The sequence below is a fragment of the Pelodiscus sinensis genome, chromosome 2 (genome assembly GCF_052426305.1).
Source record: "Pelodiscus sinensis isolate ZL-2025 chromosome 2, ASM5242630v1, whole genome shotgun sequence".
Lineage (NCBI taxonomy): Eukaryota > Metazoa > Chordata > Testudines > Trionychidae > Pelodiscus > Pelodiscus sinensis.
The window spans coordinates 158,561,260-158,849,617 of record NC_143053.1 but is presented as its reverse complement, the minus strand read 5'-3'; the positions used below and the strand labels follow the sequence as shown (position 1 = coordinate 158,849,617).

Below are 288,358 nucleotides of genomic sequence, written 5' to 3'. Positions count from 1 at the left end.
GTACTTGCTTTCCAGCTTTCCCAACAAGGGGGAAGCTAATTGGACCACGGTATCAAAAAAATAGGTGAAAACAAGTCTAAGCTAGGTAACTATGGAGCCTGAAGGACACTACAGCAGCTGAGACTCAAGGAGAGGAAACACTGATTCCAGCAATAAGCATCTATCTACCCCAAGCTCACATGGAGGGGAGAGATTCAGAATTCAATTGCTTGGATAACAAGGTGGGAGCACAGACCTGGGGAAGATGGAAACTGTAAGTCAAAGATCTCATCCCTTCTTCTCTGCACTCACCCAAAATAATCTATGGATTTTATATTCACTGGTTTAAACTATGAGCAACAGCAGTGTGTGTTTGTGTGGTGATGGAGCAGGATGGGAATATTGGCTATTTACTTAGATTTTGAGTTCTGAGGCAAAGAGCTTTTTTCTTTTTTCTGTGTTTGCACAGTACTTAGCAGAATGGCATTCCTAGATGCTACTGCAGTACACATAAGACAATATTTCATGGAAAAGCAATATGTTAATGTCACTACAGAATTTAGAAACTCCTGACACAGTTTAGAGTGTGTTGCTATGGGATTTGTTCCAATTGTACCATTGGATGCACAAGGTCTTCTCCATGCTGTAGGTAGTAACCAAACAGAGCTCCGCACCCTGAGCACACACCAATAAGTGAAAAGAGAAGGGCACCATTCACGTGGCCAGGCCTTCTCTTGCCTATTACATTCCAATACTAGAACCTGGGCTCCACAGAATTACTGCTAAGCTGGGAGGGGAGATATATATCCATGCACAAATGTAATCAAGTTATGATCAGTGTTCTCCAATCTTTCCAGTGAGAACCCAGATCAGTAGCTCAGCCCCAGCAGGTTTATCTAGCCCCAGTTAAAGCAGAGATTATGGAAAGAAAGGGACTAGGTAGGCATCTGTGACTGACTTGGTCACATTACCAGAGGGGGTGATGTGGTTCAACACAGATGGGTCTTTTTATTGAGGAATAGGAATACCACAGTAATTCTGTGGAGTTCTCATTCCTAGTATAATTATCTTAATATTTAAAAGAGACCTCTGTGGGTGGTCTCAGCAGGAAACCAAGTCTATACGCCTCTGTGGGTGGCCCAAACAGGAGGCCGGGTAGCCAGGTCTTGGGGGGAGGGGAGAGAGAAGGTTTTGTGGGTGAAGAAATAGTGAGAAACATTGCTGAATGGTGGGGAAATGGGAGACTTGGGGAAAAGGCAGGACAAATAAAGTAAACTGAGAAAATGAAAATAAGGATGAAGTCGTAACTTCCCAAAGCTCAGGGGTGGTCAGATTCAGGGTTTTTAAATTGTGCCTTTCATCCAAACAGTAACGAATATGCATAGGAAATAGAGGACTACTTTTAATGGTGAGGGTAATTAAATTTGGAGCAACTTAACAAAGGTTGTGGCAGATTCTCCATCACTGGCATTTAAAAAAAAAATCAAGATTGTTTCTAAAAGCTATGCATTAGTTCAAACAGGAACCAATTCAAAGTAAAGCTGGGCTTTTGTTATACTAGTGGTGAGAATAGATGATTACAGGAGTTCCTATTGACTTTATAATTGCGGAATCCATAAGCATCATGATCCCACAAGGTGCAATAGCCAGATACAAACACACCATTTACAAATGGGTAAATGGAGGCATACAAAGGTTGCCTAAATAATTGGTAGCACCAGGAATAAAATTGAAGGGTTCTCTCTGGTCTCCTAAAAGGTTGCCACGACCTGGTGTCGGTCTGAAGAGGAGCTCTCCATCCCTATAAAAATATTCTATGTGGCTAGTGAGGCATATAGCCTTTAACGACCAAAATTCATACCACTTGCATTCTTGTTGCACAGGTGTTCCAGACAAAAAAGTGAACATATGAAAGGCACGTGCCTGATACATAAGCAGCCTGGTTTTAAGTGAGGCCCGCTAATCATGGCAGGCAACCTACCTGTCCAGCAAACCTCCAAAATGGGAGAAAACATTTTAGAGTACTGAACAGTAGGGTGTCTGGTTTGAACCAGAAAGTCCAGTATTTGAGCTTTCTGTTCAGGAAACAAATTGAGAAAATATAAATGTCCGGTATTGTCTAAATAAGATGTAATGTAGATTGTGATGTAATGTTGTGTGTGTCCAATATTTTTGTTGAAACCATCTGGCAAGTCTACTGAACAGTGGCTGCAATAGTATGTAACTTTGGAGAGACAAATGGAAATTGCAGATACTATCCTGACAACCAACTGGATTCATAGTATCCCCTGAAAGGGGAAATGGCTATAGCCCAGAAACTTGTCAGGATTTGCCAACTGAGCACCTAGGTCATGCTGCAAGGGTGGGGAACCTCAAGACCCCGGGCCTGGATCTGGCCTGCAGCCCCTGGATTGCCTGGATCTGGCCCCTGAGGCTCCGGGGCCCTTCCAGCATTGGGAAGTCCATGCTGGCATTCCAGCCCTGTTCTGCCCCTCTCCCCTACTGCCCCACCATGGGGCTGGAGTGCACAAAATCTATCAGGCTGGGTCTCCCTGGTTCTGGTGGGAGAGAGTGTTTCTCTCACTCTCCTTTTTTTTTTGGCGGGGGTGGGGGAGAAGCAGGGGAGGCTACTCACTTGTGTGGGGCCTTGATGCAAAAAACATGCCAGACCTTTGTTCTTTTGCAGCCTCCACTTAAAGGATGGAAATAGTTATCTGTTTTAGGGCACATCTAAACTACATTCCTCTTTCGAAAGAGGAATGTAAATGAGCCTGATCGAAAATTCAAATGGAGCACAGACTTACAAACCTCATGCTTCATTTGCATAATTGCATGAGCGAGCTTTTTCGAAAAAGGGTTTTTCAAAAAAGGAACTGCAGTCTAGACAGGAATCCTCCCGAAAAAAAATCCCTTTTTCGAAAGAACCTATACTCCTGAAAAAATGAGGTGTATGGTTTTTTTCGAAAAAGGGTGTTTTTTTTTTAAAGAACCCCATCTAGACCCTTTCGAAAAAGCCCTCTCACGCGATTATCTAAATGAAGCACGAGATATGTAAATCAACGCTTCATTTGAATTTTCAATCGGGCTCATTTACATTCTTCTCTCAAAAGAGGAATGCAGTTAAGACATAGCCATAAAGAGAGGCTAGTGACGCTTCACTAGTTCATATATAACTTCCAGGGACTCTTGCAAATGGTGGGAGTCTGTTTAACCCTAGACCAGGAGTTCATCTTCCTGAAGCTTTGGCCAATAGGATTCCCAGTAGCCAGCATCTGGTTGTCTCCTCAGAGTCAGGGAGACTAACCCAAATGATGAATCTCTAGCTGAAAATCCAGACTTGTGAAACAAATGTCTAACAACGTTTTGCGAGTTGCTACTCTCAGTGTGCTATCATTAACAGATAAAGGCATAGAGCTGGACAAGATCATGGTCCAAAGAAACATCAATATACTGTGCATACGGGAAACCAGATACTCAGAAACTGTAACCTAAGAACTGTGTCTGGGCTGTAAGTGGCACTACACAGTTTGTTATGGAAGTAGAAATGGTATAAGAGCAGTGGTCTGTGAAAACTTGCTGTCCATATACAAGTGAAGCCATGTGAGTTATGTGGTATTGCTATATCCCTCACAACAAGCTGTTCTGAGGAAGAAAACTTTGTGGATATGTCTGGACTGGAACTACTGCTCATTCAGGGATATTTCAGTGCTCATACAGGCTCAACTGGATCAGACTCTGAGCAGATACTGGGATGATACCTTATGAGATTTCACAGCTTAGAGGGAGCTGCACAGGTAATTAAGCAGTCAGCGGACGATTGCTAACACTTGATTTAAAGAAAGAAAGTCTTCTTTACTTACCCCATAGTAATGAAGTAAGCACACAAATAGATTTCTTGCTAATGACAATGAACCAGAGGGAATAGTTAAGTATTGTAAGTTTATTCCATGCAAAATGGCCACAGTCCAACACCAACCATTTGTGGTAATGGTTGTTACTAGCAAATGGACTCAGCATGAGATTTGCTCCAACAACACATACATTAGAATAGGGAGACTTCAGAGCCCAATTACAAACAAATTAAAGGAGCCTGGCACAAGATCTGAGCCAAGAGATACACAAATTGTAACAATGGAAAAGGAGTGTGTTTCTTCAAAAATGTATTGACCCAAGAAGCTGAAATGCTATGTGGACATGCTAAGCATAGCAAAATGGTGTTGTAACGCAGAGGTGCAGAAGGCAATGAGAAATGAGAGAAGACTTTAAGGTGATGGAAAATAAAGTTTAGATGAAGTGGTTGTTGCCTATAGAGCCTCCAAGAGAACAGCAAAGCAAGCAGCCCCCAAAAAGCTAGAAACCTCACTTCAGACAAGCTGCCTGAAGAGTTGAACAACTGCCCTCAACTTTGCAGAAAGAAAATATATGTGATGGTATGGAAGAGAAGTAAAAAGGAAGATACAATGAACATATTTATAAAGGATGCAGGGGGCAGATCGCTTGTGAAAGGGGACCCAATATGTAACTGATGGTAAGAATACTAGGAGAAGTTTAATGAGGAAAACTCTTTACATGCTCCTGAAGCGGGACTGACTCACCTCCACAGCATCACTTGCTGGTCACCTTGTGAATTAGCTCCATGGGAGTGCCTCACTTTCTGAGCAGTCTCTCCACTCTGCTTTCTCATAGACTCATACTCATAGACTTTAAGGTCAGAAGGGACCATTATGATCATCTAGTCTGACCCCCTGCACAGTGCAGGCCACAGAATCTCACCCACTCCTCTTAGAATAATCCTCTCACCTATGTCTCAGATATTGAAGCCTTCAAATACTTTGAAGGCCCCAAGATGCAGAAAATCCTCCAGCTGTGATCTGTGCCCCATGCTACAGAGGAAGGCAAAAAAACCCAGGGCCTCTGCCAATCTACCCTGGAGGAAAATTCCTTCCCGACCCCAAATATGGCGATCAGCTAAACCCTGAGCATGTGGGCAAGACTCACCAGCCAGACACCCTCTCCACCCTCTGGCTCTGGATCTGCATCACTCCATGGACTTCCGTATCCTCTTCAAGACATTGACCTCTGGCAGTGCCCACTACTCTGTTCTCACCCTCTTCTGTGAGCATATCAGCTGTTCTCAGTTCTTACACCTGCCACTGTGGCCAGCTGTAGCCCCTTGCCTCAGGGGCAAGTCATAGTCTGTATAAGCCACACTCCACAGGGGCCAACTGTGATGCAAGACAGAAGAGAAGCACCCAGGACCGCCCACCCACCGGCTCCTGGCCCACAGACTCTCTGGGGGCAGCCATGTTCTGCTCTCCTTCATTCCCCTTAACTGCCCTCACTATTGCCTAGGCCACTTTCCCAAGATCTTTCATCTTCCTGGCCTTTGTATCAAGGTCCACAGCCTGGCAGGTGTTAGGCTTGAGGTTCTCTTCAGCTCCCTTGAGCCAGCCCAGCACTGCTCTCTCCCAGGTGCCCTTGCTTCCTTCCCTTCCCTTTCCTTCCCTCCTTGGACCCTGCTCCTTCTTCTGTGCTGGTCAGGACAAAAGTGAGCTGCCTTCAGCTCTGCAGCCTTTTAGAGGGCCCAGCTTGGCCCTGGTTGGCTTACTGATCTTCTCCCCGATTGGCCCAGCTTATGCAAACTCTTCTGGGCCTGCTTGTAACCCTCTCCCTTCTGGAGTAGGCTGCAGCACCACTTTAGTTCCTTACACGACTGTCAGGTGAACCAATAATTGCAGATGTTGCGGACCTGTCAGAAGCAGATGTCAAAGCTACACTGCCAAAGAAGGCACTCGAAAAAGCAACAGGCCCAAGTAAAGTCATGTAAGAAAGGATCAAAGCCTTGAGGAGGTGATATACTTTGTCTCATTCATGCAGTTTGGAAAGAGAAGAAAAACCCAAGAAAATGGAGAAAGACTATACAGTATTGGTACTGATATACAGAACAAAAAGGCAACATACACAACTGTTCAGAGTACTAAGGAATTAAACCACCACCTCACTGCATGAAACTGTTAGGGAGACTCATAGATAGCTGCATTTGTTGAATAGGAGAAAAGGAGCCATTTGATTTCAGAAAAGGAGAAGGGACACCAGGCGGCATGTTCATCACTAAACGTTGGAAAAAAAGGTGGAGAGAAATGTTGAGCATGTTTGGGCTTTGAATGGAAAAAGCATTCAACAGAGTGCCTCGGTGACGGCTGGTGTGCCTGCTTCGATTCTGTGGGGCACCACAGAACCTTGTTCAGATGGTGATGGTCTTGTACAAACAGTTCTATGACAAATGTGTGGGGGTTCTACCAGGGAGCAGCAGTTAGTCTATTACTATGTATTATCGTGACTAACATCATAAATAAGCAAATACAAATGGAAGGTGGTATAAAGCAGTTAACATTACACTAATCGCAAGGCAGAGCTGGTCTTGTTAGGCAATCAGTGCCTGAAACAGAGAACTAACAAAAGTATGGCCCAGCATGAATTAAGAAAAGACTGAGGTAAATGATTGGACAAGGCACAGGACTACGGGGAATCAATGGCACAGCCTCTTCATGCATAAAAAAATGTTGGGTATGTATTCTCAAGTTACTTAAAATTCCCATTTGTAAATTGGCAATGCATTTAAGAGTGTCCCTCATGAGCGCCAGCTCTATTTAATGGGATTTTATGCCACTTTGAAATGGAAAAAAGGTTTTAGTTTCTAGGGAAGTTTTTACTGGCTCCAGCTATACTGCATTTTATGTGGTTAGATGATAAATAGTACTATGGGATGTCAGGCAGCAGAACACAGTTGTGTCATACTGAAGTTAGGAGTGCCCTAGATCAGAATTTTTAGACTTCAGTCAATTTATAAACTGGTTAATCATTGATTTAAATCTTTATTGCCACATTTTAAACATGTCTTTTTTGTGAGAAGCTGGGCACCGAATGTGTCAATAATTTATAATCCCTCTCTCTCTCTCTTTCTGCCTTATATTGAGGTATCATTTGTGGGAACTTGGGCAATTTAATTCTCATCCAACATTGAAGCTCCAAAAAGGTGAAGTCTAGTTCCAGTCCATTAAGTTTAAATGGGCTACCACCTTACTTACTTTTGGGCTGCTGTACAAAAGCTTCTCTTAAATTCCCTGTCTTCATTTCAGTTCCAGTTCTATCTCGCTTTTGAAGAGAACTATTTTCCAGCCAAGTAGAAACTGAAAAAAAAAAAAAACCCACCTCAGGTCACAATATTATAGCACTAAAGACAGGAGAATGCTCTCAGTGCAAAATCAGGTTGTAATTAAATTGTTTCTCTTTTATAAAAGGTGTCTTGGCAGTCCTTGCAGGATACATTAGTTCTATATGCTATATTTTGGAGACACATGTACAGATTTTATGTTGCAAGACTGAGGAAAGAGTATTTAAACACAGCAACTGCCCACGGCTATTCTCCCTTTATTGGGTGCCTCTGAAAACCTTTCAGACCTCCGCAAATGGCACTTCCCTATGCTATTAGGTAATATCAACAATTTAGTTACATGCTTATCATATACAACTAGAGGACTTGACTCCATACAGTGCAGAGTGCCCTCTGTCCCCAACAGAATCCCATGGGAATGGGTTACCTCAGCACCTTTTAGGATCAGAACCATAGATTGAATATTTAACTGTGAACTGCAGGAATTCCAGTGACCTTTAAGATATGTATGAGTGCTTATCACATTCGAAGTTTAAGCCCTGACACAATGAAATCAGTCTCCCCAGGCCACAGAGACTCATGGCAATTCTTAGCTCTGCATCCTTCTCTTTAGCTGTCAGGGAAACCCTCAGTAGGCATTCCACATTATCTGGTTCTGCCTGGGTACAACAGGAAATTTAGAATGATACTGTGGTATGGCAGCAGGAGCATTAGCACCATGATACTGAGGGAACTCATTGTTCTGTCAAATGCAGAATCTGAGTTCAGGTCCTGAGCTTGGTTTCTAAGCCAATAAACAGCCCCTGGAATGGAGGGAACCTGCTCATGTTGATCTTTAGGGACTCTGCCTGGCTGACATGAAGAGCAACATTAGTAGGTACCAGAAAATGTCACCTCCAACCCTCTTCTTTTGGAGAGAAGATCATAATAACATGGAGTACTGGATGGGGCAGTGATGAACCTCCTGATGTGCCCTCATTCAATGGAAGGAGCTTCAAAGTCCTCACCCTTCTTATCTGCTCTAGTTCTTGCTTTGCTCCTTTTGGCTACATCTAGACAGCGGCACTATTTCGGGATAACAGGTATCCCGATATAGCTATTCCATGTCTTTAAATGCACCCATTATTTCAAAATAGATTTTGAAAGAACAGGCACACTATTCCGGCGTCCCTGTAACCCTCATTCCACAAGGGGTAAGGGCCATTTCGGAATAGCGCTTTATTTCAAAATTTGGCACTGTGTGGACAGCTATTTAGAAATTAGATCAAAATAAGCTACGCAATTTGCACAGCTTGTTTCGACCAATGGGTGCACCGTAGATGCACCCTTTCTGTGCTGCTTGCCTTAGCTCTGGGACTAAGCACCCATGGTTCATTTGCTAGAGTGTCTGGAACTCATGCTTCAGAGCTCAGCATGCTAAGCACTTTTCACACTGCTGTTGCTGTGGGCATGAGAAAAGGGGAGCAGTAGAGCAGGGAAGCAATACAGGGACTCAGAGGAGGTGGGAGGAAAGGCATACCCATCATGTAGATTCTGTGTTCTGAGCTATCTACATTTGTGTATATGGCTGTGTTTATTTTGATTTGATTTTGTCAAGCCCAACTGTAGCTACATAAGAGGAATGTGAAAGGAGCCTCCCCTCACCCTGACACCAAGCACAATCATAGCCCTCGGGTTTTCCCACAGAGGGTGGCCTGGTTGGGGAGATGCATTGCATCTTACAGTAAATCCTGGTGAAGCTGGACTAGTGTGCAGGGTACAGATGAGGCGATTAATGGTGAGTGATAAACTCAATTTGTCAGATGATCCTGCAGTTTAACATTCTAATCTGTATTTCTGTACACACTCACACACCTAGAAAGGGCCAGATCCTCAGTTGATGTAAACCTGCATAGCTCCACTGAAGCCTCTAGCTCAGAACCTGGCTCCCCAGGATTTGACAGTAACTTGGTGGGTTTTTTTTTCAAGTCTAACCCAGTTCTATTGTCTCATCGAGGTCACAAAACTCAGAAGTTATTAAAAATTCACAGCATTCTCTTCCCTTCTACAGCACTTCTTAATATTCTGAGTGCTTTGAATTCTCCACAGATAGCCTACAAGACAGTTGCAGCCAAGGGTGTAGTGCAGGGTATACAGGCTATGGCTGTGTTTTATTTTTGGAGACAGGACTATGCCCACATTTTAGCAGCTGTGAATGCTGGCATATGCTGGGGAAGAAAAGGTTTACATTGCATAGATTCCAATAGACTGCTTTAGAACAACTGATTTTGAAGCAGTTGGGCTGATAAACCACCATGATTGAACCTTGATGAAGGCTTCTGAATGAAGACAATTGCCAAATTCTTTGTTTTAGCTTCAGAAAAACTGACTAAAACTCCCCCAGACTCTTTCTCTGTCATGCTTCCAGTCCCTGACAGGCAAAGGCCAATGGCACATTGTAAAAAACCTTGTTGTAGATTTTTTGGCAGGGTTACAACAGCTTTTTACTAAAAATTTGAGAATTTCTGCAGTGTTGATAATGCTGTCAAGCTCATTGTTAACACAAGAGGTTGAAGAATCAGAAAGGTACAGTGTAGTTGCCATGGGTGCTGGTGGAGAGATGATTTATGGTTTATTTTCTATCAGGTCAATGTCCCCAGTCCACAGCTAGACAGTGCACGATTCATTTCTTACTTTTTTGGAACCTCAACTAGCCTGTAAAACATTTTGCCAGTGTCAGTGACCCAACCAGAGATATGACGCAGCGATTACAGGTACAATAAAAAACCTGATCATTTTTTTAAATGACTGCAGTCACCACTAGGAGGGTGGTGAAGCACTGGAATGGGTTACCTAGGGAAGTAGTGGAGTCTCCATCCCTAGAGGTGTTTAAGTCTTGGCTTGACAAAGCCCTGGCCGGGTTGATTTAGTTGGAACTAGTCCTGCCTAAAGCAGGGGGCTGGACTTGATGACCTTCTGAGGTCTCTTCCAGTTCTATGATTCTATGATTCTATGACAGCAACAGCGAGAAAGTTCCCCCTTTGTAAGTAGTAATTTCTTGATGATGTAATACATTTCATGCTTTAAAGCAACCCGGTAGATGTAATAAATTAAACACAATTCAATAAATTAAACAGTGTTCAGTGACATGCTGCAAGCGCGGCATGGGCACTCAGCCAATGTCAAAAACTGAAGTTTGAATTACTTAGGGTTAAACGTAAAGCAATGCTTTTGATTACTTTTGGCTGTAGTGGCATGTGAGGGTTATTGCGACACCACCTAATGACCTGTCCTAATTTGACCTGTAAAGCATCATCTCAGGCCCACATGCTTTGAATTCTCCTCGTTATTCAAGTTGCACAATTGGTGATAGACTTGCATCCTGAAATCGCAGCCTGTGACAAAGCTAGGTGTATTCCTCAAGAAATGAATGTAAGTCAATTTTTGCAACATCTTTTTTGTTTTGTTTGTTTTGTTTTTGTAGAACACTGATTTAACTGATAATTGGCATTACAGCATGTTGCATATGACATTCTATATATCGGCTAATTTCTCTTCTGAGACAAAAAGAAAAAAGGAATCTACTCTTTGCCATTGTTTTTTCTAATACAGGTCCGGATTCTGTCTTCTACCACGGTCCCTTTACCCAGCACCAATGGTGTAAAGTAGGCAGAACCGGCCCCCCACGGACTACATTTGTGATCAGTGGGTTCCCTGGGTAGGTTAAAGCTCAGAAGAGCTCCATGCTGGTGTCTGATACAGAGGGGAATGTCAGGAATTATATAGGTCATTGTCAGAGAGCTCCAGCGGCAGCAGAGATGGACAGGACTGCTCCGGTGTCTCTCCCTCCATGGGAGGGCACTGGTGCTAAATCAGCTGGTCCTGTCCATGCTCTGGCACCGACTCAACACCCTGCCCCTGGCTCCGGAGGTCCTGGCCAAGTTCCAGAGGACAGCTCTGGAGTTCTTTTGGCCAGGACTGCACTGGGTCTCTGCAGGGGTCCTGTCTCTCCCCCTGGAGGAGGGGGACCAGGGCCTGGTCTGCGTGCGCAGCCAGGTCCGGTCCTTCCGCCTCCAGGCCCTGCAGAGACTCCTCTTTAGTGCAGGTAGTCTGGCATGTAGCACCTTGGGGTGCGCCTTCCTCCGCCGCCTCTGAGGGCTCTGATACAACCAGCAGCTCTTTTTTATCCACCCGAGGAGCCTTCCACGAGACCTCTCAGAGCTGCCGGAATTCTACCAGGACCTCCTCCAGACCTGGAAGCTGTTTTTGGCGACCAGGTCCATTGTGGCTGCCGAGGGAGCAGACCTCCTCACGGAGCCCCTGCTCCACAATCCAGCCTTGTGCATGCAGGTGGTGGAGTCTCCCTCGGTGCGCCGGAGGTTGATCCTGGCAGAAGCTACCAAGGTCGGAGACCTCCTGGACTACGACAGGGGGGATTGGGTGGATCCCCAAGTGCTTGCTCAGTGCATGGGGCTCTCCACACCCCGAACCCTTCTGCGCCTACTCCAGGAGGTAAAGGCGGCCTCTTGTCTTCCTGCAGCGGTCCGTGCGAGAGGGTACACCCCGCCCCACCCATCCTGCAAACCCTCTGTCCCTTTTTATCAGGCCTCTGTTCCGCGGGCCCCCCCAGCCTTCCCATCCCTGGACCCCCAGCCAGCTGCAAAAGCTGCAGCCGGTCTGTTTTCAAACCGCGCTTAGGGAATATCTGTACACGCTTGTGCTCCACACTCAGCATTTTCCCGCTCTCGTGTCCCGCCCCGATACCAAGTGGTGGGACTACCTAAGACCCGTTGAGGATGTGGAACCCCGATGGGCCAGCATATACTCCACCTTAATCCCACGGCCCATCAGGGACATTAGTTGGCGGCTCCTTCACGGAGCCGTGAGCACAGGCGTGTACCTGGCACGGTTCACCCCCATCCCGGATCCCTGCCCCTTTTGCGGCGTGAGGGAAAACCTGGCGCACGTCTACCTCGAATGCTCCAGGTTGCAGCCCCTATTCCGGCTCCTCCAGAACCTCTTGTTGAGGTTCTGGCTGTACTCTTCCCCACACCTTTTCATCTATGCACACCCTATCCATGGCCCCACAAAGTCGCAGGACCTCCTCATCAACCTCTTCTTGGCCTTAGCTAAAACAGCCATCTATAACACCAGGGAGAGGATGTTAGCCGAGGGGGTTCCCTGCGACTGTGGGGCCTATTTTAGTTCCTCCTTAGTATCACGTATCTGGGCAGAGTTCCTCTGGGCGGCGTCCGCTGGCTCCCTTGACAGCTTTGAGGAGCAGTGGGCTCTGTCCGGGGTTCTCTGCTTGGTATCCCCATCCGGTTCCCTTGTTTTGACCCTGTGACCCGCTCCCCCTGACCGTATTTTTCATTATTTGACCCAAGTATTCATTTGAGCCCCAGGTCCAGTCGTCCCTCCCGCAAGGCTGGGGGAGGGGGTTTTAGAAGTGGGCAGGAAAAGCCCGCCCATTTCCTGGGTTTCAAATAGTGCCCCACTACAGTAGGGTTGCCAACTTTGACTGAAGCTATTCTGGGAGATTTTTTTTCCAGCATGACGTGATGTCATTTTCTTAAAATATTCTATTAAAATCTCCAGGATGGCTTTCAATAGTCACCAGGAGATTGAGGCTGATTCCGGGACACTCCAAGTTCAGGCCAATTCTGGAGGGGTGGCAACTCTAAGTGAAGCACTCCAAGAGGATGAAGAGCATCCTTTGAAATAAGTGCATCCAGTTTAACAGAACTCCATCTGCTATCACCATGTGGGTAAATCAACTCCCTTGGCTCATAGTGCCGATAGCTGAACAGCATTTGTACAGACATTTCACCTTTGTCAAAGCCAGAAGATTATCTTCCAGTGCAACCAGAACATTCTCTGTGCCTGGTTTGGAACCTGGCTGGAAGGGATTCAGGAAGAAGTCAGATGCTATAGGAGATTCTGGTAACCTTGCACATGAAAGAGAAAGTTGAAAAAAAGAATTTCATGAGTGAGATCACTGATTCCGGAGGGGTGATTTTTTTGTTTTGTTTTGTTTTGTTTTTTTGAGCACAGACTGGACCATTGCATGTTTAAAAGCTATTTGTAGCTTGTCCTATTCAAGCCACAACGGCATAGCTCATACAGTGTGGGTTTCCGTGTGATGTATTATATCATGTCTATCTAGATTACAAACTCTTTGAGGAAGAGCTGTCTTTATCTTGTGTCTCAGACAGCACTCAGCACATCATCCGAACAAAACATATAAATAAATTATGTCTATGTTTATACTTACGAGTGTACAGATGTCGAATTCTAGTACTGGACTGAATACTGAATAACTGAAAATGGGATAATGCCAAAATCCAAGATGGAAGATAAGTAATGGATAAAACACTAAATAATTCAGCCACTTCAATTATATCTTATGATTTTGTGCTAGTAATATAAAAAACTTACATTCATCTTTGTTACCCTTCAGCACATATAATATATTACTTTTCCTATTATAATTTGTTTAATAACTTGCTATAGTCCTAACACACTATTTAAAAAAGGACTGGAGATATTTTATCAAATAAATGGTATAAGTGTGGCAGGAGTTGAGTATACTCTTATTCATAATTAAACGTTATCAATTCCATATTCTATAAATATCCTTGGGCAGTTGACACAGAACTACTTTTAAGATATACAAAACAAGTACGTTTGTAACAAGTAAAGTGAACTAATATAAATGGGAAAGGTCAAAGTCTGAATACTCTTTTCGCCATATTGTTGAGGATTAAGATAAGTAAGTTGCATTACGATCATCCCTCTTTCTAAGCCAAGTTTGCTGATATTGGCAAAATGTTTATTTTTAAAATGCAATGAGCAAGGAGTCAAATGAGCAATTTCCTGAAAGTTGTTAGACAGCTTGGGCGAGATACTTAGGTAATGTAAATCAATGGAGCTACGTTGGAATTATACCAACTGAGGATCAAGCCCCTTAATCATGCTCTGTTCATCCTGCCTGAATTCTCTCCTGAGCAGAAGCATGGGTGAGGGAATTCTGATACTGGAGGATGTATGCAAGGAGAATAACAGGAAGAGTCTCTGATATGAACTGGTTACAAGGGAAGGGCAGATGAAACAGACAGTATCATTCTGAGGAACTGTGAAGGACTAAAAGGGAGCAGAGATTCCTTTCTTTGTCTGACTCAGCTGGGCAAACATCAGGCCCCTCAGAGATGAAGAAGGGACATGCACTAACCAAGTCAATTATGCAATAGGTACAGTGGGAAGGAGGGTATGGTACTCCTTTTTAGTTATTTAACTTGTGATGTAGACAAAGCCAAGAAGATAGCATATTTGCCAAAAGGTGGCTGAGTACAGTGGATTGCCTATTGCATAGCAGGCTTTCCACTTCTAGCACTTCCTGCTGGTGGTTGCTCCAATCCTGCAGTAATCTGCCTTTTCTTGTGATCTGGCTGGAGGGCATGCCATACTTTCATCCCACCACTCCCAGGGTAACAGAAAGTCCTATAAATAACAGTTCAGGGCCCATACAAAAGGTCTTCGGCCTTGACTTTAGTCTCTGTGGTATGGATATCCTTTATTTCAGGGCTCTCAGTCACCTTTTTCGCATTCACAGGGGCCTCATAGTGACTGGTAGGGGAACCAAGGCCCTTGTAATACACTGGATTCTAGCCCAGGGATTGTATAACCAGCAGCCAAGATCTATTCTATCAAATACCTTTCTGATGGCTCCCTTGACTTCTTCCTACCATGTCATTTCAATTGGTTTCCTCCACAGCCTAAGCTCACCCTTCCTTCAAGGCAAAGATTTGCAAAGCTGTCCTGTAGAATGCCCCTAATAAATCTCAAACCAAAGCCATAATTTAAGCCTACTTGCACCCTCTTTGCAGTTGACCCTTTATCTTAAGTTTCCTCATCTGAAGACCTCCCTGGCTTCTCTCCCTAGGGATATGTTTACACAGCAACATTATTTCGAAATAAATAGCGTTATTTCAAAATAAATTAGTCCGCATCTACACAGCAGGCAGTTATTTCAAAATAATGTCAAAATACTGTCAAGCTGGAGGACTTCTTACTGCAACGCCTGTAACCCTCATTTTACGAGGAGTAAGGGAAGTCGGAGGAAGAGTGCTCTGTTTTGAAATAAGTGCTGTGTAGATGCTCCCAGTTTTGAAATAAGCTGTTTCAAAATAAGCTATTCAAGTGACATAGGTCAATTTGCATAGCTTATTTCAAGTTAAGTCCTGCAGTGTAGACGCACCTTCGGAGTCCAGATCCCACCCTGTTATCAGGGATCATCAGTGGTGGCTGCTACATGTCTTTCCTGGGCTTTTGCCAGACTTCTCTACTGAGGCCCACTATTCCCCTGGGCCTCTTTCTTGATCTGTTTAGTCTCTCAGGTTCCAGAGAGCATTGTAGCATTTCTCCCTGCAGCCCCTTTTTGCTCAAGGCTTTTCTTTATAGTCATCACTTAGCTCCTTCCCTTAGCTAATGGGTTTCATCATTAATTGGGCCTGGTTCACTTTCCAGATGCAGCCTGATGAGTTAATTAACTTCTCAGACCCAAATTAAATTGCCCTATCACAATACTTATTTTGGCATAATTCACGCCAAAATTGTAGGCAACTATGTCTATATCAAGAAAACATTTGTCCAAATTGGGTGGCAACTTATGAGTCAAATGATAGCTAAATTTGGCCAAGGCAAAGTTTTGATTATTGGATAGTGCATTTATTTAAAACTACTGCAAAGACTGATATACTAGTCAGTTCCTTAGGACTCAGTCTTGGTAAATAAATCCTTTGTGTTATTTGGGAAATACCAGGCAAGGATGTCTCCTCTTCCTGATGATATATGAATTGATTATCAACTCAGCACAAGATATCATCAAAATGTGCACAGATAGGTAATAAAGAAGATAAGGTCACATTTACTGTATAAGCTGATGAATGATTAGATTATACTTCAAAGTCTAAACCGTCTATCCTTACGTTATTAGAAATCAGCAATGTAATCAAAGGTAAATAGAACTAAAATGAATTTGCCCACTTCTCATTTGAAAAATATGGCGTTTAAGTTTTAGTTTACCCACTTTTCTTTTTCTTTCTTTTTTTTTTTTTTACCACTACATCATTATTACAAATCATAGAATAATTTAATACATGACTAGGACACAAATTGATATTCATCACATTTGAGGTTTTGCTTTACAGGAAAGTCACACAATTCCCACTTGAACTAATTCCTAAAGAATTTAAAGCCTTTGGAATTAAAGTTCCCTCCAGTGGAAAACAAATCCCAATATTAAACATCACTCCTCCAGTTCAGACAATTAGGGTTGATTTAAATAGGTGGATAAACCAGCGTAAGGGGTAGGATAACCCTCATAAAAGTTAACTCTTTCTTTCTGATGAAGTGGGTCTTTTTCCACAAAAGCTTATGCTCCAATAAATCTGTTAGTCTATAAGGTGCTGTGACGGGCCGGCGGCGGCCCGCACTAGAACGGAGCGGGCAGCGGCCCCAGCCCCGGCAGAATGCCCAGGAGGGGCTATCTCGCCGACACGCCACCGGGAAGACGCGCCAGCCGAACGCCGCCGGGAGCAGAGTCCTGCGGCTGTGGGAAATAGGGCCGGGTGGGAGGCCGGGCGGGATGTGCGCGGCCCCGGCGGAATACGCCGAGGCACGACTCCGCCCCCTGTGTCCCGATGTGGGGACGTCAGTGATGTCGGGGGCGGGGGTGGGAGACCCAACGTGACCTCCGGCGGGAGGTTTAAAAGGAGGCCGCAAGCCAAGGCCAGGGGAGGGATGCCCAAGAGACGATCCCTCCCTCCGCCCCCGGTGGAACCAGATGAGCGGGACTCTGGAGGAGTGGAGGACCAGAGACCTCGGCACGGCGGACGAGGAGGTGAGGACCGGCGGCTCGGACGCGGTGGCCGTGGCCACGGGGCTGGCTAGAAAGCAGCCCGGGACTGGGCCTTTTTGGCGCCCGTGGGATGACGCGCTGCGGGTCGGAACCCCGTCAGCCAGGTGAGGGATCAGTACTCAAACCCTTAGGGTCCCGGGCTGGGACCCGGTGGAGAAGGTGGGCCCGGGTCCCCCTAGCACCCCCCCCAGCTCACTCCGTAGTACACCCCCAATGGGTGTGGAAGGCGCATGAGGGAGACAGGAGCTAGCCCCACCGCGCAGCTTGGGAGGTCGGACTGAGGCCACCGGGAGAGGGACGGTGAACACCGGGCTCACAGGGCCCCACCTCGCCCTCCCCCCGAGGGGGGAGGGGCTGGCGGGAGCTCACGCCCATTAAAACACTGTAAACCCAGGGGATAGACGGAGGGCTCGCTGGGCTGTGACCCCGAGAGGGGGGCATGGGCTCGCTCCCGGAACTAGAACCGTCACAGGTGCCACAGGACTTCTCATCGTTTTTGCAGATTCAGAGTAACACGGCTACCCCTCTGATATTTCTTTCTGGTTTTCTGTGCCTACTTTACAATCAAGTACAGACAGCATCCCACCATCAGACTCAGTCAAAAAAACCAAAAACCCTACAATTACATTTACAAATCTTTGAGTCTAGTTAGGAACCCCTCAAGCTCTGTTGTATAGAGATAGTACACTTTTGGGCCTTGCTAATATAATATCTATCTGGTTGGCTAATGGGACATACTGGTCACTATTGGCCCAGAGAGACCAGTGAACACATGACACATGCTGCAAGACTTTGAGTATCTTCTTTGAGACACTGATCCTTTAGGAAGTACCAAAGGAGTCAATGGGAATAGAGTATCTTCATCTCCTCTCACCAGGCATTTAGGGCTACATCCTGCAAATAGATGTATTCAGACAGATCCCTGAAGCCTGGTCATCTTCAGTGCAGGATGTGTCCACATGCAATAATTGTCATTATTGGTGTCTTAGGGAATAAATCTACTGTTCTCCAGCTTTGAACTGTTCCTTTCCAGAATAAAAGCTGACCCAGAGTGACTACAGTAACCTGTCTGTATCACTGCATTTGGAGAAAACTTAGCTTTCCACTAGAACAGTGGTCCTCAAACTTTTCGGCATCACACCCCTTTTTTGATAAACCCTCACAGGCCCCCCACCCCAATAGCAGCAAAACTTGAGCAAAAAAAAAAAAAAAGAAACTGACCAGGGCTGAGAAACAAAAATAGCAGCAAAACTTTGTGGGGGGGAGGAGGGTTAGGTCACCTCGTGCCCCCCCGCTCCAGAATTTCTTCATGCCCCTCAGGGGGGCACACACCCCAGTTTGGGAACCCATGCACTAGAGCAGGGTTTCCCAACCTTTTTCGGTCTCCATACCTCCTTGGCTTTTAGTAAACCTTCCTGTACCCCCTATTCAATATGAAAGGAAATAAATTCTAGACTCTAGAATCCACAACTTTTTTCACTAACACTACTACTTTTGGATTATTTCAATTAGGATAATCTAGTTATTTACCAAATATTCCCCGTAGCCCCTTGACAAGCTTCTTGTACCCCCTGGAGCTACATGTACCCCAGGTTGGGAACCCCTGCACTAGAGTATATACAGGGTGGGCCTAAAGAACAGGTTCACAGAGATTTAAACTATTACTAATTTAAGTTTATTGAAAAGACTGAATGCACATGGCATCATGTCCTTGGTAGAACTTGAAACAATTTAAATCATTCCCAGGTACCCAGGCCTTTCACTATGATAGGACAACAAGCATTTTAGGGGCTAAAAATAAACATTATGAACCTGTTCCTCTGTTTTTTCTATGGTTACTGTTGTAAGCGGACCATCTCTCTGTACACTGTAACAAATCTGTGACCATCTAGGACCTTTATAGTTAAATTAGGCTATATAACATGGCAATTCAAATCTTTATGGCAACAAAGAACTCAAATCCTTCTGTTTCAATGGTGCTGAACTCTAACACTTCACGTAAAGATCTTCTTTAACATTAGCAGCATAAGGCCTATGGTACACAGATGAGTATTTTGGTTCCCCATAAGCAGAGGGCAGTGGTACACATACACACTAGCCTGCTCATTGCAATATATATTATCCTCCTTTCTAACTTGCAAAACCTCAGCTTCCCTGAATCAGAGTGTGAAATTTTCAAGGGGGCAGACATTATACAAATCTCTGTTGTCAGAAAAGAAATAGAATAATTCCTGAAGCACAAATTTACATCATTATCTCATACAGGCCCTTGTGTTTGGCTCATTTGACGTACTGTTTCTCACCCTTGGAACAGCCTCCCTTCTTTATGATATCAACAACCCTCCTAGTTCCATTTAAATTGCTCCTTGAAACACACTTCTGTGAAGCCTCCAGATGTAGATGACTGGGTATGACAAAAACAGTGTTCGCAAACAACCATATAAGTTTAGGACAGGCTTTTTGTTCACACAAATGGCTGCTCTTCATACCAGACCAGACATTCAACCAGTCATTAACATACAAACGACAATTCGTTATTCACTTTTTATGAGTCGCTATTCATTATTCTTCTCTTTACAAAGTTTCAGCCATCCAGTCTCTGCAACAAGGGAATAGAAACAAGATCATGTCCTTTGGTGGAGAAATCACATGCCAGAAATGAAGAACATCAAATAGTCAAAGCAAGCTACAGGATGAAATCAGGATCACTTTGCAGACAAGCTAGGGATACACTGTGGATAATTGATTTGCAACGAATAATTCAACAAGCAACAGAAAGCTTTGTTCAAATTATGCCATTTTTTTTGAACCCTGAATGTTTTCTGGATCATGTGGTATTATGTGACTTGTCTTCCTATGTTAGACTGTATGTTCCATTTGGCAAGGTCTTGTTCTTTGCAGAGTACAGGTTGTCGTCAGTGTTCCAACATTAAATAAGTACTATGCATAAACTATAAAAAAAGAGCAATGGAGAGAAAGGAGCTGGTCCACAGAAACTTACAAAGTTCTGTTGTTGGAGAGGAGAGCTTTTTGAACCCCGTTCCCCTGCCCTCCCCCCAGCACACACACAGCCCCACACCAGGCTACACTTTGGTTACCCAAAATCCGTGAAAAAGAGAGAGGGGGAGTTGGGAACTTTTATAAAGGACACAGCTAGTAAAACCACAGCCCCAAGCTTTTATTCTCATTTTGAATGAAATTCTGGAATTCCTTCCACAGAAAAATAGCAGTGGATTTATGGACAGTAGTTAGCAGGCCAAATTAAACAGTCTTGGGATGGATGCCCAGTTGTCTGTGTGAGAGCAGAGTCTCTTTGTCAAGTACCATAAATTCTATTTGCGATCCTCTGAAGCTGTGTAGATTTGACCATGACATCATTTACCACCATAATCATATTGTACCTTTGGTCTCAAGGATCTATTTTTCTTCTACTTTCTTGCTATCTTGAGGCACCTAATGAAGGCTGGATCATGCTGAGCTAACTATCCTGTCAAGGACTAAGTAGATGTGTGCAGCCATTACCTCCTGAGAAGAATCCAGCTGAATAAAGTCATCAGAACTATTTGACATCATTCATGTTACAATAATCAAGCAAAGCTGATAAAGATGCCTGTGGGGACACAGAAATGTTATTTAAAAAAAACCAAAACAACCAAAAATCTCCTGCTAAACATTCTAGTCATTTAAAGCAAGTTTGTACTCAAACATGTATCTGGCCAAATGTTTAAAAATAGACTTCTGCCTTATGTATACAAATTAGGCCCATGCATGAGCTAACAGCTGATAGGGCATTGCATACACAAAAGAAAATATTTGTGTTTGCATACTTACCAGGGAGAACATAGGTGCCAGCTGCTGAAATTTTTATCCATTATGCTACTGTGGAAGTTTTCTGTAACTCTGAAATGTTCATAACTCTAAATAAAACATTATGGCTGTTCTTTCAAAAGTTTGCAACTGAACATTGACTGAATTCATGTTTGAAACTTTGCTATGTACAAGAAAAATGCTGCTTTTAACCATCTTAATTTAAATGAAACAAGCAGAAATAGTTCTCTTACCTTGTCAATTCTTAACCCTCTCCCCCAGTAATTTTCCTTTGACACAGTACACAATTGTAATTACTATGTTTTTTGTCTCTGCTATGAGTAAGCTCCAAGCTTCCATGCTGGAGTGGAGTGTGTGGCCAACGATGGATGGTTTTTTTTTCTGTGGGTCAGCAGCCCCTGTTAGATAAAAGGTTCCCCACCCTGCCTAAGAGAGTCACCAAATTTGGGCTGTGCTCCCATGATCACGAAGCAGTGGACTTGGCAAAAGGCTTGCTCTGGCCAGTCTCCATTGCAAACCCACAAGGGTCTCTGATGCAGTAGAGTGGGAACGTTACTATGAGTTGGGGTGTTGAAATCTAGCCCCGCCCCCCTTACTCCTGACCATCCCCTACCCCAGCTGAAGCAAGGAGCAAAGCAGCTGGGACCCAGGCGCAGGGATGGCAGCAGAGCCCTCCGTGTGCAGGGCAGCATTCAGGAGCTCCATGGGTGCTGCAGCACCCCCTGCACTCCTAGTTCCCATGCTGATGCTCTGATAGTATGGTTTGCAGCTTGGTGTTCAGAAGACAATAGAAGGGTTAATGCTGGTGTATGTGTACAGCAGCCCATTGAGCTGCTGCTGTATGCCAAGCAAAGGGGGCAGCTACCCCAGAGCCCGGTGATTCAGAGGGCCCGGGGCTTCCAGCACCTGGAGCCCAGGGCCCTTTAAATTGCTGCAGGAGTCCTGTGTGGCACCTTGCAGAGCCACAAGTGGCATGCTCCAGACAACATATGGGAGGAGGGGAGACATAGTCTGGGTGACGCCAAAGGCCAGCTGCCCTGGCCCCGCCACTTCCAGGGGTGTGGTGCTGAGCTCTCCCATACTTTGCCCAGGGGCCTGGCAAAATGTTTGACTCACGTGTTCTTTCCTTAAGCTCCCCATCTCACCAGGCTCTGTGCTGCAATGAGCAATTTTCAGCCCTGCAAGACTAGGGCTCATCAATGCACCTGAAACTGGCTTTCCAGTTAAGACAAATACATGTTTTGTCCTGGCCCTTCCTATATACTTCCCATCACTGAAAGCCCAGGGCGGGGCACTAAAGCAAAGTCTTTCCCACTGCAGTGCAACTGGTTTACCGCCCGGCTCCTGAGCATGTCTGTTGGATTCAGATTGTTCAGGGAGGTTCATTTTTCTTTCTTTAGACCAGATCCTCCAGCTGTAACTCAGTCTTGACTTCTCTCTGGGGCTGTGTCTAGACTACATGCTTCTGTCGTCAGAGGCATGTAGATTAGACACATAGGCAAAGGCAAATGAAGCCGCGATTTAAATGATCACGGCTTCATTTAAATTTACATGGCTGCCGCCCTGAGCCAACAAACAGCTGATCAGCTGTTTGTCCGCTCAGTGAGCTAGTCTGGACGCTCCCCTGCCGACATCAAAGCCCTTTGTTGGCAGTCCCGGTAAACCTCATCCCACGAGGAATAACGGGGCTGCCGACAAAGGGCTTTGATGTCGGCAGGGGAGCGTCCAGACTAGCGTGCTGAGCGGACAAACAGCTGATCAGCTGTTTGTCGGCTCAGCGTGGCAGCCATGTAAATGTAAATGAAGCCGCGATCATTTAAATCGCGGCTTCATTTGCCTTTGCCAAAACAACAAATCTACATGGCTCCGTCGACGGAGCCATGTAGTTTAGACGTACCCGGGGAGACCATCTGGGTAAGGATGGAGGGTGTGCTACTGGCTTTGGCCCTAGACTGTGAATCCTCTTCAGGCCAGAAGGTCAATATTTATGTCACAGCACAAGGAAGTGGATGCTGTGGACAAAGGAGGCTAGAAATAACATACCAGGCTGTACTGGTCCCTTCTCCATAATCTAAACCGGCCAGCTCTTTGTGTATAGGGCCATTTATCTTTCCCTTGCAAAACAGCCAAATTACTGAATATCTAAAGATGTGTTTACTTCCATTTATAGCTGCATCTGACAGGTCCTGGAGAGGCTAAGCAGTCCTACCCCAGAATCATCCCTGACTGAGCAACTTCAGAGGCTTTTACACCCAGCCTCCGGCAGGGCTGAGGGGATGGGGTCTTCTCGGCCAGCTGGGCCAGGTTAACCCCTTCGGACCCAGTGTCAATCTGATGCACACCCTCTCCTGTAAGTGAATATCTGCCTGTCTTTCTGGGAGAAAAATCCCACGTTAGCATGTGCCCTACCTGGCCAATGAGCGATGCTGAAATCATAGGGCTTTAGTGATAAGTACTACCTCATGATCTTTGGGTTGCTCTCCTGCATGCTGTGCAGCTAGCTCAGTGAACTATAATGGTTACTGGGGGCCCATCTGACTATCCAGAGAGCCAAAATAAATGTTCTATAATGAATGTAAGAACAATCTTTTCCCAGGTAGTAGCAACAAGTTAATAACAGCAAGAAAGGGAAAGGCACCATGTCTGTGAAGCAAAGTCTCTCAAAAACTAAGGCATTTAATGCCGTAATATTCCCAGCCAAGCTTCATATCACTTAGAACAATGAGGGGGAAAAAAACAAAGCAAAATGTATTTAATCCCCCTGAGGAGGTCACAAAGTTTATCATGTCCAAAGGCATATAGCCTGGTACTAATTCTACAGAAAAGAGCAGAGACTGTTCTTTTAGAAAATGATGTATCCTTTCTCCTTCTCTCAGGACTTTGTTTCTGCCTAATCAGATAAGAATGCTGTCTAAACCAGTATATTTAAAGGTGACTTACAAATCAAAAATAGATTTGTGCCCAGGTTTGCTTCTTTAAGATCTATAAACAAAATGTGAAGGAGCGTCACTACCACTTCCTGCCCCCCAACCTCCTCAAACAATTTTTTTGTACTTGTTTTACCTTAGCAATTCAGGTCTTCTCTATTTTGAATGACTCTAACTGGGATTTTCAAGTGTGCCCAATGCAGGCCTAATTTTACTCCAACCGAAATAAATTTCAGAGTGAACACTTTTGAAAAATCTCACTCTGGACCACTGGAGAGCTGGGACACTTAATATTATTACAGAAACCATCAGGCAAGTAAAGCCTGATGAAATAGGGATAGGAACAGTTCCTTATTCAGATTTATTTTGTTTATATCTATTTGACTCAAACAATGGGGGAAAATAGCTTGTTAAAATGTCATCACCCACTGCTCCTTTGATAAAGGCTTGAGAAAACTCCTCCCTACCACACAATTTTTAAAAAGTAAACTAAATCTGTCAAGCCTTTTTCAAACATTTAAAAAAATAAAAAGGGGCACAAAGCTATTTTTTTTTTAAATTAAGCTTCAACTTCAGATATCACAGTTTCTGAGGCTGGGCTAATTTTTGATCCAATCCGGAAGGCATTTAAAAGCCCCCAGTTAGTCAGCATGCAATTGCAAATCAACAAGAGCATGTCACATAATGGCTTTCTAGTCCCTTTCAAGCCCATTCAGAATCCTAACACCTGGCTTCCTAGGTGAAAAGGGACTAAGGCAGTGCTACTCAGACCTCAGTGATTGAGAAGCCACATTACCAATTAATTGTGTTCAAGAGCCACAGTCGTGTGCATTCACTGTTTCATTTATTCATTTTATATATATTATTCATATTCTCACAGCAAAATGGCTGACCAAGTATTTTATCAACTGCAATTGGTTGATAAAAGCATCCTGATTTGTTAATAACTGAAATTGGTTAATAGTTAAATCACACAACTGTTTTAATATCACGTGCTATAGAAAGCTAGAGGTACTTCTCCTGGTATCTATATCTATATATTTTGGTTTCTGTTATTTTCACTCCAGTTCATCTGGTGAAGTGGATTTTATCCATGAAAGCTCATGATCTCTATATTTGTGTTAGTCTCTCAGGTGCCACAGGACCACTCTTTGTTTTTAAGTTTACAGACTAACATGGCTACCCCTCTGAGATTTTAGAAGACACATGAGACAGCCATTTGCAGCCTGTGAGTCTGAGTATCACAGGGCGAAGGCACAGAAGGCAATGAGACCACCTCTTGTTAATGTGTTACTCCATCAGTTGGTTCTGATGGGAACATTGAGGCTAATGGTTTAAACTTTATGGGGACAGAGTGATCTTAGTGGCAGGTCCTCTGCTGTGGAACTCACTGCAGCTGAAGAGAAAAATGAACCGGAGTCTTTCCAGCCTTATTCTTCATTCTCAGTATAGGTGAGGCTCTTTCCAAACACTTAAATGGGGTGGTCTCTGCTGTGAGGAGCTCACAGTCTCATGCGGAGGTGGATTAGCCTTTGTGGGCCTCAGCACCTGGACTGTGACCCCACCCTCAAACTCTGAGGCTCCAGCTGCAGCTGCAACTCACTCTGGGATGGGATGGAGAGGAGTGAGCAGGTTGGGGGGAGACAGAGAAGAGTGAGTGGAGTGTGGGGAACTTTGGGAAAGGAAGAAGCTGAGCAGGGGCAGAGCCTCAGGGTGGAGTGCAAGTTAAGCAAGCAAGTCAGGCCCTGGTGCCCCTTCTGAGTGTAGCTGGTGCCAGGATGCCATTGCAAAGCTGGTACAGGTCTAATGACAAACATGTGATCAGGGGACGGGGAATAACAATAGCAATTTATGTACAGTTTATTTACAAAAGAACAATGCTCAGTGCTTTTTGACAAGCCTTCTAGAGATTGGCGAGACACATTTTGGAGTCCACTGCACCTGCTCTATGGCACAAAGCAACTATATACAGTCCATCAGGAGAAGTGTGTGTGTGGAGATCCAACTAGTGCAGGAGGAATCACTGGGTTGATTCAAGCTCCCATGTGAACCCCTGGAGCTGTGTCCAGATGAAAATAAATATGAACAGGACATCGCTATTCCCCATTGGTTGTCAGATGCTAAAACTACCCTCATGACCATATGCAGTAGGGAGCACTTACTCCCAGGACTAGCCCAGTTCCTAGCTGGCCCCAGGATGTTGAATGTAAACGTGGCTTAAAGCCATCATTGATCAACCCTCTTTCTGAGCTCTGCCAAAAGCAGCTCATTTGCAGCCCAAGGCTGGAACCTGAGTTGCCAAAGAGGCCCCAGACATGTGCACTCGAGAATACACTGCATTGATCTGATATCTCTGAAGGGGAAACACCACTTTGATGGTTTTCTTTTGAGAGTCATCTTGGCTTATATCAAAACCAATGATGGGAGAATTTTTCTAGAAAGGTAAAACTTGGTTATTGCCATTTGTTGCAAGAGGGGGAATAAAAAGCCAAACAAAACCTGCAGTGTCTCCTATGCTGCCCAGACCCCCAACCAATGCTCCCAGTATTAAATACTGTGTTGGCCACCCCCAAACCCCACATTCCGATTCACTCAAGCATCAGAAAACATCTCCAGAAAGCCTGGGCCACACAGGTAGCTGGCAAAACCGACCACCTTAGGAGGAAGAAAGCCAGGACCAGTCATTCTGAAGAAAGGCCGGGGAGTCAGTGTTGTCCTGGCAAATGACCTGATTCCCCTGCTGTTCTTGACCAGCAAGCAAAGCGGGAAGGAAGCTCGCAAGGAAAACCTGGCTTCTTAGTCAATGGTTGGCTCAAGAAGGAAGGGGTTAGGCAACAGTGCTGGAAAGCAGGGATGAGGTCAGGCTGGGAGGGTAATTGAGATTCAAGGTCTAGCTGACAAGGGGGATATTTACCGATGCTCGAGTGACATTTACAGGCCAGAGGGGAAGCTGTGGAATGTTATGTGCTGGGAAGGGAAGCATGTGAGAGTGGACACAGTTGCCAGCATTTTTAAAATGTTTCTCTCCACAGCACTTCAATCACTTGGGTTTTGCAGGCAGCAGGCTCCCAGACAACGAAGGCTGCGTGTGTGTCCTGGAGAATGTCAGATAATATTTGGCGATGGGTTTTAATGATCCAGACCTCTGACGGTTGGGGTTTCAGGTAAGCATCCCGAAGCGTGAACCAACAGAGCCCTTAGGTGAACTTGTGGAGGTCTCCCATTCCTCTGCCCCTAAACAACTCCTCTTCCCTCAACTGACTCCCATACCTAGTGTTATATTTGACTGGCTGAGGACTGGGTAGGCTTTAGCTCACATCTTCAGAACAGGACAAAAGCATGTCCCTTTCATTTAGCTTGGTCAGGGCAGGACCACAAGCCTGTCTCCTCCCCACATCCACAAGGGTATGTCTACACTAGAAAGTTAGTTCGAACTAACGGACGTTAGTTCGAACTAACTTTCCTATGCGCTACACTAGTGCTCCGCTAGTTCGAATTTGAATCGAACTAGCGGAGCGCTTAGTTCGAACTAGGTAAACCTCATTTTACGAGGACTAACGCCTAGTTCGAACTAGCTAGTTCGAACTAAGGGCTGTGTAGCCCTTTAGTTCGAACTAGTGGGAGGCTAGCCCTCCCCAGGTTTCCCTGGTGGCCACTCTGGCCAACACCAGGGAAACTCTATGCCCCCCTCCCGGCCCCGGACCCCTTAAAGGGGCACGGGCTGGCTACGGTGCCCGTGCCAGGTGCAAGCCTGCCAGCACCCAGCTAGCAGACCCTGCACCTGGCACGGCACAGAGCCACCCACCAGATGCCCCCCAGCCCACCCCCTCTTGCCGGGACCAGGCTGGCGGCTCCCAGGAGCTTGCCCTGGACCGCAAGAGGCGGGCACCTTCCTGGGCTAGTGCGGACATCGTGGACCTCGTCCACGATCTCCGCACTAGGCACAGGAAAGTGGCCGTCTAGGGCAGGAGAGCTGCCAGCCTGGCCACCCAGGACCAGGTGTGCATGAAAATCAAGGGGGTCCACTGAGACCCCCGACACTGAGCCCTGAGCTTACAATGGCCGTACTGGGTCAGACCAAAGGTCCATCTAGCCCAGTAGCCTGTCTGCCAACAGCGGCCAACCCTAGGGACCCTGGAGGGGATGGACCGAAGACAATGACCAAGCCATTTGTCTCGTGCCATCCCTCTCCAGCCTTCCACAAACTTTGGGCAGGGATACCACTCCTACCCTCTGGCTAATAGGACTCCATGGACCCAACCTCCATCACTTTATCTCACTTCCCTTTCAACTCTGTTCTAGTTCTAGCCTTCACAGCCTCCTGCAGCAAGGAGTTCCACAGGTTAACTATTTGCTTTGTCAAGAACAACAACTTTCTCTTACTAGTTTCAAGCCTGCTACCCATTCCTTTCCTTTGGTGTCCTCTAGTCCTTCTTTATGGGAACTCAGGAAGAACTTTTCTGAATGCACCCTCTCCACCCAACCCCTGCTTTTAGAGACCTCTATCCTGTCCCCCCTCCGTCTCCTCTTTTCTAAGCTGAACAGTCCCAGTCTCTGTAGCCTCTCTTCATCTGGGACCTGTTCCCAACCCCTGATCATGTTAGTTGCCCTCCCCTCTCCCAGCCTTTCTCTTCCCCTCTCCCACCTCCTTTTCCCAGTCTCCCCCAGTTTTGTTCAATAAAGACAGAGTCAATGTTGGAAGAAACGTTATCTTTATTTTGTACATCAATAAGAAGGGGGGCTAGGGAAGGGCAAGTGGAAGGAGGTGAGGGAGGAATGGGGTACGAGCCCCCGATGGGGAGGACTGGGCTGGCTCTGCGGGCTTCTGGGGGTGGAAGCTCTCCTGCAGCCCCCCAATTACTCCCTCTCCCCAGATGGCAGCCTGCGGCAAGTGCAGCCGGGCTGATGGCCGAGTGGTGTGATGTGCCCAGTGTGGGCACTCAGGGCACTCCAAGCCAGAACTTCTTTGCAAGCGGGGCACCCCTTAGAACTGTGTGTCCGGGGTGGGGGTCGGGACCCTTTAAGCGCAGCCCTCGGCTAGCCTGAGACAGCATCTCCATGCTCTAAGTCCTCCTTTTATGCCCTGCCGGCACTGCTTCCGGCCATCATTAAGCCCTGTTCAGAGTCCACTCAATGTGGACTTACTAGTTCGAACTAGCAAAACGCTAGTTCGAACTAGTTTTTAGTTCTAGATGCGTTAGTTCGAACTAGCTTAGTTCGAATTAACTAATTCGAACTAAGTTAGTTCGAACTAGCGCTGTAGTGTAGACGTACCCCAACAGATCTCCTCTGCTTGACCTCTTCTGGGGGCACATCCCTTGCTTCCTCTCATCGGTGGGAAAGGCGCATGAGGGTGAGACTTTTCATTCTCTCATCACTGTGGTTAATTTAGATACCAGACACCCCATTGTTTGTTTGTTTAAGTTTCAAGGATAAAACTGTGTGGCTATGTCTACATTCACGGCTTCTTCCGCGAGTAATATGCAAATGAGGCTAAGCGTGGAATATTGCCTAGCTTCATTTGCATACCTAATGAGCCACCTTTTTTTTCAGAAGAGGCTCTTGCGCAAGAAGGAACGTCTACACTGCCCCTCCTTGCGCAAGAAAAACCCTCTTGCACAATGCCGTTACACCTACTACTTGACAGGAAGAATGGCATTGTGCAAGATGATTCAGAAAAAAACAGCTCTGTGTGGCTGTCTGCAGCCCTAAGGCTCCACTGAGGAGCTGGAAAGAATCCATGGTGGGCCAGTTTAGGACATAAGGAGCAGGCAAGTTAATTTCCACATACCCTTTGCTAACTTAGCAATTCTGTAGGTTCTGACCATGCAGCTCTGCAGACACTCTGTGCCCACAGTAGCATCAGACTGACCATCCTCAGAACTGGTCAGGCCACTGCAGAAGCACTATGGATTAAGACAGAAATGCACCCCTTAATCCTGTTTAAGAGAACTTCGGGGCTTAGCCTGATGCGCTGGCACATTTTTTCTAACACAGCCTTAGGCCTGACTTCTGTAGGCTTATTTATGGATTGATATGAGAGCTTGTCTTTTGGCCAAATGATAATACCAAAATGACAGAGGGTAGTGCATTTTTCCAGCTAAATTTGTGAACATCCACCTCTGAAACAACTCCCTGAGGGTATGTCTACACTACCCCCCTAGTTCAAACTAGGGGGGGTAATGTAGTCATACGGGGTTGCAAATGAAGCCCGGGAAATTCAAATCCCGTGCTTCATTTGCAACTCCATATGACTACATTACCCCCCCTAGTTCGAACTAGGGGGGTAGTGTAGACATACCCTGACTGAGGCCTCATCCTGCTGCAGCTAAAGTCAGAGTTTAGATGCAAGCAGGCTCTGAATGAATTCCCCTAGCAGCTAGCTGGGAGTGGGGAGGAAAGAGACATTTTAGGAGTAAACTATTTACATGAACACACCTACTCTTCCTGGATATCTAGCAGATAGAACAGTGTTGCTCAAAGTGAGCAAACTTGGGATGCTATTGGGTTACAAATCACTTTAGTACTGAATGCAGGGGTAGTGAAATGTTGTTTCAATGTTGTTTCCTTATTGTAGGACTACAGTGGAGCAGAACTGTGCTTAATCTATGCCAAATGGGGGGGGGGGTGCCACCCTTCATTGAAAGGACATGATTAAGCCAGAGGCTTGAATGCCAGAGCACTTTGAAAGTAAGTAGGAGCTTCTTTATGTTAAATGCTCAGTCACAGTTGAAAGCAATTATAGTAGGTCTGTGTTTCTGCTCTACCTCTTAAGAACAAAAATCACTGAGAGATAAAGTCACTTGAGACTGGTCAGTGTTCCTGTCCAGCCTGCAAAGAGCTGACTATGACTAAGAGACGGATGTGCAAACAACACAGTAGAGAGGCAGGTAGCAGCAGCAGGAGACAGCTGACTGGCGAACAAGTGGCTGGTGAGGTGGAGAGGCACGGCAAGAGTGGCCAGCAGGATGACCGGCGGAGAGGTCTCCATCTGGTCTCTAGGGAATTCTTCCCAGAAATAAAGCCTTCTCCTACTTCTCACTGAATGCTCTGTTGCCATTCTCTCTATCTTTGACTCCATCATTGTGACCGGGCCCTGGTCGCTGTACAAGTTTGCCCCTTTTGGGGGTTTCATAGTATTTCCCCTCTCTATGTCTCAGGCAGATCTCCCATTCACTGCCCTATAGTTCAACTCCCACAGAAGCTGGCAGGAGAAGCCAGGACTCCAGGATCCAGCTCAAGAACCGTCTAGTCAGCAGCCAAGATCTGTTCTTTCTTGGACCATGCAACGTTATCCTGAGCCCTTTCCTTATCATCTGTCTCTCCTCATTTCCCTGGGATTGCTAGCCTCACAACACCCTCCTCCCAGGGAATAAGTGACTTACCCCTGTTGTCTCAAACACAGCTCCCTTCTCCAAGGGAATAACTGTAGACTACCTCTTCAAAACACAGCTACTAGGCTTTACACAAGCTTTCCCTTCATGTTCTGTTCAGCTGAGCCTCATTTAATCAATGCCTGCTGCTTGGCTTCTCCTCCAGGTGCAGCTCTCGAGTTAATTGGCTCAGTTCGTCACCTTAACCCTTCCAAGTCTTACCCGAGGTGGACACTCCATCAAAAAGCATGACAGGCAGTGGTCTCTGCACAATAGCAGCCTAACCATTGTCAAATTTCAAGTGAGTCTAACATGCGAGTCCCACAGGAGGAAGAACCAGCACAAGTACACATCCCTGTGGGTTGGAATTACTGCTTTAGCAATCCCTGAAAAAAACCTTCCAAAATTTTTTAGTCTCCGTGACTGACCTGCCTCTGATATGAATTAGTTACATTTGTTAAACATACAGCATCTTCAGTGCTTCTTTTCCCTTGCCACATTGCCCGCCCATTACCTTATAAAAATGAGATGAAATGCCGTGCCGGAACATAATGATTAAAATATCAGCCTGCACTTTTTATCTTGAAATGAAATATGGAGGCAAAGCAGACAGAAGTACGGGTCTTTTGTGTTTGCTTGGCCGCATGCATTATTTATGATGTGGAATGAGTGAATGATTGCCTTGAATTTTGATATGTGAGAGAAATAAAATGTTATTAGTTCTTTTAATGTGCTGCCACAGGAAAAAAAGGTTCCTTTAAGCCTCTGATCTTGGAAGAGCAGGATTATGGCACATTTCACATGTATAAATGATCACTGAATATGTAGAGCTGATTTAGCAACACTGAACTATACTCAACTGGGGTGCAAACTCCATTACATTTAGTGGGGTTATACCAGAGATGTAATTGCCCTGTATTTGTCAATTAAAACTGCCTATAATGGCAACCTGGCTCTTAGCAGTCTAGTGACCTTCACCTTGGTAGTTCAGCCTCAAGGGCCATGTCACTTTGTGGCTGAATAATAGACTCATGTCTGCACAAGACATGACTCATAAAAATCATGCTTCTGTTCTGAGATTGTGATTTTCCCACAATAGCCATTAGAAGAGGAGATGAATTCATCCCTCTTCTGAGTGCCAAAATGACCTTAGAATGACTAAAGTTAAAGAGACAAAAGATATACATTTTTATACAACTGGAAGGGATGTGGGATAGGAATCTGGATGCTGTATTGATTAAACTATGTTCTTCAGGAGATGATTCATCATCAAAGAATAGCAAAAGATGATGCTGTCAAAGGTATGTGTCTAAAAGCCATTTGGACCTTTTTTTTAAAGCTTGTTACCCCATTTTAACTCAAAAACCTAGAGACTGATTCCATTTTGAGTGTAACTAAAGGTCAGCAGACAATATCCTTCCTTTTCTTACCATATATAAGTCCTAACAGCAGTTGTGTGACTATTTTCCAACCACTGCTATGCACAATATTCCCATTTTCCTGCTGCATCTATCCGTTTCGTGAATCCTGTCTATTCTCCTCATTAACTTTATATACAGAACATATAAAAAGAGACAGAATACCCATAAATATTTTCTCTCTCTCTCTTTCTTTCTCTCTCTCGGCATCAATTTAAATCTAATTAGTGTTTGGAAAGCATTTCAAGATGGAAAGCTTTGTGTACATGCTGAGTATCATTATTATTAAAATTATATTTTTCCTTTGTCGTTATCCTATCATCAATGTAAGAGACAATGTCAACAGAACAGAATATTCATACAAGGTAATTGTTTCCTGCTGTTACAGAACTGCTAAGGCAAACTGGAGGCATTTGTAGAAAATAAATGTTGAGGCAAATGAAAGATGTTTCAGAGCAGAAGACGTTGATTAAGAGACAATGTTCCATCACAGCCTCTTTATTTTTATAGTAAAAAATAAGCTGATGTAGATTTAGATCTATGAAAAATAGCACTTGCTCATTATAATATATTGGAGAATCCATTTCAATCTAGGTCTGTCTGTTTTAATCTCAGTACCATTAAAAACCCATTGCCAGGGATCAGATTATATAAAAATCCCAACCAAACCAACCAATGCCTTTTATTTTGAGCCACAGTCTGCCAATCTAATTCATGTTGAACAGTACTTTACCATGCAGCATACCTCCATCATAATCATCCAGGAACCCACCCCTGCAATCCGCCCCAGTGCCAACTCTGTCCACACATCTACACAAGCAATTTCATCACTGGACCCAACCACATTAGCCACTACATCAGGGGCTCGTTTAACTGCACATCCACTAATGTGATCTATGCCATCAAATGCCAGCAATGTTCCACTGCCATGTATATCGGCCAAACTGGACAGTGTCTATGGGAAAGAATTAACAGACACAAATTAGATATCCAAAAGACAACACACAGAAACCTGTTGGAGAACACTTTAACCTACCCGGGGACTCATGAATGGATCTCAAAGTCACTGTGTTGTTTCAGGCCAATCCCACAAGCCAAACATATATGGAAGCATTGGAAATTAACTTCATTTACAAGTTTGGGAGCTATCACAAAGGCATGAATAAAGACATTACCTGGCTAGCACACTACCTTCCACATCCCAATGACTTAACCAACTAAACAACTTAAGAACAATTTGCACCTTCTCTATCAGCTCTTGTAACATGAACACTCTTTCACTATTTTTTCTCTCCTCCCCCCCCCCATCCCCTATTTATTTTGGAACTGGGCTTTTAATACTCCATTCATCTGAAGAGTGGTTGTACCCACAAAATGTCATGATACCATCTACATATTTTGTTAATCTTTAAGATGCTGCTAGACTATTTGTTGTTGTTTAAGTTAATACTTTACGGCTCAGATAGTCCCACTGACTTCAGCGAAGTCTTGGAAGAGTATGTAGTATTCACTATGATGCTTTTTTTTCTATGCATAAGATTGTCCTTTAACTACATAGCTAAAACAGTGTGGATATATTTGTGACCCAGGAACTAGTTGGTGCCAACTGGCAGAATCCATAGGAGCAGCATAGAGGTTTATAGAGTTCTGCTGGGTAGGTTTATTTATAATAATTCACTAGGCTACGTCTATACTACCAGGTTTTTCTGCAAAACCAGTTGGTTTTGCACAAAACCCTACTGAGCGTCCACACCTCAAGCACATTTTTGCGCAAGAAAATCTACAGTCAATCGACAGAACAGAGGGCTTTTTGTGGTGTAGGTATACCTCCTTCTACGAGGCATAACTCCGTTTTGCGCTACAGCCCTTGCGCAAAAAGGCACGTGTGGATGCTCCACAGGGGTTTCTTGTGCCAAAAGAGCCTATCAGAAAAAGCACAGGTGCTCTGATGGCCATTCTTTAAATGGCCATCAGAGCTTTCTTGCACAAGAGCATCCATGCAGTGTGGATGCTCTCTTGTGCAAAAGCACATTGCAAAAGCGATGCACTTGAAGGTGTGAAAGAAGGCTTCTTTCGCAAAAGGCTTCTTGCGCAAAAACCCTGCAGGGTAGATGTAGCCTAACAGGTAGCATGCAGGTTCCTACCAAGAGTCAGTCACCCACTGGTCATCATCATTGTTGAAAGGTGTTTGTACGGGAAATAGTTTAAGAGAGGTGGGCAATAAGCAGTCTGCAGGCCAGATGTGGTTTGCCAGGGTTAGCCCCGGCAGGCTAACAACACTTTATTTACTGGGAAGTCGACAGGTACAGCTGCTTCTAGCTCCCATTGACTGTGGTTCACAATTTTTGACCAATGGGAGCTGCGGGAAGCGGTGTCCCATTCCACCCTGCTTCCTGTAACTCTCATTTGCCAAAACAGTGATCTATGACCAATGGGAGCTGCAAGCAGGTAAATAAAGTGGCAGCAGCCCGCCAGGAGCTAACACTGGCTTATTGTCCATCCATGGTATAAGAGGTTATGTAAAATGTAAAATACTAGGTTCCAAAACGGTTAAGCAAAGCTTGTCACCTGAGCTTAGGGAAACCTCAAGGCTGACTTCCCCAGCATATAAAACAAGGAACATCCACAGACATAGGCCACTGTCTGGTGTGGGCTTGAGAATTAGCCAGGCCCAGGTTTGAAAATTTATAAAGACAAAGGAACCTAAGATAAGACTCTGAAGAAGGAACCTTCTGGGGGAAGAGACACTAGTCCATAAGTGCATTCAAAAAGAGGAATGGGGAGAAGATTTTATCCTTCACCAAGGAAACATGCTAAGAGTTTGCTTGTCTCATGAAAAAGAGTTTGCAGCCTGCCTGTCTGGAAAGTGCTGGTGAGCAGTATTTTATTAGACATGAGAGTATCTTTTTAATTAAGTTTAGGCTTTGTTATGATTGTATTGTTATGTAACCATTTGTTTCCACTATGTCTCTGTGTGTGTGTTATGATTATATTTTATTTGTAGCCATTTGTTGCTTCTATGGGCTATCAGTGAAGTCTCTATTTTGTGAAACATTTACTTGTTTATTGAAGTGCTGCGTAGCCGTGATCTGAGGTATAACTGGTAAGCTGGGACATAACTAGCAAGCTTTGGAATCAGTGAATCTGTGAATGCTGTGAGTGTCCAGTGGACACTCTAGGGAGCTTCTGGGAGCACTTGTGGGTTGTAACATGCTTATCGCTGCCCTGGGGAGAGAAAGCAGGGTCTCCAGAGGCCTACAAGGGACTGCTTTCGTTGGTTGTGGTCAGTGGAGTTGGGGTACTGCTCCCTGGCAGACACAGAGAAGACTTCCTCAAGCTAAGGGCAGAAGATAGTGAGATGTTTCACTACCCTGGGTACTCCCAGGTAGCCTTGTAGTAATTATACTGAGGCTTATTTACAGTGGTATAGCCATTCCTGTCCTAGAAGTGGACTAAGCTGTTCAAGTATCTGGCACCTTTACATCAGTATAACTACACTAGGAAATGTACAGGTTAGTCACAGCCTTCACTGATATATTATTTTGATATAATGGGCTAGTTATTTTGAAATCTGTACTTCTGCTTTCCTCGCGCAATAAATTGTTATTTTGAAATAGCGTTAGTGTGGATGATCCGCTGCTGCTAATTCAAAATAATTGGCCTCCAGAGGTCTCTCACAGCTGCACTTGTGGCCACTCTGGCCACACCTGCCAGCTCCACTGCTCCCCTTCTTCTGCAGAGCTTAAAACAGCAGGCTGCAAGGGAAGGGCTTGTGGCACATGGCCAGCTTGGCAAGCCCCGTGCCATCGACCAGGAGCCGACAGAGCCGTGGCAGATCCCATCACTCCCTCAGAGCCTCCCACAGCTGCTAGCACTCCTGCAGCACCCTCAGCTGCCGCTGGCCAAGGATGCAGGAGAGCTCTGGCCTGGACTGGTGCGGAGATCCTGGACCTCATCGAGGTCGGGGGCAAGGAGACCAACCTCCAGGATTTCCTCACCGGGAAAAGGAATGCCGACCTATACAGCCAGATGGCCGCGAGCCTGGCCGACAAAGGCCACACCCAGGCCTTTGACCATGTCCGGAGGAAGCTAAAAGAGCTGCAGCAGGCCTACTACAAGGCGAGGGAGCATAGTGGATGTTCTGGGGTGGCACCACACATCTGTTGCTACTATGAACAGCTCAGTGCCATCCTGGGAAGGGGGTGGGTCACCTCTCCCTCCCATCATTGTTGAATCCGGCCAAGACATGCCCAGTGTCAGCCTCCACGATGGTGGGGATGCCGACGATGAAGAGGAGGAGGCCAGTCAGGTGATACCCACCAGCCAGGACCTGTTCCTCACCCTTGAGCCAGTTTCCCTTTCCTAGGATGTCTCCCAGGCTTCGGAGGAACCCAGGGAAGGTACTTCAGGTGAGTTCTATAACTTTCTCCACACACAAGGGAAAGGGCTGAGTGCTCCTCTCTCAGCCTAGGGGCCGCACAGCAGCCTGTGCATGTGGGCGATGCTTCCAGTGGGCAGGGATAGATGTTCTCTCTCTGTGGGATGCTGCCAGTGCCAGACTTGGTGTGTGTAGGACACAGAAGGAAGCTGAACTGCCCTATCCCTGCCCTCCCACCTGCAGGTTTCTGGCCTGGCCGGCACCTTCCCATGCCTGCTTGTCCCCAGGCCACGGGCATAGCGATGCTCTCCTGGGACGTCTGTGCCCTTGCAGGAAAGTGCCCTCTGTCTAGGCCACAGATGGCCTTGTTTGCAGCACATACCATCGCCTGAACTGATGCTTTCAGTGTCGTCTCAGAGATTGGGGCTAGGCTTCATGCACAATGTCTCCTGTGATGGCTGCCCTTGTAACTAGTCTTCATAGCTGGGCCATCTGCGAGCGTGGCATGTCCACGACCTCCCATGCCATCTGCATGACTGGGATTCGCAGGAGGAAATGCACCCGGAAAGACCTAATGAGGGAGCTGATGGCCTGCCTGCAGTCCCTTGTTTGGGGGCTGGAAGAGGAGCACTAGGAGTGGGCCACTGACCAGGAGCAGCGGAAGGCCACCTGGGACCAGCTGGTGTGCCAGCATGAGGCCGTGTGTTCCTCTCTCACTTTGTGCATGGCCTCGTGCAGGGAGTGGGCCACCAGCTACTTCCCTGCCCTACTCCTATAGCTTCCCCTCCTAACTATCCCCCGGGGCCACCAGGGCCCCCAAACATGGGGCAGTGAGACCTCGAGGGCAGGTGAAGCCTTCCGGGCTGAAAACAGCAGGCACCAACTCCCAGTTCCATCCCTGAGCTCCTTTCCCCATCATCCTCCTTCCCCATTCCAGGTTCTTTCCCCAGTCCCTTCCTTACTGTACATCCCCCAATGAAAAAAGCGTTTTTATTTGCTCTGCGAGGGAAGGAAGAGGTGGGGGACGAAAGGCACATAGAGAGAATGCAGGGGCTGCTTGTGGAGAGGCACAGGGGAGAGTCTCACAGCTGGCCTTGGCTGAAACGCTCCTTCAAGGTCTTTCAGATAAGCACAGCCCTACATGTGCTCGCTGAATGCCACTGGTGTCCAGCTGCTTGTACGCCTTTGCCAGCTGTTCAGCCTCTGCTCCCACCCAGAGGTTGTGGAGCACACAGTGGGCTGCCATCCAGAAGGGAATGTTGTGCTCACTGAGGTCCAGGTGGGTGAGGAGACTCCAGAACCTTCCCTTAAGAGGCTGAACACATGCTCCACCACCATACGGCTCCTGCTCAGCCTGACGTTGAAGTGCTCCTTGGTGGTGTCCAGGCTGTGTGGGGCTTATGAGCCTGGGGAGCAAAGCGCAGGCTGTGTCATCCAGGACGCAGTTGGGTATGACCACCTCTCTGATCCTGGTGGTGCAATCACTGTGGATGTGCTATTTTGAAATACTTGACTAAATTTGATGCTCCCCCATATTGGGGGACACACTATTTTGATTTTGTTATTTCGAGAGTTATTATTTCAATTTGACTTATTTAGAAATTATTTCCTAGTGAAGACATGCCCTAACGGTCAAACATCCACCAGTTGCTTGGCTAACAGCAGCTCCATTTGATATAAGACAAATATTGTGAAGAATTAAAAATCAGGAAATGTCTTTTCTACCTACTGTAGTGGGGCTTATGTTTTCCAGGACAACAAGAATGATCAGATGTTTCCACACTGAATGACTAAGGGAAAACAACTAAACAAAAAAGACCAAATGTAAAGTTTTTATGACTGCATACGCTTTGTAACACATGCTACGACAATTGCCTCACAGAACAGCAGTGGCCTTTGGAAGCAGCAACATCCCAAAAGTTTTAAGTGTAATATGGAGGGGAAAAAAACATTACAGTTATTTAGCTACAAACAACAGGGGTTTTCTTGTTGGTATTTTTGTATTTTGTCATCTTCTCTCTTGAAATGATTGAAGAACAGTGAAACATGCTGATAGATAATGAAACATGCTGAGATTAAAGAGCAATTTTGACGTTCCCATGTGCTCAGATAGATTATGCAGTAACCTGATGGTATCAACCTTTTCATTTTTCCCAAGCTGGGGAAAAAATCCTTTAATATAACTGCAGGCACATTGTCATTTTCCAGATGCAGCCTTGTTTAAACAACAGAACAAATGCCACAAGCTGGAGAACCATGTTTTTTCCCATTCCCTATACTGCTTCTTCTGTTAGCTAGCTGCATTAACCATAACATTAATGCATTTGTGGCCTTCATCCTAAAAAATCCCTATATGTTGTACAATTTTGGGCCCCATAAATCTCTCCATTCTGCACCACAAAGAGGAACTGCAGAGGGGAGGTGGTTTAAGAAAGAATGAGAAGACCTCAGAACTTACAGAGGAGTTCTATGGGAATACCTTATTCCTTCCCAGTTCCCCAAAACCTCCATTCTGCAGTCAAGACTCCAGGGGGTTTGAAAGACCTTCTGTTCAGCGCAGCTATGTCTCTATGTCTCCTTCAGCCATCAGAATAAATCCCAGTGAGAAAGCACATGATAGCAAACCCTCGTAAAACCTACAGGGTGCGTCTAGACTGGCAAGATTTTGCACAAAAGCGGTGGGGAAGAGGCCCCTCCTGCTCCTGCCCCTGCCCCTGCTCCTTCCCCTCCTGCTCCCGCTTCTGTCCCTGCTCCTGTCCCTCCTGCTCTTGCCCCTCCTGCCCACCTCTCCATGCAGCCTGCCCTGACGCGGCCTGCCCGTCATGTGCAGGTCTGACCCCACAGGAGCAGCTCTTCCTCCTCCCAGTTGAAAGTCTTCTCCCCCTCCCAGTTCAAGGTCTCCCTTCTCCCCATTACAAATAATAAAAGACAAGTTTTTGTGTTCAAGAAAAAACTGTGTTTGGTGTTTATTGGGACATAAGGGGAAGGGAAGAGAGGAGAGGGGAGGGGAAAGGTAGGGGATGGGAGGGAGTTGTAAAGGGAGACCGAGGTGACCCTACTATGGGACCTGGGAGAACATGTCCGTCAAGGCCTCCCAGATGCGCACCCCATCCTGGTGCGCCTGGCGGATGGCACTTGTGTGGGGCTGTTCGTAGGCCTGGCCCTCGGCTGCCATCCAAGTGGGGAGAAAGGCCTCCCCCCTCCGCTCCACAAGATTGTGGAGCATGCAGCACGTGGCCACTACCTCCGTGGCATTCCTTTCACCCATCTCGAGATGGGTGAGCAAACACCGGAAGCGGGCTTTCAAGCGGCTGGAGCAGCCTGCATAGATGTCCAGGAAGTGGCCACGGTGGTCCACGAGGGCCTGGAGTACGATCGAGCAGTACCCCTTCCTGTTCATGAAATGGGCTGGGTGGTGGTTCTCTGGAGCATGGGGGTGAGCCAGGCACACAGCTCCAGGAATGTCCGTTTTTGCTTGCGGAAGTTCCGGAGCCATTGCTGGTCATCCCATTGCCCCAGGACCAGCTGGCCCCACCAGTCCGTACTGGTGTCCATTCTCCACAGTGGCCTCTCCATCCATGGGCTCCCTGGTGAGGTCCTGGAGCAGGAGGGCAGCAGCCTGGAGCACCAGCTGCAGGCATTCCAAAATGGCCACAAAGGCCAGAGCAGGCACATGGCCACCCCTGGCTCCATGGCAGAAAAAACAAGGGAGATGAAAAAAAACCAGGCAAAGGCACTAAGAGACAAAAGGCAGTGGTGTCCAAAAAGGCAGAGGGCAACCACCAAAACTGTTATGGCTCAGTCCCTGCAAGAGGTCCTATAGCTCGCAGCAGGAGAGAAACGGCTGTCTGGGGAGATCCCTTTAAGCACGTGTCTCAAAGGAGCTCCAGCCCCCGCCCCTGGAAAGGGCTGCTGCCCTTTTGCCCTCTTCAAAATGGTTCTGGGCTTCTGCTTTTGTGCAAAAGCGTCCCGCCAATGTAGACGCGCTTTTGCGCAAAGCGCATCGTTATAACGATAACTCCGGGACCTATCTAGACGTGCTTTTGCAGAAATACTTTTAATGGAAAAACTTTTCTGTTAAAAGTATTTCTGCAAAATCATGCCAGTCTAGACGCAGCCACATTGTTCCTCTCCATGACATCATACGAACAAAGTGTAGGCACAAAAGGGGCTGGAGAAGGAGCCATGGTGCCAGGAAGCTTTGTGCGGAGGGGCTGACCAGCTAATCTAATCTCTCCTTCAGTTCTTATATGACCCACTCTCTCTGGTGGCTGAATGCAATCCAAGTATTTAAAAACAGGAACAACAATAACTTTTATCTGAAGCCTGGCTGGGTATCAGCTTGGATGGAGCACAGCTTCCCTGTGAAGGTTACAGCTTGGTAAGATTTTCAAGCATTGGTCTGTATACTCTAGTGCCGCACTCCCCAAAGACTCTCCAAGCTCCTTAAAGGAAGCAAGCCAAGAAATCTCAGTGAGGTGATGCTTAAGGAATTTCCTGCTTACTTCTCCCCTTCTGCAGTTCCCTCACCAGAACAAATATGATCCTACAGAGAGGAACCCTTCCCTCTCCACTAGTGAAGGGCCACAGGTATGGTAGATCTCAGCAGATATTTAAAGGCCTGATCCAGGGCCCACTGGAGTCTTTAGAAAGGCTCTCATTGGCTGCAATAGGCACATTTTCTCTTTTCATTAAAACAATGAGAGCATGTACATAACAACTATATAATCCATTAACAATTAGATAACTGACACAACAGAAACCAGTCTGCTGCTCTCTGAAGCCTGCCACTCACCATCTGTCCTTGCAACCCAGGGCCCTGCTTTCCAAAATGGAGGGTACCCCTCGTTCATCTCCGCAGCTGTACCCAATATCTTCACAGAATGGCTGTTCCACACAATCATCGGTCCAAGCCCTAAAGTGTGAACAACATCCCTTTGCAACAGTTTGAGATGAGAAATATCCCACTGGCATAGAGTGTATTAAAATGATCCAGTTGTATAATACACTTTATTTGCCTCATTTACTTTGTTTAAAAATCTGTTCTTCAACCCAAGCAGGTCCAGATGCCAAGTTCTGAAATGTGTATGTATCTGTATTAAATCCAGGTTTACTGATTTCCTTGGTTGTCTTTCTGGCAGGTTCTGCGGTTGGAATTTCAGCTGGATTGCAGCTGTGGAAAAGAGACTCATCAGAAAAGTTATCTTGCCCTTCTAGGAACTAGGTTTTCTTTCACTTACCTTTGATTGTGAAGAATATGCCATAGAATGTATGTGAAGAAATTATCTGATGTAGTTTTATCACTTGAGATGCTTGTTCCAGGCTTCCCTTTGGTTAAAGAAAAATGAGTTCCCTCCAACCAAACATACAGCAAAGGATCTGGTTTAAATTAGTTTGCAAGCCCTATTCAAAGAGGGCCCTGAGTAATGAAACATGAGATCAGCCTCCAGGGGAAAAACAAAAAATCCTCACCTTTTGTTCCCAATTTGGGAAAATACAGCACATTGCTATCTTGGGCTGGGATTTGTGAAATGTATTAGAGCCAGCACAAATCTTCTTAGTAACACAGAGTGAGGTCCTGTATCAAGCCGAGACCATACAAACCTTAGAATGGATCTGATTCAATTTCAGTGCAGGAAAGACAGACCGAAAGAAAAGGCTGTCCCCAAACCATGTCAATGCTTTTGCATTTGCTATGTGCTCACTACATTTTTACTTGTTATAGAATCTGGATTAAAATCCACAGTCTGTTCTCTGGGAATTTTTTCTAAAATAGTTTTTAAACTGGTGTTGACAAATCTTTTCTGTGAGAACAGGAGTTTAGAAGTACTGGGTCAGTTGAAGGGAGCTTTGCTAGTCTGACTGTCACATCCAAAGCAAAGCCTTTAAGACAGGATTTGCTTTTCCACAGAAAGAGTCTCAGTGAGATAGATCATTTAAATGATGAAATAATTAAAAATAATCTGTGTCCTTCCAAGAAATTAGCTTAGGAAAAACACAGAACTGACTACTTGTTTTTTTTTGTTTTTTTTTTTTTACTGCAGCTTCCTCTTTTCCTTGCATTTTGTAGCAAATCTGCCAACAATTATTTTAGGAACTGTAAGCTTAATGCCATACCACAGTGGTTTTCAAACTTCATTGGACTGTGACCTCTTCTGACAACAAAAATTATTACATGATTCCAGCAAGGGGTAACAAAGCTTGACTCCACCCAAGTGCATGGGGTAAACCCCCAGCTCCACCACCCTGGTGGGTAAGCTAGTCAAAGTGAAAGCCCATGGGTGTCATCTCTGGGCACGGGGAATGTAACCTCAACCCAACCACCCTGGACTGAAGATCTCGTGCTTCAGCTTTGGCTCTGGGCGGTGGAGCTTGGGTTTCTGCCTCACGCTCCAGCAAGTCTAGCACTGGCCCTGGCAACCCCATTAAATTGGGTCACGACACACTTTGGGGTTCCATCCCACAGTTTGAGAACTGCTGTGATACTAGATATTATGGCCACAGCAAGTGCAAGGAAAGGGCCAGGTTCTTTTTTCTCCAAAAACTTGAAGAGACAAATTCTTTGGATACTCTTCATTAGCTTCTAGTTAATACAACAGGGACCAGGCCATAGTGCAGTGTTTCTTAAACTGTGTTCTGCAGCACACCAGTGTGCCGCGAGGAAGTTGGAGGTGTGCCACGGAGAATAACACTAGTCAAAATGGCCACCCTTAAAGGGGCAGGTGACCAATTTTCCCCTTCCTCAATAACTCCCCACCCCCCGACTTTTTTTTCCCCTTCAAAAAATATCCTTGGTGTTCCTCATAAAAAAAGTTTAAGAAACACTGCAATAGTGAGTATTTCTGATTCCATCTATTAAAAGATAACAGGCTACATACATGTCAGTCAGGTACATACACCACAAACTCTTTGTTTCTTCATTATTTCAATCTGTATCAAGAAAAGCTGACAGCCTGCAAAGCCCCTGGGCAAGGTGTGGGGGCATCCGGCTCTATGCTCCCAGAAGGGGTGAGGTTGAGGGCAGCTGTCCCTCAGTGTTGTCCGGAGTATGGCGTGCACTTCCCCCTGCCTTTAGCACTGCCTGAAGAGTGCAGGCTGGCATTCCGGCATGACGCTCTGGCAGCAATTTAAAGGGCTCAGGGCTCCGGATGTTGTTGCTGCTACTGTAGCAGCGGCAGCAGCCTCTTTGAATTGCCGGACTCGGGGAGCAACTGCTCCCTTTGCTCCCCTCTCCTGCTGTCAGCGTGCCTGTCTGTATCCCAGACATTAAGATCCCAATCCTTCCCATGGGTGCCAATTCAGCTCATCGACCTCATCCTAGCGCAAACACGAAGAGCAAGAGGAGAGCTAGATAACACATGCCAATGTTCACCAAGAAATCTACCCTCTGTCATTTCCTCCTCTGTGAATGTAGATGCCCTTTGAAGCATGCCACTTGAAAACAAGTTACCCTGTCACAAAGAAATAAAGGATCAGATTCACCAAAAGGCTCAGGTTGCTTTCTGTAGGACCACACTATTCCATATCCAAAAGGTTTTTTGAGGGACAGTCTAATCACATCGGATTACAAAAGGCTTTTTAATGGCATCGATTTTTCCTTGTAATTGCTTAAGTGTTGTCAGGCTCTCTTACGGGAATGCTCCCTGTAAGACTGGGCATCGGAGGCATTTGATCTAACAAGCCCCTTGATTGGGGACACAACCAGCATCTGAACAGCTCAGTGATGGGTCCTGGAATTCACTTTCGGAGTCGCATGAGCCTGGACTGTATGACCAAGCATCAGTCTTGTATTTTGTAGCCAAGATGGTCTTGTGGTTAAAGAAGGGGACCAAGATGCAGGAGGGGTGCCGAGGTGACGCGCAGTAGCACCCAGAAGGTGCACTGCCCCCCTGCGCTCCTGCCAGAAGCCCAGTTGCTAAATAGAGTGGCCCCTCCCTGTTTCTCTGAGCGGCCCTCCCTGCACCTCTTCCCTCTGCAGGCACCAGATCTTAGCTCTGCCACAGTTAATGCCAAGATCAAGACCTGCGATTGTGCACTCTTAGGGCTGAGGCTTCCCGTTACGATGTGATTGTACAGCATCAAACTCAACAGATCCTTGTTGGACCGCCCAGGGTATGTCTGCACAGCCTATGGCAGCAAACCTCTGCCACTTTGGATTGCAAAGCTGATGCACAAATGTAGCTTTGCAGACCGCGCTTTCTTATGGAGGCTCTGGCTCTGAACTCTCCGGTCTCCCAGGTCTTAATTTCAAAGTTCTATCTACACAGCTGTAAGTCCTACTAGCCTAAGCTGGTCAGTCCAGGCTGGTGGGCTCCCTGCTATGGGCTATGTAGATGTACCCCTAGGTGCTATTGTAATATTAACTTTTTTGCCTAGGCATTCTCTGAGGTAGAAGAGTGTGTTGGACTGGGGGAGGTGGATCTGGATGTCATAATGGAGACACATATTTGTAATCAGGAAGGTGTTATTCTTTTGAAAGCCTGCTTTCAATTTAGTAGCTGTATTCTCATTTGTCCATTTTTGTGGTTCTGCTGGGAATGTGTCTAGTTTAGCTACTTGTGGCTAGAAACACATTTGGCTGAAAAGACACATGAACTACAGCATCTCTATTTGGGAGGATTAAAAAAAACAGCATTGGAAGCAACATTTTGGTACCGTTTGGCTTGAGAACTGTGGGTTAGCTGAACAGCTGCTTTTGCTGGAGTTCAGAAACAGAAGCTACCCCTGGGACTATAAGTTTTGCTGCTGCACAGTCTGTGTGTGCGTGATGTTCTCTCACGAGTGAGGTGCACATGGGAAAGTAGTGCTGTTCGGCGGATAGGACATTAATTATAAATCAAGAAACTTGGGTGCCAATCCTGTCTCTGCCACAGACTTACTATAATGCCTTGGGTAAGTCACTTCATCTGTGTGTTTCTTTTGTCTATTTTGTGGTAAAAGTCTTTGGGGACAGGGACTGTCTCCAACTAGCATCTCAGCCTAGGAAGCCCTCATCTCAGTTGTGCACTATAAACTTTAGTTTCTGCCAGACAAATTAATAAAACAGGTTGAATCTGCTAAAATCTGGCACTCTCTGGTCCAGCAACAGCTGTGGTCTGGCAGGACCATGGGTATTGCTGGACCGGAGAGCTCCAGCTGGGAGTGGGGGAGCCAGAGTCAGAAACACAGCACTGGCTGGTGGTAGCAAGGCCAGAGGCCAGGAGTGTAGCCCAGGCCAGCAGTAGGGAGCACAGCCCTGGCTGGGGCTGGCAGCAGCAGGGCTGCTGCTTTGGGAGGAAACCCAGACAGGGCTGGGAGCAAAGTCCAGTGGCCAGGGTTGGGGCTCTGGAGCAGGCTGACAGCCAAGAGGGAAAGAAAACTCCCTGATTCAGGACCACTCACATCCCCAGGGTGCCAGACCAGAGAGGTCCAACCTGTAATAATATACATGAAAAGAGACACACAAAGATAGCTCTGATGTTTTGCCAATTCAGCTCTGTCCCTGAACAAAGAATTAACCCATTTCAGAAGTCTAACCTTTTCTTGACTGCTTGGTATGAATAAAACATGCTATTCATACTTGTAAAGGTATTTTAAATATATTCCCATATTTTACTACATTTTCATATTATGAGGCCCACCTCTCTGTGGTAAGATTTACAGCAGGCTAAGATTTATTGACCTATTTCAGCATGCTACGATTGACTTGTCAGCAGTTTTTAATTTAATTGTGCTTTGATTCTTCAGCCTTGAAGATATTTGCATTTTCAGTTCAGCATCTCTTGGCAACACTTGTAGAGAACAGCAGCAGCTGGGATCCAGAGCTCTGCAACTTGTTAATTGTTCACTTTCTAGACGTGTCCTGGTGTTGAATTGCAGCAAATTTCCAACCTCTCTTTTTCACAATACATATAGTTTTTAGTGGGAGTAATACAGCTATTTGTTTTTATTCCCTAATCTTTTTATCCCAGTTGGATCACTGAAAATACAGTCTCAAAGGGACATTTTCAACTGAAAACCCAAAATGGATACATCCGTTGTGGCCAAATGGCCCATTCTTTGTCCAAATAAGAGCACAGGAAAAATCATCAAGGTAGGAAAAATGAAACCTTGGCTGCTAAATTTGTTTGTGGGGCAATGGCTTGTCTCCTTGACATAAAATATTCTGTAAATAAAATGGCTCATTTTAGGATCTTTAGAGAAATGGGGGGAGGGGAACATCATACAGCACATGATCACAACAGCCGTATCGATCAATGGATGCGTCTCCTGGCAAAACTGACTACGTGGATAACAGGCAGAATCATCAAGGAGAAGCAGAGTGAGAAGAGAGAATCAGCATCTCCAGGAGTGAAAGAACAGGCCTGGCTCAGGAATGAAACCTTGAGAAAGTCTATGAAATGCCAGAGGTAGATGATAAAACTTGTAACTTACAAATCTGGGGCTCAGGAAGAACTTTCACACCAATGCTCACCTAAGCAAGCAACAAAGCAGTGATTTTACAGGTGGACGGACTAAGTGTTGCTAAAAGATCAGTGCATGGATTAAAAACAATACTTTACATTTCTACAGCCCCTTCCATCTGAACACCGCCTTCGACAAGTTCCCACTTGCATTCTAGTATGACAAGGCTTGGGACAATAAAAGTAGGTCTGGTGCCAGGAGGAAAATGTGACTATCCTTTGAAGAAATTGACTTAATCCTCCAAACTGGGCCTTACGGGAGTGTGCAGTACTGGCCAGCATAGAGGTACCATGCATTGGTGAGATCAGGGATATGGACAGGGTTGCCAGGTGTCCAGTATTCACCCAGAGAATCTGGTATTTGCGGGCTCCGTCTGGTAAAAAAAAAAAACAACAGGAAAAGCCAGACAAGTGAAATGTCCAGTATTTCCTGTTTCCCTTGGACAGAAGCTTGGCGGGGACAATTTTCCCCTGCTGCTTCTGGTAGGGGTCGGGAAGTGAGGAGCGCGGCAGAGTCGTAGGGAAGGAGATAGAAAGGGGCACTTGCTGGGCACCACACTGGGGGGGGGGGTGCCAGGCTGGGGTGGGTGCGGAGCGCACGCTGCTCTGACCCATGTAACCAGCAGAGACCCGGGAGGTGGCCACATGATGCCTCCCTCTACACACTGTGAGCTGAGGCAGCCGAGCCAGGCAGCAGGAGTGGCGACTTTTAAAAGTAAGAATAAGAATAACTTACCCAGCTGTCCTGTTCCTCCGGTGCCTGGCTCTGTGGGAAGGTGGGGGTGGGGATTTGATTGGGGCTGGGCGCTTCCGGAGCTGGGGATGCCTGACTGAGGGGGAGGGGTGAGTGCACTGGGATGGGGGATGCTGCGGAGAGCCTGGCTCTAAGGCAGGGGTGAGTGCATTGGGATGGGAGGGACTGGGGGGGACTAGCTCAGGGAGAGGGATGGGTACATTGGGTGTTAGTGTGTGGCCCCAAACTGGAGGGAGTGGTGCAACTTTTACTTAACTTTGGTTCTCCCCTCCTTTTTTTTCCCTCTACAAAATTTTTTCCTGGTGGTTTTTTTTGGGGGTATGTGTGTGTGTTTGGTATTTTTTGTTAAACCATCTGGCAGCCCTAGTTATGGATTACACCATTCCACGAATCAGGCAGGTCACAAAGATGAGGTGCTAACTGGGGAGATGGCTGGGAACTTTTTGGGATCTCTGGGTATCTCTTAAGGAATCCAGATGTGGCAGCGCAGTTGGTGGCCAAACTGGTTAGGCAGGAGGGGCTCTCTACATAGAGCTTTGCTCTGTACTATGTGCCAGTGGAGGCTAATTTACAGGCTGATGGGCAGTGAGAAGAGTTTCCTGGTTCACATGAATGTCATCATCATCAGCGTGTAAAAGAGCAGCTATAGCCTCACATGTGGTCAGTAACATCCTTCCCCCTGACCTCTATTCCCTTCTCCCCCACAAAGCAAAGTGCAGGCTGCTGAGCATTCCCTCCCCCCAGCCACCTCGTTCACATCTTCTGTAATACTCTAAAGGTCAGAATCACCCTTAGTAAAACCTCCTTCCTCTTTGGCTATGGGCCATTGTTCCAAGTCAGAATGCCAGTGCCTGGTCTGTGTGTTCAGTAGTGGCTGAATCACACCATTAACAAGATTCAAAATGGTGGACAAGCAAGAGGGAAAACAGGCGATACAACAAAGTCTGTGGTGAAGCCAAGAATAGAGGCCAAAGTGTCTTGACTCCCAGTACTGTTCTCTAAGCTCAGGAAAACACAGACTTAAACCTGCTTTATGAAGACTTGTTTTTTTTAAAGTAGCACATTAGGAACAATCCCATTTATATTTGCATTGTATCCACTGCATTCCAATTAAAAGGAGGTGTGGGTTATAATGGTGCATAAAATGATGTCCCAAAATTTTGTTCTTTTGCTAAGATTTTCCGTCTCACTACTCCTGGGTCATAAAGCAACTAGCAGTCATTGAGACCTGAACTTAAGCATCCCTTTCCACCGGTCATGTGCAACAGAACCACTGTTCATCTAAACAGGAACTTTTTGGGACTATCTGCACAACAGTCACATAAGAGATGGGCGTAGGTAAGCTTTTAATTCAACCCATCAAACAAGAGGGCAGCAGGAAAAAACAGGAGAAAAAAAAGCTGGAGTTTTGAGGCAACTTGCTGCCTTCAGATTTGGTTGGAGACTACAACATTTTCTGGAGCTGGATTTGACACTGCTTCTGTCAGTATTTGAAATGTGTTCTGGGTACACATGCTTTGATTTCTTTACTGGTTCATATTTTGCCAGAAGTGACCATTACATTTGTAAAAAGGTTTCCATGATAATCTCCTCTTTTAGTTGTACATAACTTCATACAAAGTTTTCTTTGGGTAAACATCCTATATTTGTCCCTGTTTGAAGGCCTTTCTTGAATGAAAAATACATACTTTTACCATTAAATATTTCTAACTGTACTTTTTTGGTTAAAAGACTTAGATTTAGCAAAAATGTCTAAAGTTTCAAACTTGAATATTTGCTTCTAAATTGTTGTTACTGAGAGCTTTTTCAAGGTATTGTAAAGAAAAGGTTAACAGCAAAACAAGATAAAATAAAGTTTAAGGAATTGATAAAATCATTTCTGAACATATTCTGACAGTCCTTGGTAAGATTTATTTTCTGAAACCCACTCCATTTGCTCCCTGCCAGCCTGATAAATACAGGAACTCTGCCGGGACAATTTGCATGAGGCTCATGGTACAAGTTTCCATTGCAGCACACACACAGGAAAAAACTTTCCAAACAGAAAAGACTTTCTTAAAGAGACACCATCAACTTGAAATGTAGTCAATTAGGAAAAGAAAAAGTTTCAGGTCTTATGTCTGTTCTTAGGTCTCCCTGCCAATTTTTGTAGTTTCACAAACAACTCTTTATAAACAGGCATAGAATGTTTCACAATGCAATTGGTGAGAAAAATATAAAATATAACAGCAAAATATGAAAGAAGAAAAATTGGAAGATGGATACAGGGAGCAAAACTTTGGTGCCATAAACAGCATCAAGTGCCTTGTCAGGGCTTAAACAAATAGTAAATAATAATATTTAGTTATTAAATAATACTATTTTTGCTCTTTAGGAATGTATCATCATGCCATGGTAAATTGATGCACTTTGCTGAGAAAGTGAGAAACACAGTAACCCGTTCCAGCCACATGAAAACAGCTGCAACGAAGGAGTACTCACAATTCTATTAACTGCAGTCAAGTGAGAACTTCTGAGCCTAGTTGTGATCATTCACATGCTGACCCAATCTATCCCTTTTTAAATTCAGTTTTCTTTTTAAAAGAAAAAAAAAGGAATGTAAGGCCTTTTTTAGAGTTATACAATTTTTTTTAAATCAAGAATTGCAAAAATGAAGGTTCAGAGGGGTAGTGTGTTAGTCTATAACTTTAAAAACAACAAGTAGTCCTGTGACATCTTAGAGACTAACCAAAATATATATAGTATCATGAGATTTTGTGGGCTGCCCACAAAATATATATTTTGTGGGCTGCCCTATATATATTTTGATTAGTGTCTAAGGTACCACAGGACTACTCGTTGTTTTAAAAAATTGAAGTTGAGATAGCAAAAATTTAAGCACATTGAATAGCCTGTATACGTTATGGTCCACACTTAGTAACACACACATACACACGTATAACAAAATACATTAAAAATCATAGGAATAAAAATGAATTGCATATTATGCTGTTAAAAAGCTTAAAGTAACAGAGCCAAATCCTCCTGGTAAAAATAATACCTTACTGAAAAGTCAAAGATTTTTTTCTGTGAGTAAAGTGAGTAAGTTTTGGTATATTAATAAATAACCTATGCATGTTCAACTTCTCTAAGTTCATGTTGTAGCAGAAATCCATTCTTAAAGTTACTGAAACACAGGGACAAATCTTGAAGTCTTAGTATTTATACAGTTATTCAAACATCCTTTGCAGGTAAATTTTTGTCTTGTTTATTTATTATTAATGTATTATATTATTATTCATTCGAATGCTAAGCATGTGTTCAACTCTAAACCAGTCGGGGAAGTGTTTCATTCTTTTCTAGAAAGATTAGCACATGAACTGCCTGTGGTAGGTGCTTCTATTTCCTATGCTTGAAAAATCCATCTGTGTCTCTGAGACAAGCTGATGCTGGCCACATTTTTGCCTTTGATCAATGTGGTGTAAAGTGTGCAAATCACATCTGTGGGGTGAAGAAGGTGAATTCTTCCCTGCTTGAAACCGAAACGTTTGATGTACACTTCAAAAGATATTTTTGTCCAGTGCTGGCTAGTCAATGTTTGCAGCTTGCTACTGTACATGGAGAAAAGGAAGCCCAGAAAAAACAAAAGCTATGTTACCTACGTCAAGTGTTTTGTGCATACACAGCCAGTATTATTTAAAATTAAAAATGGAAAGGCACCATGGAGAACTGCTTTCATGATCAAGTGATATTCTGAGCTCAGGAACTGGTTATAAAACCATGTAAAAAAGTGAATGAAAGCTGCACATTCTTTGATAGCCTTGGGACCCAATTCTCTACTCCTTTACACATTGTGTAGCTGTGATGGGGTGCAGCCACAGAAGACCCCTTGGGGGTGCCTCCTGGTGTACTGAAAAAGCCACTGACACTCGCCTCTTTGCTCTCTGGAGCTTCTTACCACCCTGTCCTACTGGGTCAGATCTCCTGGTCTCCCCCAGCCAAGGCACAGAGTTGAGGTCACCACTACCCTGAGGAGCGTTACAGACACTGAAGCTCTTCAGGTCTGAGGAAAATGCAGTTTCGGGCCCAAATTCCAGGGAAACCACTCCCCAAATGGGATCAGAACCTCAAATAAATCATTTAAGTGAGCTCCCTTTAACAATGAAAGGAGGATGTACACACTGATTCCTCCCCCCTCCCCAGTAACAATTATTTACACTGTGCTTGATAGTAAATAAAAGTGATTTTATTAAATACAAGCAGTAGGATTTAAAGTGGTTGCAAGTGAAAATAGGCAGAGCAAAGTAGATTACAAATTTAAAATAACAGAAAACACATAGTTAGTTCTAACACTAAAAGCTCAGTACAAACATACCTTAAAACTGTTCTTACTTCAGCTAAGCCTCCAAACTAGGGAAGATCTTCTTTCCCTGGGGTCTCTGGTTCATTCTTTTGGGAGTGACCTGCCAGTCAAAGATCAAAGGTCTGAAAACCTTGCATCCTAAATAACCTTCCTTTTTAGGTGGGAATTCTTTGTTATTACATTCCACCCTTCCATGGAAAATTACCTGGTCAGACCCTACCAGTCGGGGTGGTCATGTGACTTTCTAAGACCAACCACTGCATAGATGCAAAGGACAAAAGAGGCTGTTCACTGGTGATTACCCAGACACTGAGGCCACGTCTACACTACAGATAAGATCGAAGCAGCTGCTGTCAATCTTCCAGGGTTCTATTAGTGGGTCTAGTGAAGACAGCTAATTCGAACTGAGAGGGCGCTCCTGTTGATGCCAATTGTCTTGCTTCTATGAGGAGTAAGGGGAGTTGAAGGGAGTGTGCGTTCCCTTTGAGTTCCTGCAGTGTGGATGACACCAAAATTTGAGCTAAGATACTCAAGCTATGCAATTAACGTAGTTGAAGTTGCATATCTTAATTCAGACATATCCCCATGTAGGCTGGGGTGAGGAAAACACCCTCGATGGCTATCATTTGCACATTTAAAACCATAAACCATTCCATACTCCATAGTTCTAACTCTACATACAAGAGTGACATATACCCCAAAATAAGATATATAGATCCGGCAGATTGAGACATTCAAATCGATAGGTTACATGAGGTATTTTGTCAAAAGCATCTTCGAGTTATGCATATTTGTGTCCATAAGTCAATTTCATAAAGCATGGGAAGTGGGAGGAAACTGTCACAGTAGTCACTTACACCTATACAAAGTGTCAACACTACCAAAATCCAATCTCTCCATTGCTTTATGTTGGTGATCACATTTTTACTCCCTCTTTGAACAGGCATACATTGAAGACGACAGAGTGGGGAGGGTGGAGAAGAAAGGTAATCGGGTCCCATGGAAGTGCCTTGTAAAAATCAGTGAGATGAATAAGTTTGTATACAATTCAGTGAGAGGTGGAAGATTCAGCTGATGAAAAACCTCCATGATCAGCTATGTTAAATATTCATAATCAGAATACATTCCTTATTAACAATGACTGTTTTCCACTGCGCCTCTCCTCCTGAGAAATTCTGGTTAGGTGAATGCTAGAAAACCCTCAGCTAGCAGAGGCATGATGGAAAAGCTGACGGTCCCTATTTTGGCCTTTCCAGGACAGCACCCACTCTGCTGGCTTTCCATAACTGGAGCCATGCAGGGACACTAGAGGGAGTAACCTAGAGATGAGTGTTTTACACAGGTTTATGCATATATACTTCCTTATCTGGTCATGGTCTCTAAGCACAGTGCCCCAGAGATATTATTCATTCTTTTAATGGGAAGAGATTTGTTAGTACAGTATTGACTTTAATACAGGTGCAAATTAACATTCCCATTTGTTGGGAACATTGTGGCCTATTTTCAGGCAGCAATCCTGCTCTTCATGTAAGTGAAAGCAATGATGGTGGTGAAGAGGAACAAGAATTGTGTACTCCTTTTCCAGCAATGATAGCATAAGAAGTTGGACTCCTCATTGGCCTCATTGCAGCTTTACCTTGTTCTGTGATCCCTGAAGTGGATTTTTTATCATCTTTTCGGCATCACGGTGAATTTGACATTTCATATCACAGATGATCTTACTCTTATAACTGCTTTATCCTTTAGATTTTGATAATTGGAAGTCTTTCCAAGGATAACTTTTATCAAATTTAGTGCCGTGTCATTAGTGCCAACGTCATGTCATGGCTGAGGAAGACTGTATGGGTCGAATCGTAAGGCATACAACATACATTACATCATCCTCCCTAGATCCAATTCTGCAGCCCTTACACATGCATGCAGTCCCACTGAATTCAATAGGCCTAATAACATAAGCACCAAGGGCTATATAATCAGCAAGCACTAAAGAATTTCACTCTCATATTCAGAGAATATACTTGCAACTCCTTATCAACAGGATCTACACTTGTATTCAGTGGGATTACTCATATGAGTGAGCATTATTCCTTAGAGTAACAATTGTCAGGATTAGGTCTTATGTTGGTCAATTCATTTTTATGGAGTTACCTCTAGTTTTCTGCGGTAGGATAAATTGGGAAGATTCTATGGCTCAGAGGACCACTATGTAACTAGGCCAACCAGCTTGACAAAAAGGTGAGCTTAACTGATTATCATGGGATCTAAAACAGCATGTGGCTTTGTGACTATACATAATTCCATAATGAGATAATCTTTCTCCCTCAGTGTCACATTAATATCAGGATTTACATCAATTTGGTTCCTGGGTCCATTTGTTAGTTTTTAATAGCATTCCCATCAGACTGGCAAGGCGGCTTTCAAACAGTGTCCATGAAGACTCTGAGAGCTGTACCACAACATGCTGCTGCATTGCCTTTTCATCCCGATCTAGTTCCCACTTTGTTCTAAAACTGCAAAGAGCAAGGCAAAGAATCCTGCAGGTCTTGTACAACATGTTTTATTTGTGGCACTAACAGACAAATATTTTACAATATATAACATACAGTCATATTAAGTACAGATGGCTGAACAGTCCTCTTTTTTAACATTAGCAACACTACACAGCGATGTTTTAAACTCCCAGCTCTGAAACCCTCCCCCATTAAATATTTCCATTCTGGGCTGTGTACAGTGATAGGATGATCATAAAAAATTTAAAATATACAAACTCCCACTTCCTAAAATTCATGACAATATAGTAAATGTGAGCAAAATGTTGACTGATCTGTCCTCCTTAAGTTATCATTTCAATTTATTGAAATAGTTTCAAAATATGTCAACTACCAAAGTAGTTAATATTTGTAAATTAAGCTGCTATAAATAATTGTGAGACAATGCTACAGCCATAATTAACTAGAAATAAGGGGACAGATTATGTACAAGTTACAGCAGCTCAGGATCTGACCCATAGATTGGTCCTGTTCTTACATATGTGAATAGGCACACCTCCATTTTAGAGGGCAGTAATGAGTCCTAGATCCTGAAAGACTAGGCAGTGTTTTGAAACGTTCATTAAATCCTTCACAGTCTCTGTTTTAAGTGAAGGTCCCTTTTATTTTACATCTCAACACTTTCACAGTGTCATGAATATTACTAGGGTTCAGTACATGTCATATTCCTGTTCATTACCTGCTTAGTGAGAATTCTAGAGATATAATAATCTCCTAATGATATAACATAATAGCATATGGCAATCTAAGCATTTCAGAATCTACCATTTTTTTCTTATAATTAATGTTGATGGATCTGTATTATATTTCCTTTTTTTTCTTATTGGCTCTTGCTATTTTGTCCAAATCAAAGAGTAAGAAACAAGTACATTGTTTGAAATATTTGCATATTTTTAAGCAACTAAATAGTGAATTAATGTTATTGTTCAGACAGGCAGCAAAAATCTTATTTTTTCCCCGAATACACCATTAAAGCAGGACTATACAGTGTTTATGTTCTTATTAACCAGCCAACAAGAATACTTTATTGGCAATCTTAAATATTCAGAGGCAAAACACAGGTCCTTGGCACAAAAACTGTGCAGCAAAGCATTATATTTTCGCCTTAGAACCATTATGCAGGAACATACAACTGCAACTTATTTTGGCCCATAGGATAATAAGCTAAATTTCTTGATGTGCTTTGCCACATCAATCCTTGAATGATGATTATCTGTGTGTGAAGTTAGATTTTCCAATTACCTGTTCTTTAGACATGATTCAAACTAGGAGTGGGACCTAGAATGAAAGAAAAGCACATGATCACTCAATATGTTACTAAATCTCCAACTTTTGACATTACTAGCCAAACATTCTCTAGTGGGGTAATTTCATTCTTATTTTTATATCACCATTCTTTACTAGCAAATAATTTCCACTCAGTGAATTTAGTGTCTTTTCCTTCTTGAAAGTTATCTATGGACAAACAGATCAAAATTTTGAATGGATCAAAACATATTAAAATTTTCAAAATTATGAAAACATTATGAGATCAAAATTATGAGATCAATTTTTAACAAACTGTAGAATAATCACAAATGTGCATGGTGAGTATTCAATATCTGATAGCTGAAATATGAGCTGAGGTGGTTGTGACTGGTCAGATAAATTAACTGGTGGTGTATTTTTGTGTGGGGTCCTTGGTTAGGAACAGGCTTGAATTCAGGAAAATACTTAAGCACATACTTAAATTCATGCCCATCATGAAAACATTTAAGCATATGCTTAATTTAAGCTTAAGTTACAGCACATGCTTACATTTCCTTCCAAAATAGGGATGCTTTTCTGAGTCAAGGCCAGGATGAAAAGAACTTGAAAAGTCACTGGGCTCTGACTCACTTGAAAGGAGAGAGGATTTTAGGGTCAAATAGAAGCAAAATAGATTAGCAAATTTTTGATAATTTTAAAACTTTCCTTTCTTGGCTAGACAGGCTTTGGAAGTACTACGGATCCTTGAAAAATTAGTCTGATTAGCCTGAATGATTTATTAGCTAGGAGACAAGTTGAAATTTTCTTTTGTCTTTCACACAAAACAACAAGTGTACAGTGTACAGAATTTAATTTGTTAAATGTAACAAAAAAGTCCACTCTCCAGATATGCCGGCAGACTCCTCCACTATCTGATAGAAAATGCCTGAGCGAAACTCCCACTAATACAATGGAATTTGTATAGATGTAAGAATAAAATTGGCCCAGTGGTGCTGCAACTGTGTTAACTGACAGAAGAACTGGATCCATTCTATATTTTAATGTTATTAGGGCAGATATTGGCTGCAATTGTGCACGCAGCTAGTTGTATAACTGAGCATTCACATATGGAATATCTGTGATTGCTGGTATAATGATGGTAAATCCATATGCAAATTACACATACAACCACATGCAGAGGAATACACATTTCAGAAATCTGTATTTTCATACTATCACTGTGATAAAAGGAAACTTAAATAAAAGGGAATTAATATCACCAAACTTATATAAAGCCATTTGATGCAATATTTTGAATATATTATACCACTACTGAAAGTGAAGACCTAACGAATGCCACTCCATTAACAGAATTTTGCCCATTAATACCACCAGAGAATTTGGGTCTAGATAGGCAGTCAACCTTTTATTCTTTCTTATATCATCTGATTCATGCTCTTGCCCTAGTGATTCTATCTAATACTGTCCAGTGGCCCACGGCTTTCACTCAAATCCAGGAATTAAATATCTCATGTGCTCTTATCCAGAGTTGATTAGTAGCTAAGGACACAGGCCACTGAAAGCGACGGCAGCCAAAGCAAAAGGAGACTAGATAAGGGCTCCTGTTGATGATTAACTGTCCTTAGGATACGGTAACCCATAAAACCCCCTTATATACTCACATAGCCTATCTAACATAATGACCATGCACTTCTCACAGGTGGTCCCCAGTAACACACCTGCCACTGTATACATAATAGGCCTTATCTATGGCTTACTGGCAGACCTTGGAAGGGTGAACACCACATCATGTTCCTGGATAGGCCGATATTTCATTATTATTGAAACTAAAGAACTTCTCTAAGTTCCTGGAGCCCACCCCTTTCAAGTGACAGGCACATGCCTCCACTTCTTTATGGGCTGGATCCTGTGACCCCCATACTCTCAAAATGAGTCTCTGTCTTACACTCCCTAGGTTGCCAAACATGATATACCGAAGGCCCAACAAACCTAATCCCCAAAAGTGTTTCTCTTTGAGAGTCTTTGGACAAAAACGACGAGGAGACTCGTGGCACCTTATAGACTAACAGATGTATGTGAGCATAAGCTTTTGTGGGCAAAGACCCACTTCATCAGATGCATCTGATGAAGTGGGTCTTTTCCCACGAAAGCTTATGCTCCAAGAAATCTTTTAGTCTATGAGGTGCCATAGGACTCCTTATCACTTTTGCAGTTTCAGACTAACATGGCTACCACTTTGATTTTGGACAAAAAGAGTATTCAGTGACATAAACGCTTCCTCTTCAAAACAAAGTGGCTGCATCTAGACTGACAAGTTTTTCCGCAAAAGCAACTGCTTTTGTGGAAAAACTTGCCAGCTGTCTACAGTGGCTGCTTGAATTTGCACAAGAACACTGACGATCTAATGTAAGATTGTCAGTGTTCTTGTGCAAATACTATGATGCTCCCGCTCAGGGATAAGCCCTCTTGTGCAAATGTATTTGCGCAAGAGGGCCAGTGTAGACAGGGGAGAACTGTTTTGTGCAAAAAAGCCCCAATGGCAAAAATGGTGAAAAACCACGTCTAGATTGGCAAGGATGCTTTTCTGCAAAAAGTGCTTTTGCGCAAAAGCATCTGTGCCAATCTAGGCGCTCTTTTCCGCAAATGCTTTTCACGGAAAAACTTTTCCGTGAAAAGCATTTGCGGAAAATCATGCCAGCCTAGACGCAGCCAGTATGTTTTACTTTTCAGGAGGTGCAGAGCTTACAGATAAATGAATAAAAAACAACACAGCATCCTGCCTACAACTCATATTCCCCCTCAAGCCACGAAATGTTCAAGAAATCCTGGGTGCCCGTTCTCTTTGGAACCAAGTTCCAGCTCACTTACTGCAGACCCCTGGCTGTTAGTCAGTCTGCATCAGCTTGTAGCAGCTAATTTTCCCTCTCCGTTTCCATTCGGCAGTTCTTTTAGATGATCAGTTGTCTTTTGATCTCTAGGTACTTAGCCCTGGCAAAACAGCAAGATTGGAACCAAGGAATTGCCTCTTAATTGCCAGCTATTAATTTGGCCATTGTTTGAGTGTTTGTTGTGATGTTTCTTATCTTGGCCATTGTGTTGCCTTTGCTGCCTGGTTCCCAAGACAGCTGCATCTGGTCTAATGCCATGGCAAGTAACCCATCACAAATGAACACACAAATGCATGCACGTTATTCATAAAAACAATAGAGATTTTCTGGTTCTCCTCACTACGTACCAACAAAATTACTTCATGTTAATTCCAAAAGTTTCCAGAGGACAATGGAAGAGAAATCTACATAACTGAAATACTACCTGTTGACAAACTGCAACCAATAGCTAATAGAAAACATTGACAATGGCGTTCCAAAATGAGCCCGGCGCTCTTGCCTTCCACACATGCCCCTGTAGTTGTCTGATAAATGATGCAAAAAACATTACAAGCAAGCCAGAAAGCTGTAGTGCCTCTGGTCCAAAATCCACTCACAGCTGTTGTCCATGCATTACTCAAGGCTCACCAGCAAGCTTGATGCTGCAGCCATAAAGTAAGCAAAATATGACTCTCCCTCAAACACACAATCAGCCAAATAATGTCCAGCAGAACTATCCCATGCTGTGAACCTGCTAATCAACCCAGAGTGCCTATCTCTGTGCAACATATTTATAAATACAAAAGCTGAAATCCTATCTACAGTGAATAGTTCTCATCTTGCTTTGCAACTGAAATCAATCAAATAAGAATGGGCCTGATTCTGAAGCTCTCTCTACACTACAGAGGTTTTTTTTGGAAAAACGCGTACAGCTAACCTCCACAGGGATCATGTAGTTGGAGGAATCTACATTTAAACTATCTTTCCTTCCAGAAGACTTGGAACTCAGAAGGACTATGGAATTCCCTCCTGGAAGAGGTCAGGCTGACCCCAGCCCTGATTGTCTCAATGTGTAAAACCCACTGTTGCCAAAAAGTATTTCTTCAGGAATAGCATGGAAAAGAAACAACAAAAATACATACAATAATGCTGAAGATCCATAGCAAGATTTTTCTCTAGACAGGTGAAATGGAGAGACAAAGCCTCATTTGTTCTGGTGTCTTTTGCTTTTTCATGACATTGCTAGATGGTTGTACCATAATGATTGGTGCCTTCTACATCCCAAGACAGCATATTATATGTAATTTTACACATGCAAAATAACTGCAGAAATCGGTTTTGTTTAGTGTGCTGAAGTTGGACCCTTAGGAGTTTCCTGAAACACTGATTTGTTTGTGTGATGAAGTCTGATTCTATAAAAGTTGCACTTTACAAGAAATGAGATGCTTTACTGCTCTAGTATTAGTTGGTGGATAATATTGTTCAGTTTGTTTTATAAAGGGCAAATGGACAAGGCTAATCATATTTATGTGTTTATGGTTTGCATCAGCTTAGTCCCAACGTGGGAAAACTACATCTGTAATTACAAATACCCAAAAGCGTATGGGCTGAAGTCCATTCTGTAACTAAGTGAATTTTGGAATAAAGCCACTGAAGCCAATGGACCTGAATCTGTTTTCACCATCATTTTGTACATCAGGGGTAATTCAGTGTGACAGTAGAATCTGGCACAAAGAGTTTAATACAATCATTCCAAAATATACCAATAGAACTCAGAGGAATATTTAGGCCATTGGGGGTTGCATACATACAATTAAAAATGGAATGAAACCCGCAGAGCCTGAAACTGATCCCATATGAATTTGTACTGGTATAATTCTATTCACTTCAGAGGAGTTATTCCTGACTCACACCAGAGTATGAGAGTCTGGAAATCACCATGTGTTGTGTGTGCACATATTTGCATACTGGGTGGTTCAGTTTCATGTTCTTCAGAAGGTTTATGTAGAACCACATTTTATGAGAGATATGGATTGTATTAGTAAAAATCTGGCATACCGGAAAAGAGACACTGTCAAGAATATTAGGCCTCACAATTTGATTCAGTCAGCCTAAAGGATGGATGACTGGGGGAAAACATTGGGTACGAAAACCTATGATATGCTATTGGAATTAAAGGTGAATATTTATCCCTAAATTGCTTAAGTGCAGATATTTTTGGAAAAGGCTAGAGAAAAAGGGTCTCAGGGTCTAACTTTGGCTAGGTCCCATTGTTCAGAGGTCAAATGGAATTATTTTTAGTTTGTCAGAATAGAATAGAAGAGGCCACCCAATTCTATGGTTTTAAAAAAATAATACTCCTAATGTCTCTTTTTAAAAGAAAAATATCCCTGCACATTTTATTTTTACATGAAGAAAAACCATACTCGAGGTAATGTGTTTTAATACGTGTCCAAAGATGTGAGATGCAACACTAATCTTTCCATTGCCATTAGAGAAAACATGGTATGCATCCTTTTAAGTTGATAAAAAGGAAAAAATATGTAGTTAGCACAACTTGCAAACTGCTCTCAGGGCAGGATTGCAAGCTCAGCTTGTCTCAACTAAAAGGCTGACCATATACATGGGTACATTTACCTTTTTTAACCTGGCTGCTCCAGCACCAGAGCGAATGGCTTCCATTAGGGCCTCCCTTGCATCCCCAGGGTTACTTGTAGCAGTGGCATGAAATCTAGGAGCTGTCACGGACTTGTGGCTGGGAGGAGGCGGGGGTGGTGGCAGGGCAGGTGGAGGGGGGATCCGAAGTTGCTCTGCCTGAAAGTCTTCTTTATTTTGCAAAGACGGTTCTGCATTTCTAAAGCTCTGCAGCTCTTCAGAGGCTGATGATGAGATCTGCCAACAAGACAAACTGAAAGTGAATAGTTCATATCTGGCATAGCAATAAACTGTAATTATTTGACACTCGAGGCACACTTTTATTTCACAACTCCAAACTTCAGTTTGCTCAACTGATATATAATGTGTAGAACTTTTGTTTGCTCATTGGTTTAAACATCTGTTACTACTCTCTCACATGGCTCAGCTGGGCTGATTACCAGGACCAAGGACTTGGCATCGGCTCTCTCAGAAATTCAATCTTTACTTACTGTGACTTCTTGCATCCTTACAGTGTAACTCTTCTTTAAGTGTAAGGTAAAGAGTTGGACTGGGTGTGAGTTTGGGAATGACTGTAAGGCTTTTGGACTCAAGAAACTGTATTAGGGTAGCTGTAGGCACCAGGGTATCTCATTTACTTATAGTAATCGGTATGGTAAGGTGGTAATAATGGACGAGAGAGAGAGAGAGAGAGAGAGAGCTTAAGATCTGTGCTCATACTCCTAGCTTCACATTCAAATTATTCTTAAACTTACAGTTTCCATCCAACTTAAAAAGAAATAAAACCAGAGGGAGCTATTTGAAAGTAAATGGGGCAAATCAACTGACTGCTTTTCCAGTAGAGTTACTTTGGAATTCCTTAATCTAAAATTGCTACATGAATTATATGTGCAGAAGCCTGCTCTAATGTAAACAACTTGGTAGGGAGCTGGCTTGTGCTTTTTCAATAGACTTTTGTCTTTAACAATGTCCCTAATACCTATTAATAGCAACAATGTCATAAATGTCAAGAATTGATCTATCCTCAAAATGTTTGGCAAACAATATTTCCTTTGTATTTCCACATTTGTTCTGTGAGCATAATCCCCATTTCACAGAGGGGGAAACTGAGGCAGAGAGTGGCATGTGAATTATCGATGGTCAAAGAGGCTATGCCTACACTACCAGATTATTTATTTCAAAATAACAATTCCCAAATAAGTACTTCAAAATAAGCTTATTCCTCTTCGCAAACAGGAGTTATTATTTTGAAATAACAAACCCATTATTTCTAAATAACAGGCTTGGTAGGGTGGACACTTGCCTTTTAATTTCAAAATAAGGGGAGTTATTCCGAAATAACCCCGCAGTGTAGACATTCCCAGAAGGAGCGAATGGTAGTACAAGAACTCGGGAGTGGCTGTCTATTCCTGTACTCTGTCCACTCCAATACATACACACTGCATTAAACAGCACAAACCACATTGTGTGAAGAAGTAATACATGGTTTCTAAAGAAGTGTCCTTACAACTAATGCAAAAAGCCACTCTTTTGTACCAGAGAAAAGCAACTGAAAGAATCTCTATGATGATACAACAACATATTTTCAGAGTGTTCTTCACACGGATTCTCACCTATGCCCAAGCAATACACGGTGCAGTTCAGTACAATGAGTGGACAAAGGAGTCCCTTTCCACTTCTTCAACCCTGGATTGGCTATGTGCCAGGCTGCTCTTTCACTGCCTCTAGAAACATGCTGTTGTAACCACCAGTAGGCAGATTTGAACATAGGACTGCTGGAGCTTAGTAAAGGCAATTCTACAGCTTGAGCTATAAAGCCAGCTCTCTCTCAACTTAGTCTGTAGAGCTCCCTTGTTCTTTTCTCTTGATGTAAGTGGTCCACACCTCAAGTACATTTTTGTGCAAGAAAATTGACAGAGTAGAGGGCTCTCCCCATGAGGAATAACTCCTTTTTGTGCTACAGGTCTTGCGCAGAAAGGCAGGTGTGGTTGCTCTGGAGGAGGTTTTGCGCAAGAAACCCCTATCGAAAAAAGCACAGGTGCTCTGACAGCCATTTTGCTCTCTTGCGCAAAAGCACATCGCTTTAAGGGCTGGATGCGCTTTTGCACAAGAAGTTTTTGCACAAGAACTCTTTCGCAAAGGGCTTCTTGTGCAAAAACCATGCAGAGTAGACAAAGCCTAGGCCTGTGCATTACATACTTCCCCTAGCTGAGGAAGCACATCCCAAGCTTCAGAGACCCAGCTGAGATCCCGGACCAGACCCCACTTGTAACCACCACTAGGCAGATTCGAACCTCAGACTACTGAGCTTAGTATAGGGGCCGCTACAGCTTGAGCTATAAAACCAGCTGGATCTCAGCTTAAGCTGTAGAGCTCCCTCATTCTTATCTCTCACTTTACGTGGTCTAAGTGCCACGACATGGGACAGTAAACCACACACTAGGGCTTTGTCTACACTACACATTTTTGCGGCAGAAAATATGCTAATGCAGGACTCAGTAGCATAAGCCATGACATCATTAGCATATTTTCTGCCATTTCTTTTTGTGCCAGGGGTTTTTGCACAAAATGAAGCAGTGTAGCCGCTTCCATTTTGCACAAAAACCCTGTTTTGCACAAGATCCCTATGCCTCCAGGAGAGATCTTGCACATAAGGCATATTTTCTGCTGCAAAAATGTATAGAGTAGACATAGCCTAGGTGTACTGGTTACACTGTACTGTAAGTCAAGTCTCATAGGAAGCTGTCTATTCTATTTACCCAACAAGCAATGAGACATTCACAAGGAAGGGATACTGGAGTAGCACAGGGGAGAACAGATATTATATGTGGTTGGTAAACAACCTGTGAGCCCCAGATGTGTAGATAGTTGGTAATGGTTTCACTGCATCAGAGGGATGGGACCCTTCTTGCCCTTTGCTGGATCATTGAACAGAGGGAAGGTTCACATTAGTGCAATTCATACTCTAGCTTCTAAAACTAAGAAATATGGTTAGATAAATTCTTCCGACAGACAGTATCATCTAGGCTACGTCTAGACTACATGGCTCCGTTAACGGAGCCATGTAAAATAGTTTATTCGGCGTAGTCAAAGAAGCAGGGATTTAAATAATCCCCGCTTCATTAAAATAAAAATGGCCACCACTCTGTGCCGACGATCAGCTGATCCGGCACAGCGCGGCAGTCTAGATGTGGTGCGGTCGACAAAGGAAGCCTTTGTCAACCGTTCCGGTATGCCTCTTACCAGAGTGGTTGACAAAGGCTTCCTTTGTTGACTGCGCCGCGTCTAGACTGCCGCGCTGTGCCAGATCAGCTGATCATTGTCGCAGCGAGGTGGCCATTTTTATTTTAATGAAGCGGGGATTATTTAAATCCCCGCTTCTTTGACTATGCCGAATAAACTATTTTATATGGCTCCGTCGATGGAGCCATGTAGTTTAGACGTAGCCCTAGAGTTGTGGGGAAACATGCCAGATTTTTAGTTAGTTGCTTGCAACTGCATGCATATGTTGCATGTATCTAACTAATAACCATAAATTACAGTGTGTATGTGGAAATCAAGTACTTGCATGCACATACAGCCAGCTAGGTAGACGCCTGGGGTATTGTGAGACGTAAATTAGGTGGAGTGAAAATTGCATATTCCTACAGTGAAAAGCTCATCTATAATGCCTAACCTTGTGAAAATCCTGAACTGAAGATAGCTGGGTCAAGTATCTGGAGTGTGCAGTCCCCTATTAAACTAATTTGGGTTTACCTTGATTTAATGTGTGCATTAACAATTGTTAGTCCCAGCTAACAAAATCAATGAAGTACTACAGTGGAATGAAGATTTTGGCCCATCACGTAAGCATTACAGTCGTGCCCTATGTTGTCAATGTTTTTTCTAAAGTCTTCTTGTTGCAATACACATTACTTTGCATCACTTTAGGTCATTGTGCACCCGACATATTCAGTAGGAATAACCAATAAGAAGAGCACTGATCTTATTTATCTATTTTTTACCTTTTTCAGTCTTGATGTGCCACTGTGGCCTCTGATTGCTGCCAGCAGGGCTGAACGTTCATTCTCTGGCTCAGCATATGAGTTCTTCTGACTTCCATTTATCACGCTGTCTGAAGTCTAGCATATGAACAAAACAGACACCATCAGGTTGTTACTAAATATTTACTTGGACATAATTTGAAGAAACATTATTAAATTGCTTAGCACACATATATTTTAAGCTCTGTGGGCTAGGCAGCTTGGCTTCCTTTATGCCTAATTCTGCATCCCTTAATCATAATGCATACTACCTACTCATGCAAGTGGCCCCATTGAGTTACATTTTGCTCAGAGGGCAGAATCAAGTCCTGTGTGTATTGTGCAGAACACCAAGCCCAGTACCAGCTGTTAATAAATAATAAATCTTGATGAAGTAACGTAATTGTGTATCTTTCATTCGAATGTAGCTAAATGTTTCCTATATACTGCACATTCTGATGTTTACATAACCTTCAGGAATACAGGTTAGGCTTGTAGGTTAACCTTAATTATTTTTCCCTACATCAGTATTCTTCTGGCTATTCTAACTAGCACAAGCGGCTAGGCTATTGTATAACAATATACAGGATGTGAGGAATAGCCAGCGGTCAATTCTGAATGTTGCTATTATAAGTTTTTTAAATAGTACATGCACTTCAGCACATGAGCAAGAGTACCAGGTATAGAATAAGCTGGTGTCTACTCTGGTAAATACAGACTTTTTCAGTTTCAATGGCCTAAATAAAGTCTCCACTTTACCTTTCGTAGTTTTTCCTTTCCTCCTGCAGTCTGAATGGCTTCCATTAATGTGCTGTGCAGGGATGAATCTTTCAGAACTGGTTTCTGGACAACAGGTTTGAACTTCTTCTTTGGCCCAAAAATATCAGTTTGTATAATATCATCAGATTTATGTATATCGTTTATTAGGGGAACAGCAGGCTTCTTGTCTCTTTGAGAACTGATGTGGTTATTCACAGGTGTAATATTGAACTCTGACAATGCTTTTAAAGAATTAGTTTGTATATTGTTAGCAGGATGCCATTTAGTGGACCTCGATAATGAGCTGTAAGAGGCTGTAGATGTTGGGAGATTGGGTGATGTGAGCGATGAGGAAGAATTAGCATGGTCCGTCTTCTCACCTTTCTGATCAGACAAAGCATGTGTGTTTTTATCAACTATACTTTGTCTGCTGTTAAAACTGTGATTGCTTTCTGCAGGGTAGTTATCTTTTGAAGAGGATTTAGTAAGCGGTACACTGATGCTCCGTTTATAGAAACCTACAGGGGTAACGTGATTCAGTGACTTGATAGTCACTGTTTTGTTTTCCATGGCAAAATTATCACCAAGTGTCAACCTGCCATTCGATGCTTTGTGACTGCAGGTAAATATATCTGAATGAGAGTCTCTCATTTCTGCAGGTTTCACTGCCCTAGGGCTGTTTTTGGCCACAGTAATGCATTCTTTGGGGAGAGGTTCTGCTCCAATTTTTATCAATGTTTCCTCATGTTTATTCTCATTTTTAACATGCTTCTCTGTCAAATCAGTCTTTAATGTAAGTGGATCAAGACGTTTTGCAATGGCCGATGCAACATAATGGCTTGAAGTTCTTTTATAAGGCTTTAAAAATGGGAACTCTGTCTCGTCCTTGTTAATTGTTGGGAATGCTGATGTTTTTACCTGAGACTGTGTGGCTGGAACAGGTGGTTTGATTCTTTCAAGCTCAAAATGCCTTTCAGCCACATTTGACGTAATTGTTTGTGATGGTATTGGTTTTGAATCCATTAGAGAGATAGGTTTGCTTTCAGATTTTGAATTAAAGGGTTTTGAGCTCACAATGGCTATTGACTTTTTAGAATTATATTCTATAGACTTGTCAGATTGTTTTTCCATAGAGTTTTCCCTCCAGAATGCCTTTACTCTCCCAATATGAGGTTCTTCAGTTTCATTGGAAGAAAAATCTGATGTGTTCTTCTTATCAGCATTTGGAGTGATCAGGTTGCCTAAGTCATCTATCTTAAGGGCACCAGTGGTGAAGGAATTCCCTCTATCAAAATATTTTTTTTCAGGCTTGGGAGGAACAACTTTAAAGGTTGTCAGGCCTACTTTAGGTTCATAGCTTGTTACAGAACTAGGGACACGATGACCCCACTGGCGCGGGGATAAGACATCTTTTTTTTCCTCAGTGGTTTTGTTTGATGTGGGCTTGAATTCCAATTCTGTTTTCATTTTGTTCAAGATTTTTTCCTGACTATTTTGTTCATTATATGGATTTGTTTTCTCTCTTGCTATCTGTATTTCAGTCACAGGCGTGAGAGGAGAAGAAATCTGTGTGGGTTTGCATTCTTCTGAACTTACACCACTTTTATAGGTGTTTTCCAGCCCCAGGTTGTTTTCATTTCTCTTTTCAAACAAAGATGTAAGAGATCCAAACTTCTCTCGCTTTTGTTCTGCATGCAGGGAATTAAATACATCTTCAGAGGACTGCTGGTGAATTAAGTCCATGGATATACTTAGGGACATGTCATTTACCTGTTTCTTATCAAAAGACCCTGCACTGTTATTTGTAAAGTTCCATAAAGTAATGGAATCAGCTGAGATAGCTTCTTTATCATTTTCTTTAGGGAGTAACATATTCTCTTCATCTTCAATTGGACCTATGGTGTTAACATCCAAGATATCATCTATGTTTGTTACTGGAACAACAAAAGCAGTATCTTGAGCAGCACCAGCATTGATGAAATGCGGGCTGGACACCCCATTTGTGTGGTCTGCCACAGAATCATTATCTGCTTCACAGTGTATACCTTCCATTGCTGCAAAAAATACAAACAAAAGCTTTCACAAATTGGTCACGTTTGCAACCTCACTGTCTATTACTCAAAGATGGTTTAGACAATCATAACAAATATGGATTTTGATGACAATTACATAATTCAGGACATACCTGGCTCACAAGCAAACATTTTCCTGTTGTAAGAAAAATCATTATCTGCATGCATATATTTTATTGTCTAGCTGATTATTACCATCAGCCTATTGTGTGTGTGTAACCCACTCCCCTCCTGTGGTATACTGTCCCATCTAGTGGTATCAAGACCACTTAGAGAGAATAAATCTGCTCTACAGTGTTAGTTACCAGCCAGGTGGCTTTTGGCTCATGTGCTAAGCACCAAAAGATCCAGGTTGAATTCCACCTGCTGACAACTGGGGTCTGTCAATGTTACATGTACATGCCTCGCGATGTATTCAAAGGGAATCACATGTGTAGTTGAGGGTAGAATTTAGTCTACTGTTTATACCTTAACTTTCACTAATGTTTCAGCGACAAACTCTTTATTGCAATACTCCAAAGGAGAAACATTTCAGAATAAACAGAAAACATCTCTAAATTATTATTTTTAAACCTAGTTAATAAAAGAACCTGTCTGCGGGACTACTTCAAGGAAGCCAACAAAGAAACAGAACTTGCATTTCTTCTTCTATCATCCTGCCCCCTATCATCATCCAGGAATGTAACAGCTTCATTGTGAAAGAAGCTATTGGATTTATTTCTTCTTTCAATTATTTAAATGAATTTAATTCAATTAATTAAAGAAGGGTTCACATCATTTTGAATCGAAACACATAATTGAGTGATATTTTGATTTATCACAGGTGGTTAGGAAGTAGGGTATTTCTTTGTGAAGAACAGGCTATTTTTACCTAAACTGGTCAGAATGTTAATGTTATAACTTTAAACTGCATGTAGTAATGTGGTTGAAATATCATATAGAAAACATCCCCCCCTTCTCCATGAGGGATGTAAGAGTGTAACCATTCAAATGGTTAACCAAGAAGCATCAGCTGGTTGGATTTTGTTATGGTTAAACTCTTGGCCGGTGTGCGCAAGCTCTGGCTGCTGGCCTTGCTCCCGGGGAGCCAGCTGCCACCCCGCGCTGTGGGCTCTGCAGTACAAAGCTTCTTCTGCAGAACCTGCGGTGTTGTCAGGCCCCCAGGACTGGTAGCCAGGAGCCAGTGCACACTGGGAGTCGGCTTATAAACTCCCAGTATCAGAGCCCACAGTGTGGAGTGGCAGCCAGATCTCAGAAGTAGGACCGGCAGCTGGCGCTGGTGTGTGCGGTGACCCAGCCTATACTATATTATATTATAATATAACCTGGCTCCTGGTGCACACCAGGACCTGGCTGCCAACCCCACTCCTGGGGAGCCAGCGGCACGGTGGGCTCTGCAGTATAATCCTCAGGATTATACTGCAGAATCTGCAGTGCATATAACTACTAGGATTTTTAATGGTTTCACAGTTACTTTTTAAAACCGTTTTCCCAACCCTATTCTCCATTTGATCCTGACAGTATTAAAGCAGTTTATGTGCTGTAAAATGAGAAGATCCTGCTGCAAAGATGCAAGCTACATATTGCACATCGATCAGAAACATAGTGCCAAATTCTCTACATGCCTAACTCCACTGAAGTCGATGAAAATATGCCAGCAGAAAATGTGGCCCATAAAGTGTGACCTTTCTGGTAGCAGGCACTCATATACAATGACGTCCATATAAATATGTGGATAAATAGGTAATAGCAGCTGAAGGATACCAGTTTAATCCAGCAACAAAATAATGTGGGTTAGAATAGCAGCAATTCAGATGGTGGGGGCCAAATTTTGCTCACAGCTATATGTGTAGCTCCCGGTGACTTGCATGAGAACACTGCACATGCATAAGGCAGAAACTGACCCTGTATATTTTTACTGTCCCTTACTACTTCTGTAGCTCAGAGATGACATAGTTCCCTACCTTCTAAACTGACATCTAGTTCAGCCACAGCCTGCTGGAGTCGTGCAGCAATGAATACGTCCTCATTGTCATTCTTAACTGCAGTCATTTCTTCATCTCTGCTACTAATTGAAAGAGAAAAATGGTGGGGTTATTTTCGTATTGTCACTCTGAAAGCCATTCTTATTTCAACCCCTTTGGTTTCACTGTAGATGTGAAGCACATGCCCCCAGAAGTACAAAATTCAAGCAGAGCTACCAGCACGCACCATACTGATGCAACCACATCTCTTATCTTTGCACTGTGGGATATTTGTGGTTTTTCCTCAGAGTGCTGCTGATCAAAAGATTAGGATTAATAAAGCTGGTCACAAAGAAATGGTTCGGATTCACTGTGAAGTCTGTACAAAGGAGAGTGCCCAAATGGAAATTGTTTGCATATCTGTGTCGTTTTAAAGCTGTCTGCTACATGTGTTGTGCACATACTGCACATGCATATGAATTGCAATTAAAAATAACTAGGCTCTGTTAAAAATCTATTTTTCATTTTGAATGGAGGAAAAAAGGGGTAACTAATCTCTTTGGAGACATTTTGGATCATATTTATTATGGGCCTCATTTTTTTCTCAAATATACCTGTGTAATTAGAAGTAACACCCCTGGTTTCAATAAAGTTTTGGAACGGTCTAAAACCAGTGTGAAATCAGAATTTGATACCATGTATTTTCTCCATTTGTCTTTAAAAAAAATACCACTAATATGTGTGTGACAACAAGCTCTTTGTTTCTTAGAGGTGAAAACCTGGCCCCTGAAATCAGTGGGAATTTTGTCATTGACATCAGCGGACCCAGGATTTCACTTTAGGAGTTTGTTTATTCCTTCCCCTTATTCATCACATTGAGTAATAATGTGGCATCTAAATTAAAGTTTGTCCTTGTGATTAGGCTACCAATAAAATAATCTCCTACTCTAACTGCTCTCAAATCTTTTCAATGGCTTCCTTTTGCTTGTCAAGCTTCTTATCCTCACTGTACAACTAGCTCCTGTCCACATCTGCTGTTTCCATTTACTTCCCTACTCACTTCCTACATTCCTCCCAAGCCTCTTTCCTGAATGTTCAATTTTACTATTCTCTTCTTCCATGCCCCAGTCTTATTCTTGAAACTTTCCCTTTTCCTTCTGCCTATAATGATGTCATTCTTCTCACTCAATTCCATCTTTGAACATACTTCTTTCTCGGAGGCCTTCCTATTTTAAAAATATAATAAAAATGTAGTGCTTCAAGTAAGAGTGTTCAGCAAATCATGTAAGGTCTGAATGGTGCTGTCTGTGTTTGAGCCGGACTGCAGGGGACCAAATCTGCAGAGTACCACTGACTGTCAAGCATCTTCAACTGTAGTTACACTCAATAGGCACTCAGCACTTCCCCATAAGAGGCCTTCTGAGTCTCGATGGGTTCTAAATTAGTGGTTACCACCCAAGAAAGCGAACTGGAAATCACTGTGGATAATTCTCTGAAACCTTCAGCTCAGTGTGCAAGCTTTGTGGTCAAAAAGGCTAATGGAATGTTAGGAACCATTCAGAAGGGATAGAAAATAAGCATAAAATATTGCCACTATATAAATCCTAACCTTTAATATTTGTAGGCTGAAAAAAGAATACAGTGGAAAAGGGAGAAAGACTACAAAGATGATCAAGGGTACGAAACGCCTTCCATGTGATGACAGACTAAAACAATTAGGACTCTTCAACTTATAAAAAAGAAGACAAAGGAGGGGAGGATGTGATAGAGGTCTATAAAATCATAAATTGTGTGGGAGAAGTGAACAAAACTGTTATTTACCCTTTTACACAAAAACCAAGGATCACTTGATGGAATTAATAGATAGCAGGTTTAATACACACAACTGTGGAAAAAGTACTTCTACTATCTTGTGGAACTCATTGCCATGGGCGGTCATTGAGGCCAAAAATAAACTAGGTTCTAAAAATAACTGTATACATCATTTCATAATGAATAGGTCCAAGATGGTTAGGGATGCAGCCCCCTATTGGAGTGACCCTAAATTTCTGACTATGAGTAGTTCTGAGTGGCAGACAGAGGATGATCACTCCATAACTGCCTTCGTCTGTACCTTCCCCATGAAGCTCTGGTGTGGGCCACAGTCACAGACAGGATACTGGGAAACATGAACCACAATATGACCCAATATGGCAGTTATATGTCCCTATGAGAGTCTACAAAAAGCCATTTTGTTTTGTTTATTGAACTTGGGCTGCAAAATGTCCTTTTGCTATTGCCTTTTGAAATAGACCTCTGAACTCAATTTTTGGGATTGTTCTCCTGTTTTTGTTGTTGACATAATTAACTCCTTACTACTCATTTTACTTTTTTAAGCCATTTTGTTGTTATGAGACTCATGCCAGATGACATGTTTCTTTGTGCATGAAAGCTTATGCCCAAATAAATCTGTTACTCTTTAAGGTGCCACAGGACTTCTCGTTTTCTTTTAACATTCAGCTCTGCTTTCCCACACCATTGTGTAAGCATTCCTACAGCTCTGTGAATAAATGCACAGATAAATTCCTGGAGCTTGACTGTCCTCTTACGTACATTAGTGTAAATGAGAAGTAACTCCCCTGACATTATATAAGTACATGAGTATAAGTGAGATCAAACTCAAGCCCCTAGTCTTTGCCAATACATAAATAAATAAGCCCCAGAATATTTTTCAGATGTTTTTCACTGTCAAAGATACCAGCTCATGACCATGTGCTGAATAGTAAGAAAGTTAAAACATAGCACTTTAACATCCATAGGCACAGGAGGCATGGAAAATAGTGGTGCAAGGGGTTTTGCAGCACCCCCAGGTTATGCACCCAGCGTCCTCGCACCCAGGGCCCAGCCCTACTGTCGACCTGCCATTAGCTCCACCAGCCCCAGGTCCCAGCCTCTGGGCAGCCCCCTTGGGTTCCTCTCGGCCCCGCAACCCCGAAGATGACCACCGTCCCCAGCATCCATGCCACTGGTTCTGCAGGCTCTGTTGCTGCTCAGTATTCTACTGCTGGCCTGGGACTCTGCAGCAGCCTCCAGCTGTTGCTAGGTTGCCAACTCTCCTGGACCAGATATTGGGAGTTGAAGATGCTACACATCACCTGGGATCAGGCCCTAGATGTGTTTATCACCAGTCACATTACAATATGTTAACCTGAGTTTTCTTGTCAAGAGACCCATGCAAAGGCAAGGGAGCAAGAAAGGCAGATACATCCTCATCTGATCTACTGACTGAAGAAGTGAAAGATAGAATCATAGAATCATAGGACTGGAAGGGACCTCAAGAGGTCATCGAGTCCAGCCCCCCGCCCTCAAGGCAGGACCAAGCTCCGTCTACACCATCCCTGACAGATGTCTATCTAACCTGTTCTTAAATATCTCCAGAGAGGGAGATTCCACCACCTCCCTTGGCAATTTATTTAGTGGCTAAGTCAGGAGATGTAAGCCCAAGTCTTACAAAGAAAATGAAGTAAATGGAATTACTCATTTGAGTAAAGTTATAGATTTTTCTAAGCTCTTTGCAGGACCAGGCCTAAGCAAGGGCTCAACTACCCAAACACAGCTTAGGGTTCTATGATGTGTAGGTTCTAATACTATGCTTCTCATTATCATTACCTTCCATCAGTACATTAAACATCAGAATTCGCATCTGTCGTGCTGTTTGTTTTCTTCTCCTCTTGTCCCAAGAGTCCTAACTATTTCTCCCCATATTATGTATAAGCCCCCCCATTGTAGACAAGCCCAGAAGGAGCAAATTGTGCTCAAGTGCTAGGGACAGAAAGTAATGAGTTCGAATTCTATCTGTACTAAGGACTCACTGTGTCATCTCTGGGATGTTGTGTAGAATCCAATCCATCTGTCATTGAAGTCAATAAGAAACTAGATTTGGCCCTGATAGCTAAATTATTACGGTCCCTTAACAGGCACAGGAAAGGTAGAAGCAGCAAGGATTTCTTCCCAGTCTCTGTGCACTTGTGCAGTGACTAAAGATTATTTGCTTCCTAATATCTGTGCCTCAGTTTCTTTAGCTGTAAAACTGAGTTAATACCCAACTCACAGAAATGTTATGCGAAGATAATCAGTTGCTTGTACAGTGCTTTGGAAATGAAAGCACCGTACTATTATTTTTCTCTGAATCATAAAACTTTTTGTGCATTTCTTAATTCTAATGAGATTAATTCTCCCTCCCCCCCCAAAAAAAACCCTTCCAATATCCATATATAAATACTAGAGCTCTTCTCCAAATTATCATGGTTTCAAAATATATAATGTGTGTGTGTCTTGAGTGAGAGGGAAGGTTTAGGGGTTTGCAGTAGCTCACATGACATGTAAATATGCTTAAAACTACTTTTCACACGACAGTATTTAGCAAAAGAAAACAAAAGAGCCTTTAATTTCTTTTTAAACCTTCCCTCTCGACCCCTTATATTTTTCTTTTGTTGACAGTTCTGTTTTGGCTAGAATCCAAGACAAACATAAGATTTATTCTGATATTGTGTTTTACATGGTGGATAAACATTAGCAATGGCATTTTCTCACACACACTTCTTTTCATTTGGGGAAAGAACATGATAAACTTCAGGCTGCTTTTCTCACACAACAATAGGTGCTGAAAATCACTGCACTGCTGAGTTTTTAGCCAAGTTAGAAAGAGCTAACGTGCACAGCTCCAGGACGCTGCTCCCTATATTACTTATGGAGATTAGTAGAGAGCCATGCAAGAACAAAGGACGGAGTGCAGCAACTGCTCACCTACTGGCTTTACCATTCCACTGAGCTGAGGCCACAACACAACACTCCTCTGCAGTCACTGGCTCAGCTGGAGACAAAATGAAAGTTACAGCAGTGTTTTGTCAAATTAGCACCGTAGAAGAAGGACTTTTATGAGAAAGTTTACATTCAAAAGGGAGAAAAGAAAAAGCTTAGGTACATCTAGTTAGAAATAGAGCTTTTTAAACCATTAAAGGCACTGTAATTGCAATCAGAAACACTGCCATTACATTTAAAGTGACTTCTTTGGGTTTTAGCAAAGGATCAAATTCAACCAATTCTGAATTAAAAGTATTTCCAAAGAATTATGGAAAGGCTGATATACAGTATCAGATGTAGATGGCTAACACGGTGTGAAAGTAACAAGTTTCTTACAGGTGCTGTTGTATCCCCCATTGCCTCAGGGGGAGGAGTAGCTCAGGGCAGAGGGTTGGGGTGTGTGAAACGATAGTACCTATAAAAAATGTAAGTGAGGGGTGGAGTGTGGGGGGCCTCAGGGCCGTGGTAGGTATGAGGGGGTTGCAGGAGTAAGGGCAGGAATGTGGGAGTGAGGACGGGCTCGGGGCAGGGGGTTGTTGCTTGGGGGGTGCAAGAGTTAGGGTGGGGTGAAGAGGGGCTCAGTGCAAGGAGCTGGGGTGTGCAGGAGTCAGTTGGAGGTTGAGGAAGGGGTTAAGGGCAGAGGTGTGGGGAAGCTCAGAGCAGAGAGGCTGTGGGGAGTCCAGAAGTCAGGGAAGGGGGCTGATGGTGTGGTGGGTTCTGGGCAAGAGGGTTTGGGAGTTCAGGAAACATGTCAGGGAGCGGGGGCTATAGGGGTGAGTGTGAGGGGACAAGGTCACCATTTTGGGCAGGGGGAGAGGGAGAAGAGTCTGCAGTTACACATATCCAGTTGCTGCTCCTCTTCTCCTGATGATCAGGGAATGAGGGGAAAGTGTGTAGCCTGCTGCATCCCTTCTCTGTCCCTCCCCTGGGCAGAGGAACGAAAGGAAGGCACACAAGCTGTGCACTTTCCTCTGCCTCCCTGATAGTCACAGGAAGGGAAGAGCAGCAGAGTTCCAGATATGTGCAGCTGCTTACAGCGCTGGGAGCCACACTGGTACTTTACAAAACTGTAACTTGGGGGGATGGTTTTCTCACCCGAGCCCAACAGATACAGCACTGTAAAATGTGCACTTATACACCTCCAATTCTGACACCCTCCTCCCCTACCAGAGTTAGAAAATGATCTCTTTCTCCTGTAAGCCTACTCCCTCCTTTCTGAGGTGCAAGTGCACTTCAGTGCATAAACTTTTAATGTTTCAGCTTCATATGACCAAAGCCTGCAAACAGTGCCAAATTATGTGTTGTTAATGTACTGGAAAGTACATTCCATTTGGGACTGGTTAGATAACAAAGTCATCATTTGTCTTTAATGCATGGTTTCTGAAAGTGACAGGCAAATAGAAGAAAAAACATTAGGTCTATGGTCTGCCATTGTCTGAATGCCACACATCCCTGCTTTTCATGTTGTTAAAGAAGAATAAAAGGCAAGTAGCACTCCCTTTCTGGACGCAGGAGAGCTTGGTTATCAGGTTTATTGGAGTGTATTATATTTACAGGAGGGTAAAAGTGTGCACAAAGGTTGAATGCATCTATTTTTGATTCTCAAAGAGTAACTGGCTTGTCAAGACTAGGGTACGTGGGTCTAGTTATGCCCTCAGATAGATCAGCATGACCACTAATTGATTTTAATGGGAACTGCATGAGCATATTTGAGAGAAAAATGGGGTTGCAACAATATTTTACAGTCCTATTATAGGTCTTTTTTGTGTTCACTGGTGAAAAAACACCACACACAAAACAAAAATGTTGCTGCTTGATATGTATTACTGCTTTGTATTTCTTAAGGCCTTCCGTCTAGCATTATCCTGGTGCTTTACATACAAACATTAATAAATTAATCCACAACATACCACTTTGGAGTGGAGAAATAATACCCCAGTTTTAAGGATGGGGAAACTGAGCTATTGTGAGGTTATCGTTCTGGTGGAAGGTTGAGCACCAAAAAAATCTGAGGAAGAGCCAGAGACTCTCAATCTCTTGACTCGCAGCAGTGCAGCTCTCTCAATGTGACACTTGTAAAAGATTCTAACAATTCCACAAGCACCACACCCTTTTCTTATGTATACATTGAATGAAAAGCTAGTGTGGACTGTTGCTCTAATGGCTGAAAGTGCCTACTACTTTAGAATAATAGCTGCATCATCATCTTCCCTCTGTGAGCACCAGTTAACAAACAATGCACAAAGACGTCCAGAGTCGTGTCAGGATTTTTAAGAGTGGGTTTTGGGGAGAGAGGTAAAGAGAAGAGAAGAGAAAGCCAGAGATAGAGAAGGAAAGAACAGAAATAAACCATATTTGTAGAATTTGAGGATTATGAATCTCTTAAATATTTTTTGTGTGGGGGGCGGTCATAAAAGTAATTTCCATTCCCCCAAATACTCCTATTATTTTAATTATTTCTTCTCTATAAAGTGGACCCTATGTCCTGGTATTAGAGCTAGTCCAGATATTCAGGGCTTTATCTTATATAAGTGCCTATTACTCCCCATCCTGATTTTTCACGCTGGCTATCTGGTCACCTGACTATAAGCACAATTCAGATGAAGTAAAATGCCTTTTTAACCTCGCTAAAAGAAAACCTGTCCTATGTATTAGGGGCAATACAACATGACATTCTTATAAACTAGAGAACTGAGATTCAGATGAAATTAGTATAAGGTAGATACAAAGTGACTAAAAGACCATTCTCAAAGAGTGGTTAGCAATAGTTTGTTGTGAAATGGTGTGTGTGAAGCAGGAATCCTGGGTCCAGTACTATTCAATATATTCATTAATGACTTAGATAATGGAGTGAAGAACGTGTTTATGAAATTGGAAGATAATGCCAATCTGGGAGGGACTGTTAGCACTTTGGAGGACAGGATTAGAACTGGCGAACTGGAGAATTGATCTGAAATCAACTAGATGAAATTCAATAAAGACAAGTGCAAAGTACTATATTTAGGAATTCAAAATCAGACAACTACAAAATGGGGATACTTGTCTAAGCTGTACTTCATTAGAGATTTGCTGATGCATTTGCCTGATGAGGAATAATTGTACTGCTGAAAAGGATCTAAGGGTTATAGTGGACCACAAATTAAACGTGATTCAACATTGTGAGGCAATTACAAACAAGGCTAATACAATTCCGGGATGTATTAACATGAGTGTTGTAGAAGGATGTAAGTGTCCTACTCTTAGGGTGACCATATTTATCTATGCTGAATATGGAACATCTGGTAAAATTATTCATATCCAAGGAAGTCCAACAGCAATCAATCAGAACTGTGCAGTAGAAGCATTCAAATGAATATGAAGTTGATAGAGCCTCTGTCTAAAAAGAAATACTGAGTGGTTTGAGTCTTTTTATTTACCTCCTTCTCTTTAAGGTTTGCCTGGGGCGAGGTGACACATGCACATTCTGGTACACCCTCTCTCACACAGGGATGGGGGTGACTGACCGACCTGACTCAACCCTCCCTGCTCAGTGATCTCCACATTCCATGCCTGGCTGGGCCCCAGGGATGGATCCACCTTTTCTGGTACCCACTGCTGTGTCTTCTTGAGGCAACATATGGGGCACATATAGGGTCACACACCTCCCCCAGATTTCTGTGAGGGTTCGGACCAGAACATGGACAGCAGCAGCTTCCAGCCACAGAGATGACTTGGCCCATGCCTTTGCAGAAATAATCTCTTCCCTCCTCCCACACCTGCTCCTCTGTGATTAGAAGCAGCTTGTCCCTTTCTGCCTATAGAACAGCAGCAAACACCTCCAAGCTGCTGCTGCCCACTGACATAACCCAGCCATCTCCTGTCACCTGGCTACCACGTGGGCAGGAAGGGTTAATCCCTAAACATGCCTTGTGCACCATGGAACCTGATTACAGGAGTTTCAGGGAACTGGGCCAGAGAGGTGGCTCAGCAGGGTGAGTGTCTAGGGACAGAGCAGTCCCACACTCCTAGTGGCAGGAATCAGGTCAGGGACAGCGTGGGAAAAAGGTCCTAAATCCTTGCCCAGGGAAGGGACACAAAGACTATAGGGTTGGGAAATCAAGATGTTGGAAATAACTTCCTTCCCACTCCTCCAGAGCTTAGCTGGGGCTACATCTATACTGCAGGCTTCTTGCGCAAGAACTTTTTACACAAGAAACTTCCAAGAGCACGTCCACACTGCCATGTGCTTTTGCACAAGAGCATCCATGGCAGCGTGGACGCTCTCTTGCGCAAGAAAGTTCTGATGGCCATTTTATCCATAGGCTGCTCTCTTGTGCAAGAAACCCCTGTTTCACACATGCCTTTTTGCGCAAAAGCTCTTGTGCAAAAAGGCTTATTCCTTGCAGAAAGAGGAATAACTCTTGCGCAAAAAGCCCTGTTCTTATGATTACTGTACTTTTTCTTGCGCAAGAACGCGTTTGTAGTGTGGACGCTCTGCAAGTTTTTGCGCAAAAACTCTGCAGTGTAGATATAGCCTGAGGGATAGAGAAGCTTCTCAGTACCAACACTACTTAGGGCTTTGGCACATGCAAGGCTTGGCTCCTCCAATCTAGAGTCTCAAGCCAGAGGGTCTTGAGCTCTGGAGCCTCCCAAAAAGCATTTTTCAGCAAAAAATGGTATTTGCTGAAAACATTTCACCCAGGCTCTAATGCTGGGCACTCAAAATTGCAACTTCAAGTTCAACAGGAGCTGTATTTGAACAGAGTAAGTACTAGCGTTGCCTGGGTCCATAATTTGGAAAGTTTACCAAGTGTATTTTATTTCTTCATCCCTATAAACTCTCATAATTCGCTATGTTTTAACATAGTGTTTATGTTACAGTAAATTTGGTTTCCAATAACATTTTCTTCTAGTTTTCAAACCTTAAGTACTGATTTAGCTGTGCCAAAACAGAACACTACTCCAAATTTCTCCATTTTATCTCTTTTCTGTAAGGTTTATTGAGAAGAGTCCTATTCCAGGATCATCCTATGCTTCTGGCTCATTTTGGTTCAGTCTCTTGCAACATTTGCTCAGTTATGTCAATTTTGAGGACTATACTTGCTTTGGTGATTCTGTTTTGGTTTTATGAGAGAGAGTCCCATTCTAGGCACATCCCGTTTTCCTGGCACAACTAAACCTTGACATTGCTTTAAGTTCTGATAAGAGAAAGCTGTATAATGAATTTGGTGGTCCTACGTATTACGGTTTTGATGGGGTTCTTGATAAAATAGACAAACTCTCCAAAATATATCGTAAACTATATACTACTAAGCACTCTGAAAAAAGCAGGCCCTAGGAGTCTGAAATGGGAACCTATAGTGTACACTTTTGACCTTAATTTCTCTGTCTCTCAAGTCCCCATATGTAAAGTGTGGGCAATACCCTCCCTACACCTCACAGGGGGGCAGTGAAAATAAATTAGTGTTCATGCAGCATTTGGATACAAGAGTGATGAGCAGCATAGATAACCCAATGTAGAAATTAATAATTCTGACTTTAGAGCAAGGTCTGAATAATGTCGAGTAAATAAAGCACAAAGCCCCAAACTGAGCAAACTGGATAAAATAAAGCACTGAATAGTTGCTCATTAAGAGAGCACCATCCATCCTGTGCACAGAATGAGGCAGGGGTCCTGAAGAAAAAAATAAGTGATCATTTGATTAAAGACTATGTCATAAAAAATATGCACAAGGGTGGCAAATGAAGGTTGCTCTGGCATAGCCTAACTTTTGACTGCTTGATTTTACAACTTAGTAATGTTCTGTTTTGTGTGTAATTATTTATACAGCTCTACACAGCAGGAGTGCATGATGCTTTGTAGGCATATAACACTGACCAATCCTGGCCCCATGCAGCTGGCATGTAGACACCAAACAAAGGATGGGAAAAGAGGAGGTTGTGGGAGGACAGGAGTTATAACTGTGAGAGATCACGAGATGTGTTTATTGCTATGTATGCAACATTTTAACTTCTTTGAGGCTTGCCTATTATTAATTTAATACTATATATTAAAATTTTGTGAGCAGGTATGAGAGGAGACGGTAACCAAAATGCTGAAGGGTGTTCAGGGTCAATGCTTAATGTTGATTATAATATATTTTCCTATTATGGCAGCCCCTAAGGCCCTCAGTGGAGATCAGGAGTCCATTATGCTAGATACTGTGCAAACACTGTCACAAACGTACCTCGCCAGCTCTGCTTGAAATGCAATCTACAAATAGCAGTGAGGTCAGGGTAGAATGGGTAACAGGTTGGGCTAACTAGCTGCATACAATGTCTAGACCCCCACGGGAATGTACTCGGTTGGCTAGCCTAAGCTGGCACTCATGCTACAATCCTATTGTAAGTATACTAGCTCAAGCAGAGCTAGCATAGGTATGTCTATGCGAGCTGGGAATTACACACATCAGCTTCAATGTAGACATACCCATAGCAAGAAACTGCCCTTGTACCAAGAGCTTACAATGAAAATAGACAAGTGGTGAGAGAAAACAGAGGAACAGAAATGTGAAGTGACTTGCCCAAAGACATGTTGATGGCAGAGCACAGAATAGCTCTCTGAAAGTCTCCCTGTCTTGCATATTATGGGAAGAAAGTACCCCCTACTTGAGAAAATTGTACTGGAAGTATAAATACTATAGTCATTCTCATTTCTGAAAGCAGGTAGTGGTACATGTGTCATTGCATATCCATGCATAAATTTATGCTTGCCAACACATACAAGTCTACTGCATGCCTTTCAATTCACACATGGTTTCACTGACTTACATAGCATTTGATGAAGAGTCTCTGACTATAATTCTCTTTTGTGATTTTCAAAGGCTGGCATGCATTTCAGTTGCACTCTCTCAGAGTTTAGTCACATATCCTTATGATAATAAATAATAAAAGTATTTTAATTTATAAAGCCACCCATGCCTGAAGGCTTTTGGAAGCTTTAACAAAATGAATTAAAAATATAATTTGCCAAAAGTAGACAGCATCACAGAATACCTCCTGGAGCATGAGCTAAGCCTTATGTGGGACTCATTAGCCTATGTAAACACTTTAGACTGGATTTTTCTTTACTCATAGGTTCTTTATTGCACTGGCAGTGCAGCAGGATTTTAAATCAGAAATATGTGACTAAACTCTGAGAAAGTGCAACTGAAATGCATGCCAGCCTTTCAAAATCACAGGAGAGAATTACAGTCAGAGACTGCTCATCAAATGCTATGTAAGTCAGTGAAAACCATGTGTGCAGTCAAAGGGAAAATCATGCAGTAGACTTGTATGTGTTTGCAAGCATAGCTCTGTTCTCGGATATACCATTATCTTCACACTTTAAAGTGAGTGAGTATGTAATTTACTCCCACAGCCAGAATAGTAAAAAATAAATCCAGTATAAATGAGACTCAGGCCTTTTCTATCTGTAATACTTGTGTTTGCCTAGAAATTATTTATTTTGTCATGTAACTAAAGCCTAGTGTTTAGTCAATTTTATAATGATTAATAAAAATAACACAAATGTTTAGCATCTTCTGTAACAGCCTTTACAATTAGTTTTCAACTATTGGGCCAAATTAGTCTGTGGTGCAACAGCACTGGCTCAACGGAGCTCAGAACCACAGATGCGTTTGGCCCATTCTGGCTCACTGGTGCACTTTCATATAACACAAAATTAACTGGCTCCTGGATTATTAAAGTGAACCAAAACAATGGCATTTTACACAACATATTACTTGTCCTTTATAGGAATTAATGCTTGCCAGTTTATTTTATTTTAATCTTGAGCCAGGTTTCATGAACTTCAAGCACAGTTTTCTATTGGAGCACCAATGCTTAAGGAAAATAAATAAGGAACATAAATATAGGAAAGTATAGCTTACTGTCAATGGTTCATACAAAACTCTACTTTGATTTCGCTGGGAATCCATCTCCCAGATATAGAAGAGGGGATGTCATAGAAGGCCCATTTCCAGAGTTCCTGCCCATTTGAGGACCTACATAAAATCCCAAAGTCATAAGCACTGGAGCTTTGAAAATAGCATGCTCCAATTTTTCCTGCCGGGTTCAAAATTGACTCAAAACCAGATAATGAATCTAAGATTTTCATACAAACAGATATTTTACAAATAAATAAACATTTATCTTTTTTCCTAAGAAGGGTTTTTTTTTTGAAGACTTATGGAGTTGATCTCCAGGGAAGTAAAAATGGCATTGTTTTCAATACTGGTTTATTTATAAACAGGTTAAGAGTGAAGTTGGAATTTACACACTGAAGGAGAGAACACCTCAGTTTCAGAGGTTTTGCTGTCAGCAGCATAGCTGTTGTTGCTGTAATACAGAAACCAGTTACAGGTTTCAGGATTCCATAGGGTCCTAAAGTAGATCTGAAGTAGGGATGTAAAAATGGGGCTAACAATGTAACCACTAAAAATCATAATGGTTGTACAGTTACACACACTGCAGGCTCTGCAGTATATATCTTAAATAAGCTTTATACTGCAAAGCCCACAGTAAAGCCACCTCCCCAGGAATGGGACCGGCAGGGGCTGCTGCCAGGGAGGAGGCCTTGCTGCCGCTTTGAAGGCGTTTTGCTCCCAGGGAGGCTTTGTTGTATGCTTTGCAGCCTGCTCCCGGGAAGTCAGTGTGTAACCTGTGGCAGGTTAAGGGTGAGGCTTACCAGTTAGCCTATTAACCTTTTACAACCCTAAGCTGAAGTGATTTCATACTCACTGGAAGAGAATTAATTCCCTGAGCCCCCAAAGTATCATTTAAAAACCAATCACATTCTGGTAATTCAACATGAGGACTGAGATTTTTTATATGGACAGGATAGGAAATTTAAAATGGAATTTCCAACAAAATCCATAACTTAGATTTTTTGCATACATGTAACATTTCCTAATATAATCAACTTTATTGCCACGTTTATGTGGATGAGAGGCAAATCTAGGATGTTTTTGCCTTGCAGTGAAGCAAAAGGTAAGGCAGATGTTGACTTTTTAGTGGTGGTATGCCATTCTCATGGCATGTGATAGGTTTTTCACTTCTTGGGAAGCATGAAATGTGTCACCAAATGCAGCAATATACTTGGCATTGATTAGGAATGCCATATTACTGGCCTACGTTGTGGGGTATGTATCCTGTCCCTCAAATTCACAATTATGATATGAAATTTGGGGATGTGTAAGAAATGCTTGTGATAGTGAAGACTGTAGTTACTTTTGGGCAGTGTATACAATGTCTTGACCATGCATATTTTATCTAACCAGTTTGGGCCTTGCAGTTTCAGGTGAAGGTAAGGTCTACTGAAATCAGTAAGGGTATGTCTACACTAGCTCGTTAGTTCGAGCTAGGTAGGCAAATGAGGGCAACCGGGGTACGGATAGGACCTCTAATTCGAACTACCGGTACACATCGTTCCACGAACTACCTACTCCATGCCGCGTGTAGCTGTGGGCACGGAGTTCGGACTAAGGGAGATTTAAAAATGGCGGCGCCCGGGAACATGCAAATGATTTAAATCCCGGGCTTCATTTGCAACGCCGGCTGCCCTCATTTGCCTACCTAGCTCGAACTAACGAGCTAGTGTAGACATACCCTCTGAGTCTTTCCACTGATTTCAATGGCCTTTGGATCAAGCCATTAGAGCTAATCATATTATGCTAGTATATGTCATCCTCCATAAAAAAGTTATCAAGGGACCTATGGTGATTGCACACTGACTGTACATCAAGTGTCCAGTTTTGGACTGGAACACCCAGTCAAAAAGGAATCCTGAAGGCCCTGGTCAGCACTGCTGACTGGCCATTGAATGTCTGGTTTGCAGCTGCAGCAGAGCTGAAAGGCTCCGTACTAGCTGCTGCACAACCTGTGGGGAAGTAGCTGAGCTAGGATGTCCACCTCCTAACCTTAGTGGGGTCAGGAGAGGGACATACAGTGGATGGAGGCAAAGGTGTTTGGTGTTCTGGCATTAGAAAGCTGGCAACCCTAATTTAATCCTCTACTTAATTACAAATAAAGGTTTCCCTCAGAAATGTGTGGAAAGATATTAGATCAATGATACATACTCTTTTGAAGGTACAATAGATTTAGATACTTAATAGAGGGAGCATGGGCTTTGTGACGGATAAGGAATAACAGGCCCCTCCCTCATTTCAATCTTGCAGCAATACACAGAGTAGGGTGCCTTTCTGTATGCTACCTTGGACCACCCTCCTTGCAGTGGCAACATATGGTGTCATAACTGCCACTGATTTCCAATTTGCCTCTGCAGAGCACTAAGAACTTCTTTTCCATTCTCTCACTGACTTATTGGCGAATAAACAAGAAAGTCAGTTTTGCTTATGTTTGTAGTCTGTTTCCAGGTTCTTACGTACCAGCTGAGCACTGTGATATCTGGCTGAAGAAACCGAATAAAAATATTTAAAAATTTTTTCCTTGGTTGGCAGTATTATTGTAGACATGTTGATCTGCAATAAAATCACACCCCCTCACCCCATACAAAAGTCTTCACTCCTGCAGGATTAACCAAACTATGACACCAAATTATGTTAAACTTTATGGAGAAATTAGCTCCGAAGAACAGCAGAATTTTGCAAGAAATTACAAATTAAAACAAAAAAATTACTTCTACCAGTTGCTATAGGCACACGCTCTCAGGGCATTTTGGCACTAAACTTTTTCATTTCAATGAGCCCTTAGATGTTTATTTGGCATTGGGTTACAAAATAATAACAAGTAGAAGCTGGCTTTGTTAAATGCTTTCCTATAAGAAGGGCAAGTGAGGGTTTTTTTTAGATTGTTTTAAAAGTGGAACTCACCTGTGTTGAGCTTTTTCAGAATCGTTGCTGTCGCAGGAGGTATTCCTCACAGAGCACAACTCTGAGGCATAAGTTACATCCACTTCAGCAGGGTCCTCCAGACCATTGACTGACTTGTCTTTCAGTTTCATATTGTCATTTTGTGAATCCAATGATACAATATCAGATGGAGAGCTCACAACACCTGAGTCTTCAGTGGTGTCTTCTGATGCAAAACAGCTACTTACTGATGTTGTCTCCTCTACCTCTGCTAGCTCCAAAACCATATCATCCACAACATAAATGTTATCATGTGCGAGCTGCAGACTCTCTGAATGAAATACAGTAAAGATAGTTAGCTAAAAATCGCTGCTTATGCTTGGATAACTTGAAAACACATAGGGTGAAATCCTAGATCCACTGAGGTTTATGCGAGTTTTGTCACTGACTTCAATGGGTCCTGGTTTTCACATTTGATATATATATGTACTAGTTTGATTGGAAATGAATGGAAATGCCATCAAAAACAGCAGACGTTTGACAAAGATGACCTGCAAAAGGGGAAAAATTCAGGGGTTTGCCCATCTTTGCTTCCTGAGAGATGGTTCTCTTCTTGTATATTCCTCCGCAATTTTTTTCCTTATCATTTTTCCTTTAGCAAACTCAGGTCTGTCTCTGTTTACTTTGAAGAACTTATTCGAGCATTATAGGAGTGTAGATTTTCTGTTCCTTCAAACAAAGGGCAGAGTTGTTTTTAATCTTTAACTTAGAGAACTATATAAGAGCGAGGTATTGTTAAGAACAGAAAATCCCAGTATTTCATATCTATAAACATTATAAAGCAGCAAAAACAGGGAATATACCCAGTATTTCTCCTTTTGCAAGTCAAACTTCAATCTTGTAAAAAGATAAAAAAATACAAGTGATGAGTCTTAAACACAGTATTTCAATTCATTTTCTGTGCTTTTTCATTTCTTTAAGGCAACCATACAACGTTTGATCCCCCGCCCCCAGGTTTATTTGGGCTCCATTCTGTAATTTATTCATGTATAGGGATCTCTCACTAATGTCAACAGTTTTGATGGTGGACTGGAAGTAGGTCTGAGTCCAAAAACATTTTTTTCAATGAAAGGAATTAATATTATGTTTACATTTTTATTTTGTAATTATGAGAACAATCAGTTCTTTTTCTGCAGCCTTGGTAAAACGGAGGAAGTGAGAAATTAGATAAAAATGGCTGCTCTGACCTGATCCTATCAACACTTATGATTGTTGCTGAACTTAACATTTGAATACTCCCACTAGTATCACTAAATCTACAATGCTGGGTAAGATCAAGCACACACTTAAGATTTGTATGATCAGAGCCTAAGACTTCAGAAATAATACATGAATCTGCAAATCAGTAATAGGGATATGAACAACTATTTCATCTGTTTTGTCACATTTTGAGCTGTCATATTTTATTCCTTAGGGTTTTTAAATCTATTAGTCAATTGAAGACCACTTTGATTAAGAAAAAAAGAGATGTATCATAGAAATGGAGCTTTAAATAAAATATTTATTTTTAAAATGTATATCTTAGCAATGAAGCTTCAAACATTTAAATTAAATCCATGCAAAATTCTCCTTGGCTGAGTCTGCATAATGCCATTAAATACTGAAATTGATTTCTGACAGCAGACACAAACAAATTGAAAGGGTTACCAATCACAGTTAAAGTTATGTGCTGTCAAAGCATCAATATATATGACTGAGAATGTTGCAAAATCTTTGCTGTCAAGTTAGGCAGGATGCTACTCTATTTCTTTAATCTTATTTTCTATGATGCTAACTCTTGTTTTTCACATTTAATCAAAGATATTATCCTAGTTAAAAATCCTGTTTCTTATTTATTTGTAAAGAATAAGTGGCAGTAAATTGATTATGATATGGTCACAGTATAGGAAAGTGGTTAGAAGAGCATCAACATATGCAGAGATCTGAGAATAACCACGCTCTATAATCTCCAATACTGAAAAAGGATAACATGACCAGGAATAAACAAACACCATCATACTGTTTGGGCTGCTTGGTTTTCAGTTACACTAAAAAAATACATTGTTAAAGAGATAGTAAGATAAGAAAGAACACGGTGGGATACATTATTATGAAGTAAGAAATCAGTTTAAAGAACGAAGCACACAGAATGGACTTTGGTTTAGAAGGAATGCACAATGCAATATACCTTGATGCATGAAGTTTTGTATGTGACAATAAAATGCCTACATGTGTTGCCATGAACATGCCATAAATAAATCTGATCTGCAGCTGCCAGAGCTGTGCATGCTCAGTTTGTGGCTCTAGCACAATTGTGTGTCTGCCTGTGGAATTCTCCGTTTCCTCTTCTGTGTCTCCTAGAAACCCCACCTTTTCCTCCTCCCAGCAAATGTCTCCTGATGTGGAGGACAGGGTCTGACCTCTCTACTGGCCAATGTCATATGCCAGACAGCAGGTTGCCTAGTTACAGGAAAATGTCTTGAGATCTCCAGAGCACCGACCCATCCACTAAAAAACAAACTAAATAACCCTCCCCAAAGCCCTAGGCCGAAATGAGAATTGCAACCAGTGTATAAGCCTTAGATTCCTGTAGTCACATAAGTCAATGTGAGGACTTCCCCATAGTTATTAAACTGCAGTTCTACTCTGAAAACGGACAGTGTAAAATGGTATCTTCTTATTCCACACGGAAGGAGTAAGGCTATGATTGAAGTAGAAAAAAACCCCTGTTCTTTCCTTCCTCTTATCATGGCCATCTCTGGTGGGGGTGGGAGTTGGGGTGGCAGGCAGGCAGGGCCCAGGACAAACATCCCCTCTGTCCTAGTACAGACCTTGCTCCCACTCCTCCTCTTTCCCAAATCCCTGGCACACTCCCATTTTGCCTCTTCCCCCAAGCTGCTGCCCTCTCCTATCCTGAGCAATGCTGGGAGCGGGTGAGGCAGAGCATAGCAGAGTAAAGCAGAGCAAAGCAAGGCCAGTAGTACTGTTGCTGGGCCCCATGCTACCTAAACTCCATGGCTCCCTGAAGGGGAAGCCCCCCCCTCAAAGTGCAAGGCCCTATCACACCACTTTCAACAAAACAGCAAACATACAGCCCAGTCCTGAGTCCTTACTCAGTAGAAACTGCTACTCAAGTCACTATTCAAGACTGAGTAAGAACTTCAGGATTTGGTCCACAGATAATTATTACAGATAAATTAACATTGCTGAAATAATGCTGCACTCTGGAAGGTTGTCTTTCCTAATGATACTCAACAGGGCCAAACTCTGCTCTCTGTGACATCTAGGTTTTTCCACTAAATTCATTTGGGCTGTACCAGTGAAATGTAATGTAGAAGAGTGGTTCTCAACCTATTTATCATTGGCCACAGATTGAGAACCACAGTGCCCTCCACCTTAACCCTCCTCACAAACCCCTAAGCCCAGGACTCTCAGCCCAAAGACTGCTCTGTAGAACATTGGTGGAGTCAGGCCAGCAAGGCCCGGAATATTCCTGGCGCCTGGGTGCCGTGGGCCCATGCAACTCCACCCCTGTTGTCTTTTGTAAGTGGAATTGCAAGATGTCCAGCAACACACAGCACACTGTCTCACTTACCAGGTTCAGAGTCTGGAAAGCCCAAATGTGTCTTATAACACAGAGCTGCCCAGCCTAGGCAGTAAAATGCTCTGCCACTGCACAATTAGGTCAGCCAAAAGTTACAAACTTTTTTTGTGTGTTGTTTTGTTTTTAAGACTGTTTCCTGTGATCATCTAGAGGCAAAGAGGAGAGTAGCTCATCTGTCAGGAATGTGAGCTCTTGCTTAACACAAAAGGAACCTTGTCACTCTAATCTCAATACACTGTAAGTAATTAAGATAACACTAAACTCTGAGCTGCAGAGAATTACATAGATAGCATACATACACACGTTGTGCAGACACATTATACACACATACAATATATAAAATACATACAGTGTCTATATATGGTAAAGACATCACTTTCAGTTGTATCTTGCCTGATGTACATTTTCAACAATTTCCAGTTGATTATTACATGTAATATTTTATGAGTGACGGGGATATATTCTGTGCCTACTTACATTGGTGTAAACTTGGACTATCTCTACTGCATTTAAATGAGATCGGACTCAGTCTCCAAGACTTTACAATGAGCACATCTTAGAAGCATAAGCCTGAACTCATTAATGCCAATCATAAAACTTTCTCAATTCATTCATGTCAAGGTGCATTATTTTCCAAATTATGTCCTCTCTTTTTATGACAATGCAGTTTACTGACATATCCAGATGATAGAAATAATAAACCAAATGCATTTTTAAAGAGGAAATTATTGCTTTACCCCCTATCTAGTTAATAACCAGTGCTCTGTAATGGATTTACAAATGCAATGTTCCTTTAATTCTTCTCAGCGCACTCTGTGGTAACAGGGTAACCATTATTTTCAGATTTCTTTCAACTGCTTGTTTCACTGCCAGATTTCTTCTTTTCACAGGGTAACATTTTTTTTGTACCGCAAATGGTTCATTACAATATTTTTGTGAGTAATAATAAAAAATTACCATATGTTAAACAACACTTAATTCTTGTAATGGCACAAATAGTACAACATCATTATTTTAGTGATAGTACTCAAAACCTCTAGTAAGAGATTTACATTGCTGAAAAATAAGCTGCTCTAATTATTAGCAATAGTCATAAAAAGTTGGACATGGGTCACAGAAAAAAAGCAGTAGGAATTGTCAAGAAAGAAAATGTACCTTTAAAAGAGGCAAGACAGGTGACTCATCAGAAATATAATCTATAAATCACTTTTGTAATTATTACAAAAGATTATGAAAATGTGTAATACAGGATCACTATAGCAATTTTCATACATGATAGATGTTTTCTAGAAAAAATGTTGCTAAAAAGGACTAAAAATTTAATGTGAATATAAATGGGAAACCAATAGTCCTCACTAAGCCAAATTAGCCCCCCCAAATTATAAACAAGATGGACTAAATTCTGCCTTGAGTTATGACAGTCCAGGCTCATTTACTTCATTTAGATTGCCTAACATAAACTAGGGGAGGATTCTGCCGATGAGTACGTCTATATTTTGAGGTACGGATATGTTTCTTAGCTTGAGAAGATGTATTCAAAATAGCTTTGATTGTGGCGGTGTGAATGGCAGAATGGGTTGGCTGCCCCTGAATATGCACTTGTTTGAGATGTTAGGCACTGCACATACTTTGGGGGGGGGGGGGGAGACAGATCCTCCCTCCACTCTTGCTGCCCGAGCTGTGCTCTATTTTTAACATGCAAACTCAGTCAGAGATAGCATGGGTATGTCTCCTCAAGCTGGGAATCAAATCCTCAGCTTGAAGTGCAAATATAGCGTGTGTGTGTCTATCAGTGGTCCCCAACCTTTTGAGGTTGTCGGGTGCCAGGGGGCGTGGCCGTTCACCCGCCGGGCGCCAGGGGGTGAGGACACTTGCGCGCCCGGGGGCGGCCCCCCCCATAGCCGCATGCCCGGGGGCGGGGCCCCCCCATAGCCACGCGCCCGCCGCTCCCCCCCCCCCGCAAGCGCCGCGCGCCCAGGGCTGACGCTCCCCGCAAGCGCCGTGCCATGTGCCCGGGGCCAGGCCAGCCCCGAGCACCTGGCGGGCGCATGCAAATGCCCCCGTGGGCGCCATGGCGCCCGTGGGCACCGTGTTGGGGACCACGGGTCTATATGAACAAAAGCCTGGCAGTATAGGCAGTAGGTGAACCACTGGACTGGGGAGGTTAGCCCCTTCCACGCCCCCTGGAGCCCTTGTGGCCACTGTTTCCTGCTGCTGGCTATCATCCCATTGCCCTGAGTGTCAGGAGTCTGGACAGCACAGACCCAGTCCTCCCCAATCCCAGAGTGCAGGATTGTTGGGCAGTGCGGCCACAGCCCCCCTCAGCCCCAGAGTACGGGACTGTCAGGTAGTACAGCCCCAGCCTTCCCAGCCTGCTCTGTGGTGGCTGAGCAGTCAGACCCTGTACAACTGAAACTGGGCCATACCTGGCTGTTTGGGGAGTCTGAGACACCCCCTGCCTCTGACACCTGTTGCCCAGGCCTGGCAGATCTCAATCTGTGTGACAGCTCTTCTCCGTAATGAATATATACTTATGGTCATCCATATGGGAACCCAGATCCAGGTCTGTGGCTTCATCTTGTCTTATGGATGTCCTACAAGGACTAGAGTCCATGGGCCAGGAACAAGTACAGATGGTCTACCTTCCTACTCCAGAGCATAATGCTTGCCCACTCAGAATTACCCTGCATGTTGCACACGGTCATTTCTGCATGCTTTGAGTGTGGGGACTCAGGGGTACAAGACAGGATGAGAGCCATTGGGAGCGCTGCTTCTGCAGCTGTCATTATGATCTGGAGTCTTCCACATGGAAGGCTTTAACCTCTGCAGAAAATCATATATTTCTGTGCCAGAAATGGATTAGCTACAGAGTTTGTTTACATACACCAGATGTATTTGTTATAAAATCCTTTGATGCTATGCCACGTGTGGCTGAGGTTCATGTAAGTAAAGTATTTTACAAACAGTGCCATTTAGTAGCTGAACAATACAGGACAGCTGAGCATTCCATTCTGTCTTCCCATTTAAGGTCTACAACCCTGGCATTTACAATATTTACACTATCACATGGGTTTTGTAGGTCAATCTGTTAAACCTCTCTGAATTGTACTGGTTTTTAAATTACACAACCCCAACATGTAACAACTTGGTCATCTGGTTGTCCATTAGTTGCAACATTTGGCTGTGGCCATCGGTTTGGAGTCCTTGAATCTCTTCTTGTTCTGCATCTGCCATCTGAAGAGTTTGCTATATTGATATTTTTTCTGAGGATCAAACTGTAGATGTTCGTGGTTTCTGTTGAATGCTCAACCACATATAACCTGGACATTGGATTTTTTTTTCTTTATGACAGTTGCAGTTGCTCATCCTTCATTTCCATCCAATTTGACATGAACAGAGACCAGGTTCTAGATTTGAAACTTCCTTAAATGAATGATGCCTGCTGTAAAAGTGTCCAATTGTGTGTGTGTGTGAGATTATATATATGAAAAAATAGCCAAATTTTTTTTTATATATATATATATATATATATGGCTATTTTTTCATATCTAGCCACTCTGGAGACAGAGCTATGCAGGACTATGTGCAGTAAATGCTAATGGTGTTGATCTGTAGCTCAGAAGAGCAAGGAATGGATTTTCCCCTAGTAACAGCTTCCTGGCTGTCTGCACAGTTCTCTGAGCTTCTCCATTTGTTTGCTGGTAACGTGGGCTGCTAGTATATGTTATCAATAAAAATGAATCGAATACACACATGTATCTGTAAAAATTCTCAAAGGCCCATACTCTCACCAAGCACAGCTTTTTAACCAGTGTTTTTCTACTTCTATTACGGTACGTCTAGACTACATGGCTCTGTCGACAGAGCTATATAAACTAGTTTACCCGGCAGAGTCAATGAAGCGGGGATTTAAATAATCCCCACTTCATTAAAATAAAAATGGCCGCCGCGCTGTGCCAATGAGCGCTGTGCCGGATCAGCTGATCGTTGGCACAATGCGGTGGCCATTTTTATTTTAATGAAGCGGGGATTATTTAAATCCCCGCTTCATTGACTATGCTGGGTAAACTAATTTATTTACATGGCTCTGTCGACGGAGCCATGTAGTCTAGACGTACCCTTAGTGTGCGAAAGCAAAATACAACTGGCTCCTACTCAGAGCCATGTTTCTGGAACAACACAATACCTATGCCATAGTTGCTTGCATCCACACTGAGCCTTATGGTTTGGTTCACATCATACTACTTGAGAACTGGAGATGTTGAGATAATTTCTTTTAAATTTTTTGAAAGGAATTTCTTGATTTGGATCTCATAGCCAATCAGTATTGGAATTTAACTGTTCATTCAGTGGTTTTGTCACTGTAAAATGGCCCTGTAGATATAGACCAAGGTTATTTACCATCCTTGAGTACATATCTCAATTATGGTAAATTAGTTTGTGCATTCAATTCTCAAATTGCTTTTACATTCTCAGGGCTATGTTCCCATCTTGTTTATTGTCTGTCTCAAAAACTTAATTTGGAGTAAGTGGAAAATGCATTTTCCTTGTTTAGCTTTAGTCCAGATGGTCTGATTAGGTGAGGACTTCAATGTGGGCTTGTTGTCTCCCCCCCCCCCCCCCGGATTATCCATGAAAAACTACATCGCCATATGTGTTTGGGAACAGTTCTTTTGTCTTTCTTCAGAAAATTTCAGGGGGCACTGGTAACCCCAAAAAACAATCTTTGAAAGCTAAGTTTCCCAAAGGATGTAGTCAATGTAGTAAGGTTAACATTTTCTTTGACTAAAGGAATTTGCCAGAATCTGCTCCAGGCATCCGGCTTGGAGAATACATTAGTGCTTTTTACTTTGGGGAGGAAATCATCCAGTCTTGGGAAGATACCTTTTTCTCTCATTTTTCATTAATACCGGTATCAATGGGGCATAATAAACTGTTGGTCTGTGGCCATTTGATCACATACACTCTGAATGCACAGCTCTTGATTTTGTAAGCTGTTTCTGTGGTGAATTGGCCCATGCAGTTCAGAATACCTCCAGGGCTAGTTAGAGCTGCCTCAGATGACTTCATCTTTGAGAGAGGTTGAAGGTGATTGTAAATTCCTTCTGGGAGGATGGTGGGCTTGTCTACATTGGCAAGTTACCATGCTTTAACTTTCTTGGTTGGTGTGAAAGGAAGGTATTGAGGCCTACCCAGAATATGTCAAATGAGCACCAGTTTAACTGTAAGTGGAAAGGAAAGGCAGCACTCTCAGATACAGGAGATAAAAATAAAAACAAAATTTGCTTGGTTGACCAACAATAACCCCGCTTTTAGGGAAGTAAGTAACTCAGACAGCAGTATGCAACAAAGTGCTGATTACCCCAAATGGAGCAGACGAAAGTTTTTTGTAAGGGCAGAATGAGACAACAAAAATCTAACGTCAGCAATTGTCAGGCGAGTGGAGGAGTACCAAAATACCGATACAGGGTATATAAGGTGGGCTGAAACAGACCACGAGCGGACGGGTTGCGAATCCGAAAAGCCAGGTCTGATCAACCAGGGCTCCCTCCCCGGCGCTGAATCTCGCTGCCGTACATAAGCTCCGAAAGGGGAACAAATAAGCTCCGAAAAGGGAACGAATACCGGTCGTAAGTTGCAACGAAAAATCCAAAGAAAGGAAAAACATAAAGAAAAGAATATCTCCTGAATCTAAGCAATGCTTCTATCTTTCTTAACGTGAGTATTATATAACTGTTAACTCCATAAATTTCTTAAAGGTAACTCAGGAGGGTATATCAGTAGGAGAAGTTATTATTTCTTGTTATTTTTAACTGTACTGTTTTTCTACTTTTTCTTTGTATATTATATTGTCTTAAAAGAATCAAAAATAATGAATTGATTTAAATGGAAAATTGATTATAAAGTAAATAGAAAAAATAAATAATCTTTGTTTAACCCTAAAAAGAAGTATTCCTCTCTCTGTGGTTTCAAATCCTTTAAAGAACCAAACCCGGTTACCGAAAGTTGGGATGCGAAAAAAACAGCCCTCTTAATGCAGCAAGTTACAGCACTGTAAAGCATCAGTGTAAACAGGCTCCTAGTGCATGGAGCTATGCTCCTTTTTTTACATAGAGCACTGGTGTTGTGACTTTAAAGTGCTGCCATGGGAGCGCTTTAATGTTTTAAGTGTAGATTTAGCTTGTGACATTGGCTCCTGAGTAATTTCTGAAGTCAATAGTGTTACCAGGAATATTCAGATTCTCTCTACATCGTGGCTCTGTGTCATCATGGCTCTTGAATGCCGATGATATGAGTGAACTTACTCTCTGCTCTGGTGCAGCAAACAGCTGCATATTGACCATATTTCATGCATTTATTATACCTTATGCCTCTGGCTGGACATGTAATAATTTCTTGGGACATAACTTGTTCCACATGTTATGCATGTAGGCTGGACTTTGCTCCTGTTAGCCTTTAAGTTCTCTCACCATTCTTCAGGATTTTATGATAACGACTTCTAACACTCAAGAGTCTGTTTACAGTTTCTAAGGTAGCTTCAGGTTTTTCAAGTTTGTCAAGTTGCTCTACATTTTGCTGTGTCATCAGCTCAGACTGATTTCCTTTCTGTATAGCTGTAGCTGGGATTAAATCTCTCTGTCACTTTTGTGAAAGGTTTTTATTTGTTAATCCAATATCCAGTCTCTTAATATTTTCATATTATGCATTCCAAAAATCATAGTTTTCAATCAATATATGTAGAACATTTATAAAATATTCAGCATTTTCCCTTGGTTCATTTTCCCATGGAATTATGTGGTGGAAACATACTCTTTCATAAACAACAATTCTCTGAGGTATATAGTATGCATCAAACATAGCCAGAATCCTTCCATAATCATCTTTGTGACTGTCTTCAGTAAAGTCAAAAGGAGTTACAGATATTGCTCTGCTTGTTTCCCCAAAGCATACATTAAATAAGATACCTGTATATTATTGTTTTCTCTGTGGAGTTTATTTTCAATTTGAAATCTTGCAAAATACTACTTCCTGTCTGTCCTTTGTGAAGGTTTGTCAAACCTGAAGTTTTCAGGGGTATTTGAGAGTGGCATGTTGATGAGATATTGTAAACTTTGTTGTTTTGTTCCTTCTGTTTGCAATTTTTGCAGGTGTTTTCCTTCTCTTTGTGTTTTTAGTTTACTCCTGACACCATGCTATGTTCTTCTGTACCAAATATGGACTGGCTACAAAGCTTACATATACATACCAAATGTATTTATCAAACTATCCTTTAATACTTTGGTGGATATGGCTGAGGTTTCTTTAAATAAAGTAATTTTCACAATGTCACCCAGTGGAGGAACAGTATAGTACAGACACTTCAGAAGGGTAGCTGAGTTAGTCTGTAACAGGAAAAACTTAAAAAACAACAAATAGTCTAGCAGCACCTTAAAGAGTAACAAAACACGTAGACAGTATCATGAGCTTCCGTGGGTACAACCCACTTTTTCAGATGACTGGAGTTTTAAAAGGTCAGATCCAAGAATAAATAAAAGAATGCGGGGGTGGGGAGAAGGGGAAGTGGGAAAAGTCCCCCCAAATCTCTTTTTTCGTTTCCCCCTGCTTTTCCTTATTTATTCTTGAAACTGGACTTTTAATACTCCAGTCATCTGAAGAAGTGGGTTGTACCCAAGTATAGTACAGTTTAATATTCCATGAGTGATGTCCCAGGAATCAAGTGGGTTTATAGTGCTTAAGCCTCAGCTGGTTTCATCAGATGAGGATAGGCACTATCTTTGCTCCAGATGTGGTAAATCCAGGGTAAGCCTACAGGGCTTAATTTTGGGTTGTGTGTATAAAGTGAGTACTGCAACTATAGTTCTGGTGTAACGGAATCAGTTACACCATTCTGATTTGCCCGTCATATGTGTTGGATAGCCACACATACAGATAAATCTGTAGGCAATAGTAGAAAGACCCTTCAGCCATAACCCATTTCTTACTTCTCCATTCATTCCTTTTTGCCTATAACAGCCTGGAGACATAGTAATCCCTGAACAGACCTGGTCACTGATATTCAGGGAATCTCAAAGTAGCACAAGATGAAAAAAGTCAGTTGGTTTGATGCAAAATAGACACAAGCAGTTCTTAACTAATGTGCTGAATAAACTGTCAGAGAAAATCTCACTTCCCTGCCACAACAGTGTGAAATTCCTCTATAGCCACAGTAGTGCAAAACTCAACAGTTGCTTGCAAAATGACTCTCCCCATTCTAAACATCACTGGCTGAGTACTGGAGGGTCTCACAGTACTAAACAATAATATGCTCAGATGCTTTAGTCACTTTCCCCACTATCCTACATCTCCTCTCCGCACAAAATCCCCAGTGGCTTTTGGACAATACACACAGTCACAATTCCTATGCTAATAGAGTCTATAAAAATAATCCTCCATATTGCACAAAAGCACAAATCCAGCATCTAATGTGCCATGGAAGAATGAAAAGGGACAAGTCTCACCTGGAAATCAGAAGAAAGGCAGGCATGGAGTATAAAAGCATTGAAAGCTCTCCTTGTATACACTCTTTGAGCTTGTGATTAGGGTAGCTGGAAGACTGCTTTAATTTGCCCCAGTCACTTGGACCAATTGTCCTCAAACAAGAGAATAAGTGGAGTATAAATTAATTTCACTAATCGTGTCAATTTTGCAGGTTACACCTTAACTCTCACAGAATAACTGCAACTACAACCACTTCACATACTGACCAAGCTGCCTACACAAAATACAGTACAACAGGGAATTAAGCTCCCCAGATAGGAACTGGAAAAGTTTTCCATTTCTTTTTCTGGCTTTTCCTTCACAGAGAACAATCAAGCCCCATGCATTTACATTATTTTACATGTAATTACATGTTATTTTTATATACAGTGAAAGCTTTGTTATCCAGTACTCAGTTAACCAGAAAACTTTGTTAACTGGCATTGCCCCCAGCCACAATACCTCCATGTCTTTCAGGCGTGCATGCCTGACTCTCGCCTGTCCAGACAGCCATTGCAGGGCTTCTGTCAAGCAGCACTACCGGCTGATGTCATCAGCAAGCGCCTCCTTTTCCTTAGCCTACATCGATTTGCTGGAAGCCTGTTCCGCCAGTAGGAAGAGGAGGCAGAAAAATAAACTTTGTTACCCACCACAGTCAGTTAACCAGCAACCTCTGTTCCCCATAAGTGCTGGATAACAAAGCTTTCATCATAGCTAAATTTCCACTAGAAAATGGTACTCTACAATCTTTTGAGGAGTCTCAATTGGGACTTCTCTGTTTCCTCTAAAAGTTGCTGTTATTCCTTCTCATTTCTGATAAAAAGTTTCACAAGCCATCAAAAAGGCAGATTTAACAGGGAATGGAGAATTAATCTACATAAGCAAATTCACCCCCTTTCCCTTGTCTTTTCCTTCCTTTCCTCAACTATTATAGTCTGTTTTCTCTCTGGTCTCCCACCTTTCCACAGTTCTATTAAGCTAAAATACCACTTCTCAAAACTTTTTTCTCTTGCCACTTATCATTTATGCCTATGACCCTGAGTCCTTTTGTTGGTTCCTTGTCTTTTAGTGAACCGTGTTCCTTGCCTTCTCCCTCAGTACAGAGTAGTTCCAATTTAAGGGCTTTCTCTGTACTCAGAGAGCCCAACTCTTCTCTCCTGCTCTGTGATTGGTATTAGGCAGAGGACGCCTGGGAATGAGTTAGCCACTGAAACTGGGTACCCCACCTGCTTTATCTGGGACTATGCAGGGTGGGGTTTAAGCTAAAAGATTCAACAGATTATGAAAAGAAAGGAGACAACAAAGATCAGGATAACATAGGAAAACAGTCAAGAATATTTAACAGATTGTTCAGATTTCCACTTCATAAATCACCACATGAGTTATTCTAACATGGAGTGATTGATACAGGGGATTCCAACAAGTCTCAGTGAGACGGAAAGAAAACTAAATCGAAAAACACAAACTGCCCTATATAATAAGGGTTGGCTGAGGAATATGCTACTAGCCACATTTTTCTGGCAACTGTAAAAAAGTCTTGAGTGGTAGATTTTGGCAAACTGCATCCTTTACAGAGGTGGTCTGCTGCAATTCAAGCATGCTTCAGGATCTGAACAAATGGACTGTGAAGGTGATTTTCAGTAGCCACCTTTGAGAACAAAGACTGAAGCAGGGATAAAATTGCATGAAAAACACATGCAGTATTGTGGTTGAAAGTAAAAAACAATAAATGCGCCTCTACTACAAACTGACATTTTATTAGGTGATTTTTAAAACCACAGAAAAGAGCCCATTTTCTAAACCATTTTCTTTTAAATGTCACCACAAGTTTCCCTGTGAATTCTGGTTTATTCAATTCATCCTTTTTCTTACTAGTGTTTTCCACTGCTAAGAATTCCATAAAATCCCTATGACAGATTCATATTTCTAGGATCATCCAGAGTAAAAACAAAAAAATACATTTATGCTGTATTTATGCTTTCCTTCCCAATGGACTTACTGGCAGCAAACTCAGCACAGGAGACACATATTTTGTACAGTTAAAAAACTCATGGACCTGATTCTCATGGACCTGATTTTCTTCACTACTGCAATAGAGTAACTATTCACTTAAAACAGAGTTACTATTAGTTTCCACTGATCTAACTGTAAGAAATACATCTACTTATGCTTAACTCCTATTGAAGTCAGCAGGAATTGAATCCAACTGTTTCAGGATAGGTTTTGACCATCCGTTTTGTATTTGTGGGGTCAAATCCTGCTCATTTTACCCATATAAGTAGCTCCATCGCAGCAAATGGGACTGCTGCATGAAAAAGACAAGTAATATTTAGCCTCTGTCCCCATCAGCAAATGTGAATTATTTTATGGGTAGCTGTAATCACAGGGAGTCCAGAAGCTGTCATCAGCTGATGACTGGCTATCATTAATATTTTTCACCTATGCCAATGATTTAAAATAAAACCCAGACTGGCGCTGTGCCTAACAGGATGGAAATGTTATCACTCTGTCTTGTTTTTTTGTGTTGAATTTTCTATTTATCCATTCTCAAACAGACATAGTACATTATTAATCACAGCCCAATTTTCTAGCTTTATACTCAGCTCATCCACTGTTTTCCCTTATCTCTTTATTTCTATACACATATAGAATATCATTTATAATAATTCAAAGTGAATTAGAACATCCAGAAAATTAAATGTTTCACGTAGAACTCCCATGTCTAATTAATTAGGAGATCCAACATAACTTCATTTTATTGGTCAAAACACACACTAAAACCACTAATTACAAATATACACATAGAAGATTTTCAATAGCAAAATTTCAAATATAGACCTATTTTATGCATCCTTTCAGAGATCTCAATCTATCAAAGACTCTGAGGTCTACTCTGGTCTCTTCTGATTTACGTGAATTGACCTTTTTTTTCCCTCTTGAACCTTCTGGGTGACAGAACAAGCATGCTTGCTTTTCCTGTTCAGAGATCAATGCACAACAGACTCTCTCAGGTATAGTTTCGCTAGTAGTTTATTTTTGGCTACTATATTTATAAGAATATTTTAATTATGGAGAAGGCAATACTTTTTTGTTGAGCATGTGTATGATCCTTGTAGATCTCAATGCACAGCGTACACTGTAAAGGTCAGATCTTGCAGTACTCAGACTTAGACAGTAAGCTCTTTAAGGCAAACTCTGTTTTTATTTTCTGTGTTTGTACAGCACTGAGCACAGTGGAGTCCAGTTCATGACTGGAGCTCTTAAGTTCTATTGTAATTCAAGTAACAAATAAGAATCACATATGTGCTAAGCTGCACAGTAGAATACTCTCTTTAGTAAGCATAAATACTTTGCTAGATCAAGGCCATATCTGGAGTTTGAGGTTTTTGTGTACGTTTTTCCCCATAAAAGACAGGATGACTCAAGGAAACAGTTTAGTGACATGAAGGCTTTCAACTGAGCCAGTGGTATTACGTCTGGTTAGGGATGGCTGAGAAAAATCATTCCCCTGCTGCCATTATGAGGCTTTTCAAAAAGATGTTGGTGAAAAATGTTTGGTAAATGGAAGGAACAAGGACAGAGGAACAGAAAAGAGAGAGAAAAGGGGGAAAATACCAAAAACACAACCTCTACCCATTAGGTTCTGCTTTAATGAAATTCATTTTCTGTTTTTGTACCCCAACCCCTTCCCTCTCCACACCCCCATTTTTTCCTTTCCCCTTCTTTTTTCAAATATCATTTGTTTTGTTTTTCTTACAAACTTTTTCCTGACCCGCTCCCCCCCCTCCAAAAAAAGCCATTTTCTTTTCATTTGGTCAGAAAATTTCTCTCTGATTCAAGAGAGAAGATATAGATCCACTGATCCTGGTAAAACTCACCCTCATGACTGGAAACCTTGCTTACAGCTTCAGAAAAGAGGTCGTGCATTGAATAAGAATGACCCCTCCAGAAGAAGATTGAGTTATGCTAGTGAAATAGTGATTGGTTATTGGTGCCTATTTTGCACATAGACAGAATGAGGGCTTTAGTGACTGCTGCAATCAATCTGTTAACTTTTCTACAAAACATGCCATGGGTATGCATACTGGATGCATATGCTATCAACATCATATTGTCAAATCTGTGTATTGCAAACAGATTTGTATGTCATGCACATTGAAGGGAAGAGAGGTTACTTTATTTCTTTTTCTGGAGAGTATTTTGAGAGTGTGGGAAAGTGAGTGCAATTGGTGATTTCATTTGAGGAATATCTGAATCACATTTTTTAGCTTTGGTGTACAAAGCACAGGAAAGTTGCCAGGTACAGAGGAAGCTGGGCATGTCCACAAGGGAGTGGAGCAAACAAGCAAATTACAGTGTATGCATTCTTTTTAACCAAATGTTTTCATCTGGAAAACTTGGGTACTTAAATGAAAGCTACCCCCAAGCTTCTTTTACGCACAGGGCCAATGCTTAATCAGCAGATTGCTCTAGTTATCCACAGACTCTTCTCTTGGATCGTGTTTTCAGTGGATCATGTTTTCCTCTGAATACACCCTTGAAGATTTTCACTTTTGAGATGGAAGTGGCATAGGTTTTAACAGTTCACTAGTGAAAGGAAGCTGTATGGGTCTAGATCAGCCATAGCCAACCCGCGGCTTGCGATCCATATGCGGCTGCTCCCCCCCTCTGTGGCTCAAAAAGCCACCCCACACCCCCCAAAATGGCCCTCTCCTCCTGCTGGCTCCCTGTGCTGACCTGGGCAGGGGAGCCATCCGGCGCAGCCATTAAAGAAGGAGAATTAAAGACAGTGTTGGCTGGTGGAAGCCTAATATGGCCCAAAAGCCTCTAAACATGTTTTCTTAAAAGGGAAGACCTTCTCTCCCCCTCCCCCCCGAACCAAATGCGACTGGGGCAGAGTCCTTTTTTTTTTTTTTGCTCAACAACTTTGCCCTGGCTCTTCGCACTGGATCCATATCTTGACTCTTTGCCCAGAATGGGTTGGCCACCCCTGGTCTAGATGGTTGATTTAACATGGTTGCAGGACTGTATCCAAACCAAATACAAACCTAACATACCTCACTCAAAATAATCACGTTTGTGTATTTCATCCAAAAGCTTCCAATACCTACCTTCAATAAGGCATCAAAGTGATACAGACTGGCCTTTTCAGAGGCTTCAGTAAGCCATTTTGGTGCAGATGGCATCTCTGTTTCTTGGGTAATTCTGCTAGCTTTTATATTCAGTAAAGCTCAGAGAATTCTCTCTCTCTCAAAGGGGACATATTTGTTACTTCATGCAGCATATACAAACTAAACTAAAATAAAGACAATATTTTTTGGGGGGAATGATAAAGTATGAGCAAGATCATATGAGAAAATCAAACGAAAAAGAGTCTAACACATCCGGAAATTGCAAACAGACCCATTAGAAGTCTAAATAATAAGATGGGTGAATTAGAGTGCCGCATTTTTAAGGTGGACGTTGATATAACAGGCATCACAAAAACTTGATGGAGTGAGGACAATCAATGGGAAACAATCATACCAGGATACAAAATATACTGGAAGGACAGAACAGGTTGTGCTGGTGGGGGAGTGGCACTATATGTGAAAGAAAATGAAGTAAAAATCTTAAATGAACCAAAATGTTCTATAGAATCTGTATGGGTAGTAATTACATGTTCTAATAATAAGAATATAATAGTGGGCATATATTATTGACCACCTGACCAGGATAGTGATGATGACTATGAAATGCTAAGGGTGATTAGAGAGGCTATAAAAAACATTTCAATAATACTGGGGGATTTCCATATTGACTGGGTACACATCACCTCAGGACAGGATGCAGAGATAATATTTCTTGATATCTTACATGACTGCTTCTTGGAGGAGCTGGTTCTGGAACCCACAAGGGCAGAGGCTTTTCTCGATGTAGTCCTAAGTGGAGTGCAGAATCTGGTTCAAGAGGTAAATATAACTGGTCCACTTAGAAATAGCGACCATAACATAATAAAATTGAATATCCCTGTGTTGAGAAAAACGCCTCAGCAGCCCAACACTCTGGCTTTTAATTTCAGAAAAGAGAACTACACAAAAGTGAGGAGGTTAGTTAAACAGAAATTAAAAGGTACAGTGACAAAAGTAAAATCCCTGAAAACTGCATGGAAACTTTTCAAAGACACCATAATAGAGGCCCAACTTAACTGTACAGGCAATCCCCCGGTTACGTACAAGATAGGGACTATAGGCTTGTTCTTAAGTTGAATTTGTATGTAAGTCGGAACTGGCTCCAGATTCAGCCGCTGCTGCTGAAACTGACCAGGGGCTGACTACAGGAAGCTGGAGGCAGAATTGCTCTGCCCCCAGCTTCCTGGAATCAGCCACTGATCAGTTTCAACAGCGGCTGAATCTCAAGCCTGGGACAGAACAGCTGGGCTGCCAGGTAGGTCCCTGCAGGACCAACCCGGCAGCACCCCAGCTGCTCTACCCCAGGGTCCACAACAAAAGCCTGGTCTGCTGGGGGGGGCGCACTAGCTGCGCCCCCTCCCCAGCAGACCAGGGACACCGGGAGCAAAGCCGCAGCAGCGGTGGAGTCCTGTGCCTCTGAGGCTTTGCTCCGGGTGTCCCTGGTCTGCTGGAGACAGTCCCCAGCAGACCAGGGGCACCCGGAGCAGCTTTTCTCGCCCCGGAGGTCGAGGTGGCGGGACCGCTGCGCTCTGGGCGGTCCCGCTGCCTGCGAGCTCCGGGGCGAGAAATCCCCATTCGTAAGTGAGGATCCGACATAAGTCAGATCCGCGTAACTCGGGGACTGCCTGTATGTCCCAAATTAAAAACCAAAGCGAACCAAAGCAGTGCCACCGGGGCTTACCCAGCAAGTAGAAGAAGCAGTGAGGAACGAGGTGTACCGGTAGTTCGAATTAAGAGAGCCTAATTCGAACTACCTACTCCATGCCGCGTGTACCTGCGGGCATGGAGTTTGCACCAACGGGGATTTAAAAATGGCGGCGCCCGGCAAGATGCAAATGAAGCCCGGGATATTTAAATCCCGGGCTTCATTTGCAACTTCGAATGCCTATATTAGCCACCCTAGTTCGAACTATGGTGGCAGTGTAGATATACCCTAAGAGATAAAAAGGCATTGTTTAAAAAGTGGAAGTTAATCCTACTGAGGAAAATAGAAAGAAGCATAAACTATCAAACTAAGTGTAAAAATACACGAAAAGCCAGAAAGGAGTTTGAAGAACAGTTAGACAAAACCTCAAAAAGAAATCGCAAAATGTTTTTTAAGTATATCAGAAACAGTAAGCCTGCTAAGCAACCAGTGGGGCCACTGGACAATAACAGAATCATAGAATCCCATGACTAGAAGAGACCTCTAAAGGTCATCAGCTCCTGTCCCCTGCCCTCATGGAAGCACCAGGCACTATTCTAGATCATCCCTGAAATGTGTCTGTCTATCCTGCTCCTAAATATCTCCAATCATGGAAATTCCACAACCGTCCTAGGCAATTTATTCCAGTGTTAACCACCCTGACAGGAAGTTTTTCCTAATGTCCAACCTAAACCTTCCTTGCTGCAATTTAAGCCCATTGCTTCTTGTCCTATCCTCAAAGGCCAAGGAGAACAATTTTTCTCCTTCCTCCTTATAACTCCTTTTTAGATACTTGAAAACTGCAATCAAGTTCCCTCTCTGTCTTCTCTTTTCTAAACTAAACAAGCCCAGTTCTTTCAGTCTTCCTTCAGAAGTCATGTCTTTTAGACCTTTAATCATTTTTGTTCCTCTTCTCTGGACACTCTCCAATTTCTCCACATCTTTCTTGAAATGTGGTGCCCAGAACGGGACACAATATTCCAACTGAGGCCTAATCAGTGCAGAGTAGAGCAGAAGAATATCTTCTCATGTCTAACTCATAACACTCCTATTAATGCATCCCAGAATGATGTTTGCTTTTCTTGCAACAGTGTCACACTGTTGACTCTTAACTTGTGGTCCACTATGAACCCTAACTCCCTTTCAGCAATACTCCTTCCTAGACAATCACTTCCCATTCTGTAGGTGTGAAACTGATTGTTCCTTTCTAAGTGGAAAACTCTGCATTTGTCCTCATTAAACTTCATCCTGTTTACTTCAGACCACTTCTCTAGTTTGTCCAGATCATTTTGAATTTGATCCTTTCCCCTCGCAACCCCTCCCAGCTTGGTATCATCTGCAAACTTAATAATCATATTCTCTATGCCATCATCTTTCTAAATCATTAATGAAGATATTGAAAAGACCCCTGTGGAACCCCACTTGTCAAACATGATTGTGAACCATTAATAGCTACTCTCTGAAAATGGTTATTTAGCCAGTTATGCACCCACCTAGGTTGCATTTCCCTAATTTATTGATAAGACGGTCCTGTGAGACCATGTCAAATGCCTTACTAAAATCTAGGTATACCACATCCACCACTTCTACTTTATCCACAGGCCTGGATATCCCATCAAAGAAATCTATTAGTTTGGTTTCTTTATATCCTATCAAAGAAATATATTATCTTACAGATGTTTGCAGATGGATCTCTTAATTATTTGCTCCGTTATGTTCCTAGGCACAGAAGTTAAACTGACTGGCCTGTAGTTTCCTGGGTTGTTCTTATTTCCCTTTTTATAGATGAGCACTATATTTGCCCTTTTCCCGTCTTCTGGAATTCTCTCCTGACTTCCATGATTTTTCAAAGATGATAGCTAAAGGCTCAGATACTTCCTCTATCAGCTACTTGCGTATTCTAGGATGCATTTCATCAGGCCCTGGTGACTTGCAGATATCTAACTTCTGTAAGTTATTTTAAATTTGTTCTTTTATTTTAACTTCTAAACCTACCCCATTTCCACTAGCATTCACTATGTTAGGCATCCTGTCAACATACATCTTTTTGACAAAAAATGAAACAAAGAAGTCATTAAGCACCTCTGCCATTTTCAAGTTTCCTGCTATTGTTTCTCCCTCTTCACTGAGGAATGGGCCAACCCTGTCCTTGGTCTTGCTCTTGCTTCCAATATACTTGTAGAACATCTTTGTGTTACCCTTTAGGTCTCTAGCTCGATTTAGCTCATTTTGTGCCTTTGCCTTTCTAATCTTGCCCCTGCATATCTGTGTTTGTTTATATTCATTCTTTGTAATTTGACCTAATTTCCACTTTTTATAGGTCTCCTTTTTTATTTTTACATTATATAAGATCTCTTGGTTGATCCAAGGTGATCTCCTGCCATACTTTCTATTTTTCCCATGCGGTGGAATAGTTTACTTTTAAGGCCCTTAATAATGTCCCTTTAAAAAACTGCCAACTCTCTTCAGTTGTTTTTCCTCTTAGACTTACTTCCCATGGGACCTTACCTGACAGTTCTCTGAGTTTACTAAAATCTGCCTTCCTGAAATCCATTCTCTCTATTTTGCTGTTCTCCCTTCTACCATTGCTTAGACTCATGAACTCTATGATTTCATGATCACTTTCACCCAAGCTGCCTTTTACTTTCAAATTTCCAACCAGCTCCACCCAATTTGTTAAAATCAAATCAACAACATATGTCTAGATAGTTGAAGTCACCCATTGCCCCCAAATCCTGTCCTTCGGATGATTTTGCTAGTTGTTTAAAAAAAGCCTAACCATTTATTCTGCCTGTGTTGGTGGTCTGCAGATTGAGGTGCCATTAGAGAAGGTTTTAGAACAAATTGATAAACTTAACAATAACAAGTCACCAGGACCAGATGGCATTCACCCAAGAGTTCTCAAAGAACTCAAATGTGAAATTGCAGAACTATTAACTGTGCTTTGTAACCTATCCTTTAAATCAGCTCTGTAACTAATGACTAGAAAATAGCTAATGTGATGCCAATATTTAAAAAGGGCTCTAGAGCTGATCCTGGCAATTATAGACTGGTAAATCTAAGGTCAGTACTGGGCAAATTAACTGAAATTATAGCAAAGAATAAAATTGTCAGACACATAGATGAGCATAATTTGTTGGGGGAAAAGTCAACCTGGTTTCTGTAAAGGGAAATCATGCCTTACTAATCTATTGGAATTCTTTGAAGGGGTCAACAAACAAGTGGACAACGGGGATCCAGTGGATATAGTGTACTTAAATTTCCAGAAAGACTTTGGCAGGGACCCTCCCTAAAGGCTGTTAAATAAAGTGAGTAGTCATGAGATTAGAGGCAAGGTCCTCTCATGGATTGATAACTGATTAAAAGATAGGAAACAAAGAATAGGAATAAATGGTAATTTTTCAGAATGGAGAGAGGTAACTAGTGGTATCCCCCAAGGGTCCATACTGGGACCAATCTTATTCAACCTATGTATAAATGATCTGGAGAAACGGGTAAACAGTGAGGTGGCAAAATTTGCAGATGATTCTAAACAGCTCAAGATAGTTAAGACCAAAGCAGACTGTGAAGACCTTAAAAAAGATCTTAAAACTAAGTGATTGGGCAATAAAATGGCAAATGAAATTTAATGTTGATAAATGCAAAGTAATGCACATTGGAAAAAATAATCCCAAGTATACATACAATATGGTGGGGACTAATTTAGCTCTAACTAATCAAGAGATATCCAGGAGTCATTGTGGATAGTTCCCAGAAAACATCCACTCAGTATGCAGCAGCAGTCAAAAAAGCAAATGGCCACATCTTGAAAATTGTGTACAGATGTGGTTGCCTCACCTCAAAAAAGACATAGTGGCAGTGGAAAAGGTTCAGAAAAGGGCAACAAAAATGATTGGGGGGTTGGAACAGGTCCCTTATGAAGAGAAATGTAAAAGACTGGGACTTTTCAGCTTAGAAAAGAGGAGACTAAGGGGGGATATGATACAGGTCTATAAAATCATGACTGGTGTAGAAAAAGTGAATAAGGAAAAGTTATTTACTTGTTCCCAAAAGACAAGAACTAGGGGGTCACCAAATGAAATTCATAGGTAGCAGGGTAGCACTGCACACAGTGACTGTTGCACATATGTTTTGGGTTAAAAAAAGTCTGAGAAAAATATTTTCCCACAAATATTCGATTTTTTATAATCCGAAAATATTTTTCCTTCCCCCCCTTTTTAATCTTATTTTTCATGGCAAAATGGAAAAGGAATAAACGGAAGGAAAAAAGGGGAAACAGTTTCAAAACTTAAAATATTTTCAAAAGCAAAGTTTTTAAATACAATTTTTCATTAAACATTTGAAAAATAAACGTTTGCTTTCAGAAACCTGTGGAATGACTTTTTTCATAAATTTCAATTTCTTGTGTGTGAAAACTACTGTTTTCCACCCGTTTCTTTAATATTTTGCTATTCTGGCAACCCCATTAAGGGAAAATGACTATGCCAGCCATAGCTTGCTGTCACTCATGAACATTTGTGCGTATTGTGTCCAAGCATCCATCATGTTAGGTCTTGCCTTCCACCATGTCCCACCTCTAGCTTATGGAACAGCAGCCTGGAAAGTATGTCCTTAGTACAAGCAATGAACTAATTGCCATGTCCTCAAAAGAGTTGACACAATGGTCTCTGGCTTTTCCCTCAGTCCCTTGCTCCCTAATACTCTAAACCAGGAAGTGAATGTACATAGAAATAATTCCCTAGTTTTTATTTTCAGAAGGACAATAAGAAAGAGCAGAGAGAGCATGTTAGCCAGTATTTACAGAGTGTTCCCTATGAACTGGGTATTTGTGCTGAGGCTCAAAGATTCCGATGCTGCTCAGCTAATTAACAGAGTGACCATAGCTAAGTTTGTTTTTTTCTTGGTGGGTGCACATTTGCATGTACACCTCAGTGCATATAAAATTTATTCTGCACATGGATGGAAAAAATCCACACATGAGACAGAAAAGAGTAGAGGGAACATTGTTTACAGATAGAATAAAGTGGGAAAAGCTAAAAATGAAGCATCTGAGAAGGGCAAGTGCTATGCCATGGGCTTTATGACTACGTGAGGCAGAAAATCCGAGAGCTCCCAACCACTCACTTGTGAAAGCCTTCCACTCACAGGATCCTTTTTAAATCATGATGGGCCTGAGCTATAACTTTCAGATTTACATTTTGAACATCAGTCTTCAAGATTTTTCACTCCAAGGTTTTGTTTCAGCCCATTATAGATTTAGGAGGCCGAGCTGAAAATTTAGATAAAGGAACAGATTCCAAAACCTGCAAACTTACACAAAGGAAATATGAGTGGTGCTCAGTGCAGTTCTGTCAGTGAAAGCATATTAGAGTGTGTATATCTGGATGAGCCTCCAAATTCAAATGACAATTGGGCATGTTTTCAATACATTCCAATAAGTAAGAGTTTGCTAAGGAGGCAGGTAAGGTATATTTTCCTTATTTTGAATAGGGAGGGGCAAGCCTTAGAAATATACATGATAAGCACTCATACAACTGTACCTGCAATGCCCTAGTGTGTATGTGACTGGACTGAAAATGTCACAAGAGCAGATTTCCATGAAAGAGTTCTGGTATTTCCAGCTTCCAGTTGGGCTGGAAAGCATGAAATGTAGGTTTGATCCACATTTCACAAATTAATCAGAAAACCAGAGTTACAGAGCCCAACTGAGCTTTGGCAAAAGCATGAAAAAATGTCATTGAGTACAAAGCAATTCTGCCCTCTTTTACCAGGCTTGATTTTGACCTAGATCTTCCAATCATACCTATTATCATGCTATGATAGTGTAAAAGATGTATAAATAATGGCATATATGGGGCCATTATAAAGGGTGGCTGTTTTTTATTAAGCCTGTTTCATTTTCTGCAGAATTTTCTTAAAGTATGGCAAAGTGAATGGATGTGTGATCAAATGTTAGGAACTGCTGACTGGATCAGAGAACAGGACTGGGTCGCAATGTCAGATCCTGAGCACTTTCAACATCTATTGACATTGCAGAATCATTCCCCTTATATTATCAGCAGTGCATACTGAAATCAAGTGGTAAAGCAATCTCTCTTGTGATTGGAGATATAAAGACAGAGGACAATATCTTCCAAACAGTTAGCGGGAGATGTGTACACTCAACCCAGATTTCATAGGGGTTACTGGGTGGGTTAGTGGAATAGGAAAGGTAATGTGCATATTTTCTTGTGTAGTGTTTCTCCAACACCAACTCATGCCACTAGTTTTAATTTTCAGTGGTGGATTTATATAGCCAGGCAAACGCTATTGCCCAGATATACAAGGGACATTTGCATAAGAAGTATGTAAACTGTTGCAGTTGATTTGACACACTGTCCTGCAGAGGGGAGCTCACAGCTTTGTCATAATGTTAAAAAACAGTAGTAATGACATGGAATAAATTATGTACTGTCATTTAACAAAACATGCATTTTAGTATGGAAAGTTAAATGGTACCTACTGCATGTACTAAATATATGTTGAGAGTCACGGCAGTGATCTGAAGCCAAGTTAGAAAAAGAGCATTGCTGTCTTATGTATACACACAGGGACTGATTCTCATTTACACAAAGGCCCTTTTACACTGCTCTGAAAGTGTAAAAAGATCCTTAATGAGCTCTTCAATCTAGCAGAGAAAGACATACCTGATACAATGGCTTGAAGCTGAAGCTGTGCAAATTCAGACTGGAAATAAGGAGTCAATTCTTGACAGTGATGGTAAATTAACCACTGGAACAATTTACCAAAGGTCATGGTGCATTCTCCATCATAGGCCATTTTAAAATCAAGACTGCCAGTTTTTCTAAAACATATGCTCTAGCAATTAATGTGGGGAAATTCTATGGCCTGTGTTAATAAAAAAGATCAGACTAGATTATTACAATATTTGCTTCTGACCTTGGAATCTATGAAAAGCAGGTGTCAATATAATTAATGGGCACACCAGAATCAGGTCCACAGATTTCATTTTTCAGTCATATTGTCCTCTCCATCAATGGGGAGGTGAAAGGCACATGATAAATCGCATGAACATATGTTACATAAATAAATATGTGCAATTTATCACACAACTAGGATCACGTATCCAGGAATTCAGCAAAAATATTGTAATCCTCCAAACCCATGAGCAGATTCAAACAGCTGTCAAAATAAATAAATCAAGTATCAATCTACCAGGGAGATGTTTCTTCCTCCTTCTTGCAAATTGAAAAATTGAAATTTTCTCCCCAAATTATATCTGCCTGAGGTCCCGGATAGATAAGATTCAGTCATGGGCTGGAGACACATTTCTACACAGAACAATGTAATGAATGTAAGAGTTGGTATCATGCAGTCCTACCACTAAAAAGTGATAGCTGTATTTCCCTTTAAAAAGATAGAAACTATCATTTCAATCTTTAGAAAGGCCTAATAGAGTGTGAACCTTAAAACTGTGACAATATTATGTATTTGAGTAATTTTCAGTGGTCTATAAAACCTGTTTCTTCTGTCTCTTCTTTTGATCCTTGAGCAAGTGGAATGCTCATTTACAAATGTGTAGATTATAGAGCTAGACAGGAACACTGTGATCATTTTATCTGACTTCCTGCATAAGTCAGGTAATAGATTTTTCCCGAATTTATTCCTCTTTGAACCAGAGCCTATCTTTTAGAAAAAAAAATCCTGATTTAGAAACTGGCAGGATGGAGAATCCACCACAGCTTTTGGTAATTGTTCCAGTGGTTAATTCCTTCCCTGGTAACGAAGACACCTGCTTTGCAAGTGGAGAGATACTATAATAGTTTCTAAAGACATTTGAAAAGTTCTGTAAAACTCTTACTGATAAAAATCTTCCCACCACAGCACACTGTCATGTATCAGAACTCTCATGAACACTAGGCCAAAAGCCTGTCCTGTGCAGGTGCGCTTGAGGACCACTGAGAAGCTCCCTGCACCCTCTCCTAAGTCGAGAGCCTAAGGAAGGGCAGAATTTGAGGATCCTACCAAATTTATGGTCCATTTTGGTCAATTTCACAGATATGGGATTTTAAAAATAATAAAAGTAATGATTTCAGCTATTTGAATCTGAAATTTCATGGTAAAGGTCTTGACTCAAAAATGAGTTGTGTGTGTGTTTTGGTACTGATAGCCTTGCTTCTGAGCTGCTGTTGGTGGGGTGCTGCTTTCACAGCTGAGCTCCTGGCCAGCAGCCACTGCTCTCCAGTAGCCAAGTTCTGAAGGCAGTGCAGAAGTAAGGGTGGCAATACTGTGACCCCCTAAAATAACCTTGCGACCCCCAGTCCCACAATTCCCTTTTGGGTTATGAATCCCAATTTGAGAAACGCTGGTTCCACACCCCCCACATAGAAATCCATATCTTACTAGGGATAGGCAGCAAGTGGATGGGGGGAGAGCAGTAGCCGGTACTGGGGGAAACCAGTAAAGCTGGTTCCCCCCAGCACCGTCATTGCAGGGGATGCGGGAGACAGAGGCACAGCGGGAAACGATGTGAGTGGGGACTGTTCAGTCCCCACGTGTGCCAGTTCCCATTGAGGGCGCTTCTGGGCTCTTGTACATTTCAAAAGCAGAAGTGCCGTCGGGAGCACCGGCGAGCAGGGACTCAAGCAGGCCCCACACGCCCTGTGCACTCTGCAGCACCACCTCTTCTATGAGAGGCAGCAAGGGGAGGAGACAGGGGATGCTGCCACGAAGCAGCTCCGGTGTGCAGGGATCCCAGTGGGGAGCTGGGCCTCCCTGCAGATAGGGGCTGTTGCTGCTAAGCAACCCCTGTTTGCTGCGGCCAGCCCTGGCTGCCATGAACAGGGGCTGGTGCTAGAACAGCCCCTGTTTGCAGTGGCCAGGGCTGTCCACCATGAACAGGGGCTGCTGGACTCAGTGCAAGCCAGGACTGAGTAGTTATGGCTCACGCTGACTGCTATTCCTCTGCATTTTAAATGGAGCAAGAGCCATGGAGGGTAGGGGGTGTCTTACTACATTTAAAATGCAGAGCAACAGCATGGGTGACTCCGGAGCCGGCATGAGCCAGGACTACTCAGTCCTGGCTCGAATTGGCTCCTGGAGCCACCCCCACTGCAGCTTTGCAGAGGCACTTATCGACTAATCGTATTGTCAATACAAATGTATCGACTATATGATTAGACAGATAATTGTATTTTAACATCCTTATATCACACAGGGTAAATACGCACAAAAAAACTTGTAGGTAAAACAAACACACACACACACACACACACACACACACACACACTGAAAAACATGGTAGCAATCTGGGCTTGTGCCTTGACATAATCATCACAATAACATCACATATACAATATATTTCTCATAGTTTCACAATACATTGTAAGAATATATAGGTAAAATCTAGAAAACAACTCTTTCTTTTTCCTTTGAAAAAGAAAGAAAACCCCTCACCCAATATATTATGTCTGATTATTACGGAATTTAGAAAACTTGGAAATAGTGGCATAACTCAATATTTGTGCGTTTTCTTTATTTGCAGTGCATGCCTGTTTCATACAAGGGACCACTTGAGCTCCCTCTGGTGGTTCCAGTAAAACCTGACAATTTCTATTCGGGTTCACCAAAGCCTATGTAGTATAAAACCTAATCTGGAGAAATAATGAATGTCCAAGGCTCTACTGAAACCTATAGGACTTTGCATATCTCAGGACAGGATCCATTGTAATTTAAGCATTCTTCTATGGTAATTTTAGCACCAACTTTTCATAAATACTGGAATTCATATTCTTGAATTGTATCCACATACAGCTCCTTCTGTCAAAGGAGTCATTAAATTTTCAAAATTGTTCGTTTTATCATCCCAAATTATTTGGCGCTGACGGAAAATATCTAGTCAAGTCTATTTGATGGAGAAGGAATATGGTGAGCAAATAAAATCCACACCACTTCCCATTCATTTTTTAGCTTAGGATGACCTGACATACATACTTTGCTGGAATTCAATAGTCCTTGCAATCAATTTGGTATTAGTCTGTCCATGTAATTCTCACTATGTTTCTCTTGCTCTCCTGGAATAATATGACCAGCAAACCAACTAACACATATTTCTAAGACTCTACCCTTGTGCATAAATGGCCTACTCCTGCTCTCAATGAAGCCAAAGGGCAAGCTCCCATTAATGTCAATGGTTCAAAATAAAAGTCTAAGTTACCATGATATGGTTCTATGACACCAGGCTAAATTCAGCCCTAGATTAAGCAGTGGCAAGCCAATGAAATGTATTGTAGGGCACAATTTGGCTCATTCAGTTTGAACCCCATTAAAGCTGTAAGCTTTATTTTACATTTAAAAAAATATTTTAAAAGTAAGTGAATTCATGCTTATTAAATGTAGCAGAAGGAAGGGTGAATTCCCTTGTATCTCTCACACTATCCTGCCACTTGTTTTTAGGTAATACTTTAGTTTTTGCAAGTTTGCTGGAAACAGAAAAGCATTTAATCAACAAACCCAAAAGTCTTCCACTGGAGAGTTTTGTTTTTCAGGGTTCAATTTTCCAATCCCAATAACCCCCAATGTTTTTCTGAAGAACACAGCCACTTTCCAGGGATTTTTTTCTTCAGTTAAAAACCTAACGAACTGATTAGCCTAATGTATTGTAAACATTTAAAAAATTTTGAAAAAAAGAGAATTACAATGAAACTTGCAGAAGAGCTTTTTTTCTTAACAAAAGTACCTGACAATATACCGAGTAAAATTCTGCTCAATATTTTTAGAAGACCCTGCAGTATGTGTTGGTTCAAATGGGCACTTAAAAAAAGTATAACTGCACACATAATATTCCCATTATCCTAGATCTATCAAAACTCGCTCATCATATTCCACTCTATTTGTAAGAATCCTTTGCTTTCTCTCCTGTCTTTTGGAATCCTGAAAAGGATCCAAAAAACATATTGTTTTGCTCAGGGTAGAACGACAATTGTGTGCGATATTGAGTTAGATACATTCTGAATCTCTCTCATTTAAATAACAAACATCTTAAACATCTATGAAAGCAGAATGCACTTTTGGGTGTGTGTGCTATTTCAGCTCAGAATGAGTAAAAATATGGGCCAGAGCTCCCTTTGCACAAGCAATTGTTCTCAGTGCAAAGAGTTTTAGCAGAGTGAGATCGTATCAACAGATCATATTTTCACTATAATCCTCTGCATATTTCTTTCATAAATACAAATGAAGACCAGCAGAATTAGATTTATCTTGAGCAAACAATGTTTTGAATCTTGTTATAGAAATGACATATACTTTAGTTTCCACGGTGTTTATAGAATCAAGAAGAAGCTAATCAAAGTGAGTATTAGTATGAAAAGTAAAAGGAAAGGCTAAGCATTAATGTACTGGATACTCATCCTCAGTTTTCTGTTTAGGACCATTCTAAGTCTGACAGACCTTTAAGGTTTCTATTTTTAACTCAGTAACTTGATCAGTGGCCAAGATATGAAAGGAATCTTGGACTTTAAGCCATGCTCACTTTCAGGTCTATCCAGATGGCACAAAACAGCTGCAATAAAGGAAAACAAAATGCTTGGAAAAATGCAGTATACAAGGCCTAGCCTGATAGAAAAATGAGAAATTATACCAGAACCTTTTCAATACATTCATAAAACAGGGTCGCATTTTAGAAAAAAAATTGTGAAACATCAAGTCAAATTAAACACTGACCCAAAGCAACAAGAATAATTTGTAAAGAAACAGACATATAAATGGAGAATGTTTCTGAGGGTGATATGTATCTGTATGACGTAGTGTTCAGTTCTGGAGTCTACATATAACAAATGCGCGTGAAACAAAGCCAAATATAATCAATATTAATTAAATGAAGGTGTGCAAGTTCAAAAAGAAAAGAAGCCAAGGTTTCAGTCAGATACAAGGAGTTCTTCTAGCAGGGAAGGAAGAAAGGCAACGGAAGTGTTGGGGTAGCAGAGGCAACAGAAGACGTCAGAGGTATGAACATCAGAGGAAGAGGCAAGTTCTGTCAGACGTGCTTGGTGTGTGAAGGGAATGATGCACAACAATAAACTGTTGGGGAAAAAAGTAAATGATAAAACATATAAACATAAGTGCAGGCCATAATGAAAGAATGGTTAGCATGCTACTCACCTTCAGGTTAGATTTTTTTAAAGCGCTAAATCCCATTGAAATTCAATGGCATCTGGGGATGTAACTCCCATAGGCTCTTTTGAAAATCTTAGTCTGGATTCATGGGGCCAGATTTTTCACTAAACAAGCAGGCTCTATTCCTCTCTAGTCAATGAAATAACATGCATAGATGCTCAAGATCTTCATGACCTCTATTTTCCTGGAGTGAACTTTAATGCCCATGGAAGATGTCAGGCTGACAATCTTGGAGCCCATATACTTGATTTACTCACAGGACAGGCAGGGCAGGAGGACTAGCCAGACAAGCTTCATTTCAATGCACCGTAACTATATTCTAGGGACCACCTCTAAGAAGTTAGGGCAGGGGTGGGCAATAATTTTTTATGGGGAGCCACTCCAAGATTTTGGAAAGTGGTCGAGAGCTGCACTGTTCTAGGATATTAATGGAGGAATTCCGGGGTCTGGGATGGAGATTGGGTGCAGAAGGGATCTTGGGGGAAATGACTTGGGTGCAGGATTTTGGGATGTGACCTATGGTTGGAGAGGATTTGTGATCTGGGGTAGAGGATTGGGGTGCCAGATCTGGAAGAGGATATGGGTGCAGGAGGTGGCTGAGAGTTTGGGTATGTGGAGGAGGGCAGAGGTTTGGAGGAGAGAGGTGGGGTGGCAGAGGCAGGTTCTGGCTGGGAGTCACTTACCAGCAGAAACCTGAGGCGGGCACGAAGGGAGGAGGGGAGGGGAGTCAAGAAGGAAGGGAGAAGGCTTCCTACACTGCCCCTGATCCCAGCAACAATTCTCAGTTCCTATTGGCAGAAACTGAGAAATTGGCCAATGGGAGGTAAGAGATTTTGCTGGGGGGCAGGCACAGCATAAGAAGTCTGCCTCCTTCCTCCCCAGCCATCCAGAATGGAGAACATCTGGCTTTTTAAAGCGTAGGCTGTTCTCTGCCTAAGGGTTCCGGCGAGGCAGCTGTGGGCCGGATCCAGTGGTTTGGAGGGCCGAATCCAGCCTACTGGCAGCTTCTTGCCCACCACTTAGTTAGGGGGCAGCTCATCTTCTGTGCTCACATAAACCTCAGCATCTATACTGAGAACGAAATTCAGGACATTGATTAATTGCAAATGTTGTGGTATATTCGTGATGTCAACATTCATTCCATGGCTAATTTGAATATACTCAAACCTGTATAGCTATGAAAACATGGCTTCACACTATGGATTTCTCCTATTAATTTTAAATAAAAATAACAAAGTTTGGTCTTTAAAAGCTGTCCTTAAAGGGCTGACAATACCAGATACCTCCACCTTAAGTTACTGAATGGAGGTGCCTAAGGTGTTTGTAGGTCACTCTCACATCTGCTGTCATTTATGGTGATATGAACTATGCTATTCAATGTTTTCATTTAAAAACTAACACATGGGAGCTAGAGAGGATGAAAGGGAGAAGGCAAATCCCTGTTCTCCTCAAAGTTGAATTGCCAGTCAGCTAGAAATATATATCTCAGTACATTATCCACTTAATAAAACAGGAAAATAGGTTTGTGAAAAGAAACCAAAATGTTATGGTAATGGAGAATATTAGATGATTGTGCTTTATTTTTGCGTACAATGCAAGTTTTGAGTCAAATTAGCATTTTAGCTTATGGGCCAGGAACTGACAGTTGCATTTTAGAAATTTAAAGAGATAACTCCATCAATTAATCAACCTTACTCACTTAAAAAAAAAGCTCTTACTGACTTTGCTGTTACTGGAAGTCAGGATCTGATCCAGTGAAAAGATGAAATATTTATCCTTTTTAACCTAACTCTTTAGTATTGTATTTTTTGTTTTGTGGTCTGTAACAATAGAAAGGTATCATATAAAGGATACAGGAGTAAGGCTGCTATTCAAATGGTCTGTTTTAAACCATTAAAAGGCTGCATACTACAGTTGCAAAGCTCTAAGTACAGCATTCTCTACGGTATTTGCATCCTCTACTAGGTGTAGCAGATCTCCTGTTAGCAGCTCATTCATTAGGAACACACCAAACCAGGTAGCAAAATCAAACTCCATGCAACAGCTGTAACAGAGTCTCCACTTGTGAACTACAGTCAAAACTCAACCAAACTCACAATAACAGGTCACAAAACAACCCATTAGTAAGTTAAGAGAGGAAGAAGGATCCCATGAATATATCATTTTAGACATGCATACAACATATAGATGTGTCCAGTGCAAATATTAACAGGAAAGCTCTGTTAATGGTGTTAAGAAGATTAAAGAGCAAAAATCGTGTAGAACAATTGTACTGTTGTTTGCAGAAGAGGCTCTTAACATTAAGGCAGAAAAGCTCAAATATCTCACGAAAGGCCCTATTCATGAATGACTTACACTCTACATAAGTTTGGGAAACTGTGAAAAGCAATTCCCATCTAACTCCTATGAAATGGGTATTCTTCGAAATAGGCTTCTTAGAGCACAATGGAATAACTGTCTGGTTGGCGGGGAGAATGAAGAAAGGGGAATGGTGCCTGATCCAAAAGGTGGCAGCAAATAAGGGATAGGAATGTAACTGACCATAAATGATCACAGAGTTTAGCTCTGAAATAGCAATCACGAGAAGACAGATTGGATTGCCTGGTCAATGTCAAAAGGATATGATCTTCACTAGTGTGAATTTTTTTGTCATTTAAGAACAAATATACTTTTCATTAATATCGAGCATCAATAACTGATTCTTACTCCCACATTTTTCTGAGAAAACATTTATTGTCTAAATCTAAATCTAAATCTAAATCTAAATATGCTCTAGGAATCTTCTCTGTAGCTTCTACCTGCAGTATACAAAGCGTTCTCAGGCAACAGGACATCACTGAAAACTCATGAGTGGTTCTAACCCACTCAACTCCCACCCCACATCCTCTAATCCCATCTCCTGTATTTAAGTCTAACTTGCTTAAAATTAAGAACCTAAATTCAGATACAGCAGTTACATAGATCTACCTATTGGGGTTTTAGTGACCTTTTAAATGAATACTTCCATTTTTGGAAAAAGCTAATTTTCTTCATGTTTGCAACATGTGCAAAGCTCCCATTGGCTGCAGCTTCTATGGACGTGGCAGGGTAGCCACAGCAAAGAGGTCAAGAGAATGTGGATGAAATTCTGGCTTCACTAAAGCCAATGCCAAAATTCCTATTCACCCCACTGCTTAAGAATTCACTGAAGACAAAGCAGGAGCACAGAGTAGAAATGTTCTTCTCACTCTGGCTATGTCTAGACTACGCTGACGTTCTGAAAGAGGATATGAAAGACTATGCAAATTCCGCAGGAAAGTAGTTGGGACACGTTTTTTCCGGCAACCCTCCCCCTTTTTTTTGAAAAGCTGCATAAACCTTATTTTTTAAGGAAGTGCGTCCCGACTACTTTCACTTTCGAAAGTAAGATCGAAAGAAAATATGCAAATTCCTGCAGAATTTGCATATCCTCTTTCAGAACTTCGGCATAGACTAGACAAGCCATCTGTGCTCTGAAGTTGCCCTGTTCTACCAATATTTGTTGAGATTTGCACAGTTATCTGATGTAATCATCATAAAAACAGGATTTCCTCTTAAAATATTTCAGATGCTTTTGTGTGTTGCATAGCAAACTCCACCAGTTACTTTTATTCGAGATCTTATTTCGCATCTTTTGCTAGGGCATCTGAGCAACTTTCAGACATGCACAAAGCAATGTGGTGACTTCCATCTCCTTTTCTCTTCACAGAGATAAAGTTGCACATAACTGCAGGAACTGATTAAGAAAACATAGAGTATATAATACAGGTTGAAACTCTCTAGTCTGGCACCCTCAGGATCTGGCCAAACCAGAGAATTTGCTGAACCATGGGAGGTCAATGTTGTCTAGCAGCATTACCAACATGTCCACTGCCTATTGGGCTCTTAGAAGACATTTAGGGGTAAATTAGAGCTAAATAACAGCACAGAACACTGACAGCCAGCACTGGTGGCTGTAATCAAACTTTATGGACTGCAAGAATATCGGCCACATCCATGATAAGCAGACATCCAGCTAACTAAAACCATGCCAGACCAGAGAGGATCAACCTGTATGTATATTTCTAGTGGAGTACAGATTATAAATATGAAGGTGAAATCGGTGTAGGTTTGACCAGATTCAACACTGAATAAGAGTTCTTAAAAGATGTACTAAGCTCCACTTCCATGAGCTGAGGATACTAAACTCTCAGGTAATGTTTCCAAGTAAAAGCTTAAATTAAACACTTTTGGCTGGGATATCGCCTTTGTTTAAGAACGAATGATCTGGCAGATAAAAATCAGAGTAGCATAAAATGCATTTGATTGCCAGAGAGGAGCATTGGAAAATATTGTAATGAAGTCAGCTGAAGCACAAATATTGATTAAAATATGTCCAGAACAGATCTTTAAGATGAGAACCACTGGGTATAATCCAATGGTATCAAATAAAAAATCTAATTACAACAAGAAATTTGTTCATACAATGGTAGGAATAAAATAGGTTAATCCACATTAACACTTGTGTTTTCTAGTAACAGAAATCCTTGGTACAAACCTTTCTTCCCCACCTCCCTTATAAAACTTGACATTCTACATATCTCTTTACCTATGATTTGAACAATAATGCATTGAGTTTAGCTTGTAGGCAACAACCAGCCCCACTCCAACATTTATACATTGGGCAGAGAATTACTTAGATTATAATCTTTGCAATGAAAAGTTCCCAGAGAAGTATCTCAGTGGGATTAGCGTAGATACACTATCATATTCACGCGGTTAACAAACTGGCTCTGGTTCGGCAAATTACTGCACTTGAGACGATCCTGTACCTTTGAAGAGCCCTGTTGACCAAGCTGTGTGCATGCAAAGGGACATACCCATGTGAAGTCATCTGCAGGATCTGAGCCTTAGATCATAAACCAAGATCTGAAAAAAGTCTATATGATATTTCTGAAACATGTTTCACACAAATAAGGAAGAATGCTACAACTATCACACTGCATTGTCTAATAAGATTTCCCAAAGAAGAGAGTGCACCTTGGGCTAGTCTGGTGGGCATGAAAGATGTACATACTAAGGTGAATTCGTCTTTAAAATATGTGGTGAGTGTGACTGATTTCATTTTCTTGAACAGGGGCTTCAGGTTGTAAAAGTGTGGAAAATATTAGTCTGACAGATTACAATGGTTGTTCAATAGTTTATTGAACCTATGTCTTCGGAGGGAGAGGGAGAATGTTTATGAAGAAACAAATCAAATACTAAATCACAGATTTTTTTGCCTTGAAATGCATGAAACTGCATGTTTAGACAGTTGGATTTACTTTTCTCTATATAAGAGCTAAGAAGCTGCAGCAACAATATCTATAAGCAAATGTTTCATTCACCTCCTATTAATTAATCATATTGATATAATGCATTGAGCATTTCACAAGAAGAAAGGCTGGAAAAGAAAAAAAAAAGTATGTCTGGAGAACTGAGAAGAAAGTCTGGAAAAGCTTCCTCAAGAGTAACCGCTAAAGAAATGAGAAGGAAATACATATATTTTTAAACATACGTTTAGGTACCAGGTTTGTTGGTGTTGTAACATCAGGTGCTTCACTGTAATAGTCGGTTGAATCCATAATGTCTGTGTCAGGAGGAGGGTAAGGTGGGGGAGGGGGAATCACTAACTGGGGTGGACCACGTGTATTGCCTCTAGGAGGCTTTTGTGGCATCTGTCGTCCATTACCTACAGGAGGATCAATTAGCTAGTTACTTTTATTGTCAATTCTTTTTAAGTTTCTTTTAAAACACACAAAAGCGTGTGTATTCACCCACCCTCTCCCTCGATGGTCGACTCTGTCTGGATCTGATTCTGCTCTCTATCACACCAATGTGAACCAGGAGAAAATCACTGGAAACATTCTGCTGTTAAATTTAGGTACACGAGATAAGAATCAGGCCCAATAGATACATGTATATAACAATCTATACACATCAATCACCATAAATCTCAATTGATTTTTTGACAAATAGTAAAACACACTACAAACATTATACAGAAAATATCTTCCTGAGATTTTATAAACGTTTGTTTCTTCCTTAGCCTATGTCTACGCTACCGCAGAAAGTTGACTTATGATACACAACTCCAGGTATGTTAATAATGAACATTAGATCAAGTTACCATTGAGTCTACACCACAGAGGAGGTTGATGGGAGAAACTCTCCCATCGACTTATTTTACTTTTCTTGTCGGGGTAGAGCACAGAGGTTGACTGTAGAGTGATCTACAGTCGATTTGGCAGGTCTTCACTAGACCTGCTAAATCATGGGTTCCCAAACTGGGGGGTGTGCCTCCCTGGGGGGGGGAAATGAAGAAATTCCTGGGGGGGCACGAGGCAACACAGCCACACACTCCCATCAATCCCACTCCAAGTTTTACTGCTATTTTGGGGGGGGAGCATAAGGGTTTCTCAAAAATCAAAAAGGGGGGGCGTGATGCCAAAAAGTTTGGGAACCACTGTGCTAAATCAACCGCCAATGGAGCATTGATCCCTGATGTAGCCCTAACAACGTAAAGTTTAAGGTCAGATGGGATCATCATGATCATGCTGAAGGCCACAGAACCTCACCCATCCACTCCTGTAAGAAACCCATAATTTCTAGCTAATTCACCGAAGTTCTCAAATCATTATTTAAAGATGTCAAGTTATGGAAAACCTACCATTTGCTCTAGTTTAAATCTGCAAATGCCCCATGTTGTAGAGGAAGGTGAACCCTCCCTCCTTCAGGATCTCTTGATCTGACAGAGCCCAAATCTGCTCATCTATAGGATACTATGTAAAACTGTCTATTTCCCTGACTCTTTTGAAGAGGCAGGGGAATAGTGAAGGCTGGTATTTCTGAGTGGATGTGCTATTTGGGCTTTCATTTTCTTTTTACTTGTTTTTCTTTTTAGTTTTGACAGCGTGCAGAGGCTGCTTGTTTTGTTGAGGTTTGTATGATTGAGTTTCTAACCTGGATAAGAATTCATAGATCCTCATAATAGTTCTTAATTGGGTATTGTGCATGCCACATGATATAAATGAGTCTCTTTTAGATTATTAGATATCTCAATAAATATCAGCAGTGTCGCACCCTGTTTGCTCTTGGTGATGGGTAAACCCTGGAAACGTTTGATCTCTCTCTCCTTTTGGAGTGAGAGAAAGATACACATGATAATTCATAGGTCTGAAAAACATGCTCTCCATGTGTGATTGTGCTACAGTCATGTTCAGCTACCACTGACATTCACTTGAAGTCCAGTAGGCCCCTGTGGCTTCTGACTATCTCATACTCTCTTCTTGTTTATGGAAAGGATCCAGCCTCACCAAACCTTAAATGGAATTACTAAACCACTAGGAATAATTCTGAGCTATCAATCAGCCAACTTTACCCAAGCCTCGCCAAAGAGTTTAAATTTGGCACTGTGGGATGAATAACACTTTAAACTTCTTAGAAGGCCTTCAAAGCCTGGTCCTGAATGCGTTAGTGTAGCGGTGATTCAGGAGCAAGGTCCAAAAAGATTTCACTGAACAGGTTTTTCATAGGCAATATCCACCTTATAAAGGTGCAAGGAACAATTTAATGCCCGTTTGAACTCCAGTGTCCTTTTTGACTGCTTTAAGAAAGTTAGGCACAGCACTTTAGAGTCAGTCTTCTAAGCAATTTGATGTTAAATATTTAAGCTGATTCATTTGCCAGTTTTTTCCATGATTTTAAAATTCCAGTTAGTATGGTTAGTGTTAAAAGAGGTGTTTTAATCTGCCCCATTGTGCTGCTCTTTCTACTGTCTTGCTTTATTTACTCCTTCCGTTTTGTTTCCCAAGACATCTGTGCTGTCTCATGGTTTCAGAGTTATCATCCCAAAGAAGCTGTTTAAACAATCTTACAAGGGAAGCTCGGTAATCTCAATAATTATATTCATCTAAGACTGAAGCAGAAAATTAAAAGTATATAGGAGATTATTATGTAACATATCCTTCACTGGTATAAATCAGCAAAGCTCCATTAAAGTCAATGGATCTATGCCAATTTATATCAGCTAGGGGTCTGGCTAATCTAGCTATATGGCTGTGGACAGAAATGTGTGGTTCTGTTCTGTTTTATTTCAGCTATAACCCTTCAAGCAGTGACATAAAATAAAGTTAACATTAACAAAGTTAAAACACCAAATGTTATCAGTATTGACTTGTGGTTGTAGGGAGAGGCATTGGGAATGACAGATTGTGACATATTTAATAGTTAACACGCAGCCAATTTTTCTGAAAATGGTTATGTTATATTGCACAGTGATAGCATTCTCCTTAGAGAGTTTAAAGAAGAGATGCCAATGGAGTCAAACATATTACAGGATAATGGACTCCTTTCACTACATAAATGCTGACACATTAAATGTGAGGCATTTACTGAAAATAAATGTTGAAACAAAGCCACGAGGTTTCTTTCTAAAGTGTGAAGCATTTGCAATGCCAGCAATTATGCATGACAGGGTGTTCATTTTATATGGTATCCTATATGCATGTCTGCTGCTATGTGAAAATGCTGAGGTTGAAGATGCAAACTGGAGTGTGTCAAGTGCACTGTAGCACTTCTTAAATGATTCCCTTAATGTACTGGATAATGAGTTCCAATGCGTGGGGTTATTAGCTCGTATCTTTCAGAAATCAGTTTCTTATCTAAGGGAATAATCTTGCAGACATAACTCCCTGTGACCTGAAATACCTGGAGGACTTTTTCTCAGTCTCTCTTTCTATCTGGGTGTGAATAAATAAGCTAAAGCACATAAAACTGAAAACTAAACTTTTCTTTATTTTCTTGTGGTACTTACCAAATTTATTTCAGAACCGACCGGTTCTTTTCTTGCACTGATTAGCTAAAGACTCGGAGAATGCAGAGTCATCTCAAACAGGACCGGGGACAAGAACAAAACTCTATGGCACGTACTGACATAAAACCACACTGGGACAAAAGGACAAAGTGTATTTAACAGCAGCAAGGGTGATGGCTTTGAAAACAATGGGGCAGACCTTCAGCTGGTGCAAATGGTCATAGCTCAAATGAAGAGAATGGAGAGTTGAGCCAAAGCACCTTTAATGCCATGCAGAAACACAGTCATCACCCCAAGGAGTTTTATTTGCTTTTTATTACTCTGGAAATCTTCAAACAGCAAGCCCAGCCACTTAAAGCACATGCATTGGATTAAAGAACAAAGAAAAGCAATGTGCTTACCCATTGTGCTCTTCCTCTTGTCTTCTTTTTCTTCTGTTCTGTTTGGCATGGTTTGAACAGGAGGAGTTGGTGGTGGAGGGGCACGCCTCTTTTTTTTCTGTAAATCATTCTGTGAGGCTCCCTGTGAAATCTAGCAAAAAACAAACGGGGAAAAAAATCCACATTGTGAGGAGGGAATGTTAGGGCTCTGCCACAGTTAATTACAGAAATGCACAGCAAGTTGCAGAATTTGTTTCTGGCATAAAATTATTTCAGGTTAGAATATCACCATGGTGCTTTGTAAGGAAAGTCAGTCCCAAACTAACCGCAACATTATAAGGTAAGATTGGAAGAGAAGGGATGAGACAATAGCTCAGTGCAAAAGTAGAAAGTGGACGTACAAAAGGGTGTGTATTTTCCGATCTTGTGAATTAGTGGTCCAAATATTGGAAGATGCATGCTCCTGAATGACCTGTGCATAAAATACCCAATTTCAAAGTTCCTTAATATCTTTTCATTGACATCTAAAGCCTTTGGATTATGGCTAACAACTGGACATTGTTCCTACAGGGCCATTTTTCCTGATTTTCTTCTCACACTAGCATATATCAGGAGTAATCCCAGAGATTACTCTGGGAGTTACAGGACTGATTCCTTTCACACTTACACGAGTGTAAGTCTTATGTTACATATGGGCATAGCAGTGGCCACATGCCTACATTGGACTTTTGCACTTTTCAAGCGAGCTTTTGAAGATCTGGATGTATGGAGGTATTGAAGTTTCAAATAAAGGCAACATGCCGAAGTTGGTCAGTCAGACTTTAAAAGCATATTAAATCCTTTTACAAAAAATAAAAACCAAACCCAAAACAATTAATGCAAGTGACGAGAGTGTTGTTGGATGGCACAATGTTTTCTGCAGCCTACTGAAATACCGTTCTATGTATGCATGGCTCTATGTTATTGATGACCCTGGAAAACTTACTGGAAACAGGCTTCATTTTGACTCTCTTAAGAGAACAAGAGGAAGGCTCCTATGTGGATCCCTACTAACGGTTGTAACGAGAGTCTTGATTTCTACATGGACTGCTTCCACAAACATGCTCGAGCTGACAGTCAGCAAACAACAGCATATAACATACAACCTCAGTCATGCAGAACGCAATGCTATACACAGCCTTAAAAACAATTCTAACGTCATAATCCAAGAGGCTGACAAAGAGGGTGCTGTAGTCACCGGCTGTGTCTACATTGGCACCCTTTTCCGGAAAAGGGATTCTAATGAGACCAGTCGGAATTGCAAATCCCCGGGGCATTTGCAATTCCGACTGGTCTCATTAGAATCCCTTTTCTGGAAAAGGGTGCCAATGTAGACACAACCACCATGAACAGAACAGATTATGAACAAGAGGCGACCAGACAACTCACCAACACCAGATTCTACAGGCCCCTCTCTTCTGATCCCACTAAAGAATACCAAAAAAACCAGAAGCAACTAGTCATGAAGCTCTGTGATGCTGCTCAGGAACAAATTTACACTAACACCCCTGCTATCCTTGACCAGGAGTTTTCTATCAGTTACCCAAGATAACAGACCTGGAAATCCCAGATGACCCATCATCTCAAGCATTGGCACACTTACAACAGGATTATCTGACTTTATTGACTTTTTTCCCAGGCCCTGTGTTACCAGTGCTCCTACTTATCTTTGAGACACAACCGATTTCCTGAGGAAACTACAAAACATCAGTAAACTTCCTGAAAACACCATCCTGGCCACCATGGATATAGAATATCACCACACCTCATTTACATAATTAACGAGCAGCCGCTTTTTGTGAGAAAACCCCCTCTTGCGCAAGAGTCATTCTTCCTGAAAAAAAGCAGAATAACGGCTCTTGCCCATGAAGGGTTTTGTGCGCAGAAAGGAGCCATCTATACAGCTCTTTTTTGCGCAAGAGCCTATTGCGCAAAAAGCGGCCGCTCATTAATTAAATTATGCAAATGAGGCATGGCAATAGTCCATGCTTCATCTCATTTGCATATTTTTTGCGCAAAATAGCACAGTATAAACATAGCTGTTTTGTTAGTCTTTAAGGTGTTACCAGAGTATTTGTTGTTTTTTAAGGTTTTTTTTTTTTTTTAAGAGAACAGAGTGTTTGTGAGATGCTAACAGAACAAGGCAGAGACAATTCTAATACAAACAGCAGCTTTGAAAGTGTCCCATACATGCAGCTCTGCCTATGCAAGTCCATCATCACTTGCAATAGAGCTGCTATTCCTGTCCTGAAACTCTACTGAGCAGAAATGACTAAACATGCCAGGGAGAAAAAAGCTTACATTTTCTCCAGAAGTATTGATGAACACATATTTATTAAGTCTCAGAGGGATAGAAGTGTTAGTCTGTATTGGCAGACAACAACAAGGAATTCTGTGGCACCTTAAAGACTAACAGATTTATTAGGGCATAAGCTTTTGTGGGTAAAACCACTTCAGCAGATGAATTGGAATGGAAGTTACAGAAGCAGGGCTTTTTATAAGAAAGAAGTTGCTTATGTTAAATGAAACTAATCAAGTCAGGGTGAAAGTGGATCAAGATGACAATAGAGTAAGTAACTTCACAACGCTAAAGGTTACTATCAGAATTTCAGCTGAGTACTCGCATGATAAAGCATCTTTCATAAGCATTCTGTGCATCCTGACAACATCTGAGATCCAAGACCTGGAGCTCCTAATAAAATCTATGAAAGAGTAGTACCCATTTTAACCAATCTTTTGCCCCGGTGTCAGCAAAATACTTCAATGTCAGCTCAGTCATTACTGTACTTTACAGTAAAGATCATGTGGTAAAATCAAAAAATCCCCACAAAGGTACAACTAGACAAATAAATGCTAGTGAAAACATCTAACACCACAAGCTCTGGTGTCTGGAAAGATTACCCACAGGAAGAGTTCATGGAATATTAGTAAGAGGAAAACATTTCTATTCATCAGTACTTTGTCTTGAGAACATTTTACTGATCCTTATAGCAACTTTAATGCAATGGAACACTATGCACTATTAATTTTAAAGTTCAAGATATTTTACATATTCCCTCTTATCTACAATATTTATAATATGGGTGTTTCTTGATGACAGGAAAAGTTTATATAAGCCAGTGAGGACTGGTAACAAGTTGCATAATAAAAAAGGATCTGCATAATACCAAACTGTTATGCAATGGGAATCAGGGTGTTTTTGTAAACTATTTGCAAATCTGCAGACCTTAAAGCCCAATTTAGCAAAACACCCAAGACTGCGTATGAAGCTGAGCATATACAGAAGTGCTTTGTAGAGCTGGGACCTTAGTTCCTACTCTTTTTTTGGGGGGGGGGGGGAAGAAGGCAGACGAAGACAACACGTTAAAGAAAAAAGGAGCTTTTCCTGAAACACACTGTGAGTAGGGCTGTGGTAGAGGAGGTGCTAACAAAGCAAGTTCTACATCTGGGTGTAATGAAAGACATGCCAGGAGATGTAAAAAGGGCCATAGGGCAATGATGAATAGGGCCCAGTTTTCCTAACAGCTGGCGACACAACTCAGCCTAAAATGTGAAAGTGCTGCTAGGCTCTTACTGCTTGGAACATCAGCAAAAAATTAAGATTCCGCAGTTAGAATTTAACTAACAATTCTGAGAGATGATGCATGAACTGGAACTCAGACACATCTACTGAATGAGGAGCGAGAAGATGTCATTTTTATTTTGCCAGTGTTCTGAACACAACCCCAGTTTTTGGATGATTGCCATAAGCCCTGCTGAGAAATAAGCTGCTGGGTTTTTGTTTACAATTTGATAAGACAGATAATTCCTGAGGTTCAGCAATGAAGTATTTGGAAGCCATGAATATATAAAATACTTCACTGTATGAAAACTAGTAATAAATGCAACAGTTAAGTGCTGAACCATACACACAAATCTAAAACATTAAAATAACAAATAGATACCAGATAGATGTATTAGATATAAACTATATTGTTACTTAAACTAGATATATTACATCTAAGCTAGATTCAATTTTTTGAATATCAATCAGCCAGGTTTGGAACTAACAAGAAGCTTGACATTTGCCTGACAACTCACTGATTACTTTGCACATGTGTTTTATAAATGTATACCCCAAATTAAAAAATACAGTAAGAGAACCAAAAAAGTGCCACTGTGGCTTAAAAACTAAGCAAAAGAAGCAGAGAGAGATTAAAAAGTAGAAGTTGAATTCTAGTGAAGAAAACAGAAAGGAGCATAAACCAAAAAAGGTGTTTGCAGAACAGCTAACCAAAAACTCAAAAAGAAATAGCAAAATGTTTAAGTACATCAGAAGCAGGAAGCCTGCTAAACAACCGGTGGGGCCCCTGACAATCGAGATGCTAAAGGAGAAAGGTCATTGCAGAGAAACTAAATGAATTCTTTGGTTTTCATGGTTGAGGATGTTAGGGAGATTTCCAAACCCAAGCCATTCTTTTTAGGTGACAAATTGGAGGAGTTGTTCCAGATTGAGGTGTCGCTAGAGGAGGTTTTGGAATAAACTGATAAACTTAATAGTAACAAGTCACTGGAACAAGATGGCATTCACACAAGAGTTCTGAAATAACTCAAATATGAAATTGCAGAATTATTAACTGTGATTTGTAACTTATCCTTTAAATCAGGGTCTGTACCTAATGACTAGAAGATAGCTAATGTGATGTCAGTATTTAAAAAAGGGCTCTAACGGTGATCCTGGCAATTACAGACCAGTAAGTCAGTGCTGGGCACATTAGCTGAAATTACAGAAAAGAAAAAAATTGTCAGACATATATATGAACATAATTCGTTGGGGGAAAGTCAACATGGTTTCTATAAAGGGAATTCATGCCTTACTAATCAGCTAGAGTTCTCTGAGGGGGTCAGCAAACATGTAGACAAGGGAGATCCAGTGGTAATAGCATAATTAGGTTTCCAGAAAGTCCATCACCAAAGGCTCTTAAGTAAAGTAAGACATCATGGGGTAAGAGCTTCAAAAAGAGCTCACAAAACTAAATGACTGGGCAACATAATGGCAAATGAATTTTAATGTTGATAAATGCAAAGGCTACATCTAGACTATAGGCTTCTTTCAGAAGAAGCTTTTCTGGAAGATGCACTCCCCGGGGGTGAGTCCTGGAAAAGGGGGACCCTTGGGAAAGGGGAGGTGAGGGGGAAAGCCCTGTCCCCTGAGGTTGTGCCGTCTCTTCTCCACACAGCCCTGCAGCTAGGGGGGCGGCCTCATAGGGGGTTGCTTGTGGAGTGTTTGGAGGGCCGTTTTTCTGAAAAAACTGCAGTGTAGATATACCCTGCGTGGGTGTGAGGGCCCATGACTGGGCACAGGGGACCTTTTCCTGGAGACTATTATACCCTGTATGCACAATATACCTGACTTGCATTCAGTTGAAAAATAGCTGATTAATGACCAATAGAAACAGATGCTAGAAGAGTTGGTAATTTACTGCATATTGTTTAAATGAGTGGCACACAGCACACTGTAAATGTACCCTAGATTTGAAAATATAGATTGGAATTTTGGTGGAATAAAAAGGCTTTAAACTCTTGGGGTGTGTCTAGACTACATGCTAGTTTACCCGACATAGTCAATGAAGCGGGGATTTAAATAATCCCCTCTTCATTAAAATAAAAATGGCTGCCGCTTTGTGCCAACGATCAGTTGATCCGGCACAACGCGGCAGTCTAGACGTGGATTGGTCAACAGGGGAAGCCTTTGTCGACCGCTCCCTTATGCCTCGTGAAACGAGGTTTACAGAAGTGGTCGACAAAGGCTTCCTCTGTTGACCGATCCACGTCTAGACTGCCACTCTGTGCTGGATCAGCTGATTGTCGGCAGAGCGCAGTGGCCTTTTTTTTATTTTAATGAAGCGTGGATTATTAAAATCCCCTCTTCATTGACTATGTTAAGTAAACTACTTTACATGGCTCCGTCAACGGAGCCATGTAGTCTAGATGCATCCTTGGTGTCACCACTAACATGGCTACTGTATCTTTTTCAATATCTACTATTCCTGCAGCCCTAAAATTCAGCATGCTCAGGATGGCTCCTCCCAATAAAAGACAATTTTTATAATCAAAACAGAAAACTAACAATGCATCAAGATAAAACAAAAAATAAAATGTAAAAAATTAATTCTGTGCAAATTTACCCTCTCGTTTACTCTACTGATGTCAATAGAAATACAACTGAGGTAAGTTTACCACATTAGTACTTTTCATCTAACAATCTCAAAGTGCTAAGTAGACAGTTGACAAATCAAACATTCAGATTTTAAGTTAACAGATGTATCACCATAAGAAAGCACAAGACAGAGAGGGATAAATCTGAAACATAAATTGACTGTGGCATATATTTACCAGTAACCCCATTATATTACCTACAGTACATAAACGTATATATACACTCTCCTATCTAAAGTGTGAAGATAGCTGTAATTAGAAGTCAACATTTTCAAAAGTAACTAGTCATTTTGAGGACTCAATTTTTAGGTGCCTAACATTTTGAAGTTGTCTGATTATCAGAGACACTCAACACTTAAAGGTGTCCAGGTGGGCATCCAAAAAAACTAAGGCAGAAAAATTCATTTGTCACTTTTGAAATCTTTTGAAAATCAACAGTTACTTCAGATTCACGCAGTGGTTACGGAGGTTAGAGCCTGACTCTACAGAGTTAAATTCTTGTCTTCTTCTTCAGGAACTGACTGCATTCGACAGAAATTCAATAAAAGGCAAATCTCCAAGAAAACCACTATAACCAAATATGTCTGAGGGTTTTGAAGGGCCTAATGTGCATTAGACAGGCCAATCTTTAACAGAATGCGCTAAACTCTGTGTCCAGTCTACTATGGTCAACATGCTTTTATTATGCTGAAGGAAGAGCTAGATTGAGGTCCATTAATGTTGTATTTTCTTGTCTACATCTATTGTTATGTAGAGGAATTAAGCAGCAATCAGGGCTTTAGAAGGAAATAAGTTACTTTATTTCATTATGGCACTTTAGATCACTGCCATGAGAAAATTAATGATCTCTGTAATTCCATCTCTCAGAATGGAATCTTACAAAAAAGGGTCAAAATTAAAGGAGGGGCTGAAACCTGAAATTCAAATCTGAAATGTCCCCAAATTCTGTAAGGATTTGGCCTGGTTGTTATGGAGATATCCAGAAAGGCAGGATATGAATTTGAACTCTCTCAGCATCTGAAAGATGCAGGATTTCTGTTTAGGATAATTTTTAATCATCACATATTTCACAGGATGTTCTATCATGATGTAACAACTTTCATGTTCACTCTGTGTTTCCATAAGCAAAGCAGCAATTTCCACTACTACTGACAAAACTGGGTAGACTTGTGGAAGAGAGATAAAGAGTAGAAGCCTTGAGAACCAAAGAAGAAGAGAGGATAATAGAGTTTTCCTCTGTAAAAGATAAAGATCCTTTGGCGTTGTGAAGAAGTGATAGCATGCTAAAGACATTAGCTTAGTACATTAAATTTCTCAAAGATGTATTACTTCCTACTCTACCAACAGGAAAGAATCCTCTGCAGAGAGCAGCTTAGTTTCAGCTTGCATACTTATTTAGCAGTGATACTTGCTTTCAGAGCTTAGCTTACATAGCTGTGCAGAAACACAAATAACCAGAATATTACAGAAAAAAGGAAAATATAGCAAATGCACCAACCACTTCAATAATGAAGGTTTAGTCAACTGCACAAAAATATTGCTTCTATTACCCTGTCTGCCAAGTACAATGTACTCACAAACACACCATGAAGAAGATGAAAAGCTTGTTTAAAACTAGCAATGCTACCCGTATATAAAAAAGTGTCTAGCTCAAGACTGGGTCATAAAAATTGTTAGAAGTGGTTCTTTACTGTCAACCTTGGTAAATCTATTTAGGAGGTTAAATATAAATGGCAAAAAACACAAAGAACATTGTGTGTCTTTTCCACAATCATATATACCAAAACAATAGAACTTGAAAATCATTTGTTATGGCTGGCTGCTTCTTTTATAAAGAAATCAAGCCTTAACAATATTATCTGAAGTAATTTCCCATCCAAACTTTGTTATAAGAGCCCCTTACTGAGTGCAATAGATTATTTTGCTGTTCTCAGCACTTGTATTTCACTTTGGTGGCATTTTTAAGAAAGCTTGATGAGATGATTAGGTGAGTTTCTGGTTATGCAACAAATAGAGAGCAATGTTAACTTCAAGATCTGTTTTTAAAATGTTCTTCAAGTATGGACCACTCCCATAAAACTGAACTAAAATAGTCTTTTTGTGACCTAAATCTGACAAATACTGTTTATCTCTTCTGCCTCCTGTATTGGTGAGACCACACAAGATGCAAAAGGCAATTTTCTATTAAATTCATGTCTCAGCTCATGTAGCACTTTGGAAAATATTTACAGTATTACAGCCAATGCTATTACAGTAGCATTTTAGGAACATGGTAGTTGCATTTTACTTTTGTGAGTATTCAAAACTTGAAATACATTTTTGGCCTATAGATGAGACTTTGGTAAATCCTAAAAACTAAAAGCGTATTAACAATGTCAAGGAAAAAAATTATATGTTAATGTGGTTGGAAAGGGAATCCTATCTGGCTAATACTTGAGTGTTTCATTCAATAGCAGTCTAGTGGGTACATGATGTACATCAATAATTGGTAGGAACAGATTATGTAGGCGTGGTACAGGGGGATATATCCAGATAGAATACAACTAAAAGGGATCATACATTTTTCACATAAAATACCACCACCACAAAGTTCAAAAGTAAGGTTATTGACGATGCTTTCAACTCCAGTGTTAGCTGTATTCATTTAACTTTGACATCTTCTGCTTACTCTCCCCATAGTACTTATCAACTTTTCACTGTCACCCTTTCCAATTTATCTCCAGTATTCCTGGATCATTATGCTGGTCTGTAAGATATCAGTCACTCCTATTCACAATATCTCTCCAAACCTATCCTCTGTGAACATTTGGTTATGACGAAGGGGTCATCAAGATGGGTGCCCACTAGGGATGTTAAATTTAGATTAATTAACTAATTGAATAGTTGATGGGATTTATATCAACTACTGGATTAGTATATAAGGGCGCCTCTGCCATTGAACTATAGCAAGAGCCCTATTGGGCTCTTGCTACAGTTCGGCCCCGCGTTCCCTGTGGTGCCTCAGGCTTTGAAATGTACAAGAGCCCCAGTGGGACTCCCCCACTGGCCCCGCGCTCCCTGTGGTGCCTCAGCCTTTGAATGTACAAGAGCCCCAGTGAGGGTCTTGTACATTTCAAAAGGAAGCTCCACAAGGAGCACAGGACCAGCGGGGGACTCACCCGCTGACCCTGAGCTCCCCGCAGAGCCTTAGCCTTTGAAATACGCATTTCTAAAGCAGAATCACAGCAGAAGTGGTGCAATCGGAGACTGCCTCAATCTCCACTTGAGCCGCTCCCCGCCATGCCTCTATCTCTCCTGCTCCCCATGGAGACGGTGCTGGGGGGAACTGTCTTTTAAACTAGCACCCCCCAGCACTGACTCCTGCTACCCTCCTTGCTCCCCCCTCTCTCTGATAGAGGCAGCAAGGGGGTTTCAATACTCAGAAGAATTAGAACATTGCTCTAATACCAGATAGGCTTCTGAAGTCCATGGGGAAGAACCCACTCGTTACGGTTAATATCAACTCTAATGACACTGTGCCATGTATTAGATGACTTCAAGGAATTCTTAAGTGTGCTGAAATCCTTCCTGTTCCAGAAGCAAAGGAAGACAAAAGACAGAAGATTCTGGAAGTGACGCATCGGCTAGGTAAATGTGTGGGGTGGAGGGCTTTGGGTTTTTGGTTCACCTTCCATGAGGACTGGGGCATGTATAGTTTAGGTGGCCTCAGTAGATGGGGGACCAATATCCTCAGGGACAGGCTAGCTAAAGTAGTCAGAGTTAAGCTAATAACATAAGGGGAAGATAAAATGAGGGAAGATTGAGCACTGAGCACAAAATCAAGATACTGAAACAAAAATCAAGGAACCATAGGCCACAAAGAGAAAAAATTCTTTAATCGCCTACAACCAATGTTAGTAGCCTAAGTAACAAACATGAAAAAAATTGAATTGCTCATTTATAAGTATGAATTCAGTCTAGTTGGTATTACTGAAACCTGGTGGGATGATCTGTACCATTGGATTGTTAAAATATCAATGGTTTATGAAGGATTGAGTAAACAAAAGTGGAAGAGTACAACTCAATGTCAAAAGCAGCATTATCTGATTCTGAGTCACAGATAACTTGGAAGAGAGTGACCGAATTCTGTATTAGATCTCATCCTAATAGATAATTGATCAAATAACTAAAAACTAATGGTAGCTTAGGTACAAGTAATCATGACGGGACCACATTTATCATATGCAAACAGAATAAAATACAAACCAGAAATACACACATACACTTGATGTTTTAATACGGCCAATTCTGCAAAGTTGAAAATAATTATGGACAATCAGCTGAACATAAGCTCCCAGTGAGATGCTGTGACCAAAGCAGTTAATGCAATACAGGCAGTCCCCGGGTTACGTACAAGATAGGGACTATAGATTTGTTCTTAAGTTGAATTTGTATGCAAGTCGGAACTGGCTCCAGATTCAGCCGCTGCTGCTGAAACTGACCAGGGGCTGACTACAGGAAGCTGGAGGCAGAATTGCTCTGCCCCCAGCTTCCTGGAATCAGCCACTAATCAGTTTCAACAGCGGCTGAATCGAGCCTGGGACAGAACAGCTGGGCTGCCAGGTAGGTCCCTGCAGGACCAACCCGGCAGCACCCCAGCTGCTCTACCCCAGGGTCCACAACAAAAGCCTGGTCTGCTGGGGGGAGGGGGGGCACTAGCTGCGCCCTTCCCCCCCAGCAGACCAAGGACACGGGGAGCAAAGCCGCAGCGGCGCGGGACCCCTCCACCTCCCCGGCTTTGCTCCAGGTGTCCCTGGTCTGCTGGAGACGGTCCCCAGCAGACCAGGGGCACCCAGAGCAGCTTTTCTCACCCCGGAGGTCGAGGTGGCAGGACCGCTGTGCTCTGGGCGGTCCCGCTGCCTGCGAGCTCCGGGGCGAGAAAGCCCCATTCGTAAGTGCGGATCCGACATAAGTCGGATCCACGTAACTCGGGGACTGCCTGTACTGGGCTACATAAACAAATGAACCTGTAATAGAAGTACAGCGTATTTTAACCTCTGCATTTAAAACTGGCATCGCTACTGAAGGAATTGTGTGTCCATTTCTTCTGTCCACAATTCAAAAAGGATGATGATAAACTGGAGAGGATTCACAGAGGAGCAGCAATAGGTTATATCTAGACTATGTGGAAGATTCTAAAGAAGATCAATTTGTATATATTCTTCCGATCTCACTTCCAAAAGCAGAGCTTTTGAAAGTGAAAGGAGTCGGGACGTGGCTTTTTCGGCAACCCCGCCTGTTTTTCGAAAAGCAGCGTCAACCTAATTTTTTGAGGAATTCCCGTGAAATTTGCATATCCTCTTTCGAATTTTCTCCGTAATCTAGATGAGCCCGTAATGACTAACGGATTACAAAACTGACAATACATTGATATAGCTCAATCTATTTAGCTTAATAAAGAGAAGGCTAAGAGGTGACCTGATCACTGACTGTATGTACCTACGTGGGGAATAAATATTTAATAATGGCCTCTTCAATTGCGCAGAGAAAGGTATTACAGAGCAGGAAAATCTCATTAGCAAAGAAATTCAGTGGCTGGAAGCTGAAACTAGACAAGAAATAAAGCATGAACTTCTATTGTAAGTGTCACTGACCACTGGAACAATTTACCAAAGGTTACGGCTAATTTTCCATCACTGGCAATTATAAAATCAATATTGGATGTTATTCTAATGGATCTGCTCTAGAAATTATTTGGGGGATATTCTGTGACAGGGGTGAGTAGTAAAAAAGCAGCGTTATGCCAGGGTTAGTTCTGGTTGCCACTACTGCTATGTTTACCTGTGCCTCTTCAGATACTGAGCATTCGTAGCTCCTGTTGGCCACAGATCAATGTTCATGGCCAATGGGAGTGTGGGAAGCGGCGCCATTGGCAACAAATGGCTGCCATTGGCAACAAATGGCAATCTGCAGCCAACGGGAGTGGTGGTAACTCGATACCTGTGGAGGAGCAGATAAACATTGAGGTGGGGAGACTGCCAGGGTCTAACCATGACAAACCGGATTTGGCCCATGGGGTGGTATTTGCCCACCCGTTTTATATCCTGTGTAAACAGCAGGTCAGACAGAATGCATAGTCCCTTCCAGCTATGGAATCTATTATTTCCTAATTCACTTTTGGATTTTGTAACCCCAATAGCATTTTTTTAATATATTTGTTCTTCATGTAATATAAGTAAAGACTATCAAAAGACAATATTGCAGGCTTGCTTTAGGTCACATGAGAGTCTAAAACTAATTGGAATATGCTTGATGAGGCTAAGTAGTGCTGGGCAGCAAATACAGTTTTGGATAACCTGAAACTATTCATAAATTCATGTCAAGTTTGCTGAATGGTTTTGACTGAACAGAAAAATCAAAATGTGTTGGTAATGCCAAAACATGCCAGGTTTTTGGGCTTACATCACAATGACTGGAGAAGGTCTAAGTGTTAATGGTGGTCATCCTTGTGACAACTTTAGCCCAGTGGTTACAGCACTTGCCTGAGATGTGGGAAAACTAGATTCAATTGCCCTTCTCTGCATCATGCTGAGAACTTGAATCTGCGCGCCTTAGCGCTCTGCATTAAAAGAATGGTACCTCTTCTCCGCTATCCATTTTGTGAATCTAGTCCTCTTTTGCTCTTGTTTAATGCCAAAATCCAAATGAACAATTTCAAGCTGAGCCAAATGAAACATTTGTTCCAAAACATTCTCTAATTTTTTTTATTTACCAAAAATGTTTAAAGACTTCATTTTTAGTTTTACCAGAAATAAAACTTTGATATGTTTTAGTTGCCAAGAAAACAAAATATCCATTATTTTCACAGTCTAATTGAAAATTCTTTGCTAATTTTTAAATGCAAGTATAATAGACAACAAAAAATACTGTAAAATAATACAACAACTTTTAATAAACTTAGGCTAGGATTTTAAAAGAAGCCTAACAGAGGTAAGAGGAAGATATCCTACTGATCAGGGCACTAAGTCTGGCACTTGGAAGATATTGGTTTAATTCCCTGCCTGCCACAGGCTTCCTGAATGAGCTTGGGTATAGCATTTACTTTCTATATGCCTCAATTCCCTATCTCTAAAATGGGCATAAGACTTCCCCAGACAGAAGTGTCATGAGTATAAATCCATTGAACACTGGTAGCTGTTCAGATGTTCATGGGAATAGGGCCATATTGTAAATAGTCAGACAGTTGTATTGAAATGTTATAGGATTAAAATACCTAGTCCCATTAGATTCTTAAAAACTCCACTCTTATTCAATATTGTTTTAAATAGAATTAACAAAATATTTTAGAATGTTGGCTATTATACTAAAAATCTAAAATACTCTCTCTCTCTTCTGATACTGAAATGAATTCTGCAAGTTATCTGAAATACCAGATATAAAGTGAAGTCAATACAGATGCAGTTAGACCAATCTCTTAGTTAGATTCAGTAACAGAAATGGAGTTTAGTATTATACTGACTGACTAAAAGGATAAAAACAGTTATCAAATTATTAAGGGAGCATAATAAATTAAGAAGAGAAAAATCAAAGATGGCCCTGCTTACTGAAAGGAATAGTCTCTGAACCAATAATTGTTTATCCCAATGACATATGAAAGCCAACTGAGAGTGAAGGGGTGCTCATTTTTCCATCCATTTTTTAATGAACTCACCCAATGTCATGGTCAGAGGCAGTTAAAAATGAATATGTCTAATCATCTTCAAACACCAACTTGTTCAGCTGAATGTGTTAGACAGGAAACTATCCATAAACAATTCTGAGATGTTAAATTACTAAAATAGCAGCAGTTTCCTCCCTCTGAAAAATCTCATTATTAGCTTTGGTATTATTTCCACTCAAGGAAGTCACTCTACAACACCAAATATTTTCACATGCACTGAAATGTGTAGACTACACAAGTCTACGGATGTTTGTTTTGTCAAGAGAATTGAATTTCCTCTGTTTCTCTGAATACAATGTAGTCCTCTTCACTGCTGTCTTCATTTATAAAGAGGAAGAAACCCCAAATGTTCATAGAGAATTTATTAAAAAAATAAACAGTTTCATTTGCCACTAAAGTACATTTTCCCTCTAATATCTTAGATTGGTGTGAGGAAGGGACTGATTATTACAAAAAAAATCCTCAAACCAATGTATATAATATTTTTCAGTTGTGCATTGTGAAGTAATTTCATGAGTTTGTGTGGATCATAATTTGGAAAAAAAACCAAACCAAAATGATTAAACTAAACAACTTTGATACTATGATCAGACAACTACATAATGTGGAAGAATATGATTTATTTTTTTCTTTCAATAAACTGACTGATTTTAGCAGGCACTAATTATATTGGTTTGCTCTAGGCACATAGTACTACCTGAAAAGGTTGTACAAAGCCAGATATGAGCTGAAAGGTATGGGCCTAAGATTACATTTCCTTTTAATGTTAGATTTTGGATTATGACTTTTTTTAAAAAAAAAGAGGAGGAGATTGTTGGGAGAAAAAAGTTAATTTGACACAGTCTGTTTTCTTTAGGAAGGACTATCCAGCTCTTCCACAGAAGAATATGAAGGAAGGGAAATCCACTTGAAAAAAAAATTTCATGTAGTTTTCTCTCTCTAGTTCTTCCTGTAACCTAAATCTCATCTGAGGAAGAACATTTCCAATCCTGTGCTACAGAAATGGTGTATGGCCTGTAAAGCCTATGAATCTGAGGCTGGGGTAGGAGGGAAAGGGAAGACTACAATCTGCAATGCTTGGGGCAGTAGTGTGGTGAACAGCCTCTTCCTGGTGCTCTCCTATTCCTTTGCCCCTGAGCAGTACAGACCTCTTGGGCGATAAACTATCAGTATGTCTGTCAGTCACAGTGAGTCAGACCTTTAGCCCTTTCATTCTCATTAAGTTACTACTGCTTGGAACAATATTAAGACCCAGGTAGGATTTCTTCTCAGAAGTCTGCCAGGATTGAAGAGCAGGCCTGACCCCACACCAGCTCCCATCAAACCCAGCCCCTGAAATTTCCCTTCCCTGCCAAATAAACCACAACTGCACAGAATAATTATGAAGAAGCGGGCTTGGATTTGGGAGTAAGCCTGCAACAAAACTGCCACACCACCTCCTTTCATTATTCCCTGCTATTTCAATAACATAGCTTCCCCTGTCAAAAAATGAAGGGGAGCAACAAGTCTCTAGTTAAAAAGCCTTTGAATAATAAGAAAGGGTTAACAGACCACAATGAAGTCCAATCAGAAGTTGTGACTTATTACAAGATACAGTCCAATAAGTCTCTAGTGTACAGTGCATACCAATAGTGTAGAGAGATAGCCTTTTCTAAAGTGACACTTTACCATACAGCTTTGATAGTGTATCCTACTATTGCTATTCCGGTCCTGGACATGTCTTAGACTTCCAACAGTGTAGCCTTATGCATAATTCCACAGTGTTTCTTTGTCAAACTGCAATGTGTTTGAATGATATGCTCCTGTAACCTAAATCACAACAATCTTTACAGAGATGAAAGACTAATGCAGTAATCATCCAAACCATCCAAAGTGTGGATTCTATAAGTGTGAACTGGCCTGAGAATTCTGATTGTTGGACTGCATTAACTCTGGGATGTTTTTCTTGCTTACTTATTTTATTAAAAAATAACTTGCATGCAAAGCCAGTATTTGAATTACAAGCATGCTTCTATCTAGTTTAATCTTCAAGAAAGTAACTTCTTGGTTTATTTCTGACCTCTTAAAAATCAAAATATTTACATCAGTGGAGCTAAGGATGAAAATTAGAGAGAAAATGGTGTTCCTTATAGAAATAAGCTTATTTTCTATGAAACAGAGCAAAGATTTCCCCTCCCCCTTCCACTTCTTAAGAGCTTTTGCTGCTTACAATTATTTTATAGTTGTTCTAATGTCCACCAATTCTTTGTCCTCCAGAGCTTAATAATTATAACACATTCTCTTTCTAATGAGAGTTTAAGATGAATATGACATCACCTTATGCCATTTGTCTGTGTGACTGGCGAGCCAGATCAAATTTACTTTATTTACTGAATGTTGCAACCTTGCCAAATTACAAGCTTGCACAGAACAGTATGTTCGGGTGCTGACTGTCTTGCCAGCTTTCAAGGAAGTACTTGACGGAGACCACATGTGGAGGTCAAGTGATTCTATCATGATATCACCAGATGGTAAATTATGGTATTATTCCCAAGACAGGTAGCATACTTTGTTTTGAAACAGTTGCTCCATGAACTCTCCGCCAGAAGCAATTTCACAATTGCAAAAGATTAGGAATGCTATCGATGTCAGGGGGAATGCATTCCCACAGAGACTTCCTACAAGTAATTTGAATACTAAGATCCTAATCTGTATGGTTTTTTAGTAAATAAATAAATGTGCTGTTTTAGTAACTCCTATTTCAAACCAGAGTCCTTCCTTTCAAACCACACTTTGAACAAAGCCTGCATTTGTACATGATTTCTGGTAACAAGTGGTGAATCCTGCAGAGGAGGCATCCAAAGTAACGAACCCTCGCCCTCCCAGTAACTACCTTTTATATAGCACTTTTCATCAGTACATCTCAACGCACTTTACAGAAGAGGTCACTACTATTATCTCCATTTTGCAGACTGTGAAACTGAGGGTATGTCTACACTTGCTCCCTAGTTCGAACTAGGGATGCAAATGTAGCCGACCGAAATTGCTAATGAAGCGGGGATTTAAATATCCCACACTTCTGCATAATCTCGCCCGCGCACTATTCCGCTCTCCAGCTGATTCGAACCAGGAAGTGCGCTTTGGGACGTGTTAGTTCAAATCAAACCCCTTGGTGCAAACTAACATTACTCCTCATTTTTTGAGGAGTAACGTTAGTTCGAACCAAAGGGTTTGATTCGAACTAATGCGTCCCGGAGTGCACTTCCTGGTTCGAATCAGCTGGAGAGCGGAATAGCATGCAGGCAATATAACGCTAATGAAGCACGGGATATTTAAATCCCTGCTTCATTAGCAATTTTGGTCAGCTACATTTGCATTCCTAGTTCAAACTAGGGAGCAAGTGTAGACGTACCCTGAGGCACAGGGAAGTGAAATGAACTGACCAAGGTCACTTGATAGGCCAGTAGCACTCAGATCTCCCGAGCCCCCATCCGTGCTTTATTAATTAGGTCATAGTTCTTGTATGTAAAACTGCATAGGCTTTTGTGATCTATTAAAAGTGTGAAGTATCAGAGGGGTAGCCGTGTTAGTCTAAATCTGCAAAAGCGACGAGGAGTCCTGTGGCACCTTATAGACTAACTGAAGTGTAGGAGCATAAGCTTTTGTGGGCAAAGACCCACTTCGTCAGATGCATGCAGTGGAAATTTCCAGAGGCAGGTATAAATATGCAGGCCAGGATCAGGCTGGAGATGACGAGGTGGATCCAATCAAGGAGGATGAGGCCCACTTCTAGCAGTTGATCTGGAGGTGTGAATTCCAAGAGAGCAAAAGCTGCTTTTGTAGTTAGCGAGCCATTCACAGTCTTTGTTTAATCCAAAGTTGATTGTGTCAAACTTAAAGATGAACTGTAGCTCAGCAGTTTCTCTCTGAAGTCTGGTCCTGAAGTTTTTTTGCTGCAGGATGGCTACTTTTAGATCTGCAATTGTGTGTCCAGGAAGATTGAAGTGTTCCCCTACAGGTTTTTGTATGTTGCCATTCCTAATATCAGATTTGTGTCCATTGATTCTTTCATTAAAAGTGTGCAAATCCTACTAACTTCACTGGGAGCTGAGCACTCCCACCGCATTTCAGGACAGGGCAGGTACAATGGATAAGTGAATGGGTGTGCTGGAATACGGTAGAAGTTTAATATAACCCTGCTTGCAAAACCAATAGGAAAGTTGCTCCCTGAGGGATTGTGCAAGACTGCAAGGCCCTTAGTGCTCATCAACTTCATAAGGGTGTCATAAGGGTGCACAGCACTTCGGAGAATCTAGCCCGAATTTAAACCTGCTGTGCAACCTAAGCTACCACTGAATACAGCTGTCGCTGCCCATGCTTTTTTCCTACATACAGGCTAATGGTCTGGGAGTTTTATTTCTGGGCATATTGGGCAAATTGCACTAAACTCTTAATTGCAAAAGTAAACATTTATATTGAATAATGCCGTAAAAAACACTGGAAGAAAGGGCTTCCTTTTGGTTTGACTACTTTAAAAAAAATCTAAAACGGAGATGTAGCACTCCGTTTAAAAACCAATAATTTTGAAGGTTGGTTTTTAAAAGGTAAAATACCTGCATTCGTTTTCCAGGATACTGAATGGGCTGAGACTGGGTTGCAAGACTGATCCACAAAGGGCCAGCGCAGAGGAAGTTTTATTCCCTTATTGCACTTCTATGTAGCTTGGGCCATAATCTAGCCCTAAATCTTCACTTGAACTCATACAATAACATCCTCATTCATCCTTGCCAAATTTCAGAAACAAATCAATGACCTTTAATTGCCTTGGGACTGAGGAAGTTGGGATTTTTTAATTGGCTCATTGCACGGGGACATTTTAACCTATTTAAAACTATGGGACAAATGAGAGAAAAAAAGGGGGAGGGGCATGAAAGTAACTAGGAAAGGAAGCAGTCTGAATAAAATGGAAAATATTATTATAACACTTTCTGCAATTTTGCTTATATAAATTGGACACTCGCTGCTAACAAATTACTGTGCAACAACATAAAGTAGAACAGCAGGAGATCAGGAAAGGATGGGTGGAAATCTGGATTCACACTGTGGAAACTCCTTAGATTTACAGAGAAGAGAATTATGTCATATGTACTATCCAAATGGAATATATCCTTACCTGACACTCTTGAGAGATATTAAGAAAATATATTCACAAGTACTAGAGAGAATGGATATAAATCATTATTCTAGCAATCTTTGATCTCTTTTATTTTAAAGGGCTTATACATTTTAGTTCATGATTGAATGTGCATGTAAAGCCCAGAACTCATTATACTTCGGGGTCATTTATTCTTTTTCTAAAAATTGGGCCAAATCACTTCCTCTGCTAACAGTCCTGTCAATCATCTGCAAATTCTCTAATCTAAATGTAACCACTCTCAGAAATGCATTACATGTCTTTAGATGCCAAGGCATTTTTATCCCTTTTATTTTAATTTGGTGCTTTCATGATTATCAGAACCGCTGTATAGTTGCCTAGTTAAATTATGCTTTCTGGGTATGTCTACACTACAGCGTTATTTCAAAATAACGCATCTAGACACAAAATGCATTTTGAAATAGCGCTTTGCTATTTTGAAATATCATGTCCACATTGTTTGGACACTGAATCGCATATAAGGCCAGTCAGAACTGGTTCCAGTAGGGCATCAGGTCAGAAGTTACCTTGTGGCCAGGGCAGCCAGCAGGGTACCCCGGGAAGAGCTGGAGGCCCCCTATTTCGAAATTGGCGCTATTCTTCGTGGAATGAGTTTACCAGTTTTGAAATAAGCCCTCCACTATTTCAAATTAATTTCGAAATATCAGTTGCTTGTGTAGACGCTAGGAAAGTTATTTCGATATAACTCCTGTTATGAATAGAACAAGCTTGTTTCTTTGGATACCTCTCATTCAGTTATTTGAATGGTACATTTAAGGCTCTTTAAAGAGGAGAGGAACAAATAACTTTCAGATCAGAAGTTATTTATTTGGTGTTCTAATTCCATAACATTTACCTTAGGAGACGGCCCAAAAAGACATCATTTCAAGAACCTCAATCCTCCTTTACTTCATACTATTGTTTTGTAGTAGCTGTGGGGGATGCAGGAGTCAGGATTGGGGATGAGGAGGGGCTCGGGACAGGGAGTGGGAGGTAGAAGACGCTCCGGGGAGAGGGTGTAGGAGTCAGAACATGAGGTTTAGGAGGTATTAGGGTACTCAGATCAGGGTGTGGGGGTGCACAAGTCAGGACAGGAGACTGGAAGTTTTGGGGACCCAGAGCAGGGGGTTTAGAGGTGCAGGAGTCAGGACAGGTGGGGTACTGAGGGCAGGTGGGGTGCTCCTGAGCCCCGATCCATGCTCTATTATTTAGGCCATAGTTCTTGTATGTAAAACTGCATAGGCTTTTGTGATTTATTAAGAGTCCAGATCCTACTAACTTCACTGGGAGCTCAGCGCTCCCACCACATTTCAGGACTGGGCAGGTACAATTGATAAGTTAATAGGCTACCCAACATAGTCAATGAAGCGAGGATTTAAATATCCCTGGCTTTATTAAAATAAATATGGCCACCGCGCTGTACCAGCTCAGCTGATCATCGGCACAGCGCACCAGTCAAGAGGGAAGCCTTTGTCGACCGCTCCTGTAAACCTCGTTTCACGAGGCATAAGGGAGCGGTGGACAAAGGCTTCCCTTGTCGACCGATCCACATCTTGACTCTCGCGCGTTGCTGACGATCAGCTGAGCCGGCACAGCGCGGTGGCCATTTTTATTTTAATAAAGCCGGGGATATTTAAATCCCTGCTTCATTGACTATGTCGGGTAGCCTATTTTACATGCCTCTGTCGACAGACGCATGTAATCTAGATGTACCCTAATTGTCCCTACTATCAGAGCTCTCCCTGTCTGTTTGATGAGAAACAATCAGATTCCAGACACATCCCATTGTCCTGGCACAACCAAACCCTGACCTTGCTTTAAGCCAGTGTTTCTCAAAGTGGTCCGAGAAACCACATTGAGAAACCCACTAACTGGCCGCTCTGGTGTGTTTATTTACTGACTCTGCAGCCACGGAGCCTTGCGGCCCCCATTGGCAAATGGTGAACTGGAGCCGTGGCGTTCTGTGGCTACGGAGCTGGTAAATAAACACACTGGATCAGCCAGGTAGCAGGTTTCTCGAAGTGGTTTCGCAGACCACTTTGAGAAACACTGCTTTAAGCTATGGTAAGAGGAAGATGCACACCAAATTTGGTGGTCCTACCTCTTATTGTTCAGGAGGAGTTCTTGAACAAACAGACACACAGATGGACACACAGACAGGCCCATAGAAAAATACACATACAAACTCTCTAAATATATAGTACATTTTTAGCTGCAAAATCATTTCTCATCTGGTCATTTAGATTTGACTAAACCACTGTCTGAACTGGTTTAATGAAGTCTAAACTCATATCTGGTATAACTCCTCTGAAGTCAATGGAGTTTCACCAGGAATGAATTTGGCCTAATGTTTTCTGACAGGTTAGAAATATGATTCTTATTCGCTAAGCATCAGCAATTAGATCTGCACTGTACAAGTTCATCATGTCCTGAATAATGCAGTTCTAGTGCCAGGCAGTTTACAGCTGCACACCTATCAAGCAAGTTGCTTTAAATTGTTTGTGTAAAGAAATTACATTGGAGATACTTAAATGGTTTTGTGTAAAAAAAAAAATCACATTATTTGTTAAAGGGCTATTTACACATAAGACCCCACATAGTTCCAGTGTGGAGTTTTATATTTATGAGCAGGAGACAAAAATAAAAAAATCCCTTATGAGACTAGGAATACAAAGGTACCTGATACTGCATCAGTGAGATTCCTGCTACGGCAAAGCTACTTCTGCCCAGTGAAATGAAAAACTAGTAGGTCACTCCAGTGAAGTCACTGGGGATGAGGATTGTCATTGACAACTTTCTAATTGTACAAAACTGAAAACCCTGCCCTGTCTCTTCCCCGAGGCCCCATACCCAGTTTGTTTCATCTCTTCCTCCTTCCATCACTTCTTTTCCCCACCCTCACTCACTTTCAACCAGCTGGGGCAAGGAGTTTTGGGTGAGGGAAGGGATGAGGGGTCTGACTGACGGTGAGGGCTCTGGGGTGGGGTCAGTGATTAGGCATGCAGGAGGGAGATCACAGTTGAGGTAGGGGATTGGGGTGTGAGGTGCGGGCTCTGGGAGGGAGTTTGTTGTGGGAGGGGACTGCAAGATGGGGCAGGGGATCAGGGAAGCAGCTGCCAGGTCCGTGTGGCCCCTTGGCACAAGACATCTCTATGCACTTATCTCATGCCCACAGGCCCTGCCCCCAGAATTCCCACTGGTTGTGGTTTCTGGCCAATATGATCTGTGGAGCCAGCACCTGAAATATGGGTAGCACATAGGGGCCTGCGTGTAAGAATCTGGCTGCCACTTCCAGGAGCCGCAGAAAGCCAGGGCAGATTGGGAGCCTGCCTTAGCCCTAGGCCCGCACTGCACTGCTGAGCAGACTTTTAATAATCCAGTTGGTGGTGTTGACCAGAGCTCCTAGGGTTGCTTTTTGACAAGCTGTTCTGGTTAGAACTCAGATGTCTAGCAACCCTAGTGGGAATGGTGCCGCTGGATAGTGCCAGTGGGTGTGGGTTCAGATCCTAGGAGAGGAATGTGTGGGTAAATGCCTCCTTGGCATTCTCCAGCAGCACTAGACCCTATTTTTAACCTAACTTACAGTCATACAGGAAGATGAGTTTGAAACTTACTATCACTGTGTGCTTCACTTCACTTGCCCCTAAAGCCTCAGCTTACATTTACAGAGGAGTGCAATAATCTTCCCCCCCATCTTACTGCATGCCCCACAAGGGTCTGTGACAAGAGACCAAACTCCCTTCCTGACAAAACATACCAGAAAAGTATCAATGTCTAACTGGGAATGAAAGGTTGAACATGAGAATCTCCATGATGAGCCTATTCTGGAATGTCCCATGGGCCTCAGCACGAGCGGCTAGCCTGTGTTCCTGCTAATGTTAGTGTCAACTCAACCCAAGGTGGCACTCAATCTGTTTACGCTGGGAGGCACATACTCCCAGATGCAGGAGTAGATATTCACATGAGACCCAATACGCAGCTTGTCAATAAGAAAACTTGTATTTATTTATTCTTCCAAGAATAGTAGTATTTCCGTTTGATGTTAAGAACTTAATTTCAATGACTAATGACTATTTTTGAGAAAGGGCATCTTTGTTAAAGTGTCAACAGCCCTGCACTCTTAATTAAAATATTTCAAATGTGAGTTAGCAATGTCAATTCTCTGAGAGCTCTAACAAGTACTATAGTAAAATCAGGAAATACCACAGTTTGATATTCCTGATATGCCTGAAGTAATAAAGGCAGAAAGAACTTCTAAAAAATAAACAAACCTACTTCTTTATACACATTAGAGAAGAAAAAAAAGGAAAGACAGGAACCAGAATTTAAAATTTCTTTGAAAGTCACCTTGAAGAAAAGGCAAGTGCTCTTTTTTCTTTGGGAACCAATTCTGTCTTCCTGTCCCTAGGGAACGTAGAAAAGCTGGAAACTAATCTAGAAAATGCAGGGAAAGTCATATTCTGAAAACAGGTTTTTCCTATGGCAGAACCTGATTCACTGCATCCTGCCTCAGAAAATGAAATGTCTTCTGGATGCGCCACAGAAAAAAAAACATTCGCAATCCACTGAAAGAAGAAAGGAAATGTGTCATGAGAGAAAGGTTGAAAAGACCTGACCTACAAAACTTTTGAGTCAGAAGAAACCTCCCTTCCTCTCTGAAGGGAGATAAAAACATACACTGCATTTTGATAACTGATGATGATGTTTTTTACTTAGCTGTAACCTACAAAAGGAAGATAACTGATTGGAATCCACCCATCCCCTTTGTTGAATTAAAGGCTCCTTGGTAACATGGGATACAACTGGAATCTGTTTCCAACACTGAACTATAAATGAACTTGATTCAAAGCAAAAAACTGCAGCAAAATAGAGAACAAGGTAGAAAATAAATGGGAAGAACCCCCTCATGATAAAACCCCCTTCTCTCATACCATACCAAACCAAAAACTAAAATATCATCTCTGTCATTTGAAGAAATGTAAAATTGACTACCTGCCTGATCCTAAAGAGAATGGAAATTCCTTCATGCTAAATATGGTTCTGAAGACTGTCCAAAGGAAATTCACAACATGGTGTGCTGGATACAGCAGAAAACAGATTGTGTCTTTTACCCTATACTCTTGCACTGTCTATATTAGTGAACAGAAGTTAACTGAACAGGTAGGCACACACTGGTGTGTAGCAAATGCTAATTGTGCCATATGTTTACACTAGCCATTCCCATTCAGTTTCAATTTTCCCCTGTGTTCACACTTGTCCTCTTCTACAACACTGTGGCTGCACCTTCCTCTATTTTCCATACAAGAGTTTTGCTGGAGCTTTTGTTAAGCAGCTGTGAGGCCTCAAGAACACAGCTGGTGCTCTAAGAACACCTTTGGAGACAGCAGAAGGTGCTCTAATGGTATGTCCAGACTAGGCGCTGGGGGTGAAATTCTGAACTCAATGACTACATACTTATGTTAGCTCTCACCCAGGTATTCCACTAAAAATAGACTACAGCTGTGGCTAGTCCCACCTAGTATTTACCCATCTGAGTTAAGCCCCTACACAGGAGACTAGCCCCTTCTGCCACATCCACTGCCAGGGATATTCTCTATTTTTAGCACTCTAGCTGGGGCAGAGCTAGTGTGAATACACCTCCTTCAGCTGGGAATCACTGCAATGTTCAGTGTTGATGTGCCTAGAGTATTTGTGAGTTAGTGGAAAACAAGGGGTGTAGCAGCTTGAGATTTTGTTGAAATGTTTTTCTCCCTATGAGTAGCTGGCTCTGTGCAGGACAATGGGATGGTGTTCATCAGTCGGAACACTGCTCCTGGATTCAGGTTGTGACCACAGACTAGTAGATACAAATCACTCTGAAGAACTGGCATAGTCAGCACTGGCAGCATTATTTCAGACTGAAGAACAGACTTGTTTGTACCTCTCTGGTCAACTAGCCATGAACTCATAATGCCTGTTCAGGAAGATGAGAACCAAGAGTGGCAACTGATCTGTGGATGTCAGCTAAGACACAGGTCACCTATGTGAAAACAAGGAATCCTGTGGCACCTTAAATATTAACAAATATATTTGGGCATAAGCTGAAGTGGGCTCCAGTCCACAAAAGCTAACGCACAAATACATTTGCTAGTCTTTCAAGTACCACAGGACTCCTTATTGTTTTGCTGAAACAGACTAATACGGCTATCCCTTTGAAATGTGTCACCCATGTGGTGACTAGTGCATTGCAGGGGCCCTAATAGGAAGACTGCTTTCACTGGTGGAGCTATTACACCCGTGAATCCCATCTGCATTAACACTGACCCAGTAAAAACTGGCATAGAAAAGAATGCCAGGATAGTTAAATAAAGCTGGCCAATTTTTTAGAGGTTTTGCACAAGAAGCTTTAATAGGAGCAAAGGAACACCTGAATATAAAATCTTTTAATAGTTGCCTAATTATGGACCGTATAGCCTAATTTTAGTCACCTAGTTTTGAAAATCTCGGCCCATGTTTTTAACTATGTGACTAGCAATTCATAAGGCTGATATAATGGGCCAAACTGACAAGTGGCTCCGAAATTAGTGCATGCCAAAGCTACATTTCTGCACACAACCCAGTGTGTACAAATGCCTGTTTGTATGGGAAATTTTGGGAATGTAAATATAGAGTCCATTTCTGAGTATCCAGTTCCATGTTTAAAACACTACATTTCCCATGGTTCTTTCTTAGGAATGCTGGCTCTCATTGCTAGCATACCACCCACCCACACCCACACCCACACCCACACCCACACCCACACCCACACCCACACCCACACCCACACACCCCTCCCATCTCATTTCTTTCCCTGTTCTTTTTTTAATATTAAAAAAGTTTAAAACATAATAAAAACATTAAAAATTTAAAACGTAACACTTAAGCTGGTCAGTTTCAGCAGCAGCTGAATCAGGACGCCTGGGGCAGAGCAGATGGGGTGCTGCTGGGTTGGTCCAGTAGCGCCTAGGAGCGGCACTACTGGAGCAACCCAGCAGCACCCCAGCTGCTCTGCCCCAGGCGTCCCCAAGTCAGCTGCTGCTGAAACTGACCAGCGCTGACTACAGGAAGCCCGAGGCAGAGTTGCTCTGCCCCGGGCTTCCTGGAATCAGCTGCTGATCAGTTTCAGCAGCAGCTGACTTGGGGACGCTTGGGGTTCTTAAGTTGATTCTGTATGTACGGTCAGTTGATTCTGTATGTAAGTTGATTCTGTATGTACGGTCAGTTTCATCAGCGGCTGAATCTGGACGCCAGTTCCGACTTACATACAGATTCAACTTAAGAACAAACCTACAATCCCTATCTTGTACGTAACCCGGGGACTGCCTGTATTACAAAGCCATTTGTCTTCAACAGCATCATGCAGAAGCTTAAAAAACCAACGAAACAAAACACCTCAAGGAGTCAGAGTTTTCCCCAGATACCAGAGGTATCTCAGAAAGATTCTGCCACATCCAAGGCATGTGTCTGCTCTTCCAAAAAAATTTTCGGAAGAGCAGACATGTTTTTTCAGCATCCCTCTAAACCTCGTTTAACGAGGAAGAAGGGATGTTCCAAAAACGGGTTTTTTTCTCCAACATTTGACGCAGTGTAGATGGGCCAAATGTTGGAAAAGACTCTTCTGAAGAAAGAAGCGGAAAAAGCTACACAAATTGCAGTTCACAATTTGTGTATCTTTTTCCGGAAGAACTGTATAGTCTAGACACAGCCTAAGTGACTAGTCGAGTCACTACTCGACTGTATCAGTGGCAGCAAGGGAGAGAGTAGGAGCCAGTCCTGAGGAGAGCTGGTTTTGGTTCTCCCCAGCACTGTCTTTGTGTGTGCGGGGGAGAGGAGGTAATAGGGGAGGCACAGGCGCAGCAGGGGACCTGGCATGAGCCAGGGACTGAGGCAGCCCTAGCTCGTGCTAGGTCCTCGACCGCTGCGTCTCTGCTTTTCAAATGTAGTAAGAGCTGCCAGTCCCCCAATGTAGCTCTGCCTTTTAAATGTAGTGTAGTAAGAGCCAGGCATGCCCAGCTCCTACTACATTTAAACTGCAGAGCCACAGCAGGGGTTGCGAGCACCCTCCCCCCATCGACTAATCGAGTAGTTGATGGAAATTCCATGGACTACTCAATTAGCTAATTAAATGCTACTTAACATTCCCAATTTAAATTTGTTTATGCAACAATGATCTCAGGGCTAGTCATTCCTTTAGGGCATAAAAACAAGAGAAAATAAAAATGTCCACCAATATTGTGAATAAGCTTCTGGTTTTCAATGACCATGATTCTTCAAACTCTTTTACTCCCACTTAAGTCAACAGGACTACTCATGTGAGTAATGTTAAGCATGCACCTATTCATCTTAGGGATTGGGACCTAATATTCTACCCCTAAAAGCCTGATCTTGCTTCCATATAAATCAGAGGCAAAACTCCCATTGACTTCACTATTGCCCAATTAAACGCTAGGGCTGTGTCTAGACTGCACCCCTTTGCGGAAAAGGGATGCAGATTACACACAGCGCAATTGTAAATGAAGCGGGGATTTAAATCTCCCCCGCTTCATTTGCATTAACATGGCTGCCGCTTTTTTCCGGCTCGGGGCTTTGCCGGCAAAAAGCGCCAGTCTAGACAGGGATCTTTCGGAAAATAAAGCCTTTTCCGAAAGATCCCTTATTCCTCGTAAAATCAGGAATAAGGGATCTTTCGGAAAAAGCTTTATTTTCTGAAAGATCCCTGTCTAGACTGGCGCTTTTTGCCGGCAAAGCCCCGAGCTGGAAAAAGCGGCAGCCATGTTAATGAAAATGAAGCGGGGGAGATTTAAATCCCGCTTCATTTGCAATTGCGCTGTGTCTAATCTGCATCCCTTTTCCGCAAAAGGGGTGCAGTCTAGACACAGCCTACAGGTATGTCTACACAGCAGTGTTATTTCAGAATAACTAATGATATTCTGAAATAACACAGTCTGCATCTACACACAAGCAGTTATTTCAACATGTTGAAATAATGGCCAGCTGGAGGACTTCTTACTCCAACTCCTGTAACAAGGATGAAGGGAAGTCAGAGGAAGAGTGCTCTAACTTGGACTTACTGCTGTGTAGATAGCGCCAAAAGCCAAAATAAGCTATTACGCCTTAAGCTATGCAATTGATGTAGCTCAAGTTGTGTAGCTTATTTCGGATGTAGCTTTGCTGTGTAGATGTACCCTAAGTAAAATGAAGGCGAGGAACAGAAGTAGTAAGGAAAAACCCACATCAGTTAATCTACATCAATTCACCTCTAACAGCAGCAATCTCAAAACATTCCTGGGAATGTAGGCAAAATCTGTTTAAATTAAGGGAACACTATGGAATACTGAGCCAACAGAGCTATTCCAAGATACACCAACTCAAGAGCTGACTCTCATTTAAAGTAAAATTAAAGATGCTCTTGCCGTTGGTGGACCTGCATCCAACACATCAGTTGAGAGGTGTAATCCCCAGCATTGGCACATGGACGCATGCTAGTTCTGCTTGAGCTAGCACTTAAAACTACAAGGTCTCTGGAAGATGTACAGGAATTGCTGGAAACAGGTTCACCTTTGCCCATCCCTCACAGAATGCCTTTTACATACACAGGCAAATGAATCTCACTGATCTGTGCACTCCATATCAGAACTGATATGGGAGAGGATTCACCTGCTTCTGAGGTAGCTTCTATATTCCCTGCTAGGACTGGCATTCCTGGCTCATAATGATGCTCATAAATAGTTTTTGTGGATTTTACTTTGTAATAAATTGCATCAAATGGCAGATGAGTTTAAAAAATGTCTTGAGGGAAGAGACAAGTAGATTCCCTTCTTGGGCCTCAGCCTGTCTCCCTGCTATAAATTATTGAGTGGAGTCTCTGCACAGTCTGGAACATTGCTTAACAGTGCTCGCAATACAAATGAATAGTTTCTAGTAGGGATTTTAAAATGGGATAAGAAGAAAATACTACCTGTGAACAAGTCTTGGGAAGCAAATGCTTGGTAGGTTATTCCAGGGGTCTTTACCTTAGAGGCCAACTATTATATTAGGAACACCTGGTGGTGAAGCACTGGAATGAGCTGTCTAGGGAGGTGGTGGAATCTCCTCTGAGATTCTAGAGACCAGGCTTAAGAAAGCCTATGCTGAAATGATTTAGTAGGGGCTGGCCATGCTTTGAGTAGGGGTTGGACTAGATGACCTCCTGAGGTCTCTTTCAACCCTAATCCTCTGTGATTCTATGATCATTGTAATACACACTGAGATGGGAGTTGAGATAGGATTACATTACTGTGCAAGCAGTCACCTGACTATCCTACAAAAACAATTGAAGGAAATCTAAAGAATGAATGAGGTATATTCCAATTCTCATTACTTATGGTGGTTATAGATTTCAATTACTGAGCACAGACATTCATAGAATCATAGAATCATAGGACTGGAAGGGACCTCAAGAGGTCATCGAGTCCAGCCCCCCCGCCCTCAAGGCAGGACCAAGCTCCGTCTACACCATCCCTGACAGATGTCTATCTAACCTGTTCTTAAATATCTCCAGAGAGGGAGATTCCACCACCTCCCTTGGCAATTTATTCCAATATTTGACCACCCTGACAGTTAGGAATTTTTTCCTAATGTCCAATCTAAACCTCCCCTGCTGCACTTTAAGCCCATTACTCCTTGTCCTGTCCTCAGAAACCAAAAGGAACACATTTTCTCCTTCCTCCCTGTGACACCCTTTTAGATATTTGAAAACCGCTATCATGTCCCCCCTTAATCTTCTTTTTTCCAAACTAAACAAGCCCAGTTCATGAAGCCTGGCTTCATAGGTCATGTTCTCTAGACCTTTAATCATTCTTGTCGCTCTTCTCTGTACCCTTTCCAATTTCTCCACATCTTTCTTGAAATGTGGTGCCCAGAAGTGGACACAGTACTCCAGCTGAGGCCTAACTTGTGCAGAGTAGAGCGGCAGAATGACTTCACGAGTTTTGCTTACAACACACCTGTTGATACAACCTAGAATCATATTTGCTTTTTTTGCAACAGCATCACACTGTTGACTCATATTCAACTTGTGGTCCACTATGACCCCTAGATCCCTTTCCGCCATGCTCCTTCCTAGACAGTCGCTTCCCATCTTGTATGTATGGAACTGATTGTTCCTTCCTAAGTGGAGCACTTTGCATTTCTCTTTATTAAACCTCATCCTGTTTACCTCTGACCATTTCTCTAACTTGCTAAGGTCATTTTGAATTATGTCCCTATCCTCCAAAGAAGTCGCAACCCCACCCAGTTTGGTATCATCTGCAAACTTAATAAGCGTACTCTCTATCCCAATATCTACATCATTGATGAAGATATTGAACAGTACGGGTCCCAAAACAGACCCTTGAGGAACTCCACTTGTTATCCCTTTCCAGCAGGATTTAGAACCGTTAACAACAACTCTCTGACTACGGTTATCCAGCCAATTATGCACCCACCTTATCGTGGCCCTATCTAAGTTATATTTGCCTAGTTTATCAATAAGAATATCATGCGAGACCGTATCAAATGCCTTACTAAAGTCTAGGTATATGACATCCACCGCTTCTCCCTTATCCACAAGGCTCGTTATCTTATCAAAGAAAGCTATCAGATTAGTTTGGCATGACTTGTTCTTCACAAACCCATGCTGGCTATTCGCTATCACTTTATTACCTTCCAAGTGTTTGCATATGATTTCCTTAATTACCTGCTCCATTATCTTCCCTGGGACAGACGTTAAACTGACCAGTCTATAGTTTCCTGGGTTGTTCTTATTCCCCTTTTTATAGATGGGCACAATATTTGCCCTTTTCCAGTCTTCTGGAATCTTCCCTGTCTGCCATGATTTTTCAAAAAAAAATTAAAAATTAAAAAATTAAAAATTAAAAAAATGTATCACTTAAGATGTATTTATATTGCTATAAAAATGGAATATCCTAGAGCTGAATAGTGAATAAAAATGACTTTGATGGGTAAGGGGGTCAGGGTAAGCGTAGCTGTTATGCCTACAGTACTCACTTTTCTATGCTGCTTTTAGGGAAACAAATTCAGTTTAAAGGTAAAAATCTTTTTCTGGTTCAAAACACCACCATTCTCATTTTCTAATAATCTGCTAGCCTCACTGGAAATAAACATGTTCTCCTTTTGCAGGATCTTCCTGTTAGTAACAGTTGCACATAAATAAAGTTTTCTAAACAAACATCTTATCTTTTCATGGAAGGAAGTCCATTAATAAGGAATTGACGTTCTTCCCTAAAAAAATACATTTGTTAATTCTTTCCCATAAACGATAGAAATAAACTAACACCCTGAGATTTTTTATTCTATTTTCACAGCAAACTGGATAATCTGCACGTAGATAAGTTTAGCACTGTTTGTGTTTTTGTATAAACAATGCTCTTGTTGCTACCTTACCATGCAAAATTAAATAACTAATCTTTTTTTCCTCAAGTTTAAACTGCTTCATGGAGTTGTTGGTTCATTTCTGCTGGATTCCTTACAGTTATGTTGGATCATCATCTACAGTACAGATTGCAAACAGCTTGCCAAACAAGGCGCTTCAGAAGCATATTACCCATGTTTGCTGTCCTGAACAGCACAATTGTTTTCATAGAGATGTCCTTTCCCATCAAAAAAAGGACAAAGAAACACTCAGATGAACTCAAACAATTGATCTGATAATAAAGTTGAAGTACCGTAGACTGACTTTGTAAACTAGGAAAGACATATAGTGTCCCAAATTAACACTATTATATCCCTATTCAATCACACTTGTTTTTGTTCTACAAAAGGTTTTTTTTTTAAGAAAAAAATATAACAAAGGTGATCATATCGTATGTCACTTTCAACAAACAACAGATACATTTGTTCCCAGACAATCCAGAAAGCAGTATTTTAGTGATGTGAGAACAATACTGAAACTGGGGATGTTATCATGCTAAAAATATTTCTGTTGTCTAAAATTAAAAGTGTAAATGCTATGCAAAATGAAGATAAGCTCAAAAGAGTGTAGACTTTATACTGTGATTATAAACATGTGTAAACTTCTGCCACAACATTTGTTCAGAAATATGCATGTTACTTAAACACTGTGAATGTTTAATTGTAGAGGCATCAAAATATTTATTAACATAGATGCCAAAAGGAATAAAAAACAGCAACACAGAATGCACCAAACATTGCAACACAAGGTATATTGCTGGTGCAAAACACATGGGAAGGGATGTTAGTAAAAGAGCACCTATTCTCTTTCTAGCAGAAATCTTAATTTTATGTCATACATATCACATTTTTACCAAAATCATAGAATGTTGTGTGTACGTGCATGCACAAGCACATGTGAGTGTTCATGTGTGAAACAGAGAGGGAGAGGGGAAAAGCACCAAATGAAAGTGATGTCTGACAAGTAAACATCTGAATGGCAAAAGCTGTGCATGGGCTAGTCTACCCGAGCTAACCTGAATCCACCTTGCATGGGTAACAATAGGTTTGAAGACAATGCACCTTGAGCTTTGCAGGAGGTTAGTGAGCCAGGTATGTACCCACAGTCCATGTTGGGCTTGTTCTTCTTGCACTAACACTTAGGCTGTATTGTCTTCATTGCTGTTGTTACTGGCACTCACTAGATTTAAGCTGGCTTAGGCAGGCTAGTCTGTGCACAGCTTTTGCTGGGTAGATGTGCCCTTGGTATGTCAATACTGTCTCTATAACCTTCTAGCTGATACCATGTTTAAAACACAACACTGTTACTTTCCGATCATCTGATCAGGAAGAAGTTACTTCAATAGAAGACATAAAAGTAAGCCATTGTAAAGACATTTAAGAAGATATATAAGAGCCCTATGTGGATAAAAAATTTGTAGCTACAACTGCATCTGCAAAAATGAGCCACAGATATCTGCACTGATATCTACGGTTGTGGATACCTGTGGCTATCAAGTAGATATCTGTGGATCTGCAGGCTCTAAAGATACACCATTACTGGGTAAACTCCAACAATCAGTACTCTCAACATATCATCCTTATCAATAAAATTAAACTAGAAATAAAGATAACTAACAATAACATCAGCATTATAACAGAAGTGTGCAGTCTCACTGTTTTTATGTTGTAAATGGGGCAATAGGCAGCTGTGCAGTCCTGGAAGCAAACCAGGAAACTGACTTCTTATTTAGATAATCTTCACGTTTTGCCCTAGTTCATGGTGAAGACATAACCTGGAATTACATGGTGTCTTCTGGCTCACCAATGCTGGCCTGTGCCCTGGAGGCAGAATCAAGGCTCTGGATAATATCAAATAATTGTAGTATGGGAAGAGCAGCCCTTGGCATTTTAGGATTCAGCCCAAGAAGAAAACAGCTCATTTATAAGCATGCCAGTAGAGTTAGGAATGGAGCTTTAGGAAAGGAGGCACTTCTAAAGTAGGTGTGTACATGCAAAGCTCTAACAGCCAGGACTCTTGTTGATTGCTGTAGTTATTGAAGAGTTTCACTGGCTGCAGGAGTTACTAAGTGATCAAACCATCCAATCAATGGTATTTGTTTCTAGCTACATTATGTATTGGATCTAATCAGTGCATTTAGCATTTCCTTCTGTCATTCTTACCTGCACTGCTGTCTTTGCCACTCCACTTGTCTCCATATTCTGCAAATGGGGCGTTGCTACTGGTGGAGGAGGTGCTCTGCGTTTTTTTATTTCTTGGTTGGCGGTCACTCCTGAAATGTTGCCAAGAGACAGTGATGGACCCAGTAGTGTGGAACGTGAATTCACTGATGGAGAATTTGGAGCTGTTGCAAAACCCTGTAAGTAGATGAACAATTTGGTCACAATCACTTTTTAAAGACTATGGGAAGAAATAGACAAAAACAAACAAACAAACAAATCCAAAACAGAAAACAAATACACCTAGTTACCTTTAACTGACACAATTTTCTGAGTACGATACTCTGCCAAATTTGTTGCACTGCAAACTTTATAATATATGGATATTTTTTGAAGATCAATTGAAATGCAACAACCCTAATCAGAAGGAGTGAGGGTTGCAAAAGATGAAGGATATATACAAATATTTAGAAAGACAGAGTCAATCCCTGGCACAACTTATTAGAACCGCTGATGGAAACTTTATTTTGGCAGAAGGCTCTCACCCAATAAAAGATATATTTTTTTAATCCTTATAAAATAAATTCTGTATCTTTGTGGTCAGCCACATATATTTAAGCCACAATTAAAACACAAACAAGGAATCTTTAGGATTCACGAGAATATATTTTCTCGTAAATCACAATTAAATATTTAAAATTACCCATATAACATGCTGCAAACCATATCTTGGGCCAAATGTTGCTCTCAATTATACAACGATAAATTCAGAAGGCCTTATTCTGTACTCATCTATGCAGCTTTTACAGAAGTGTAACTCCTGTTAACTTGAATGAAGTTATTTCTGATGTTCATAGATGTAGGTAAGAACCAAATCAGACCCAGAGTCACTCCAGTGACGTCAATTCAGTGGAATCACTAGATTTGCAAAAGTTTAGATCAGAGTAGAATGGGGCTTTTTTCTAAATGCACAGTATGAAAATCTTTACATGTAAGATGACTCCGCTTTGGGAAGAAAGTCAATAGAAAAATTCACACTGGATGATGGATCAGATCTCTATTCCTATATATTGGAGTGGGGACTGTACACACACACAAACACACACACAAAACTGCTCATTAAAACAAAAGTTCTTGAAAATATTCATTGCTCTTGATGTATGTTCTAACCAGTTGTAATGTTGCTTAGAAAACACATTTTCCAAACCTGTCAATTATATTATTCTGTTTAGTTTTTGATGATAAACAGTGACAGAAAAAGCACAACATTTTAAAAAAAGTGTTTATTGACCATCTCTTCTCAGACATGATCTTCGTTCAGTGTGTTATGTTAACATGTCAATCCCTTATAGTGGGGGGGGGGGGGGAGGCAGAACTATATATCACCTACAATTACAGAACAAGGATAATAGTCAACAACTTCACTCTTCAGCACAATGGAACCTTCTACCATACGTATAAGTACATCTGTTCAGGAGACAGTTTTCTTGGGAGTCAGTCTGAGGTAATGGAACAAACACCAATGGGGACTAAGGACTATCACAAATCTCATCACGCTCTGCTCCAAAATCAAAGTGCACTTCTTAAAACTTTTCTTCTCAAATTCAAAACACTGAGGGTATGTCTACAATACCACCTGAGTTCGAACTAGGGTGGTTAATGTAGTCATACGAACTTGCAAATGAAACCCGGGATTTGAATTTCCCGGGCTTCATTTGCATGTTGCCGGGCGCCGCCATTTTTAAATGTCCGCTAGTGCGGATTCCGTGCCCGCAGCTACACGCGGCACGAACTAGATAGTTCGGAATAGGCTTCCTATTCCGAACTATCTAGTTCGTGCCGTGTGTAGCCGCGGGCACGGAGTCCGCACAAGCAGACATTTAAAAATGGCGGCGCCCGGCAATATGCAAATGAAGCCCAGGAAATTCAAATCCCGGGCTTCATTTGCAAGTTCGTATGACTACATTAACCACCCTAGTTCGAACTCGGGTGGCAGTGTAGACATACCCAGATATAGCTACACATACATAAAAAAAATGCACACTCCAAAATAAAATGCACTGACCACACAAATCTCTACCTGCGGAAAAGATAATAGAAAACAAACAACCACGTGAGAGATTTTAATCACATTCTTTAATGCAGTATGGGAAGGCTGCGTAGGCACTATACTGATGATGGTGGTAGAACCTACATAGAATAAAACAGAATCAGTTTCCTTCTACACTGGCGTCGACCTCACAAAGAACTATCACAGTCTAAGCAGCAAGGTCAAGGACTTTTCACACAAGAGATGGTCCCTACCAGCTCAGAACAGTTTAGGTATGCAGTTACTGAGAACGTGCACACACACACGCGCTTGTAAAATTATCTGTGCAAATGCAGCTATTTTACTGGCACACAAAATTCGCCCAAATCACTTCTCATTTGCCATTATTTTATGTTAGATTGACTTAATAAGAATTATTCTTGACACTCACCAGTGTGTGAACACAATCAATCTCAATAATTGCAACTGTCTGCCTAGGCTGTCTCAAAAACACAGGCCCTTTAACCTCTATTTTTATTCCATTTAATAATATATTATTGATTACTGTGAACATGCTGAGAAAAGTCAAATCTATTCCCTACTATTTCTCTGCATTATAAAAGCCAGTAAAGCTTCTGATATCAATGAAGTACATTAATAAAGACATTTTAAAATATCTTCCAACTTTTACAGAACTTTTGCTCGTTGTTCAAAACCATAATATATATCAAAGGAAAGGAAATTTTGTATTTGTATTAACCCCCAATGTTTTAATTTTTTCTGAACATATAACCCACACACACCTCTGGGCTACGTCTACACTGGCCCCTTTTCCGAAAGGGGCATGCTAATTTTACAGGTCGTAATAGGGAAATCCGCGGGGGATTTAAATATCCCCCGCGGCATTTAAATAAAGATGTCCGCCGCTTTTTTCCGGCTTTTAGAAAAGCCGGAAAAGAGCGTCCACACTGGCCCCGATCATCCGGAAAAAAGCCCTTTTCCGGAGGATCTCTTATTCCTACTTTGAATAAGTAGGAAAAAAGCCCTTTTCCGGAGGATCTCTTATTCCTACTTTGAAGTAGGAATAAGAGATCCTCCGGAAAAGGGCTTTTTTCCGGAGGATAGGGGCCAGTGTAGACGCTCTTTTCCGGCTTTTCTAAAAGCCGGAAAAAAGCGGCGGACATCTTTATTTAAATGCCGCGGGGGATATTTAAATCCCCCGCGGATTTCCCTATTACGACCTGTAAAATTAGCATGCCCCTTTCGGAAAAGGGGCCAGTGTAGACGTAGCCCTGGGGTATGGTATACTGTCCCATCTAGTGTCACCAACACCACTTACAGAGAGAATGAGTCTGCTCTATAGATTTAGCTAATAGCAACCTGGCAAAGGGTGCCATTTTGGGATAGTAGGGGGGCAACAGCCGTGCGCTCTGGGACACAGCTTGCTTTTCATGCCATTCCCTGGATGCTAAGGGAGTGAGGGGAAAGTGCTTGCATTCTGTACATGCCTCTCTCACCTGGCTGGTGAAGGAGCTCACCAGCTAGGTATAAGAGGAATGCGCGGCATGCAAACACTTTCCCCTCACTCTTTTAGCGTCCGGAGAAAGGGATAACAAGCAAGCTGTGTCCCGGAGCACACGGCTGCTCCCTTGCCCCTCCCTCAGCCCTTCTGAAATGGCACCCTTCTGGCTTTTAGCTCATGTGGTAGTGGCTCAAACTAAGCTAGAGGTTGGCTTCTCCGAATCACATTCTTTGGCAGCTGAGTCTCCACATGCACTGTACAGAGAGCCTACACACTTAATTTAGGGTAGTAGGTAGCAGAGCACCTAAATATTAGGCATTACAATGCTGAGTTTAAGACTTCTTTGTGAATCTAGCCGTACTAACAACTTGGACTGAGATCCATGAGAGGTGCCTAGAAGCACCTAAATATCTCACTAGAAGCAGGGCCATCCCTAGGGGAGTGTGGGGTACAGGGAAATACCCCTAGCCATAGGACCAACCCCCACCCCACCAGATTACTGGAGAGAGTGGTGTGGGGGCAGCAGTAGCGGTTGGACCTTCCTTGCTGCTCTGCTCTGCTGCTAGGGCTGGGGCACTCTGCTTCCCACCACCATGGTTAAGCAGAGCACAGACTGCTGGGTTGGGTGGCCACCCCAACCCTTGCTTGCATTCCACACAGCTCCCACCCGATAATCCTCCAATCCATCCTGGGCTCTGCAGCTAACATGGGGGACCGTCCTCTCCGCAGGATGGCTGAGGTGGCCCCGGTGGGGTCCCCCAAACCATGGGGCCTAGAGTGGCTGTCCCGAACCATCCTATGGATAGGACGGTTCTGACTAGGAGCTTAAATACTTTGTATAATCTGTCCCTAAGTCACTTTTGAAAATAGGAATTAGGCTTCTATGATATTTAGGTGCTTTAAATGTTATCTTACTATATTACAAAGAGTAAACCTATATTATAGATAAAGTTAGCTTATAAAGCTGAAAGTCAATAATGAGTTGTTTTTTTCTCCAAACAGCTTCCCTCCTATTCCCTTTTAGTAGAGTTCCCTTGGCTTTCTCATGACCCAAAGTGGCATTCAAAGGTCAGCAGGACACAGAATGCTGCTTGCCAGCAATAGCAATTTGGCTTCCTGTTCTCTGTCTACACTGGTCAACACATTTTTTTTCAAAATGTCAAGGGGTTTTTTTTTCCTTGTGGGGTTGTTACAGCCAGGCCTTTCTTCCACAGCTCTGTGCCAAACCTCACAGACTCCAGTTACTTGTATTGTTATGCAATTTCTTCCAAGTTTTTTTTTTTTTAAATAAAAAAACCAATCAATTGGATTGTTTTAAGAGTTGGAACTACTAGATGTATCAGAAAAAGGAGCAGCTTTTTAAAAAACAAAACAAGCAGAGATGTAAAGGAAAAATAAAAAAAACTAAAATAATTTTGTATTGGAGATGCATTTTAGTGAGCGCATACTGAACATGATTATGGACAGACAAATCTACCAGTGCAGTGACAATGGGAATATTTATAGTGGTGGGAAACCCCATTAACACAAATTCATATCAATTGGCCAAATGACACTATAGCTGATTATTAGTAAGCACTTAGAAGGCAAGACAGGTTAAGTCAGGGGCTTTGATAAAAATTAAAGTTGAATTATACTCTCTTGGAATTCATACTAGCCCCCTGTACATCAACATTAAATGTGACAATTAAACTGTTTTATAAAGAAGACACAGTAGCATGGAGGGGCACATGCAAAAACATATTCACTGAGACAACTGAATTTTTTTAACATGAGTATTCTTAAATATAGGTTGCTTCTTCTAATTACTGAAATTACCTGATTACATCCTGCTGGCAATCAAAGGCAAAGGAGGAACAATTGCATTTCTCTTACTTTTTTCTCCTTAATTTCCATATTATCTCACTCCCTTCAATTTTGGAAAGAAATAGTCTGCTCAGCTAGTACAAAATTAACAGTGCAAAGGCAGCTACATATTTCCATAATATTGCCAGCCATAAGCAATAACATTGTTCATTTTATACAAAAAGTATCTTATTGAAGGTTTTATTTCAAGATTTTGAATTAATCCTTTGGAGACTCTAAACCAAATCCCTACCCTCCTATGTTGTCTTGTGCATCCCTAGCTGGCAATATATTAAATGTGGTCTAAGAATTCATTTGGTGAGTATTTAGAACGTGTACAACTAGAATTAGAAATTCTAAAACAGGATGCAGAGAGCACACCGGTATAAGGAGGGTAGCCTCACTTGTGTAGTTCAGCCAATTCTCCTTCACATTGACCCACCATGTTCCTTCTCTTTTAGTTCTGGTTTTCAGAGGAGCAGAAATCAATCACCCTAAATTGTGCTGTGTTCTGTGATGTGCACAAAGAGTGCTATGGACCAAGCTGACATCATATTTAACTGGTGATCTGGCTGAACAATATTTCCCAGTATAAAAGGGTAGATGGACTCCTCTGCTGACATATCCTAACAGCAGGTATTAAGACTACCTATCAAGCTGCTGAAGTCCTATAGATTCTATATGGCAGGTGTAGATCATTAACCCCTTCTGGATATATGAGAGGTAGGAGCACCTTTCTGTGAGAGGAGGGGGACAAATCCAGAACACAGGAGGTCCTGGAAGCAAAACCAAGGGACAGACAATCTAAGAGACAGTGTAGGCTGAGGTTTATAAAGTATTAGCACACGTATCCCACATTACTCAAGTTTTTAACTTAAGGGCATTGGGGGAGAGGCACCTGAAGTGCCTCCACTTGGTATCCTCCCAGTAAAACCAGTCAGGATCACCTGTCAGAGGCTCCGAGATTTACGGGTAGATCCTGATCTATAGGTTGTGACTACTGCTATAGGCAAAACCCGATGGCTTTTCATGAGACAAAACACTAATAGAAATATAGGTTGAAAACAGAAATATACAAATGTAAAACAGCAGCTGTTTACCCTAAGTTTTTTAAAATTGCATATCTCTGGCTCCAAGTCCTTGGCATGTTACAATTCAATACATTTGTTCCAAGCAATCAATCGTGTTTTAATGTCTCACTCCTCAGATTGTTACAAGTCAAACAAACTTTTATAAAACACTTTTGTCTGTCATTACTACCTGACGACATACCAATGCCAACAGGATTGAGATTTCATTTGCAAAATCTCATCCCTATAGCAAGGAAATCTCTTTATTGGCAGAAGAGGAAAGCAATCAGAATATCAAGCAAAATCTTCTTCACTTATAGCAATGCAAGGGAATGGAAACTAAGCTTCATTTAAATTTCTGTGTGTTAATGTAATCTCCTGCTAATTAAATGCCAACATGTTCCTCACACATTTTATAATTTAAGCAAAACATAGGAATAATTAGAACTCAGCTTTTCTTGACAGGAGGCACGTATAAAACACTTGGATTATCTGGTCCCAAACTAGACATTTCAGATCATGTGTGATAGCCAACAAATGTAGACCCTATTGAATTTTGTGAATCAGTGTTGGGTAGCTTGGTGAGATAGAAGGAAATAAATCTCTTCAAATTCAAAGGTTTTAGCATTGGCAGAAAAGAAAAAAAGCCTTCTCAACTTAATGCAGAGAAAATATAATCGCTGCTAATCTCTCTTGTGAATAATCTGCTCAATTCCTGTCATGAAGTGTCAGGTAAAGGGTGAAAAAAGGGATTCTCTAAAATTTGAAGGTAACTAAACACCTGGACTAGGAACTGAAGTTGAAGATGGTTCTTTTCAAAGCAACAGTTCCCAAATCAAGCAGATAGGTTTTCCAGGAAACAAATGGTAATGTGCTGTTAACTCTTTTAACTCAATCAGCAGAGGTGTCATGCCAATTAAATTTGTAACTACTACTCCACACAACTCTGTATCTGTCTTCAAGTATCTCATTTTTCAGTAATAATAGTTTGCTAGCTGTTCAAAAGCTATGAGAAGCACAATTTTAAAAGATAAACATAAGTACACACAGGAATCTGGTATAGAATATCTTGAGATGGGAATATACATGTAAAAGTAATTATTAATTGTGTGTGAATATATGAAAATACCTTGCTTTCTGAAACTCCACACAGCTTCAAAAACACAACATGCCACATTAACATTAACTTAATGTCCTAAAACATAGTAATATCAATAGGCATGGTCCTAGCACTTGCAGGGCTCCAATGTCTCTCACTAAGGCTAAGCTCTTTGCATTATCATCCTGTACAACATCACGTAAATACTGACATGCTTTTTGGATTATGTAAATCTCTAAATGCAAATATTCTCAGTTTTATTTGGAATATTCTTAGCTCAATAAGGGCAAAACAGTCAGAAATACAGCACAGAAAACTATCCTGCGCTGGATATTTTTTGTTCTACTCAGTAGTTTAATGTAATTTTTGTCTGGTGTTCTGGCAGGCTGTAAATGAAGTCTTTGTGCAAATTCCAAAATCAAAGTAATTAGTGGGTGACAGTTTGGAATGCTGACAAGTGGTTAGAATTAGGTTTGTTTGCATTTCATACAAGTGTGAAATGATAGTACTCTGCAGAAGTGTGCAAGGACATTTCAGTGTCTCATCCATTGGAATGTAGTTTTTTAATAGCTTGAGCTTTTGGGAAACACTATAATCAATCTGAATACACTGCACACTAGAATACGGTGAGAATCTAGCTACACTTTCCATCAGACAACTAAAAGGTTACCTTTGGGAAATATTTTTTTTTGCAAAACACTGTCAAAATGCTTCCTTCTATGGAAACAGAAAACTGTTGTGAGGTCATTAATTATATTGCTTTGATGCATTCGAAACATATATGTTAGACAAAGAAAAGAATATGGGGGAGAAGTGGTACAATCACCACACTGAAATATTACAGAAAAATTAAGGAAAAAATCCCAAACAATCCAGTGAACCACATAAAGATTGATTTATACTCTGTGCAATCCTGTATTTCTGTCTCTATTTTTCATTATGTGTAGCCATTTATGTAACACCATGTATGTACACTACAAGTGTGTGGTGATGAGACTGTGCCAAAGTGATAAAAGGTCCCTGGCCTCAGCAGAGCATATATAAATAAGAGACTTGACTGTTGAAGCCTGAATTCTTCACATAAGCAGTGGGGGAAGGGAGGGGAGGGAATTTTACAAGTTTAAAATGGAGGCAGTGGGGGGAACCTGGTGTATATTAAAAGGGAAGTTATTTCAGTCATACAGGGCTTTATGGAATAAAGTTCAGAATTGGGAGTGGTCAAATCAGATCATTAAGGCAATAAAGAAGGCAGCCTGAGCAGTTCAAAAGCAGATATGGGATGTTTTATGAAGAGAGGGACAAAATAAAAATAGGTTTTAGGGAGAATTATGCGGATGAAGTATTCACTTGATATGGAAGAACAAAAGCTGCTGCAGAGATTCAAGAAAAGGTCAGATTCTGCTCGAGGAAGGAGTGATGAGACTAGGGTAAAACACACAGGATAAGAATGCCCACCGATGGGGTTGAGGGCAAATGGGGCATTTGCCCTGGGACCCTGTGATTCAAAGAAGCCTGGGGCACTCAGCTGCCACGGCTGCTACTACGGGGCCTTTAAATTGCTGTTGGAATGCCGTGCCATGCACTCCACACAGCTCTGAGGGGGTGGGGTGGGGAGGGAGAACAATAGCACGGGCGGCACTGAGGGCTAGCTGTCCACAGCCCTACTACTTCCACCCAAGGCCCACCTCTTTCAGAGCACAAAGCTGCCCACCATAAACCTTATCTGGAGCCCGCAAAAGTTGTCAAGCCCCCTTGGGGATGAGGCTGCAGTAACTGGGAAGGGAAATAAAGGCACAGGGGCTCATACCTTAAAAAGGAAGAGATGGATTTTGGAAATTTTAAGGAGGCAGAAATGACCATATTTGGGTAGGGCCTGGAAGAGAGGGGAAAGGCCAAGATGGCTCCAAGGTTGCAAGTCTGTGGCAGGAAAGATGGCAATTTCTATGGTGACAAAGATGAGAGGCATTGAACTTAAGGTGGGGAAAAGTATTCTGACAAATGATAAGTGAGAGGCAAAGATTCTGGATTGAACAGAAGCTAAAATTATTGGGGGTGGGTTGGTCACTATGATGCACTGATGTTGGAGTAACAGCTGAGGATGCGGTAAGGAACAAGTTCTTCCAGAGGAGGCCCACGATGGAGCTTTAAGTGATAACAATCAAAAGAGATACAGGAGGTACTTTAAGAGTCCCACTGAAAGAGGGAGTTAGGATTAGATGCCAGGTGAAAGGATACAGTGGTTCTCCTCTTGGATACCACGCTGTATAGATAATGGGAAGTGGGCCCCTATCCTCGGAGAAACCAGTGCAACAGGAAAACTAAGAGAAGCTCCAAAGTCCAAGAAAAAGCTGATATGGAAGACAGTGAAATATTAATACAGTTGAAGGCTGCAGAATGATCAATAGACTGAAGATAGAGAAAAGGCCATTTAGACTTGGCCAAAAGAAGGTCGTTAGTAAATCCCATGTGAGCAAACTGAAGCAGACTAAAACTGTAGCAGACTGAAGACAGCAAAAGCCAGGTTATGGTGGACTGAACAGACTATGAACCTGATTTTTCTTTCATTTGCAGCAGTGTAAATCAAGAATAACTCCACTGAATAGAGTTACACTGGAGTAAAACTAATGTGAGATGAGAATTAGGAGCTGTAAATGCACCTGCAACAAGGAACATGACATGGTTAGAAATGAAAGAAAAGACAAACACTCAATTTCTTCTATTATTAAGCACACATCAATTATGTGACCCCTGAAAGCTGACCATAGTTTTTAAACACACTGAATTTATCATGGCATTGAGAGTTACTTTTTCTAGACTTGCTAATTTGTTTAAATCAATAAATCAGTTTGATAGGTCCACAGAAGATGTGCATTCACAGTTTTGTCTGATGTCTTTTTGCAATTAGAAATGCTTTTAAACACAAATTGGCCAGAACTCCCAGCAAGTGTACATAATTCTACTTTAGAAGAACATAGAGTTTGCCACAGTGGATGAGATCTAAGGTCCTCAGTGAAGCTATGCCAGTTTAAACCAGTTCACACACCATCTCAATGTTCTTAACTGTAAAATACACTTGCTATTTCTTTTCTTTTAAAAATACAGGTTGGACCTCCCATGTCCAGCAACCTTGGGGCCTGACTGGTCGCAGATGAGGGATTTCGCCAGACAAGAGAAGATCGTTTCTGGACCCCCTGCTGCTGGCCCTCCTGCCTGGCCCACTGCCAGCTCCTCACCTCCTGCCCTGCTGACTCCACTGGGCAGCCATTGCTGCTCTGGCTCTGGGGCCTGCAGGATAGCCACACATGCAGCACTGGGGCTCTGGGTCCCACAGGCAGCCATGCTGGGGCTCCAGGTCCTGCTGGGCAGCTGCGCAGGGCCTCTGGTACCCACAGGGCAGCCGTGTTTCGCGGTTCCCTGACTCACTGAGCTACCACAGCTCCCAACCCCTCTGCACTGATGGCAGGCTTGCTGTGGGCAGCCCATTGTGCTGCCAGCCCTTCAGGGATCCTTGCCACTGGCCCACCACCGGGACTCTCTAGTCCTTCAACATCCGTGACAGACCATGGATGTTGCTAGACCAGAGAAACCCAGTTAAGAGAGTTTCAATATATTCATGTTTTTCATATGCAGACTGAAGCAGTTTCCGCTCCACTCTCATTTAAAAAGTAGCATTATTCAATTTTACTACATAATCTTCCTTCACAAATACCTGGAGGAGATTTTCGAAGGCACAAAGGACAGTCAGGTGATCAGCTGCCATCAACCTTCTTTGATAGGGTAGCTCCTAATTGTCCTTTGTGCCTCTGAAGGTTTTCCACATAGTTTCTTAGCCAAAAACTGCACAAACAGAGAATAATGGAGAAGACCATTGGAGAACATCTAAACTAGAATCCAGGACCAGACTGTCAGCTGGTGTAAATTAGTATAGCTCTTCTGGGAGCTACTTCAATTTGCACCAGCTGAGGACATGACTCCAAGTTTCTACATTCTCATTCCCATACCAAAATTCTGTTAATTTAGAGTTAACGTGTCACAACTGCAATTTGTTTTCAAGTCTGTGGAAGATAAATAAAACCATGAGACTGTCTGGATAAAATTTCAAAAAGGGGTATTTTTAAATATTACCTTTGCAATCAACTAATATGTTACTAAAATACTATGAAACAATCACATGTCTTCTGAACAGTTATTATGCAAAACTTGGAGACTGGATTAACCACCTCCTCCCTAGCTTGGAGATGGGACTAACAACCCCCTCCAAGACTTTATACCCCTGCCCAGGCCAGAATCCTCTCCTGCACCCATATTCCTCCCAGAACCTGCAACCTTTCCTGGGAACCTTGGGGAACCTGCATCGCTGTCACAATCCCTCTCCTTCACCAAAACTCCCTCCCAGATCCCTAGTCCCTTACCCCAAGCACTCTTCTGCACCCAACTTCCATCCCAGATTCCCCAACTTTCTTCATTAATATAATGGAAGAGTGCTGCCCTTCACCACTCACTTACCAAATTCTTAGCGCTTCAGGGGGTAGCCGAGTTAGTCTGTACAGGATAAACTTTAAAAACAACAAATGGTCTGGTAGCACTTTATAAACTAACAAAACTTTTTGCACCTGAAGTATCAGTCCTGGGTTTACTGACACAAAGCCCGGAGATTTTCAAACTTTGTGATAAGACATCAAGAAATTGCTAGGATATTTGCTCCTTGGAATTGAATTATAGGGAGTCTTGGTGGTTTTCTATAAAATTCACAGTGTAGACAATTCCTGGAAGCTCATAAAGGGCCTTAAAATCAAAAGCTGTTGAAATCAATGGGAGCCTTTCCATCAGCTTTAAAGAGCCTTCTGTCAGGCCCCCAACGGCCACAGTAAATTGACTATGACAATGGCTGCACTATAAGCCACTGTATATTACCAAACCAATACAAAACCCTAAAGGCCCTACAACTGGAAGACAAAAAGCTCTGATTCTTTTAATATACATAATAACTTTGGGTTTTGATTTTTAATTCCTGCCAAGGAAACACCTTGGGAAAGCGAAACACCCGTTAGAAAAGTCAACAACATAGGGCTTATCAGGCAATGAAGTGGTATTGAGGGTAGTGTGGATCCATACCAATAGGGGTCACTCCAGGATATGCAGGAGGAGTGAGCATGTTATGTTGATCACTCTTCTGTCCACAAAGAGGCAGCTCTATAAAGAGAGGCGAAAGGGTGTGTGTGTGTGTAAACACTTCTTTTACAAAAGTGGGTGCAGGAGAGATGAGTCTCTGACTGGATAACTGGATCCTGAGGTGACAGGGAGGAAAGCAGAAGCTCCTGAACCCTTCCCTTCTTATGCACCTTTGCAAAGATCAGGTATGCAAAGTATGAGCAAGGGTGGGAGAGTTTGTGTGTTGTGCTGAGAGATTTTGTATTGATTGTACAGGTGGTAAATGAGGGGTGGGCATTGTGGTGTAAAGCGCTGTCTGTCCTTGGGGTTATTGTATTTGCTGCTGGTGCTGAGCTGTGTCAGAGGGTTGTGCCATATAAGATTTTGTGTTTGTGTGGATGAAGGATGTGTGCTGAAATGTTTGAGCCAAATGGCAGTTAAGCCAAATAAATCACCATCTGCTCAGTCCACTTAGAACCAACAAACTATTGCATGTAAACTAGCTGCAGAGTAACAGTGGTGATTGGTTGCGTTACCTCTGATATCACAATAGATTAGGACTTTAGGTAAGGCATAGAACCTGCCTTCCTGTATACCCCACAAGTGTATTTTGTCAAGTCAAATGTCTGAGAACATAATCACTGGATGGTAACAGACAATGAATCCCAGAGATGACTGAATTTGGTATTCAAAACAAAATGAGCTCCCAGCTGCCCATTGCAGCAGTTTCAGTTGCTTCACACTGACCCAACTGACATTCTAGGCTTCTGAGTGACATACAGACAGGCAACAATACTGGTATCTTCCTGTACAGAGAATACTTTTATTTCTATTTTCACTGGTGACTTCACAAAGATTGATCCTCTTACTTTAATAAGAGAATGAAAATATTCATCTTCCCTTTTTTTGTAGGGCATCAACCATATTCATTTTAATTCAACTTTGTTAAAGGAGGCTCAACTGGAGACTCTTGCTGCGTCTTCATAACTGTGAGAAAACATCTGGGGTATATAAAAAGTGGGCTCAGTTGTGACCCAGCTTTTACCCCCTGATACAGGGGTGTGTGAACATATAAAGCATCCCATTATTCCCCTGTAGGGAGGCATGCTATTCTCCCTCCCATGCAGAATCTTGCAGCCAGCATGCTGGCCATCATGGAAAGAGAGTCAGGAACCAAATTATTATTTTGCTTCACAATTTTGTCTCTGATCTGTTCATGGAGAAGTAAAGCAATGTGCTGTCCCTTAGCCAGGGCTTGTGGTGCCTCCACAAATCAAGAACTATATGCTATAATCTACAGTATGATTATGTGTGGGTGGGGGGGGGGGAGTGAAGCTGACTGCATAAAGGAGAAAATACTTCCCAGAGGAGAAAAATATGACATTTTATACACAGGAATGGCAATGAGGTAACAATTCCTATAGAGCTAGATCGAGACCTATAAGGTTAGGCAAGTACATCTACAAAAAGGCAGGATTTAGCCATAAGCACACATTTTTTTAAATAGATCAAGTGATATGGAATAATAACACATATCTTGATCTGAATTGACAGCTCATACACTGATTTGCAGCTCAATGCAGTTTGTAAAATGTGATCAAATTGCAAGGAAAAACATGACAACATATACATATGCAGAATCTGGTTCTTCAGTTGTTAGATGAAAGCAGAAGATCATCTTAAACACTGCTCAAACAAAGAAAAAAAAACACTGAAAATTGGTGTAATCAAAACCTTTAAATCTTAACCAGTGTGGTACTCCATTATGCTGCTATTTGGTCAATGAATATTCAACCTGATCAGAATAGAAATTGAACATGCCAAAACCATTAACACTCACAAGCATAATTTTTAAGAAGTGTTGGGTTTTGTCATTAATCTAGTGTGGTCACCCATGACGACTTTTACCATTTTTCCCCCATCTGGGGACTCCTGAAAGGAGAGGTAATTTTAATTAAGTACTAGTTTAAAGCCAAGTTAATTACTTGTGTTGAATTGTGCAATCACCAGTAGTTTTAGGTTTAGTTAATATAGTCTCTCTGACCTATACCCCTTGTACCAGAGAAAAGTTCTTACCTAGCATTAGTTAAATTTAGATGGCACCACTATCCACTGTTACTCCCCGCCCACTACTGACTTGCTAATCTCCCATGCCAGCTGCTCAAATGTTTACATTTGAAGGGCTTTCTCTGTTTGTACAGAAACAGCCTCTGCACAGTATCTCTCATCTCTACATTTACCAGACTGAAGGCAAAAAAAGTTTGCTGCTTGATTAATAGTTTGAAATGTTTCTTACTTTTTTCTCATCTTCCCCATGTGTCAAATATGTTGCCATTAGATTTTTACAAGGCAAGTCTTATGTTGCAATTTGTGGCCCTGATTCTGATTTCTTTTATTCAATTATAAATTAGAAGCGACTCCATGTAAGTCACTTTAGTTACAACAAGTTCACACTAGTGTAAGTGAGATCAGAGTCAAATCCTGTATCTGAATGTATGTGTGCTGCAAAAAGTGTAAGGAACAACTATTATAATTGGAGAAAAATCCTTACATTTTACCTTATTTTAAAATCCTTACATTTTACCTTATTTACTCTCCACCCACAATTTTACAGGGTGTAAGACTGGAGAGCAGGCAAGTGGTTAGATAAAGAGACTGGGAGTTGGGTATTTTTGGCTCATTATTGTAGTGAGTCAGCAAGGCACCGAAGTGGGTGCTTAACTTTAAGAGTATGCTAAGCTCTTTGGGCCAGGGACTGTCTTTATTTTGTGTACAGCAGCTAGCACAATGGGGGTTCTGGCCCATGACTAGGGCTCCTAGGTACTGACATAATAAGTAAATAAATAAATAAAATAAATACATATTGTATGTTAATAGACCCATTCACATGCTTAAAGTTTAGCTGGTGTTTAAATGCTTTCTTTGGACAGTACCTATGTTCCTTGCCTTGCCCATACCTTCTCTTCCCTTATAAAATAGGAATGATAGGAATGATGCTTCCTCCCTTCACATGATTATTGTGCAATCTGATGTTTGTGAAGAGCTTTGGGATCCTTTGCTGAAAGATTCTATACAAGTATGAATTGTTATATATGAGAAAGCACATTTCAAGAATAAAAGTAAGCTTCGATGGATGAGCATAAGCTATCAAGTCTATAGATTCACCTCCACACAACATAGTGTTTCCTATTTCTCTTCCTTCCTTTCACAAAATGCTGTGTAGAATGTCTTCATTTAAGTTAAGAATATTATGAACAGATTCATTTAAAGACTCAGTCATTGAATCTGCTCTGTGAGGGCAAGGGCTGTGTTAGGTTTGCATGTAGAAGAACAACAAAATCTAGTTTAGTGATGGTTCAAGAAACTGAAGAAAAAATATCAAATGGCTACTTAGGCTGTGAACTACTTTATGTTAGAAAGTCTAGTCTTACACTGGGGTACAAGGGAGGTACTCACATAATTCTCATCAACGTCACACTGCCCTTGATCCATATGAAGAACTCCCACTGATGTCAAAGGGAGTACAGGCAGTCCCCGAGTTACGCGGATCCGACTTATGTCGGATCTGCACTTACAAACGGGGCTCTCTCGCCCCGGAGCTCGCAGGCAGCGGGACCGCCCAGAGCGCAGCGGTCCCGCCACCTCGACCTCCGGGGCGAGAAAAGCTGCTCCGGGTGCCCCTGGTCTGCTGGGGACTGTCTCCAGCAGACCAGGGACACCGGGAGCAAAGCCAGGGAGGCACGGGACTCTGCTGCCGCTGCGGCTTTCCTCCCGGTGTCCCTGGTCTGCTGGAGACGATCCCCAGCAGACCAGAGGCACCGGGAGCAAAGCTGCAGCGGCGGTGGGGACCCGCGCCTCTGAGGCTTTGCCACAGCAAACCTCCCGGTGTCCCTGGTCTGCTGGAGACGGTCCCCAGCAGACCAGGGACACCGGGAGCAAAGCCGCAGAGGCGCGGGACCCCTCCGCCTCCCCGGCTTTGCTCCGGGTGTCTCTGGTCTGCTGGGGACTGTCTCCAGCAGACCAGGGATGCAGGGAGCAAAGCCGCAGCGGCAGCAGGGTCCCGCGCCTCTGAGGCTTTGCCAGAGCAAAGCCTTAGAGGCGCGGCACCCTGCCGCTGCTGCGGCTTTGCTCCCTGTGTCCCTGGTCTGGGGGGGGGGGGGGGGCGCAGCTAGTGCACCCCCCCCCCCAGCAGACCAGGCTTTTGTTGTGGACCCTGGGGTAGAGCAGCTGGGGTGCTGCCAGGTTGGTCCTGCAAGGATCTACCTGGCAGCCCAGCTGTTCTGTCCGAGGCTCAAGATTCAGCCGCTGTTGAAACTGATCAGTGGCTGATTCCAGGAAGCTGGGGGCAGAGCAATTCTGCCTCCAGCTTCCTGTAGTCAGCCCCTGGTTAGTTTCAGCAGCAGCGGCTGAATCTGGAGCCAGTTCCGACTTACATACAAATTCAACTTAAGAACAAACCTATAGTCCCTATCTTGTACGTAACCCGGGGACTGCCTGTAGCGAAGACAGTATATGGCCCAGTGAGAGTTATGTAACTCCCCTGTGCATCAAAGAGAGAACAGAACTCTCAGGCTCAATTGGAGAAATATTTCTTCCTCTCACAAAATGAAATACATTGTGTTCTGTTACCAAATCTTCTCTCGCCTGCCATGTGTTTGCTCAAACATGTAAGTTCACACATTACCAAGTAGTCAAGTTCTACCAAGGAACAACAGTGTGAAATTTATGTATAAATAATGAGATCATCTTATATAAAATTTGTAAGTTATTGCTCTCCAATATTTTTAATGAAATTGAGTCTGCACTATCCAGGCAAGTGTTTGGAAAACAACCAAATGGTATTCATGCTCAAGCTTCATTATGCTTCAGCTCTTTGCATGGAAAAGAATTCATATAATCAGCAAAGGCAAAAACCTGTATTTCATCTAAATGCTATATACTCAATTACAGTCAGAGGTGCTGGAACAACTTGTATAGTCAGGGTGCTGAGAGCCACTGAAGCAAATGGTAAACCCTTCATATGATGGAAACAACTTCCAGCCGGGGTGGGGTAGGGTGTGCAGCAGTCTCAACACCTGGGCTAAGTATCCTGAAATAGCAATTCCGCATCGAAATAATGGGCACGCTATTCCAGTGTCCCTATAATCCTGGTTTCATGAGAGTCAAGAAGCTTGTCGGAATAGTGCTTTACATCAAAATTTTAATTTCAAAATAAAGTTAATTTGAAATAACCTTGAAATAAGCTACACAATTTGCACTACACAAATTGCGTAGCTTATTTTGAGGTATGGGTGCAGTGTAGACGCACCCCTGTAGTTCAGCACCTATGATTATACTACACTAACATAATAAATATGTGACTATGACTCAGAGTCTTCTGCTTCAAAGATACAGGATTTTACCATTTGGCTGTCCATTACATCTTAGCAATACATGGCTTATGACACACAAATAGTTCTCACTTTGTCCAGTGGAGTGTACTAGCATACATACACACAAGTTTGTTCATTATTAATACTAACATTTGAGAACTTTAAGCCTTAGAAGGAAAAGATTTGTCTAAAATATAAACAAATTTGCTTTGCAGAGCAAAAATGAGGAGTTAATGAGGAGTAACAGTTAATTCGAGGGAAGGGTTTTGGTTCGGACTACAGTGTCTACACGTGGCAAGTTAATTTGGGCGACTGGCATTTTAAATTGGCGACCATCCGCGAATATGCTAATCAAGCGCGGGATATTTAAATCCCACGCTTCATTAGCAACTTCTGTATGCTTCATTTGCCTCCCTAATTTGAACTAGGAGCAGGTGTAGACATACCCAAATGGAATTAATTGCTTTGTCTTTCTATTTTTTAATAAAATATATAACAGCTAGACGCATATAAATTACATGGGACTAAATTGCTGCTGCTTGACTTCAATTCTACACTGACTCAATATCACTGTTTTTAGTGAAATGCTGGAATATAATAGTGAATCAGATGCTCAGTCTTTTCCATTTCCCTTCCTTCCTCCTCTTCCTCTTCTTCACCTGAAAATGCAACAGCGCTGGGTCTTTTCTTTGAAATGACTTGAATTAAAAAGCACTGTCGGAGCAGCTTTTGCTGAAATGTTTCTGGAATAGCAACAACTAAATCGAAAGATATTAAACCTCCTAGACTCCAGAGGCAATCTGGCATTCCACCCATAAATTATAAGTCAGGGAACAATGAATAGGTGGACTTTGAAATTCTACAGCATCAGAAAGGAATGCATGCCATTGCCAACTTATGATTTTATCCCATGGCTTGCAATATTTTCTGTTTTACTTAAAAAACCATCTCCTGGAGGCAAGTTATTATAAGGGAATCTCACCTGTCATTAAAAAAAGAGAAAAGCTTTAAGCTGCCACAATTGCAGAGAAAAGCTTAAAAATGTGACCTGAATGTACAGGCAGTCCCCGGGTTACGTACAAGATAGGGACTATAGGTTTGTTCTTAAGTTGAATCTGTATGTAAGTCGGAACTGGCGTCCAGATTCAGCCGCTGCTGAAACTGACCAGCGGCTGACTACAGGGAGCCCGAGACAGAGTTGCTCTGCCCCGGGTTTCCTGGAATCAGCCGCTGGTCAGTCTCAGCAGCGGCTGAATCTGGACGCCAGTTCCGACTTACATACAGATTCAACTTAAGAACCCCAGGCATCCCCAAGTCAGCTACTGCTGAAATTGATCAGCGGCTGATTCCAGGAAGCCCGGGGCAGAGCAACTCTGTCTCGGGCTTCCTGTAGTCAGCTGCTGGTCAGTTTCAGCAGCGGCTGACTTGGGGACGCCTGGGGCAGAGCAGCTGGGGTGCTGCTGGGTTGCTCCAGTAGAGCCGCACCTCGGCGCTACTGGACCAACCCAGCAGCACCCAAGATGCTCTGCCCCAGGCGTCCTGATTCAGCCGCTGCTGAAACTGACCAGTAGCGCCCAGAGCGGCGCTGCGGGACCAACCGGCAGCGCCCCAGCTGCTCTACTACAGGCGTCCAGAGAAAAGCCTGGTCTGTTGGGGGGGAGGGGACACTAGCTGCGCCCCCGCCCCCCACCCCAGCAGACCAGGAAGACGCGGGAGGCGGGACCGAGACGTGCCGCGGTCCCGCCTCCGGGTCCTCCGCGGCTTTGCTCCCTGTCTCCCTAGTCTGCTGGGAGGAGCTCCCCCCAGCAGACCAGGGAGACGGGGAGTAAAGCCGCGGAGCACGCGGGCAGCGGGACAGCCCAGACGCGCCGCGGCTGTCCCGCTGCCGGCGTCCTCCGCGGCTTTGCTCCCCGTCTCCCTGGTCTGCTGGGAGGGGGTTACCCCCCCAGCAGACCAGGGAGACGCGGAGCAGCTTTTCTCGCCCCGGAGGATGCGGGCGGCGGGACCGCGGTGCATTTGGGCGTCCCGCCACTCCCATTCTCCGGGGTGAGAAAAGCCCCGTTTGTAACTGCGGATCCGACATAAGTCGGATCCGCGTAACTCGTGGAATGCCTGTAGTGTAAAATGCTCAGAAATCAGAAGGTAAAGGAAAATGAACCTCTACATTATTATTTTTAAATTTCATCATTTTTAGCCATACTTCTGATTTCAGGGGCAAGGCAGACAAATTATTTTTGAAGGGTTGGGGTTGGCAACACTTTTCTTTGATAAAGACAGGGCTGATAATACCGCCTGTTATTAAATTTGTTGGACACTTCCCAAAATAAGACCCTGTTTTCAGTCTCTTGTAAACTGTGTGAAACTAATTGTCTGGGTTGAAATTTGCCATGCTGGGTGTCTGTCAGGCTTAATTATTTTGGAAAATTTCAGGCAAAACAATTCAGCTGATTCTGAGAATGAGGCCAGGGGAAATATATGTGTTTTGCTCATGTTAAAAGAAGTCTGGTAACCTTTTCTTTGAAAAGCTCTAGCACCTATATTTTGGATCAAGGACTTAAAATGGCAGAACGGTGGCTTTTGCTAGCAATGCAATAGAGCCCTGTATATCCGTGGATATCCGCTTTGTATCTATGGATATCTGCATCCGTAGATGTGGATGCAGATATCCTCAGCTCATTTTTGTGGATATGGATACATTTGCAGATATACCACAACCACACTTCTATTTTTGGCACACTACCTGAATCCGAGCTTGAGTTGGTGTGTCTAACCAAGCTGGAAATTATACCTCCAGCTCAAGTGTAATCCTACTCCTAGTTCTGGAAAGCCCAGAAACTAGGCTACATATAATCTTGAGCTCCACCTACAGACAACTTAACTGTATATATGTTAACTATTTACATATATACAGACTCTCATAACATCAGGGGACAACTACCATCTCCTGCAGCTTCTGGAGCATAAGAACATAAGAACGGCCATACTGGGTCAGACGAAAGCTCTATCTAGCTCTTTATTGAACCCTGTTAAATTTCTAACCTTCACCACATCCTCTGCCAAGGAGTTCCATAGGTTGATATTGCACTGAGTGAAGAAAAACTTCTTCTTGTTTGTTTTAAACCTGTTGCCTATTAATTTCATTTGGTGACCCCTAATTCTTTTGTTGTGGGTATAAGTAAATAACTTTTCCTTATCCACTTTTTCCATACCACGCATGATTTTAAGAACGTCTATCTTCTCGTTTCTAAGCTGAAATGTCCAAGTCTTTTTAATCTCTTTTCATATGGGACCCATTGCAAACCCATAATAATTTTTGTTGTCTTTTTCTGAACCTTTTCCAATGCCAATATATCTTTCTTGAGATGAGGCAACCACATCTGTATGCAGTATTCAAGATGTGGGCATACTATGGTTTTATATAGAGGCAATAAGATATTTTCTGTCTTATTCACTCTCTCTTTAACGAATCCTAACATTCTATTTGCTTTTTTCACTGCCGCTGCACACTGAGTGGATGTTTTCAGAGAACTGTCCACAATGACTCCAAGATCTTTCTCTTGAGTAGTTATAACCAAATTAGACCCCAATCATTTTGTATATATAGTTGGGATTATTTTTTCTGATATGCATTACTTTACATTTATCAACATTACATTTCATTTGCAATTTTCTTGCCCAATAACTTAGTTTGGTGAGATTTTTTTGAAGCTCTTCACAATATGCTTTTGTCTTAACTATCTTGAGCAGTTTGGTAGCAATTTTCTGGCGTTTCCGCTGCCAGTTACACAAAGAAAACTTGTATGTGTGAGGAGGGGATGTCCTATGACTGATGCAAAAAAAAAAAAAAAAAAAGTAAACAAAACTTTTAAACAATGATGGGAACACTAGGAAATAACAGTCGAAGTAAAAACAGAATTTAACACAAATAGGAAGGGCAGAAATTGCAGAAAAAGGGTAAAGAGATACAAAAAAACAGACAACGTGCTCTCCACTATTACTGTGAGACATAGCTATTGGCTAGAACAGTGAACAACAACAGAACCCTTTAGTAGAGGTTACAGAAGTTGCAGCATATTAAGTGCAAAACATATTTTTAAAAGATTGGCAACTGTTCTGCAATTTCTTGTTTACAGAGAAAAGTTTCATCCCTTGAGTTTAAGAAGTGACCACTAATGGTGACCAATGGCTACAAATTGCGGCATTAGCTATTAAATGTTAATATTGGTTACTTTTTCAAACACCAGTGAAATAGTTTTCCACTACAAATCAACCCTACTTCATACCATAAAGCCGTACTGGGCTGTAATGTAATGTATGAGTACCGGTATACATACAAATACCCAAGAAACAGTATCAGGCTGGCATGTATAAAACATGGTAATTCACATTAATAAGACTTCACGTTTGATTTTCAGATTGGACTTATGTTGACCTCACTTTGTATGCCTGTGAGTTCACATTAGCAGACTCAGTCTGTCATTTTAGACACATAACTATCAGACTGTGTATCATAACAAGGTAGGTTAGCTCAAATTATTCACAAAGGCTAACTTCAGGCATACAAAGGAAGGCAGATTTTAAAAAGTTTGCTCTGTATGTGCCGAAAGAAATCTCTGAACATTTTTCCTCTGAAATCATCTTCCTAAACCACAGAAACGCTGTGTGATAAGATTTTGTGCTGAAGTTTCAAAACCTCTGACAAAATGCCTGGCTTTGCTTTTATTAAGTATTTTTTTCTAAACTGATTTATAAAATACACAAATTCCACATTAGAGATATATGTGATTCAGCACTTGGGATATGTTTCTTTTTTATGATTTATGAAACTATTAAGACCCTCCAAAATAAACATAGCTAATTTTAGCTCTTGCTGGTAGGAGTATCAGGTTTCATTTAGATCAGCTGTTCTTTGGCCGACAGTGACACCATGTGGTAAAAATTACTCTATATTCCTGTTTCTTTCAGGCTGTTCTAAATTCCAACTGAAAGACAATCCTTCTGAATAGAGCAGTGGTTGTCAACCTTTCCATGCTACTGCACCCCTTTCAAGAGTCTGATTTATCATATATACCCTTCCCCCCCCAAGTTTTATCAGGGTGGAAAGCCCCAGCTTTCGGAGTCCCAGAGAGGAGCCATCAGCGGGACAGCCAACAGGCGAGCCTTTACCTTCCCTGGTCTGGCAAATTCCCTGGTCTGGGACGGCTCAGGTCCCAAGGGTGCCGAACCAGAGAGGGCCACCCTGTACTTACATTTCAGTGCACAGTATATAGACCAGCAGAAACAAGTCATTGTGGGTGTGACATTTTAGTCTGTACTGACTTCACTAGTGCTTTTTAAGGCACCATATTAGGCCTATGCAGGTCTATTTTTTCGTATTGCACCAAGCTGACAGCTCCAGCTCGCAAAAAGAAAAATTAAGGAACATATTTCTGTATTATTCTTTTAGAAACTTTTACTTTTATAATTAAGCCGTGTGTTTAATGCCGTGGTCCCCAACACCCGCGCGGCGCTTTTGGGGGGGGGAAGCACCGGCCCCAGGCGCGCGGCTATGGGGGGGCCCCGGCCCCGCAGCTATGGGGGGGGGCCGCCCCCAGGCGCGCAGCTATGGGGGGGGCCGCCCCCAGGCGCGCAAGTGTCCCCGCCCCCTGGCGCCCGGCGGGCAAACGGCCACGCCCCCTGGCGCCCGACAACCTCAAAAGGTTGGGGACCACTGGTTTAATGGGTGCTATAGACCACTCAGCAAAATTTTCTTTTCTCCCTTTTTCTACATTTTGTGTCTGTGAGATTATGCCTTCCTTCTCCCTTAGTTTTTACTGATGCCAGCAATAAATGTTCTTTCTTGGTTAGTTGGTAGGATTCCTCCCTCCCCATTGATTTCAAAGAGAATTAATGGGTGGTTTAAAAAACAAATTTGTATAAACGTGGCACTGAATGATGTTAAGGTGAATATATAATCTTTGCTTGAGTATGTTCCAAACACCTCTCATTATGCGGAGTTGTGTTCTATTTCTGCATGCTGTTTGACTCTCATACGCCAGAACTGTCATTTATCCTACAACTCAGAATGGGAAAGAGACTAGGGACCACTGATTTAGAGAGGAAGAGTGGCCAGGATTTGGAACAGCTGTGTTTAATTTCCTCTTCTGCCTGAGACTTACTGTCTGACCATAGCCAACTCACTCACTCACTCAATGCTTCAGTCCCCCATATGTAAAATGGAGACAGCTGTACTCCCCCCACTTCACTGGAGTGCTCTGAGGATCACCACATTAAAGAGTATGAGGGGCTCAGATAATGCGGGCCATGTGAGTACTGTAGACAGAGATCTGCTGTTGAAAGCGCATTAACCAGGAGCTTTCAAACCCTCTTTTCCTCTGTCTTCCCTGAAAAGGCAAGGCACAGCAATGACCTCTTCTCTGGCAAACAAGGCTGGATGAAGTTCCCACCATTGACTTTCCTTGTGCCACCCAAAAGGAAATCTCTGAAGAATGATGGAAGATAGTTCCTCTCTGCAGAGCGAGAGCACACACCAGGTTGCCTGTCTTCTGGCACCTGTTCACCCCAATGGCCCAGCACTTGAAACCCATGCTCTTTCTAGGGCAAGGCAAAATGCCTTGAGGATGACACAGAATTCCAAAGAACTCTGAAGGGAATTATACAAGGAATTATAGTAAACATCTAATGGTAGGCATTTTGAGAAAAATAGTAACTTCCATTTACATAACACTTCTCAGCCTATAGGATCTAGGGATGTAAGTGACTAGCTGACTATTCAATAAGTATATGCTTATCAGACAGTTGACTAGTGAGTCAACTAGTCACTCTCCCCCCCGCCCCCCGCTACCTCTATCAGAAAGAGGCAGCAAGGTGGGGGGGAGCAGGAGCCCACGTGGGGATGGGCAGGAGCGCAGCAAGGAACTGGCAGCGCTTCCACCTTTGAAATGTAGCAAGAGCTGGCAGGGTTCTTGGTACATTTCAAAGGCAGAGGTTCCCCTATCGATTAATCGAGTAGTTGATGGAAATTCCATCAACTTTTCGATTAGTTGATTAATCTAAATTTAACATCCCTATTAGGATCCCATATTGTGTCTCATTTAGAGCTGACTCACTCATATCAATAAGTATTTTACTTCAATAGGACCATTTGTGGAGTAGATTCTTATTCCATATGATTAAGGGTTTCAGAGTCAAGCCCATAAGGAGCTATATATGATCATTTCACTCACTAGTGAAATATCCATCTCCATGGTATGGCACTGCAACTGTTCAACAAGGCAATACTATATGATAAATTGGGATATGTAATGAAGAGCAATACTGTATTTAATTGAAAATGCAGACATTTAGGCAGGAAGACAGGTAGGTATACCGTAACTGGCTGAGCTGAAGTCTGGCTAGGACACCAGAATTAATACCCTTATTCTTAAACAAAAAGTTCAATGGAATATTTAATACAAGTGATCACGAGCTTGGTTATTGTGTCACATTTGAATGATGACCTTTAGCGCCACAGTGGAATGGTCAGAAGGTCACTGACTCACAGGAAAAGTGTTACGTTTGGGGACATTAACTGATCTGCAGGTCACAAATAATACCAACTCTGCTCAACTCTTGTTCCGTATAAATAGTAATTAAAATAATGACTAAGCATAAAATAAAAGGCAAGCTATATTTAAGAAGACTTTTATAATGTTTTGAAACCAAATCTTACTTGTTCCTAACTGGGTATTATCAGAGCCCACAGCCTCTTAGTTGTGCCAGCCTGTTTGTTTCATAACTCATTTCCTTAAAAGGGGAGTAATTTAAAACTAAACAAAGAAACCAAAGTTTATGGTCATAACATGACATATTAGTTATATATGTCTACTCTTGGCTATCTCAGGACTGGGTTTAGTTTTCTATCAGATGTCTGATGTTACATGCTATGCAACAATTGAATTAGAAAAAATTTATTATTGGCATCTATTGTTTAAAAGATATAATAAAATAGGTTATTATTATTAATCTTAATACATATTAATCAAGTTCTGCTTCCATCAAGGATATCTACTTGAAAAACGATGAGTTCCCAGGAAAAATTAAAAACAAACAAAAATTTAATGTGGTTCCATATACATCAGCTCTAGGGCCTAAATATGTTGTTGGCTAATTCCGTCTCCTTTACATAGAAAAAAATCCCCTGCAGCTCACTGATGCTTGATTTTCATAAATTTTATGTCCAGAGGGACCATTTTGATTCTCTAGTCTGACCTCATTCATAACACAAGCTGTACAGTTTCAACAAGTAATTCCTGCATCAAGCCCTGACTGAACTACAGTATATCTTTTAGAAGAACATCTAATCTCTTTTTAAAGTTAACAAATTATGGAAAATCCATCATAACCTGTAAATAACTTGTCCAAATGATTAATTAGCGTCAGTGTAAAATATTTGTACTCTCTCTCTAGTGAGAATTTGTCTAGCTTCCTCCTCCAGCCATCAGATTTCGTTATGACTTTGTGCTAGATTAAAAAGCTTTCTTACTGTTTGAAACATTCTCTCCACATAAGTGCTTGTAGAGCAAGGTTAAATTCAAACTACCTAACTTGACAAAGAGAAAGAGTTTCTTTAGTCTCTAAAGCCAGGTATTCAGCAAGCAAACAGATGTATTCTTCACTCGTGTTACCATACAAGTGGTGACACCCTGGAAAAGACAAGGAAGTTTGTAGTTTTTATGTTAACAATTTGAGTTAAAGAGAAAACCTCAAGCTGCTAACTCATGTTAAAACTACAAACTGTCTTGTCTCCACTAGGATTTTACCATGTTTTAGTTATCTTTTTTTCAGCTAGGGAAAGCACACCCTAAAAGGCACGCCTCCAGACCACTAATTCTTGCAGCTCTTTTCTGAAACTTTTCCAACCTGCTTCAGATATATTCGTTCTGATGGAGATGCAACACTTCTCATTCGATTAATTTTCTGCAAAACAATTCACATACTTAGGTTTTCAGCATGTGCATAAATTTTATCAGGATGAAAGCCATAGCAAGTAACAGAAAGCTAGCTGCAAAAGCGTGAAGCAGTGAACAATACCCACGCTGTACTTGAAGATTAATTGCTCTTTGGGGGGAGGAGAGGAATAAAGGATTAATCACAAGTCCTAAAAAAGTTCCAGTTTTAAGATTAGTTTGTACCTAAAGTTATATTGCAGTTATTTTAAAATAAATAGTTAGTGTTTGGGGTAATTTTTTAAAACTACTTTTCTTCCAGTGTCACAAAGAGACCCAATTTGTGATTCATTCAGTCACATCCCCTACAAAAAGAAAAGTAAGGATGTACGTCCAGGGTCATCAGAAAGTGTAGATAAAGGGATTAGGCTATGTCTTTATTGAAAAAAAACCGTGTATTTTAAAGCCAGATAATTTTCTCCTTGTGTAGACAAGGCACAGATACGCATTATCCAGATGTTACTCTTGATTACTGACATCACAATAAAAACCACCTGTTCCTTGCCTCCACTAGAACTTCATATTTACTTCTTTTTGAAGTGAAGACATGGCCTATATCCCAACTATCTTGTAACACCATCACTACTTTTTCTGTAGTGAAAATGTGATTGTGAAAATTCTCTCTGGACTTATTCAACTATGGCTTTCAAACGAAATATCCACCCACTCCTGTCACATGTGCTCCATCCATTCCTCCTGCCTAGGTCTCTTTTTCACGACTGTCCCCAGTTTGGAATTGGCAATCATTGTTCCTACCTCAAATTATGTGACACTCTTCCCCACCCCCACCCCCTCTCAGCCACTGAGCTGCATGATTTCAGCCTCAGCCTCACCTTCCTAGACATACCTTCCTATCTCACTAAGGAGCTCACATTTCAATTACCCTGAGATGTCACCAATATGGTCTTCCAAAGATTTTGAAAAGTCATCCAATATAAAGGTAATTATCGAGATTAATAATTAGCTAATAGATTATAAGGCCAAAAAGTGAGAACTGTGAGCATCTAGTTGATATCTGATATAATCAGTGGGTGTCTAGGTTCTCCAAAAATCTTGCCATATTCATCCCACAGAATGAGGATCGGATATTTCTAATGTTAAACACAGAAGCAAAAATTCAAGTATAAAAGTATTTGGAGTCACACTGAAAGACAAAAAAGGAGTGCACTAGGCCACAAAAGAAACTTAGTATTTGAATACAGTTCATCACTAAAGTCCTTGGATGAATACCCGGCTACACTGAAGTCAGGGGTAGGTGGTGGTTATTTGAAGACATTGTGTTGCATTTTAGGTGGTCAGAAAAGCCTGATCTGTGTGCTAAGACATCCAAGCAATGTGGCAACCCCACCATAAAGTGCACTACTGCATTTAATTTTTTTTTTTTTTTTAGTCAAGCACCTAGAATATTTTCTGCTGAGCTGAACTGCAGAGTCTAAGGGGGCAGCAGCAGCGGCATGGGCAGCTATAAGCCATGTTAGTACTTACATCCAAGCTCCCTTCACTAGCAGTTGCAGAATTAAAACCATCCTCATCCCCATAGTCACCGTCCATCCTCAAATGCTCTTCTGTCTGCAATACAAACAAGCATCCTACACCAACATGAAAACAAACAAAACAAGGAATAATTGCGCCAGATCAAAGCGTCAAAACTAGGCAAGGCCAGAGAAACAGAGACACCTAGGAGCAGCAGAAGAAAAAAAAAAACCAAACACACATGTAGGAATTATACAGCATGAGAAAGGAAAAGATGAGCTCACATAAAACGGATACTGAAGGGCAAGGGCCAAATAGCTACCGACTCTCCTGGGTGTAATGGGGTAGGGCAGTATGCAATGGACAATCACAACATCTTTGTGATTAGGTACTAATCATCTTTGCAGATTCCCGAGAACAGACTGGCCAAGAAAAGGGTGGTCAGAAACTGAGCTTTGGGGGCCTATACCCCCTTCACATTAGCCAATAGAGTGGTTCAATAAGGCACCTTGTAGCCCATGCAGGACTGGTACAGCTGTGTGAGATGCCCCTGTGCAGGGCTTTAAAGCATACAGTCTAATCCTAGGTGTATAGTGTGTGCAAATCAGACTTAACCTAAGTGCGTGGGAAACAGAAAAATCAAGCAGCAAATCAAGTTAGGGTTGCCAGATGGTTTTCAGAAAAATACCGGACTCACTTGACGTTACATCACAATCTACATTACATCTTAGTTAGAAAATAACGGACATTTATAATTTCGCAATTTGTTTCCTGAACAGAAAGCTCAAATACTGGACTGTCTGGTTCAAAACCAGACACCTGGCAACCCTAAATCAAGTCTTGAATTAAATATTGAGAATACAAGGCAAGAGAATTGTGACTGGAGAAAGACCTCTGTAAAGGTTAGAAACACCTTATCTTCAGAAATGGCAACAGGAAAGAACCGATTATTACATTTTTAAAGTGTATTTTCCACACTTTATTGCTATGGTTCCTTAGAACATAACTTGTGACCCAGACAGTGAAGACAAGAACAGGACCAGGACTTTGGAAGCTGAGTGCTTAATTCTCTCAGATCCTTTGAAGATCACAGCAAGAAAGTGTTTTTATTTCACCCCTAGTTTACAAACACTAGGGAAAGAAAGGAGTTTGAAATCAGGACAAGCTCATCCCCACCCGCACAGTTGTGGTATATGTTGATAAAAATGACTGTCCATTTTGCAGATAAACAAATCCTTGAAAAATAAATAAATAAAAGGCACCCCCAAATAAAGCTAGAAAGAAATCTTCAGCTCAGTATAGAATAGGTAATGGTTGTAAAACTCTTACCTTGCTGCTTCTTTTAGTAGTTTTGAAAAATCCCAGAAAGCCTCTCTTTTCTTTTTCTGTTGCTTCGTTGCTTATTGAAGAATTTTGACTTGTCTCTGAAACAAAGATACTGGATTATTTTTTTTACACTCCCAAAAGTGTAGTTAAAACCAATGAGTTTTAAAAATAATGATCCCATGTTAACCCTTTACTTTCTGAAATACAAGTTGTGTGTGCATAGGGTTGGCCATAAGGCAAAATAATATACATGATAGATCTTGGATCCTGACTTGGATCAAATCCTGTCTCATTTAGGGCCTGATCTAAAGCTCTCTGAAGCCAAAGGGAGTCTTTCCACTAACTTTAAAAGGTATTGGATGAGACGCATTATAATCCTGAGTCTCAGGATCACGCATTGCGCACAGGAATAAGGGGCTCTAAGATCAGCCCTGAAGTTGTCATTCAGACACTACTACACTAATTTAGGCTTATCTCCACATCAAACACTACAGAAGCTGCAATGGCATGGCTGTGCCACGCAACTGTAGCACTTCAGTGGAGACATTACCTATGTTGACAAGAGGGATTTTCCCATTGAATAGGTAATCCACTTTCCCCAGAGGCAGAAACCAGATTGATGGAAGAGTCAGATGATTTAGGTCAGCTTAAAAAACACTGCTCAAGAGTGTGGATTTTTAATGCTCCCAACCAACGTAATTAACTCAATCTAATAGTCCTAGTGTAGACAAGGCCTTAGTCTTTGAAAATGCTTTAAAGTACATATTAGGAGTCAACCCTCTTCCCACACGCTCCCACTGATGCTCCTTTGAAAAAATGAATAGAATTTCTTAACAACCCATGGGCCTGATTCAAGACCTTCAGAAGCCAGTGGAAAGACTCCCATTGACATCAGAGGGTTGTGAATTAAAGCTGTGTTATAGGAAAAGTGGCTGTTCCTGTGGAAGTGGTAGCTCTTTTAGAGACTGAATTTGCAATCTTTACTCATACTAGTATTGCCATTTAATAACCATTTTCTTGATCTTTCCATGGATGTTTGAGGGGAGAGGTAATGTAGCCCATGAGTAAACAGCCCCAAAGAGTCCATGTTTTCCAGGCTGCCATGTGCTCACTAGGTGATTGCATATCCCAAAATTCTCTGCTCTACACCCAACTTTCTCATTGGCAGCTTCTGATATAATGAACAGCATGAGGAGATACTGCATTACATGGCCAGTAGCCAATTGGGAAGGCCATCCTGACCTCAAGCAGCTGAATTCAATACACCAGTTGAACAACTCTGACCCCTTAACTCTGATTCATGTTAGTTCCCTCACATATCAGATCAGCCATTTGTTCTGTCACCTTAGAGGCCTGATCCAATGCTCATTGAAACCAATGCAGTTGTTCTTCCATTGACTTTATTAGGCCATTAATCAGGCCCTAAATGTGGCCTCTAGCTCCTGGCATGTTGTAATAGCCTTGATGTCAGCAGAAGTTTTAACACACTGAAAAAATTCACAAGTTAAAAAAAAATTTACTTTGTTTTGTAATATGAAAAATAAGTAAAATGACCTTAAATTGTTCTTTTTTTTTTTTTTTACCATGAAATGATACATTTGACAAAGGGGACTCTTGAAAAACTTCTTTGCATGTCATGAAAAGCACACAGTTTGTGTTAGAAAATATTAGAAGGCATAGCAGAAGAATAAGTACGATGAACAAATTAAAGACAGATCCACACGCCACACCTTTTGAAGAAGAAAATGCCCCTAAAGCGCAACAAAAATACCAACAAATTAACTATCCAAGTATCTTCCTGTATGAACTATTAAGCGTCGTCTGAATTCATTGGTCTGAAATTGCTATCATCATGCTTAGGTTTGGAATTGATTCATTGTAAATAGGGCTGCACAAACCATCCTTTAATACTTAAAAATAAAGGCCAAAGTTGGAGTTAACGGTTGGGAGCTGTTGACCCCAAATGTATCAGGGAAATGCATGTTTATTAAAGATCATCTGCACTAAACGTACACTCAGATGCACATAAGCATATCTCTGTATCTGGGAAGATCCCTTAACTTCAATGGAACTGTGTGCAGGGGCAGCACCTGGGTCCTCGCATGGGGATCAGTTTTCCAAAGTATGTAATTTCAATAGTGAATTTACAGGTTGCCAAACCCTCTTTATTACAAGTCCCTTTAAAAGTTTACACTCAGATGAGATTTCAGGCATTATGTATAGTATTTCCTCCAAGAATTCAGAGCAAAATTTTCCTTTTAAGTCCACATGACACCTCATGACTGATATTATACCCTCTGAATAGGAAGACAATGCTGATAAGGACATAGAACGCTAAACTCAAGGGATGAAATCGTGGCCCCACCGAATCCAACAATTTTGCTACTGATTTCAGCAGGGCCAGAATTTCACACAAAGGTCTCAATATGAATCAGAATATTGTGCATATAATTTTTTTTTGTGATCCAATATGAGGTTGTTCTCCCACTGACTTTATTAGGGCCATTGATCAGTCCCTAAATGTGGCCCTCTACCTCCTGGCAAGTTGTGATATCCTTGATATCTACAGAAGTTTTCACTACCCTATACTTTTTCTTTTGTATCCTACAAGACCAAGGAATAGATAAACTCCAATGAGTTGAATGCCTCCAGGGCTATCAAAACATTCTCATTTTGCTCATATATGAATTTTGAAATCATGGGACATATCAGAATTTAAGATGAATCCAGATAATCAGATTTTTAGATAACAGGTGTTTACCCGTGTTCTCTACACAGGCATAACCTTTTTTTTTTTTTTTTTAAATACAGGCAGTCCCCGGGTTACATGGATCCGACTTACATCAGATCCCTACTTACAACCCCGCACTAGCTGCTTCCCCCCAGCAGACCAGGGAGACACGAAGCTAGCGCCCCCCCCAGCAGATCAGGGAGACGCGGAGCGGCTTTTCTCAGTAGACACCTCAGCTTGAGAATAAAGGACTGAGGGAAGTGAGGTGTGGGAGAATAAAACTGAGCTCTGGAGAAATGTTTGGCTAGAGTTTCCCCTACAATATGTACCAGTTCCGACTTACATACAAATTCAACTTAAGAACAAACCTACAGTCCCTATCTTGTATGTAACCCGGGGACTGCCTGTATTGACATTTTAACGGAAAGCATTCTGTGACAATTTTTTTCCCTCTCCAAGTTTGGCAAGAAATATAGGCAAGTGAAGCAGTCTGTCTGTATCACAATTACTATCTGTGATATAAAACAGATAATGCAAATAACTCTATTCCCTGCAGTATTTTATGCCATGACATTTCTGTATGCTACCAAAGCCATGCTATAGACACCCTTTTGCGGAAAATATATTCCCCCAAGCATCGTTGTACAGTACCTCTATAGCTCAGAGAAGGTTCAGACTGAGTTTTTGATGGAAGAACTGGAGAAGGCAGGCAATAGAAGGACAAGAGAAAACACATTAACTTTGACACCACCTGATAAACCACAAAAATTATCCATAACCGTTAATATTTGTCTTCTGAAACACTGTAAAGAAAGAGGTCTTATTTTTTTCTTGAAACTTCACATCCAAGGCTGCTATTAGAAGCCACGGTCCATTCTCTATCTTTATTAAAGCTGCTTAAACTTCTAAGAGAAATATGTAACCAGGTGGTTGCAGAGTTTCTCTTTTAATGATAGACTCAGTGGAACTTTAGAACGAAGTGCTGGGATCTCAGATGAGGAATTTTTCAACTAGACTTTGCTCTTCAAATGGTCTGAGTTTTGAGTATATCTACTATCATATTCAAAGTTACATGGAAGATCCTGCTAATGAGCTAATATGTTGGAGCAATCTATTTTGTCCACCTGATAACAAACTAGACTAAGGACCTTACTCTGCAGCCCAGAGGAATAGGTTATTGCCACTGAATTTAATGATAATTTCCTCACTGTGATGTCTGTGGGGTAGGGACAATCTCGATACCAGCAAAGTCTTGAGGGGAATATTGTTTTTGCAGGATGACCCTGGGGAAACTCTACTAAAATTATTTCTTTTTATTCCTCAGGACTGACAGACAGACAGGCAGATAGATAAAAATGAAAAAGCAACAGGAAAGTATAAAACCTGCAGAGATGTGTGGGCTCAAATATATTATTGTTCTAATAAAATGGTTAATTGAGGAACAAAATTTAATCTCTTGCATCAATCACCTCATGCAATGGGTAAAATTACAGACTAGTCTTAGGGTCCAAATCCTGCAACTAAGTTTGCAAGCATGGACTTCAATAGGGCTCTTCAAGGGTACAAAAACAATGACATGATTGGGGCCGACATTGTACACAGTGCACTTAGCCACTTTTCTGGTCCAAATGCTAAAATAAAAATGTTTTAACAAGTCCAAGACTAATTCTAGCGAGAGATCTCTGAAATATGCCATTTTATAAGGACAAACACTGTATGTTTAATGTGCTACTCCAAAGTGTTTCACTATAAATATGTCTAAATAAAAGAGAAACAGCGTTTGAGTTCTGGCACTTTAATTTGTGGGTGACTTGTGAGCCTCCTGCCATATCAAAGAGAAAGGAAACTGTTTAGTTAAAAGCCTAAACTCATTGAAATGTAGATCATTCCACGGTAAAACTGTCATTTAATGGATGGATTTGAAAGAAGAGCCCAAACACCAACATAAATAAATTACTATGTAAATAAAAAATAAGCCTGTCTAGCACCATATGCAGTCGTGTCATTATCTAAACAATAAACAATGACATCAACTCTGCTGGAAGAACTACTCAGAGAAAAAACGAAAACCAATTTTAAATGAAAATCATGTTTGGATAGTGTTGGCCTAGAATGTTTAAAGCACATTTAATATTTATGCTCTCTGGATCCAAGGGCTGTCTGAACAAACTGAAATTCAGGAAGGTGGCATTAGAATATTGTTTAGAGGAGGAGAGAAAACACAAGAGAAAATTTTAAATAAAAATACCTTGTAGGTTCCTCTTCGTTAAGGGTAAATACCTTTGTTCACAGAAGGAATTGCTTTGGAATTTAATAGCAATTATTTCTCATAAGCCCTGGTCTATTTCTGTTCCTCTCATGTCTATCAGCTGCCATGATGATGGCATGTTAATTCTCCCTTGCTCTCTGTGTCACAGCACAAGTGTCCGTCTGGACACTGCACCAGTGCCCTGTGTGCCCCCGTTGGCAGCAGCCCTCAGAGGCAATGAAGCTCCTCCTTTTGTGTTTAGACGGAGCCAATCATCTCCTTCACAGCTGTTGGCCTCTATTGGCATGATGCCCAGAAACAAGTCACGCTATTTACAATCTGGGGACTCCTGGGTGGCAGCTGAATGCACTGTTATCCTCGCTGCTGCTACTGGCCTTGATTATAAAACCTGAGTAGCTCTGTAAAGCTGATGTGAATGTCACCCTTCTATTTAAATCTGGTTTTAAAGTACCAAAGATGTAAATACTGATAATATGGCATGTGCAACTGTTGGCGTATGCTAAACTCACAGCAGACAGCGTGCGTCTAGACTCACCTCTTTTCCTGTCCCAGGCATATAGCTCCTTTATCCCTAACTCATCCAAGGACTTTGTAAGTTCCAGCTCTTCCCCAGTGATACTGTCCCTCAGGAGCACAACATGCTCGGGGCTGACCTCGCACTTTTCACAAATGGCTGGAATTATGCTGTGCAGAGGCACCTCAGGACTCACTCGAACCACAGCCTTGTGTGTCTTCAGGTAATTCACTACCAACCTCACAGACTTCTGTGGAAGCAAGGGAAACAGACACAGTCAGGCTTTATGTGGACGTCTCCATGCCGAACTCTACAGCAGGGGTGGCCAACCCGTTAGAGACGAAGAGCCAAAACAGCGGTGGATAGAGTGTGAAGAGCCAGCGGTGGATAGTGTGTGAAGAGCCAGCCATGTATTATATATTTATTTTTATCTATCTATCTATATAGGTAGATATATATAGTACATATAATATAGTGATAAAAATAATATTACAGGACATTTCAGACAAGAGCCACTCTCACTGGGCTGAAACAGAAGGTGCGGGCTCTGGAGATGGGAATGAGGGATTTGGGTGTGGGAAGGGGTGTGAGGTGCAAGCCCTGGGAGGGAATTTGGGTGCAGGAGGAAGTAGAGAAGGGGGTGCTGGCTCAGGGAGGGGACTCCAAGCTGGGGAGTGTTGGGGTCAGGTGGAGGATTGGGGTGCTGAGCAAGCTGCAGGCTTGTGGATGCGAGGGTGCAGGAGTTTGGGTTGGGTATGTGAGGGTCTCAGGGCAGGGAGTATGATGGGCTCAGGACACAGATTTGCAGTGTGTGGATGGTGCAGGAGTGTTGTGGCAGAAGACTGGGTATGTGGGGGTGCAGGAGTTTGGGGATGTGAGAAGCTCAGGACAGGCGGTTCCAGTGTATGTTAGGCTCAGGTTTGGGGTCGGGGGGAGGAAGGGTGCAGGAATGTTATGATGCTGCAGCCAGATGGGGGCTTAGCCCCAATTGGGTGCTTGTTGTTGTTCATTTATAAATAAAATATGTCAAACACAAAACGTTTCAATGTTGTCTTTGTGTATGAGAGGGGCAGGGAACTTGTTTTGAGTCAGGGGTCACTGACACACAGAAGTCAGTTGAGGTCACACAAGTGAGATGCAAAAAAACAACCCCTCCAAAACTCCCCAAGCCTCACTAATGTGGCCCCAACTGTGCTGGTGGGGGTAGGGGACAGGGTGCTGGGTCAGGCTGTTGTTGGGGGCTGAGGCAGGGGACAGGATGCTGGTGGGTGCTGGGGTAGGGGTCAAGGTGCTGGTGGGGACAGGGTGCTGGGGCAGAGGACAGGGGACAGGTGGGGGCAGGGGACAGGGTGCTGGGACAGGGGACAGGGTGCTGGGGCAGAGTAATGGTGGGTGATGGGACAGGAAACAAGGTGCTGGGGCAGGGGATATGGTGCTGATGGGTGATGGTGGGTGCTGGGGGAGGGAGCAAGGTGCTGGTGGGGACAGGGTGCTGAGGCAGGGGACAACAGGGTGCAGATGGGGGCAGGAGACAGAGTGCAGATGGGGGCAGGGGACAACAGGGTGCTGGTGCTGAGGACAGAACACAGAGTCCTGGGACAGGGTGATGGTGGGTGCTGGGGCAAGGTGCTGGTGGGGGTAGGGGGGGTCTGGCCAAGGACAGCTGGGCCAGTACCTGGGGATCCTGGAGCTATGCACCAGGTCTGGGGTCTCAGGAAGCATGTGTGTTGCTTCCCCCTCCACCAAACAGCTAGCGCGTTTCCTGAACAGCTGGGTTTGTGGCGTGTTGGTGACTTCCTTCTCCTGCTGGCTGCCTCTGGGGTGAGAAGGGGAGGGGAGGGGAGAGGAGTGGGAGTCCCAGGACTGCTACTCTCTCCCTTTCCCCCACGCAGGATGGAAGTCACCGGTGCACCACAGACCCGGTTTTTCAGGCAGTGTGCCAGCTGTTTGGGGAGAGGAAGTGCAGCCCATGCACTTCCTGAAACCTCAGACATGGCACGCAGCTGCAGCACTGCGCCCCTTCAGCTGTGCGCCAAGGAAAGTGCCTCACTCACCTCACCCTTGTTACGGCCCTGCTCTCGGCTCGCCGCTATGCATCACATGGGCCTGTGCACTCCAGTCCTATCCCATCCCAGCACCCCCCTAGCGTGGCGCCCAGGGGCAAATGTCCCACCACGGTCTCTTCTCGCTACATCTCTGAGGGTGCCGGTCAGGGCTGGGACAGGGTACTCATGGGGGTCTGGCCAGGAGGGGGGGACAGGGACAGCTCTTCCTCTCCCCTCTCCTAAACAGCTGGCACGCTTCCTGAAATGCCAGGTGTGTCACTTCGCTGGGGACTTCCTTCTGCATGCATGCGTGTGTGCGTGCGTCTCTCTCTCTCTCTCTCTCAGGACTGCACGACAGCTGCAACTTCTCAGGAAGCATGCGCTCTTCCTCTGTTCGCAGGAAGCATATGGCTGTCGTGGAGAAGTTGGAACTGGCATGCAGTCTGGGATTCCTACTCCCTCCCCCCCGCTCTAACACAATCCCCCTTCCCTCCCCCCCCCCCAACCTAATGCCCAGATCCCTGAGCCATTGCTGCTACAGCCATGTGCATCTCCCTCCAGGCGCTGGGGCATGTGCGCTGAGTGGCCAGCCTTGAGACATGCTGGCTGGGATGCCGTGGGTACCGCCCTCCCTAATCTAAACCAATCCCCTCCCCTCCCCCAGAGCCAGGCACCCCTCCCCCCCATCTAACTCAATCCCTCTCCTCTCCCCTTCCCCAGAGCCAGGCACCCTTCCCGCTCTAACCCAATCCCCCTCCTATTCTAACATAATGTCCAGGTCCAAGAGCTGGAGCCACCGCTGCTACTGCCATACGTGTTTCCTTCTAGGTGCATGCACTGAGCAGCTGGCCATGAACTCGTGCTGGAATGCAGTGTAGAGCAGCCCGGCCGTGAGCAGGCACTGGGGCACCTTGTGCAGAGTGGCCAGCCTAAGTGGTACCAGCAGGAGCTACATTTTTGTAATCAAAGAGCCGCCGGTTGGCCACCCCTGCTTTACAGTGACATAAAACAGGAGCGAAGATTTTATTTTTCCTTGATCCTTCCAAGGCAAACTTGGTGACTCACATGGGGAAACTCACAACTGGACAGGAACTTAAAAATTCTCCGGGAGGGATTCTCCAAAGAGGCCAATAAGAGCAAACTCAAAGGCAATCATGCATTAGGAATCCTACTGTAAATAAGCATCCGCATGTTTGAATTGCATTCAAAGCACCGATTGTAAAATAAGTGGAGAAAGAGTGAAAAGTAAAGTTAATTAAATGGTGGGGGTGGGGGTGTGTGTGGGGGGGTTAATCTGTTCCAAAACCAGATCTTTGGGAAACAACGATTTTAACTCAAGGAGCAGAAGGAGAGGCAATACTAGCCCATATTGTGGGTTACACTGGGTCAAGCCAAGGGATCTTACCAAGTAAGGATTCTCCAGGTGAAGAACAGCTCTTCTTACAGCATGCCCCTGCCCACAGTGCCTATATATGACCAGGGGAAAGGTGCTGTGGCCAGAGCGCTGAATATTTTTAACTGCAATTTGTCAGCATGCACAAGTAGTTCCTTCACAGATATTTTAATGAGATCAGATGCACCAATTTCCATTAATGTTTAAACTTCACAGAAAAAGTAAGTATTTAGAAAAAAGCTAGCTCCATATCTCTCCCAGATGATAAAATTTTCAATTTATTTTAAGAACTTTTACATGTACATTATCTGTGCAAAGTCACAACACAAAGGAAACGGGTGAAATATCTTAAAATACACTTTAGGGATTATTTTAGGGATGTAAGCAATTAGTCAACTATCCGATAACCATAAACTTATCAGATAGTCAACTAGTCGCTTCCCCCCCCATTGTTGCCTCTATCAAAGAGAGGCAGAAAGGGGGGAATCAGGAGCCAGTTCTGGGGGGAACCTGCTTAAACGCTGGTTTCCCCCAGCACTGTCTCCATGGAGCGCAGGGGAGGTAGAGGCACAGTGGGAAACAGCGCAAGTGGGGAATTAAGATGGCTCTGCTTGCGTCGGTTCTATTGCGATTCTGCTTTTGAAATGCCCGCTTGTGCATTTCAAAGGCAAAGGAACCCTTATTGACTAATCAAATAGTCGATGGAAATCTCATCAACTATTCAATTAGTTAATCTAAATTTAACATCTCTAGATTATTTTCTGTTTAAACATTTTATTTCATAAATGTCCTTTCAGATTCTGAATCACAATGGCCTAATCTACCCTAAATACTATATTTAAATTGATTACTAAAATCCAGGCTGAGTAATAGTAGCATTACCAGTTTAACAGATGACTACATTGTTCTGTACACAAACCAAACCCATCCTGGCTTAAAAATTTTAAAAAACCCACCTCAAAATGGGTGCAACGGGGAGTATCAGCATCACTGCTTGAAGTCATACTAGTGCAGGGGTGGGCAAGTGAGAAGTGATGTCCTGGTCAGCACTGCTTCCCTCAGCTCCCACTGGCTAGGAACAGCAATGTGTGGCTGCAAGCTGCCATATCTGTGGACGCGCAGGTAAATAAAGCACCGGTGGCCTGACAGGGGCTAACCTTAGTGAACTGCCTCAGGTTTTTTGCTCTTCCCTGAACTAGTATAATGATGATCCCATAGAATGATTCTAATGGCAGGCAGTACTAACCTCAGGGATCCTAGGTGGAGGTCGTTTTGTTTTCCCTTCAGGAACTTTCTCCTTCAGAAGTACCGTCTGTACATCCAGTGCCCCAATCAAAGTATTAGGCTTATAACTCAAAGGTTGCATTCCACAAGACTTCAGCTCTAGAGTATGGTGAGCCGGATTCAAGTGGTACCGGCTGCACAAATCCACCAACAGGTCCATCATGGCTTTACTGGAAAGAAAAAAAAGACTCTTTGTAATCACAGGAAAAACCACAATGTTTCTGGCCTCTTACTGCAGGATGACATGACCTAAAGCAGCCACTTGGTTAAAACAGGCTAAAATGTTATGAATTATATATTTTCCAGACTATAGTGTGTTTGTTTGGCTGTGTCTAAAACAGGCTAAAATGTTATGAATTACATATTTTCCAGACTATAGTGTGTTTGTTTGGCTGTGTCTAAACTGCAGTGCTTTATCGGAAAAAGGTATGCAAATCGTGCTTCACAATTTGCGTACTTTTTTCCCCAATAGTTTTGTTGGAGGAGGCTTTTCCAAAATTTGATGTGTCTGCACTGGGCCAAATTTTGGAAAATCTGCCTCTTTTGGAAGAGCCCTTCCTCCTCATGGGAGGAGTAAGACAGAGCTTCCAAAAGAGTAGTCTGCTCTTCCACAAAAAAAGTGGAAGAGCAGATGCGTTCCCTGGATGTGGCAGAGTTTTTCCGGGATACCTTTGGAAATCCTTTGGTATCCCAAAAAAAAACCCGTAGTCTAGACGTAGCCTTTGTGAGCCTTTGATTAACTACATATTGTTAGACTGAACAAGAACTCTTACAGAATAATCCAACAACAGCTTTTATACCGCAAGCCAAATGCACATTGTCTGCTACATGCCCCCATAAAGTTCTACAATCCAGCAATCCTTGTTTTTTACTATCGGTTTGATGAACGCAGAAATTACATATCCTGGTATGCAGTGCTCCACATTCATGGGAGCAACCTGGTCACGCCAATAAAAAAATAATTCTTGGATAGGGAACCTGTAATCTGCACAGCTGATGTTTTTCCATGGGAAAGAAAGAAAAACAAAAAACTGCATAGACGCCACACAATCTGGAGGAACAGGCATATTTCCATTCTGTACTTTTAATTCACAAGCACTACAAGGAATATTTGGCACTTAATGGGAGTCACTGGGGAATTTACAAGAATTGCTCTGGCAGCTCCCAAAAGTCAGGGAGGGCGCTTTTTAGGAATCCTTTCTCCACTGAGACAAAGGAGTTAGGGATTGGGCCCAAATTCCCTACCAGTCTGCACCAGACATAGGGAACAGCAACACAGAGTCAGGAACAAAAAAACAGCCTGAAAAGCTGCTTTTTTATCACTTGTTAGAGATGTCTGGTCTGTGCAGGTTCCAAGTCCATTCTCAGGTGCAAAACTGACAAGCCTGGAAAATCTGATCATAATTGAAAAAGGAACAGAGAAGAAGAAAACTGAAGATGGATTTATGATGACTGGAGACATTTCAGGTAAACCAGACACTAGGGTTGCCAGATACCTTCACAAAATATCCCAAACATGGCAGGGGAAAAAAACTGGTTGAGCAAGCAAAAAAAAAAAAAAAAAAAAAAAAAAAAAAAGGAGGTCGCTGCACCTTTAAATTCCCGCTCTCCCCACTCCCTGCCCCTGCCAGACGCGGCAGGGGAAAAATCTATCTTCCGACCTTCCATTGGAGAAAACCAGAAAATACTTGACATTTTATATGTCTGGTATTTTCTGGTTTTTTTTGTTTTTTAAATCAGACAGAAGACGCAATTACCGGACTGTCTGGGCAAAAAATGGACACCTGGCAACCCTACCAGATACTTTAGACAGCTATGCTCCCTTGTGCAGTACATTTATATGGAAGCACATTTGGAAGTTCCATTGTCTAATATGCAATGCATTGTTTTACATTTTCGTGTATTCATAATTATATTTTGAAACCATTGTTCCATCCAAATTTAGCAACACACAAATCCACTGAAATATGCACACGTGTGCAGAGTTACATCAAAGTCCTACATGTACATACACACATGTGCATCAGGGAACATCCATAGTTAAGACAGATCTGTCCATCAGGATTCAGATCTGCTTGCCAGTTTGACTAGACTATGGTAATTACATCTCTTTTTAAACAGAATTTGTACTTGCAGATTTCTCTGCTTCATTGCTGCTCTTTCAGAGAACAGAACAATCTGGTAGAACTTAAATTAATAATGCCTTAGTAGAAGTTTTCTACTATACATTTTTAATTTAAATAAGATGGCATGCTTCTGCAACATGTGGCATAGCCGTAATTCACAGACATTTGGCCAATTACCAAAATGGCATCTAAAAACATGCAAACTATTTAATAAAAATATAGTGCAGAATCTGAAAAAAAATTACTGATCTTCATGCAGTTAATTTTTGCAGTTCCAGAACCCAACTGTAACATTCATGCTGCGGTATATCATTAAAACTGCATTGTATTCATCAGCACTTCTCTAGCAGCAATCACATTTCTAGCAAAGTGGTAGACTTGATACACATCATATAAAAAAGATAAGTTGTGGTCAACTATTTGAGAGGAATTCAACTTCAGCAGAGAGAAAAGAAAGCTGATTTCAAATTCTCCAGCTGAGTACAGAGAAGGGAACTATATACAGTACTTCAAATGAGATCTGCAACGCCCAATCCTGTTTCATCCTGCTCATAAATACTCAGGTCTGTCATGGAAAACATCCCCAGGCTTCAACTTTGTTACTTAGGAGTCCACAGATTAAAAGATAAAAACTATTAGAACAACTTCAAAGAGAAGTTTTATCAAAACGGAAACTTGAAACATTTCCCGCAAAAGTCCGCACAACTAAAACAAAAGTAGAAGAATTCTGTAGATTAAATGCAGATCAAATAGATTCCCTTCCAGACAGAAGTTTCCAGAGAAATAAGTCAAGCTAAATGAAGTGGAAGTTTTTTTCCCCCCCCCCCACAAAATGGCACCACTATCTCTGGATATGCACTCTGCACAATCCACTTCAAAATAAAAAGGAGTGTAATGACCTTTGGATTTGCTGTAAATAGCACCCACAATGAACACCCTACTTGCCAACCACAGAGATGGTTACTACTATAAATGTTTGTATGGATGGTAAAGGTTTGAAACATTCTTTTCTAGTTGTTACTGGTAACTTGTGGAATAGTTCCTGTCCCACTTCATTGCTGGCCTTCAAGCAGCTATCTTGATTTTGGAGAAGTCTCTGGCTCAAGCTGAAAACCAGCTCTGCCAGCTCTTGCTTCTTCCTGATGGAGTTGTACATGCTGTGGACGTCATGAAGTGCACACTGCTCACCAGATACTATGTCTGTGCTGCTCTCAGCCATTTGAATGTGCCACTCTCTTCTGGGGTTATCTCCTTTGGGATGCAGAATGGGAAGTGTGTATCTTGCTTTTAGCTAGGCGATAAAAGGACTCAAGTTTCCTCCTTTAGGTTTAAAGGAAGCATCTCTCTTCTACAGACTATTTTACACGCCAGGTTTATGCCGTAAAGCTGACAACTATGGCCCATTAAGTAGTTCAAAGGGTAAGCTGAAAGATGGGGGTCATTAACAGAAAACCATGAGAGGAGATGGGGTTTGGTCAGAACAGAGGACTCTGGTAAAGAAGTTCAATTTCCTTTAGTGGTGAAAAGAAAAGGAAAGTATTCACTGGATCCAGTAGTTTTATTTGTTCCCTTAATCCTGGTAGGCTGACTTGGAACATGATCTTCCAGCCTGTCCCATGGGGCTCTCTGAAGAAACATTTCCTTGCCATGAAGAAAAAGGGATTCCACTTATTTGCTCCCTTGCCCGCTGCTTTCAAGTGTTGGTGAATCGTATTCCAATAGTAGCATCCATATAATAGGGTTCATCCCTATTTCCTCTTTATTTATTCCCACCTGCCCAAAGCCTTAAGACACAGAAGTAGGCTGACCCTTCTTCCCTGTCATCTGCATCTTTTTGCTGTCTCAGGAAATTGTTACTTCTAGAATGGCTAAAAGGGGCTTCCTCCATCTTTGCCTTTTCACTTTGTCTCCTGGACATCTGGTGTTCTCTTCTGATTTGTTTGCAGGATGGCGTAAAGCAGCTCATTGATTCTAAGTCAAGATTCAAGACTAGGACTTCTCCAGCTCAAAAAGCCCAGACCTCTTTTTTTTTTGCCCCCTCCTGCATAGGTTGACCTCTTTCACACTGACTGTCCAGCTAGGATAGACATTCAAACCAGAACTTGGCAGGTATTAGAGGATAAATTTAGAAAACTAAACAAGCGTATTTCCAACACTCTATAGATCTGTAAACTCAATCAATAGCACAAAAAGAACACAGGAACAGCAGGGAGACACCATGTTAAGGTTCAAACATGATTGCTCAGGCAGATATTTTTAGCAAGGGACAGTAATTTGGCTCCATCTCACTCTTGTATTATTAAACGGTATGATATTCAAAACCAAAGCTGGAAAGTAAAGGAGAGAGACTGCTGTGTCAACAATATTTATCAGACTGACATGCTGCTAAGGTATAGCATGTGGGTCACTTGTGTCACATGTTCCCCCTGTAAAACTCATGTAAGAGATTTACAGTTCTGTGTTATTTTGAAACACAGTAAACATTACTCTATGAATGGTCTCACCTTAGTCTCCACCAGAAGAACCATCAAGAGTATTAAATTTAAACATACACTACAGTTTGGACCTCTCTGATCCAGCAAACTTGGGACCTGACCAGTCCCAGACAAGGGAGTTTGCAGAACAAGGGAAAGTCTCGGGGGATGGGGTGCCAGCCTCTCTGCTGGGCTCCTCTCCCAAGCCACCTGGTACTGCTGCTCCTGGTCCGTGCGCTGCACCAGCCCTGTGGGCTCTGTGGCCCTACAAGCTCCTGCTGCCTCGCCAGCTTTGCTGCCCTGTGAGCTCTGGAGGCACCAACAGCCTTGTCACCTCTGCAGCCCTGCAAGCTCTGACCTCCAGGGCTCTGGCAGCTACACCGGCTTCCCTGCCCTGCCAGTTTCAGGCTCCGCTGCCTCTGCCAGATGGCTCTGCTCCCAGCCACTGACAAACTCTGCTGCTATGGAGAATGGTGGCATTTTACAACAACTATGTGGTGCAAAGCTGTGGAGAGTCAGGCTCCATGGGCCTCTCACATACATGTTCTATACCAGCAACTCTAAAGAGTCACTACTCATTTACACCGCTGCAAATGAAAGCGGAATCCGACCTAGTCCCTTCTGCAATTCACTTGGCAAGATGGATCCAGGTGACATGCTCCATTGTGTTGGTGCCTTAGTCCGCCAGTCACAAAAAAAGAGAGACAGACTGTGGCTATGAGGCAGAGTAAGACATTGGAGAGTGTAACAGGAAAGGAAGCAAAGAGTATCAGATAATGGTGGCAGGAAGGCAGAGAAGAGAGAGACAGAAGGATGGGGAAAGGAGAAATGAATGACTGAGTTTGTGTTACGTAATTATAATGCCCAAAGGTAAATATTGCAGAAGCCACAGACGTGTGCAGAGAGAGCCTCAGCATTAAAGCAAGGGGAAAAGGCTGCTTGCCTTTGCCCCCCACCTGCCTTCTTCTTAGGGAGAGAGGTTTTCATCTTCCTCCCCTCCATGAAAGGAGTGTGTTTCAGGGAGCCTTGTGTCTTCTACATCCAGTGCAGCATTCTTCTGCAGGTGGCTAGACGCAGTGCAGTAAGTGACAGTATTAGGCCTGCTGCTGGCTAGATTGTAATTAATGCATTCTAGTCTTGTCCAGTTGGCAACATCCCAGGGTACACAGTGCAGCTGGGTTGTCCTACAGCATTGCAGGAACATTATGCTCTCCAGGGCATGTACTAGAGAAACCCCAGAAAGGAAATGCAGCAGCATAAGATCCCAGCAGCAAAAGATCAGGGGTTTGGGTAGGGGAGTTAATGAACCTGATGGTTCAGATTTAGTTCAGTTCCAGAAAGGGGCAAGGTGAAACCAGTTTTTCGTAGGGAATACTGGGAACAGGAGTGAAAAGCAAGGGGGATATTCTTTAGATCAATCCTGTTAAAACTCAAACTGCTCAGATTGTGATTCCCTCCTCTATTTTCACAGAGGCAAAAAAGTCTGTTTCAAGCATTGGACAGGCTAAAAGATTAGATCTGTAGTTGTTTTATGAGTGATCACATTTATTTGCTTTCATAATGTTTTGTCATCCTTCCTCTTTCAGACCTGCCAGCCTGTGCAGATCTGGTGCAAAAAAAAAAATTTTTTTTTAAATCACACATTTAGGTTACCATTTCAGGACACAATGCAGTGGTTCCACAAGAGTACAAGCACTGATTAGTTGTTTAAAAAAAGATATTCTGTGACTATTTTGGTACAGGAAGTCTGATTTCCTAAGAGGCAAACCTATATTATTCTAGAGTTCACAGGGATTAATTATTCTAAAAGGACAAAACACTTTGTATATTACAGGCAGTCCCCGAGTTACGCAGATCCGACTTATGTCGGATCCGCAGATATGAACGGGGATTTTCTCGCCCCGGAGGACTGGAGCGGCGGGACGCCTGGTCCCGCCGCCCGCCTCCTCCAGGGCGAGAAAAGCTGCTCCCCGTCTCCCTGGTCTGCTGCGGGAGCCAGCAGACCAGGGAGACGGGGAGCAAAGTGGCGCAGGACCCGGGGCCGGACCCGCGGCGCTTCCAATTGAACTGGATGCAGCCGTGGGTCCGGCCCTGGGTCCTCCGCCGCTTTGCTCCGCGTCTCTCTAGTCTGCTGGGGGGGACGCAGCTAGTGCCCCCCTCAGCAGACCAGGGAGATGTAGAGCAAAGCCCGGGGCCTGTGGTAGAGCAGTTGGGGCGCTGCCGGTTGGTCCCGCAGCACCGCTCCTTGGCGCTACTGGACCAACCGGGCAGCACCCCAGCTACTCTGCCCCAGGCGTCCTGATTCAGCCGCTGCTGATCAGTTTCAGCAGTGGCTGAATCAAGACGCCTGGGGCAGAGCAGCTGGGGTGCTGCTGGGTTGGTCCAGTAGCGCCGAGGAGCGGCCGCGCTACTGGACCAACCCAGCAGCACCCGAGCTGCTCTGCCCCAGGCGTCCCCAAGTCAGCCGCTGCTGAAACTGACCAGCGCGGACTACAGGAAGCCCGAGGCAGAGTTGCTCTGCCCCGGGCTTCCTGGAATCAGCTGCTGATCAGTTTCAGCAGCAGCTGACTTGGGGACCCCGGGGTTCTTAAGTTGAATCTGTATGTAAGTCAGAACTGGTGTCCAGATTCAGCGGCTGAATCTGGATGCCAGTTCCGACTTACATACAGATTCAACTTAAGAACAAACCTACAGTCCCTATCTTGTACGTAACCCGGGGACTGCCTGTACTGTTGTATCACAACACTATTCATTAAACGCTCCAGTCTGTCCTTAAATCTGCAGGAGGATAGCTCTTCCAAAATCGGAAACAACTTCTGTGTTTGAGAAGCTGCCAGTAGCCACAATAAATGGACACTCTCAACTTGAATTGGTTTTATACTTTTTTTTTTAAAATCCTATTTCTGATCAATTGTCTTTAATAAAAACAACAGAAGTCAGGCTATACTATTTAAACATCATTCAAAATATATTTGATGAAAACTTGGCTGCTCTCTTGCTAATGCCCATAAGGATATTTTCAGCAAGGAAGAAACTGCCTATACATAAACACAGTCAAATTCATAAAGTGAACACAAATAGAGACTTCCCCCCTCTACCTGTTTTCAAGTATCTTAGGTGTTATTTGTAATTATAGCAGGTCTACTATTTTGAGACAAATGTGATTCTCAAGTGGACAGTTTCCTTTTAAATTGCTCTTCCTCAATTACTCAGTCACCTTTCACAATACAGGCAGTCCCCGACTTATGTCGGATCCGCACTTACGAACGGGGCTTTTCTCGCCCTGGAGCTCACGGGCGCCGGGTCGCCACCCGTGTCCTCCAGGGTGAAAAAGCTTCTCCCGGTCTCCCTGGGCTGCTGGGGGCGGGGGGGGGGCGGGGTCCAGCAAAGCCGCTGGACCCCCCCAGCAGACCAGGGACACCCGAGCAAAGCCGGGGGGGGGGGTGGGTCTGCTGGGGGGGGTCCAGCGGCTTTGCTGGACCCCGCCCCCCGCAGCAGACCAGGGGGACAGGAGCAAAGCCGCGGAGCATGCCCGCGCCTAGACTGTCCCGCTGCCCGCGTGCTCTGCGGCTTTGCTCCGCGTCTCCCAGGTCAGCAGACCAGGGAGACGGAGCAAAGCAGTGGAGGACTAGGGCGGTCCCGCCACCCCCGTCTCCCAGGTCTGCTGGGGGGGGGGGGGTACAGCTAGTGCCCCCCCCAGCAGACCAGGCTTTTCTTGCCTACCCCTGGTGTAGAGCAGCTGGGGGCTGCCGGGTTGGTCCTGCAGCGCCGCTCCGGACCAACCCAGCAGCACCCCAGCTGCTCTGCCCCAGGCGTCCCCAAGTCAGCCGCTGCTGAAACTGACCAGAGCGGACTACAGGAAGCCCGAGGCAGAGTTGCTCTGCCCCAGGCTTCCTGGAATCAGCCGCTGATCAGTTTCAGCAGCAGCTGACTTGGGGACACCTGGGTTTCTTAAGTTGAATCTGTATGTAAGTCAGAACTGGTGTCCAGATTCAGCCGCAGTTGAAACTGATCAGTTTCAGCAGGGGCTGAATCTGGACGCCAGTTCCGACTTACATACAAATTCAACTTAAGAACAAACCAACAGTCCCTATCTTGTACGTAACCCGGGGACTGCCTGTACTGATTCCCAGAGCCACATGGCTTACTTTTCTGCTGGCAAGTCCCAAAAGAGATTCACTGATATACACTCTGAATGATTCTTACTGATGTCACTGGAACTGCTCATGCTTTACAGTGACCACAGAATGCCACTCACCCAGCTCAATTGGTGGAAAAACTGTTGGGACTGATATCTGAGACAGTCCCTGAAGAAAATATTTGGAAGGAAACAGGTGGGAACACAGGGATGGCCTCTCCTTCTTTCAACACAGACAACTAGTACCTGCTGATAGTGAGGGGTGCACAATTTAAAGGCTAGTGCCCCCAACAGCTTGAGTCATGCACTCCTCAGTAGCCCCTTCCTGTAGCCCCCAGGTGTTATCTCTGCAGGGAGAGGCAGCCACAAAAGCAGTGGCTCTCTGCAGCTCCCACCTGTTTGCTGCTGCTTCTTCCTCCCATGGCTGCAGCCAGCAGTTCACCAGAGCTGCCACACAGGGAAGAGGCCCGGCCAGAAAACACTGGCAGGAATCTGGGGGAAGGCACATGCTCGCACATGTCCCCCCATCATCTCTGCTATATCCCTGCCACTGAACAGGCAGAGCAGGAGGGAAACTGAAGTTTGATGAAGTTACAGCCTACTGCTTAAAATCTAGCTGTTTCTGTCCCCATTGGCTGATGTATACTGATCAACATGTAAAGTCCATTATGATACCATCTGAAACAAGTGTATCTGGGGGAGGCATGTCTGATCTGAGTGGGGTTGATTAAAATAAAAATGAACTCAAAAGTTTGTCTCAAACTATAACTGAATGAAACATTTTCATACAACTTCTTCCTCCATTACCTTTTTGCTTTTAAAATCTTTTCACTTCGTTTTAAATAGGCCTGGAAACAAGTGTAAAAACTAAAACTGTTATTGTGAGGTTATATCTACACTGCAGGTATCCCAGAAAAGGATGCATCCTGGAAAAGCTATGCGGCGTCCAAGGAATGCATCCGCTTTTTCGGAAGTTTCCAAAAAAACAGATGCAGTCTTTCGGCATCACTGTATTCCTCATTGTATGAGGAAGAAGGGATGTTCCAAAATAGGAGGTTTTTCCGAAATTTGGCCCTGTATAGACAGGCCAAATTTTGGAAAAGCCTTTTTTAAAAAAAAAAGTGGAAAAAGATGCGCAAATTGTGGTTCGCAATTTGAATTTTTTTCCAGTATAACTCTGCAGTCTAGACATAGCTTGAGTGTCTCAACCCAATCGTACAGTCTCAAAAAGCTAAGATTGCTTTTCTAAATTTTATGAGCTCTTTGAATTTCCCGGGCTTCATTTGCATAAGCGGGGCGCCGCCATTTTTAAATCCCCGCTCATTCGAACCCCGTGCCGCGTGGCTACATGCGGCACGAACTAGGTAGTTCGAACTAGGCTTCCTAGTTCGAACTACCGTTACCACTCTGGTCACCACCAGGGAAACTCATCTGCCCCCCTCCTGGCCCCGGAGCCCTTAAAGGGGCACCGTCTGGCTACGGTGCCCGTGCCAGGTGCAAGCCTGCCAGCATCCAGCCAGCAGACCCTGCACCTGGCACGGCACGAGCCAGCCACCCGCTGCCAACCAGCCCTCCGCCTCTTCCCAGGACCAGGCTGGTGGCTCCCAGGAGCCGGCCCGGGGCCGCAAGAGGCAGGGGCCCGCCTGGTCTAGTATGGAGATAGTGGACCTCATCGAGGATTGGGGGGAAGCCTCCAACATCCACGACCTCCGCACTAGGCACAGGAAACTGGCCGTCTAGGGCAGGATAGCTGCCAGCCTGGCCACCCAGGAGCAGGTTTGCATGAAAATCAAGGTGGTCGAGTAAGACCCCGACCTTGAGCCCTGAGCTTAGAACATAAAAACATAAGAATGGCCGTATTGGGTCAGACCAAAGGTCCATCTAGCCCAGTAGCCTGTCTGCCGACAGTGGCCCACACTAGGTACCCTGGAGGGGATGGACTGAAGACAACAACCAAGCCATTTGTCTCGTGCCATCCATCTCCATCCTTCCACAGACAGAGGCCAGGGACACCATTTCTACCCCCTGGCTAATACCACTCCATGGACACAACCTCCATGAATTTATCTAACTTCTCTTTAAACTGTGTTCTAGTTCTAGCCTTCACAGCCTCCTGCAGCAAGGAGTTCCACAGGTTGACTATTTGCTTTGTGAAGAAGAACTTTCTGTTATTAGTTTGAAGCTGCTACCCATTCATTTCATTTGGTATCCTCTAGTCCTTCTATTATGGGAACTATGAAGAACTTTTCTTTATGCACCCTCTCCACACCACTCATGCTTTTAGAGACCACTATCATATCCCCGCTCCGTCTCCTCTTTTCTAAGCTGAAAAGTCCCAGTCTCTTTAGCCTCTCTTCATATGGGACCTGTTCCTAACTCCTGATCATTTTAGTTGCCCTCTCTTCTCCCACCCTCTCTCGTCCCCTCTCCCACTTCCTTTTCCCAGTCTCCCCGAGTTTTGTTCAATATCAATACTGATATTACAATTCTCTCTGTAACCAACACTTATCCAGGGAAGAGAGAAAGAGAGACATACTCCATCAATCCTGAGAGAAGAGAGTTTACCCACCAGCATTCTATTAAAAATGCAAGATGTGGGGGAAGGAAGGTTCCAGGATGACAGAGATGATTGGTGCCTTACCTCCCATGTACATTGTTCTTCTGTTCCACACCGCTTGGCAAAACAACTGTGAAGTCCACGGTCCTGTTTATCATATTTTCTTTCATGGTCACCAGGTTCTGATCAGGGATTACTCCCAGCTCTGACAGCGACTTCTGCTCACTCTGAATTTGACTTGCAGCAGGAGGCTGACTTGGTGGAGGGGGAGCTCGAGCCTTCATTTTTCTCCTTAAAAAATAAAACAAAACAGTGAGTCAGTGATTTCAAATACACTTCCTTCATGGCAAGTGCTAGCCTTCCTTTTACCCTGAATCTTTGGTCATTAACAAGAGCTCCGAAAGTGGAAGCAGTTTTTTATCATGGAATTTTTTTTTAATATACAGCTGTATTTTATTTTTACATCTCCTTTTCTAAAATAACAGCGACATCTTAGGAAGATGCACACAATAGATTTCTACCACCTGTTTCTGACCTCCCGCAAAATATTCACCACTGTTTGATGATCAGATATCTCCATGGCACAAATGTTATCTCTGTGTATTCAGAGTATCACAAAGACTGAGCTTTTCAAAAGTGTTGAGCACAGGCCTAACTCTGATCTCATTATAATCAATGGTCCAAATCTCATTGGCTTCTGTTACACTTCAGGGGTAAGCAGCATCTTTAATTTCTCTCCCCTAGTCTCTTCATGGTCTCTCTTTCCAAGTGATAGGTCTCTGTCTATACTTATCTATGGGTGTGTCTAGACTACATGGCTTCGTCGACGGAGCCAAGTAAAGTAGTTTACTCGACATAGTCAATGAAGCGGGGATTTCAATAATCCCAGCTTCATTAAAATAAAAATGGCCGCCACGCTGTGCTGACAATCAGCTGATCCGGCACAGCGCGGCAGTCTAAGCTTACAGGAGGAGTCAAAAAAGGCTTCCCTTGTTGACCGCGCCACATCTAGACTGGCGCGCTGTGCCGGATCAGCTGATTGTCGGCACAGCACAGTGGCCATTTTTATTTTAATGAAGCGGGGATTATTTAAATCCGCACTTCAATGATTATGTCAAGTAAACTACTTTACATGGCTCTATCAATGCAGCCTTGTAGTCTAGACACACCTATGAATGTAACAAGATGGTTCAGGCCACTGTTTCTCAACCTTTTAACAAACAAACAAAATTATAAGTACCCCCAGAACCAACAGTTTTCAGACACACACATTTTTTCTACTATTGTAACATATTTGTTTAAACAATTTAATCGTAGCCGGGTGGGAGATGAAATTATTGGGTGTAAAAAGTACAAAAATAATAAAGCATTGTAAAACTTAAAACAAAAATTCAGGTTTCTCCAAATTTCAGTTGTGTTGACATCCCCCGCAGACTTCTCTCAAGTGTCCCTAAGAGTACAGGTAGTCCCCGGGTTACATGGATCCGACTTACATCGGATCCCTACTTACAAACGGGGTGAGGCAACCCCGCACTAGCTGCTTCCCCCCAGCAGACCAGGGAGACATGAAGCTAGCGCCCCCCCGCAGCAGACCAGGGAGACGTGCTTTTCTCAGCAGACACCTCAGCTTGAGAATAAAGGACTGAGGGAAGTGAGGTGTGGGAGAATAAAACTGAGCTCTGGAGAAATGTTTGGCTAGAGTTTCCCCTACAATATGTACCAGTTCCACTTACATACAAATTCAACTTAAGAACAAACCTAGTCCCTATCTTGTACGTAACCCAGGGACTGCCTGTAATTGTACCACTGGTTGAGAAACACTGGTTCTGGTTACTGAACTATTCACCAACCATCTTTATTTCTGCCAACCCTGCTAGGGTTCTGCAGACCTTTCTCACCCTTTCCTTGGGTGGATTCATTTTGAGTTCATCATATTTACCATACACAATGAAAAAAGCAACTTTTAATAGATCTCAATTGAATAAATTTAAGTTTCAAATGAAAAAATATGAAAATACATTGGATAGAGGAACATATAACAAAAAAAATTTAGATACAGAAGTGGACTCAACTGTGGTCACTGCTCCTTTCTGTTTGGAATTTAATTATTTTCAAATGATCTAGCTGACGTCTTATGCTCTTGTCTATAGTGCAAAGTTACAGGAAATGGGCTACAATTACAGATGGGTCCAGATCAAGAGCTGGATTTTGATCACTCTCAAATCAGTTTACATTTGAAAATCAGCACAGGGTGCTTGAGGACAGTGCCTTGTTCCAAAGGACAGTGGTGCATCGCCAACTAAGTGAAAAGATGCAGGAATAGGGATGTAAAATTTAGATTAACTGACTAGTCGAATAGTCGATGCATCGACTATTTGATTAGTTTATAAGGGAACCTCTGCCTTTGATGTATAGCAACAGCCCCAGGCTGTTGCTACACTTCAAAGGCAAAAGCACTATGGGGAACACAGGGCCAACAGGGGACTCAAACCGTCCTCCACTGGCCCCGAGCTCCCCGTGGCGTTTCAAAGCGGCCATGCCGCATGGAGCCTGGGGTCCGTGGGGGAGTCCCCAGCTGACCCCGGGCTCCATGCAGCGTTTCAAAGCAGCAGACCTCAGGTTCCATGCAGGGGTGCCGCTTTGAAATGCCGTGAATAGCCTGGGCCAGTTGGGAGTCTGCATGTAGCATTTCAAAGTGGCAGTGCTGCATGGAGCCCAGGGTTTGGCCCCGACGCCACACGGTGCTGCTGCTTTAAAGCACCTTCTTCTCTTCCCCCCATTACTGCCTCTTTCTGATAGAGGCCGCAAGGGGGGGGGGAGCAACTAGTGTGTCAACTAGTTGTTCATATCCTTAGTTAGGAACTGTGATTCAAAACAGCTCTCTGCCTCTGCTAAATAAAAAATCATTGCACTGAACACTGGAATACCTTGGAAAAAATAATGTTCAGATGCCATCCTATTAATGGCAGCTCTTTACACAAGGACAGTCTAGCCCTGATGCCAAGGCCTCACTCTCCAGAAATAGGTTACACATTTTCTGAGCTACAGCTGGATAACCTGCATCAGCTTGCACCAAACAACATCTTTACACCAAATACACAGAGGAAGCTCCACATTCACCATGAAGTTGCCATTTACTTGACCATATAAGTCTTAATGAAATGAGAGTAGCTGGCCTCATATTGTGCATAGATCTAAGATGACTGGTTCTGATACCTAGTTTCCTAATGACCCAGTCTCAGACTTATGCTCTGCTTATGGCAGATTGTAGCAGACTACAGATGGGAAAGCAGTGCAATGTTGATCACATCAATGTATAAAAAGCCCTACTATGCAGCAGGGATTTTCACTAGCATCGATTTAATAGTTGTGTAACCGCATGAAATCTTAGTGGTTACACAACTATTCGATAGTCCGTGGGGGTGGGGCCGGCAGCCAGTGTGCTCCAGTCCCCCTCCTGGGGATTCCCGTCACTCCACATTGCTGCCCTGATATAGCTGCCTAGCTCCCCTTGCAGGCTGCCTGCCTGCCGCTCCATGCTGCAGAGGCATGCCACCCCATGCTGCAGGGGTCCAACCTCCCCACAGACAGAGGCTGGTCCACGGCAGCAGCACCTGTCTGTGGGAGGTCTGAGCTCCCCACAGACAGAGGCTGCTGTCCATGGGATGCAGAGCAGCTTCTGTTTGTGGGGAGCTCAGGCCAACTGTGGACAGAGGCTGCTTTGCAGCAGCTTCCCATCTTCCCCCTGATACACACTGGGAGACAGCAGCAGTGAGAGGGCAGGTGGCACTGCGGAGCTTGTGCTGGGGAGAACCGGCACCAGCTCCTGCCTGCCCCCCAACCTTTGTAGGAGGAAGCAAGGGGGGACATGTGGGTCCACGGAGCCGATATATGAGGTTTAGCTGGCTTGTCCAAGGCAGCAGCAGCGTGGGAGTAGAAGTGCAGGTGGATCCAGTGCTTGCGGGGAGCTGGCTTTTAAGCCAACTCTTCACAGGCACTGTCTGATACAGAGGCAATGGGGAGGGGCGAGAGGAGGGGAGGGAGGAAATGTGTGTAATTGACAAGATTAACTAATAAGTCTAGGCTTATCAGTTAATCCTATAGTCAATTACACATGGAGACCCCTACTATCCGCATACTTTTTTTCTTTTTGGGGGAGGGAAGGTTTACGATTTGGGCTAGCTCTCCTGCCACACCATGCAGATGAGCAGAAGCCCAGAAAAGACTCAGAACACAACAAAAAAGTTACTCAGAAATGTGTGAGTTAGCTTGAAAAGAGGGCAAGAAGAGACAAAGTAACATCAAACTTTGGGAAGCTTAATGATGAGTTGGACCTTGAACTTTATCATCATGGCTAATTCAAAATGGACATAGCCTCCCTCAGATGGAGTGCCAGAAAAGGACCATGAGCCTAAGCCAGAAAATCAAACAAGGACACATCTGGATTCAGGATGCAAGATTTGAATTAAACCAGGTACATGACAGAGGAGCCCCGATATCAGTTGTACACCATCTTGGTTCACCCTTATGCTGGAATAATCCTTCCCTAGCCAAATATACAGCTTTGGAAGGTGGAAGTTGGTGGTGCAGTGCAAAGTGGCTGCCTTTTCATCAATGCTCTGACCCCCCAAAGTTAGTAAATGATGTGACTGATACCATCTGCATTTAGACTGACCAATTTGTACAAGAAACCCAATAGAATGCCTGAAAACTGTACTTTATGCTGAAAATGCCCATAGGATGAAATGGTCACCAGAATGCTATGCTACTGTCAGATAGCACTTCTTTCACTCCATACATATGCAGGCAGTAAATATCACCACGTATAAATGACCACAGAGAGCTACCATTTACAAGGAAGAAAAAAACAGTACCTGTGCAGATTACATAGAACTAACCTGTTTAAATATAAATCAACTTAGCAATCATCTGATTTATTTACTTTTCCCTTTATTAATGATTCAATTCCTGTCCTGGATCCATAGTCTGTTAAGACAATTGTACACACAGTTATAGGCTCAAACAAAATGATTCACACAGACATGGTTGCTCATAACTGAGATTAGATTACTTAAGGAAAAAACAAAACTAACTCTTCCATAGCACAGCAAGTGGAAGCACCGCAGCAGAAATCATGAACAATCCCTTGCACTTCTCCATACATAGCAGCACAATGAGAACAAGCTAAAAGCCCTTTGGACCTACTCCTCTGTCGATTATTTATTAAAGTGCGATATGATGCAACTGTGACATTCCAATGCCCCGTACAGAAAATAAAGCAAACAAACAGTCTGCATACCTCAAATACTACTGGAGCTACAATTTTGATAGACCCTGTCATAGCACTGTACGGCACAGACTGTGTCCCTCAGTATGTAGGCTAGAGATAGTGGTTTCTAAAGTGACCCAGTACATTTCACCATCCTGAACAAAGAATCCCAGAGTTTCCTCTTTTCTCTAGCACAAAGCTCAAGTTACGTGCATGAAGGAAAATGTGCTCATTTTTGCAAAGTGTTGAGAGCTCTCTGTTAGGCTGAGGACCCACTAACACCCTCGGAAGTTAAGAGCACTCATCACCATGTACAAAGAACTGAGTGTCTCACTAGTTTGATCCCACTAAGAGCAGAAATTGTGCCTGCCCCTCTCCTGCCTACAATATATAAGCATGCTCCCAACTATTCATTTGGAAAATCCTAGTCTTTTAAGAGTTTTGGGCAAAATATATTGTTGGCACAGAAAGCCATACCTCTGCCCCACTTAAGCTGATGGTGAAACTGTCAAGGATGGATATATGTTGACTAGAGCATCTGCTGACTATTTAGGAAAGGACGTATGGTTAATTTCAGAGATTTTATCCATTGTTTAGGATCAAAGAGTACCATCATTGGAACTTGGTTTAATGTACACAGAATGCTTCATAATCCATCAGCATCTTTAGTTTATGGTTTTAGGCTATGTCTACTCTGGAAATATTTGGCGATGAAAGTACTGTCAACATGCAAAAGTCACCAAGAAGAGAGTTGCCAAATCATGTTTACACTGCCATTCTGTCGACATATCATGACCACACTGATAGTGCCCCCATCGACAGAAAGAGCAAAGCAATGACAGTATGCATCCCAGAGTGCCTGGCATCACCATGAGTTGCTAGGCATTTTGGGAACACTCAATGTAGCACAAGGCATTTTGGGAAAGGAAAAAATGATCAATCTCTTCAATTCATAGCCTTCCTGGAGCTTCCAGCTTATTTTTGTGCCATTTAAAACTGACAGTCCTTGCTGTGTACTCCAGCATCTGCTATGAGAAATCATGAATCCCAGACTTTTCTTCTATGCCAGGGATGTGCAAAAGCAGGTGGATCTGGCCCGCAGAGGCCCTGCTGCTCCTCCGCCCCAGGCCAATTAGGGCCTGGGAATGGGGGAGCACCCGAACCCTTCACCACAATGCTCCTGCGCTGCTCGAAGGGTGGGGGCAGAGCGGAGAAGGCCTCACGGACTCCCCCGCCTCCAGGCCTTACTTGGCCTGCGGGCAGGAGAACATGTGAAGCCTCCTCTCGCCCTGCCAGGAGCACGTGGCACTTTGAAGCACCGTGCACTGTTCACAGGGTGGGAGGGAGAGGGGAGAGTGGAGGAGGCTTTGCGTGCTCCCCCGTCTCCAGACCAATCAGAACCTGGGGGCGGGGGAGCCGTGTGAAGCTTCCTTCGCTCTGCCCCGGCTCTGCGAGGAGCCTACGGCACTTCAAAGTGCTACGTGCTCCTCACAGGGCGGGAGGAGGTTTCTTGCGCTCCCCGCCCCCAGATCCTGATTGGCCTGGGGATGGGGGACATGTCAAGCCTCTTCCAGGGCATGGGTGCCTAGTAGGAAGGGGGCCCAAAGGGGCTCTCCCACCCCCAGACCAACAACAGTCTGAGGGTGGGGTAGCCCCGACTCATCTTGTTTAGACCCCGTCCCTTCTTGTTTAAGTCCCTCCCTGTTGAGGTGGCCCAAAGCTACTTCAAAAAATTTTGAAATGGCCCCCAGCCAAAAATTATTGCCCACCCCTGTTCTATGCTGTGTTCAATATGCTTAGGACACCAATCATTGCAGAAGAGCTATTGCTGTACTTACACTCAGAGGAAGAAGACTTGGATGTGGATGACAGTGTGAGTGACTTCACATTTGCATTTGGCTGCCATAGAGCAGCTGTGCAGAGAAGAGCATCACTTTTGAGCCAGGGACTGCGTGGTGGGATCACATGGTCATGCAGGTGTGGGACAAAGAGCAGTGGCTACAGAACTTCAAGATAAGGAATGCAACCTTCTTGGAGCTGTGTGCTGAGCTGACGCCTGAACTGCAGAGCTGCTCTCTCAGGAGAGAAACATGTTGCCATTGCTTTATGGAAGCTGACGACTCCCGATTGCTACCGTTCAGTTGCAAATTTAGAGCGGGGAAGTTTACCATTGGGGCAGCACTTCTGCATGTGTGCAGGGCAATAAATTACATTTTGATGGTCAAGACTGACTTCGGGGAATGTGGATGATATAAGGGCTGGCTTTGCAGAAATGGGCTTTCCAAACTGGGGCAAGGCAATCAATAGCACACATATTCCTATTATAGCTCCACTCCATCTTGCCACAGAATACACCAATTGGAAGGGGTGCTTCTTGATGGCACCTGTGGATCACTATGGGCATTTCACAGACATAAATGCAGGTTTGGTCTGGAAAGGTACATGATGCCTGCATCTTCCGGAACAGGGGCCTACAGAAATCTCTAGACAGGGACTGTTTTTTTCCAGATCACAAAATTACAATGCGGGATGTGGAAATGCCCATAGTGATCCTAGTGACATGCCTAACCCCTTACAGCCCTGGCTCAGGGAGCCTTACACAGGGCGTCTAGACAGCAGTAAAGAGTGGTTCAACAACAGGCTAATGGCAGACTGAAAGGGAGATGGAGGTGTTTCTATGGCAGACTAGACCTTATGGAGGATCATATTCCAATGGTGGTGCCCGCATGCTGTTGCTTACATCATTTGTAAGAGAATAAGGGTCAAGTGTTTGCCCGTGGATGGAACACTGAGACACAACAGCTGGGCGTACAGTTTGAACAGCCAGACACCTGGGCTGTCAGAGGAGCCCCTAGGGTGGCCATCAATATCAGAGCGGCTCTGAGGAATAATGTTGACAATAAGGGGTGCTGACATTTCTGTATTTTGGGGTTGCTTTTATACCACATCCCACTGCTTATCCTGAGTGAGGCATTCCCATTAAACCCAGGGATGTTACAGGCTTCCACAGGGACCAGGGCGACTGGTGTAGGTTGTGTCACACAAAATAAACTTATTGAAACCTGCATCAGCTTTGTCTTGATTGATCCCTTTCAATCACAGCTGCACACCAAGAGTGAATGCTCAGTGGTCAGGGAGGGTAAGAGTTATTGAAAATCCTCATAACTGTGTTAATGTCCATCTGTCAAAGTCACAACTGCTATGTCAGGGAGTGGAATGTGCTGGTTAAAAAAAAAAAAAAAACCCACCCCGACAGTGAAAAGGAGTGTGTGGCTGTAGAGGGAGGGCTGCTAGCTACAAAATTTTCCATGTGCCACTCCTTCGGTGTGGGTACAGAGGAAGGGTTGCTGAGTAAAGAATTTGGCATATGCTGCCAGGGAAGTCTTTGGTTCTGTTTGCTCTGCATTTTGATAAGACACTTCAGCATCTCAGTCTGGACTGCCTGGAATTTTAGCATCCCATCAGTGGTGTCTGTCCTTGCTTTCATTTCCCGGGTCTGTCTTTCTTCCCTTTTCTCGATTTGAAGCATTGAATGCTGCAAAATATCCTTCACTAGATCCTTTCTGGACCTTGGAGGTCTTTTCATGAGTTGACAGAACCTGTCAATGGGGGAACAGGTCTGCCTTCTTGAGGTCTGGTCTGGAAAAGTAACTTAACAATAGAGTGACTGTACTGCTCCTGATAAAGATTGAAACATTTCATTAACTTACACTTCTCTGAACAAAAGCAGCCACTTCTCCTGTTATCGTAGAGGCAAACACAGATCTCTCCAGGCACTCTGACCATGGTTAATTTAAAGGTGGGAGGGACAGAGGGGGAAGGAAAGTTGAGCACAGAACTCCAAGAGAGTACAGTCCACACTTGTTCAGCATGTGTAGATGCAGGGGCAGCCCGTGAACAGACAGACAGACTCAGCGGTTGCCTAGGGCGTCGCCTTCAACGGGGCGCCCGATGACGACATCCTGCCATCGACAGCCATGCAGGCAGGGGCACCGATCGCACATTCTGCCTGGGGTGCTAGCTGCTGCAGCCGGCCTCAGGCCGCTCCTATGTAGATGGACATCATTTGTAATAATGCTATGCTTGTCCACAGGCTGTCATAACTCTGGCTGACATCTCGCTGCTGAAGGTTAACAGGGAGACCCAGACTCTGCATCTGGATCTGAGCAGGGCAGCACGCCGCTCTTTACGCCCAACCCTGTGCTGCCTAGATGTTGGTAGCACAGCATGAGGGATGGTTGAGGAGAGTGTTGTGTCATGGCGTGGGGTGGGGAGGAGAGAGGGAAAAGGCATCCCTGCCATGGAATCTCTATGACAAAATTAATAAGTACCTCAGGCAAAGCTTCCACACCATCTCCCAGCAAGATTCTATTGATAGCTCTATGTGCATCAACCCCGTTTGGACATAATGCAGACCCAGGCAGGGCTTAGCCAGCTGACAGAAATACGGTCACCTTGTGCCACTGCTACACCCTCCCTCACACACACTGCAATAGGGTGGGTCACTCTCAGTTGTGCTTAAACTGATGCTTCATGCCACACACTGATAAGATCCAAAAGCTCTGAGGTGCTCCAAGCAGGAGAGCATCTTGAGCAATAACCACTCCTGGTTCCTTGAAAAGATGCCATGGGGAGCACTCAATGCTGAGCCAGCCAGCAGGACATGGATTTTAAAGTTCCCAGGGTTTGCAAAGCGGAGGGCAAAATTTCTGTTTGCCTGTTTATGTGGCTGCAGAGCAGCCAAGTTCAAAGCACTGGCCAGAGTGGTTAATTGTGGCACTGTAGGAAACATCCTGGAGTTCAAAAAACAAAAAAATAAAAGCCTACTATAGCACACACGGCATGATCAAGATATGGCAAGATCAGGCCAAATGTTTATAAAGCACTATATAATTGCTAAATATTATTTTTCATTTGTCCAGGACTCAGACTCCTGTACATGTATCGACATCCTTGAGTGAACAGGAAGCAGTCATTTGTCAGATATGGCATATTTGCCAATCCTCAAGTGAAAGTCAGTTTACCTCGTTTCTGTATATCTGTAAGCAAGTAGGTTCTAGTTTATTTGTGGCAGACTCCATCTTTGTACAGTCACATGCCTATTATCTGCCTTGTCTTTGTCAGGTGCCTTTTTCCTCCCCAAAAATCTATGGGCATCTCTCCCAGGACAGAATTTGCCTAGTTAAGGAAATGTATTTCCTGCAAGAGATAACACATAGTGCTTTGTTTATGGAACAATGTGGTATTTTGAATGGAACTAGATGGCAATACAAAATGGAGAGATCATCTCTAAAAACCTTTTCACGCTTTAATGGCCAAGGTATTCTCTTTTTATTACCATTTTATCTTTTCAAAACTCTGTCTTATCTTTACAAGGTGCCTTTTTTCTTCTGTTGCTGTCTTTATTCTGATACTTTCATACAAAAGACAAAGCTCATCACAGAAGCACAGGCTTGGGACTCAACAGAAGCTTTTGAAAATCTCCCTCATAAAACACAACTGGGACTCATGTGCTTGATTCCCACTGAATGTCACTGAGACTAGGCATCGATTCAACCTTTTTTATTTTTGAAAAGCTCTCCCAATATTAAGGATAAAGAGTGAAGTTTTCACATTCACTGATTTTAAGTCCAGAAGCTGCCACCTTGACTTCCTGTATAACAGACCAGACAATTTCATCCAATTTCCTCCTCTATTAAGCCCTCACTTGAATGAGAGTTAGGCTGAAAAACTACACATCTGTAATCCTATGAAAATAAATTATGCCAGATAAGCACCTTTTATATTGGTATGACAGCTATACTGGGGAGTTGTATGGCTTTGCGTCAGTTTTTAAATTAATATTTTAAAGTGACCCAAAACTGTGTAAAAAAGCCCTAAAAGGCATCGTAAAATTATCCTTAAATACTTAGTGAGCCAAAACATGACTCAGCAAGCTCCACCTGAACAAGCTCTGCAGGTCACAGTCCCAACAGGTGTGTGGCAGGACTGCAAGCTTTGTGCCGGTGTCAACTAGGGATGTTAGATATCATGTAACTGAATAGTCGAGTAACTGCATGAAATCTTAGTGGTTACATGACTATTCAATAGTCCCCAGGGTCAGGGTTGGCAGCCAGGGCACTCCTGGGCCCCAATCCCAGGGAACCCCTTGCCACCCCTCACTGCTGCGCAGAGACAGCAGCGCAAGGTGTCAGGTGGAAGCTGGTCCATGAAGAGAGCCAGTTTAAAAACTCGCTTCCCATGCAGACCGGCTGCCTGCTGCCCCATGCTGCTGAATCTGATACAGAGTCAGCAGCACACGGTGGCAACAGCCCATATCCGCAGGGGGTCCAAGCTCCCCGTGGACAGAGGCTGCTCCACCTCCCATAGAGGGGACCCCACCCTAGGAATAGGGGCTGCTGCCACGGACCAGCCTCTGTCCACAGTGAGCCCCCGGCCACCACAGACAGAGGCTGCTTCGTGGCAGCCTCCCTTGCCCCTCCACCCCCCACTCTGCAGCCTCTAATACAGAGAAAATGTCAGCAGTTACATGGTTACATGTGGAGCAGCAGTCTGTTCCCACCTGTCACCCCACACCCTGCTGTATCAGAAGCAGCAGTGCGCAATGGCAGGTGGCGCCCCTGGAGCTAGTGCATGCTGGGAACTGGCTTTTAAGCTAGCTTCCCACACGTACTGGGAGCCTCAGTATAACTGTGACCATTAACAGATGAGCCCAGGCTCATCTGTTAACCATTTACACAGTTACACTTTCACATCTCTAAAAACCTATTTGCAGCATGTACAAAGGCAAGCTCTGTGAAGTACATGCCCAATCACTAAAGTTGTAATTGCACTGTAATTAGACACCGGCAGCTGGTCCATACCAGCTGACCTGGGCTCCCAAAGCTTCAGGAAAGGGCTGTTTATCTGCACTTCAGACTTTCTGGCCTGAGCTGTGGGACTCTCCTGCCTCACAGGGTCTTAGTATCTGAGCTCGAGCTCAAACCCAAATGTCTACTCTGCAATTAAATAGCCCTTAGCTCAAGTCAGCTGGATGACCTACCCACATGTTTTTAATTGCAGTATAGACATAGCCAAAATCCAGCTCTTAGGGTACCGACTTAATTCATATACACCAACATCAAATAATTCTCATCTGCTAGCTATTAAAGTGAACTGCATTGAGCCACTGAAGTAGCAGTGAAATACATACTATCTCCCCAAGACAGCCAGTCCCATCCCCAAAAGCCCACTGTTTTTGACTTTTGCCTCCCATGTTAATCCAACAGAAATCAAGCATGAAGATGTCGGTATCACTTAATTTCTGGCAAATTAAAGAAACAAAAGACAATGCTGAAGAAATGCCACATACTCATAGTATTATATAAATCAGAGGTGACCAACTTATGGGCACCTACAACAATCTTGAGACGTTCAAGAGTTGGGGCACGCCTGCCAGAGTTCAGGGCTTCAACCCTGCTCCTGTTCCAAGATCCCCAAGAGCAACCTGCAGCAGGTAAGCATTTATTTTATTTCGCCTGAGCTAGATTCTCTTGGAGGACACATGGCCCTGGGTAGAGGAAATGGATGGAAAGTCCTAAGACTCATGGGCTGTGTCTAGATTGGCAAGTTTTTCCGCAAAAGCAATAGCTTTTGCGGAAAAACTTGCCAGCTGTCTATACTGGCCGCTTGAATTTCTGCAAGAACACTGACTTCCTACTGTCTGAAATCAGTGCTTCTTGTGGAAATACTATGCTGCTCCCGTTCGGGCAAAAGTCCTTTTGTGCAAAAGGGCCAGTGTAGACAGCTCAGATTTCTTTTGCGCAAAAAAGCCCCAATCGTGAAAATGGCAATCGGGGCTTTTTTGCAGAAAAGCGCATCTAGATTGGCACAGATGCTTTTCCGCAAAAAGTGCTTTTGCGGAAAAGCGTCCGTGCCAATCTAGACGCTCTTTTCCGCAAATGCTTTTAACTGAAAACTTTTCCGTTAAAAGCATTTGCGTAAAATCATGCCAGTCTAGACGTAGCCGTGCAGTACAGTAGATGAATACTCATTTCCTCCACCAGATGATTTTGCAGCATTTCCACCTTTCTTTCTCTGGTGCAGGCTTATTTATCACGGAGGCAGCACCAGTTACCTTCCAGTATCTGCACAAACACTCAAACATCCTGAGACTGGAGAAGGGCCTGAATCAAAACTCCATCTCTAAACAAACCTACATTTATTTGGATCCTAACTGCATCACTGACTCATGTGTCTAAAATATGCAGAAGCAAACCAGTGTCCATAAAACAACCCTCCAATTTGAGTTACTGCCTAAACTTTGTAGCTTAGAGGCTTCTTCATTGTGAGCTAGATTAGACTCTGAAAGAGCAGATTTATCACTGTGATTTTGCATGATGGTCTATGTTCCCCTGCAAGAAATAAAATCAGAGGTGTTAGGACAAAAATACACCCCTCTTTACTATTTAATCATCCTTTTAAATCAGCAATTATAATTCATTCTTAATTCTCATTCAAACACACGTTAAAAAAATTACACAAACCAACTTATTTAAAAACGTTAACGAAGCAGTAATGAGTGAATGAAATGGGCAACTTTACTACAATAGAGGTGGCGGCGTGCCAGTGTCCCGTAATGATGAAACGCCAGTGCCACTGTTAGGAAATACCCTACTTCATCTGCATTTCTAGGTGCTGATTTGCTTAATAAATTTTGTATAAAAAAAGAAAGACATCTATTTTGTTTTCATTTGGAGAAGTGTTACTCTTTATAACTATAAATTGCACAGGAATAAATTTCTTAATTAGTTATAGACAGCTGAAATTAGCCACTACAGCTCAGTTTAAACGAATGAATTCATGATCAGAGTCAAAACAATCAGGTCAGTAAAGTACAAATTTGATGAAAAAATAAAGAAAATGCTAAAGACTTATTGGGGCCACCAAATATCTAATTAAATTGACAATTATCATAAAAACCCTTCCCATCACCTTGTCCTATAAGAATAGAAGTGTTCATGCTTTTTTTTAATAAGTAAGTGAAAATCTTCTGTTTAGTTTCAGTTTCTATAGTGTGATAATTGTGATCTTTATGCCCATCTATTAATTAGCATAATTTAATTATACAAAAGCGACGCTCTGATATCTTTAAGATTCAACAGCCTTCTGAAAGGCAAAGTAAACCATGGAAAACCTGATTAAACAAACAGCCCAACTGAGCTTCCCAAAATGTCTACAAACCAGACCTGCCGGCTCTTAATACATTTAAAAAACAGAGTGCAGTGGGGAGGGAAGAAGGGAAGGGAACCCAGTGCGAGCCGGGACAGCTGATTCCCAGCTTGTGCCGGGTCCTCCCTGCTGTGCACTAGGGATGGTAAATTTAGATTAATCAACTAGTTGATGGAATTTTCAATCAACTACTCGATTAGTCAATAAGCAGGGAAGCCACAGCAGGGTTAGCTCCCGGCTTCGGGAGCTAATCCCGCAGTTGCTCTAACTATTAAATGTATTCAGAGCCTACCAGCTCTGAATACATTTAAAAAGCAGAATTGCAGAGGGGGGAGACCTGGCGCCAGTCCAGACAGCTGATGCCCAGCTCATGCTGGGTCCTCCCAGCTGCGCAACAGTCTTTTTAATGTATTAAGAGCTGGCTCCCGGGGCCAGGAGTAAACCCCGCTGCAGCTCCCCCACTTACCAGCTAATCAACTAGTTGATGGAAATTCCATTGACTAGTCGATTAGTTGATTAACCTAAATTTAACATCCCTAGTCTGAACCAAGGGTATTTCATTGACAAGATTGTATTTCCTGTACAGAGATGTTTAAATCCTGTGACTGTTAGCTGGAACAAATCATTTGGTCTGAATCACTAGGAAAGTAAGTGAGGAGAGAAGCAGCCACTAAGCTGGCTATGACCTGCAGCTTTATAGGGCTTTATTTATTAAAAACCAACACCCTGAACCAGTGTTCCCTGTAAGCTATGCACTTGTTCAGCCACTCGGAGATTCAAATGCTGCCCAGCTGATTAGCAAAGCACCCACAGCTAGGTTTTTTTGTTTCTACCAGTGGTGCACATTGGCACATACCTCAGTGCACATACACATTTACTCCACACACGAATGGAAAAGATTAGAGGGAACATTGTCTTGAACTACTATTTGCAGCAGACTGCAAACTGCTGCTGAGATGTAACATGTTACAAGCCAGACACCACTAGCAGAACAACAGGTCAGGGTTACATGGAAGCATTGAGGGGGACATTCAGATGGTGCCTCATCCACAGCAGCGACAAAGATATGGAGATCTGTGGTCAGGCCAGGATCTGAGAGAAGAGACTCTCAAAAGGAGGTGACAGAAAAGCACAATTGATCAGAACTTCCCTGTGGCTGCATGACTGTGTGTGCAGCTGGCACATACAATGCAAAGCTGTGTGCCTGCGTGTCAGGTAGCTGTCCTTCAGGGACACTAGACAAAAGGTGTCAAGGGATAGCACTATGTGCCTGCACCTTCCCTGATAAACACAGGGGATGGATTTTGGCCTCACTGATTTCAATAAGAGTCTTGCCATTTATCTGTATGGAGCCAGGATTTCACCAAAATTCAGAGCTGAGTTCACAGCATTTTAATGACCCTGAAACCAAACTACCTAGCGAGTTCCTCCAGCAGGCTTTTGTACACGTTGATCCAGACTGAGGACAATACAGAATCCTGTGGTATGGCACTTGAAGAGAGCTGTTGGGACAGATGAGCAGTAAGGCAATACAGCATCCCAGCTCCCGCATCCCATGGGTCCACCCTCTGAGACCTCTCAAAAACACAATTCCATCTGTTCTTACCAGGATCAACAATTCTACCCATTTGATTGGTATCAAATGCAGCCACAAGAACTAAAAAAGAATCCAGCACAGGTATTTGGTCCTCCACCCATTGTGTGCCAAATACAAATCTAAAACCACAGTGAAAGAGTCCAAAGGAACATGACCCCAGAAAAAGTCAGAGCTGCCAAGCCATAACCCTCACAGTAATGCTCCTTGAAACAGGAAAGTCAGAGACATGGTGATAATCAGTGATTATCAGCATCCAGAGATGACTCCTTGATCAGGGGCCTACCAGTATCTTATTTGAGCACCGCTGGGTGCCTTTTCTTCCCACATGGAGATGGCATTATCCACCAATAACAGTCTTCCTTAAATTCAACAGGAGCTTTTACTAGCCAAGCAGTTAATAGAACAAAATTCTTCAAAATCATCTGCTCTGGTAGTTTGCTGGACCCAAACACATCGCCATGGGCTACTTCGTGTATGAGAGCCACAAAGTGAAACTGACCAAACTGGGCTGATCAAAGAATAAATAAATAAGAGGGACTTTGACTTCAAACCTGCACAAAGAAATAAAACCCTATTCCCTTCTCCCCTCCCCCCCCCCCCCCCCCACAGATTATCCAAATATTGGATTCAGGCATGTGGGAATAAACAGGACTAATTATCTAGTTCATCCCACCCTAGAAGAATGGGTAGAGCTTTAATCAACCTCCCCCCACGCCCCACCATTCGCTGGCCAGAGTAGCTGAGCCAATGCAAAGGTAGGGCAGAGAAGGCAGTAATTAAAGCAAGTAAAAGCTAGTAGCAGCTTGCCTATTCTTAAAAGGAAGAAGGAAGGGGGGGAGGAATTATAAGGTGCTTTCAGTCACAAGAACTCCCTGGGGCTGCTTCTGGGTAGATGCTTGTCAGACTAGCCCCTTTTGCTCAGAGCTGGAAGTCTAACTGTAACCCTTAAGGACTGTGATTCCATTCAATTTACTAATGTGGCAACATCTTACTCTTGTTTAAGAGTTGAGACGGAATACAGCTATATAGGCATTGCTCACGAACATGAAGGAGAGGATCCAGTATTTCGTGGCATGTGAGAGGCCACTGGGGACTGAGCTCCCTTTTGTGGAGGGGGGCAGGCAGGAAAAGAAAAAGTAAGAATTTTGTTTCACAACTACACCTTCTGCCTGTGAACAAAAGTTGAATCTTGCACTGAAATCCTTGCGTGCCAATAGCATTGGAAAATGAAAACCAAATTAAACATATATGAATGGTGTTCCATACCAAGTCTAATCACTTATTTTTAAACCTGGGAAGGGTTGGTACAATTGAAATATTTGGGCTGGGCTTAGAAAAGAAATTCCACTCATCCTTTTCATGCACCATGCCAGCATAGCTAACTATACTACATAGCACTGAACAGAAAGGAAAACATGTAAAATAATAAAGAGATACAAAAGAAAAAATTCAAAAATTTGCCTGACCCTCATGATGCAAATGAAAAAAATTTACGTATTGAGCATTGCTTGATTTTCATTTCTGCTGCAGGTAGGGTCAGGATACCATTATTAACGGGAATAACTCTGTACACAGCAGAAATATTTCTGCAATAAATATTCTTTGGTATGATAGGTAGGTAAGGGAAACATACATCTGACACTAATCTTGCTTCTCTCCTGTGTGAATTAGCAGTCACTACATTGAAATCAGACTTACTCACAGAAGTCTGTTTTACGTCTATGTAAAGCTGGTGTAAGTAAGGAGAAACAGGTTATGGATTTCAATCATGCATACACATGATGACACATTTCTACATCTCTATAAATATCTTTATTTCTTATGCAATAAAAGGGTGTGCTGAGACAAAAGTTATTTCATTTGTGAGTATTTGATTTTGTTTTCATTTTGTGTTGCGATATAATAAACTTTAGTTGGGTACATAATCTGTTTAATTGATACAGTTTCTACTTTGGTCAATGTGAAAAACAAGGTGCCATGTACCCACAATTCTCCTAGTGAAACATTTCCAGAGTAAATTTAAAATATGACTTCCTTTGCAGTATTTAAACAGCATCTGTGGAGTCACGTGAATCAAGGTAGTTAATGAGATGAAGGCTTTTAACTCTATTCTGCCATTTCAAATTCAATCATGACTAAAAATGGCTATCATTTGATGGCTATAATGGTCCCATGTGAAATGTGTTTATGCACTTTCCAACAGACAGCCCAACCCACAAAATTAACAATTCTTGTCATTAATTAGCACTATTGTCTGCAGTGGCTGAAGACTGACTGGGCAGAGACTGAACTACCCCCTCACAGAGGCCTCTCCGTGCACTGAATTGTGCTGAGGAGTGATTTTCTAGTGGTTAGAGTGCTAAACTGGGCTACTAGACACGGAGTTCAATTCACTGCTGAGCCAGACTTCCTGTATGACCTGGACAAGTCAGTTAGGCCAACTCCTCAAAGGTATTTGAGGCTCTGGGCCTAATCAACTTGTGCCTCACTTCTCCATCTGAAAAATGGGCATAAAAGAACTTCTTTACCTCTCTTGGGTGTTGTGGGTGTAAGTAAGTTGAAGATGGTGAGGTGCTCAAATATTAAAATGATGGGGCCCCATCATGCTAGCACCGTATACAGGTAATGGAAACAATCCGTGCTTTTCAGACAAAAAAAATAAGAAAGGCAATAGTAGCACAGACATACCTCTGAACAGGGTCACATAGCCAAGAGTGGGCACATGTTTCCTGATTCCCTGTCCTGTGACTTGTCTACTAGGATCATAGAGTCTCATGTACTGTCATTCAGCACATTTTTTTCCCAAAAGCCATGTAAACCTCATTTTTTGAGTAAGAGCAGCATTTCGAAAGGGGGGGGGGGAGATGCCAAAAAGTCACGCCCCGACTACTTGCATATCAGAAGAAAATATGCAAATTCCCGCAGAATTTGCATATCCTCTTTTGAATCTTCTGCGTAGTCTAGACGAGCCCAGAGAGAGAGATTCTTGTCCATTTCTAATCTCTAAGCACTTGTAAGCAAGGGCATACTTCAAATAATCTAATTCTGTCTTTTAAAATAACCAATATTAACTAACACCAGTGGCTTTTGAATATTTTCAGGATCTTTAAAACTATCAGATTTCAGCTATTGTTTCAACTGAAAAAATAAGAAACCATTCATTCATTCATAACCCAGACACAACGCTCTTTTAACACTCATCAGTCTTTTTCATAAAAGCCCAATCCAAAAAGATCTGGATCCATGGTCTTCGATGATTTTATTTAGTTACAAAGGTTCTGTGGTAAGCAAAATCATGAACTAACGAACTCGACTATGTATCAAACACCAGGGGGAGCCTCTACAGCCTCCAACACAGGGGTTCTCACCTTTCCTGAGTCAGATTTATCTTGCATACTCCCAAGTGTCACCTCACTTAAAAACTACTTGCTGACACAATCAGACATAAAACTACAACAGTGTGGCCGCCCGCTATTGCTGATGAATAGCTAACTTTCTCTTTTTATCACACAAGTATAAAATACATGGTTTGCAATAGAAACATTTCACTTACATCTCAGTGCGACACTGGAGCCGGTTTCTCACTTATGAGCCTTGTTTGAAGCTGGAACTCCAGGTGGCAGGTGAAAGAGAGGGATGGAAACATTAAAAAAAAAAAAGCCACAGTAACCGCGTAACCGACTGAATTTTAATCAGTTCCATGGATAACGGCTTTTCCGCCCGCCAGCCTTGCGAGCTTCGCACATCCCCACTCAGCGGCGGGTATCGAGCGGGGCGGCTGCCCCGGGCCCCGCGCTCCAGTAGACCCCGCGCCGGGCTGAACCGGCCGCTTACTCCCGCGTAGCCCAAACGGCGGGTTGCACCGGCGCCGCTTGCTCCCGCGTGATGTCACGGCTGCGCAGCACAGGACGCAGCTGAGGGCCATGGCAGAGGCAAACCGCGTGATAGAAGCGCCAGGTCCTGCCCCCCCAGCCGCGTAAGTCACTGCCCCGCCCCCTTCGCCTCCCGCCCTGGCACTCGGCTCTGCACCGCTCAGCCGGTGCAAACCGCCATTGGGGCTCTGTCAGTGGAGGAGGAGGCAGAAGAAGGAGAGAGAGTGAGAGTGAGTGAGGCAGAAGGAAACTGAGGCAGGAGGAGGAGAAAGAGAAAAGGAGAGTGAGGCAGGAGGAGAAGAGAAAGATAGAGAGAGAGAGAGAGGCAGGAGGAGGAGGAGAAAGACATGGAGGAGAGACCTGAAAAGTGCTATTAGCTAATTTTTTAAAGAATGAACATTTAACATTGATATGTTAAACATGTGTAATAGAGTAATGTGAATACGCAACGGGTGACACATTGAACCTGATTTGCACATACACTACTACCAATTGGTTGTGTTCGTGGCGCATGCCCCATGTCACTCACTCCATTTTTTTTTTTTTACAGATAAATACAAATTTTCTAAGTGTACATGTGCCAACAACCCCAACTTATAAAATGACTAGCAGAGCGAGAGATGCAGGTTGAAAATATTTGTCAGGAAGCCAAAAATTAAAGAAGAAAAGAAAACTTGAAGAATGTAATCTCAATCTAAAAGGTACTATGGAAAAATTTGTTCAAAAGACAAAAAAATGAGATGAAGAACCACAACAGTCCCAATCATCGTCACTGTCATCACATTCAGATCCAGTAGAAGTAGATTCTGTGGAATTATCCACATTTACTCCAACTTCAATTGCGACAACAGAACAAAATCTGCCATTAACATCAACGTTCACTTCGTCTTCAATGGCACCAGATCTGCCAGATGACCCATTAACTGCAATAACATCAAGGTTATTAGACAAACTAAAACAAAATCATCCACTTTTTTTAGAAGAATCCGCAATAGCTGAAGTCAACATTAGTAGCAAAGATCTTGCCGAAATTGATTCCAAGTATTCAGAAGAGCTTTCATCAGAAGAAGAAAATGGTGAGTTAGAATGTGCCCCGAAAAGTAGCTTAACCGACCCTGCAAAATGGCCAACTATTCTAACTGATAAAGTCAGGTTGTTTATTGCTGAGCAAGGACCCGTACAAATAAAAAGTTTTAAATTTCCTAGAGATGAAAAAAACAGATCTTTTTCAGCAAATCATTACTCCAGATTATTAAACAATGGAGAAATGATGGAAAGAAGGTGGTTAGTTTATTCTTTACTTCAAGATACTGTGTACTGCTTTAGCTGCAAATTGTTTGCACCAATTCCAATTGCCCTTGCCACTGGCGGTTTCAATGACTGGAAACATTTGGCTGAAAGATTAAAAGAGCATGAAAATTTACAGAATCATCGTGAAGGAATGATTAAATGGACAAAAACGTTTGAAGAATAAAGTAACTATCAATAAGATGACGCAAAGCATGATAGAAAAAGAGAAACAGACTTGTTGCAGTTTTCAAATGTATAGTTGAAATAATTATATTTATGGCGAGTCTAAATGTATCATTCAGAGGAAAAACTGAAAAACTTTTTCAATCCCATAATGGAAATTTTTTGGGAATAATTGAATTATTAGCTAAATTCGACCCAGTGATGGCAGAACATGTATACCATTTTACAGAAAAGGATACTCGAAACCATTTTTTGAGTCACTTAATTCAAAATGAATTAATTATATCAATATTTGAAAAAGTTAAGAAACACACAATTGATGAAGTAAAACAGGCAAAATATTATTCAATAATATTAGATTGTACTCCTGATGTCAGTCACCAAGAACAATTATCGATGATACTCCAATTTGTGAATATAGAAAAATCAAGATTTTAAAACAGATGAAAAGTTTATCAATTTTTTAGTTGATGATACAACAGGAACAGGGTTAGCAGAAAGGTTAAAAATGAACTCCAAGATGTAGGATTAGATTTAAAGGACTGTCGAGGACAAGCTTATGACAATGGGGGTAAAAATGTTGGAGTGCAGGCTTTAATTTTACAAGAAAATCGAAGAGCCTTTTATGTACCCTGTGCTTGTCACAATTTGAATTTAGTGTTGGGAGATATTGCAAAATCGTCCACGCAAGCGGTGACATTTTTCGGGATAATACAAAGGGTTTACACAATTTTTGCCGTGTCAACAGCAAGGTGGGATGTATTTAAAAGACATGCTCCTCTACTTTCACCAAAACCACTTTCGGAAACTAGATGGGAGTGCCGTATTGAAAGCATTAAAGCAATTTGATTTCAAACAACTGGATTGGACAATGCTTTAAGTGCACTTTTAAATACGGTAACGAATCACAAACTTAAATGTGAAGTACTTGCTGTCAGAAAGCATCTAAGAATATATGAATTTTTAACCAGCCTTGTTATTTGGTAAGATGTATTACTTAAAGTAAATACTGCCAGCAAAATTCTGCAGAAGACAAATATAGAAATGGATATTGCTTTAAATCATTTAAAGTATCCTGTATCATATTTGGAGGAATACAGATCTTCAGGATTCCAAAGTGCATTAACTACAGCCAAAGAGATGTGTGATGAATTGAACATCAATCCAACATTTCAGGAAAAACGTCTAACAAATAAAACGAATAAGTTTTCATATGAGGGAAATGACGAACCTATTGAAAACGCAGAGGAATCATACCGAATAAACTACTTTTTGATAACTGTTGATTCTGCTCTTGTTTCTATGAAGAAACGATTCGAGTTGTACGAAAATCATAAAAAATATTTGGTTTTCTACATGATATGAAAAGCATCAAAGAAATGGATAAGGACACACTAAAAAACATTGTATGGATCTTCATGTCAATCTACAAGATGGTGACTCCTCTGACATTGAAGGTTTAGATCTTTACAAAGAGTTGCAGAATTTTTGTAGAATTATTCCAGACAATTGTATTACAGTTCATGATTGTTTGAAAATAATTTGTTCGAACAATATGAAAGACATATATCCTAATATTTATATCACTCTTAGGATACTTCTAACTAGTCCAGTGACAGTAGCTTCGGCAGAGAGAAGTTTCTCTAAATTGAAATTAATAAAGAATTACTTAAGATCTACTATGAGCCAGGAGCGTTTTGTAGGTCTTTCGATTATATTGATTGAAAACGACCTGTGTAAAGAAATGGACTTTAATGACATAATTGAAGAATGTGCTACCAAAAGAACTAGACAGTTATAATAGACTTAAATGCAAATGAAAATGTTTAATTATTAATGCAGAATTTTGTTTAAGAATGACTTACAATATAATTAAAATAAAAAAAAATTTCCAACTAAATTAAGTTTCTATTGAATTTACCCAATTCACATTTAATATGAAAATAGCCGTCAATTTGCGCATTTGACGCTTTTTTTCTATTTTTTCTCCAAAGGGAGGCCCTGCGAAATTGTTCTGCCCTGGGCCCCGCAAAACTCTCATCCGCCCCGTCCCCACTGGTTCCTGGCATCTCCCATGGGCTCCCGGCAGTGACTGGGAGTTCAACTAGTAAGGTTAACTGATAAGCTAATAAGCTAACACTTATTGGTTAACCAGTTAAACTCTTACATTCCTAATTAAAGCATATGATTTAGCTTTGCAGGACTCCCTATGGCATGGGACCCCAGGCATTTGCCCTGCCTGCCACCTCCTAATTCCAGCCCTGAACTTGTGACCCTCCTATTCAATGACTCCCATGTGGGCTGCAACCCCCAGTTGAGAAATACAAATGTAGATGAATTGAATATCCTTTGAAAAAACCTGTGAATACTCCCAGGAGTACATGTTCTTCTGGTTGAGAGCAACTGTTCTAGAACAAAGACAAAAACCTATTTAGCTAACACTTTGTAGATTCCCATCTCGTAAGCCAGTGGTCACCAACCAGTAGACCGGAATCTACTGGTAGATCTTGGAACTTTTGACAGGTGATGCTGAGAGGTTTGCCCAAGAGGCTGTCAAGTGCTGGCACTTCATCTGCTCCTCTCAGCACTGCTGTGCTGCTCCTGCACTCTCCTCATCCCCAGGAACCCCTTGCTTGCTGTGCAGGGCACAGGAAGAAGAGGAATTGGGGTGCTGAGGTCAGGGTGCCACTCTCCCCACCATGTAACCCATTTACACAGAGTGGGGGGTGGGAAGGAAGGGCAGGGATGGAGAGAGTTTTCTGTCTGCTTCTGGGAGTTGTGCAGGACCAGGGTAGGGGTGAGCCTGCCTTAGCCCCCTGCACCACCACCCAGAAACCACCTGTGGTAAGTGGTGTCCAGCTGCAGCCAGCATTCTGAATCCTGGCCCCAGTCCTGAACCCCTCCTGCATCCCCAACTCCTGCCCTAGCCCTGATTCCGCCTGCACCCAAACTCCCTCCTAGAGCCTGCACCCTGAATTCTCTCCTGCACCTCAACTCTCTGCCCCAGACTCAGCTCAGAACGCCTCCCACATTCCAAATCCTTTAGCCCAAGGTCAGTGTCTGCATCCCCCTACCTAGCACCCCAGCCCTCTGCCCCCAGTGAGGATGGGGAAGGGAGGATGGAATGAACCGGGGAGCGGGGTAGAGGGAGGAAGAGACTCAAAGAAGGGGTGGAAAGGAGGCAGGGCAAAGGTGTTTGGGTTTAAGTGCAATCCAGGATCTACTTCAAATTCAAAAAGTGAACTCATGCTTATAAAGGTTGGAGACCACTGTTAAAAGCTGTGTGAGCATTCAAAACTCTGTACGTTTGCTGCCTCTAGTGGCCACTCTCATATGGTGCCCCTCTAAACAGCAGCCCCCTTCTCTTGCTTGTTGTAGAAAACAGTCTTTTTCATGACACTTCAGGTTTTCTTGTCACAAACAAACCCTGACCTTGCTTTAAGATAGAAGAGGAGGAAGCTGCATATGAAATTTTGTGGCCCTAGCTCTTACCGTTTAGGAGGAGTTCTTGAACAAACAGACTCGCAGACAGACATACTCTAAAAGATAGAGAGAGAGATAGCAGTGATTTGGTTCTTGTGACAATGCTCTGGTTGCAGATTAGGGTCTTGGATACAATGCTGATAGAAATAATAGCAGTACTTTTTCTCTCCCTTAGCTAGACTCAGTATTCTAACTTCTGATGAAAAGTAATATGCACTTCTATTTACAGCAGTGGTCCCCAACACGGTGCCCGCGGGCGCCATGGCGCCCGCGGGGGCATTTCAATGCGCCCGCCAGGTGCTCGGGGCTGGCCTGGCCCCGGGCACATGGCGCATGGGCGCTTGCGGGGGGAGCGCCGGGCGCGTGGCACTCGGCGGGAGGCGGCGGGGGGAGCGCCGGCCCCGGGCGCGCGGCACTCGGCGGGGGGGGAGGAGCAGGAGCGCCGGCCTCGGGCGCGCGGCGGGGGGAGCGCCGGTCCCGGGCGCGCAGCACTCGGCAGGAGGGGGGGGAGCGCCGGTCCCGGGCGCGCGGCACTCGGCGGGGCGGGAGGAGCAGGAGCGCCGGCCTCGGGCGCGCAGCACTTGGCGGGGGCGAGAGGGGGGGAAGGAGCGCCGGCCTCGGGCGCGCGGGACTCGTCGGGAGGGAGGGGGTGGCGGGGAGCGCCGGCCCCGGGCGCGCGGCCCTTAGAGGGGGCCCTGCCCCCGGGCACGCAGCTATGGGGGGATCCCGCCCCTGGGCGCGCGGTAGGTGGGGCCCCGTCCCCGGGTGCGTGGATGGGGGGGCGCCCCCGGTCCCCGCCCCTAGCGCCCGGCGGGCAAACGGCCACGCCCCCTGGCGCCCGGCGGGCAAACGGCCACGCCCCCTGGCGCCCGACAACCTAAAAAGGTTGGGGACCACTGATTTACAGAATAGGCTACATTTTCTCCATATATAATGTAAATACAAGTGTCTTAGGTATACAAAGTCCTATATTTATCTAGTTAAAACAAACCAGTCTAACATAATATTGACTGACTAAACCTTTGTGGTCTGGAGTCTAATGTGAGTAGTGTTTCCAAGGTCAAACACTACTTGCGCTACTAGCATTAGACATTGAAGCTACTACAAGTAATTAGTGATCAAAGCAAGCACTCTGAATCTTTCACAGTAGTAATGCACTTCAGAGGAGGAGTACAAAGGGTGGGAGAGAGGCGAATGAGAGTTACAAGGCAGAGCTGAACGAGAGAAAAGGGCAGAAGAGAAAAAAGGAGTGTAGAGAAGGTAAGAGAACAGGAAAGGAGAAGAAAAACAAACAGAAGAGACACAAGAAAGTGAAGGAGTTGCAATTTGTGACCTACCAGAAACAGAATCTGTTGTCAATCTAAAAATGAAATTCTGCACAGAGAAAAGACCTGTACTGGGTGACAGCAGGATAGGTAAAGGAGAGGAAATTCTGACCCAAGCAGCAGAAATACAACCAGTGACATGAATCTTACTTTTGAAACGTTGACTCTCTTCCTTGTTTTTTAATGATTGGGAAACATGGTCTCAAATCAGCACATTTTTTAAATGAACTACAGAAATAAACTTTAAAAACAACAAATAGTCTGGTAGCGCTTTATAGACTAACAAAACATGTAGATGGTATTATGAGCTTTCATGGGCACAGCCCACTTCTTCAGATGACCAGAGAAGTGGGCTGTGCCCACAAAAGCTCATGATACTACCTACATGTTTTGTTAGTCTATAAAGTGCTATCAGACTATTTGTTGTTTTTAAAGTTTATCCTGTAAAGACTAACTTGGCTACCCCCTGAAGCTATAGAAATAAAGAGAGGCAGGGTCCAAATACACAGTAATACTTTGACTCCTCAAAGACCCCATGGGAGGCAACTAAATCAGGATGACTTCCATCTTCCACACAGGGAAATTGAGCCTCAGGATGGATGCAGTGAGAGGCAACACCCTGCTGCAAGTCTGTCACAGGGCTGGGATGAGAACACTGAAGTTCTTCGCTCCCAGCCTTTTGCTCAAGCCACTAGATGTTGAGGCTTCCCTCTTGGAACAGAATCAACAACTTTCTGAACATTATCCAGCATAAACAGTGCTTTCCATTCACTGACACTATATAGCTTGTTTCTTGTAACTTAAAATGGTGTTTAGCTGATTTTCAATCATTTTAAAAAAATAGAAACAACACTCTATCCACACTTAAGTGAGTGACTGCTAAAATGCCATGTTTTAAAGCTGAAAAGAATCCATGACGAAACCTAGAATTGCAAGAGACCAATTGTATCTCCTTTTTTTCAGTAACCTGCTGAAAGATAATCTTCAGTATAACAAGTAAGTCATTATGCTCAAGAAAAGACCAGTGTCTGTACTACTGCTGCACAAACAGTAACTATTCTGCACTATCCAATACTGGAGCGGAAACAACTCACAGCCAATGTAATGTGATTACGTATTATGGGGAATGCTCCTTTAGTGCTACAGACAGTAAGTAAAATGACTGTGTAAAACACCTCACCCTATTTACTGACTATCCAGTTAATGTTTGCGAAAGATGGAAATTCAACATATAGATACAGCTGGGAGATTTAATGTATAGGTCACAATGCAAAATTAATGTATTTCAAAGACTGTTAATGAACACACAATGGATCTGTGTAAAATCCCAATGTCAAAACAGAAGGCACATCTGTAATGGAGCATATATATTTTGAGGCAGAACTAGACAATGGTGTAGTAACACAGATATTCTATCTTTCCATAAGTTATTGCTCTTGGAGAAGAGAAACTGAAAATAGATCTTCTTGAAGAACTATCCCAAAGCTTCACCTTAATGACAGGTGGTCAGATGCCCTCAATTACCATTGGGGTAAGAATTCCAGCAAGCTTTTTTTAAAATGTTTCTCTTCCTGTTACTATGGCTTTTGTTGCTCCAGATTAAGTCTGAACTAACTGTTCTAATTTTTCTAGGCACTGGCGTATCTCAGAGATGCCTATGGCTGCTTTGGTGAAGAAGATGGTTGACACATCCCTAGGGCTAAGTCTACTGAAGGCTTTTTGCACAAGAACTGTTTTGTGCAAGAGTTCTTGTGCAAAAGGTCTTGCGCAAGAGCATGTCCACACTGCTGTGTGCTTTTGCACAAGAGCTTCCATGGCAGTGTGGATGCTCTGTTGTGCAAGAAAGCTCTGATGGCCATTTTAGCCATTTTGTCCATCCACGCTGCCTTCTTGCGCAAGAACTCTTGCACAAGAAGGCTTATTCCTCATGGGGAACGGAATAACTCTTGTGCAATAAGCCCTCTATTCCGACGCCTTACTGTAAATTTACTTGCGCAAGAACGCACATGCAGTGTAAGACACTCCAAGTTTTTACACAAGAACAGCCTGCAGTGTAGACGTAGCCATTGTGTTTCCCGATCTCTCTAGCTGAGGTCACGTGTGTGTGTGTAAAAGGAGTGACAATACTGTGTTCTGAAGGTCTTCAAAGGCGAGCTCATAATAAGGCAGACACATGCTCATTGTGATTGCCTGTGTATGAGGTCAAACTGAACCCAGAACAGTGCTGTTCCAACCATTCCCACAGCAGAAGCTTATGAACTAAAATATCAAAGGCAGTGGACGATGGAGCAGTAGAAGCATGGAGATTTTACCTTTGTCCATGGCTTGAAATGGGTTTTAAACAGATTGCTGCAGCAGTGTGGATCAGTTCATTTGATGCATTTTAATGAGGGATGTATATAGTTCAAGTCTTGGCTAACATGTTATCTGTGGTTGCTGTAACACTAGAAGACCCTTATCCATGTACTACTGGATTTGCTTGAAGAGGAAATAAGATGTAGTCTGCAACAACAGCCAGACTAACTGGTTCTTTTGCAATTGCCCAGACAGTGAATGTAGGGGATGGGGAAAGAACAGAGACTGTTGCAGATCCCATACAATTGCACAGTAACTTGCAAAGTGTTTCTGATTTCAGGTCATTATGCATATACCCCAAAAGAGCCAATGACCCTCCACTATAGGCACAATAACCGTAAGACTGTCAGTATAACCCAGGGGCAGGCAATAATTTTTGGTGGGGAAAGTCATTCAAAGATTTTGGAAAATGATCAAGGGCTGCACTTTTCTATGGAGGGGGACGGGGTTTAAGACGGAGGTTGGGTGCAGAAGGGTGCATGGGGTAAGGGATGCAGGAGATGGTGTAAGGTCTGAGAGGGAGTTTGGGTGAAGGAGAGGGTTGTGACCTGGGTCAGGGGATTGGGGTGTAGGGTCAGGGAGGAAGTGTGGGTAGAGGAAAGGATTCTGGCCTGGGGAAGGAGTGTAGGAGAGGGTATAGGGTCTGGGAGGGAGTTGTGACCTGGGTCAGGGGGTTGTAGGCGGTTTGAATGGTGACCTGTGGGAGGCAGTTGGTGTGTGGGAGGGGCTGGGGTGCAGAGGCAGGCTCTGGCTGGGAGGCACTTACCGAAGCATCTCCCAGCCTGCCCCTGTAGCACCCCCAAGGCAGGCTGGGCTCCCTGGCTGCTGCAGCTCCAGATAGCTTAAAACTGCAGGCTCTTCCTTCCAGGTAGCCTTCAGCTCTGGGAGGGGGAAGAGGCTTGCGCTGCCCTCATCTTCCAGGCCAATCTCTCAGCTCCTATTGGCCGGCCAACAGAAACTGAGAGATTAGCTGAGGTCAGTTCCTATTGGGCGGCTGTATCCTGACAATAGGAGCAGAGAATTGGGCTGGGGGTGGGGTGATCACATGAAGTTTCCCCCTCCCTCTAGAGCAGTGGTTCCCAAACTTCTCAGCATCATGCCCCCCTTTTTGATTTTTGAGAAACCCTCATGCCCCTCCTCCCAAAAAAATAGCAGCAAAACTTGGGGTGGGATTGACAGGGGGAGGGAGTGTGGCCAGATCGCCTTGCGCCCACCCTGGAATTTCTTCACACCCCTCCACAGGGGCACGCCCCCCAGTTTGGGAACCCATGCTCTAGAGCAAAGAGCCATATGGAGCAGCCTTCTGCTTAAAACAGTGGCAGCTGTGTGTGTAAGGGTCCTGGGAGGGTGGTCCACGGACCAGATCCAGACTGTGAGACACATCTTGTTCAACCCCTGTTCCATCAACAGACTGGCCTGAGACCAAATTCCAAGCTGGCAACCTCTGCAGAAAATGTTTATTGAACATTAACCTCCTTTTAGCCATGATCTTCCCCATTATGCACGTATCTTCTATCTTCCGCTGCCAAATTATGACATCAGGAGGGATAGAAGACAGTTCATTTCTCAGCAGTTACCAGAAATTTAAATATATATTTTTCCTTTCAGAATCTGAGAGGGAGATATCTGACCTAGAATATAATGAAAGGGCATTTGATGCAAATTTTGTATTCAATGTTTTTTCTTATGTAGAAGCTGTAGAAACCATTTCATATTTAGCTAGATATATAACAGAAACTATTTCAGCTTTTCTCTCAAGCACGTAGAACAGAGTGAACTTTCTGTCACCCCGTGAGAAGAGGCCTACAGGATGAGCTATTGGTATGTGTTAATTGGGCTGGTTGGTACAGGAGATGTACTACCTCGTACCTGTTCGCCATCTTGTTGATAAGGCTTTGGTTTTCCAAGTTTAATTGAGGATTTCTGTAATTGGATGCCCTGATGTCAGACTGTTTGGTTAAGGGTATAAAGATACTAGGATTGATTGTATTAGCAGCCTTACTGGGCCTGGCTTTGCTGGGACCACGTTTGGCTCATGCTGTGCTTTATTAATTAATAAAGCTGTTTGTTAGCTGCCTAAACAGAGAGGAGCATTTTTTTTCCTTCAACACTTACTTGGTTTGTTTATCATCTTCCAAAAGAAAGTATCAGGCCAGTGTGATTGGGCAACCAACTGTACTACAGAATCATTAATATAGACCAGACAACAGATTGACCAGTCTTGTTTTGTGGTAAAGGATGAAAAGTATCTGGTGGTAACATTCTGTATGGGTTTTCCTCTAGTTAGTAGAAACCATGACAGATACCAGCCTCTCCAAAGTCCATGGCTTCAGTCACCCTGTCCATATGTTTACTCCACACATTTTAAATCAAATTCAGGTCCTTCTGAATCTTCAAGACATAGTTTACATGATAGATCAAATCTTCCAGAAGGGTACCCTCCATCTGCAAACATAAACTGGGTCTGCATTTTTGCATCTGCAACACAGCTGTGGTCACAAATCAGCATGTTTGATCTTCAACCCAGCAGAGAAAAGGCCAGGCCTCAGCATTTCTGAAAATTTACCCCACAGTGTCATACATTTATCATCAATAGGCTCTCATTACAACTTAGGGGGGAATTTCCCTCTCCCAGATGTCTTCAGTAGGTTAGGATTCTCCTTCAACTCACACAACTAAGCCTGAAACCTCTCTTCCCCTTCCTATACCAAGTTCAGAGTCCAGCAGGGTCTGGAACAACTAATCAACTCCGCTCCCACAGGCTTCAAATCCTTCCTCCAACAAAATTCCCCCAAGGCTTATAACTCATCCCCATTCTTCAAATTCTAAATCCCCACTTTAGCAAGTCCCCAGGCCCCCCTCCCCATACCTTTGTCCCACACAGTCTAACCTTGTCTCCAGCTCAGAAACCCTTCGTCTTCTTTCCATTATCTGAAAGCCCCTGCTCCCTACTCAGAATTCTCCTACCTATTGCTGGGCCTGTGGAAGCAGGAGCAGAGGCAGCCAGGAGTGATTGTGGTGCAGGCAGCACTTCCCTTCCTTTTGAGAAGCTAAACTGCATTAGTTCAATAGTGCTCCTGACTCACCAGTGGCAGGAAGGTGTATTGCAGACAGTGGGCAGGAGAAGTTGTGGCCTCGCCAGGAACCCCCTAACAGCAGTAGATGGTACTGCACACTGCAACTCAGCAGCCATGACATAAACGATACCCTGTGTCGAGCATCAGCTGATGACTAGGGTGCTATTGGTGGGGCATAACCACCCTACAAAACTCTAGTGGCCAGCTACCTCTGATGCAATACCCTTCACTGCATCATAGAAAACAAAAATGGTGATAGCCTAGTAGAGCCCATTCCCAAGCGTATCCAGGATGTCCCTCACACTGCTTCTAGAATTTTAAAAATGTCACAAGTATAGGAATCTCCCCCACTTCTGTTTGGACAGTCAGTAAATCAGTGAAAACTGGATGGCTATGTCTATACTGCGCTCTCTTAAACAAGAAAATATTCAAATTAGGCAAAGCAGTGAATATCGCAGTGCCTCATTTGCATACTTAATGAGCTGCCATTTTTGCGCAACCCCCCCTCTTGCGCAATAGCTGTTCTGCCACTTTTTCAGGCAGAATGGTTCTTGCACAAGAAGGTTTTTTTGCACAAAAGCCCCTTGCATAAAATGGTGGCTCATTAAGTATGCAAATGAGGTGTGGCGATATTCACTGATTTGCCTCATTTACATATTTTCTTGCACAAGAGAGAGCGCAGTATAGACATAGCCTAGGTGTTTAGCAGTTCGCTGAAACTACTCAGCATTCCCTTAATCCTTCAGCCTCTTTGCTGAGGCTGCTACCCAGGGCATCAGTTATGGGACTTTTTGCAATGTGGAGACCTGTCCATTGTGACCCACCATACATGAACACACTAAGATATGATACAACTGTAACCTATGAGGTGATATTCTCCATATTTTCTTACTAATTCCCTGAATGATTCCACCCCTCTGAAATACTCAGCACAGTGTATGGCTTTGGTGAAAGCGTACTAGCCAAGCTGCCTGGAGCCTGATTTCGCCACCCTTTCTTGTGCTGAGCAGTAATTAGTTATGAGCAGTCCTACTGAGGCTAATTGGAATGCTCAGATACATACTGGGCCATCTGAATTACAATGGCAGTATAAAGTCTTTAAATAGGATCTGTCAGGTTTTGAAAGTCTGCTTTGACTGTGTCTTAAGTATTAGGAATAGGATTCAGGGTCTTGAGCCTTAAGGTTACTTGGAAGAAGTTCAGGTCAAGTACTGTAGAACCTATATCTCCTGGGCCAAAGGAATTTGCATTGTATTTATTCTCTTCTTCCACCTTAGGTAGCAGAGCTAAAAACAGAAACATGTTTTATTTTGAATACATAGATTGTGTTGTTACAATCAAGCTGATTTTACAGTCCCACAGACCATTCATGTATGTCAACACAGAGGCAGTTTAGAATACATTGATATTAATAAAAACAAACAAAGTGGTTAAACAAGTTACGGTTTTATAAAGATCTCCTAAAGTAATATCCACATAACTGAAGCTCCTCCAAGGTTAAATTAGCTTTCCTAATTGGAAACACCATTAAAATAAACCAGAAGTGTTAAATGCTCAGACCCTCTACTCCTGAGAAACCAGGTTTAAATCAAGGTTACAACCACTTAAACAGGAAGTTTTAGGGAAGTGGTGAAGGGGAAGTCAGTTATACAATGAAGGTATGAATGAAAACTTATCTCCCAGTAGCCAGTTGAGCATACAAATTGATGCCAGCTATAATACAGGTATTCACCAATGTCTTATCTCACATTTGGAACTCTACATCACAGAATCATTTCCTTTTCCACTTTTTTTTCCTTCAGAGATGCTCTTCTACACGCCAAGTGAAACATCTTTAGCCCAATTTTGCTTCAACTCACTTTGAGCTCTGCCTCTTTGTATAGCTGTGTGGCTCTAATTAAGTCATTTTTCCCACTTGTAAACTGAGAGAAGAGGTCAGTCTCCTTTGCAAAATGTTTTGAGATCTTTAGATAAGAAAAAGAAATACATTCGTGCTTGCCTAAGCCAGCGAGTGTCTTACAAAGGAAGCTCACCTTAATTTTACAGCAGTAAACTGATCTTCAGTTTAGGAAAGCTACGTGGGGTTTAGATTCCGTAAAACAAAAAAAAACAGTCCTTTGCAAGGACAACCAAAAAGATGCAGATGGAGTCAGGCCCCTATTTAGGTGAGATGTTTTGGATTATCATTCCAAAGAAGGTTCTTTCCTCCCCTGTCTCAGCTGAACTCAGACCAAGTCCCTGGGAGAAGCAGCCAGCCTTTCTAATCTTGTCTTCTGGATCCTGATTGGCTTCTGCCTGCTCCCAGCCCTTCTAGCCCCTGAAGACCCATTGATTTCACTAGCATCTGATCCTGGATGGCCTTTCTAGGCAACACTTATAGATCTAAATTCAGGGTCCTTTTTATTCTTTTATCTTTGGATGGAGTGCACCAAAGAAAGAGGGGTTCCGGCGAGGGGGCCAGCAAATTCTTGGTATACCCTGTCATAGTATTACTAAGTAGTATTGAATATTCATGTCAACATCTATATCATACTATATTTTAGCTTATATAAGGTACACAGGAGCATGTGCCATATGCTCAGTGAAACTGGTCAAAACCGCTCCGAATAGCAGCATCATAATTGAATGGGTGAAGCAAAACCTAATGCCCCCTATTTCATGCTGGCAAAGCAATGAAAGAAAACCTATTTCCTTAGCTTGACTGGAGCTCTGCTTTGTTTTTCTTGATCCTAGGTTTATATTCATAGTTAATCTTCAATGAATCTTTGGTTGCTAAACAACAACAGCTCCTCTGTCTGCAGTCAGTGAGGATGTGGAAGAGAAACTGCCAGAAGAAACCTTCTAACAGAGCAAAGGCTGAATCTACAGAGTCTGTAACATTCTCTATTCAAAGTAAATGGTCTGTTTTTCTGAGCAGGTTTAAGAGAATCCTGACGTTAGAGCGATGCATATGATCCAAAGTAGCTCAACAAGTGTGTGATTTCTTTTGAAGTATGTTAACACTCTCTTCTTTCTGAAGTTGATTTATGTATTGCAGCTCCTGTGTTGTCTTAGAAACACTTTGGCCAAGAAAAACTCACAAGTAGCAGACTCTTTTTTTACACCTGACTCTGGGACACAGTGCAGCACGTAAAGTAGCTGGCTGGTTTTGAGTCAATGTGAAAGGCTCCATTTTAAAGAGATGGAATCAACAGAAACTTTAGGAGGATGTGACACAGCAACAGCCCAACTCAGCAAAAATTTTGGAAGGAGGCAGAGTAGTCTAATGGACAGGGAAAAGGCCTGACACATGAGGTGGGTCCTACCTCCAAATCATTCTGTTACCTTTACTTGCCTTATCCTCAGATACTTAAACATAACATGGAGGAGAAAGGGGGATTCTCTGTGAAAGTGAAATGCAGCATCAGGCTGGATCCAGGAGTGTGTTGCAAACAAGAACCCATTTTGGGGAGAGAAGTATATTGATGCCAGCCCTGGCAGCAGGGGAACATACTCTGGAGCTCAGGTAGCAGGCTAATGGCTGCACAGGAACTTTTACAAATATTTTCTCGCCATGCCTCCTGATTGTTCAAGTGCTTCAGGCTCCCCATTACAAGAATGACAGCAAGTAGCTCCTGGCAACTCATAATAGTTTCAAAGCTTCCCTTACGGTCTATCTCCTTGGGGGGAGGGGGTGGATTTTAATCCTGGGTTTTGTCTTTTTAAAGCACTGTCTGCCTTGGTTGTGCTTTCCCATGGTGGGATCCATTTACTGCAAAAAAACCTTTGCTCGTTTGTTGCATAAGTACAATGTATGGTTGGGGCCTCTGAGTACTATTAAATACACAAAGAAAACAAAGAACCAAATAAATATCTAATGCGTCAAATTCAACGTTGGTGTAAGGAGACATACTCCTGTTGACTAGTGGAGGGAGTTGCTGCTTACTTCAGAATGAACTTGGTCCCTTATCACCATGTCTTTGAATGTATCCCTTGCTAACAATGACCTGAGTCTGTACGGAGAATTATGTGATCAAACCCCTGCATCTGTGGGGAGCCCTGGTGAAGTCAACAGGGCTCAATTCAGGCACAAGCGATCTAACGCTGCCATTCTCAGAATGTGACTGGCATCCAAATATACAAAGCAACACTTATTGTAGCTCACCAGCAAAAATCACTTGCCTTTAAGACAAGAAATCTAACTCCAATTCCCACCCCAGTCTCTGTAGGCAACTCGGGTAGTGCATAGAGCAGTGGTTCTTAACCTGAGGATAATTTGGCATATTTCAGGAGGGAATACGTTTTAAATACAACAGGTGTTCAATTTTGTTCAACATAATGTATGAGAAAAAGTACATTAAAATGATTAATTGTAATTTTCTTTTTGTCTACTGCTATTTAAAAAGGGAGGAGGGGTAATTTTGGTTTATTGGTTATGCTTAATGGGGTAACAGTGCCAAACTGGTTAAGAACCACTAGCATAGAGTCTTAGAGAAATCACAAAGACTTAGGGACAATTTCCTGAATGCAGGAGAAGCACAGAGATGAAATAAGTAGCCCTACGTTGTATCTGGCAAAGCCAACCTCAAGAGATCAAAAATCATGAAACAGAGTTCCAAAATAAATGATTAGCCCAAAACTTAAGAGAATTTTTAAGGAGTATTATATCGTGGCATCTGGATTTTTTGGGTCTCTCTTGATTTTGAACTCCCCCTGAACCATGATCCCTCACCCCTGTGGGTGCGTGACAGTGTTGCCCACTTTCCTAGATTTATTGTGTAAAGAAATTTTGGTCCCTGCTGCTCTCCTCCACCCCTCCCTTTTTTAGCAATTAGTCCCATGCCCCAGCCTCTCCATCAATTCTGTCATCCTCCCAGCTCCTCCTGCCTCAAGCCTCCCCTCTACTTCGGTTATTCACCCAGCTTGGGAGAGGAAGGTGAAGGCTGCAGCAGAGTCCCCTCTCTCCTTCTAGGCTGGGAGAGGGGAGCAGCTTCATGGACTCTTCACCTGCCCTGTCCATTCCCAAGCTGTTACCAAGGGAAGGGAATAGAAGGAGCGGATAAACCATCCTTTCCCCATTGCTCATAGAAAGGGGACGAGGCTCTTTGTCCTCTCCCCCACACTGCATGGGGGAGGGGGGAGGAAAGGGAGAGGATACTGTGCCAGCTATCAGAAGGGGTGAACTTAGCCAGGGGTTAGAGTTTGTTCTGACATTGTGACAAGACTTGGCCTAAGGGGCTCTTTAATTGTGGTGTACACATTCAGGTTCGGGGTGGAGACTGCTGCAAGGTGGCAGCATCCCTGAGCACAGACTGAAGCCGGATGCCCACACGGCAGTTAAACAGCCCTGTAGCCTGAGCGGAGTGAGCCTCAGTCACCTGACATGGGCCAGCCACAGGTTTTTAATTGTAGACACAGTGCTCAGCACTATGAGGATTGTGGGCTGTGGGACAAAGCTCACAGGCAGCCCAAGACAGACTGCTGTAAATTAGAGTTTTTCCTGGGACTGCTCTAATTTACACCCAGGGTCATTTCAGCTCTTGCAGCAGCCTGGAATTCAGAGAGCACAAAGGTGATATCAACCTCCTTTTCTTCCCCCTCTCTAAACTACACCTTCCCTGTAGCATCTCTCAGGAGGCACAGCACAGAATCAATCCCATAATCTTTAAACACCTATCAAAACTAAATGGCAGGGAGTTTGTTGTTGATGTTGAGTTTATGCATATTATATAGTGTTAACATTAAAAAACTGTCTGAAAATGAGACAATGCCATGTAAAAAGACAATTATACTCTTCCTCTATTATTCATGATTACAAAAGTGCACAAAATAAAGCCTAGCAGAGAACAAGCCATGCTTATGTACACATATATAACTGCATTTCTCTTGCTTCTAGTTTAGAAACTGGGATTAGGGAAGCAAATAGCACCCTATTGGTACATCCTTTTCATCAGGAAGAAAAAAAGTGAAAATATCTATTCCCTGTTATAGATTAAAAAAACTTCACTGGGCTTGTATGCATACAAATGAATTTGGCTGTAAACTTTTTAATCCTCCCATTTATGTTTCTGCCCTTACAAAATGATTAAATAACCAATGTATTGTGCATTTATTTTAGGAATTTATTTAAAAAACAACAAGGAGGACTTCATCAGATCTCCAGCCCACAAAAATGTATGTCCAAATAAATGTGTTAATCTTTAAGATGCCATAGGATTCCTTGTTGTGCCCTGTAAGTCAATGGGGCTAATCCCTGTGCTGTGACTACACTTAGTAGCTCATCCATCATGCCCGCCAGCCACCCCTTGTGAAAATAGAAAGTTCTAAGAAATCATATATGTCCCAATACAGACACATCTTTATCAAGTTATGATTATGCCATCTTAATAAAATTCTTCTTCTGAGAAGACAGTTGTAACCATTAAGTGTTAAAGCAGTAACTGCATGGGAGATTTTGAGATGCTATTACTTGAAAACTGATTTGGTCATGACAGAAATTCAGAACATGCAAGATCTTAAGAATACACTGCATAACACAGGCCAAGAGATCATGCCTCTTGAATTGATATTCGATATTAAAAATTCCAAATAAAAATACAGGCATTGTTCCCCCAACAGCCATCCAATACTTGAAAAATAACAATACCCATGTCTCAGATAGCTATTGCATTAATATTATACTGGAATAACTATTGGAAGGAGAGAAGAAGGAGACTCCGGGGCACTGCCAAGACAGGGTTTTTTTGTTTGTTTTTTGCATAGATTATGAAAATGTATAAGAAACACACTATTGAAACAAGAAAATATATAGGAGGGACGCTGAATTAATAAAATGGATGCTTAACCTATAGGATGGTGTTCAGGGAGTACTCCCAAAATGCTAGAACAATCAGTAGCAGCTTGAGGTATCTGCTGCACAAGTGACAACTGCTCAGGTTGAAATTATTGGAGGACACTCTTTACTTAATAGCGTAAAAACCACTCTGATGTATTTCTCTTCTGAATCAGGGTAACTTGCTTAAATAACCCCTTCACTTCCATTATTACTGGTTATCACACTCTCTTCGGTGTGTCTATGTTGCAGCATGTTAACCACGCTGCAGAAAACCTTCATTTCTCAATCTGAATAGTAGATCAAGGAATACTATCCGGCTACTGTATTTTTTCATATAAAGAGCAATAAATCAGGCATAAGTGGAAAGAAAAGCACCTCAATCATATTCCAGCCATGGTTTTAAAACTCATTCTCAACCTGCACTAACTCACAGTGTAACTCATTGTCTCCACTTTATAGCCACTGGGTTAGAACTAAGTAGCATGAACATAAAAGTAATCAAGTATCATTCCCCATTTGTTCATTATGAATGGGATCTAGATTTACCCAATACCTTTCATGTTTATTTAAATAACAAAACATAACATAAGCCACAACCAAACTTTCTTCTGACCTGGATGATCATTTTTTCCCGGGAGGACCTCTTTGACCTTGACCTTAGTTTTCCTCTTGGGATGGAGGTAAGAGAACCTAGGCTGGCTGCCAGAGTGGTCAGCAGGATCAATTTTCCTCTGTGCAGTGCCTTAGGACCTGACACAAATAAGGACTTCTGTACTGACTTGTTTGGTATTGTATATGCAGACTATTATTAAACGACTATGGAATAATGATAATATACAATTAAAGTGATTGACATTAAAAAGTCAGCATTTATCCACCATTATCACTCTTGTTTATCTTAGGTCTCATGAAGCTGTGTTCCATTCTTATAACACAACTCAACGGATAAACCAAAACCACTCAAATATAAACATTCCCTTCCAACAACTGAATGATGTTGAAACCCACTTTCCACGCCCTATTTAGTTTCAACATTACAGGGAGGAGGTAACTTACATGTGAGTATATTTAAGCATTAATTGGCTCGAAAGTGTAGTTTCCATGCCAATTAAAGGCTGCACAAATATTCCTTCTTGCCCTCATGTCAGAGTCTGTGAGTAATGTATTAAGACAGAGGATGTTTTGAAGAGCTACAGTCTACTACTGTGGCCTGAGTTGAAATGAACTGTAAACACTGAGAGCTTTGTGCAAAAACAGAGGAGTAGAACGTGACCTAAATATTCTAGGGAACTTTGTTTTAGCCAATGAATATCATTTAGAAAGAGGTCTTCACTATTTAATAAAAAAGAATATGTTGAGAGGTTGAAAATCCTCTCTTCCATCTAGCCCGTACTCATCCTCTGGCTCTTTTGCTTACTTATTCTACTTTTACCATTTCCTTTCCTTATTTTGATGCCTCTATAACTGGGCATGCATATTACACATTATCATGCTAACCCATCAATAGAAGCCTGAGCCTGCTTCACTGCTGTGGGATACTCTGTTTAGGCCTCTCTCAGACTCTCTGGTTGAAGTTGTTCCACTTTAATAAAATAACTGAATTACATATTAATTGGGCCAGAAAAGGCATTAAAATGACTCTACAGCCCAGTGGTTAAGGCACTTACTTGAGAGGTGGCAGGTCCCTGTTCAAATTTCTTCCCTCTACCCTCCACCCCCCGCAGAATGAAGGGAGACTGGAGCTGGGATCTCCCATATCCCAGATGAGTATCCTAACCATCTGGCTACAGGGTACAATGGAGGGCTTCCTCTTTTCCCTCGCCAGTTACTTTGTTTCAAGCCCTGCATGCCATGTAGGCTACGTCTAGACTTCAGTGTTCAATCAGAAAAAGATACGCAATTTGCAGTATCTTTTTATGATTTACTTTCGAAAGAGGCTTTTCCGAAATTTGGCGCATCTATGTGGCACATTTCAGAAAAAAGTGCTCTTTCGACACATCCTTTATGCCTCATAGAACAAGGTTTACAGGAATGGCGAAAGAGCACATCTGCTTTTTTGAAAATTTTTTGGGAAAAGCAAATGCGTTCCTTGGATGCGGCATTGCTTTTCCGGGATACCTCTGATATCCCAGAAAAGCAATGCAGTCTAGACGTAGCCTTTGGGAGAAGAGCACCTATTTTCCCCCAGTTTGTGGCTCACAAGCCATGACAGGTCCCACAGCCCAGACTTATGGCCTATCTCTGAGAAAGAGTAGGGGCCCTAGTGAGCTTCTAAATTGTGGTGGCTGAAGTCCTGCTTCTGCAAAGCGTTGAGGGCTGCCAGCCAGGTACTTTTTTTTTTTAAGTCCACATAACTAGGATTGCCAATTTAGGTTGGACGTATTCTTGGAGTTTTCATCACATAACATAATCTTTAAAGATTAACTTTTTATTCTTGGTGAATTGCATAGCTAAGTAGTAAAACAGATTTTTTTTCTGAAAGTTCAGGACTGCCTACACAAAGAGCTGACTACTACAGTGTTAAATACTGGAGTTTGGATGTGTTAAATATAAGATCACAGCCTTTGACCATTTTTGTTAACAACCGACTTCGGTTACATGAACAGAAAGATTAGTGAGAAATCAATTTATCACCTTTAAAGATTAGTGAGAAATCAATTTAATAACTTAATGCAACCTCTGCATGAGATTTTGGCAGGTGCATCTACTAATAATTTCTTTTTTGTTTGTTATATGAACAAAGCACTGCTAAGATAAAGGGTTCTAGAAAACATTAGACACCAGTCCTGAACTTTCAGAAAAAAAGTCCTGTTTTACGCCTTACTAATGCAACACATTTACTGAAGAATGTGTGCGCTGACACAGCCTCAGGGTATGTCTACACTACAGAGTTTTGTCTGAAAAACAGCCGTTTTTTCTGACAAAACCTGAGTTACGTCCACACTGCAATAACGTTCTTCTGAAAGTAAATCGAAAGAACGGGGTAATCCTCTTTCTACGAGGAAGAAGTCTTTTTCCAAAAGAGCTCTTTTGGAAAAAGGCATGTGTGGACAGGGAAGAGGGAGTTCTTGTGAAAGAGGAGGAAAGAGGAAAAAGCACAGATGCCCTGGAGCCACTCCGTCCATAGAAATCACAGCTTAAATGGGAGATAGAGTCCATTCAGTATGGATGCTAGCTTTCGAAAAAACACTTTTTCAATGCGCTTGTGTGTGTGGACGCTCTTTTTTGGAAGAAGTTTTTTCAGAAGAATTCTTCTTCCAAAGAAGCCAGCAGTCTAGACATAGCCTGAGAAAGCTGCATAATCACCCCCTTCCTGCCTGCAGTTAATACTGGTGCAAGTAACTTTTTATACCAGTGCACAATACATAGCATATCTACATTGCTACACTTACACCAGTACAAAAATTCCCAGTGTAAACAAGCCCAGAAAATTAAACCTGTACTCTTGGAGTAAGCAGTATAATATTTGTAATATATTGCTTTTCTGCTGTATGGCTGATAAAGCTCCCATTGATTTTAGTGTTCAAATTCCCATTAACCTCACTAGTGGTGTAGTGAACTTTGTTTTAATATAGAAGCTAAATACAACCCTAAATCTGGAGTCAGTAGTTATGCCTCTACAAAAACATTTATTTGATTTTATTTTGCATGGTGGTTCAGTTTTTACATAATTCTAAAACTAAAGAGTTGCATATGTTCTTATTTCAGACACATTCATTATATCTGCATTGCTTTAGCCAAATAAGATATACTGAGAAAAAGGTCATGCAGTAATAAAAGTAGTTATATTTTTTTAATGAAAGAGGAAGGGTCAGATACAAATACCCACCCTTCCCAATTCCATGGCTTTCCTTTGAGTCATTGCTAAAGAGAACTACATGCTAAAAATTCTGAATAACCTACACACCCACACAAGATCATTTCCCAGCAGACATTTGTGGAGTTATTACTAACGATCCAGCTGCTAATTTAGCATCTGCTCTTCCTCTCAAGTTACCAACAAGTACCCTCCCTATGTACCAGCCTGGCTCTGAATGGATAGTACTCACGCAAAGGTTTGCTTCTTGAAAATTCACTGATATATTTAGAATGAGAACACCATTTTATATTTAAAGTAGTAAGAATATTTCAGATTAATTGAAAGACTTCAGATAAATCAAGACAGCCCAATGAAAAAATAGACATGCCAAATGAGTCTTCTTGCTCTGGTAACTTCAAGAAGGATTATGGAAATGGGCCAGGGAGACAGAAACAGCTTCTTCCTATAAAAAGGAGTTTTTAAATTTACACTTTGTTTTAGGAAACTCATTTTCTCTTTTTAAAAAGATATGAATTGCATTAATATACCAGATTTTTATGTTTATAAAAAGGACAATATACAAGATTTGCAATATATAAAATATACCATATTTTATAAAGAAAATACACACCAGATTTCCACAAGTATATCTTTCATTAAAATTGAAGCAGCATATTAAAATATGCACTTCATCAAACAAAACTGCTTCTGATAAATAAAAGGCCTGATTCTTCTTTCCCTAAAAACAACAGCAGTTTTGCAAATGAAAAGGTTCTCTGTTTTCTCTAGTCTGTGGTGTGAGGCTTTCTGAATTTCAGTCATCACTGTTCTAGGGGGTACAGCTAATTGACTTGCATTCTTAAAACTTTATTTTTACCTTGTCATCTCAAATGTATCAATTATTTAATGGACTGATTTCCTAAAATTGTATAGCTCAGTTCATTGTCATGTGTGTACATTACATCATATTTTTAACTGGAAAAATCATTTTACTATAAAATTAGTGCTTTGATACATATTCCATGGTTACATATACATTTATTATATACACACACTGTAATAGCTTTATATAGACATAACCATCTATGTTATGTGTGCTTTATGTACGAGAGATGGATATAAATATACACACATAGCTAGACATAATGAATGAATTGGCTCCAATACCCACATAGCTATAATTCCGATCTTCACTTAGAGGGGCTAACAAGAAGCCAAGCCATAGTTTATAACAAAAATATATAAGACATACATAACTGTAGTATATCAGAGAGGTAGCCGTGTTAGTTTTTCCTCTTGTTTTAGCAAGATCAGACTATGTAGCACTTTAAAGACTAACAAGATGGTTTAATAGGTGATGAGCATTCATGGGCCAGACCCAGTTTATCAGGGTAAACAATAATGGTTTAGATTAAGAAGAACAGGGGTCAAATGGAGTGAGGAAAAATGTAGTGATATTATATGCAAGTTCTAGCCACAATCACAAACTCATCTCATCATCTAAATTATAGGGATATTTCTACTTAATCTGTTAATGTGGATACTGCAAGGGTACAGTCATTAGTACAGAAAGTTGGGGCACGAATCTACCCTGCACAAGCCTGCCACAACTGTTTGTGTAGACCCTGCTGACATACAGTTTGTTAATGTGCTTGGATTCTGTTCTCTTTTGAAACAGGATTATATCAAGGCATATTAGTGAATGATTAATGGTCAACAGCAGAGTTAACATTGATAGGTAGTCTATAACAGGGTAGATTAGTTCTCTAGCTTTCCAAAAACTGAATGTTCATGTACACAAGCCCTGGGATGAATAAAGTAATTGATCTGATTTTGAGAACCTATGAGGGAGGGGTTGAGGGAAAAGTTAGGCCCCTTTGGCTCAGTAGGATGGCATGAAGCAGCTGTGTAGCTGCAGCTAGGTATTCTGTGAGTTTACACAAAGAGATTTGCATAGTTGTGCACTTATAAGCCACCATTCTGCATTGCCCTTGCAAGACCTTGAACTCTCTCTCCATATAGAGTTCCCAACACAAAAGAATCATTGTGGTTCTACTGGGTTTAGGACTTTCCAGGACATTTGGTGCCCTGGATCAACATTAAAACTTTCAAGGTAATATTGCAGTCGATTTGCAAACCCGGCATTGTATTCAGTTGTGTTTAGAATGAGTGTTTTGCAAAGATAATAGATAGAAATAAACTTTGAAAGCTTTCTGTACTAGGGATGTTAGATTTTGGGTAATTGAATAGTCAAGTAACACCATGAATTCTTATTCGTAACTTGACTATTTTACAGTCCCCGGAGCGGGGCCAGAAAGCAGTGTGCTCCGACCCCACTCCTCAGGAGCCCCCTGCCACCTTGTGCTGCAGTGTGGGATGCCAGGCAGGAGCCAATTTAAAAATCAGCTCCCTGCAGAGACCAGCTGCCTGCCATCCAGCGCTGCTGCCTCTGTATCAGAGGCAGCAGCACGGGGTGGCAGCAGCCCCTGTCTGCCGGAAAGCCAAGCTCCCCATGGACTAAGGCTGTTGCACAGAGGAGGGGGAGAAGGGAGGCTGCAGCTCAGGTCTGCAGGGGGTCTAAGCTTCTTGTGGACAGAGGCTGCTCTGCCTCCCACGGAGCGGCCTCTGTCCGCAGCGAGCCTGGGCCTGCCATGGACTGAGGCTCGTCACTCAGAACCACCCGGACCACAGCACAAACCCTTCCCCTTCCACCCTCAGAGCCAAGCAGAGCGTCCAGCGCAGCACTCCAGTATCAATGTAAAGGGTTTGGGGCAACTACATCATTTGCCCACCCTGTCAGAGGGCCTGGGCAGGGGCTCCAACTGCCAGTGCCACACAAATTCCCACGTCACTGGGTGGAACACTCCTGGTGAATACCTGCATCGTCGATAGGAGAAGCAGAATGTAGACATGAACCATCACTTTAATTATTGTGGTGGCTGTGGTGCAATTTCACTTGAAGTTGACCTAATCTAGTAGGGAGACAAGCCGACAGACTGTAAATATTGATAGGATCAAAAGAGAAATGCTGGTACAGTCAGACACTACATTAGCTCATATCCAAACTCAGAGGCAATAATTTCCCCTTCCTCTCAAGTAGAACAAGCAAATACATTCTCTCTCACCACTGCCATGCCACAATCCTGAAACTTGTGAGTGAATAGAAGCTGAATGAAGTACAGGCAGTCCCCGGGTTACATACAAGATAGGGACTGTAGGTTTGTTCTTAAGTTGAATTTGTATGTAAGTCGGAACTGGTACATATTGTAGGGGAAACTCTAGCCAAACATTTCTCCAGAGCTCAGTTTTATTCTCCCACATCTCACTTCCCTCAGTCCTTTATTCTCAAGCTGAGGTGTCTACTGAGAGAAGCCGCTCCGCGTCTCCCTGATCTGCTGGGGGGGGGGGGCTAGCTTCGTGTCTCCCTGGTCTGCTGGGGGGAAGCAGCTAGTGCGGGGTTGCCTCACCCCATTTGTAAGTAGGAATCTGATTTAAGTCGGATCCATGTAACCCAGGGACTGCCTGTATAACCTTTCCTACCTAGGGTTAGTTATGTTTTATCCCAATAATCTTTTTTTGAATTAATTATGTTTAGACTTGGTTATGGGTGGTACTTTTCATGTGTTTTAAAGAAAAAGATAAAGATCTGAATTCTAGCATTTAAGAGACCGGCTGACACCACTGGCAAATCACAGCAACATAATCTGTGTGCTATAAGTGTTGCACCAAACAATCCTACATAGGATTTTTGGTGATTGGGAGTCTGCACCAAATGTCAACATGGCTGTGTTCTTATATGCAGCAGTACATATTGATCTCCCTCATTCTATATTATCTGCTTGTATTCTGAGGAAAAGAACAGAACTTTACAAATATTGCATAGGTTCACGTGTAAGATAGATGGACACCATTTGCATTTAAATGTGTACACTGCAATTATCACAATCAACATTGTATAGTGTCTGTCAAGTGATCCGCTCCATATATTCCTGTCCCACTCAGACACTTGATGGCAGATGAAACTGGAGCCCAGAAATACTTCTGGAAGGAGGGGCAGGCTAATATGTAGTATGATATGATGGAAACTCTTGCTTCATAAGTAAGGTCCCCTAAGGTATCTGCATGCTTTTTAATATATATTTTCTGACTTTTCTATGCCTGTGTCACCTCAACCCTGCATTAGAATCTTTGTGCTTGGAATTTTAAAACACACCTGTTTCTCCTTCCTTCCCCTACACCCACACCGAAGGCTGAGATTTTTCAAAAGCTACAGAAGAAATAAGGCACTTACCTCCCTTTAAAAATCAACAGGATTGGGAGACCTAACTCCCATAAATGCCTTTGAAAATCCCAACCAGACATAGGGTTTTACCAGACATCCTGTCTTTAAAGGGACAGTCCCGTATTTAAGCCCTCATGCAGGTGTGCTGACTTTTTCTTTAAAACAGGCAAGTTGTCCCACATTTTCCATCTCCCTGCAATCAGTACTGGTGGGTTCTGATGCTGGCTTCATCCCTGCTTGCTAGCTGCCTGCTCACCAGTGCTGAGCGTGTGTGGGAGGGAAGGAGGAGGGGGGTGTCCAGTGGTGGACAACAGGAGTAGATGTGCAAAACTGGTGGAGAGGTGGGCTCATCCCAGTCAGGCATGGAGGGCAGAGTGTGCCAGGCAAGAAGGGGATATAATGGGAATCACAAGGAGGGAAAAATCTTCCAGAGCAAGTAATCAATAGATCAGCCTTTGTATAGCTAGTGCCAGATAGCCAACACAAGGTGTAGGGCTTTGGCTGGTAGATCTGAACAGTTCCAGCCCAGTGAGGTTTAACTGGTTAATCAATTAAATAGGATTTTACATTCCTAGCTCATCTCTCTTCACTTGCTTCCTGAACATCCTTCCAATACTGTGAAAAGACCTACGACAGAGATGTAGAGAGAGCAAGCAAGGAGTCCAGAGTCTTGCTTATGAACTGTCTGCAACTAGGGATAAGTCCAACGCATTATATTCTAAAGCAGTGTTTCTTAAACTGTGTTCAGTCAGAGGTGTGCCGCAGAGAACAGAGTTCAAAATGGCCACCTTTAAAAGGACAGGTGACTCCCCTCCCCCGATAAAAAGAAAAATAGGGTAGGGTGGAAAGTTGTTTCCTCAATAACTTCCCCCCCAACCTTTTTTTTTTCATTTGCTCAACAAAAAGTCTTTTAAAAAGGAGCACACAGAACACAAAGAAAGTCCATTAGGAACTCCTTGTGACCAGATATTTAATCTAAGAGCTGCTTATATTCTACAGAAATTGGTGTTACAGAAAATGACTGAATAGATTAAGGGAGAGCTTCAAAAGTCAGAAATAGAACTAGGGCACCTAACTTCCTTGTGTAAATCATCTCCCATTACATATTTTGGAGCATACCACTTTGGGTGTTTGAAAATAAGGATAACGTTAGTCATTTTTAAATGCATCAAAATGGTGGATCTAACATTTACTGTTTTCTTTCTACCCGTGTACATGGCATCCCTTGAGAGATGTGGGTGGAAAGCCGAGAGAACTGAGAGAAAACATCCCTTCGTAACTTAGCTTCATCCTTAAATAATTCTCAGAGAATGAAATTTAATCCAGGACACCCCCCACTTTGCAGATTGAAATCACTTGGGTTTTTGTCTTTATATGTGTAATACTTATGAAAGATTTATAGCCACTCAGATATTGTAGTGCACATCAAGCCAGGTGCTAAACACAGCCTGAGGAAACTGTTTGCAATCTGAGCTTGTACAGTTTGTTTTTCAATACAACTCTGTCATATCCTGATGAAACCACTTTCTGACCGAGATGGTGACAAAATTCAATCTTCATGTTGTTGATTACCATCCGTTCAGAGAAAGAAAAGTATTAGAGTAAGCATAGACTAGATCAGGGCCTCTTTGCATGTAGCCTGTGGTGCCTTGAGCCGCTTCCTGGGCTGCCTGCCTGCCTCATCACTATGGCTCCAGTGGCAGCACCGAGCCATGCAGCTTTGAACTAGGCCACATGCGCAGGAGCTGCTGGCCAGTGGGGGGGCAGCAAGAGGCGGCAGCAGAGCACACCTGCTGCGTCTGCCACAGCGCCTCCCCATGAGCAGAGTCATGCAGCATGGCACTGAGACGCATCTGCGTGTGCATGGGAGCTACCAACCAGCAGGGGAGAGGGGAGCAAGGCAAAAGGCATGGCACAGCATGCCTGCCACAGCAGCAGCACCTCCCTGCGAGTGGAGCTGCACAGCGGGCACTGAGAAAGGCCGCATCAGTGAGTGCGCGGGAGCTGCTGGCCGGTGGGGGATGCGGGTGGCAAACGGTGGTAGCAGAGCACACCTGCCATGTGTGCCACAGCAGCAGTGCACACCTGCCTTGTCTGCCACAGGAGCCTGCCGTGTCTGCTACAGCAGCAATGCCTCCCCGAGCCAGGCCACGTCGAGTGTGTGCACGAGCTGCCAGGTCTGTCTCCCAGAGCCTCCTATAGACAACCACCTAACCTCAGGATGATTCTTACCAACCACCACAGGACATACCACACAAATACCAACCCTGGAACTTTCCCTTTCAACAAACCCCGTTGCCAGCTTTGTCCACATATTTACTCTGCTGACACCATCATTGGACCTAACCATTTCAGTTATAAGATCAAGAACACATATTTCTGCTCATCCAGAAATACAATTTATGCCATCATGTGCCAACAGTGTCCGTCTGCTATGTATATTGGACAAACTTCTCAGGCACTTTGCCAAAGAATCAATGCACACAAAACAGACATCAGACAGTTTCACAAAGAAAAAACAGTTTATTGCCATTTCAACCAGAATGGGCATTGTCTCAACGACCTGATTACTTGCTTCAAAGAGACTTTAACACAAGACTTCAAAGAGAAGCCTCTGAACTGTCATTCATGCTTAAATTTGACACTTTATAAATGGGCCTTAACAAAGATGCTAATTATCTTATCCATTACATAGATAGCTTCCCCAATTATCACCTCAAATATCATTAGCTGATAGACATTAACCTCCCCCCCATCCCCCCTCTGTTCTAAAATCTGATTTGTCTATTTTATGTGTGTTCACTTTTTTTGATTGTATCCCTTTGGTAAATATGGTCATGCCAATTTTCTTCCACAATTTGATCTGAGGAAGTGGGTCTGGCCCACGAAAGCTCATCAACTAATAAACCATCTTGTTAGTCTTTAACTGCATAGTCCTGTCTTTTGTTTCAGCAAGACCAGACTAACACGGCTACATCTCTATTATTATAAAAAAAAGGAAACTTGAGAAATATATTGTCAATACACCTTTCGTCTCTCCAGGTTAATCTATTTACATGGGACCACCAGACAAATCCTATGCAAATAGGTCCTGATCTAACAGAATGCTTAAGCACATGATGAACTCTAAGCATGTGTGCAGTCCCATTGACATTGACTAATTATGTGAGTAAAAGTTGAAGGATCAGGTTCTATATTGTAAACTTTTTGGCACAGAGATAACTTAGAAATAACCTTATAGATTTCATAAATGGGGGAAAAGACAAATTTTAGAATCAGAAATTCCTCTTATGTAGAATGTCAGAATACAAATAATTGACATTATTTTGTAAACAACTTTTCATTCCAAGTTACTTTTTATGGAAAACAACAACATTGGGAATTTACAATATATTTCATAGCAAGAAACCCAAGGTATATGCATAAACAAGTTATGTTCTCAAGGCAGTTTTATATATGCAAACTTCTTGCCAGTAGACATGGCTCTCATATTTTCTCCTCTTAAAAATATCCAACCACCAGAGCTCAAGGAGTAATATTTCATTTCAACACAGCTATGGCTAATTTGAGAATTCATTAAAAAAAAAAATCAGGCAGGGTTTTCAATTCCAGGCGGCCCAAAACCACTAAACAACGTGCAGGCTTTTAAAAAAAATATGATTGGTATCTGATCATGAGGCTACATCAGTATTAAGAGAAGGAACAACTTACCTTTCTTCCTCAAACAAAGACTATTGTCTGCACTGCCAAAAAAAGTGTGCTTCTACAGCTAGTTAACTAATCCACATTCAACTCTCTGAACGTGTTGGTAAATGTTAGTGGAGACAAGACACTGTAGTTTTGCCACAGTGTAGCTACATGAGGTCAACCACAGTTGTGGTCATAGTTCTGAGTCTGACATTGCCTATCTACGGTACCATAAGAACCACCTGTGACTTGTCTCCAGTAGCATTTAACAGGGACCCAACTAAAGCATGTGCGTTAATTCTCTCTGTATGAACAAACATCTTTTTGGCAGTGAAGAGACAGCTTCAGATAACATCTAAAAGCAGGGGACTAATGCATTTGGATTATTAGGAGAGGTGTATATATGGCTCAAACCACCACTATTAGCACACAGCACATGAAAGAGGCCCTGATTTTGGTTCCATTTATATCTGTTTGACACTAGTGTTATTCCACTGACTTCAGTGGTGTTCCATCTGATTTACAGTGTTTGAAGGCAGAAGGAGCAGAAATTATACAGACTCCTGTGGCAAGCAAGGTGCAATAAATATGGATGTGGGTGAGGATGGGAAAATAGCAGTAACTTGCTTATTCCCCTTAATGCTCAAAGGACAGAATAAAGTTTTATCACAAACTGCCTCAAAGCAATTGATCAACACCCATTTATATGATTCTCCACAAACTACCAGTCAATCGGTGTGTTTTATGTGAGTCACCACTTTCATTTTCTCACAAGTACAAGCAAATGCCTACCGTCTCCGTCCCAACAGGCCCAATAAACAGGAATAGATAGCATCAGAAACTGTCCCGCCCCTCATCTGTCAGTACTGCATTACTAAGCACTGTCAGTAAGGCAGGAGAGCTACAATTCTAATTAAGAATTAAGGAGCATCTAACAAAAACAAAGAAACAAAACTCAAAACGCTTTGAATCTCTTATTGATCAGATATTTAAGGATGACTAAAAAGAGCTTTTGACAAAAAAAGGGAGAGAGCATTTTTTATTTATTTTACAGATGGGAAAACTTAAGCATGACTACTTTAGGTGGTTTTCTTAAAATCACATGCAAATCAGTGGAAGAGCTGTAAAGAGATTTTACTTACCTCATTTGTTGGGAAGGATAAGGAGAAAAACAACTTTGTCTCATTTACGCAACAATTTGTCTACCAATGTATTATAGAGTCCTGAGCCTCTGACTGGGCGGAGCTGATTAATCACCTGTGAACTGTGTTTGCCGCACAGCTTAGAGGGAACACTGGTGACAAGGTTTGATCTGTTTACAATATTGTAGAATGAATCCTGTTAAAAGCATCTTAAGCATACTTGCCTCTGGGCATCATTGTACCCAGGTTTTTGTGATGCTGAATACTAAAATTTAGTAGCCTTATCCAGCAGAAAGTCTAATTATGTTTATCAGAACAACAGAGTGTGTTTTGGAGAAGCAAATGGTAACAGTAAGACAAGATCTGTTAGAGCAGAGAGAGCTATGACTATGTTGAAATATGATCCATGTTCCAAGGGACCTGGAGTAATTTCTCTGATACCCATACATTCATAGGTATCAACTGCCAAAAGAAGTTACATAAAAAAAAGACGGTCTGCAGTTGCACCAAGATATTCTTTCCTCAGCATTCAGAACCAGTGCCATTTCATGTAGATGTAAATCACTCAAGACAAAAAGAGAAAAAAAGTAAAATCAATTTTTTCTTACTGAAGTATTTACTGACTTTGCAGATTCATTTGATCAAGCTGTGAAAGCCACAATGAAAAGTGTATGTCTGATCCACAGAAAATATAGAATGTGCCATTTACTCAGGGATCTAATTTGCAAAGGGGGGAGGGTTGCTCCCTCCAAAAAATTCAAGCCTTAAGCAGTTATGGAATTAACTCCCCACAGATGGCCCCATTGGCCTGACTGGAGCTGACCCCCAAATATAAATGTCAAACAACACCTATGCATAGAGCCCTGTGGATACAAAATTTTCTATCCACATCCTCATCTATTTCTGTAAAAATGAGCTGCAGACGCAGACACTTGGGAACATAACACTGATATTTGCAGATTTGCAGAGCTCTACCTATCTATTAATTCAATCCTTGCTCTGTTAGGTTTTTTACTGCATATGTGCAATAATCCCCTCAAAAATGTAGTCAGGTAACCAAGATAAGTGCAGAAATAAGGGCAAAAGTTAAGCTATATTTTTTTAGTTTCTCACTTTTAAGAGAGGGTAGGGAGGGATGGGAAAGAAGAATGAGAGGAAGTACTTACTGTATCCCCAAACATAACTTCAACAAACCTCGCAAGAGACAGTTCAAAAACTTTTACACTTACAACTTCACCAAAGGCAGACCAGAAATGAAAATTATTTGAGATAGTTTTAAAAGACCTTTCGATGAGGTTTGCTTTCAGATTTTCTGCCATGAACTAGGGCTATAAGCAACTAATTGACTATCAGAGGCAGCCAGGTGGGGAAGGAGGGGGGAGCAGGAGCCGGTGCTGGGAGGAGGGGGCAGAGATAGCCGGTTTAAAAGCTGGTTCCCCTCCAGCACCATCTCCATGGAGGGGAAGGGGTAGAGGCAGAGACGTAGTGGGGGACTGGGTACCAGCTTTGAATCAGCTGATTTCCAGCTCAAGCCCGGTTCCTCCTGCTGCACTTTTGCTTTTTAAATGTATTAAGAGCCACCAGAAGCTAACCCCGCTGTGGCTCTGCAATTTCCCCCCCCCCCCCCCATCAGCTAATCAACTAGTTGATTACCTGATTAAACGCCATTTAACATCCCTACCATGAACAGGCCTCCAGCTATGCTGAGACACTATGACAAGCTCATGTCAGGGAATGAGTGCATTGGGGAGAGGAGGTCACTACTAAAGCAAAGGTCATTTTAATCGGTCATCTAATATAAACTACCTATCTGTGTTTTTTCCCCCATTCGCATGAATGCTATGACTATATTTGGTTCCAATATTTTGAGGGTTTCATGTGGGGGGGCTCTAGCTAGCTTCCCTGCTCCCTTGAGAAAGCCCAATTTTTCTGCCCTGGGCCCTCCTTCCCCATGTCAGGTCACACAAGAATTAAAAACACTTCCAGCAACTCAAAAAAGTAAGGTTGACTCCAGACACACAGAGGAAAGAGGTATGGCAGACAAGTGAGAATCACAGAGGCCTATAGCAAAAATGGAAGTTAGGAATGTACGTGGACAGCAAGGCCTCAGAAAAAGCTTCTGTTTTATGCCTGTTGTTGCTTGAGCATTTGTCTCAAAGACTCTGTATGATGATTTTTTTAGATGTATTAACATAAAGCCAAATAAATAGGAAATGGTTTTGATTTACAGCACCAAGTAAATGTATTAAAGCAATCCTTAGTGATTTGCACAGGAAATCTCTCCAGCCATCAATGAATATTGTACAGACACAAAATCGCTATGCACTGTGAAAATATTGGCATGTATTTGTTCTTCCTAAGGCAAGATTTAATTGTGATTATTTAAGGAAAGAGTACTGTACATACCAGTTCTATCTTTCTAATTCAGATTCACAACCGTACCACAATAAGGGGTGATTTATATATAAATCGTAACAGACTACCAATTAACACAGAACTGAAGAAACAGAACGCTCCATTTGCCATACTTTTATGTGGATTGTTAGCCATCCTTAGCTTATAAATAAAGAGTCATTTACTGGAGTGAAAAGTACTATTATGTTGATCATTACTGCTATAGTTAGAAAATTGATCATTAGACAATGTCATCTTCTTCTTCAACATCTATATCCTCTGTGTGACTTTGAGTCTTACCTATTAACTGATAAAAACAAGTTCCTACTATGGTTACCAAAACAGAGCTACAACTTAGAAAGTTCAGCCTAGATTCTCTTCAACTTCATACATTATTAGTAAAATTATCATCTCAAGCCTGATTATTGAATTTCCAGTATGGCTGGGGATGCAACAGTTTGATTTTTTTATCCCAATTGTTCTAGTAGGGCTGGCTGTTAGAAAAAAATGACATGTAAACAGAAGAGTTTTAGTTTAGAAGATACTGAGAAAAAGAGAATAAATAGGCAACTACCACACTGACATTTTTTTCAGTCATTTTGAGACCACACACAGTAAACCCAAAGCACATTAAAGTTGGAATAATGCAACATTAATACCATTGAAAAGACAACATTATTTCTGGTACACAAGTACTAACTTTGGATATCAAATACTATGTGACACAGATATCTCAGCACTCCCCCGACATGCAATCTTTCTGACTCATTTTTTGGCATGCGCTAAATCTCTGGCTAAATTCTGCCACTGTAATGCTGAAACTATGACAACGATATACTATTCACAGGATCACTTACTTAGTGATAAGCAGTCTGGCTCATTGGTCACCTACCTCACATCTGTGGGAACAAACTTTACAATAAGAAAATGAATGTTATTCATTAAAAGATCAATGCAACTATTCATGTTATTTACTGTAGGAGCATGCATACTGAAAGACAAGAGAGGGCATTTGATAGTAGCTTGAATTTCCATTGTCTGGAGATCAGACACTTTGAAGAGCTTCCTGAAATCCTGAATTTATCTAGAAAATGTGGATTTGAAATCTCTTTGTAATTCCAAACCTCTAGTCAGCCAGCTGGCTTCACTCCATCAGATAGAAAATAAGCTTCTGAAGCTTTCTGGATATCCCAGTGTAGAAGTTAGTAATGTAAAAACTGTCCATTTCCAAAGAGATAGAGATAGGAAACCAAGGGAGAAAATTGCACCACAGCATGGCAACAGATGTGCCAAAAATAAGTTTCTGAATTGAGAGTGTTTTTAAAAAAAATCTCTCTCACTGGAAGCTTTGTTAGGGCACAGAACTGAGAGTCAGGAAACCTGGATTCCCCTCCTAGCTTAGGCTCAGACATACTGTGCAACTTTGGACAACTCATTTAATCGAGTCAGTTTTCCATCTGTACAGTGGGTTTATGGGTTTCCTGACTCACCAAGGTGCCAAGAGGAGGCAATCATTAATTTTATGAGGTGCTCAGGCACTGTGATAACAGGAGCCTTTTAAATATCTAGATAAAGATGTTCCTGAAATGCCAGAAATGTTGGAAAGATTGTATACATTCATTCAGACTATGGCAACTCATGTGAGAGCAGTATCTTTCTCTATTCTGGCCATAACTCCTAATACACTGTGTGATCTTTGCCATTTCATGCCACAAGAAGCCATTAACAGTGAGGCTGACAGGCAGAGGGGGCCTTGCTCTGTGCCCGGAAGGGACACAGCCTCAGTCAGAAGGGGCAGCCCTCAGCTAGGGATATAAAATCCCATCTAAGGGAGGGTGGGGGGAGCTGCTTCAGCTATGCTGGAGCACCCCCACCCACAACACATTGCTCCAGCCAGGCTGGGCCCACTGCAAATGGGGGACGCGCTGACAGGGCTGGAGTGCCCCTGCCTATGGTGGGTCGTGCTGGTCTAGAGCAGCCCCTGCTATCGGGTGGGGTGCTGCTCCAGCTCCCACTGGTTAACCATAACCGGTAAGCATCACCCTGTTAAACTGTTAGCCATTCCCATCCCTAGCTTCTGTGCAGCCCAGAGCTCACCATGCGATGCTCTGGCAGTGATTTAAAGGGCCCAGTTCGCCCTCACTACCACAGTAAGCAGTGGCAGCAACCAGGAGCTCTGGGCCCTTTTGAATATCTGGGCCCCCAGGGCAGTTGCCTCCTTTACCCCCGTCGGCAGGCCTGGCCATTACCAGATGCATCTGGGGATGCACTGGCCCAGCAGCACCTCTCATGGTTGTGGCTGGTGTCAAAGCAAGTCTGCATAAATGTCTTCCTCTGCACCTACAGCTGCTGAGTGGCTCTCCTCTTATAACTCTAGTCCAGAGCTCAATTTGTGCCAGAGCTTGCCAAAGCTAAACCTCGACACTTCTAGGATTGGTTGTTCATAGCCCCAGCAGTTCTGAGCTTGCCGCATCAGTTACGAATGAAAAAAAAAATTGCTGGAGTATCAGCTCCTAACTGCTTGAGCCCTGCAAACTTTTTCATTACCGAGTAAGCACTACTCCCGTATGGCCAGGTAGTTTATAGTCTCTAACCTTCTCTGATGAGGAAGGTTACATGAGAAAAAATTGTTAGCATGAAATCCCTAGCCATGAAGGGTTACAAAGGAGCTGGTTGATTCCACTACTCCCATCCACGTACTGCTAGAGTGTGTGTCACTTCTTAACCTTCTCTTTGATAAGATAAAAAGATTGAGCTCTTTGAGCCTATCACCATAAAGAAGGTTTTCTAATCCTTTAATCATTCTCATGGCTTCTCTCTGAACCTTCTCCAATCTATCAACATTCTCACTGAACTGTTGACACCAAAACTGGGCACAGTGTTCCAAGGAGCAACCACAACAGAGACAGACACAAAGGCAAAATATAACCTCTCAATTCCTATATGTGATTCCAAGAATCATATTAGCTCTTTGTACCTCTTTGCTGGTTATGGCAGATGAACCTCAAGCTTGTTCACTCCTTTAGTTTCCAGCCCAGGGTCCCTACTTTAGTAGCCTCAACCAGTTCCTTACAATCCCTTACTACATTCATCCCTCTCTTGTACACCTTCTCTAGACTCGTGTACTACAATTCTCCCTTTTTTCAAGTCCAAATTCTGGAGTGCTTCCAACAAATCAGTATCTGAAAGAATCTTCTCATCAGTTTCTTTAGCAGTCAGCTACCTCCTCTGATCTGCAGGCTTTTTATCTCTCAGCTTTTTCTGGCCCAGTAATTAGCCACAGCTGTGGAGAGAGCTAGCCTACTTGTAATCCCCAAATGGCCATGGTAGGATGTGGCCTATATTCCCCATGACAGGATATCAAGGAGTTGCTAGCCCCAAATCTGAATTTGCTGTTTTTCTAGTACAGTAATGCTTCCAAATATGCATTTTCCTGGTGTGTCCCATTATGTATGCTATGTGAAGATCTGAAGATACAGGAACAAAAGTCAGGAGCATCCATACAGACTCTATATGGAAAGGATATGGAGGACAAACAAAGATGAAGCCCACCCTAGGAAGAGGCAGGGTAGGGTTAACTGGATCTAAGAGAACCATGGGAGGCACAGCAAAACGAGAGGAAAGGGATTACAAAATATACAGGGAGAAAAAGGATCATGATGGAGAGAGACAAAAACAGTGAAAGAATAAAGGAGAATGGAATGGAAACATGAAAACAATAAAAGAGATGGTAAAATAAAGTATGAGAGTAGAAACAGTTCAGACATGGTGGTCTTGGAGGAGTGTTTTGGACAATAAGAAAAATACCTTAAGTTGTACTGTGTTTTCTGACAATTTGTTGTTTAACCAACTTATTTTTAAATGCATACATAAAGAATAACTTATTTTTACAATGGATTTTAACAAATGTTGATGCATCAGTAATTATGCACTGAAAAACATTTTCATGTTTATGTCAGTACTCACAAAGTGTAAACAGTAACATAGAATTATTTTTGTTGTAAACAATGTGTTTGATTATTTTCTCACTTTCCCCAAGTTTTATGTTGATGTACCTCTATCAACATTAATGGAGTTCTTTCTGATCTAGATCCATCAATCAAGCCGTATATCTGCAATGATGCTAGGACATATTGTATGGGAAAATTTCTGCTCTTAGAATTTCTGTATTCCACGGGTGGAATTTGGCTCCATATGGTTATTATTACAGGCAGTCCCCGAGTTATGTCGGATCCGCAGTTACTTACGTCGGATCCGCAGTTACGAACGGGGATTTTCTTGCCCCGGAGGACTGGAGTGGCGGGACGCCTGGTCCCGCCGCCCGCCTCCTCCGGGGCGAGAAAAGCTGCTCCCCGTCTCCCTGGTCTGCTGGGGGAGCCAGCAGACCAGGGAGACACTGAGCAAAGCCACGGAGGACCCGGGCCGGACCGCGGTGCTGATCTGGAAGCGCCGCGGTCCAGCCCGGGTCCTCCGCCGCTTTGCTCCACGTCTCCCTGGTCTGCTGGGGGGGGACGCAGCTAGTGCCCCCCCAACCAGACCAGGGAGACGTGGAGCAAAGCCCGGGGCCTGTGGTAGAGCAGGTGGGGCGCTGCCGGTTGGTCCCGCAGCACCGCTCCTTGGCGCTACTGGACCAACCCGGCAGCACCCCAGCTGCTCTGCCCCAGGAGTCCTGATTCAGCCGCGGCTGATCGGTTTCAGCAGCGGCTGAATCAGGACGCCTGGGGCAGAGCAGGTGGGGTGCTGCTGGGTTGGTCCAGTAGCGCCGAGGAGCGGCTGCGCTACTGGACCAACACAGCAGCACCTGAGCTGCTCTGCCCCAGGCGTCCCCAAGTCAGCCGCTGCTGAAACTGACCAGCGGCTGACTACAGGAAGCCCGAGGCAGAGTTGCTCTGCCCCGGGCTTCCTGGAATCAGCTGCTGATCAGTTTCAGCAGCAGCTGACTTGGGGACGCCTGGGGGTTCTTAAGTTGAATCTGTATGTAAGTCGGAACTGGTGTCCAGATTCAGCCGCTGTTGAAACTGATCAGTTTCAGCAGCGGCTGAATCTGGATGCCAGTTCTGACTTACATACAGTTTCAACTTAAGAACAAACCTACAGTCCCTATCTTGTACGTAACCCGGGGACTGTCTGTATTGGTAATATGAGGGTTGATGCCCAGAGTAGGCGTGTTTGCATTAGAACTCTGGAAAGCAGCGGATGTTTAAAATATTTAACATAATATTTGTTTGCATTTTTAATTACATTCTATCCTCATCATCCTTGCAAATCAATTATTCTAAACATTAAACAAGAGTCTTACATAAGTAACTTAAGTATAAAAAAGGTGATGTGTAGACAGAGTACTAATATTTCCAGTAGTTCTAGTTTATGATTTAAAGACATATAAAAACACTTCAGGGTTTTTTGTATTTCAAATCTTCTTATCTGAATGTTATGCTCAGTAAAGCATTCAAATGGAAGCAAAGAACTACTACAGAGTAATGTTCTATAAACAGCAGATCTTCTCAACTCTTTAAACACATGGCTTGGGATACGTCTACACAGCAGTGCTATTCCAGGATAATGTCCGTTATTCCAAATTAGCGTTCTGCGCATATTAACAGCACACCCGTTATATTAAAATATAGTAGAAATAACAGGCTTCTTATTCTGGCTTCCTGTAAACCTTGTTGCACGAAGATTAAGGAAGACATCGGAAGAGTGATTTATTTCAAAATTAGCGCTATGTAATCTGTGCCAAATTTTGAAATAAGCTACGCAATTTGCATAGCTCAAATAGCGTAACTTATTTTGAGGTACATGCTACTGTGTAAACGTACCCTTAGAGAGTTAAATATATAGTAAAACACTTCTTAAAATGTGGATGTGCAATTCTATGATGTACATTGTTTAACTACACAAGACTTAAATGGTTGGTCTATTCTTTACTCACAGGCTAGTTTTCCTGAGGCCTCAACGTAACACATAAGTAATGATATATAATCTCTGTATGTCTAGGTACTTTATAGGGTCCCTTCAGTGTAGGAATCAAAGCAGAATGTCAATGCAACTAATCTCTGTGTAGTGTTTAAATAACTCCTAAATGTACATATGTATTTACGTTCACAATATCCTTGGGATGTAGGGAAATATCTTACAAGAATATTTATCTGGTGTTCCTCGGGTCCTTAATTCAATTAATTTTGGTTGGAGTTTTTTTCATTTAAATCCTGGGTCTGAGGTTGGGCTGGGAATGAGAGGCTTAGCATGCACACTGCCACAGGGAGAGAGGACTATTCCAGCTCTCTCATTGCAACAGCATGGGGCCAGGTGAGAAGTGCCTCTCCATCGCCACTGCAGCACCAGCAGCACAGCTAGGCAGGTGTCAGCCGATGGTCAGGGCAGTGAGTCCCTTATGACTGGCTGAAGTTCTTTTAAAATTGTGCTTGGTTCTGTTACAGCAATTGAAGGAGTCAGGTTAAAGCTTAAACAGTTACGATGTTATTGTTACAGGGTAAACTTAGTTATTAAATGCTACTGCTGTGTTACAGATAACACAGCCACTACAAAGGACAGGACAGAAATTACACTAATAAGTCATTTACAGGTACCATGAAACCCCTTTGGTTCTCTGAGCTCTTATTAAATGCATGCAAAATAGACACATAGCAGGTATAATTCTCACCCCTGCGTTCCAGACTTGGCGTAGCCAGCGTCTTTCTCTCAATCCCTCGGGAAGAAGTAGGGCGAGGTTGGGCGTCCCACAGACCTCGGGAGACAATCAATACCTGCCAGCAGGTATAGATGATTGGAGCTCGAATGGGGTGGGGTACTATACCCCTCTTTATACCCCTTGGGTCATGTAGGCTTCTTCCTGGTCTCAAGTGGCCAATTAGGAAAAATGGCTTTGAATGCCAAGTTTCCCACGAACGGTGCAAAGCATAATTCACACCTGGAAAAATGCAGACAATGGGCACCTCTGGTATGTGATGGGCAAAGATTCCTCTCCTGGGACAGTGCAGGCGTGTCAATTACTGGTACTAGCCATCAGGGCGACGGGAGGCCCCGGGTCGTCAGCTAGCCCATTTACTGTCTGGTTTCTGTTTATGGTAGAGTCAGGGACAGGCAGCACACCTGCGTTCCCAGGGCATCAAAGGCTGACTGCCTTTCTCTTGCTCTCTGGGAGAGGGGAAACAAGATGGGGTTCACGTCTGGCTACATTCCACCCCCTTGACAAGCCTCACTATGTCCCAGAACGCAAGATGGCGGTGATGCCAGCACCTTTTGCCCTCCTTGGAGGAAGTTAAAATCGCCCTATCGGCAGGGTCTGATCAGATAATTTTGGATCAAGGGATTGATTAGGATCGCTTCCCAACGCCATATACCGGATTTGTGCAGAGGAGGTAGCAGTGTCCACAAAAGGCCTAACAATACATAGAACCATGCAGCAAGCAATTACAACAAGTAAAATGGTTAATATAGTATTTACAGTAGAGTGAAGGAATGGAGTTAACGAAAGTTCTAGGTGTTGGGCTAGCCAATCTAGCCATGAGGCTTTACAGTCTTAGTTACAGCATGTCTTATCCCATACCGTTTGTTGCCACTTCCCTTGCCTTCCTCCCTTGTTCTCCCCCCAGAGTTATTTAGAGGATTGCGGTAGTCGCTGTCATCGAACCATACTCTTGTTTCACCAGTCATTGGGGCTGAGAGGGACAAACTCGATTCCCAGTCCAGTAGAGGAGTCAAGTAAGGTGTTCTGGTACAGCAGTAGCAGTTAGGATGAGGAAGAAGACCATGGCGAGTTGGAGTACCATGTCTCATTTCAATAGTCTGTAACTAACAACAGTGGTTGCAAGCGCTACAACAGCAAGCGGTGTATATATACAAAAGGTTCATGGTGGTTTCCCGGATCCACACCAGCTTTGGGAGGGATCCATCCCACTGGAGCACTGTTCACGGCTATTGCCTCAGTTTCCTGTAATAAAACATAAGGTTTGCCGGTCTTGGACACAATCCAAGCCTCAGTAATGGTTATTGGTGTTAGCCCAGCGTCTGCAGTAGTCCAGACTCCTTTTCCCTTATAGGAGTGCAGAACATGGGTTTGTGTCCCCACGCTGGGGTGTTGGGACAAGGGCTATTAAGCGGTTTAGTCCCATGATCGTAGACAATCCTGTTGTCCATCGGTTTGGGTAAGCAAAACCAATTCTGGAAACAATTTCTACTCCAGTTAGAAAACATACTTCCACCCTTGCTTACTGGTGGGTGGTGGACCAATATAATCTACTTGCCAGGTTGCCCATAGTATTTTTCCATCTCTTAGCCTGGCAAACCGTTGCCCTTCTGTTATATGTTTCCTGAGTTCAGCTCATAGGGTGCAAGCTTGTACCAGATCTTTGGCTTGTTTGTGGGTGATAGGCCACTCCCTGGCATGTGCCTGCCGCACCAGCTCATCGCTTTCTGTGTCCCCCAAGGTTTCATGTAGCCAAATGTACAGGCGTTCCCAATCCACCTGGGCAGCAAAAATTTGTACTGCTGCATCTGCTAGGTTATTTAGCTGTGCAGTCAAGGTGTTATTCTTTTGGGGTATGTCTACACTACCCCGCTAGTTCGAACTAGCGGGGTAATGTAGGCATACCGCACTTGCAAATGAAGCCCGGGATTTGAATTTCCCGGGCTTCATTTGCATAAGCAGGAGCCGCCATTTTTAAAACCCCGCTGGTTCGAACCCCATTCAGCGCGGCTCGGCATGCAGCGCCCCATGCAGCTTCCTATTCCGAACTACCGGTACACCTCGTGGAAATGAATCCCGGGCTTCATTTGCAAGTGCGGTATGCCTACATTACCCTCCTAGTTCGAACTAGGAGGGTAGTGTAGACATACCCTTGGTGAGCTGCCACATGACCTATGCTTAAGGCATTTTGGGTTGCATACTGGTATATCCATTTCCAATATTCCAATCTCCAAACAGGCTTTCCCCCTATTTCCCAGTTATTATTCTTCCAGTTAGTTATCCACTGGGTGGCTCCAGCCCATATAGCATAGCAGTTAGTGTACATGGTACTGGTACCTGCCTCTCAAGCTAATTTGATTGCTGCCAGCTCTGCAAGCTGAGCTGTTCCTTCTATGTTTGTGGTCAGGGGTGCAGTGGATGTGTCTGCTGAGATAGCAGCAGCCTTCCCTGTCCACCTTTCTTTGAAATAGCCAGGCAGCCTGTATTCACATATAATGTTGAATTTAAAAGCAAACCAAAAGTATTATCAACTCAGCCTTGAAAAGAGACAGTTAAGTTTCAAAGCTTGAATTTCTAAACTAATAATTTGGTTTCTAGAAAGTTAAATTTAACCTTAAAAGTTGAATGCCCAACAGAAGCACTGACCAATTTGTGCCTTGTCTGTTTGCAATTTTAAGCAAGAGGACATTATCCAAAACAAAATACAACTAGTTAATTTGAAACCCACAAAATAGAGTTACAATATATATAGAGCTCATTCTTTTATGCAGTTAACCAATTAAGTTTCAGTAGAATCCCTAATTTTCCTTTGCAGATTTAACAAAGGTGTCCATAGACAAAATGTTTACATTTGATTGTATCTTTGCCTAGATGGTTTGCACAGTGCTTAAGGAAGAGGCTGCAAAGAAACAAGGTGTCATTTTAAAACAAGATTTCCCTTCACATATTACAACCATTACTTAATTCCTTCCACACTCCCACGGAGTCCACCTTTTATCTTCACATTCCCTCAAATCACTTCCTTTGTCCTTTCAAAGAAAATGTTTCTCATTCCTAGTAACTTTCCAATGTCTGCTCTACTTTCCTTATTCCTTCAACTATGCCCATAGGGCTCCAAACTTTTTGCCTTCCCCTTCTTATGGTCCATCCTAATTCCTGCTAAATGACTTTTCTCAATGACACAGGTTTGTCTACTATTAATTTGGTAAGGAGGGTGAGCTTGTTCACTAAGCCTCATACCTCCTGGTCCTTTTCTTAAACATATTCCTGAGGGAAGAAAAACAAAAAATAAATCTGAGAGTTGCTTTAACTCTCAGCACCCATCCTTAAGGGAATCTAGCTCGTCTGGGTACTGAGGGACATGCATTTCTACCTCTCCACTTCTGCAGCAGAAGCTTTACATTTTTGCAGTTTCATATTTGCATTCTTTTTTATATTCAGTCAATTTTGAAGAACCTCATTACAGGTTTTCCATAGAAGTCAAGCTGCAGCTGTTTCCCTCTCCATTGGAGCCAAGGGTTTACATATCCACAAGTAGTTAGCCAATTTGTCTTCTAGGTCTGAAATTGTATGGACAGCACCTAACACTTGATCAGACCAAGGGCTATGCCCGAACCTTTGCAAGATTTTGTTCAAAAGGGGTAACATCTTTTACAAACACCAATTTCTCAGTCTTCTCTCTGGGAGCCTTCTTAAAAGACTGCTTACATTTAAACATTTTCTAATATACCCAACCTCCTATTGGGACTAAAATAGCAATACCAATACCTCCTTTTTTTTTTTCTTTCTGGAGGGCTACAATTTGAACTTTCTGATCTCAGATAGTTTGCTAATCAAACTTAGCTATTACCTGCAAAGTTTCTTCGTGCTGCCAGCTAGGGCATTTGCATCACAAAGGAAATTACAACCTGTTGTGGCTCCTGGAGCCTTCACAGCCATTTTAATTTGTTTGCAGTTTTTTTTCTTCTACAATATACATGGCATGTCACAGGAAAATGTGCAATCTTTGTTTACAAGACTACTTAGCCACATTAAACTTTGCATAGAGTGTAACTCTTTCTTTATGCTCACAGTTTTCCTGTACTTTCATTAAATAACTTGGACTGAAATGGTCTTACTGAAAGTAAACCAAACCAATTTGTTTTAAACCTACAAACAAGATTATTGGATCTTGAAAACCACATTTATTTACACTATATATATACAGGCAGTCCCCGAGTTACGCGGATCCGACTTATGTCGGATCCGCAGTTACGAACGGGGATTTTCTCGCCCCAGAGGACTGGACCGGCGGGACGCCTGGTCCCGCCGCCCGCCTCCTCCAGGGCGAGCAAAGCTGCTCCCCATCTCCCTGGTCTGCTGGGGGAGCCAGCAGACCAGGGAGACAGGGAGCAAAGCGGCAGAGGACCCGGGCCGGACCCGCGGCACTGATCTGGAAGCACCGCGGGTCCGGCCCGGGTCCTCCGCCGCTTTGCTCCGCGTCTCCCTGGTCTGCTGGGGGGGGGGAACGCAGCTAGTGCCCCCGCCCCAGCAGACCAGGGAGACGTGGAGCAAAGCCCGGGGCCTGTGGTAGAGCAGGTGGGGCGCTGCCGGCTGGTCCCGCAGCACCGCTCCTTGGCACTACTGGACCAACCCAGCAGCACCCGAGCTGCTCTGCCCCAGGCATCCCCAAGTCACACTTCTATATGGGTGATTCTCCCAGAAACTGTGTCATGTACTGTAGGAAATTTATCTGGAGAAAGTACATAGTAAAAGCGCTCTGCTGTGGATACATTAATTTTTCTCAACAGTTTAACAAAGGAAGTTAATAATGTTGCTATTAATGATTTAACCAGAGACAAACGACAGTTCTGCTTATTTTTTTTTAAATTGCAAAGTAAAGGTCATTTTAACCTCTTGCTCTTATTTAACTATGTCATCCGAATTACTAGTGAAATAAGACACGAAACTAGTGGGACTTTTTTCCGTATGCAAGTAACTTATTTAACGTACTTTCATGAGCAAAACAGACAGCTCTTTAGATACATATGTACCAAATGAACGTTTCAAATGCTAATTTTTCTTGACAAGAAAGCCAACAAAAGCAGTCTAACCAAGCCTCTTTCCAAATTTACTTGGTACCTCCTATTTTTTCATTAAATGGTAAGGAAAAATGTAGTCAAGAACCAAATTTATTTTAGAAGAGACTCATTAGTATCAAATGCTAATGCTAGAAATTCAGCAGTTGCAGTGGAAAGCATGCATGCATCAGCATTAGGTCATGTAGAAGTTCCAAACCAAACAGTATGCAACTGCTGAACTGAATTCTTCATGAAGCAGACTTTCTGGCCTCCCGGACTACTTGGGACATTTGTCCTCAACTTCAACAAGAATAAGATAAAATCTATACTCTGTACAGTAAAACACTGCAAGCATCTCGCCTTTGTAACAAATTTTAATGTTGCGTTTTGGTAAATCTGAAATAATTCCAGTGAAGTTAATGGAGATACTACAGATATATATATTCATGTACATGAAATTAGAAACTGGTCCATTGACTACAAGGGGAGGGTCACTCCAGTTTTGCTATACATAGCTAAAACTCGATGGAGAACTTGCAATTTATGTGGAAGTATCCATAATATTTCAAAAAGTCTCAGAGAGATAGCCATTTTAGTTTGTAACTTTAAAAACAGCGAGTAGTCCTGTGGTACCTTAGGGTATGTCTACACTACCCTCCTAGTTCGAACTAGGAGGGTAATGTAGGCATACCGCACTTGCAAATGAAGCCCAGGATTTGAATTTCCCGGGCTTCATTTGCATAAGCGGGGCGCCGCCATTTTTAAAACCCCGCTGGTTCGAACCCCGTGCAGCGCGGCTACACGGGGCACGAACTAGGTAGTTCGAACTAGGCTTCCTAGTTCGAACTACCGTTACTCCTCGTTACTACCCGCTGCACGGGGTTCGAACCAGCGGGGTTTTAAAAATGGCGGCGCCCCGCTTATGCAAATGAAGCCCGGGAAATTCAAATCCCGGGCTTCATTTGCAAGTGCGGTATGCCTACATTACCCCGCTATTTCGAATTAGCGGGGTAGTGTAGACATACCCTTAGAGCCGTGGTCCCCAACATGCATGCGCCCGCCAGGTGCTTGGTGCTGGCCTGGCCCCGGGCACATGGCGCGGCGCTTGCGGGGAGCGTAGGCCCCGGGCGTGCGGCGCTTGCAGGGGGGAGGGGGAAGCCCCGGCCCCGGGCGCGCGGCGCTTGCAGGGGGGACGGGGAAGCGCCGGCCCCGGGCGCGGGGTGCTTGTGGGGGGGGCACTGGCCCCGGGCGCGTGGCTATGGGGGGGCCCCGGCCCCTCGGGCGCGTGGCTATGGGGGGGCCCCGGCCCTGGGCAAGCGGCTATGGGGGGGGCCGCCCCCGGGCACGCAAGTGTCCCCGCCCCCTGGCGCCCGGCAGGCGAACGGCCACGCCCCCTGGCGCCCAACAACCTCAAAAGGTTGGGGACCACTGCCTTAGAGACTAACTAACTATTTATATATATATATATATATATATATATATATATATATATATATATATATATATATATACACACACACACACACACACATAGAGAGAGAGAGAGACAGACACACGTAGGACCTTGCTGGTCCAGCACCCTCAGGACCTGACAGGTCTCAAACGAGGGGATTTGCTGGAGCAAGCAAGTCTCTCCCCTCCTGGCCTATGCTGCCACCGTCTTAGGGTGCCAGACTGCCCCCGCTGCTGCCCCAACCTCCCAGTGCTCTTTAGATGCTGGCAGCCAAACAGCAACTGGGGCATAATTCTGCAGCCACCTGGCTCCACAGCCGGGGCCGGGGCCGGGGCCGGGGCCGGGGCCGGGGCCGGGGCCGGGGCCGGGGCCGGGGCTGTGCAGCCAGTGCTGGGGCAGAGTGTCGGGACCGGAGTTCTGCGGCCAGGGATAGAGCTCCCTGGCCACTGCTGGGGTGCCACGCCTAGGGCCAGAACTCCCTGCTATGCCACCTGTTCTCCCCACATACACACTAGGTTGCCAGTGACCCTAGCGTGCTCGTGCCCCGCTGCCAGACCTCCCTGTTCCCGGGTTCTATGGTCTAGGAATATCTATATGTTGCCAGACCAGGGAGTCTTGGTTAAGAGAGGTACAACTTGTAGTATCATGAGCTTTTGTGGGCAAAACCCACTTTTCAATAGATCTGCAGATACTCTATCAGTTGCAATCTTGGAGACAGGCATGTAAGACACACTCCCAAAACAAAGTTGTGAAACATTTTAATGTATCCATTACATAGACAAGGTGGGCGAGGTACTTTTATTGGACCAACTTCTGTTTGTGAGACGGACAAGCTTACAGACCAATCCAGATATAGACTTTTCATGATAGTCACAATTCATATGCAGTCCTCTTTTTCAAAGCATATATGCAAAATCATATTTTAGCTCCCTTTCTTCAGCACTTTTTAAACTAACTGATGTTAATATCTCAAATCCTTAAAAATACAAGGAAAAGATGCCAGATTTATTATTTTCTTAAAATAAATTATACTTTTAAAAGATACTACTCAAATGCATATAGATACTGAAAGAAGTTACTGTTAAAAAGAAAACTATCTTTAATGTGAATTAAACCTCAAATTAACAACAACTACCACGCTTACGTTACATCCTAAAGGCCAAAGAAATACTGAACCGGTGTTGTTTTTACTATTACAACACTAACAAATAACTTTTTAGGCAATTTCCCTGCATCCACCAGTCCCTGCACAGATATGAAAAACAGTAAGAACACTACAAGAACTAGCAAATGCAAACAAGTAGAGAAGATAGGAAAATGAAACATTATATTTAAAAAAACCTACTGCTACCCTTCAATCTTCTGCTTTATTTCATTTAAAAATGAGATAAATCAGAGACTTGATTTCTTAGTTTAATTTACGGTATACATACCAGAATTACTGATTTTTCATTTCAATATTATTTATGTTGAACTAAAAATAAAATTGCAAACTTCTGAAAGAGCCCCATTCTTTCCTGAATTTAGGAAAATGATGTGCAGTAAAACTATAAAATATGAGAGAAAGAGAATAGCTTTTAAATTGTTGGTAAGTTTTACTCCTATAATTGAAGACTCACACTTTTAATGATATTGGTTTTATTAGTTAGCCATTGGACTAAGAGACACATGCTTCAAAATCCAGCATTAATTTATTCTTAAGTTTCTTAGTTTGTATTATGTGGGTTATGTTTGGGTTGGTTACTTTGAGGCAAAGGAGGAATAAGTTTCTGTAACAAGAGAGAGATCCAAAAGCCTGGGAACTGCAGCAACAAGGGTAGCAGCAACAGGGAAAGATCAATGCTGTCTCAGGAGCCTTGTAATGATAGAGTAGAATGGAAAATGAAATATGGTAGGCCTTTTCTCCACAACGGCTAGACTCATAACAACCACCTTCTGCTCTAATTCTAGAACACCACTACTTTCTACTCTTCATCTGTGACTCTAGAACCTCATGGCATTATCCAGTTTGTTCTGATTCCAATTCCAACTTCAGCATCTCCTGTATTAATTCCAGAATGACAGTGTGTTCCCCCCAGCTCTTCTACCTGCAGCTATTTTCCTCATTGCAGTGACGTGTGAAGAAAGGGCAGAGGAAAAGGAGGTAGCAGGGTCAAGCAAAACACAACACCACGTGTTGCGTTTGTGCCTGTGGGCACACCCAAGGTAAGACTGGACACAGTTGTCAAAACTGTAAATATTTTGCTAGGAATGATTTTCCAACTAAGTGCTGGGGAGTGATGTAGTTATATACGTGGCCTAGTGAATTTTAAGCCACTTTCTATCTAAAGAGAGAAGAACTAAAAAATACTCTGACATTCCTCAACAATCACTCTCCTTCTCCCTATAGTGTCTTCTCTGTTCCTACACTCTTCCTTCTTCTATCCTTATTTCATTCCTAAATTCCTTCCATCCCTTTCCTCCTTTACAAAACTTCCCCTTGCCTTCCAGGCTAACTTCCTCATTTATCCCATCAGTCCAGGGCAGTTTCCCCTTCTTCACCTCCACTCCCAGCGTTGTGAATCTGTCCTAGGTGCTGTCTTCCTTCGCTCCCCTTTGGTACCTGTCCTGCAGGGACTGGCCTCAGCCCCTTGAGGCTCCTCTCCTGGCAGCAGCTTAGCAGCATGGCATGCAACCCTATCCTCTGCTCTCCACCCCTCTCCCTGCCGGCTATTCTTTATTCTCCCACATCTCTCCTGAGCAGCAAGCCCCAGCTTTTCTCCCTACTCTGATCAGCTGAGAGGTGGCTGGCAGAGGCAGTTTTGGCCAGATCAGGACTGTTGACAGCTATGATGGACTCCCTAGCTCAGACCAAGCCAGTTTCCTGGGAAACCTCCCCAGCAGCAATAGCCGAGAAATCACCTGCCCACCCCAACAATTAAAGCTCCCTGCTCCCCCTGGCTGCTGTCACCCCCAGGGAGCTGTGGGAATACTGCAAACAGAGGAAGAGATTCACCCCCTGATTTGTGGAAGGAGAGGGAGCTTGGGTAAGGTACATGAATACTATGAGACCAGCATCCAGGGACACCGTTGTGCTAGGGGCTGTACAAACACATTGTAGGAAAGCTTTTGGGAGCTCACCAAAATCAATACAACCCCCTTTCCCCCCACACACACATACATACACCCCCCCACTCCCGCCCGGCTAGTCATTAAAGCCACAAACCCCTCCCCTGCCTCTTAACTGGTGTTGCAGGAGATCTCTTACCCGCTGGGCTGTTTGTTGGCCCCAGACTGCGCCAGAGTCTCCATGGATGGGTCACTCCTTTCCACTGTGATTGAAAGGCCAAGGCCGTCTTGGTACAATTCCAGGTTGGGGATGGGAGGCGAGAGGGGAAGGGGAAATGATTAAGCTGAGGCCTTTCTTCTCCAGCTCCTTCATTCACACTTGCCTCCCTCCTGGCTGATCCACCCTCCCTTGGCTGTCAGGGCCAGAAGAGAGTCAAGTGACTGTTCAGGGCCTCACACCTGCCGAGCAAAGAAGGCAGCTGGCAGGCGGGAATGACTCCTCCGTCAGGCACCGCGTCCGAGAGCAGGGGCACCAGGCAAGGAGGGGAAAGGAAAGGAGGCAGCGACAGCAGCTCGGTGGCCCCCGCGCCCACAACTGAAAGTGGCCAACGATCCGCAGGTTGCAGCAAGGGGGCGGAGACCCGCGAGGCGCTCCCGATCCAAGGCGTGCGGCAGCCGAGCAGCCAGCCAGCCGCACGTTGCAAACAACCCGCCCCCTCCCCCAGTGCCTGCCCCGCTCTGTGGAAGGACACGCTGCAGAACCGCACCCCCGCGCCCGCCGCTAGGCACTGCCGGCCCGGACGCATTTGTGCAAGCGGACGGTGCTGGGGAGAGAGCAGTGTCACGCCCCGCTCCACCCACCTGCAGGCTGGGAGGGCAGGTCCTCGTGCCGGTGCAGCGAGCAAAACGGCAACTTCTCCAAATGTGCGACGTTGGGTGCACGGAGCATGCGCACCCGCAGGAGGGCTGTAGCCGCTGCCGTCTCTCTGCCCTCAGTGCTTCGTAGGATTTGCGTCCTCCTCTTCGGAGGTGTTTAAAATGATTCTTGTGGGCCAATGGCTACGGGGTGTGTGTCCTGGTCTGATCTGGGGGCAAAAAATTACTGGCTGGGGGGGATCAAGCTGCTTTTTTTAGCGGCAGAAGAGGGGCGAAATTTGAAAAATCGGGGTGGGGTGGGGGGTGCTAGCCGTGGTTAAGCCCGGGCGGGGGGACACTGCCAGACCCTGTGCATGGACAAAATCCCCGTTTAGGGAGGGGGAGAGGTGGGAACAGTCACCCTGCGGGACGAGCCACCTGATGTCCTTGTAACTATCGTTTTGCCAGGGGTGCAAAGTCTTTTTTTTCTTTCTTTTCCCTGGACGCTGCCTGTCAGCTCCGGAGCAGGGGGCAGGCTCCTGGGCTTGAGTTCTTAAAGGCACAGGCCTCCCAATTCCTAGACAGTCAATGCTTAGACACCACCGTGCCTCTGTATGTGTACAAGTGTGACATATTCTACAGACAGTTCCTGTCTCAAACTCTGCCTCTCACTTTTGGAGTATTTAAGGGTGTGTCTAGACGACATGCCTCCGTCGAGGGAGGCATGTAGATTAGCCAGCTCGGCAGAGGGAAAGGAAGCCGCGATTAAAATAATCGCGGCTTCATTTAAATTTAAATGGCTGCCCCGCTCTGCCGATCAGCTGTTTGTCGGCAGATCGGGGCAGTCTGGACGCGCCGCGCCGACAAAGAAGCCTTTCTTGATCGGCACAGGTAAACCTGGTTTCACGAGGCATACCTGTGCCGATCAAGAAAGGCTTCTTTGTCGGCGCGGCGCGTCCAGACTGCCCCGATCTGCCGACAAACAGCTGATCGGCAGAGCGGGGCAGCCATTTAAATTTAAATGAAGCCACGATTATTTTAATTGCGGCTTCATTTCCCTCTGCCGAGCTGGCTAATCTACATGCCTCTGTCGACGGAGGCATGTAGTTTAGACGTACTCTAATAGTTTTCTCTTCGTTTCTATGTCTATCTGAAGTCACTGCATCTCCTTTCTCTTGTGTACTATGCTGATGTGCTAAAGTCCCTCCCATCCACACCCTCTCCTGTACTGCAATCCCCTGACCCATGGCAGAGCCCGCACCCGTCCCCCAAACTCGCGCTAGCATGCACCCCTCCTGCACCCAAACTCCATCCCAGATCCTGAGTCCCAAACATGGCCAAGTATCGGAGGGGTAGCCGCGTTAGTCTGAATCTGCAAAATCGGCGAGGAATCCTGTGGCACTATCTTCAGTTTGTCTATAAGGTGCCACAGGACTCCTCGCCAACATGGCCAAGTGAAACTTTTGTGATTCCTCCCGGGGGCAATGGGGACATGGGTCAGGGGGCGCCAACGTTTTGAAAGTGCAATCCAATATGTACCTTATATATAAATACCTTCCTTCCTACCCCTTCTCCAAGTCCCAGACCCTGCACCCTCTGTCCTCCCTCTCTTGCCCATCCTCAGTCTCTTTCACCAGCCTGGGACAGAGGATTGGGTGCGCAGGCTCTGGTCTTGGCTTAAGGGATCTGGAGTGTGAGAAGGGCTCTGAGCATCTCTTGGAGCATGCATTTAGGATGGTGTTCTAGGTGCAGGCTTTGAGAGGGTATTTGGATGCAGGGGTGCTCAGAGCTAGGAAAAGGGTTTGGATACAGGACTGGGTTCATGCCTGGGGTAGGAGTTAGGGATGTGTGCTCCATTTTGGCACGTCTGGTCACTCCTAGATGATGGTGGAGTGGGGCTAAGGCAGGCTCACCCATGCCCTTGCCCTAGAATGCTCCCTAAAGCTGCAAGAAAACTCCATCCCTGGTCATGTGGAGAAAGGATACAGAATAGTATATGGGGAATCCTGACATCAGCACCCCTCTTTTTCCTCCCCTGCTCTGCACACAAAGCAGGAGACTCCCAGGCAGAGTGTAAGCTGTAATGCAAAGTGCAGGATATGCACAGCAGTGGGGGGAGGGGCAGCTGAAATGCTGGCACTTGATATCCTCTTGGCCACACCAGTCAGGATCACCTGACAGAGGCTACAAGATCTACCAGTAGATCCCTATCTACTGGTTGGTGACCTCTGCCTCAGAGCGAGTGTCTGACCAGGGGCAATGTGTCATGTCACCACAGGTACAGCCCTGCTCCAGCCAGCATAGTACAAGGGCACTGCTTACAAACTGACTGAGGGTAGGCCTACACTACAGCACTAATTCGAACTAACTTAATTCGAATTAGTTAATTCGAACTAAGCTAATTCGAACGAGTGCATCTAGACCTAAAAACTAGTTCGAAAGCGTTTTGCTAATTCAAACTAGCATGTCCACATTGAGTGGACCCTGAACCGAGGTTAAGGATGGCCGGAAGCAGTGCCGGCGGGGCATCAGGTTAGGACTCAGAGTGTGGAGCTGCTGTCTCAGGCTAGCCGAGGGCTGTGATTAAAGGGACCCGACCACCACCCCGGACAGACAGTTCTCAGGGGTTCCCCGCTTGCAAAGCAGTCCTGGCTTGGAGTGCCCTGAGTGCCCACACTCGGCACATCACAGCATTCGGTCATCAGCCCGGCTGCACTTGCCGCAGGCTGCCATCCGAGGGGGGAGGGGGAGTCAATTGGGGGGCTGCAGGAGAGCTTCCACCCCGAGGAGCCCACGGAACTACCCCAGTCCTCCCCATTGGGGGCTTGTACCCCATTCCTCCCTCACCTCCTTCCACTTACCCCTCCCTAGCCCCCCTTCCTGATGTACAAAATAAAGGACACGTGTATTCAAAAATAGAAACTCTCTTTATTGAACAAAACTCAGGGAAAATGGGAAAAGGAGGTGGGAGAGTGGAAGAGAGAGGGTGGGAGAGGGGAGGAGGAAACCTGGGAGGAGGGAGCTGGAAGGGGGAAGCCAGGGGAAGAAGAAGGAAGGGAAGTATCAAACTATGGTATGCCATATCTTCAGTACTGTGTACAGATGTGATCTCCTCACCCCAGAAAAGATATTTTGGCCTTGGAAAGGGTTCCGAAAAGGGCAACTACAATGATCAGGGGTTTGGAACAGGTCCCATATGAAGAGAGGCTAAAGAGACTGGGACTTTTCAGCTTAGAAAAGAGGAGACGGAGCAGGGATATGATAGAGGTCTCTAAAAGCATGAGTGGTGTGAAGAGGGTGAATAAAGAAAAGTTCTTCATTAGTTCCCATAATAGAAGGACTAGAGGACACCAAATGAAATGAATGGGTAGCAGGCTTCAAACTAATAACAGAAAGTTTTTCTTCACAAAACAAATAGTCAACCTGTGGAACTCCTTGCTGCAGGAGGCTGTGAAGGCTAGAACTATAACACAGTTTAAAGAGAAGTTAGATAAAGTCATGGAGGGTGGGTCCATGGAGTGGTATTAGCCAGGGGGTAGAAATGGTGTCCCTGGCCTCTGTTTGTGGAAGGCTGGAGGTGGATGGTATGAGACAAATGGCTTGGTCGTTGTCTTCAGTCCATCCCCTCCATGGTACCTAGTGTGGGCCACTGTCGGCAGACAGGCTACTGGGCTAGATGGACCTTTGGTCTGACCCAGTATGGCCATTCTTATGTTCTTATGTTGTAAGCTCGGGGCTCAGGGTCGGGGGTCTCACTGGACCACCTTGATTTTCATGCAAACCTGCTCCTGGGTGGCCAGGCTGGCAGCTATCCTGCCTTAGATGGCCACTTTCCTGTGCCTAGTGTGGAGGTCGTGAATGGGGTCCACGATCTCTGCACTAGACCAGGCGGGCGCCCGCCTCTTGCGGCCCTGGGCAGGCTCCTAGGAGCCGCCAGCCTGGTCCCGGGAAGAGGCGGAGGGCTGGGTGGCAGCGGGTGGCTGGCCCGTGCCGTGCCAGGTGCAGGGTCTGCTGGCTGGGTGCTGGGAGGCTTTCACCTGGCACGGTCACCGTAGCCAGACCATGGCCCTTTAAGGACTCCGGGGCCTGGAAGGGGGAATAAGAGTTTCCCTGGCTTGGCCCAGAGTGGCCACCAGGACAAGCTGGGAAGGGCTAGCCTCCAACTAGCTACACAGCCCTTAATTTGAACTACTTAATTCGAACTAGGCGTTAGTCCTCGTAGAATGAGGTTTTCCTAGTTCAATTTAAGCACTCCACTAGGTCGAATTAAGTTCGAACTAGCAGTTTGTATGTGTAGCGCCTATGAAAGTTAATTCGAACTAATGGCTGTTAGTTCGAATTAACTTTGTAGTGTAGACATACCCTTACCTATGTTCCCTCAAACTCTGTGTCACACATTTTGAGAATTTAAAAGAATCTCTTATCACTGTATATCTACGTGAAGTCTCATAACGGTTCCAAATCTGGTTTTTATCTGCTGATGTGATTTCCTGAATTGCGCTCACTTCTTGTAAACCATTTTAATTATAGTTTTGCACCTTTGCAAATGTTATTTCCATTACTCCAAACACATTGTCCTTTATCTGTATTATCACTTTGCAATGCATGTGCTGTTTATTTTTTATTTTAATAGCTAATGATCATCCAAAAATGTTAAGTAAGTAGTTGTTATTGGTTTTAGGAATTCCAGCTCTGTGTCTATTGTAGCACTTGCTATGATTTTTGTACTTTGATTTGTAATTAAGACTTTTTAATCCTACAGCAAAGGCATAGCAAAGGGGGATTTGGTTGGGGAGGAGGCGCTGGGTTGCTTAGCTCTGAAGGAGGGAGATTTAGTGGAGGGCTCTGGGGTTGCTTGTCTCTGAAGGAAGGGGATTTGGTTGGTGGGGGTGGGGAGCTCTGGGTTTGCCTGTCTCTGAGGGAGGGGGATTTGGTTGTGGGAGGTGCTTCGGGTGCCTGGCTCTGGCATCAGCTGGTAGAAAACCTGCCAGTCTCCAGCGGCAGCCTCTGGTCAGGCAGGCCAGGGCCAAGGGGCATGGAGCAGGGGGTGGGGGGCCAGAGGCATGTCAGGGCAGGCAATGGCAGGGGGAGAGCACAAGTGGGGGATGGATCTTGAAAGGAAGAGGTAGCTCAGGAGCATTTTGGGTGGGTGGGACAGTGTGTGGGGGGGCCTTGGGGCAAGAACAGCAGGGTGGAGGATCACGGGTCTGGGTGCTTATGCCCCTAACCCCACGTTTTGTGCAGCAGTGCCCACCCAAGGCAAGGGACAGCACATGTTAAAGACCCAGAGTAAAGTGATGGCTTGGCTGGTGGGGAAGCGAGAAGAGCTTTGTCATTTGTGAACTCCGCCCGCAAGTGCTGTGAGTGGAGGCGTGGGGAGCCCCTTCCCCGTACACTGAATTTGCCAGTGACCTGCCGCCTGGCACCCAGTTCTCTACCCACTGACTTCCAGCCACTCACCCACCTGTCACTGGACTGCCTCACTTGATTGCATCCAGACACAAAATGCTATCAAGCAACTGATGGCACCATCTACCCACTGGAATGGTACCAAGCCCGCATGACCAAGGCAAGATTTGTCCTTGCCAGCCCT

At 42.9% G+C, this 288,358-nt stretch overlaps 1 protein-coding gene and 1 long non-coding RNA gene across 16 annotated transcripts; one reads left to right on the top strand and one right to left on the bottom strand.

Annotated features, from left to right (window-relative positions):
• Positions 1-55,054: 55,054 nt before the first annotated feature.
• Positions 55,055-283,228, bottom strand: COBL (cordon-bleu WH2 repeat protein). Of its 15 annotated transcripts, none has more exons than XM_075921658.2 (17): positions 282,772-283,055; positions 282,110-282,197; positions 211,946-212,152; positions 200,529-200,736; positions 195,866-196,094; positions 193,713-193,757; positions 190,334-190,428; positions 189,017-189,100; positions 160,460-160,654; positions 126,741-126,870; positions 123,043-123,216; positions 86,321-86,630; positions 70,650-70,753; positions 66,614-68,667; positions 65,837-65,953; positions 61,815-62,069; positions 55,055-56,340 (listed from the first exon to the last, which is right to left on the bottom strand). In XM_075921658.2, the coding sequence occupies exons 1-17, from the start codon at positions 282,857-282,859 to the stop codon at positions 56,323-56,325; spliced, it is 4,401 nt and encodes a 1,466-aa protein (XP_075777773.2). In that variant the 5' UTR covers positions 282,860-283,055; the 3' UTR covers positions 55,055-56,322. The 15 variants fall into 15 exon arrangements, with proteins under 15 accessions (XP_075777773.2, XP_014435689.3, XP_089632617.1 ...); XM_014580203.4 differs by lacking the exon at positions 282,772-283,055 and adding an exon at positions 231,491-231,541 and having other exon boundaries at positions 282,110-282,343; XM_089776491.1 differs by lacking the exon at positions 193,713-193,757 and having other exon boundaries at positions 282,772-283,228.
• Positions 95,218-126,742, top strand: LOC142827244 (uncharacterized). The gene is made up of 3 exons (XR_016348912.1): positions 95,218-95,660; positions 123,574-123,622; positions 124,429-126,742. It is a non-coding gene; the product is annotated as an uncharacterized LOC142827244 (long non-coding RNA).
• Positions 283,229-288,358: the final 5,130 nt, after the last annotated feature.

Excerpts from the sequence above, each read along its gene's own strand:
- COBL (XM_025178084.3), bottom strand. The coding sequence starts at position 217,202 with ATGACAGGGTCTATCAAAATTGTAGCTCCAGTAGTATTTGAGGTATGC. Across the intron at positions 212,153-216,954 it reads ACTTGCTGTGCTATGGAAGA|GAGAAAAATGAAGGCTCGAG; the intron begins GTTAGTTTTGTT and ends TTATTTTTTAAG. Across the intron at positions 200,737-211,945 it reads AAGAACAATGTACATGGGAG|TAAAGCCATGATGGACCTGT; the intron begins GTAAGGCACCAA and ends TTTTCTTTCCAG.